This window comes from Pipistrellus kuhlii, unplaced genomic scaffold (assembly GCF_014108245.1).
Source record: "Pipistrellus kuhlii isolate mPipKuh1 unplaced genomic scaffold, mPipKuh1.p scaffold_m20_p_26, whole genome shotgun sequence".
Taxonomy (NCBI): Eukaryota; Metazoa; Chordata; class Mammalia; order Chiroptera; family Vespertilionidae; genus Pipistrellus; species Pipistrellus kuhlii.
The window spans coordinates 4,580,965-4,869,322 of record NW_023425525.1 but is presented as its reverse complement, the minus strand read 5'-3'; the positions used below and the strand labels follow the sequence as shown (position 1 = coordinate 4,869,322).

General features: G+C 46.4%; 4 protein-coding genes across 12 annotated transcripts; 3 read left to right on the top strand and 1 right to left on the bottom strand.

Annotated features, from left to right (window-relative positions):
• Positions 1-4,014: 4,014 nt before the first annotated feature.
• LOC118727795 (cytochrome c) lies at positions 4,015-6,350 on the top strand. 2 transcript variants are annotated; one of them, XM_036453739.2, is made up of 3 exons: positions 4,015-4,169; positions 5,402-5,578; positions 5,676-6,350. In XM_036453739.2, exons 2-3 carry the CDS (start codon positions 5,410-5,412, stop codon positions 5,822-5,824), a joined length of 318 nt encoding a protein of 105 aa, XP_036309632.1. In that variant the 5' UTR covers positions 4,015-4,169; positions 5,402-5,409; the 3' UTR covers positions 5,825-6,350. The 2 variants fall into 2 exon arrangements, with proteins under 2 accessions (XP_036309632.1, XP_036309633.1); XM_036453740.2 differs by having other exon boundaries at positions 4,088-4,186.
• Positions 6,351-50,648: 44,298 nt separating this feature from the next.
• On the top strand, positions 50,649-183,801 carry OSBPL3 (oxysterol binding protein like 3). Of its 6 annotated transcripts, none has more exons than XM_045587199.1 (23): positions 50,650-50,753; positions 110,954-111,193; positions 128,234-128,350; positions 128,467-128,520; positions 129,392-129,505; positions 132,716-132,883; positions 133,383-133,503; positions 135,315-135,418; positions 135,624-135,716; positions 137,203-137,359; positions 146,062-146,189; positions 149,641-149,736; positions 155,122-155,256; positions 155,965-156,058; positions 159,577-159,827; positions 163,218-163,355; positions 171,398-171,461; positions 172,858-172,936; positions 173,754-173,898; positions 176,817-176,961; positions 178,988-179,114; positions 181,270-181,392; positions 182,282-183,801. In XM_045587199.1, the coding sequence occupies exons 2-23, from the start codon at positions 111,098-111,100 to the stop codon at positions 182,376-182,378; spliced, it is 2,646 nt and encodes an 881-aa protein (XP_045443155.1). In that variant the 5' UTR covers positions 50,650-50,753; positions 110,954-111,097; the 3' UTR covers positions 182,379-183,801. The 6 variants fall into 6 exon arrangements, with proteins under 6 accessions (XP_045443157.1, XP_045443159.1, XP_045443155.1 ...); XM_045587200.1 differs by lacking the exon at positions 50,650-50,753 and adding an exon at positions 92,791-92,840; XM_036453681.2 differs by lacking the exon at positions 50,650-50,753 and adding an exon at positions 98,829-98,863.
• Positions 183,802-196,801: 13,000 nt separating this feature from the next.
• Positions 196,802-219,197, top strand: GSDME (gasdermin E). Its single transcript, XM_036453713.2, has 10 exons — positions 196,802-196,867; positions 203,568-203,797; positions 205,206-205,398; positions 207,894-208,065; positions 209,582-209,702; positions 211,253-211,417; positions 212,727-212,854; positions 214,239-214,425; positions 215,845-215,918; positions 218,398-219,197. The coding sequence occupies exons 2-10, from the start codon at positions 203,587-203,589 to the stop codon at positions 218,635-218,637; spliced, it is 1,491 nt and encodes a 496-aa protein (XP_036309606.1). The 5' UTR covers positions 196,802-196,867; positions 203,568-203,586; the 3' UTR covers positions 218,638-219,197.
• Positions 219,198-226,691: 7,494 nt separating this feature from the next.
• On the bottom strand, positions 226,692-274,536 carry PALS2 (protein associated with LIN7 2, MAGUK p55 family member). 3 transcript variants are annotated; one of them, XM_045587197.1, is made up of 13 exons: positions 274,486-274,536; positions 248,637-248,755; positions 246,251-246,403; positions 242,728-242,877; positions 241,665-241,892; positions 240,671-240,712; positions 239,260-239,391; positions 237,318-237,417; positions 236,915-236,983; positions 235,246-235,407; positions 230,109-230,311; positions 228,541-228,669; positions 226,692-227,137 (listed from the first exon to the last, which is right to left on the bottom strand). In XM_045587197.1, exons 2-13 carry the CDS (start codon positions 248,751-248,753, stop codon positions 226,961-226,963), a joined length of 1,662 nt encoding a protein of 553 aa, XP_045443153.1. In that variant the 5' UTR covers positions 248,754-248,755; positions 274,486-274,536; the 3' UTR covers positions 226,692-226,960. The 3 variants fall into 3 exon arrangements, with proteins under 3 accessions (XP_045443153.1, XP_045443154.1, XP_036309579.1); XM_045587198.1 differs by lacking the exon at positions 240,671-240,712 and having other exon boundaries at positions 274,486-274,534; XM_036453686.2 differs by lacking the exon at positions 274,486-274,536 and having other exon boundaries at positions 248,637-248,758.
• Between the last annotated feature and the right edge of the window lie 13,822 nt (positions 274,537-288,358).

Below are 288,358 nucleotides of genomic sequence, written 5' to 3'. Positions count from 1 at the left end.
CTAGCTGGCCAGGGGGGAAGGGACCCCAGGAGGTTGGTCAGCCACTCCCCTTCCCATCCCCTTCCCACCCAATTGGGGCCTAATGGGCAGAGAGGAGACTGACCGGCAAGGGAGAGGGACTGCAGGCGATTGGCCACCTGGGGGAAGGGGCCATGGAGGTTCCCTGTGAGAACACACTGATCACCAGGGGGTAGCTCCTGCATTGAGCGCCTGCCCTCTGGTTGTCAGTGCGTGTCATAGCACCTGATTGATTGGTCATCCCAGTCGTTCAGTCATAACGGTCACTTAAGTATGTATATATATATATATATATATATATATATATATATATATATGTATAAGTATATATATATATATGTATATATATATATATAGCATTAGGTCAATAGGGGGAATAGGAGCTGAGATGTTAGGAACATTTTGGAAAGGAGATGGATAAAAACAATGGATCTTCACTAGCTAGAGACACTAGAGCAGTGGAGAAAATAGTCCAATTTACACATGAGAATCCTCAAAAGGCTCAGGAACTCAGTACCAGCCATGTACATACAAGGCAGCCATGTATGAACTCAGTACCAGCCATGAATGGGGTGGGGGGTGGTAAATCAAGGAAGATTGAGTGAAGGGGAAGACACAGTTGGCTACCTAACTCAGTTGGCTACCTAGATGCCCCACCCCTCTTCCTTCACATGCTAGGTAACTGCCCTCTCTCATCCTGGCGGAAGTCCTGAGGAATATTTTCTGAAGAAAGGTAAAACAGGATTTATGGCATGCAAAACACAGGTATAGCTGAGGACTGAGTTCTATTCTGAAAATTGGAAATGAGGACTTTTATCAATAAGAGTCTCAGCAGTAAACAGACCCTCAAGGCTTCCACTGAGGGGAGTTTAGGGCAAGGACTATTTACAAAGATGTGGGTAGGGTTATGGAACCTCAATAGCTGGGTACCAGGAGCTAGCAACAGCAAGAAGCCTTAGCACTCCCAACCCTCCAGGAAAGGGAAGGGCCCAGTGTTACAGGTGCCTCCCACTGGAACCCAACCAATCGCCAAGAGCAAAGTGGCTCAGAGGATACTGTCCTTAGACACCCTTGTCCTCAGTCAAAAGAAAGGCTGAGAAATGGATCTAGCAGAGAAGAACCAGCACAAGGATTTTGTAAAACACTGACTCCTCAGTCTAGAGGTGCTGTTTCTCCTCCGCCCCTCAACCAGGCTACCAGAACACTGGCATCAACTTTCCAAGAGAGTTCCCAGCTGAGGCTGAACATGGCCACATTCTGCCTCCTTTTTTCAGTTCTCACACTGTAAGCAAAGTGTCCTTTTTGTCCACGTTTTAGTGTTTTGTTTTGTTTTTCATATTTTCTGTGTCTTTCATTGACGATTTTGCTCTTTCAAATGGCCCCCAAGCATAGTGCTGGATTGCTGTCTAGTGTTGGCAAGTACAAGAAGTCAGCGGTGTGCCTTACTGAGGGAATGCTTGTTAGATTTGCTTCATTTAGGCATAATTCTTAGACTTAACACCAAAATGTATTCCGTAAGAGAAAAACGGATAAATTTGTCTTAATCATAATTTAATACTTTTGCTGTGCAAAAAGATCCTGGTAAAAGGATGGAAAGCTATGCTATATACTGGGAGAAAGTATTTTCCAAACCACTTATCTAACAAAGAACTAATTTCTAGAATACATTAACTCTAAAAATTCAACAGTAAAATAATAATCCAATTAGAAAATGGACAAAAAAAAACATCACCAAAGAATATATAGAGATGGCCAATGAGCACAATAGATGTTCAATGTCATTAGCCATTAGGGAAACGAAAAATAAAACCCACAAAGAGCCCTGGTCAGTGTTGGAGCATTATCCCATGCACCCAGGGGTTGCTAGTTCGATTCCCCATTGGGGCTCAGTGCCCAGTAAGGGGTATGCAGGAGGCAGCTGATGGACATTCTTTCACATGGCTGTTTCTCCCTCTCATTCTTAAAAAATAAATAAATAAATAAAAAAAATAGACACCCTTGTCCTCAGTCAATATTTTATTGATTTTTTTACAGAGAGGAAGGGAGAGGGATAGAGAGCTAGAAACATCGATGAGAGATGAGATAAAAATATCGACTAGCTGCCTCCTGCACACCCCCCACTGGGGATGTGCTCACAACCAATGTAAATGCCCTTGACTGGAATCGAACCTGGGATCCTTCAGTCTGCAGAATGACGCTCTACCCACTGAGCCGAACCGGTTTCGGCAAAATATCTATATTTTTTTAAAAGAAAAATAAATTGGGTGGCCTAGAACAGGAATCGTAGGCCAAGTGGTTTGGAATGGATCCAAGGTCATTTAGTTCAACTTCCTAGCACCTATTGCTTAACTTGGGGGCGGGAGAAAGGATGCTTGAATATCAATTCCTATCAGAAAAAAGTCCTCATCGATGTACTCTAGGTACACAATACGTACTCAGTAACTGTGAAGTATGGTAGCAACCATACTTAGGTAAAAACTGCTGTTCCAATTTTAACCCTGCTATTCTGGCATCTGCACTCACTTACTTGCATAAACAATAGGGTAGTTACCTCGGCTTCCAGATGGAGACCTGGAGGCTAAGGCAATTTCCCTGCGCCTGTGGCCCAGGACCACAGGAGAGTGATTCCCATGGACGCAGTAGCTGAAACTCCAGATAACTTTTAGAGATTGTTTGCTCAGCTCTGCTTCTGCACTATCTGCTATCGCAAGATAGGTCCACATTCCAGTGTTCCCAGCCTTTAGAATTTAGAACAAAGGGAAACTTTTGTGGTATAGACCTTTAAAAGGACTGCTTACACTCCACCTGCATGTTGTGCTCTGGCGGCCGTCCTGGCCAGTTCAATAAGTCCTTGCCTGCTTTTTTTAAAAAAAATCAATTAGCAGCCTCTGGTGGTCTTATTTTGACTCCAGGGCTCGACCCCACAAAGATGAAGAGGAAAAATCCACGAGAACTCGGGGGGCTGGATGTGAGGGACCAGGGCGACCAGAAGAAACTTTGCAGGAACCTGAGCACGTCAGAAAGGGGAGCTGGTTGGAGGGAAAGGACACAGCTGGAAGCTGGGGTGACCAAACCCACATTCAACTATGGACTCCGACCACCTTCGCCTCCTGGACCATGACCTTCGCCTGGGTTAGATGTGGTGCAATCCGGCCTAGATGTCAAAGGATTGGCTAACCAGGCAACAGCCTTGCTTCCTAGAGGCTGCCCTACACACCCTCCTCGTTCTCTGGGGAAAGAGACTGGCGTTGGCAGGAAAAAATTAAATTAAATTAAAAAGCCGGCAGGGGAGTGGCCAGAGCCCCGCCCGCAGTGCCCCTCCCCGGCCCGGGGCGGCCATCCGGGGGAGGTTGGGAAGGTGACCTAAAGGGTTGGAGGAGGAAAGGTCAGGTGCACGTGTCCAACTGTTCCAACGCCTGAGTGCAGGCTCGCGCTCGCTCGCTCGCTCGCTCGCTCTCTCTCTCTCTCTCTCTCTCTCTCTCCCTCCCTCCCTCCCTCCCTCCCTCGCTCGCTCTCTCTCTCTCTCTCTCTCTCTCTCTCTCTCTCTCTCTCTCTCTCTCTCTCTCTCTCTCTCGGCGCAGCTGGCACCAGAAGTGAAAGTGTGACCAAGCACGGGCAAAGGTCGCCAGCTGACGGGAAGTCGCCAGGAAGGCAAAACGCCGCCGTCCTCCCCGGCAACACGTCCGCGAGCCCAGGAGCCGTTACCTTAGCGGGATAACGCCCGCGATCCACCTCGGGGCGCCACCCTCCCCGGCGGCACGCGCACGCACGCCGAGGCCGGCCGGCGGTGACGTCAGCCCCGCCCGGAACCTCCTCCGTGACGTCACCCGGCGGACTGTGGTAACTGCCCGGCGCAGAGGCTTCCACAGGAAGGGCACCCGTGCGGCGCACCCTACCCTGCTAGCGGGCGTGAGCGTGCGCGCGCTGGCCGCTGACGCAGGCCCCGCCCCCCGGCGACTAGAGCCAATGAGAGGCGGCGACGTCATTGCGTATCAGGAGGCCAGGCCGCACGTCGGGCCGCAGAAGGGCGGGGCGAGTTCGGTTGCACCAACGCCGGTACTTTAGGCGTGGACCGGCGTGCCCTTGGACTTACAGAGCGGGACGTCCGGCCGGCGAGCGGGGAGCCTCCGTGTGGCGCGGACTAACGAGCGGTGAGCGCGGGCGCGGGGTACGCGCAGCGGTGGCAGCGGGAGGAGGCCGGCCCCGGGGCGCACCGCAGCGCGGGGGGCGCGGGCGGTTGGAGGCCGGCGCCTGGGAGCTCCGGGGGGCGCCCGCGCGGACAGGCCGGCGCCCAGGGAGGACCCGGTGGGCTTCGGCCGGGACGGGGGCGGGGAAACCCGGTCAGGGCCAGGGCTGAGACCCCGGCGGCTGCCTGGGGAGCAGAGAGAGAGCCCAGGGGAGGCGGCCCTCCCGCCGGCGGGGCGGAGGGGCTGCGGGGACGGTAAGGCTTCCCGGGGGGGACTGGGGGGAGCGGGAGGCGGCGCGCTGCGCTCCACGTTCCTCCTCGGAGGGAGTCGGAGCCGCTGCTGCTCGGAGAACGGGCCACTTTCCTCTGATCCCCGCCGGCCTCCTCACCCCGAAACCTGCTGGCCGCGGCGGCATCGCAGGAAGTCGTCGTCACCGTCTCCTTGAAGCCGGCCCGGCCCGGAAGGGTGACCTCGTGGCGCCCCGGGAGCCCGGCGCCGCGGGGCGGGGGCTTCTGGGAACCGCGGGCCCGCGCTGACCTTTCGCCCACAGCCGGGCAGTTCGGGGTGACCCTGCGGGCCGGGCCCGCGGCCTCGCCGCTGCGGGGACTGGTCCCATCCTTAGTGAGGGGGTGGGCTTTAAGTCGTCCTCTGAGTACAGGGGCGTTTTTAGTTGGGATTTCTGCGCTTTTTGGCTTACCATACTCACCTTCAAGCTTCACTTGTGACCTTGACCTCGTCTTTGGAAACAGTTTCGAATCAGGTTCCCGTTTTTTGCTTACTCGGGCGTTGACTTTCCCTCACTTAAACAGAGGAGGGTTTCGTTTTATTTTTTTGGTTTTGGGGGTTTGTTTTTACTTTTTGTTTCTAATTAAGGTATCATATGTGTACATATCTTACCACTGGCCCCCCCCCCCCATCCCACCCCCCTACAGGCCCTCATCCCCCAGTGTTTTGTTACCATTGGTTATGCTTATATGCATGCATACAAGTCTTTCGGTTGATCTCTCATCTCCCCCACCCAGAGGTGTGCTTTTAAGGAGGTTCTCCCAAATAGTGTTTTGGTACGAAAGCGTCCATTGCAAATGTACCAAGTGAAGGTTTTATGTTGTAGATTTGCATTGAAGTGATCATTGATTGATTGGTTTCCACTATATTTTTACTTGGAGGAAAGACTTAATTGAGTCTTTTGTTTTTAGATTTAAAAATGGGTGATGTTGAGAAGGGCAAGAAGATTTTTGTTCAGAAGTGCGCCCAGTGCCATACTGTGGAAAAGGGAGGCAAGCACAAGACCGGGCCAAACCTCCATGGTCTCTTTGGGCGAAAGACAGGTCAGGCCCCTGGATTTTCTTACACGGATGCCAACAAGAACAAAGGTAAGAGGGAGAGAGTTCAATAACTCATGGGTGGGACCTATGGAAAGCCCTTTGAAAGGAGTGTAAAATACTTAACAGCACGTCTCTTCTTACTTAGGTATCACCTGGGGCGAGGCTACTCTGATGGAGTATTTGGAGAATCCCAAGAAGTACATCCCTGGGACCAAAATGATCTTCGCCGGCATTAAGAAGAGTGCAGAGCGGGCAGACTTGATAGCTTATCTCAAAAAAGCTACTAATGAGTAATAGTTGGCCACTGCCTTATTTATTACAAATGTCTCATGACTTTTTTTATGTGTACCATATTTAAATTGATCTCATACACCAGAATTCAGATCATGAATGGCTAATAGAGCATTTCTTTTGGGCAGTCCTGATTTAAATAAGATTGGCTTGTGGTTAAATGAATATGGTTGGACTTGATTCCTAGTGTTCAACTTTTCACAGAGGTGGTGAGAGTGCCATCTCAAAATCTGTAGGAAACTGGCTTATATTTAGGTTTATATGATTGGTTGTATTAATATGTTTTAATTCTGAGGAAATCCCTTCACTGTCTCTTAGACCTGCAAGACTTGCTTGTGTTTCAAGTTGTGTTTATTATCCTGTTAAAAGGAAGGGCTGCAGATGAGCTGGCAGTGACCATTTTATCTTTTTTGGTCCCAACTATGCCAATTTAATAAAATTCCCTGTATCTAAACTGTTGCCTTTTGCTGAATGAAAGGCATTTTAGTGTGGTTTCTGTATGATATCAAATAAAGAGTATTTAACACTTCTACATTTTATAGATGATCTTTAAGGTCAGGTGCTTTGAAAATTCAGCGTGACAAGATATAATAGCAAACTCTGTGAATTCTTTAAGTCATACTAACAGTAAGTTATAATTCAGGATGGTCTTGAATAGCTATTGACTATATGAGTGTGGTTGGTAATGGTGCTGTTGACAGTTCGCTAGGATTAAAGTAGAGAATAGATCAACACAAAATTGTAAATTATGTCATCATAAGGCTTAAGATAATTAAAAACAAAGTCACAGATCATGATTTTGCTAATGTGCTTGATTTAATGCCTGATGCTCAAATTTTAATGGTTGAAAAGTACAATAGACCTAAATGATGCAGCAGTGTTACTAATCATACTACTAGCTTACATTTACTTGTCCTCTCTGACCATTGGACTGAGTTGTATTTGTGGTAAAATGCAGGGGTTAAAAATAGATCAGGTTATAGTAGGGGTTGCCAAACAGCCCGTGGGACCTGTTTTGGTAAGTAACCACTTTGCTGGAACACAACCACATTTATTTATCTCTTCTCTAGGGCTGCTTTCATGCTACATCAGAACTGAGTAGTTGCTACAGACTGTATGATCCACAATGCCTAATATACAGCCTAGCACTTTATAGAATAGGCTTCTCAACCCTGGGTTTACAGGAGAGCTTTGCTCAATCTCATTTTTGCCATCTTGAGAATAGAAGTAATCTACCTCATAAGATTGCTGTTAAGCATTCATTGACATGTGAAAGCTTTTAACTGGTAAGCTATGATCAAAGTTATATTCATTTTATATCCAGGTCAAATTCCTTGAAAATCACATAAAAAATTGCTGCTCCCATAGTTAGCAGTGACCTGCCATGTCTATTTTTATTCTTAACTGTGTCTGATGCTCTCTAGGACATTTGACACCCTTGATTTTATATATATAATTTTTATTTATTTATTTTTACCATCCTGAGTTTAAGTTTCACACATGGAATAAAAGTACATTGGCATAAAATCTTCATGTACATACAGCTATAATCATCTGTTGGTAATCCAGATAATTCAGCAAGGCATTTTCCCAAATTTGAGTTCCATAATGTGAATTGCTTTATAGTTACAAGGCATATTCACATCTCAATTTATCCTCACTACCTCATGGAACAAGTACAGTAAGTCTTGTTGATAGGTTCTGCAACTTGAGCTAAATGGCATATAACAAAACCAGTTTTACCCTAGATTACTTGACAAACAGTGAAGTTCCTATGGCATCTCTTCTAACAAATTGACATTATTCACAGACCTGCTGTGCTGTCCCTATTCTGTACCTAAGTTAACAGGCTCAGAGGTGGTTACAGCCAAAGTTTGCACAGGTGTTTCTAACTTTGGGAGTGTCACATGTATGCACCCTGCCTTCTAAAACTTCATGTAAACTGGGGCATCTGTTTTCCTCTTTACAGAACTCACATGTCTTTCCCTACTGGAGGCTGCTCTCTCCAGGCCTCAACCTCTGCAGCCCTCCCAGGCAGAGCCTGCTTGTTCTTCCACAGTGTCCACAAGAGGCTTTGTGGTCTTGGTATCTTGCAGGTCATTACTCTCCCTTTCTCATGCAGAACTGCCTGTGAGATTCATGACATCTTTATGGGCCCTTCACCCTTTGTACTTCTGGACCTTGATCATCCACTACAACTTCAGCACCTAGCTTCTATACTCCACTCTCTTTTTTTCTTTCCTTGTAATGGTAATAGCTGCACACAAGTGAATGAATGACTCATACTTAGTGCCACTGTAGCCTCAAACGTTTTATTTGATTTTTAACTCTTCTCAGCACTTTTCCCATGATTGGTTGCAATTTAGACTTGTCATTGCTTCAAGAACCTCCCCACCTCTGAAATTAGAAATCCCACTCCGCCAATCTGATTGCCACCTCATATCCCTCCAGCTCTCATTTTATTTCTCTTGCTGATTCAACTGAACCAGTGCACACGCCGTGTCTCCTTTTACATATTTACTAGTGGCCCGGTGCACGAAATCGTGCACGTTGAAAAAAATTAATTAGAAGAAATCTTACTATCACAATTCGCCCTTTATAATGGAAGTGTCGACCAAATTCACGATTGACAATGACAACTCACATGTCTTTCCCTACTAGCAATGGCTCTCTGCATCTGCAGCCCTCCCAGGTGGAGCCTGCTTGTTCTTCCACAGTGGCTTTGTGGTCTTGGCATCTTCCTTTCTCATGCAGAAACACGTGTGCGATTGGAGCTAGCCAGAGCTTTGTATGTATCATGCATACACAGGTCAACTTAGATACACACACACACTAAACGTGCTTAATTAGACCAGCTTTCTGATTTAGATAAACTTTTTCCAGCCCAATAAAGCACCCCAACTTCTCTTTCAGGTAATTGTTAGCAACACAGCAGTAAATATCAACAGGAAGCAGATTATTATTGTAGATCACACATGTAGAACAAAGGGTAAAAGATTTAACTGCAGCAGTGTTTAACTATATTCTGTGCAGTGAGAAAACCTGAAGTCATTTATAAGGTCCACCATTCTTATTTCTTTTCAGTTGGGTCAAGTTTCTAAGCTTTCTAAATCTCCATTTTCCAGCTAATGAAAATAGGATTCCACGGAATATCCCTATCTACCTACTCCAGGACTTCTGTGAGGATCAAATGAGATGAGGCACAGGAAAATGCTTTACAGACATTTGTTAAAGTGTGGTGTTTCCACCTGGCTATAAAGCAAGTTGTGTTCCTAGGCAGAAGAACTGCAAGGAGGCTAGTTGCTAGAGAGAGGAAGCTGGTGTTATGTGACAACATTACCCGGATGGTCGGACACTTAGCATGTTAGCCATTTATGTATATAGGTTCTCCCTCAGTCTTCCCAGGGGTTAATGTAGAAGTTCATCATGTTCAAGCTTATCTCACCCTTAGCTTCCCTTCTCATAGCACATGCCCTTACATCCCATTTCAGATAATGAATTCTCTACTTCTGATCACAGGGAAGGTTGTTCACCATCCCTTACCTTCAACAATGCTCTTGCCCTAACCAGTTTGGCTCAGAGGATAGAGCATCTGCCTGTGGACTGAAGGGCCCCGGGTTCAATTCCGGTCAAGGGCATGTACCTTGGTTGTGGGCACAACCCCAGGAGGGGGTGTGCAGGAGGCAGCTGATTGGTGTTTCTAACTATCCCTCTCCCTCTCTGTAAAAAAAAATCAATAAAATATGTTTTTAAAAATGCTCTTAATTTAGATATGGTTCAGGATGTTCAGTTGCACCAGACAGCAGCTCCAGATGTTACATATGCTGCAGCGTGGTCAATCTGATGTCCATTCCATCCCCTTTGTCCTCTGCCTCCCCTCCCTTAGAAACTGGAGGACCTGAATGCTGGCTTTCTTTTCTGTGCCTTGGAACTGCACTCCCAACAAAACAGATAAACTGCATCCGTTCTAGAAATTACATAGTTTTTATTCAGTTTAAGTTTAGTGAAATTGTCACTACCAAAATCGGACACGATCACTACATCTGCACTGAGTTGACAAATCTTTTTAGTTTGGGGATAATAGAAATCTATAGATAATTTTCTAAGTCACCTGCCCTGTGTTGGGACAGACCATGTTATAAGATGAAAACTTGATCCTTTTTCCTAGTGAGTGTTGGAGGAAGATAGCTCAAGGTCTGAACCCTCTGCTGACGCTACTTAATGGGATCTTGGGCACATTAACCCTTCTGTGCCTTAAGTTTCCTCATTTGTAAACTGACATTAAGTATATTTACCCTTAATGTCATTTTGAGAATTAAACAATAGAATGAACTTGGCACATTGGCACTCAGTAAACACTCAAATGGTAGCTAACTTTTGGCTCCATCTGGGACCCAGACCTCACACCTATATCCAGGGCACTAACTCAGACCTCCATCCGGGGTCCCACTCTGTCCCACCCTCAGATTGTATAGACAAGACATTTGTCAAAGTAAAAATGGGGGGAGGGGGGGGAAGAAACAGGAGAGCTTCACTGGCTTCTGAAATACTTTAGGGGAGGAAGCTGCTAAAAAGAAGTATTTGCCTGAACCAAAATGTGTTGCCTCTTAGTGTGTCATTTGTTTCATGGGCTGTTCTCCAGGATTCTCTCATGTTCTACTTAATTTTATGAATAGATGGAGGTACTGCTCTAGAAAACCGGGCCATGTCTGGGTGATTCTTCAGGGATGCTTGCATAATGAACAGCCTTGGAAGAGAGAGTTACAGAAAACCGGAGAAGAACCAAGCAACGCTTAGATGGAATTACATTTATTATTACTGGAGGCCCGGTGCACGAAAATCATGCACTGTGGCGGGGGTGGGGGGTAGTGTCCCTCAGCCCAGCCTGCCCCCTCTCACAGACTGGGAGCCCTCAGATGTCCTACGACGGGGAGCAGCCTAAGCCACAGTCTGGCCTTCCTCTGCGGGAGGTGACTGGGCTGATCAGGGGAAGGCATCAGCCCCATCACCCTGCTGCTGCTGCCACTGTCACAGCCGCCAAGGTATTTTCATTAACACCGACTCCAGTCCCTTCACCATGAAAAAATGACAACTTTCTTTAAGGCACTTTCAAGATGTGTCTTTTTTATCCTCACCTGAGGATACGTTTCCATTGCTTTTTAGAGAGCTTGAAAGAGAGAGGGGAAGACGGAGAGAAACATCCCTGTGAGAGGGACACTTCGATTGGTTGCCTCCAGCACGAGCCCTGGCCAGGGAGGAGCCTGCAACCCAGGGAGGAGCCTGACCTTGATCCGAATTGAACCCAGACCCTGCAAATGGCAGGCAGAGGCTCTATCCACTGAGTCAGGCCGGCTAGGGTAGGAAAGGACATGTCTTAGCCCCTCCAGGAGTGAGGTGGAAAAGCCCTAGATCACCTTCTCGGATTCTTATTACTCAGGTTACCAAAAGCACTGTGAGAGGCAGCTTGCAGGGAGCTTAGCCAATGAGCCTCCAGAAAAGGTGTTTCCTCTGCAGCTCATGCTCAGAGGACCCCCTGCATTGTGTCCTCAGGGCTTCTGTCCACTGGGCTGGGGGCTGCCAGGGACATGCTCCAGCCCAGCAGCCCCGCTTTCTGTCAGCTGGGCTTCTGTCTGCTGGGCCAGGGGGGTGTCCCAAGCCGCGTGGTGGTGGCTCTGAGCACACCCATAGCCAGTGTCTGTCCGCTTAGGGCACATGTGTCAAACACAAGGCCCGCGGGCCAAATCCGTCCCGCCAGGCCTTGCAATGTGGCCCGCACCGCGCTGTCATCACTGCACTCCGCTGCGTTTCCATCACAATGACAGTTTATGACTGTTCAGTAAACCATTCGGCCCGCGATTTAGGCTGGATTTTAGATTTTGGCCCCTTCTCTGATTGAGTTCGACACCCCTAGCTTAGGGTGTCCCAAGTCACGCTGCAGCGGCTCAGAGTTCACCCCCAGCCCAGCGCCCACTTTCTGTCAGCTGGGCTTCTGTCTGCTGGGAGGGGTCATGTCCCAAGCCCTGCAGCGGCAGCTCTGAGCATGCCCCCGGCCCAGCAGCCCAGCCTTCTGTCTGCAGGCCTTCCTCTCTCTGCAGCCCTTCCTCACTCTGCATGAAGGTCTGGGACCTTGATGTAGGTCTGTGCCCCAGATGGAGGTCTGGGAGGGCGGTTCGAGTCCAGGAGAGGCGTCTGGACCCTATGTCCAGGAGAGGAGGTCTGGCTCATGGGCTGTACCTCTGGGTCACAGAATGGTGTTCCTGACTACAGATGAAGAAATCCTGCCGTGATACAAGGCTGGATTCCGTGTTTGAGGTCTGGGCCCCGGGATGTGCATCTGGGCCCTGGCATGAAGGTCTGGGACTCGGATGTAGCCCTGGGTCCTGCAAGGGAGGACTGACCACCAGGGGGCGGTCCCGGGCCCGGGATGGAGGTCTGGGTCATGGGCAGGACCTCAGGATTAAGAAAAAGTGGTCTGGACTACTGTGGATGTCTGTACCCCGATAAAGGACTGGAAACTGGGCTCAACGTCTGGGCACCGGCGTGAAAGTCAGGGACCCGGATATAGATCTCAGGCCCTGATGGAGGTATAGGGCCTGGGAAGGTGTTCTGGGCCCCGGGTTGAGGTGTGGGTTGTGGAATGGTGGTCTGGACTACTGAGGATGCTTGGACTTTGATAAAGGATTGGATACCAGGTTCGAGTCTGGCCCTGGGATGGACTTCTGGGCCCAGACAGGAAGGTCTGGGACCCGGATGAAGGTCTGAGCCCCGGATGCAGGCCTGGGTTTTGGGAGGGCGGTTCAGGCTCCGGAGGGAGGTCTGGGCCCTATGGGGAGGTCTGGCTCGTGTGCTGGACCTCTGGGTTCTGGAATGGCGTTCTGGACTGCCGATGGCGATCTCGTCCCCTGACACAAGACTGGATTCCGTGTTTGAGGTCTGGGCCCTGGCATGAAGGTCTGGGGCCGGGATGTAGCTCTGTGTCCTGGGAGGGACGTCTGGCCACTGGGGGGCGGTCGTGAGCCCCGGATGGAGGTTTGTGTCAGCCAGGGACAGGACCTCAGAATCAAGGAAGGGTGGTCTGTAATGTTCTCTTTGTTAATGCTGAATAGTCTCCAAGAAAGTATTTTGCCTGAAAAAAATGGAGTTTATTTCCATTGTTTGTTAATTTTATCGATATTATTATGACTATTATCATTGATAATATTTTATGACATATGGCCAAAATCAATGACAATCCTTTCATTTAAAAACTTTTTTGCATATCCTGGCCAAATTTGGGGGTAAACACTTTTAATTATGGTGTTCTAATTGTGGGAGTCTCATTTAGTATAGAGCAAACATACCGAAAACAGACATTTTTACAGCAAAGGGATGTGTGTGGTAACTGCACGTTATTTGAAAGATTTGTGAGGTTAATTTAAACGGGCTGCTTCAGCGCTGGCAGTGGGTGAGCAGAAATACCTTTTACTCCATTTCTGCAAAAGGAAACACCACAGCCAATAGAAACCCTGGAGTGCCTTTTATCCTGCATGCCTTTTATTTCCATCTGGCAGGTGGCATTCAGAGGGATGGCCGCCATTACATTTCTGTGTAATATTTTCGGACTTTTGTTAGCCATGGGTAACTGAAATCACGGAAAGCGGAACTGTGGATAAGGGACTATTATACTTACCAGTAGGAAACTAATAAACGTTCCATGAATTAATAATATGCATGATCTTCTCAACTACAGTTTAGTTTCTATGGTAGCAGAAACTATCTCCTTTAATTTCCTCCACACTGCAGTTAATTACTCCTTCCTGATTGCATGAACCAAAGATCTCACCCTATATCGAGTAATAGGAGTTTATTAAAAGACTTCTAAGAATAGCACCATTCACAGTCTAAGGCAGCCCTTCCAAGGAGTTGTTGGGTTTTTAACATGCTATCATTCATGTAACTCCTCTTTTAGACTTTGTTTCTCCTTTGTGTCTACACTAGAGGCCCCATGCACGAAATTCCTGCAAGAGTAGGCCTTCCTTCCCCCGGCTGCCAGCACGGGCTTCCCTCAAAGCCCTGGCTTCATCCAGAAGGGCACCCGAAGGACGTCTGGTCTAATTAGCACTTTACGCTTTTATTATTATAGATCTGCTGTGAACTAGCTGACTCTAACCCATTCAACTACCTGAGGGGGGAATCCAATAGCCTTATTAATGATCCCTAATAGTTAGAGCTTTTTATTTTATTTACTTATTTGTTTTTAATCCTCACCTGAGGATATTTTCCCATTGATTTTAGAGAGAGTGGAAGAGAGACGGAAAGACAGAGAGAAATATCAACGTGAGAGAAGCACATGCCTATGATAAAGTGCACTGTGGATAGCATTGAACCCTATATATGCTGTTTTATCCTCTGCATACATGCCTATGATAAAGTTTAACATAGGGCCCAGGGGTGAACCTGCAATTGAGGTAAGTGCCCTTGGCCAGAATCGAACCCAGGACCCTACGGTCTGCCAGCAGATCCTCTATCCACTGAGCCAAAACTGGCTAGGGCAGTAGAGCTTTTAATTTTATTTATTTTTAAATATGTATTTTTATTGATTTCAGAGAGGAAGGGGAAGGGAGAGATAGAAACATCAATGATGAGAGAGAATCATTGATGGGCTGCCTCCTGCTTGCCCCCTACTGGGGATTGAGCCTGCAACCCCGGACATGTGCCCTTTACCGGAATCGAACCTGAGACCCTTCAGTCCGCAGGCCGTCGCTCATCCACTGAGCCAAACCAGCCAGGGCCGGCAGAGCTTTTTAAAGCAACCCACTCCATAGGTTTTCAGGTGCCCATCTCTGTCCTAAGGCACGGCTTTCTCTTCCTTCATAAAAACCTAGGAAGGACCCGCTTCCTCAGGCCCTGGCTGTCGAGGAGGCAGTAGTTGATGGCCTGACAGGTGCTGTGATTGGCATGTTAAGCATCTTACACAGAGTTCAAAGTGAATGTTGGTTTAAGTTATCTGAAGGGGGAGGAAGAACTTAATGACTATGTACAAATTAATCCTGTTTAGCATATCCTGGATATTTGTGTTGTTTGATTTGTAGCTGTCATTGCCATTTAGAGATTTCAGGAAGTTTGTGATTCTGTCCCTCTCTTCATGGTTCCATGCCTTTTACAAATAAAGCCAACTCATTTCTGAGGTTCAACATTTTCTCCAGAGGAGTCTAGAGCTATGACACTTTATTTTTATTTTTTTTATTTTTTTAATGATGCTTTATTTTTAAATGCTCATTTACCAGAGCAATATGCCCTTTCCTCTCTCAGAATTAGTCAGGAAGCACCTTTGCACAAAGAAACAATTTTATGTTGTCCTGATTCGGCCTTGTAGTATTATATTTGTCTTTAATCTGTTATTTAATTTAGCATGCATTTTAAAATATAATTTGTATACTATAAATATGCTACATATATCAGCTCAATTATCCATTCTATAAGTCCTGTAAGGTAGGTACTATTATTTTTTTTACAGATTATAAAATTTGAGTTAGGAAGGTTAAATACATTATCCAAGTTTGCACAATTGGTGAAAATAAGAATGGAGGTTTAAAATCCATCACTGTCAAGGTCTCTCTATGGGCAGTGCATCCAAGGCTGCCCTAACCAGTTTGGCTCAGTGGATAGAGCATCGGCTTGCAGACTGAAGGGTCCCAGGTTTGATTCCGGTCAAGGGCATATACCTTGGTTGCGGGCACATCCCCAGTGGGAAGTGTGGAGGAGGCAGCTGATAGATGTTTCTCTCTCATCGATGTTTCTAATTCTCTGTCCCTCTCTGTAAAAAATCAATAAAATATATATATTTAAAATAAAAATAAAATGGTAAACTGTATGTTATGTATGTTTTACCACAATAAAAAAGCTATATGAGAGAAGAAGCTTTACTTCTGACCTTGCTGTTCCCAGCTGCATTGTATCATATATCAAAGAAAGAACTTTAGATATTACCTAAACATTTTGATTATTAAGCACTTACTGTTTATTCGTTTATGCCTCAGCTTATTTCAGAAAGAATTTAAGGCAACTGAAAATTTAGGTAAAATATAGTAAGGAAATTGAAGTAGTTAGGTAAGAACTTTTTTTAAAAGATTATTTTCTAAAAGATTATTTTAAAAATAATTTGATAATTTAAAAAAACGACAATTTTCAGAAGATAGTTTTCAAAATAGAATAGACTCATGACATAAATACAGATCAAAGGGAAGATCTGTTAAATATTTTTATTGAGGAAATTGGGAAGCAGTTTGAGGGAGAAGTTGAAGAATAGACATATTTATAGCTCAGGAAAATCGAAATGAATGTACAAATGGAGGCAAAACTGGCCTCTTTCGCTGTGGGAGAAGGAATTCCATTAAACTTCTACGAGGCAGGACAGAATTTGCATGTCTATACGCAATAATAATTATTATCTTCACTTTACCGAGTCACCAATGGCTTCCATATAATCAGATAGCCCCAGAGGAGTGTCCCTTAGAGAACAGACCTTGCACCGTTCTCAGTGAAGCATAAATCTTTCCCTGAACATTAAACAAGTCGAGAAAGAAGCTAATACAGAAACGCCAGGGAGGCATAGGATGGGAATTCTGTTTTCACAAAGAACCTGCAAACATAGAGGGTTGCCAGCACTGTGCTTCATGTTTTATTTGCCTCAGACTCCAGCTGGGAAGTTGATTTTCGAGTCCATTCATACATTTTTGTTTATCTTCTAATCCGTGTAATATCACCTATGTGTGAGGATGACCTTTTATGGTATTGTTATGGTAACTACTTCAGGGTAGAAACGTTTTTCCAGCTGTGCAAGTTTCTCACTTTATCGTTTCGGATGTTATCATTTATTTGCATAGTTTATTCTCGTCGTTGTTTAAAAGAAAGACTGAGGATACCGTGTCCCCCTGACACATAATGGCACTGCATCTGGGGAACTGTAGATTCTTGAGGAAGAGCTTCTGTAGCATTGAGTTATTGGCAGAAAAGATGAAATTTCAAACTGTCTTTAATATTGACCATGGGAGTCTTGGGAGAAGCTATAAATTAAGAGCCAACCAAAATTCACTGGAAGAGAAAACCTGCTACTGCCCTTATTCTACAGTTCAAAGTCATAATTGAGACTCTCTGTTGGCAAGAATCCTTTCCAATCTTTCTCTCAGATTATATAGCAAAATAATTGTTTGTAGTAGCCCATGCCACTCATCAAAATTCTAGTCAGGGGAGAACCCAACCCCCCTGAATTATCCAAAGAGCTTTTAAGCTCAGAGAATGAATAGTTTATCCTTATTACCAAAATTAAATTATGACTCTGGGTCCCCATCCTACTCACCAGGAAAATTAGTTTTCTATTCTTTGGGGACCTCCTTCCTCAGATGACTCCAAGAATCTTTAGAGAAGCTTATTCAACACAAAAGTTCAGTCTGGATACTATATATGAGGAAGGAAAAAAAATGGAAAACTGGCTCAGCAATTCTTTTCTGCTAGTGCTATGGACTGCCAGTAGATGTCGCTATTGAAACTTGAGTTATTTACCCCACCCTGGTTCAATGTAGTCCTTTCCTGCTCTTTTAGATTTTTTCAAAGGGAGGACCAATCAAAGAGCTAAACGAAAATTACCATATTTTTTTATGTATAAGATGCCCTCATGTATAAGATGCCCCCCACTTTTCCAACCCAAACTTAAGAAATCAATATTTTAAACATAAAACAGAACACATTTGTAGCCGAAACCGGTTTGGCTCAGTGGATAGAGCGTCAGCCTGCGGACTGAAAGGTCCCGGGTTTGATTCCGGTCAAGGGCATGTACCTTGGTTGCGGGCACATCCCCAGTGGGGGATATGCAGGAGGCAGCTGACCGGTGTTTCTCTCTCATCGATGTTTCTAACTCTATTATATTTTAAAAAGAACACATTTTTTATTTAGTAATTACCGCAGGTCATGTTTACCTATCAGTGCTATGATATTATGCATCATATCGCTTTATCCAGCCTCTGTTGTATCACACTGCTCGCTTCTTCATCACTACTACCTTGTTTCTCCGAAAATAAGTGTCTTATATTAATTTTTTCTCCCAAAGTTGCACTAGGTCTTACTTTCAGGGGATGTCTTATCTTTCCATGCGCTAGGTCTTATTTTCGGAGGATGTCTTATTTTCAGGGAAACATGGTAGTATTAGTTTCAGACATATCAATTTCTTCAACTTCTATTGTATCACTGCTGTCTTCTGAGTCACTGTCTATATATGTGAGGTCATCCTCATAACTGATCACATTTTCTGAGCTAACTTTGTGTTCTCATGGCCAACCCTTTTCTCCTCATGAAACTAAAGCATCATTTTGCCTTTCCTGTAAAATCAACAATGTTCATTTCGCTTGCAAACATTCTTGCCTGACATTGAATAAACTTTGTAGACACACATAAGCCACTCTGGCGCTGCTCCATAATCCAAGTCTTAAGCCTCTGCTCCAAGTTTGCCCATTTTGCTGGTTCTTTTTTGGCATCTTAAGGAATTGTTCTTCCTGTTTTCTCCACTGCCTGATCATACACTCAGTGGGAGAAAGTCCAAATTGTCTCTCTGCAGCTCTATTTCCATGATCTTTTGCATAGCTGATTACATTCAATTTGAATTTTGCAGAGTAAGACAATCACTTAACAGTATTTATCTTTTTATTTTTTGATAGCTTTAAGGGCTCAGAACACTTTGGTCCCTGTTGCACCTGCACATTCTCCACCTCCAATTATGGCATCAGCTGACATCAGTAACAAGGCTTGTGATTGGAGGAAGCCTGTTTAACAAGGTATGGGCAGATGCCCACCTGTGTGACTCCCCCCTCGGCTGATTTCCGTGTATAAGATCCCCCTTGATTTTCAGTCTAATGATTTTGGGGGAGAGGGGAGGGAATATATGTGTATATATATATATATATATATATATATATATATATATATATAGCATCTTATACACGGAAAAATATGGTAAATGTTAGAACGATGAGTCTGTGGCCAAGACCGGTTTGGCTCAATGGATAGAGCGTCGGCTTGGGGACTGAAAGGTCCCGGGTTCGATTCCGGTCAAGGGCATGTACCTTGGTTGCGGGCATATCCCCAGTGGGGGGTGTGCAGGAGGCAGCTGATTGATGACTCTCTCTCATCGATGTTTCTAACTCTCTATCTCTCTCCCTTCCTCTCTGTACAAAATCAATAAAATATATTTAAAAAAATATATATTAAAAAAGAACGATGAGTCTGTGAAAGATGCGGTGAGAATATTGCACCAATAACATATCCAATTGCTCTGTCAGGCTGCTGCGGATGGAGGCCAGTCCACCTATGTTACAAATCTTGTGCTTGTTGGAATTGAATACACACCTGAGCAGCCTATCACATCAGGACATGATATCTTCTTTATCTTCTATGGTTTCTACCCACCTTATCATCTACGACTTCAGTCCACTCCCTCCACTCCAGTCACAGCGGTTTTCTCACAGTTTCAGGAACCTTTCAGGCGACTCCTCCTCTTCCCCCTTCAGTGCACAGCTCAGTATGGCCTCACCAGGGAGGTCTCCCCTGATCATGCTAAATGACCTACCCCCCCCCCCCAATTCTGCTTTATTTCTCTTTCTAGCACCCATCACTGCCTGGCATTAGATTATATATTAAAGTGTTTTAATATATTTGTTTTCTTCTGCTACAAATATGCTTTACGAGATAGATTTTGGTGCATGTCTATCTCCAGCACCAAGACCAATAGCTGAGGTATAAAAGGACAGTCCGGACAGCCAATTGGCTTGGAGATTAACGCTTCCCAGTGATAACAACAATAAGCAAGGCTTAACAATAAGACTGCACATACAGCCCACAAAGGGCTACACCAAGACTGTCCACAGCAGGTAACTGGGAAGGCTGTGCTACTGGGCTCTACCAGAACACCTAGCACACAAAGCTATTCCATCAAATCAGGGAAACAACTAAAATGCAGACAAGAGGAAGGACACAAAAGAAGGAGATGGAGGAAAAGAAAAGATTGGACATTGAGTTCAAAACTACAGTTATAAGGTTATTCAACAATATCCTAAAAAAGGCCGATAAAATAAATGAGACCTATGAGGATATAAAAAGGGATCAACTAGAAATAAAGAAAACATTGTCTGAAATAAAAAATATTACACAGAGTCCTAAAAACAGACTGGAGATTGAAAGAATCAAGACAAAGATTTAGAACACAAAGATCCAGAGGACACTCCTCTGCAGAAGCGAGAAGATAAGAGAATCCAGAAAGTTGAAGATAGTGTAAGAAACCTCTGGGACAATTTCAAGCAAATCAACATCAGAATTATGGGGATTCCAGAAGAAGAGAGAGAGCAAGATACTGAAAGAATACTGGAAGAAATAGTGACAGAAAACTTCCCCCACCTGGGGAAAGAAATAGACTTACAAGTCCAGGAAGCCCGCAGAATCCCAAACAAAAGGAACCCAAGGAGGACCACACCGGTGCCCTGAGGGGTCTGGATAAAATGGGATTACTCTGACCTTCTAAAGGTAAGTTGTCCTAGATGCAGAAAACAATAGATAGGCTCGGTTAAGGAATTATAATTAAAATTTCAAGAGCAAAAGACAAAGAGAGAATATTAAAAGCAGCAAGAGCAAAGCAGGTAGTTACCTATAAAGGAGCACCCATACGATTGTCAGCTGATTTCTCAACAGAAACCATGCAGGCCAGACGGGAATGGCAAGAAATATTCAAGGTGATGAATAGCAAGAACCTACAGCCAAAAATACTCTACCCAGCAAAGCTAACACTCAGAATCGAAGGCCAGATAAAGAGCTTCACAAATAAAAAAAAAGCTAAAAGAGTTCATCACCGCCAAACCAGAATTATATGAATTGCTGAAGGGGATTATTTAGGAAGAGGAAGAAGATAAAGATAAAAATTATGAACAACAAATACGTAACTATCAACAAGTTAATCTAAAACAGCGTTTTTCAACCGCTGTTCCGAGGCACACTAGTGTGCCGCGAGATGTTGCCTGGTGTGCCGTAGGTGCAGACAAGACAAGAATTTTATAATTTTTCACTATTTTGTTTACTTAATATTTCATAATAAAGTAATTATAAAATACTTTCTTTGTGTTTATTTGATTCCTATTCAAGAGAATTACTTTATATATAGTCAATATAGGCACAGAGTTAAATTTTTTAACATTTTCTAATGGTGGTGTGTCTCGTGATTTTTTTCATGAAACAAGTGTGCCTTGCCCAAAAAAGGTTGAAAAACACTGATCTAAAAACCAAGGGAATTAAAAAACCTGATGAACAATATTAACTGGTGAATATAATAGAATCAGAGGTATGGAAGGGGAGTGGACTGATGATTCTCCGGGAAAAGGGGAGTGGAGGTTCAGGAAGAAACTGAACAAAAACTGTGCACCTATGGATGAGAACAATGGGGGGTGGGGAAAGGGCAGAGTGTGGGGTGGTAACCTGGTGGAGGGGAGCAATTGAGGGGGGGAAGAGGAACACATTTGTAATAATCTGAACAATAAAGATTTATTTTTTTTTTTTAAAAAAAGGACAGTCCACAGATATTCACTGCATGGATCAGCAGAAGGGCAGCTGGCTGGGACTGGACACAGACCGCTGGAAATGGGGTTTCAGGCTCTGTTAGGATATGCTGACTTGTTCTGGGGTTAATCAGAGCATTTTTGGTAGCAACTGATACTGTGCCTAGGCTCAGGCAGGAGATAGTGCCCTGAGGGGTCTGGATAAAATGGGATTACTCTGACCTTCTAAACTTTAGAATCTAAAGGTAGGTTGTCCTAAATGCAGAAAACAATAGATAGGCTCGGTTAAGGAATCAACAGGAGAGAAAATTTCCTTCTCGCCTCCAACACCCCAGACTCAGCCTATTTCTTACCTAAGGATGTCGCATTTCTTGAGCGAGAGCTAAAAGGTCAAGGAGAAAAACCAATGTAAGATGACTTTGTAGCCAAAACCGGTTTGGCTCAGTGGATTGAGCATTAGCCTGAGGACTGAAAGGTCCCAGGTTCGATTCCAGTCAAGGGCATGTACCTTGTTGTGGGCACATCCCCAATGGGAGGTATGCAAGAGGCAGCTGATTGATGATTCTCTCTCATGTTCCTCTCTCTTCCTCTCTGTAAAAAAATAAAAAATATATATATATATTTTTTAAAAAGATGAATTTGTTAGGGAGTCAGTGCAATTACCTATTAATGCTGCCCTGTTCCTGCCTATGGAGCCCGTGGTAGCCCTTTCAGCCACTCCTTTTGAAACCTTTACTCTGCTCTTTCCCATCCAGCAAGACAACGATTTAAAGAGACAGAACAACAATTAAAGAGAGGAGTGATGTTAACAGATTTCATGATGGCTTATTTATGGTGAAAGCACCTCCATTTGCCGAAGCTGTTTTCCTTTAGGACACTACCATGATGGATGATTGCTATTTAATTATTTACCACATGCTTTGCTTTCATTTGTTTTCCTCTTCCCTTTAGACGGGATAATGTATAGGGGAGAGGAGAGGTTTTAAAGTCCAGAAAGTCAGATGGCATTATTATATTCTTATGGCTATTTTCATAGGTCTGTTGTTCACCTTGTCACGGTTACAGCGATTGTATAATCTTTCTAGAAAGCAATGGTTGGAAAGCAATGGAATCGCTGAGACAATCTCAATTTCAGAGGAAAAAGCTAAGAAGTGGAGAGCACAGATATAACTGAGTGAAGAGCCTGAGATGGGAGATTGCCTGGATTATCCAGGTGGGCCCGATGATAATACAGGACCCTTTGGAATGACAGAAGTGGGGAGGATCAGGGTCGGGGAAGATGTGACAATGGAAACAGAGTCAGTGATCTAGTGTCAGGAAGACTCAACCTGCCACTGCTGCTTTGAAGGTGGAAGGGGCCACCAACCAAGGAATGTGGGCGGCCCCTAGAGGCTGAGAAGACAAGACAGCACAGTGGGAGCGCAGCCCTCCGCCACCTTCATGTCGGCACAGGGAGACCCATTTTGGACTTCGGACCTCCAGAACTCTAAGGTAAGTCAGTTTGTTTTAAGCCCCCACGTTGATGGTAATTTGTCAGTGCATCAGTAGGAAACTAGCATAGTAGGTATTTTTGTCTCCACTTGACAGGGGAGGAAATTGAAACTTGGAAGAATCTGACCCAAGATTGAAATCTAATTCTCTAGGACTTCAAAGGCCATGCTTTTCCTTATACTCCTTTGTTGCCCCTCTTAAAATTTTATAACTAATGTCCTTACGGAAATCATCAAATATTTAATTGCTGGAACAACTACTTTTGAGAGAATCACTAATGGCATACTGCTCCATATATCTGCTTGCCACACGAAATTTATCGAGAGGAAAGGAAGCATCAGAGTTTATGAAAAGACAAAGGAAAGCATCAGAGTCCATGAAGGGAGAGCCAGAATATCCAACTTTCCCTGTAGAAGTACTTAATTCTCATGGGACTCACAGCTTTAGCTTGTTTATTCATTTCTTTGTATTTACAAATTATCCTAAGTATACCTAGTAGTAGTTTGGTCATGAAAAAAGAAAAGCACAATATCATTATCAGGAAAATATAAAGTAAAACCATGTTGAGACGGAGGTTGAACTGTCCCTGCCCACCACTCCCCTGGCTGCAAGTCTCTGGGACAAGAAGTTGGGGAAGGAAAAGGCGTGGGTGTGCTCACACTCGGGCGGGCAAGTGCACGGTGGATTCTTTGTCTTAAAGGCTTTTCTCTTCCTTTGGTATTTTTGCATTCAAACATTATTTTGATGACTGGGTTTTTGGGCAATCTATTAAAATCTTAACATCTGAGATGAGTGCTTTACTTACCTCACCCGAGTCCCAACCTTACTTTTAGCTAAACTCTACTGGTTAGCTTGTGTAAAAGACACAGCGTGTCACTCTGCCATAAAGGCACAGATTCTCTAGAGGGATTCACAGCAGTAATGGGATGTGGAGACAGCGGGGGAAAGAGGAGTTAAGATCTTCATCTTATTACACAGTATGGAGGTTCTTCATACAATCAAAACTAGAGCTACCATATGATCCAGCAGTCCCACTTCTGGGTATTTATCTGAAACAAGTGAAAAGAGGGTCTTCAAGAAATACTTGTACACCCATGGTCATGCAGCATTATTCGCAATAGCCAAGAGGTGGAGGCAAATGTCCATGGACTGATGACTGGATAAGCAAAATGTGGTGTGTGCACACAGTGGACTCAGTCCTTAAAAAGGAATGTTATTCCTTAACAAGGAAGAAAATTCCATCACATGCTATAACACAGGTGAACGTTGAGAATGGTAGAGGAAAGTAAGGAGACCCAACAACTAAATGCAAAGTGGAACCCTGGACTGGATCCTGGAGCAGAGAAGGAACATTGTGGAGGACATGAATGGATTTCAAGTGCTGTGGATAATTCAGTAAACAGTATTTTTAAAAATCTTTATTGTTGAGATTATTACAGATATCCCTCTTTTCCCCCCCCACACATTGCTCCTCTTCACCCAGTTCCAGCCCCACCTCGGGCCTTCGCCACCCTATTGTCTGTGTCTGTAGGTAATGTATATATGCATATAAGATCTTTGTTTGGTCTCTTCCCACCTCCACACCCCTTCCCTCTGAGAATTGTCGGTCTGTTCCATTTCCACATCTCTGATTCCATGTTATTCTGTTCACTACATTTCTTATTCTTTTATTTTGATTTTTAGATACAATTGTTGATAGGTATGTATTTGTTGCAATTTAAAAAATATATTTTTAAAATTGATTTCAAAGAGGAAGAGAGCAGGATAGATAGAAACATGAATGATGAGAGAGAATTGTTGATTTGTTGCCTCCACACTTCCTACCAGTCTCAGTGTGCTTTCTTCTTTACTTCTCTAGTTGTAGGACTTCCCTTCAGCCAGCTTTCCAGTGGTTCTGGATGATGGTTGTTCTGTATTTTAGTTGTAATTTTGATGTGGTTGTGGGAAGTGACGAGTACAGGCGTTTACCTATGCCACCATCTTCAAATCTCTAGTTAATATTATTATACCAAGGCTAACTTCCTGACTTTTATAATGGTACCATGGTTACATAAGTTGTTAATATTTGGAGAAACGAGTTGAATACTATATGTGAACCCTCTGCACTGTTTTTGCAACTTATCTTTATGTTTAGAATTATATCAAAATTAAAAAGTTTCAAAATTCCTAATGAATATAACTTCATGGGAGAAAAGAAGAAAAGAAATGTCATAATACATTTTATTTTTTATGAACTAACTCTAATGCTCTTCTGTTATTTTGCTAAAATGCCACGTTTCTCAATATATAGTTGTAATCACTGTTTATATATTGGTACTCTCATTTTCTTCCTCCCTGAAGAAACGTCACTCATTCATTGAATAATTCCAGTGAATTAGTGTTTTTTGTTACTATGAGTGGCCCGTCCTGGGTACTGAGAACATGAAGATGCAAAACCCTTGATCTGTGATGTTGAAAAATTTACAGAATAGTGAAGGTAATAATCATGAAAAGAAGAGAAGTCAGTATAATATTGGTAGGCTTCATAACATGTGGGTAGGTGAGAAGAATTCAGAGCCTAACATGTTAACATATCTGTGTAAGTATGTGCAAAGGACAGACTATCACCCACAGGGTATTATATTGCGGTTGGCAGAGCTGTTCTCTAATGGGAACAGCAGTGTTGGATAGCTGGGGCTCTGCCCACTTGGGAGGGAAGAGAACATTCCACATGTTGTCCTTGGAGTCAGCAGGCAAGAGCAGGGAGAGGAGGAGGCGGTTCTCTGAAGAGGGAGGAGGCCTCCCCAGGTCCGGGCTCTGTGCTTGCAGACTGCGCCTTCGCTGTTGAGAGCCCATCGCATATTAAATTGGTTCTCATGAAAGGAGACTTACGGGATGGCCAGGGTTCAGCTTAATGAAGGAAGAGGTCAGTGGATTCTCATCCAAGAGTGCAACTAACCTGTCTCATTTCTGAATTACAGCCTCACCTGAGCCTTCTCGGTGAGGTATCCGCCATCACGCCAATTTTTATAATTGCAGGTAATTGAATAATTGGCACAATTCATTTCTCTGTAAAGACTTTCCTGTCAGTTTGGTCCCCAGGAGTTTATCAGGAAGATCTCTGCCCTCAGCCTCCCATCTCACACGCCCTCCAAGGAGTCCCCTCGCTCCTCTATTTTAACCTCCTCCTCCTTTCTGGCTCCCTCCTTCACCTGGGAAACATGCCGGAGCTCATCCCTAGTTCCAGGCGCCAATCGGAGTTTGACTATATTCTCCTTGAACAAAAAAAAGATGGCTGGGAGCAGCAAGGAAATATTTTGCTCTGCCCAAGTAAATAAATGCAGGCAGGAAAAAAAAGAATCAATAAAAATAATTCTTCCCTTGACCCTGTACCCATGTATGGCCATTCTCCTATTTCTCGACTCATAGTCTCAAAGATAAGGGGTCAAGCATTAAGCTCATGCTGTTGTCTGTAACATTCACCATCACAGGGTACATTTAGGAGTCCTGGAAGTATATGACCTGGAAGGACATGGCTTTGGAATCAGAAGACCTTGCTCTGGCATGGACAGGGAAGCCAGTTGTTTTTGAGCTGGCCATTTCATCTCTCTGGCTTCAGTTTTGGGATGTGTGAAATAAATAGTCTAAACCAGGTTATTCCTTAAGTTCCTTACAGTTCTATATAACACATACGGGCCTTTGATTTGCACCTGCAGCCTGACCAGCCTCTTCTCTCATTATTCTCGCCCTTCACCTCAGCTCTTTAGCCCTCCTCTCTCATCGTCTGTGTCTGCCTGTTCCCTGGAGTGGGATGCCCTCCTCTCCATGTCTTCCTGTGGACCTACTGTGCACAGTGTTCACGTTTCAGTGCTGCCTTCCCTGTGAGTCATGCCTTCGCATCCTCACGATTAGGAGCTCCCTCCTCTATGCATCCAGGGCACTGACTGTGACCTGAATCACAGCATCGTCCTCAGGGCCTTAAACGAGTCTGTCTCCCCAAGAGGCCAGACTGTCTTTTTTTTTTTTATTTTTTTAAATATATTTTATTGATTTTTTACAGAGAGGAAGAGAGAGATAGAGAGAGCTAGAAATGTCGATGAGAGAGAAACATCGACCAGCTGCCTCTTGCACACCCCCTACTGGGGATGTGCCCGCAACTCAGGTACATGGCCTTGACCGGAATCGAACCTGGGACCTTTCAGTCTGCAGACCGACGCTCTATCCACTGAGCCAAACCGGTTTCGGCCAGACTGTCTTTAATGCAGGAATCACATTTGTGTCCGCCAGGGGCCAGTTTCAGGGAACAGAATCCACTCAAACCAGTGTCAGCAGGAAAGGATTTATGACAGATATTATAGCAAATGGCTATCGAGTCCCTGGGAGGGGAAAAGGAAGACTTAAGATTAGGCATTCAGGAAGCACTTTGCAAAACCACACTTTGATATCAGGAAGTCTCCGGCTTTATAAAAGAATCATCATTACAACAACCAGGAGCTAAATTCTCTCACAGTCAAATTCTCAAAAAGAACAAGAGCCCGTGGACTCGTCATACCCCCACTTGGACAATGCTTCTTGTGCCAAGTCGCCTCCTAAATTTCTGATCAAGTTAGAGATTAATTGCCCTGGGGTCACGTGCTAAGTGTGGCCCAAAGGGCTGCCGCCAATGGAAATTAAGTTTATCTGGTACAAACACAGTGTAAAGGGCTTGGGGCGGGGTGAGGGGGGAGACAGGAGTGTCTGTGGCCAGTCACTTCCTCTTTCCTTTTGCTGAGAAGAGCAATGTCCCCGCTCCTGTAAGAGATACCAATTAAATTCCAATCTGCTCTTTGCCCTAACAGTCTCTTCAGCTCATGCCTCCCATAGAACACCAACTGCTTTAATAAGATGGGGCAGGATCTTAGAATCTTGGGAATAGGAAGAAGTTCAGGAGCCAGAAAAGTCCACTGGTTGCCATATACCAGTTTGCAGCAAAAGGAGAAAAACAACACAATGTAAGAAGTTTTATGTTACCTGAACACTAGAGGCCCCGTGCACGAGATCCATGCACTAGGGGGAGAAGGGAAGGGGGGGGGGCCTCCTCAACTTGGCCTGTGCCCTCTTGGGAGCCCCCGGGGGATGGCCGGCTGATGGCTTAGGCCCCCTCCCCTCAGGCAGTCATACATCCTTAGCGCTGCCATGAGGGGGGAGAGGCTCCCACCACCACCACTGCGCTCGCCAGCCTTGAGCCTTGAGCCTGCTTCGTCTACCCATTGTAAGCATTTACTTATTTAAATACATATTGTTTCACAATAGGTTGCTTTCCTGGGCCTGGGAGCGCTCAGATCCACTTCTTGTCCTCTCTGAGGTCTGCTCTTTGTCTCAGGTGGGAGGACACCTGCAGGCGGAGCTCCTAGGCTCCCATCAGCCATTTCCAGTTGGATTTGTCCAATGGGAGATGCAAATGGGAGACTGGACCCGGGAGGAGGGGAGAAGCTCAGATCCGGGGGCTGTGTCTTTTCTCAGTGGCCCCACCATTGCCTAGGAGGTCAATCAAGGTCTCAGCTTCTGTCAGGTGACCCTGGTCCCTGGTTTGACAACGCCACCTGTCACCTCAGCCTCCAGAGCCAGAGATGCTTCTTTTTTTCATATATATATATATATATATATATATATATATATATATATATATATTATTGATTTTTTTTTTTTTTTTTTTTTTTTTTTACAGAGAGGAAGGGAGAGAGATAGAGAGCTAGAAACGTCGATGAGAGAGAAACATCGACCAGCTGCCTCTTGCACACCCCCTACCAGGGATGTGCCCGCAACCAAGGTACATGTCCTTGACCAGAATTGAACCCGGGACTTTTCAATCCACAGAGCCAAACCAGTTTTGGCAAGAGATGCTTCTTGATGGTGTCAGTTCCGGGGAGCCCCTGCTATAAGTACTAGAGGAGTTTCTCTCTCTCAGGTTAGACCCAACTTATGTAAAGATAAGTTCTCAGAGGTAGAACTGCTGGGTCAAAAAATTAGGATTTTAAAACTGAAACTTAAAGATGTTTTTCCTGCTGTCTTTCTGTCCCATAAACCCTTTCCTCCACCCAGTTCTCTGAACTGCCCACTCTCAGGGCCCTTCCCCCTCCTCCCTCCCATCTAAGTCCATGACCCAGCCTCTGGCCATTGGACATCCCTCCAGTCTCATTACTCTTGTAAAAAATGATAAACAAAATCAAAGAGATAAGAGGGGGCGCCACCACTTCCTGGTGGTAGGTGAGATCTATGCTTCCAGAACATGCCCCGGAAGGTGGAAAGAATAAGCAATTATCTGGGTGGTTCAAGCAAACATGGACTCCCCTTTGTCTGCCAGGGGCGAGTGGGGGGAGGGAGGGCGGGTTGGAATTAATTATTAATGTTTTGGAACTTGTGGGATAAGGTAGAGATACTGAACTCACCACTTCATTTCCTATCGGGAATCTGTGAAGGAGTGACATGTGCCAGGTCGCTTCAGCTGCCAGGTTTGAAAGTTCGGTAGGATGCCGTCGAGGAGCTAAGGGGCCTCTGCAGCTTGTGACACGGAGCCCCTGGTGGCCTGGACCCCATGCTGCTGGCTCAGAAGGTCCGGCCTGGCTCCCGGGCAATGCAGACGGCTCGCTGTACATCCAGTACCTGCGTCTTTCCCCTGCATGGGGCTTGGCTCTCCTCAGAAATGAAGGTATCACCCAAACTTGGGTAAATTTACCAAATAAATCTGCCAGCTGCCTTCTACGGGCTGCTGATTGGCCTTTGACTTCCTCTGAATGTGTGGCCCTTCAAGATCTCCTTATTGCCGAACCCGGTTTGGCTCAGTGGATAGAGCATCGGCCTATGGACCGAAAGGTCCCGGGTTCGATTCCGGTCAAGGGCATGTACCTTGGTGGCGGGCACATCCCCAGTGGGGGGTATGCAGGAGGCAGCTGATCGGTGTTTCTCTCTCATTGATGTTTCTAGCTCTCTATTCCTCTCCCTTCCTCTCTGTAAAATACCGATAAAATATATTAAAAAATAAATCTCCTTATTTAGCAATATGTCATAGCCAAGAAAAAACTTTCAAAGAATGGCTCTGCAGGCTGAGGTGGCAGGTGGCATGGGGAGCCCTGGTTTTGGAGTTAAGAGATGAGTTTGAGTTCTGGCCTTGCCACTGGCGAGTGGAACAAGCAACATCAGCCATTTCCTCCTGGTGAGGTTCTTATCTGTTAAATTAAGGGAGTGGAAGTAAAGTTAAGGTGAAAGAGAAGTACACACGTACAAGCTAATGTCAGTATTCACTTTCCCAAGGTTCTTTTTCCAATACTGGCTGTGGGTGGGTACTGGCTCTCCTGCCACTTGCATCCTTTTATGCGCTCATTATTAAGAGCAACAGGTTAAACAGTGCATGGGGTAGGATAACTAGTTAGGAGCCACCCTCACCCTCGGTCCATACATTAGAGGTAGGGAACAGGATCTGAAAGCCAACACCAAAGTGACCCTCCGTGTGATGCTGTGGTTTCAAAATGACACTGAAAAAGCCTGCTTCCTCTGCCTCCTCTTTCAGCGTGTCCTTTCTTTTCTTTTTTATAAATATATATATATATATATGTATATATATATATATATATATATATATATATTTTTTTTTTTATTTTATTTTTTTTTTTATTGATTTCTGATAGGAAGGGAGAGAGGTAGAAACATCAATGATGAGAGGGAATCGTTGTTTGGCTGCCTCCTGCATGCCCCCTACTGGGGATCAAGCCCAACTGGAGCATGTGCCCTTGGTTGGAATCGAACCCGGGATCCTTCAGTGCGCAGGCAGACGCTCTATTCACTGAGCCACACCAGTTAGGGCCAGCGTGTCCTTTCTGACAGAGTTAGGATATCCTACTCAGTCCCCGGTGACTTTCCTCCTGGACAGCGGCAGGGACAGGGCACCCTCAGCAAGCCTGAACCTGTCTCTCCGACTGGGGACAGCGAGCAAGATTAAAGTGAACAACCTCATGGAACAGACCCAGAAAACAACATTAACCCGAGAACAAAGTGGATGTCACTCGTGATTTAACATGGAACATCGAGGGAACAAACACATTTTTTTTACTGTCACTGAGGCTTTGTTGTCCCGGGTCAGAAAAACTAAACTACAAGTTTATCAAGAAGCTTCCTGAGAATATTTTTCAAATAAATTTCATTTTGCTAAATACTAAATACTAAAAAACAAAAACAAAACCAGAACTAAATAGGAGAGAAAGAAACGTCACCAGCTTCCGGCTCTGCTCTTACAGGTGCGGGGCTGGAGCGCTCTGCCTCCCCTTCCACATCCCTCCAGGCCAGATGAGGAGCGGGCAGACAGCTGGTCCTGGCATGCAAATGAGCCCTGTTTCACGGATGCCCTTTAGACTGAATATTTTGTCCCTGATTCAGTAGGATTCCCCCAAGTTTTTCTAGGATTGTGTCAGGCATTGAGACCATGAGAAGTGGAAACAGATTGGGATTTAATGAATGGATTAAGTAAACAAATAAGTGTTGGGTGCTTTTTATATGTTAAGTGCAGCCCTACTCGGTGCACTGAAGACAGAGCTGTGAACGAGAGAGCCGATCCCGGCCCTGGGACAGCTTCTTCTCTGCTGGGGGCCTGGGAAGAGGTAAGATAGAGAAATAAGAATTCAAATAAATATGTTCCAAATTCAGCCGAAACCGGTTTGGCTCAGTGGACTCAAGGGTCAGCCTGCGAACTCAAGGGTCCCAGGTTCAGTTCTGGTCAGGGGCACATCCCCGGTGGGGTGTTTGCAAGGGGCAGCTGATCCATGTTTCTCTCTCAGCAATGTTTCTGACTCTCTGTCCCTCTCTCTTCCTCTCTGTAGAAAATCAATAAAATATATATATTTTTAAATATGTACCAAATTAAGGCAGTGATAGTGTTATTTAAATAATAATAATAGCCCAGCTGGTGTGGCTCAGTGGTTGAGGCTTGAACTATGAACCAGGAGGTCACAGTTCATTGCTGGTCAGGGCACATGCCAAGGTTGCGGGCTCCATCCCTGGTAGGGGGTGTGCAGGAGGCAGCTGATCAATGATTCTTTCTCATTAGTGATGTTTCTATTTCTCTTTCCCTCTCCTTTCCTCTCTGAAATCAGTTTAAAACAAATAAATACATTTAAAATTAAAAAAAGAGAGAAACTAGAGGGAGCCACAGGGGGAGGCTCTGGAGCAGGTTTTTGAGAGTAAGGGGTGCATTTGGAGAACTTTCCCGGGCGCTGTGCTCCGGATCCTCGCTAATGCTATCTGAGAGATGCCAGCGAGACCGCAATTACTTCTAATTACTCCTGACTGCTGGGATCAGCCTGCTACTCGCCCGAGAGACAGAGCCAGGTGGGTGTCTGGGCTTTATTTTGCCCCCCTCTACATAAAAGAAACCCCCTTTTCCAGGAAATGGCCATGTTTGGGGGACAAGAAGCTGAAATACTTAAACGGAGGAGGCATGAAAGGATTAGAACATAAGACAGCACACAGTAATGTATGGCCTACGTAGAATCAAAGATTTAAGCTATAGCTAGAGTGACAGAGCCAATCAGGATTCGAAAAATGGCCTGCTAACCGCTGTTTCCTGGGCATGAAGGACTCTTACAAAAACTGTGGAGAGCCACTGACATTTAGACAAGTAATCCACTCTGTGTGAACAGCATGTTTCTGCAAGGGAGTTTATAAATAATACCTGTGCTTTTCCACTGTGCAAATCGGAGTCTTCGTGGATGTAGCATTGAGTATGAGAATGCCTCCCTGATCGCCACCTTTGATGAAAAATTAAACAGAGGCTGAAAGACTTCCTGCCTCACAGCTAATGAGCCGATGAGAACACATGCAGGAAACTTGAAGAGTCAAATAGAAAATTTGCATCTAAACTCCTTTAACATAAAATAATTGCACTTTACAAATTTTTAATTATAAAAATAATTATGTACTATGAACTACTAGGTAGAAAAGAATGAGGTAGGTCTCGACATATCGACATGTAAACATTTATTATTTGATGTTGTTGTTTTTGTTTTTTTTAAAGCACTGTACAGAGCAATATGATAAAGAGACCCAAGGTGACAGAGACACGCACCCAGGGAGGCCAAGCAGGTATAAAACACTGTGAAGGGCCAGGTATCTGACAGCAGGCGCCATGCTGTTCTATGTTGTGGGAACATATTGCTTGTGTAGCTATGCAACCTTTGAAATCATTGTGTGGATCAAACAAAACATCATGCTGGGAGTGTCCACTTCCCCTAAGACTGTAAGCAATATATATATTTATTATTATATTATATTATATATTTATATATATATTGCTTACAGTCTTAGGGGAACTGGATATATATATATGTATGTGTGTATACACACTCACACACACACACACACACACATATATATATATATATATATATACCCACACACACATATATATAATTGCTTATATATTATTGCTTATATATATAGAGAGAGAGAGAGAGAGAGAGAATATTTTCTTCCATGTGTATGCATTTTGTAAATGCAAATAAAATACCTGGAAAGACACATATATAAGCTTTTATTGGTGCTTATCTTTGAGAAACCAAATTTGGGGAAGGGAGATTGGTGAGAGAATGTGTTTAAGTGGAATTTTAAGTTTTACGCTATATTTCTCCGTTGTTTGACTTTTCCAATGGGGATGTATGTAGCCATGTATTAAGGACTAATTACACTTTATAAAAATTAAAAAATAATTCATGAAGCTTGTGGAAAATTTGGAAAAGAAGGAAAATAATAGATAAAAATCACCTATAATCTTGTAAACTCAGATATAAATGCTGACCATTGTTTTAACCTGCTCCGTACAGAATGCCACAGCCTGGGTGGTTCAAACAGCACACGTTTATTTCTCTCAGTCCCGGAGGCAGGAAGTCAGAGATCAGAGGGCCAGCGTGGCCCAGTCCTGGTGAGTCTCCTCTGGGCTTGTCAATGGTTGCCTCCTTACTGCACCCGCACACAGGAAAGAGAGTTCTCCTATCTCTTCCTCTCCTAGTGAGGAAAATAATCTCGTCATGACAGCTCTGCCTTCAAGATCTCATCTGCACGCACCTAAGGTCCCATCTCCAAATACCATCACACTGGGGATCAGGGCCTTGAATGAATTGGGGTTGGGGCATAATAATCATAAGTCTTTAATACCAGAAAGTATTTCCATATCTCTTCATTTTTTTTTATTCAAAGCATACTCTCCCTGAAGACAGATAGGTAGGCATATAGATAAAATAGACTCCACAATAATAAAAACTTGGACACGATTGGATGGTTAGCTCCTGACCCATTCCTTTGTCCAATGCTGGCACATCAGAAACACCAACCATGTGATTAGCGAGTTGGGGCTTTGTGCCCTGACATCCCTGATTTCAACCTGTAAACGTTAATCAAGAGAAACCCCATTTAAGATGGAATCAGGCTAGAAGAGAGAACTCTCACACATCCCCCTTTGTCACTATGGATCCCAACAGGAGAAGCGTACCTTATATTTCTGACAGGAAGTGATACTGATCACTTCCTCCGCAGGAAGTAGGAAAGATTCTTCCTTGTCTGGTGTCAGCTCAGCCAATGGGAGACTGTCCCAGCTCAGCCAATGAAAAGCCACTATACTTTGACCTTTCAGTTTCCTCCAATAGAAGAGCAGCTTCACCCAAGCTCAGAGCACTGGGCCAGCCTCAGGCTTGCTCAGATTCTATCCTGGGACTCGCTCTTCTTTGTGAGAGCATCCCTTTGAGCCTTTTGCGCCAACACTGTCTTCAGTATTTGAGCCTGATGCGGATCCTCTCTTTAGTTCTGGAACTTTTTTTAAATTTTTTATTTTATTTTAAATGAATTTATGATCCAGCAGCTGCTAAACTTTAGAACGTTCCCTTTTAAAAAATAGTTTCAATACGGTTGTTTTCTCTTTTATCTCCAAATGGCTAAACAAATACCTACTATAGTAACTATATGACTTCTTTGGGGAGGTAAACATTGTTTTGCATTTCAGCGGAAAATACGCATTGCCTGCAGCACATCTTTTTCAAGTTATCAGTGTCCAGCGTTGTTCATCTATTTTGAGCTGTTTGCATTCATCTCAAGTTGTAACTGATAAATGTGTAAATTCCACCTTGTCAGGTAGTGATTTCTGACTGACCTCCTCCTCACCTCTGTAGAAAAACTAGTTTTGTCTCTATTTCCAATTATGTAAGCAAACAGTTTCTGATGGTGTAAAATGACTTGTCCATTTCTTGCACCCAAATCCTCCTGACTAACATAGTCCTTATAAATTGTGGTCAATAGCAAATTAAGCAGAGACAAGTTTGAATCATATATGAGCAATTATTCCAATAATGCCAGCAGTAAGGGGAGAGCAATTGGTCAACCTGGAAATTCTCTCTGACCCCCTTACCAGTTGGCTGATTATATGCACACTAGAGGCCCAGTGCATGAAATTTGTGCATGGGTAGGATCTCTAAGCCTGGCTGGTGATCAGGGTTGATCTGCAGGGCAACTGGCTGGGCAATAGGGGGAGGGGCAGGGGGGTCTTGCCTGGTGGCCTAACCCACTTGCTGGCCTCGTCCACCGTCAACTGGTTGTTCCACAGGTCATTCCCCTGTTCAGCTGATTTGCATATTAGGGTTTTATTTAGATAGATGAGGGAGATGGTAGCTGCTCAAAAGTATAACATGGAAAGGGGAGGGGAGAGTCTGCAGTCTGGCCTTCGGGAGCTCAAAGCCCAATAAGAAGGTGGCTAATCTTCTATGATGTTACAAACAGCTCAGCCTGTTCCTGGGGCTGCAGAATGATCAGTAGCTCCTGCGAAAAATTCCCGGAGGAGGTCAGGGTCCGGGCACAGCAACTAAATCAAAGAGTGTCCTGTCCTTGGTCTGTTCTCAAAAATGTATTTCTTTTCTGGTTTTACAGCCTTGTTTAATCTTCCAGTTTCCCAGGGTCTGTACGAAAACTCCTTATCTATAGTTAATAAGGTGAACAATTATTGGACAACCGTGGCTCTATCCTTATTGCATGCCCCTTCCTCACTGTCAAAAGGTGTGTGAGAATACATTTTCTAAAGCACATGTGTCAAACACAAGGCCCGCGGGCCAAATCCATCCCATCAGGCCTTGCAATGTGGCCCGCACCGCGCTGTCATCACTGCACTCCGCTGCGTTTCCATCACAATGACAGTTTATGACTGTTCAGTAAACCATTTGGCCCGCGATTTAGGCTGGATTTTAGATTTTGGCCCCTTCTCTGATTGAGTTCGACACCCCTATTCTAAAGGATGACATATGTCCATGAAAAATATGACACATAGACCCTTCAAGTGTCCTCAGTGTTGAAGCAGCATCCATCACATGAACCGAGAGAAGGCAGCACCATCATAAAGAAAAAGCTTCAAGGTTTGAAATCTGGTGACTCAAGTCATGGTTATAAAATCAGTAGAGCCCTCACCGGTTTGGCTCAGTGGATAGAGCATCAGCCTATGGACTGAAAAGTCCCAGGTTCGATTCCGGTCAAGGGCATGTACCTTGGTTGCAGGTACATCCCCACTAGGGAGTGTGCAAGAGGCAGCTGATTGATGTTTCTCTCTCATCAATGTCTCTAACTCTCTCCTTCTCCCTTCCTCTCTCTTAAAAAAAAAAAAAATCAATCAATTAAATAAATAAATAAATAAAATTAGTAGGGGCCAGGTTTACATTACCGAATCTTCGCTCTGGTTTAGAATGTTTTCCCCTCCGGTTTAGAATTTCATATTAAATCATTTGAAAAGGCCTTGGCAGACTCTTGCTATCTTCTATTCCTCAGCACAAACACGCTTTAACCAGTTCACCAACATGTCTATGGTCCAATTGTAAGATAGGGTTTTTTTTTATAATATTTATTTTAAAAGGGCAAATGTTTATTCACTAGTTAGTTCTGGTTTTCAGATAATATAGGTATGTTTGATATTGATAAGAAGTACTCGTTTCCTCTTCCTCTTCCACTGTTGTGAATTTTAAAGCCAGCAGTGGTTTTCAACCTTGGCTGCACATCAGAATCAGTCATGTAACCGGTGTAAAAAATCATTAACAATATATTTTACCTTTTTTTCATACTGTCTTTAAAATCCAGCACATATTTCATTTTCTTTTATTTATTTTTAAAGAATAGTTTATTGATTTAGAGCACATGTGTCAAACACAAGGCCCGCGGGCCAAATCCATCCCGCCAGGCCTTGCAATGTGGCCCGCACCGCGCTGTCATCACTGCACTCCGCTGCGTTTCCATCACAATGACAGTTTATGACTGTTCAGTAAACCATTCGGCCCGCGATTTAGGCTGGATTTTAGATTTTGGCCCCTTCTCTGATTGAGTTTGACACCCCTAATTTAGAGAGAGAGGGAAATGGAGAAGAGAGAGAAACATCATCAGCTGCCTCTGGCACATCAGGGCACTGGGCATGTGCCCTGATCGGTAATCGAACCAGCAATCCCTCGGTGCAGGGAACAATGTTCAACCGACTGAACCAGGGCTCCAGTGTGTATTTTATACACAAAGCTCTTCTCGGTTCAGACCAGCCACATTGTAAATGCTCAATAGCTCCATGTGTCTAGTGCAATCATATCAGACAGCAGAGATCTAGACCCGAGTTCAAATGATGTTAAGAAAATGAAGGTGTAAGTCCAGTGTAAAAGCATGCTGAGAATCTTATCTTATCTTGCTATGCAGCAAGTTATAGATCCTGGCAAAGAAAAAAAGGTTAGTTACTCCATACAAGGAGTATAAGGTTTTTTTTGTGTTTTTAAAAAAATATATTTTTATTGATTTTGTACAGAGAGGAAGGGAGAGAGATAGAGAGCTAGAAACATCAATGGGAGTCATCGATCAGCTGCCTCTTGCACCCCCCCTACTGGGGATATGCCTGCAACCAAGGTACATGCCCTTGACCGGAATCAAACCCGGGACCTCTCGGTCCCCAAGCCGACGCTCTATCCATTGAGCCAAACCGATTTCGGCTTGTTTTGTTTTGTTAATCCTCACTCAAGTATATTTTTCCCATTGATTTTTAGAGAGTGGGAGGGAGGGAAAGATGGAGGGAGAGGGATGGGGTGGAAGGAGAGAAAGAGAGAAACAGGGATGTGAAAGAGACACATCAATCAGTTGCCTCCCACAAGTTTCTCACCAGAGCCTGGGATTGAACCTGCAACCCAGGCAAATGCCCTTGACTGGGAATCGAATCTTTGGTCCTTTGATGCTCTAACCCAGTGATCAGCAAACCGGGGCTCCGAGCCACATGCGGCTCTTTGGCCTCTTGAGTGTAACTCTTCCATAAAATACCATGTATGGGCATGCATGTACAGCACAATTAAAACTTCGTGGCCCATGCACAAAAGTCGGTTTTCGGCCCAAGTGAGTCTATTTTGAAGAAGTGGCGTTAGAACACTCAAGGTGCCAAAGAGCCCCAGGTGGCTCGGAGCCCCGGTTTGCCGACCACTGCTCTAACCATAGAGGCACACTGGCCAGGGCACAATATACCAGTCCATGTTTAAAACACTGGAGAAAAAAAAAAATAGAGCCAGTCAAACAAAAGGTAGGGAGTCTAAAGAAATAAATGAGAAATGATCGCTAAGAGTTAAAAAACAGTCCATTCAAACTTTGGAATACTGTGCTATAATTAAAAAGAATCAGATAGGCAGTCTCTGATGACCCCAATGATCCCTGCTTAATAACACTGATTTTCTTGTGTAATTCCTGCTCCTCGAGTGGAGCTGGACTTACTGACTCTCTCCTAATGAAGAGACTATGACAGAAGGAATGAGATTAGGCTATAAAAGGGATTTAGTTTCCTTCTTGAATACACTCTCTCTTAGGTCTCTCACCCTGGGGAAAACCAGCTGCCATGTCCTCAAGCAACCTTTCCGAGAGGCCCAGGTGGCTGCCAACACCACATGAGAGCCCACCTCACTCCAGTCAAGTGTTCCGATGAGACCACAGCCCCAGCCAATAGCTTGACTGCAACCTCGTGAGAGACTGGGAGCCAGAGTCACCTGGGTAAGTGCATCTAAAACTCTTGCACAGAAACGGGGAGATAACAAATGTCTTGTTGCTTTAAGTCCCTAAATTTTGGTATAATTCCTTATGCAGCAACAGATAACTGACACAGTAGCTATATTTTACCATTACATATAAAAAAAAAATTGCTGTTTAGTATATGTAGTATGATCCCATATATATGAAAACCACCAAAATTAAAATGTATAAGAAGTAGACAGAATAGAATTTATTGATATACTATAGGCTCGATGCATGAAATTCCTGCATGGGTAGGGTCCCTCGGCCTGGCTGGCAATCAGGGCCGATAGGGGCCTTCTGGCTGCCTGCTGGGGCCTTCCTTTGTTCCGCGCCGCCCCCTGGTGGTCAGCACATAACATAGCAAGCAATTGAACTACCGATCTCCTGGTTGAATTCCCCAAGGGACACGTTGCATATTAGCCTTTTATATACATAGATATGATTATTCCTGCCTTTCCTTTCACCCTAGTCTCTCTCCACACACTAAAGTGAGCCTTTACTTTCCTCACCTCTCTCTCTCTTCACTTCCTCCCTTGCTCTCTTCCTTCCTTGCTCTTTTCATCCATTTGTTTTACAAATGTTTATTGAGCACTTACTATGTGCCAAGCTCTGTATTGGGTCCTGGGGATAAAAAGGTTAGCAAAAACCTTGACCTCAAATTTCTTAGAGTATGTAGGGGAAGGTAGATCAATTAATCATACTAAATATAAAATTATAATTTTGGTAAAGTTACAAAGAAAACAGTACAATGCTAGAAGACTATGTAACTTGACCATGGGATTCACATCTAGTTTGACTCTAAATTCCCTGCTCCTCCTACCAACTACCCTTTGCCTCCTGCAGAATAGCCAACATCCCAACCTAAAGATAACATTGCTAATCCAGCTTCTCGAATTTCCTTTTGTCCTTTGAAACCATCAGGGTAGGTCACTATACTTGCATCACAGTTGTCATTGCTGGGGTGTAGCAACATGATGTCAGGCTACGGATTCAGAGAGCCCCAGGTTCAAATGCTCACTTTGTCTCCTTCTATCTCTGTGACCCTGGGCAAGCCACCAGACCTCTCTGAGCCTCAATTCCCTCAACTGCAAAATGGGACTAAGAGTTCATGTCACGCAGGTGGGACATAATACAATGCAGTAATTGGTTGTTACCATTAGTGCTTAAAACCGAGAATGTTACTTTTTTTTTTTTTCCTTTTCTAAATCTGGAGTCCTAAACCCAGGGAAATTGGGTAGATTGTCCAGAGTTAGAACCATGCCTGAAGCCTAAATCAGAATTTTCTACCTATGTTCATGAAATCTTTCTCAAGGTAAGAAATGTGTGTAGAAAAGCAATGGGAATATATACCCACGAAAGGAAAAGACGGGGCCTTTGGTGTTTGTGTTTATGGAGCCATTATTTTCTGTTAATCCCTTCTGAGTCAGAAGCTTCCAGCTAAAGCACTTTAGCTGTATGTGGTGGCAGCAGTGGAGGGCGTGGTGTTGAGACTCGGAAACACCCTATGATTCTGGAAAGCTGGTCAGGGTTTTTGTTCCTGGAAAAATGACGTTAGATTGTTTGTTCATTTACATCCAGTAAGACTATTATCTACTGAGTGCAATGCATCCCAACCCTCTGGAGATATTTGGGCATCCGTCCTATTAAATCCCTGGCTCCTGGCTAATACTTCCTCTTTCTTTCTTTTTCTTTCTTTCTTTCTTTCTTTCTTTCTTTCTTTCTTTCTTTCTTTCTTTCTTTCTTTCTTTCTTTCTTTCTTTCTTTCTCTCATATTCTCTCTGTCTCTCTCTCTCTCTCTTTCTTCTCTCTCTCTCTTCTCTCTCTCTCTCTCTCCCTCCCTCCCTCCCTCCCTCTCTCTCTTTCTTCTCCCTCTCTCTCTCTCTCTCTCTCTCTCTCTCTCTCTCTCTCTCTTTCGACACCTCAGCTTTATCCAGATGAGCATTGTTGCCAATAGATGAGCATTGTTGTGATCAGTTCTTAGGAAGGAGGTTATGGGGGTACAGGGGGCCTGTCCCACCGAATGGTCCAGGGAGCCCCGCCCCTCCAAGGGGAGGCGTGGAGACACCTTGATGTGAGGGACAGTGTTGGACGAGGCTGTGACCCTGTTCTGCCCCTCACTAGCCCGTCTTTACGGGAGGAGTGGCAAACTGCAGAAATACACGTATGCAGACATTGTTACCTGCAGCTTGAAGGCAGTCCCTGGAGGAAACCTTAGAAAGGTGTCATTTTAGAAAACAACATAGAAACACTTTTAAAACGCAAAACAAAAATGAGTAATGAATAATGAGTGTGCAAGAAGCCGAGGGCGGCTGTCCTCGGGGAGTTACGTGCTGAATCTTGATTTCTAATATGTGGCTCTCAGACTCCTTAGTAAGAAGGGAGCCCCTCATCCAGGTGTCTCAGAAGTTGGAACTTGGCACCAGCCCTAGAATTTCTCGGGGCACTTGGCCAGTGGGGTCATTCTGAGGGCACTCAGGATAGATTCAGGAGACCAAAGGTCTGGGGTCAGATATGCTAATGAGAGGTCCATGCTGCCCCCATCTCCCCTTGTCTATGGCAGAGCCCACACTGCACAGAGCCGGGCAGCTCTGGGCATCAAGGGCAATTCTCTGCTGTGCAAGTTTGGGAATGACAACTCCAGAACGTTCTGGCTTTTGTGAAACTCATTTGTTTCCACTAAAGAACGGGCAGGGAGCCCGGCTGGTGTGGCTCAGTTGGTTGAGCACCATGCCATGGACTACGAAGTCATGGTTCCATTCCCAATCAGAGCCCATGCCTGGTTTTGGACTCAATACCCAGTGGGGGGCATGCAGGAGGTAGGCGATCATCATTGTTTCTCTCTCTCTCTCCCTCCCTCTCCCTTCCTCTCTCTGAAATAGATTTTTTTAATGAGCAGAGAGCTCATGCAGCTGCATGTGGTAGGAGGGCAGACCCGCTGCAGTGAGTGGAATGTGCTGGCAGCCTTTGTGTGCACAGCACGGCCTCGGAAGCAGCAGGAATACAAGGGAGAGAGGAGCCGTTCTTGGCCTTCAATGTGCCTGTACAGTTTGAAATGTGTTACACGATTTAAATGTGTGGACTGTGCATTGAAGGATTGGTTATTTAATAATCCCAACTTCCTAAAACCCAGAAAAAAAATTAAAATTAAACACAAAAGGTAGATCTTTACGGGAAGAGTGGCAAACTGCAGAAATACACGTATGCAAACATTGTCACAATGTCACAAAGTCCATATGCTTTTCTCCTAGCTCTGCTGCTTTGGTCTTGCCTAGGGTACATTTAATCTTACTTCATACAAAAATAAAAATAAAAATCTGCCCTCGTCCTCCATAACAACTACTCCCAATGACCATCGATGCTTTCCTTGTAAAAATAATGTTCTTTTGTGAATTGATTGGGCAGCATTTTAAAAATGTTGACTATTTTTTCCCTCTCCCCTGACTTTTAAAAAATTACGATTCGGTGGCATTTAGAATGTTCACAGTGTTGTGCAGCCACCACCTCTATCTAGTTCCAAAACATCTGCATTCCTCCAAAGTAAACCCCAGACTCATTAAGCAGTTCTTCTCATTCTCCCTGGCCCTGGCCCCTCACAACCACAAACCTGCAGTCTGTGTGTACGGTGTTATCTATTCTGGCTGTCTACCTAATAAAAGAGTAACATGCTAATTGATCGTTAACAGTAAAACTATTGGTGTTTTCTGGGTACGAAGGCAAGATTGGGTAAGATATTGACCAGCTTCCATCAGACCTTAGCATTAGGTATGGCGAATAAGTTTGGCCTCACAGGAACCTGCAACAGTCTATCCTTTTTTTTTTTTTTTTAATATATTTTTATTGATTTCTTTTTTTTTTACAGAGAGGAAGGGAGAGAGATAGAAAGCTAGAAACGTCAATGAGAGAGAAACACCGACCAACTGTCTCTTGCACACCCCTACCGGGGATGTGCACACAACCAACGTACATGCCCCTGACCGGAATCGAACCTGGGACCTTTCAGTTTGCAGACCAACGCTCTACCACTGAGCCAAACCGGTTTCGGCCAGTCTATCTTTTTTTTCTTTTTTAATATATTTTATTGATTTTTTTTACAGAGAGGAAGGGAGAGAGATAGAGAGCCAGAAACGTCGGTGAGAGAGAAACATCGACCAACTGCCTCCTGCATACCCCCCACCGGGGATGTGCCCACAACCAATGTACATGCCCTTGACTGGAATCGAACCTGGGACCTTTCAGTCCGCAGACCGACGCTCTACCACTGAGCCAAACCGGCTTTGGCCAGTCTATCTTTTTTAAACTAATGAGCTACAAGCTTGCAGAGGACAAGACAGATAATAAGGGCCTCTGCGTGCTATTTCTCAAGCAGGAGAATTGTGTCATGAAAATCATAAATGAAGAAGAGCATGCTGACACTTCTGAGCCAATAGATTGAGTGGAAGCTGGGAGATCAGAAAGGATGCTTATACAGGGGTTGAGATATTATCTTTTTTTTTTAATTATCATTTGAGGGTATTTTTCCCTATTGGTTTTCAGACAGAGTGAAAGGAAGGGAGGAAGGAAAGGGGGGAGGGAGAAGAGAGAGAGGGAGGGAGGGAGAGAGGAAGGGAGGGAAGGAGGGAAGGAGAGAGATCATTGTGAAGGAGATAGAGATACAGCAATTGATTGGCTCTTGTACATCCCCCACCAGGCGGGGAATCAAACCTGCAACCGAGTTACGTGTCCTTGACTGGAAATCAAACCCAAGACCCTTTGGTCTGTAGGCCAATGCTTTAACCACTGGGGCAAACTGGCCAGGGCTGTGGTATTATCCCTGAGAGGTGACTGGGCTTATAAAGAAGAAGCAACGTACCAGGGAGGCACCTGCATGAAAAATTAATAGTAAATGGGAAGAGATGGACAAGCGAAGGGAAGATTCAGAACAAATGCTGAGAGCCATGCTGCAAGGAAGGGTGGTGATGCCATGAAAGGCGTTTGGACAGTTGAAAGGGAGCTGCTCTGAACCAGGCCACGAGAGTCTTCCTCAAGATAGGGACATCAGGTGGTCATGTCACTCACCTCTAAGTTCTTACAGGTTTTACTGTCTGTTTAGGAGTGAAAGGAGATAAACTCTTGGCTGCATTCCCAACCTCCATGTTCTGCTTTTTCCCTGCTGTCATCAGTAGGATGGACTGAGATACCAATTCCAATATGTCAGTCATGGAACAACAGAAGTTCATTTCAGCTCGGCTGGGCTTGTACCCCTGCATCTTCATCATTCTCTCCCTGGGACCCAGGCAGGCAGAGCCACCGGGGATGGAAATGCTGTCCCAGATGAAAGAACTACTAAATGGAAGAGGGGCATTTAAACCCAGTTCTTCGAATTCTTTCAAAACTCAGTCATACCTATTACGGGACCACTTGAGTTGATATCATACATATTTTTCAGGATTTTTTGAGTCTTCACAATAATCATTTTAATGGATTCACAATAATCTGTTGACAATTATGAAGCAGCAATTAGGAAAACATACAATTTAAGTTTGCATTTACTCAAAAATCAAAACTGCATGAAAAAAAATACTAGAAGAAGACATTAAATAATAATAATAACGTAAGCTAGGGTTGTTGTCTGTAGGTAGGATTATAGGCAATTTTATTCCCTTTCTTGAACTTCTGTTACCTTCAACTTTTTTTTTCTATTACACTTGCATTCCATATTATATTTATTTCAGGAGTACAGAATAGTGCGTAGACATTTACTTCTATCGCCTTTGTTATAAAGTAGTATTTGCAAGACATAATGATGTAAAAAACCCCCACAAAAACCTGTCCTCCATTTCAGGGTGCCAGCAAAGTCTCAGCTCTCTGAGGAAAAACATGCGCTCTAGGTATTGGTGCGCCTTATTCCAAGTACACATTCTTCACAGAAAAGTTTATTTTTGGTTCCAGGAATCCAGTTTCTTATATTAACAGTCTACCAGAGCCAGAGCTGGGCCGTTCTAGTTTCTTCCCTGAAGTGCTAATTTCATCCGAGTGTGTCATTCCAAGTCGCAGTGGATGTATCGGGAATCTTGAGTAAATAACCGGTGAACAGGTTATTTACTTGATGGGAGGAAAGCTATGAGACACGAGTCCTGACAACACTGGGGAAATGAAGAGGTTAGCGCTGAAGTGAAAAAGCCACTTCCAGAAAAGGTAAAAAATATACCCATATAGGATTCCTTGTTTTCTTTTCTATAAACAGGGAAAGATCTATAAGAACTGGGTTATGCCAGGGCAGAAACTGCTAAACTAAGTCCTCCTCTGAAGTTTCTTTTGATATGATTTGGCAAAGTTGATGTGGGCCTTCTAAGGAACAGGGAAATATACTCAAGGGTAAAATAAAAATCAGTGAGCTTATGACCCTAGCAAAGGGGTAACTGGGGAGACAGCCTCTTTCTGATGTCAAGTTGCTACAAGACCATCTGTATGACCTGAACAATTAAGCAGTCTCTGCCTACTGGGCCTGTGATGGCTGCCCCCCCACCCCCCTCCACCCCGACTACCATCACTAAAGATAACTTTTTCGGGATTCTCTCTATTTATCAAACAAACATTTGAAGGCCTACTAGCTGCTAGGCATTGAGACAGTCCTTGGGAGATTACCAACTGGTTTATAGGCCTTCCTATTAAAGAACCTATAATCTGGTTAAACAGAAATTAATCAGAAAAATCACAGAAATAAATACCATTGCAACACACACACACACACACACACACACACACACACACTTCAGTTCTAACAAGAGCATAAGCTAGACTGATTTGATCTAACCGTGAAAGTCAAGGGTAATGACAGCATGACATATAAAGGATGAGTCAGCATTAAGAGAGGAGAAAGGAACAGCCTGTTTTAGGCAGAAGCACGTGTCAGAGCGTCCCAAGTCTTTCTGGTTTGACTGGCAGCCTCCTGGGAGAGTGGCAGGAGTGGCAGTAATTTTGGCAGCCCCGTTTGGCGGTGCCTGGCACAGAAACGCTCAACACGCGCGGACTGTTATTACAATCCTTCCTTAGTATTGAGCCTGGATGGCGGTGTGCTGTGGAGACAGCACCTAGAAGGTAATGGAGTGTGCCGCCTGACTTCTGAGGTGGTCAAATCCTGAAGGAAATATGGTTTCATGGTTCAGAGTATATGGCATTGGGGTCCCTTCCCTCCTGTCACGTTCCTTCTGACAACTGCCCCACATCCCCCCAGTGTCACATGCTACAAAGCTGCTTCTTTCAAATGCTTGGGAGAAAGTCAGCCTATTGTCACGAAATGTGAGAAACCTCCCTCTCAAACCTCCCGGAAATTTTAAATACCTCATGAGAGATGACTATTAGAATAAACTGTCACTTTTAGCTGCACTGATACTATCCACTTTAAGCAGAAGCTCCGTCTAAACCAGGAAGCCTAACAATGTTGCAACTTCCTCTACAAGAATCACTTTATTCTTGTAACAAATAAGAATTTTTGATGGAAAAGTTAAAAATGTCGGCAAAGACATGCAGGAAGTCACTCCCTGCTCCCAATTCCCAAAATGATTTCTCCGTCCTCTGAACACATTTTTCATGCCTCTCTCAGGACATTTCCCCATCTTTTAGCTTATATTGTAGATATTTATGTCCATGTCTGATCTCTTGAGGGCAGGGACACCCACTGACTCATCTTTGGATCTCTCAGAGTGCCTGCTGAAAATGGTTCCTTACACAAAGGAGGCGGTTGGTCTGTGTTTCATGAAGGAATTTACCGATTCTTGTCTAGTCCTGAGTCATGAGGACTTTTGAAAGAATGTTTACGTGGTATTCCTACGCAACTGAATACTTCTGTTCCTTTTCCAGACAGCAGTGCAGGAGAAGGGAAGTGAGCAGGAGTGCACAGGGTGGGCAAGGTCACCTCTGCTTCAGGCAAGTGTTGTTTTCTCCACCCCCACCAGCCATGGGAGTGGCATGAGGAGTGTGAAGAGGGTAGGAGATGCAGCCTCTCACCACTCATAGACCGCGATTCTAGTCGAGATGCTGGCACACTCTCCCCCTGACTCGTCAGAGGGATTGATGAATGAAGAACCACACACAGCTCCTTCTCATCACATTGTCTATCCGGAAGATTGAGGCTCTAATCTCACAGTGACTGAAGACCTTCACCTCAAAATGGCTCAACGTTGATATAGAGCCAGCATGGTAATTCAGCGTCGCCTCACATGCTGGCCCTTCAGGCTGTGTTTGGAAGGACTCTGAGTCCCTACTTGGGCTCGGCAGGAAGGCAGCGTTGACTTACTAGCGATACCTGGCATAAGGCAGGGACAGGAGCAGCAGCAAATAGGCCAAGATATGTCGTCCTGACCTAGTCCAATGCCCTCACTTCACGGGGAGAAAAAGGGGAACAGAAGCTCATGCCTTCACGCGCACATATTTATGTAATCCTCGGCCAGTCCTAAGGAGTTAGCATTATTGTGATTCCCTTTTCCCCGATGTGGGTTAGGGAAGGAAATTTTGCCGAGTTCACACTGGAAATCCTCATCTTTAAGCACCTCCCTATGCTGCCTCCTAATCGGTGGGCACTTGCTGTGTACCAGGCTAATGGTACTCAGCCAGGAGCGATTTTGCCCTCCAGGAGACATCTGGCAATGTCCGGAGACCTTTTGGTTGTGGGAAGAAGGTGTTCCTTGAGCCCTGGCCAGTTTGGCTCAGTGGATAGAGCGTTGGCCTGGGGACTGAAGGGTCCCGGGGTCAATTCCGTTCAAGGGCACATGCCCAGGTTACGGGTTCAGTCCCCAAGTAGGGGGTGTGCAGGAGGCAGCCAATCAATGGTCCTCTCTCATCGATGTTTCTATCTCTCTCTCTCTCTCTCTCCCTTCCTCTCTGAAAACAATATATATGAAGGTGTTCCTTGAATCTAATGGGTGGAGGCCAGAGACATGGCTAACTGCACAGAATAGTGCCCAGAACAAAAATGTGTCTGACCCAGACTGTCCAGAGTGCTGAGACTGAGAACTCTGTGTTAGGCTGTGTGAACGTATTTTCAGACTGATGCTCAATGAGTATCTCCATCTTACCAGACAAGGAAAAGGGCTCTCAGAATCAGGAAGATCACAAGCCAGGAACCCAGGGAGTCTGAGTCTAGAGGCCTCTGAAGTCCTCCCTCCATGAAACACCCTTCTCATCGGCTTCCTTCACTACCCAAACATGTCAACTCGTGCTTATGTATTACAGCTTTCAAAGCTAAGACCATTCAGCCAGCTATGAAGAATTTCCACCGCGGTGGTGTCCCTTCAAAGTAAGAAAAGGTATTTGTTTGATAGTTCAAAGAAGAGGCTCTTCAGAAGCTTTCTATGGAACCATTGATCTTGCTGAGCAGATTTGCAGATCAGTGCTGTAAAATAAAGCTCGGAGGAGAAAACCAATTTTAGGACATTAACACTCTTTTTCAAGAATAATTAGCTCTGCGTGGGATTCAACTGTAATTTTTTTTTTTCCTTTTTGTGTTTAGGAGCGGGTAAGCCTGGAAGCTTATTTAGGAGGAGAAGAGGAAATGGAGCTGTGAAAAGACACTATGATTCCTCTTGTTCTAGGAGGGAAGGTACAAGCTGAATAACTTTCTCATCCTGTCCAATTATTTGCCTCAAATACAAATAGAATGCATGTAAGATTTTCTCTTTCTCTGTCTCTCTGTCTCTCTCTCTCAGCTAAGCACTTGGTTAGCTGGGAGAAATTGAAGAAGCTAAAAATCCAATGCTCATTTCAACAATAAAACCCTATGCCAGTAACTCCCCATAGCATGTAAGGCTCATCCGCTGCACAGGATGATGTGACAGGGTAAGGGTGGGAGGTTGGGAGAGGAGTGGAAAAAGAGAGAAATAACAAAGGGAAGAAGGGGAGGAAAAATGGAACTTCTCACTGGGAGAGGAGTTTTCTGTAAAACCTCAAGAAGGGTTGGGAAAACATCCTCTGAGCTGCTCAGGCTATCCACTCCTGGTGCGGAGTGGCGGGGGGTGGGGATTCTGTAAGATCCTCTTAGTCATCCGATGTTAAATCTCCTGCAGGAAGGCTTTCCTTGTGCAGATGCATGCGGGCAGCCGGACCCTGGGTGCACTCTGCAGCTGGTCAGCATCCGCCTGCCCTCGCTGGCTACTTGCCAGACTCAAAACAGTCTCAGATCTCCCGCCGCAGGGAGGGCTCCAGCAGCGGGGGACCCAGCCTGATGAGTGAAATGGGAGAGCATGGCTCTGGCAGGGCCTCAGACACTTCCTTTGGGGTTGGCTGGGAAACTGGAAATGTGTCCGATGCCGCAGGTGGCAGATGGCGCTGGACGTTAACATTCAGGAGCCCCTGCTGTGCCAGGCACCCAGCCGGGCGGGCGGGCCACACTCCTGGTTCAGCTCGGGAAAGCAGGGTACCCGGTCTGCAGGAAGATCCCACACTTCGCCTTTGCTGTTCCCTCGGCCGGGGACGCTCTCTGGGGAGACCGGTTCCTTTCCGGGCTCAGGAATCTCTTAGAAGCCGCCTCCCCAGAGCGGCCCCAGGGGCGCTTCGCAGCTCCCATCGCACACATCACCGCTTTGGAAAGCTCTGCTTAGCAATGGCCTCGGTGCTCCCCGGCATTTCCTGGCGGCTTATATTTGCATTTTTTCCTTTGTTTATGGTCCGTCTCCCCGACAAACATACAAGCTCCAGGAGAGCAGGAGCCGGTGCACCATCGCGGCTGCGCGCCCACCGCGGGGCCGGCCGCACGCACGCTGTGGGCGCTGGGGGGATGCTAATCACCCTGCAGGTTTGCAGGCTCCAAACGTGGCTTGCATTGCATGCCAGGATCGACGAGGAGCGAGTGGGCAGCCCAGTCGGGTGGACTTCATTGCTTTTCAAGGAGCTCCTGCATGTTAATTTGAGGCACGAAGCTTTCTCTCTGTCCTCCCACCCCCTGCACCTGAACTGCCAAGAACAGAACCACCGCCCTCCTGGGTTTTCTCCTGGATTTTCTCCGGGGACCCGGCACGCATCTGCTCGGGATGTCAGGTCAGAGCCCAGGGTGGGGTCCCACGCCGAATCTGTCCATCACCCTGTGCCTGCGATCCTCCCTGCACCACCCATATTTTCCCTCCGTTCTCGATCCCTTTGCCTCAACCTGACTTCCTCAGGAGGTCGAGTCCTCTTTGCCCGTTCGACCCCACAAGTGTCCTCAGGGAGCTTCTCCTCGAACCAGCCTCCCCATCTCCCTCCTTCCCTGGCGGGAAACGCCCCGCCGCACATCTGGATGGAGCACCCATCCCTATCTGGGTGCCAGGCAGCGCGCCGGGCCGCGGGAAGCCCCTTCCCGGGCCCCACGCAGCTCTCACCTCCCTCTGCCCTTCGCACCTGCCGGGAACCCGTGCCCCCGACTCCCCCGGCTGCGTCATGGAATCCGTCCGCTTCTTCCTAGCGCATCGCCCCGCCCCCGTCCCCGGAGCCGACTCCTGATTGGGCGGAGTGGGAGTCACTCATGCTGCCCCGCCCGTATCCCCGCCCTCCGCCCGTGTCCCCGCCCCCGGAGGGCTCAGGCCCCGCCCCCTGGCTCCCCCCCACCTCCTGCTGCCGAGCCGCAGGGCCGGGCGCGAAGTTCTGGGCAAAGTCCCGGGAACTGGGTCCGCGGGCGCGGCCGGCCGAGGGGCGCGAGCGGGGCGGTTAGAGCGCGGGCGGCCCGGCCTCTCCGCCCGCCCGCCCGCCCGCCCGCCCGCGAGTGGCCGTCCCCGCCCGCCGCCGCGGAGCTGTCCGCTGCGCAGTGCGGGGCCGGGAGCCTGTCCGCCGCCTCGGTGCCGTGGATGGGAGCGGGCGGCCCGCGGCACAGCGCGCAGGTAAGCGCCGGGCGCCGGGCGCCGGGGCCGGGCTGGGTGTGGCGGGGCCGGGGCTGCGGTTTCGGAGCGGAGGGAGGGGGGACGCCAGGCTCTGCAAGCCCGGGCTCAGCCTCCGATCGCCCACGGAGAGCCGGCTGGCGGGGCCGCCCCGAGCCGGGGAGGTCGTCTCGGTGCCGGCGCGCCGGTCTCTGTCTGGATGTGGGTTCCAGGGCGCCCCCACCCTGGAGCTCGGTGCCCGGAGGGAGGTTTGGCTGGGTGGATGGCGAGAAGGCGCCCGGGTCTCGGCCCCGGAGGATGCACGCCCCGGAGCTGCCCCGCCGGGCGGGAGGCACAGGAAACCTGGTGGATGGGGCCGAGCACGAAGCTTCACCACATCCGCGCGGCGGGCGCGGCGGGGGGACCCGGGTGACGCCGGCCTGGCAGGCGCCGCCTCGCCCGCCTCGCTCCCCGGCCTGCACCGCTCGGCTCCGGCCTCCCCCGCTCGGGGGCAGATCCCACTGACATTTCTCACGCGGGGCGCGCCGCCCTCCTCCGGCGATCAAACTTGCCCGCCACCTTTTGCACGCTCGCATGTTTCCTCCTGCGTCTCACACACCCCCGGTCTCCCGGGTGCGGACTGAGCGGAGGGGCCTGGGAAGTTGTCCCTCGGAGTGTCTGGGCTTGAGGCACACCAAGTCCCCCTGGTTGTGGCACCGACCCTCAGGGTTGGAGGACCGGGGTGGAGGCATTTGGAAATGGTTGTAAGCTGCAGATGCAAAGAGGTCCTTCCACAGGCAGGGGAGAGAGTGGGCTGACTTCTCTGGTCGTGCACATTCTACTCCCAAGCACCAGGCAAGGGGAGGTCCCCCTTCTGGCCGAAGGAGACCTGTCAGGCAGGCAGGCCCGAGCTGAAATGGATCCAAGCTCCTGCCTTCCACCAACCTGCTAGCACGCCTCCGGCGCCCTGTTCCCCCCAGCGCTCTTTCTGGAACCGTGTCCCTGGGCGGTGTGCTTCCCTCTGCCTGCCTCCTCCAGAAGGGAAAAGTAGCCATCGCATCCGTCTTGTTTTCTATCACTCTGTCATCAGTGTCAGCCGCAAAGCCTGACACACGCAGTAGGTATGCAAGAAGTAGCTACTCAATGGGGGATGGAAACTTTTCTTTGAAATAGGAAGAACGGTGATTTCATTCCTGGTTTTCATTTTCATGTTGATTTTTTTCCCCTATCGGGAAAATTAAATACCCATAACTATTGTACTATTGATTGAGCACCTACCAAGAGCTGGATATATACTGGGGACTTTGTGTATGTAGATTACCTCATCAAACATTATAGTAGTTTTATCAGCTAGCTAGATATTTCTAACCAGGTGGGGAATCGAGGCTCCAGTAGGTTGACCAACTTTCCCAAGGTTAATGTGGCAGAACTAGAATTCCAGCTCATTTTCTCTTCCGAGAAACTGAAATGTGTTTCCTACCATTAGTGGTCACTAAGCTTTCAGCTTTGTTTGTGACGAAAGCTGTTGCTTAGCCAAAAGAAGATTTGTTGTTTTCTCATTCAGATAGAGTCTCAAAGTCTCAATAATAGTTAATAGCTCACAGGCCAGATATTGTGAGGCTGCCGTAAGCCCATAAAACCCCTTTTAATCTTACAGATGAAGACACTGCAGCCAAGCTTCAGGGACTCGCAGCATCCATAGTAAACGGCTGAGCTAGGTTCTGTTAATAGTCCTTCTAACACTAAATCTTTAGCTCCTTCCCTGCACAGAAGTGTGTCCCCCTCCCGCTGCTTAATTAGAAATTACGTCATTCCGGTGGAGCCCAGTGATACAATATATTAAAAAGAACGGAGGTTGTTGAGCTCCAAACTTTCTGCTGCCAATATCAAGTTTCCAGTTGCACTAACTTTCTGAATTATTGAGGCTCTTCCTGCCGTTTATTTTTGTGGTTGAGTTTATGGCTTGTGGGCCTGGAAGTTGAGGGGCTTTACCACAGGAAGAAAGGGAATTCTTTTTTAAAAATATATTTTATTGATTTTTTTACAGAGAGGAAGGGAGAGGGATAGAGAGAGAAACATCGACCAGCTGCCTCTTGCACACCCCCTACTGGGGATGTGCCCGCAACCCAGGTACATGCCCTTGGCCGGAATGGACCTGAGACCTTTCAGTCGAAGACCGACGCTATATCCACTGAGCCAGACCGGTTTCGGCAGGAAAGGGAATTCTTGAACCTAACTTTAAGTTTACTTTCACCTGAATCTAAAGAGAATCCTGTAGGTTTTGCCTGCTGGGCATCGGCATTGATTCAGCCAAGGAGTTGCCTTTGCTCAGACATTCCTGTTGCCTAGAAAGCTTGCTCAGTGGTCTTCTGTGAAAACCCACATCCTTCAAGACTGAACTCACAAGCTACTTCCGCCAGAATAATCTCTCTGAACTCAATCTCTCACAGCATTAAAAACAGACAAGCCGAAGCCGTTTGGCTCAATGGATAGAGCATCAGCTTGGGGACTGAAGGGTCCCGGGTTCGATTCCGGTCAAGGGCATGTACCTTGGTTGCGGGCATATCCCCAGTAGGGGGTGTGCAAGAGGCAGCTGATCAATGACTCTCTCTCATCGATGTTTCTAACTCTCTATCTCTCTCCCTTCCTCTCTGTACAAAATCAATAAAATATATTAAAAAACAAAAACAAAACCAAAAAAAAAAAGACAAGCTGAAGCCGGTTTGGCTCAGTGGTAAAGCGTCGGACTGAAAGGTCCCAGGTTCGATTCCAGCCAAGGGCATGTGCATTGGTTGCGGGCACATCCCCGGTAGGGGGTGCGCAAGAGGCAGCTGGTCGATGTTTCTCTCTCATCAACGTTTCTAGCTCTCTATCTCTCTCCCTTTCTCTCTGTAAAAAATCAATAAAATATCTGAGACCAGTTTGGCTCAATGGATAGAGCGTCGGCTTGGGGACTGAAGGGACCCAGGTTCGATTCCAGTCAAGGGCATGTACCTTGGTTGCGGGCATATCCCCAGTAGGGGGTGTGCAAGAGGCAGCTGATGGATGACTCTCTCTCATCGATGTTTCTAGCTCTCTAGCTCTCTCCCTTCCTCTCTGTACAAAATCAACAAAATATATTTAAAAGAAAATCAATAAAATATATATATATTAAAAAAAAACAGACAAAAAAACCCCAAAAACAAACAAACCAAAAAAACCCCTGAGAGTCTCCAGTTCACTGATTACTGACCATGTCAGGATTCTTTCTTACCACCAGCACTTTGGTCCTTTCATATTCCCCCCATTTCCTCACCAGACTGCTCCTGACTTATTTATTCAAATGTACCGCCGCCTTCCTTTGAAGGCAGGGCCAATATGCATTTTCTGTTTCTCTCCCTCATATCACTAAGCCTGGTATCCTGTCCAAAGTACAACTTTATTTGGTTATATTCTTTTTTAAAAAAATGTATTTTATTGATTTGAGAGAGAGAGAGAGAGAGAGAGAGAGAGAGAGAAATATCAATAATGAGAATCATTGATTGGCTGCCTCCTGCACGCCCCACACTGAGGATGGAGCCCACAATCTAGGCATATGGCCTGACAGGAATTTACTATAGGAGGCAAGGGAATACTTGAACCTAACTTTACCTTTACTTTCAACTAAATCTAAAGAGAAGTCCTATAGGTTTTGTCTGCTGTGCATCGAACTTGATTCAGCCACAGAGTTGCCTTTGCTCAGACATTCCTGTTGCCTAGAAAGTTCGTTCATGGTGACTTCCTGGTTCACAGGTCTACGCTCAACCACTGAGCCATCTGGCCAGGCCATTTGGTTAGATTCTGTTAGGATATTCTGTGAGAAACGTAGCTGCAATGTGGCATTTTGTTTCCCCACCAGTTGAGCCACAATACTGGAGTGCCTTCAGCAGTTTGTGATGAAGCAATAAAAATCCTAGTTATTCAAGTCCATGCAAAGCACCTATTGTGGATGTTTTCACCTTATCTTATGTGCACCTTTTTCATATAAATGATATTATGTTATTAAAATATGTTAAAATTGCTATGGAGCCCTGGCTGGTTTTGCTCCATGGATAGAGTGTCAACCTGTGGACTGAAAGGTCCTAGGTTCGATTCTGGTCAAGGGCACATGCCTGCGTTGCATGCTCGATGCCCAGTAGGGGGCATGCAGGAGGCAGTAGGTCAATGATTCTCTCTTATCATTGATGTTTCCATCTCTCTCTCCCTCTCCCTCTCCCTTTTTTTCTGAAATCAATAAAGATAGATTTTAAAAAAACTGTTATGGAATTTGAACTGAATTTTTGTCAGTGTCTTATTGATCAATGACTATTTTACATTTTAAACCTGATTTGCCAGGTCATCTATGCACCAGCTTCTCTTAGCCCATTGCCCTGTGTGTTCCAGTCACAGTGAACTCAGTCCAGCCCCGGCCACTCTCCCCAGGCCACACTTAAGGCGCTCTGCCCTCCCAGTTTATGCATCGTCTTCTGTCCTGTAACCTTTTCTTCCTCCCCATGTTCCTCTGGCTGCTTCGCACCATTCATCCCGTTTCAGCACGGATGTCGCTTGTAGGGAGCCCTCCGAGCTGAAGTTGGAGAACACCCTTTGCCTACTCATTTTTAGGGAGTAGTTATCACACTGATTGCAGTTGTTGGTCACTTGACCGAGTCTTCCCTGAAACCACTGATTCTCATCTGGCTTACATTAGAATCACTTAGGGTCTGTAAAAATCTTCCCTGACAAGTCCCCACTCCCAGAGTTTCTGGATCAAGTGGCTTGGGGTAAGGAGGGTTGTTTTCTTTTTTAAAGGCGTGTTCTCAGTGTATTTTATAGCTGGATAGTACTCCTTCAAACAATAAAAAAAAAAAAAAAAAGAAAAGAAAAAAAATTCCTCTATAATCAGTGGAGCAGCAGCATGAGGAAGTCGAAGAATTTCTCCTTTAGGTAGTCAGCTGATGCTTTGTCTTGTACTTGGTGAAATATTTTCTTCACCTTGGAAAAATTTAGAAAATGCAATGGTAATTTCATTTCTTAATCACATTGTTTGTACCCTAAAATTGAATTTTCCTTGGACTGGCTTTACCATCACTCTGAGGAAATCTGTTTGTTTGGGAGCCAGACAGTGATGGTTTCTAGACTCCCCGTGACTCTCGGGGTATGAGCGGACTGTATTCCTTAAATAATAACAATAACATGTGGATTTTAAGCTGAGAAATAAGTTGATTTTGTATAAATTTCTTCAGAAGAACACCATGTCGCAGTCTAGGTTGTCTGCTCACAGAATAATAGCCAAGGTAATGAGCCCAGTTCTCGGAGAGGTGTGGGCCAGACAGCCCCAGAGGAGAGAGATTGTGCTTCCTCTTTTGTGATTTCAGGAGAGAGTGGACCTGAATGGAAAGATCTCTTGAATGTCAAGTAGAAAAAAAAAAAAAAATTGCAACAAGCAGCCCAGCAAGAGATCATCGTTCTGTGGGTCAAAAGCTTGTCTCCATATAACACCCGTATTAGAAAGTGGTGCTATAATTAAAGATTCCCATACTTGTCTTCTGTCTTGATAGCAAATGTAATATAAGAAACTTAAAGTTGTAGTTCGAATCTTATAAAACAAATATTCTTCTCCAATTTTTTTTGTGGTGGGCAGTGATCAGAAATGTTTAGAAGCAAAAGCTAAATATTTAATCTCACAAACAGGATTAAACTTGAAGGAAATACCCTCCTAGGATGAATGCACGCAGCAGGATGTTTGTTTGTTCGTACATTAAATAAGTACCGATGGAGCACACACACTGTGTGCCAGGCACCATGCTGGGCACAGGGCACCTGGAGGTGAAGTGGATGGATGGGGAGAGCCTCCCTTCCAGGAGGTTACAGTCAGGAGCGGTACAGATAAGAAACACTCGCAGAGAATTCAGTGAGAACGGAGCTATGTGGATCAAAGGGAATGAACCCGCATTTCAATTGGGACCCTGGAGAGACGTTCCTTTTTTCTCTGGGTCCTGATTCAGGCTATTTAGGGTCCAAGGTGGAGGAAGAAAGAGAATGTGGCTGGGGAATTCTCAAGGGGCATGACATGGGAAGTCCCGCCCTCTTGTTACTGCAGGAGGACAGGTGGGGGGGGGGGGGGGGGGTGGAGGGTTCCCTCCTCTTCCTAGAGGTAGCTACCATGGTGCTGAATGTAGCTTTATTTGCTGTGGGCAGTTTAACCCAAAGTTGTGTTTTTAGTACCTTAGTAACAAACGGGATAAGGTCTAACAGCCTGTTCTCCAGCATAATCATGAAAATATCTTAACTTGCTTGATAAATAGATGCTTGCTGGGGCCCTGGCCGGGTAGCTCAGTTGGTCAGAATGTCCATCCTGATATGCCACGGTTTCAGGTCCCACCTCTCGTCAGGGCACATACAAGATTCAACCAATGAATGCCTAAATACATGGAACCACAAATCTCTCTCTCTCCCCCTCTCTCTTCCTCCCTCCCTCGCTCCCCTCCTGCTTTCACGTTCTCCCTCTCTCTAAAATCAATCAACCAACCAACCAACCAACCAATCAATCAATCAATCAATAAATTAATAACTTGCTGGCTCCAATTCTGGTGTGGCTCAGATGTCTAGCCGCTGAGATGAAGTGACTGAGGGATATCTGAAGGCCTCAGAGGATAAAGGGAAGACGCACTTGGGTTTTTCTCGCAGGTTCAGAGCTGCCTCAAGCGAATGTTTAGTGTCTATGGAATGAACCCATTTGAGCTCTTTGGAGGCCTTAGGGAACGGGGGATATCCTGCCTATAAAGATGATGTGGAACAATGACAGTACCAATTGGTCCTTTGGTTGTCCAACGTCCATTCACCCTTCCAGGTTCCATTTGAGGACACTCCTTGCCTTGGGATAGGATCTGTTGGGACCAGAATGAGGGCCCCATTCTCCGGGGCCACGGGTGGGCCCGTGAGCCTCTTGCAGGAGTCTGGGTCCAATGCTGAGGGTCATGCAGATGCTGCTGCCTAGGCTGTGTTCCTGTTCTGTCCACATTGTCCTGGGCAGGCTTCCGGTCTCCCGAAGCTGTGCCACTGCTTGCTTCTCCAGCCTCCCTTCAGTTCCTCAAACTGATGTTTTCCAATACACTTTCTCTGGTTTTATTTGCCAGATTGGTTTCTGTGGCTTCCACCCAAAGAACCCCTGACTGTCAAAGGAGTTTCCCCACCGTCACTAAGGGAACAAGGGCCGGAGCTGGTGGAGGCTGGCCATTGGGCCTCCTACTGCCAAGTGTTGACTAAAAGGCATTCCTGTGTGGTGGGGAGCCCAGGACTAGGAGTCAGAGAGGAAGAAGGTGGATCCAATCCCAGCAGTGCCTCTGCCTCTGTGGCTAAAGGAGCACAGAAAGAGGGATTGGAGATGCTTTTGCAGGAAAGGGGGCATTTGCACCACGCCTTGAAGGACATGGAAGACTGTGACGAGGGAAGAGAGTGGAGGCTTGGTGGACAGGACAGTGCAGGCAGAGAATTCAGGATGAGCCAATGCATAGAATTTTAAGGAATGATGAACCCTTCAGTTTGTTGAGGACTTTTTAAAAAATTGATTTGAAAGAGAGAGTGAACAACAACTTGTTGTTCCACTTATTTATATGTATATTCATTCATTGATTCTTGTATGTGCCCTGACTGGGAAATGAACCTACAACCTTGGCATATGAGGATGATGCTGTAACCAGCTGAGCCACCCTGCCAGGGCTGAGAAGGACTCTTTTAAAAGGAAAATTTCCTGAATCTGTGTGTCCGATGATGACAATTTAGTGGTGTGTGTGTGTTGTTTTTTTGTGTGTTTTTTTATGAAGCCTGTGTACTGGCAACAAACCTGTTGAGAAGCAGCTAGCTTAGACATTTCTAACATTTTTGTCCCATAACTTCAAAAAATTACTGCTCACCCAGAAAATGTTTCTACTGATAACTGATATTTGCATCAAAGAAGAGCAACTGAATATTTTCTCCAACAAGTAGCCTTTGTTTTCACACTTCTTGGTGTAATTATTACAGTTTACAGGCAAAGGCTCTGGCCCAGGAAAACTCAGCATTGTTACTCTCGTCTCAGTCAGCACACACTCAGGTTTGTTTTGGAAATACTTCCCGAGCGGATGCGAACCTGCAAGGTAAGAAGCTGTGCAGGGAGAGCCAGCTGAGACTCAGTGCATCCATCCAGTCCGGCCAAGGACGGCAGAGTGTTGAACAGTTAAGTCAGTCCTGAATTGATCGCCCAGTTCTAGACATGACGTCAGCCCCATTAAGCCTAGAGAAATGGCAGGTGACCGAAGACTCTTCAAGGCATTCGCTATTTCTGATTCGATGTCACTCACACAGCCTGTGACCATCTTCCAGCACATTTCATTGTTTTCAGTTAATAATACCAGCAGTATCACAATAATCCCTACCTTCACTCCTGAGTTTGCATATCATCCCATACACGGAGGGAGAAAGAAATGTGGTAAGTGGATCCTCTAGTAATACCTGCCTTCCTGAGGGTTTCTGGGAGCCCCTCAAGGGTGTTGCAAGAAGCTGGGGTCCAGGTGGATCCCCCCCACACGCCCTGCTGAGGCCCTGCTGCCTGAAGGTCCACAAAGGGGCTCGCGGGAGCAGTGAGCACCCAGCCACTCCACAGCCATGACTTGCGGCGCCCTCTCTGAGTTGGCTTTTTGACTCGAGTTGAATTGGCCTATTTTGGTGGCGTATTGTTCATCCTCTTTTCACTTTATATGTCAGTAAATCTTTTCCTGAAGATGGTGAATAGGGAAAAAGGAGAGCGTGCAGGTGGATAAATAAATGATCATTTGTTGACATAATTTATGTGCATGATTTATGTGAGACTTATGCTAAGAAGTAACATTCCTCTTACAGCACACACACAAATCCTGTCTCTATGCGTTAGAGAGACACTGTGCTTGTATCAGCAGTCCTTTTTTACCTGGAAAACACCCGTGTGCACGAACAGGCTAAAATTTCACCCTCGCTTTTCAACAGTCTTTCTCAAGTTCGGCAAACTCATTAGTCAATAGAGCCAAACAGTACAACGACTGAAACTTCTTTTGAGAGTCAAAAACCGACGTCTGTGCATGGGCCACGAAGTTTCAATCGCACTGTATGTGGGCACCCGCACGTGGTACTTTGTGGAAGATCCACACTCAAGTTTGCTGACCACTGCTCTAGACTACCACAGCAGTCTTAAATTTGTTGTGTGCGTGCCATTAGGAATAACAGCAACAATGAGGAGTCAGCTAGGAAGAGAATAGCTGTGGCCTAAACATGGTTCAGAAAAAGGACAGCATGACTTCTTCATGCCGACCAGCTCCTACTCCTGGCTTGTAATTCCTGTTTTTCTAGTTTGATCCCAGGCCAACATGGCATTCCAGCTTGCTTGTTAACTTTCAGTTCTGCATCATTCCATTCTTGCTTAAGCACCTGGAAGCCTCTTTTGTTCTCTGGCATGCGCAGGTCTTCTCCTCCTACGGTCTGCGTGCTGGTGGATGTACCTGGGTGTAGATGTGTCTGTGAGATAGCTGCCTCTCCGGATCCGCAGATTAAGGCTCCTTTGTCCTGACCAGAAGGACGGGATGCTGGGATCTAGGTCTTTGTAAATGTGCTGTGTGGTTCTGAGAGATGCCCCGATTTTCCCTCGTGGCTAAGAACTTCACAGATTAGTTGGGCAAAGTAACCATGTTCTCGGACTTGCACCAGGTAGTTCCCTCATGCCGAGGTTCTGCAGGTCGTGGGTTTCCTCACATCCTGGAGGGGAGTTCTGTTTCCCCTCTGCTCTCTCGCAGGAGTCGTGTAGAGTTAGCCAAGTGGTACTGGATGGGAAGGGGTCCCGGGGGAAATGAGAGCCGTGTGATTGCTAGCTGGGCGGGGAGCCCGCTGGGGGAGTGTGGCCCTGTGAGTGGGACTCAGTTATCACGGACTGAGATGGGTTTCTCTGGAGCAGTGGTCTCAAGGTCAGCAGCATCAGAACGACCTTCGGGGCTTGTAAGACCACAGATTCCTGGGCCCATGATTCTGTGGGTCTAACAAGTTCTCAGGTGATGCGGATGCTGCTGGGCCCGGTACCCCTTTGAAAATCAAGTCTGGTTCCGTAGGCAAAAGACTCTGAGTCTCCACCAGCCCCGAGCCTGATCTAGGGGAGGAGCGAGAGAATTTGGTTATCCTGACGCCCATATTTTGTATAGCATGTCCATATTTGCAAATCACTTTAATTTACTTTGCTTCTCACAAAACCAAACCAAACCTTGTGGGTAGGCAGGATCGGTATTGATCTTGCTGAAAGATGGGGAGAATCAGACTGAAGACCTTGGGCCAGGAAGTGACTTTGCCAAGAGGCAAACGGCAGAGCTGAGACTTGTACCCGGATTTTCTTCCTGTGACCTTAGTTAGCCCTCGTGTTCCTGTCTTTAACGCTAGTGAAAAGCTTGCAGAGTTAGTGTTGATCACTCTTCATACTAAAACAGCTTTTCTCTTAGAACAGTTTTAGATCCACAGAAAGGTTGTGAAGGTAGTATAGGGAGTTCCCTGCTTTGTTTCCCCTTACATTAGTAAGGTACATTTGTCACAATTAGATGAACCAACACTAATGTATTACTACAACTAATATATTAGTGAATGGTCCGCGTAAATGCCTTTAATAAATTTGCTTTCATAAAGGAGGTAACTTCCAGTCCTCCTTTTCCCCTTAATGCCATTCCCAGCTCAGATAGCATTGGTAGTTAACGCTAACTCTTCCTTCTGTAAGCGATAATAATAATTTTTTTTTATCGTTTCATGAGGAAAGAATTACTTATTCCAGATTTTTAAAAAATTTAACTGAAAGCTCGATCATTCAGATCTCTTGCTTGTTTTTGTTGTTTCTACCTGCCTTTTGCAAATTTCGCCATTCTTTAACACCTATGCCTGAAGGCGGACAAGATGAGGCTAAGGGGTGTAATAAAATCCTGACAGCATCTTTTCATTTATCTCTTTCCGAGGGGGCTCCCTTCTGAGTGGTGTTTCCGTGCAAAACCAATTTTGTACATTGCTCCCAGGAACAGTGATGGACTATTTCATTTAATCCTCTCTGGTATCTCCCTTCACAAGAGGACATTGAAAGTTGGCTGCAAAGTCACCTCCTTCTGGTGGCTGCCAAGACTTCAGATCTTTTCCACTCGAGCCCTGTGGAGATCAGGTTAGAATGAATTAATGCCCAGTGCCGAGGAGGGGAAGAGTTTGGGCCTGTTCGTCAGTCTCACAGGGCCTGCCTGCTCTTTCTACATTCCACAGCCCAATAGAAAAGATGTGTAAAAGCCTGTCTCCATTGGCACAGATGAATGGAGCTTACTATACATTGATTTCGTTTTGTCCATTTCTGTGTTTATTTGAAGCATCATTTGTTCAGTGCCACCATTTCCTCCCCTCCCACCCCACCCCCTTTTTTCTAATCTCCAAAGTGTTTGTATCTGGGCTATGGTTGAGGTTCACAAAAACCGTTTTTCGATTAGGTTGCTCATTCATTCATATACTATCTAAGCAGGACATGCCTTGATATTATGAGAATATTTTTAGAAGACTAATGAGGTGGAAGGGTTTGTGTTTCATTCCCCCTGGTTTCCCTCTAGTATTCAGACACCTGCGTTTGCCATTAATTACTACTTCCATGACACTCTTTCTTTGTCTGCGGTGCAGTGTTTGAAATAATGGTGGGAGGGAAGGTGGGCGCCGAGGCAGCTCTCTGTGTTGGAATAAATAGCTTGGGGTGGGTTTCTTTTTAGTAGCAGAACAGAAAGCTTATTTGAGAATAATTGCTATTTTGGTACCATTTTGAAAAGGTTTTGTGTCTTTTCATCTTTTCCTGCAATCGTTGCTAGTTCCTCATAGCTATTCTCCTCTGGTCACCTCCTTTTTTTCTGAAACAATTCTGAATACCATGGGTGTTCAAGAATAGGTCATTGCTTTCTCTGGGACCTCTTGGTAGCAGTAGGCTCTTGGGTCAAACCAGTGCAAGGCAGTTGGGGTGCAAGTAGCTAGTGCTCACTATGACATTTAAAAACATTTATTTATGAAAGGTATTTTAAAAGAAATACATTTTCTTTTGGAGGTTCAGCAGATTGCTTCTCTTTTATTTTAGGTAAACTTTTTATTGACATGTAACTCACAAGCAGGAAAGTACACACAGCAGAAATGTGTAGTTTAATGGGTTTTCATAAGATGTGTGCATGTATGTAGCCAGCATCCAGATCAAGAAACAGAATATTACCACTTCCTCAGAAGCCTCCTCATATCCCCAGACCCTGGGGCTACTCCTAAGGGTGTCTCCTGACTTGTGACACCATCCGATTAGCTTTGCCTATTTTTGTAACTTAAACGACTCATTAGGTCTGTGAGATTCGCTCATATTTTGGTGTGATTTTGTTTGGTGTGATTTGGTTTGATTTTGTTTGTTCCCTTTGCTGTTAGAATCCCATGGTCTAAATACCAGCATTTGTTTTTTCATTACTACTGATAAACATTTGGGGTTTTCCCATTTAGGCAGTTACAGTTAATGCTCTATGAACATTCTTGTACATAGCTTCTGGTGAGTTGTGTGTGTGTGTGTGTGTGTGTCTGTGTGTGTCTGTGTGTGTGTATCGGCTGTAGACCTAGGAGTAAAATTTCTGGGCACAGGGTTGGCAAATGTGTAGCTTTGTTGGCTTACCCCTTTTCCAGAGTGTTTGTACCCACTTCCCCCAGCGGCATATGAGTTCTAGTTCATCTATGTCTGTACTTGACAGTGTCTGTCTTTCATTTTAGCCATTCTGTTGGATGCTAATGGTATCTTGTGATTTTAATTACATTTACTTGATTACTAAAGAAGTTGATCACCTTTTTTCAGAGTTTATTGGAGATTAATACCTCACCTAAAAAAATACTTTGAAAACTTATGTTCCTTACTCATCTAAGTCACAGCCACAATTTCAGTGTTAAACAACACTAAATAAAAGAACCCAAAATAACAATTTTATTAGCATTTATTATGTTGTGATATGAACTTTTAGGCCAAAGAACAAGTCTCCAGATCTTCACTTTATTTTTATCCCCATCTCTAGATTTACAACATTGCTTTGGAAGTTTAAGGGACATATGCAATTAAAATTTACAGTTATTTATTTTTTATTGATTTCAAAGAAGAAGGGAGAGAGATAGAAACATCAATGATGAGATAAAATCATTGATTGGCTGCCTCCTGCAAGCCCCCAACTGGGGATCGAGCCCACAACCAGTGCAGGTGCCCTTGACTGGAATCAAACCTGGGACCCTTTCGTCCACAGGCCAATGCTCTACCCACTGAGCCAAACCAGCGAGGGCAAAATTTACAGTCTCTGTTTCTAATTCAGTCTTTCCTCCCACATTAATTGAGTGAATGTATTGGACATCATAAAGGATGCTGAGTTGAACAATTCGGTCTTGAACTTTTAAGAGGCTTACATATATACATGGCAGAGTGAAGTGATCCTATGACAAAGCTTTAAAAATGTGCCCTGAGCACCCTGAGAAGGGAGTGATTAAGTCTTTGAGAAGAATACAGGGTCAGTTTATAAACATTGAAATGCCTCGGAACTTGACTGTCAAAAATCTTTTGTGACTGGACATTGAAAAAATGGGCATTTCCCAAACTGTGGCCCATTCGGGGGATTGGCAGGTAGTTCAGAATGCCTGGATCATAGGATGTGTGGAAGGATACTGAAGAGAAAAGTCAAAGGGAGTGAAATAAATTTCCTTTTTTTAAAATATATTTTTTATTGATTTCAGAGAGGAAGGGAAAGGGAGAAAGAGATAGAAACATCAATGATGAGAGAATCATTAACTGGCTGCCTCCTGCATGCCCCCCACTGGGTATTGAGCCTGCAGCCCAGGCATGTGCCCTGGACTGAAATCGATCCTTAGTCCGTAGGCCAATCCTCTATCTGCTGAGCCAAACCAGCAGGGGCAAAATAAATTTTCTTAATGCTCAAAGAGATACTGCCAATCAAAAAAGAACAACAACAACAAACATCATTAGAAAATGCAAATGAAAACACATGGAGATGCCATTTCTTTGTTATTTGCTAAGATTTAACAACAATGTTTGACAAGAGATTATGTTGATATATGTGTAGAGGAATAGTCTCCATTTATAGCGAAAGGAGAGTAAATTGCTATAAATCTCTATGGGAGCTTTGGCCGGTTTGGCTCAGTGGATAGAGCGCTAGTCTATGGACAGAAGGATCCTGGGTTCGATTCTGGTTGGGGGCACATGCCTGTGTTGCACGCTCAATCCCCACTGCGGGGCGTATAGGAGGCAGCTGATCAATGGTTCTCTATGAAACATCAATGATGTTTCTATCTCTCTCCCTCTCCTTTCATCTCTGAAATCAATAAAAGCATAATATATATAAAAATCTCTTTGAGAGACAATCTAGCAATCTTTTTCAAAATTGAAAATATGTATACTTTTGACTCAGCAGTTCTCTTTTAGAAACGTCCCTTGTAAATAGCTTATGCATGAGCAAAAGACTATAATGGTAAAGAATTGGAAATAACCTAAAAAATGCTTAAATGGGAGACAGTCCCTCCATTCAGTGGCTTCCCGGGCAGCCAGTGAAAAGAATGAGGGAGCTCTCTCTGTCGACACATTGGTGTGAAACCATGTCCGAGATATATTGTTAACACTGGAAAAGAGAAAGTGTAAAAAGGGAATAGATGATAGCATTTGTGTAAAAATTGGGGGGAAATGCACGAGTATCTCAAAATAAACATGAAATTGATTATGTCAGTTGCTTCCTGAGAAGAGAATTAGGTAGCTGATGGAAAGGAACGGGAGAGTTTTCCGGTACTCTCCTTTTGCAACTTTTAAATTTTGAATCCTATAAATGTATCACCTAATCAAAATAAATAAAATTGCCCCCTACTCCAAGTAGGAAATAAGATCATAGAGTCTAATAGTTATACTAATAATTATACTTTTGCATAATCTGTTAGGGTTTATGAAATTCTTTTAAATTCATTCCCTCCTCTAATCTTCACAATAACGAACGGAGGAAGCAGTTTTTTTTAATTTTTAATTTCTGTTTTACAAATGAGGGAGCTGAAATTTGGATACTTAAGCACTTTGGACAAAATCTTTCAGTGACTGATACTAGATTTGGGAACATCAAGTGTATTATTTAAGAAATAGTTTCATTGGCTGTAATTTTATTAAGAAGACAAAAGGCAAAATTTAGCCTGTTTTTAGGCTTAATGAGTATGCACCGAATAATAATAGCTGAAGTTTAGTGATTTCTGAAATTTATTAGCACTCTCTATGTAACACAAAGATTGAAAATTTGGTCATAATTAGCTGCCATGCACTACTTTAGTCAGAGACATGAAGCCCAAGTTCTGAGCAACCAACCTTTCCTGCAGGGACAGGAAATTAGAACGTGCTGGGGTGATTTTCTCTGGAAGACACCCGGGAAAGGGGCGCTGGGTTTGTGAAGATAAGGACTGACTCCCTGGCAGAGCTGACAAACGGTGCTGGGAACTGAGCTGTACACCAGTCGCCTGGACCGCTCGTTATGAAGCAAAACTACTCCAGTGAGGTTTTATTTAATCTTTTATCTTTTCAGGCAGTCCAGCATTACGTTAGAAAAAGCCCAGAGTTGTTTCCGATGACGTGGAAGAGGGGAAAGGAAATTCGGTGAGGAGATGTTATCTATCTGGGGAACCCCCCTGGTACTTAATGGGCTGGGGAATCCTGGAAATTACCTAACCACACTCTCCTGAGGGGTGATGTAAGACACAGCGTTAAGAATGTTGTGGGACTTTGTCTGTGGCTATACATGTGCCTGGCATGAATTCCCTTGAACTAGATAAAAAAATGTCAGTATCTAGTCTCTTGAGGTAGCCCACATGAGGCCTTTCTTAACAGTAGAGCAACACCTAAAATTTCATCCAGTTTCATGTATTGCTTAAGGATGTTAAAAACAATTTTTTTTTCCAGATGTGCACTATTAGACTACACCTTCTGAGATTTATGAGGTTTCCATCTGCTCCAGGGCATTGCAGTGAGGCCCAGGGCAGACACAAGGTAGACCAGCTAACCAGCGACGTGGTCCTGGCAATGACATCAAGCGGATCTTGTGCTGTGGGTCTGTTTGAACTGAGGTTGAACTTACGTTTTGCTTAGCTTTTTAAATTATTTTCCTTACTTCTGATCTTCACCCAAAGCAAATATTAGCTTTGTCGCACAGAATTTTGTGTGTCATTCTGGTGCCTGGGTAGTTCAAGTGCATCCTGGCAATTACATTTTAAGACTGTCCTTGTCTGAGCTCCCTATTCAAAGCAGGAGAGCCTGGCGGGAGGAGGCCCCTCCACCTCCCCTCCCTATCTGCCTTTTATTTGGTGAGATGATCCGTTAAGAGTGTCCCCAAGAAGTATTATCAGCGGTACAAAAGCTCTCTATAATCTCATTCATCCTTGAATAAAATGATTCCCTATTTTGTCTAAAAATGATGAAAACATTTGAGGTCTCTCTGGAAGTGTTTATTCAATCTTCAGGCTGCAAGATGTGCTGTGGGTGTTATGTCTGATTTCTGAGAGCTTTTGCAGCAGGTTTATGTCTAGAGTGTTTTGTTTTGTATTTGTTTAGACTAAAATTAATAAAGAGCTTCTCTTTCAAACCCCAAGGATAATTAATGCAGGTTTCTCCCCTGTGGTGCTTTTGTCAGCCCTTATATGGAAGAGAACAGTGAAAAGAATATTGAACTCTTTAAGCTCAATTCTTACATCTTTTCCAATAAATTAGGGGATTTTAGGGAAAAGAACAAGACAAATCTGTGTGTGTGTGTGTGTGTGTGTGTGTGTGTACACAATAATAAAGTTCAGGTCATAAACACTAATAGTCTTCTGGCTTTTGTAAGCCAAAACTCCCTTCCTGGCTCTATTGTTGTTTTTTTATATTTGCATTTATAATCATGATCTCTGTGTATATATTTAATATTACTGAGTGTATATATTTAATATTACTTTTTTGTCACTTTTAATTTTTTCCTCTGTTTTTGACCAGAAAGATGAAATTAAATATAAATCCTCTATGCACAATGGGAAGAGTAATTACGATCTACTTTTTACTTGAACAAGGAGTTGCTTTTATTTAAACGCATTTTTCTTTTCAAGAAACGTGAAAAAAAGATCACCTAAGGACCCACTTAAGTTAGGCCATTAAAACAGTTTTTAGTCGTAGCCGGTTTGGTTCAGTGGATAGGGTGTCGGCCCATGGACCGAAGAGTCCTGGGTTTGATTCTGGTCAAGGGTACTTACCTCATACCTCTGTTGTAGACTCCATCCTTGGGTCATGTGCGAGAGCCAACCAATCGTATCTCTCTCCTATCGATGTTTCTCTCTCTCTCTCTCTCTCTCCTCCCTCCTCTCTAATAATCAATGGAAAAATATCCTTGGGCTAGGATTAATAACACCACCCCCCAAAACAACAACAACGACAAAAACCACAACAATTTTTATATAAGATTTGGATTGATTTCTTTGACAATCTATTTCCACAATCCCAAATTTCTTCATATTTCCCTTCCCCACATTCTATTCCCTGAACCACAGTCATCAATAATTAGTGTCAAGAGAGATTTCTCCCCTCCCCTCTCATTCCTCCTCTCTCTCTCCCCTCCTGCTCCAACTCATAAGATTTACTCCTTTATCGACTTTTAAATCTGCCACACAGTATTTTTAACTACAGTCATTATGCTGTACGTTACATCCCATGCCTTATTTTATAATTGGAAGTTTGCACCTTAAAAAAAATGTATTTATTGATTAAGGTATCACATATTTGTCCTCAACCCCCCTTTCCAAACCCCCCTATCCCCAGTTTGTACCTTTTGATTTCTTGACCCATCCTCCCCATATCCCCTTCCTCTACCTCTGGCAACCACCAGTCTGCTCTCTGTATCTATGACCTAGGTTTTTCTTTCTTTTAAGATTCCATATATAAGTGAAATCATATGGTATTTGTCTGTTAACATAATGCCCTCCAGGCTCATTCAGGTTGATACAAATGGCAAGCTATTCTTCTTTTTAAAAAAATGTATTTTATTGATTTTTTTTTACATAGAGGAAGGGGAAAGGATAGAGAGTTAGAAACATCAGTGGGAGAGAGACATTGATCAGCTAGCTGCCTCCTGCACACCCTCCACTGGGGATGTGCCTGCAACCAAGGTACATGCCCTTGACCGGAATTGAACCTGGGACCTTTCAGTCCACAGGCCAAATGCTCTATCTACTGAGCCAAACCAGTTAGGGCACTTTTCTTCTTTTTTATCACTGAATTTTATCTTATTGTATATGCTAGAGGCCCGATGCACAAAATTGCTGCAAGAGTAGGCCTTCCTTCCCCGAGCTGCTGACACTGGCTTCCCTCCGTCAGCCAGCAGGCACCCAGGAGCCAGGCTTCCCTCGAAGCTCATTAGCATTTTACACTTTTATTATTATACTAGTGACCTGGTGCATGAAATTCATGCACATTAAAAGAGAATTAATTAGAGGAAATATTTTAATATTGCTATTTGCCCTTTCTCTATAATAGAAGTGTCAGAGATGAAAGAAAATTAGTAAAATGTATATAAACATCTTCCTCCTATCAGAGTCTGGGGCGCGGCACAGGAAGTAGAGTCAAGTCCCTGTCCATCCAAATATGCCTTGAAATCGCGGGAGACCCGGACTCAGCTGGCCCCACCCCCATTGGGCTAGATCCAGACCTGGCCAGCCTCACCCCTGTCAAGCCCTGCTGGGTGGTGGGCATGGCCTCAGGTTGTCTGGCCTGGCACTGGGACAGGGGTGTGTGGCTCGGGTCCCCTGTCAAGCCACATCAGATGGAGGTGTGCAGCCTCAGGTCCCTGCTGATTGCTCGTTAAGGCTTGTTATGGGAACTTGGCCTCTGCTGTGGATGCAGCCATCTTGTGTTATGGAATCCCTGCCTAAGCTGTGGGCACAGCCATCTTGTTACGGCATGATGGTCAATTTGCATATTTCCTCTTTATTAGATAGGACATAGATGTGTCTGTATGTGCATATATGTATATATGTATACATATATAGATAAAGAAAATGTGTGTGTGTGTGTGAATGTGTGTGTGTGTGTGTATACACACCACTCCTACAAACATATATATATATACTTTATCCATTCATCCATTGATGGACACTTAAGTTATAAATAATAAACATGGGGATGCGTGTATTTTTTCAAGTTAGTGTTTTCATTTTCTTTAAATAAATACTCATTAGTCGAATTGCTGGATCATATGGTAGTTCTATTTTTAATTTCTTGAGAAACTTTCAAACTGTTTTCCATAGTGGCTGCACTAATTTGCATTCTAATCCATAGTGCACAAAGGTTCCCTTTTTTCCACATCTACACCAACACTGTTGTTTCTTGTCTTTGATACTAGTTATTCTGACATGCATGGGGTATTATCTAATTGTGTTTTCAATTTACATGTCCCTAATGATGGTTGATGTTGATCACCTTTTTATGTACCTGTTGGCCATTTGTATGTCTTCTTTGAAAAAGTGTTTATTCATGTCCTTTGTCCATTTTTAATCAGTTTTGTTATTTTGCTATTAACTTGAGGTTTTTTTTTTTATATATATATATTTTATATATATTTTAGGCATTAACCCCTTATAAAATAAATGATTTTCAAATATCAGGAGTCATTTTTAAAAATATATATATATATTTTATTGATTTTCCACAGAGAGGAAGGGAGAGGGATAGAGAGCTAGAAATGTCAATGAAAGAGAAACATTGACCAGCTGCTTCCTGCACACCCCCTACGGGGATGTGCCCACAGCCAATGTACACGTCCTTGACCGGAATCGAACCTGGGACCTTTCAGTCCGCAGACTGACGCTCTATCCACTGAGCCAAACCGGTTTCAGCAGGAGAGTCACTATTTTTATGGGGTAGTGGCTGTTGCTTAAATATTAAATGAAAAAAATATTAATTGTGGGGCTTTAACACAATTTCATGTAAGTGCATCTTTTACCTATTAACTAAGATTTAGGACTTAGCTTGATATAAACATGAAACTGAATTTTTTCAACTCAGGTTCAGACTTTTCTATTTTGCAACTTGACTTTCATCTGTTAGGCATTGACTTGACGCCAGGCCTTTTAGTGACCCGAGTTCCAAATTACACAACCACTTCAATCCTGAGCAAACTTGTTCTGAGTGGCCCTCTTTCTTTCCTATTATCTTTGGCCAAGAAGTTGTACATTTTCTATGTGTCCAACTCAATTGTTTCTACCTTTGCCTTTGAGAGCTTTGATGAGTTTACTTTTCTTTTTTTGTGTGACTTCTCTTTTTTGAGTGGACATCGCTGCAGGCATTTGGTTCTTGAGAACTCCCCTTTCAGCAGAGTGTGTGTCTGTATGCAGCCGTGTGTACGTGTCAAGGTGGGTGAATATTTGTTCCTGGAGCCCTGATTGCATTACTAAATATTTTCTCTGATTAAAAAAACCAACCATGCAGAGTGGTCAAGTTATGTTTCCTCAGGCACTTTTTGTGCTGGTACTGTGTGCTTTTACAGGATAAATACTTTTAGTGGCCTGGCTTAGGAGCCTAATCATGAATAATAGCGCTTCTGTGGGGAAAAACAAATTGTAAATTCCAAACGAATGGTTTTTACAAACGTTCTTTTAAACATAGAGCACTGTTTAAACAGTCCGGTAAGGCCAGGCCCTCTCCAGTTGGGCTGTGTCTGTGTGGAGTGAGTTTGTTCACGTGACTCTCATCAGTTTGAAGTCCAACACTCACCAGCTGTGACCTCAGGCCTGGTCCAGTGTTCACTGTAGGATTCAGTGGTTTGGTTTTATACACGAGAGCTTACTGGTGTGGGAGGTCACTGAGCTCCAAGAGAGGAGGCAGTTTGCACCTCTCCTGTGATGAGGTCAGCCTCGTGGTGATAAAGGAAGGGGACCCCTTTGAGCCTGAGGATGTGAGAGCTGGGACGGACAAACCGACACCTCGAAACAACCCGAGGGCACTCCAGCCAATGGCGCCGCTGGGCAGGGCCGAAAGGTTCTCTCTCTCTTTTTTTAAGTATATTTCTTTATTGATTTCAGAGAGGAAGGGAGGAGAAAGAGAGATACAAACATCAGTGATGAGAGAGAATCATTGATTGGCTGCTTCCGGCATGCACCCTACTGAGGATCGAGCCCGCAACCCAGGCATGTGCCCTTGGCCGGAACAGAACCTGGGACCCTTCAGTCTGCCGCAGGCTGACGCTCTATCCACTGAGTCGAGCCAGCTAGGGCGTAAGGTTCTTTTTTAAAAAGATAAGGTAGATTTGCTTAAAAAAAAAATATATATATATATATATATATATATATGTGTGTGTGTGTGTGTGTGTGTGTGTGTGTGTGTGTGTGTATATTTTTTTTTATTGATTTTTTACAGAGAGGAAGGGAGAGAGATAGAGAGCTAGAAATGTCGATGAGAGAGAAACATCCACCAGCTGCCTCTTGCACACCCCCTACCTAGGATGTGCCCGCGACCAATGTACATGCCCTTGACTGGAATCGAACCTGGGACCCTTCAGTCCGCAGACTGAGGCTCTACCACTGAGCCAAACCGGTTTTGGCAGATTTGCTTATTCTACCCATACACCCTCTGAAGTAGAATAAGTCTTATGTCTTCTGTGTAGCAATACTTCAGATATTTGAAAATAGTTACTTGGTCTTACTCTCAAGACCTCCCTCTTCACCATAAAATATATATATATATATATATATATATATATATATGATCCACTGTCCTGGGGACCTTCCAATATCACTGCAGTACATTCATTACTCTGGTCGCCGCCCCCCAGCACCTGTTCATTTACTCATTCCACAGCAGGAAGTGCTCTACTTCCTGATCCCAGTCACTCACCACCCACCCCCACTTACCACTGAATTCTCTGTGTCCAGGAGTTTTGTTGTGTTTAGTCTTTTGTTTTTTGTTTTTAGATTCCACACTTACGTGAGAGCATCTGCTGCCCTCCTCTGTCTGGCTTGTTTTGTAGACAGCTCTAAGCCTCCAGCCACCCGGCACACACATTGTCTGCTTTGTTCGCGATGGGAAAGTATGAATGGGGCAAGAACAGGGAACAGTAAGGCTCCTCCTTTCTGCTTTGAGCACAAGCCAAGCAGCCAGTCTTCATTGGGTGCTTGGGAGAGAGAAAGAATTAAGTTCTTACCCTCACAAACCTGATAATGCGGATCGACTCAGCGTCTCTCTCACTGTTCTCCCTCCCCACCCACTGGCTCTCACAGCTCACCAATCCAAGTCTGTGATGAGGAGGGAAGTGAGCAGAGCAGGGGCGGGTAAGATCAGTGCCACCTGCCCCGGGCACCGTGGGCCCGGAACCTGGCCTTAAGGAACGGGCAGGACTCCTGACTCTTGTGCGTGTGTGGCCAGTTGTTACTTAAGAGTTCAAAAGTCCGAAACTTGTTCTGTGACCCTCTTGTTAAGCTAATCAATGAACTCAGCTTTGCTCACTGAACCAAAGAAGATATTTAGACTGAGCAAAATTCCAGATAATCTTTTCCTCCTCATGACTCAAAGCAGGAAGGCAGGAGGCCACACTGTTGGAGGCACTGGAGCGTACCCTTTTAAGAACTGGGGCAGTTTTTTAAAAATGGCCAGAAGTTCTCCTGCACTGGTAGGCATGTCTGTATACCATCCTCTTGCACAGGAGCTGGCTTGGAATGCTTCAGGCACTAGAATGTGGCCGAAAGAACGCCATGACTTCCAGCCATGAGAGGCCGGGCACTCTTCCGGCTCCTCTTGGAGTCTGAGCTCCAGAGGCCAGCTCAGACCACCCTGGGCCGCCCTGCTGGAGGGCGAGGTCCTCAGCCCCGCTGAGCTGCCAGCCATCCCCAGCGCCCCCACAGGGAGCCATCTGGACACCCACCCGGTTGGGTCTTCAGGTGATCCCAGCGCCCTCTGGCACCTGATCGCAGGCTCCTGACATCGTGTCCTGTATCTGTTCTTTCCACAAAGGCTGAGTGAGCACCGGCTATCATTCTAGGGCAACTCATTAGTCAACAGAGATCGGCAAACTCATTAGTCAACAGAGCCAAATATCAACAGTACAACGATGGAAATTTCTTTTGAGAGCCAAATTTTATAAACTTAAACTTCTCCTAATGCCACTTCTTCAAAATAGACTCGCCCAGGCCGTGGTATTTTGTGGAAGAGCCACACTCAAGGGGCCAAAGAGCCGCATGTGGCTGGTGAGCCGCCGTTTGGGGACCACTGTTCCAGATTCTGGGGATACATCAGTTTCAAAGCCGCTGCCTTCTGGAAGCTTAGCATCTCAGCTCGCACCTAGAACAATGCCCAGCACTCAGTGGGCACTCACTCAGGATTTTTGCAGGCACGTGAGAGACCCCACACCAGAGCCGCCCAGCCACGCTCTCCCCAGATTCTTGACCCCTCCCCCGAATTAGGAGCCAAATTAAATAGTTGCTTAAAGTTACTCATGTGACTTGCTATGTAACAATAGGAACAAGCGCTAATAAATAAAATACTTTTAGATCAGCTGTCTTGCATGTCTCTAGCATGTATTAACTGCATTTTGAACAGAGTGTGGACATAATTGGGACCTCTTATGAGCAATGAGCTTCTTACATCTCATATTGTGATTAATATAGCGTGTCATTGAGATGTGCAGGGAGTCGCAGACACTCTAGATGGCTCAGCTTTAAGCCTTGTGCATACTTCTAGCTTTCTCTTGTCCTTTGCTGCCAGTAATTTCCACACATGCCTGAGTGTGCTGCTTTCAGCAGGTAAACCCCCTTTGGGGGCATCGTTTTAAAATTCAGGCACTACATTTTATGAGAGCGGTCTTAAAAAATGCTTAGTGAGTGCTTGCTCGGTGTTGGGCGTTGTTCCGGATGCTGATGAGATGCTAAGCCTCCAGAGAGCAGCGGCTTTGGAAGTGCGCCCCCAGGGTGCTCCCCCGTGCTCACCAGCCTTGGTGGTTGGTGGGAAGCATTGACAGGACAAGGTCAGGTGGGCAGAGCATGTGCTCACAGTGGAGTCTGTCCTTGGGGGTGACTGGGACAGAGGAGAGGCTGGAACCCACCCTGTGGGAGCTCCATGGGGAGGTTCAGCCTGGAAAAAGAAGAGTTGGTTGAAGGAGGGAAGGGTTGTCACGTGGAAGAGAGATGGTGCTAGGTTTGAATTGAAGTGGATTTTCTCTTGCCTTGCTGTTACAAATAATGCCTGAGATGGAGTTTACCAGATATTCAACATGGCTATTTTGCCTTAAGAATTTACTTCCTGCCAAAACCGGTTTGGCTCAGTGGATAGAGCGTTGGTTGGCCTGTGCAGACTGAAAGGTCCCAGGTTCGATTCCGGTCAAGGGCATGTACCTTGGTTGCGGGCACATCGGGATGTGCAGGAGGCACCTGGACGATGTTTTTCTCTCATCGATGTTTCTGGCTTTCTATCCCTCTCCCTTCCTCTCTGTAAAAGAATCAATTAAAAAAATATTTTTTTAAAAAGAATTTACTTTCTCAAATATAAGAAAAAAGCTACTCATGGTATTTGTCAGGGGAAAAAAGGCAGATACTGAGTCATTGTGCCAGGATTAAATTGCTTCCTGTTTTATGGTTTGTAAAATATTTTCGACAATAATGTAGATGTAGATTGTTCTTTAATTTAAAATGTCAGTGTAAACTTGCCAAATGAGAAGATTACAAAAGCGCTTTTGTGGTGCAAACCTTTGGATGGAACAGAGCATCAGAGGAGCGACGGCCATGCCTTCTCTTTGGGGAGGGAGAGGGAGTCCGAGTTATAGAGGTTTTTTATTTTTCAGTGTCGCCATGACATTTTTAACACCTGGCATTTCTTTTTCTTCTTCTTCTTTTTTTATTTTATTTTAAAAAAACATATTTTATTGATTTTTTACATAGAGGAAGTGGGAGGGATAGAGAATTAGAAACATCGGTGAGAGAAACATCGATCAGCTGCTTCCTGCACCCGCAACCAAGGTACATGCCCTTGACTGGAATCGAACCTGGGACCCTTCAGTCCACAGGTTGACGTTCTATCCACTGAGCCAAACCGGTTTCGGCCCTGGCGTTTCTTCTTCTTGGCATCACACTGTTGTCTCAGGAATGGAGTCCGGCAAGTGTAACGCACGTAGGGAAACGGACGCTCCTGCTCAGTCTCATGATAAGCTCAGAGGTGTTTCTGCAGCCACTTCTGTAACCAGAACGTTGTATTTTAGAATGCCAAGACTCCAGGCATCCCTCAAAGTCAAGATCACATTGTCCTCTGTGGTTTCTCTTTAATCAGATTACTTTCTTAAATTATTCTTGACTTCAGATTGACAAATTTAAATCTAAATTTCTTCATTATTTGTTTGTTATTGTTGCATATTAAAGGAAATAATTGACTATAGTTTCTTGTCTATGTTGGGAAGACTGTTGAGTAAAGGATTCTTAAGTTAACTGTTCTTGTCTCTTCTCCTTTGTCCTTAACCTGAAACACAAGGTAAACTGAACTACTGCCTTCCCTGGAGTACAATGATAAGTGTAAAGAAAGATTTAGAATGCACAGACCAAAGTCACGCCCGTTTATAGTATGTTTTCTGGGTCCTGACATTGTCAGGACTCCATCCCAATGTAGGTGTGCCATGGAGAAGACACAGCGGGCACCAGGGAATGCCGCCCTCTGACCTGAGCGTTTTGTCTCTCTCTGTGGCACTGTCCGCTGCGGTCTGACCAGGGCGCTGTGGGCCGAGAGGGCCAGGTCCTCCAGAGTGGAGGTCGCTACAGAGTGCTGGGCATGGCGCTGCCCAAGGCCGACCATGGAAGTGGCACATCACAAACCTCTGGCAGCTCCAGCCAGGGCAGACTCCAGTGAGGAGGTAGTGACATATATAGATAGAACTTCTAATGACCATACATTGAGGACATTTGGGATGTCATGGGGTGTGGGGGTTTCTGAGGTTACATCTTACATTAGGGCGGCAGGCCTGCCATTGCAGCGTCCTACCTTTGCAGAAGGAGCAGTAGCAGTGGTCGCCTCCCACGCTCAGCACTGCACAGTTATTTGTAATTCCGTCTCTTCCCATGATTGTGAAATCTGAATAGCAATAGGCTTTCTTCCTTTGTTTATAGCTCATTAGATGGCAAAGTCTGACCTTAACTGACATGAAGCGATTTTTGGTCTTTGTTCAGGTTAATAGGAATGTTCATACATTTTGTTGTAAAAATAAGAATCTGTTTAACTGAGGTGCTGTTCTGGGTCCTTTGGGATCTGTTATTATCTGATTTGCATGCCATATTACCTTTCTAAGGTTAACATCCACAAAAAATAATTGTAAACATGTCTGGCCTCAGAGGTTTTAGAAAAGGATCTGGAGACTTGGAGACTTGCACCTTAAAAGGAAGAAACCTGGCCGTCATCACAGAAACTTCTGCACTTTGCATGTATCCCGATTTCACATTTCAGGGACTCGGAATGCTTGATTATTAGGTAGATGAGACCTTGTTCTAGGACCTTTTTGTTCTGACAGCCATCAGTGTGGGGGTGGGGCCGGCTGCCAGCAGCCTGGGAAGATAGGCTCTGATCGAAGCTAGGCCTAGGGATCCTACCGTGCATGAATTTAGTGCACCGGGCCTCTAGTTTTGAATAAGTAAAGGCTCAACCAATAGAGCCTCATTATTCTTTTTTAATTTGAGCATAACTTGTGTTTTAAATTAAATAAATCTTGAGTGAATAGCATGGTTACATCACTCAGAACAAGATAGAGAACATTTCTAATACTGCAAAAGGTTCTCCTTTGGTTTTTCATGGCGATAGACCAGTATTGTATCTTGGTTGTTGTGGCTGTGGTTACATGAATATATGAGATGAAATTTTATGGTATCATGAACAGTACACATACATGTACACATGCACAGAAAACCAGTGCATGTGCAAATAGCGAAATTAGAGTAAACTCAGTAATTCAGTTAGTTGGATTGTGCTGTTGCTCATTTCCTGCTTTTGACTAGTTGTATACAAAATGTTACTATTGGTGGGAGCTGGGCGAAGGGTACGCTGCTCTGTACTATTTTGACAACTTGCTATGATTCTATAATTCTTTTCTTAGGTGAAAAAAAAATCTCCCTTATATCCATCTTATTATTTTAATAGAAGCTTTATAGATTATTGTATAGATATATAAAACCTTATTTAACTAATTCTCTACTTATTTTCCAGAGTTTTTACTAGTACAAAAAAACTTTGTGATGAGCAACCTTGCACATATTTTTCAAAAGAGGTTCTTATCTTAAAAAAGAAAAAAGCCACTGCAAGGTTCTTGTAAGTCATTTTTCGATGACTACATACAATTCTCAAGATGGTGCTCTACATAAATTGAGACAAACCTGTGTAGTAGGTTTAATTAACTCTCCCAGGAAGAAAGCATTTCAGCAAAATTGTAATCTTTAGCCTTTCCAACTGCCTAATGCCAAAAGCCCAGGGGTGTTGAACTGTGCACCAGGAATGTAAGATATAAATGCAAATGCAGCCTAATTCAAACACAGGTCATTGTGTTGTTTCTGAAGGGCAATATATTCTTAGAAAAGATTTATTCAAAGGTAACCTGTATGACAGTCAATCTTGCAGTCTTTACTTAAAGGAAAAAGCCTTCTGAGTAGTTACGCTAAGTTTTCCTGGTATTGTTCATCTTGATTTAAAAAAAAAAAAAAAAAGTTAATTGATTTGAGAGAGGGAGGGAGAGAAACATTGATTTATTGATTTGTTGTTCCTTGAATTCACTGGTTGACTTGTATGTGACCTGACCAGGAATTGAATTCACAACCTTAGTGCATCAGGACAATGCTCTAACCAATTAAGCTACGTTGGTCAGGATTGTTCATCTTGATTTCTAATTTGATTTTGAGAAGACCAGCCTGAGCACAGGCTTTTTGAAACCATAATGCTCTTTAAGTTACCCTTCGTGGTTAGGGCAGTGGTCGGCAAACCATGGCCTCGCTGCTCTGTAGACTAATGAGTTTGCTGACCACTGGGTTAGGGGGAAAAAATAGACGTGTTTTTGGTAAAGCACATGTTAAAAGAGGGTTGTCTTACCCTGGCTGGTGTGGCTCAGTTGGTTAGAATGTTGACCCATAAACCAAAAGGTGTCCAGTTTGATTTCCAGTCAAGGTACATGCCCAGGTTGCAGGTTTGGTCCCTACTAAGGTGCATACAGGAGGCAACTAATTGATGTTTCTCTCTCTCTCCCTCTCCCTTCCCCTCTCTAACAACAACAACATATTATAAAAGAAAAAAGAGAGAGTTGTCTTCCATTTTGGCCTAGCAAGTACCTTATACTCTATAGTTGGTGAAAGTATTTTTTGTGGTTGCTGTTTTGTAACAATGATTTTCATTTCACTTATATTCTAGTACTGGTCGTTTTTGTCTTAATCTAAGAAACGTTATTTGTCATTAAAGCTTCTAACTCTCACACGTGAGTAAAATATAAAGGAAATGTTATGGTTTCTCAGATGTTCAGCAAAGGAGACTTACACTTGATCAATAAGGTCAGTGTTGAGCCTGTTGTGTTTATCTGTGTGATATTTGAATAAAACTGGTTGAGTGGCCTTGGCCGGAGGTAGCCCTCGGCCAGTGTGTTCGACTGGAGCACCGTCCTGTATACTAGAAGGTTGTGGGTTAGATGTTGGTCAGGGCGTGTGTGGGAGGTGGCCGATCCATGTTTCTCTCTCACATCTATGTTTCTCTCTGCCCCCTCCTTCCCCTGTCTAAAGTCAATAAAGAAAAAAAATTTTTTTTTTTAATTACAACTTGTTGAGTTAATTGATATTGGCCTTTTTCAAATGAGCCTGCATCAAAGTGGCGAGAGTTAACTTTCCACACATAAAAAACTGCTCTCGCACGACCTTATTTCCCATCACTTCCACACTCTCACTTTTGAATCCAGCAGAGAAAATTGACTTTCTCTTCGATTTCCATTTTAGAGCAATTACACGTATGATCTGCCTTCTCTCACCAGCTTCGTCATGTCCTGTCCCTTCTTTTAAACTTGGCTTTTTTCATCTTATCCATGGAGTTATTTATAGACTAAAGCAATGTAAGTCCAAGAAATCTTTCTTAGAATTTCTTGTTTTACCCTTTCTATTTATACCTTGTATAACTCATGTATTTTTTGCATATATATATTTGCCTCTCTCTTTGGCTGAAATTCCAAACTTTGATAGCCAAAGCACTTGCTAACTTTGTGAATTATTCATCTGTTTACTTTTCTCTGCTAATAATTAATTGCATGAACATCGACTATGCGTAAGTACTGGGAGCTTTGCGAATGTTCCTCAGCTGGAGGTTACGGTAAGTGAATGATGGAAGAGCAGATCGTCTTTCTCTTGTGTAACAGACTCACAGTTTTGCTAAACTGTTCCTGTTCTAAGGGAACAGAAGGATGATTAGAAGTGCCGTGAGTGACCCACGTGATCTGGGGTCAGTCTGGTTTGGGTTTTCAGACTGGCCTATGGTTGTCAGTTTTGTCACAATTTTCTGGGTGCTTTTGTTCTCCTTTGCATGTTTTGCCCGTTTTAAATTATTCATAGACTTAAGTTGTTGTTATTCATCAACGTCACATTGGTAAAGGTGGAGTCTAAGTCAGAGTCCACTGAGAGAGAGGACATCCTAAAGGCTTGTTTGCACAGTCCCTTTTTACCTTCCCGGGTCAGCTGCTTTTGAACTCCAGGACATGGTTAATAGACTGTCGGGCTGAAGTACCTTTTTGGGAGTTTGCACGTGGTATTCATGGTGTTTTCCTCCTTGAACCTGTGTAACGATCGTCCTCTATTCTCCAGTGTAACCTGAAGCCATGAAACCCCTCTGCGCTGGCCTGTTGTGCAGCGCCTGCCTGCGTGGCCCGTCATTATTCTGTGAGTCACCGCTGCCCTTATTAAACTATTTTGGGCCGCAGCCTTCCCATTCTTCTCCCGTGAACCGTGAGGGCTGGAGTCGCTACAGCAGCGAAGGCCAGAGCGGAATTCGAATATGAAGGAAAGAAGGTTCACATAGCATTTTACCTTACGAGACAGAAGGGTATGTGCCTCCGAGACCACATTGTGTCTTGAAATTTTTTTCTTTTGTTCTAAAAAAGGGATCCCGGAAAGTTCATCCTTCAATGCCTCGCATTTAAAATGCCTGAAGGTCAGGCAGCTTGGTCTCCCCCCCGTCCCATCACCACCCTCCACCCCCCTTTTCTTTCACTGACTCTGGCCTCTCCGGGTTGTGCTGGTTTCTCTGGCTCCTGTGTTCTCACCTTCCTCAGATCCTCGGGCCACAGTGGGGCCGTGACCAGGAAATGGCAGCACAGGGTGAGTAAGAGGTGGCCTCGAGTCAGCCTGCATTCGAATCCCTGTGATGATGGGCAATGGCAGAACCTCTTTAAGTTTAAATAGAGAGCTGAAACCTGCCGAAACCGGTTTGGCTCAGTGGATAGAGCGTTGGCTTGGGGACTGAGGGGACCCGGGTTTGATTCCGGTCTGGGGCATGTACCTTGGTTGCGGGCACATCCCCAGTAGGGGTTGTGCAAGAGGCAGCTGATCGATGACTCTCATCGATGTTTCTAGCTCTCTATCTCTCTCTCCCTTCCTCTCTGTACAAAATCAATAAAAAATATATTAAAAAAAAAATAGAGAGCTGAAACCGGTTTGCTCAGTGGATAGAATGTCGGCCTGCAGACTGAAAGGTCTCACATTCGATTCCGGTCAAGGGCATGTATATACCTTGGTGGCAGGCACATCCCCAGTAGGGAGTGTGCAAGAGGTAGCTGATCGATGATTTTCTTTCATTGATGTTTCTAACTCTCTCTTCCTCTCTGTAAAAAAATCAATATATATATATATATATATATATATATATATATATATATATATATATATTTTTTTTTTTTTTTTTTTTTTTTTTTTTTAAAGTTTAGAGGAAGCGTGACCAATCTCCCAGGGTGCTGTACGGATTACAATAAGATGTGTAAGAACCAGTGAAGGGGGAAGCTGAACGCTGGTTAGAACTAGTCAGTAGGAAAAGCACTCTGGCCTTTGTTAGGGCGACATCATAACTCATAGAGCCTGATGGTTCATTCTGAAGGTCAGACACCGAGACCCGCAGGCGCTGTGCTTGTCTGGCGACACTTAGCTGTACACGAAAAGCGAGGGCGAGGACCAGGCTTTCCAACTCCTAGCCCAGTGCTTTTCCATTAAAGCACAGAATGTCCCGGTGTTGCTGGTCAGGGCCGCACTGGAACTGTTCTCTGCCTTTTACTCTCCCTCTGGGCCCCCTGATGAATTCATTTTTTAAAGACTAGACCTGCTCTAGAAATGCAAGGCTCCTATACCACCCACCCAAACGACTGTTCATACTTCTCAGCCTGTCCTGTAGTTGAGAAGGAACCGGTTGGGAATGGATGTCTGAGAGCATTTCCCCAGCTCACTTTCTCCTCCACGTGCACTTCCTATGAAATGTTAAATAACTTGGGGAATTTTTTAAAAAATCACCTTCAGCCCTAACCGGTTTGGCTCAGTGGATAGAGCGTCAGCCTTTAGACTGAAGAGTCCCAGGTTGATTCCGGTTAAGGGCATGTACCTGGGTTGCGGGCACATCCCCAGTATGTGCAGGAGGCAGCTGATCGATGTTTCTCTCTCATCGATGTTTCTAACTCTCTATCCCTCTCCCTTTCTCTCTGTAAAAAATCAATAAAATATATACTTTAAAAAATAGAATAAATCACCATCAGATTCTTCCCCGTGTGTTTGGGGATCGGATTAGGAGAGGTTTGCGTCCTCTTTTTGGATATGGGTCATGTTTGAATGAGTGTCAGCAGAAATCTCACTGATGAATTTACAGGATCAGGGGTCCCTCATCTAAACGTAGGGTCTCTAGATCCTTCAAGTCTCAGTGGAAGAGACAGGGACAGGGAACTGGACATCTCGGGACTGTGCAAGGCCATCTGATCATTTTTCTGGAAAGACTGGACCATAACTTTCATTAGAGTTTTAAAGAGATTAGTGACCCAGGAAAGGTTAATGGCTGACTGAATTGATGGCAGTTAGGTTATTTTCCATTCCCTCAATAGGTAAAGGCCCTTGGAAGTACACTGCATATTTTTAAATACTTGATGAGATGTTTTTTAAGCTGCAGCTCCACTTCTTCCATTCATGTTGAAATAGACTCCCACTGAAACTCATGTGTGTTTTTTTTTTTGTTTTTTTTTTTTGCCGTCAGCAATAAAAGGTTTCTTCTGTTTCTGCTGGCATATTCTGAGATATCTTTAGAACAAGATATGGAAAACCTTCGTCGTGTGTAATCTGAAACTTGGATAGGCAATATATAATATGTTTGTTTAGACAGAAATGGAAGATAAAAAATGTCTCCCCCCACCCCCCCCATATCCCCTTGAATATCAGTTGTTTTAGTTGCCATTTGTTTTCCTTTGGAATTGGAAACGAGTTTTCTTTAGTGTTTTGCCATGCATTTCTCCCTGACCTTTGATTACTATTCATCTGTTCCTCTGACTCAGGTTTCCTCATGAAGAATGTATGATATTTTCCTGCCTTTATCTTTCCCTTTGCCTTCACCTTTACTCTCATCTTGCCTTACAGAACCCAAAGGGTGAGGACCAACTGTTGGAGTTTGCTTAGTTTCCATCCATTGCTCGGTAGATGAGGCTTCACAATAGCAAAGAAGTAGTGTGTATGCACAGGGCATAATGGCAAATGAATTCCAATGGTGCTCATTGAGTCACTCCCTAGAATTCAAAGCCTAGTAAGCAAAACATGAATGACCAAAGGTGATTATTTGTGCTTTTTGAAGCGTAAAGTTTTTTTTAAAAACAGGTATACCTTGGGAATTAAGTTCAGATGACTACAAAAGGGATTATTAAGGCTCACTGATTTGGCAAACCAGCTTTGGGGCACCAGGCAAAGAGGGAGCCTTTCATTGAAAGACATCTCCTCTCCTGATGAATTCTTGTTCCTCCTTTTAAATAAATATGTGCTATTCTATTCCTTTGGCATTAAATAGGATATATGCAAAATTTCTTTGAAAACTGGGACAACATGCTGCTTTTAGTAAATCTTATTTCTACTCTTTTTATTTTTTAGGAAAAGAATTTGTCTCATTTGGCCCAAGTTAACCATTTATAGACAAGGAAAATGAAGTTGGAATAGATGGTTTTTACAGCATTAATCAACTTTTTAGTGATAAACTTGGTGATAAGATTTAAGACTTTAGTCCTAGCTGGTTTGACTCAATGGATAGAGTGTCAGTCTGCAGACTGAAGGGTCCCAGGTTTGATTCAGGCCAAGGGCACATTCTTAGGTTGTGGGCTTGATCCCCAATCAGGGTCGTGCAAGACGCAGCCAACCAATGATTCTCATCATTGATGTTTGTATCCCTCCATCTCCCTTCCTCTCTGAAATCAATAAAATATATTTAAAAAAAAAAAGATTTAAGACTTTATACTCTGACCCAGTAATGTTTCATTATACTATATTAATGGTCCAATGCAAGAAGTCATGCACATTGCCGGGACTGGTTTGGCTCAATGGATAGAGCGTCGGCTTGGGGACTGAAGAGTCCCGGGTTTGATTCCGGTCAAGGGCATGTACCTTGGTTGCGGGCATATCCCCGGTGGGGGGTGTGCAGGAGGCAGCTGATCGATGACTCTCTCTCATCGATGTTTCTAACTCTCTATCTCTCTCCCTTCTTCTCTGTACAAAATCAATAAAATATATATTTAAAAAAAAAGAAGTCATGCACATTGAAAGGAAAGTAATTTGAAGAAATATTTTAATATTTCTATTCCCCCTTTCTCTATAATGGAAGTTTCAACCAAATTAATGATCAACAATGACAGATGGAAACACACACATCCCATTAGTGCCAGCAAGTGATTTGTATGTATTGCCCATGCGCGAGTCAACTTAGCCTTTTAAATATATAGAATAAACTTGCTTAATTAGACCTGCTTTCTGACTTAGCTAAACTTTTTCTAGTCCAGTGAGCTTCTCTTTCAGGTAACTGTCAGAAACACAGCAGTAAATATCAACATGAAGCAGATTATTATTGTAGATCACACAGGGAGAACAAAGGGTAACATATTTAATTGCAGCAGTGTTTGACTATATTCTGTGCAGTGAGAAAACCTGAAGCCATTTTCAAGGTCCACTATTTCTTACTTCTTTTCAACCTGGTCAATTTTCTAAACTTCTTAATCTCCATTTTCCATCTAATGAAAATAAAATAGGATTCTCCCGAGTCTCCTACCTACCTACCTACTCCAGGACTTCTGTGAGGATCACAGGAGATGAGGCACGGGAAAACGATTCACAGACATTTGGTTCAAGTGTGAAATGCTTCCACCTGACTATGAAGCAAGTCGTGTTCCTGGGCTGAAGAAACTGCAAGGAGGCTAGTGGTTGCTGTGGAGAGGAAGCCAGGCATTGCTACTTGACATCATTATTCTGTGCCCACAGCGACCATTTTTGGGCTGGGCTGGGCCATGCGCTGCATTTTGTGCCATGGGGTCTGGGCAGTGTTGGCTGCAATTTGGTGGGCTGTTGCTCTGGGGTGGTGGTGAGGTCCTCATTCCACTTGGGGGAAGCCGAGTGTTGCTTTGTTTTGCTGTGCCATTACTCTGTATGCGTCATGGCAACTCCTGAGTTGAGCATCTGCTCTCTGATGGTCAGTGTGCATTATAGCAACGGGTCAGAAGGTGGGAGGGACACTTAGCATATTAGCCTTTTATATAGATAGATTGTGTTTTATAGACAGAGGGAGAGGTTCAATGTTGAAGGAAACAGATTTTTCTACCTTGTGTGAGGTCCACCTACACCCACCAGCACGGCTAAAATTTAAAAGACCGTCAATACCAAGTGTTGCTGAGGATATGGAACAACTGAGCTGTAGGCATGGCTGGTGGGAGTAGAAAGAGACAAAACCACTTTGGAGAGCAGTTTGGCAGTTTCTAGTGTTAAGCTCTTTTACCCAATGGCCTAATAGTTCTGGTCTTACACATTTGCCCAAGACAAAGGTGCTAAGTGTTAATTACAGCTTTATCATGACAACTGAAAGCTGGAAACAGCTCATCTTCGTCAGCTGGTGAACTGATAAATGGTGCTGTGTTTATACAATGGAATACTATTCCGCAATGAAAAAGAAGGCTCTGCTGATACCAGCAACACCGTGGCTGGAACTCAAAAGCGTGATCTTGAGAGAAAGAAGCATATTCTGTATTAGTCCATTTTTATGAAGTTGTAGAACAAACAAAACTAATTGATTGTGATAGAAACCAGAGAGATCACTGTGGGACTTGATTACAAAAGTATCAAGATGGAACTTCTGGGGTGAAGGAAATATTGTATATGTCCATCTGAGGTGGTGGTTACATAGGCATGTGCATTTGTCCAAACTCATTAAACTGTGCTCTTAGAAGGGGCGCATTTTATCGTACATAAATTATACCTCAATAAAGTTGATTTTTTAAAAATATATATATTTTATTGATTTTTCACAGAGAGGAAGAGAGAGGGATAGAGAGTTAGAAACACCGATGAGAGAGAATCATCGATTAGCTGCCTCCTGCACACCCCCTACCGGGGATGTGCCCGCAACCAAGGTACATGCCCTTGACTGGAATCGAACCCGGGACCTTTTAGTCCGCAGGCCAATGCTCTATCCACTGAGTCAAACCGGTCCCAGCAATAAAGTTGATTTAAGAGCATAATGAGGAGTGAAGGTGCTGAATAGTAAAGCACAGTGGGTATAAAGCATAAACTATTTTTACCATGCCATTGAATTTTCTCTGATCTCATTTTTCTCTCTCAAAACGGTGGTCTTTCCATTATTGTCCCTTGCCACTTGCCTGAGATCACAGGTGTTACAGCAAGCCAACGTGCCATTGTGGAAAAACCCCAAACTGAACAATCCACCATGCACATTTCCACGAGCAAGTTTCCTCTGTGCTCGAGGATATCATGGGAATCATTTAGAGCTTCAGTTATTAATTCTTCTTTAGTTACCAAAATCTTACCAGCACAACTAGATATGCCAATAAAATGATCCCTGGAGAAATGCCAAATGATTTTCAATTCTCCAGAAGGAAATTTAGGGAATTTGTAGACTGAGTAGGTTGACTTTATAGCCATATTCTCTGCTAAAAAAAAATAATAAAAAAATCCAGAAATAAAAAGCATTGGCATCACAGTTGGTGTTCTGAGTCATATTTTAAATCATGCCAGTCTGTAGCTTAGCAGAGCGCTATTCAGAAAACTCTTAAAGGATGTGTATATGATATACCTTTGTCTTGCCAACTCCCCTGCCAGCATCTTTCAGACATTTTGTTCAGTGATGTCTAAGGCTAGGGCTGAAGTCACATGAGTCCACTTGAAATGAGGTCTAGACATAAGATGAATTCAGCATTGCTTCTAACTGAGTTAAAGATTGCTGAGAGCTTTCTCCTCAGTGTGCTGGAGAATTATTAAGTAACTTTTAGAACATTATGGACCATCTAATTAAGTAACATTAGGGATTGTATTCATCCAAGTGTTCTTTTGCTTAGCTCAAACAAAACAGCACCCCCAGTATTCTTTGATACAGTTGTGCCCGTATGACTTCCACATGGGTCTGATTATTAGTTTATTCACCGAGTATTTAACTACCTATCAGATGACAGACATTTTGGTGGACAGCAGGGTATAAAGATGAAAAAAAAGAACATCTGTCATCTAGGAGCTTATAATTCAGTAAAAAGAGAAGGCGTGTAAACAAGAATTTTTATAACACAGTTGCTATAACAGGTATGGGCAAGGGCAGCGTGTGTGTGCCCGCCTGGGGATGTTAAGTCCCTCTGGTCTAACATGGCATCTAAGGCCAATGCTTCCTTGTTGATTCGCTGTCTGGATGTTCTATTCATTGATGGAAGTGGAGTATTAAAGTTTCCTACTATTACTGCATTGCTGTCTGCTTTCTCCTTTAGGTCTGTTAATACGTGCTCTATATATTTAGGTGCTCCTCTGTTGGGTGTGCAATATTTATCGATATAACTATTATACACTCTTGTTGGATTGACCCCTTTATCATTCTACAATGACCTTCTCTGTCACTTACACAGTCTTTGTCTTAAAGTCTATTTAAAAATATATATATTATTGATTTTTTACAGAGAGGAAGGGAGAGGGATAGAGAGTTAGAAACATTGATCAGCTGCCTCCTGCACACCTCCCACTGGGGATGTGCCCGCAACCAAGGTTACATGCCCCTGACCAGAATCGAACCTGGGACCCTTCAGTCCGCAGGCCGACGCTCTATCCACTGAGCCAAACCGGTCAGGGCTTAAAGTCTATTTTGTCTGATGTAAGTATTTCTACCCCAGCCTTTCTTTTGGTTTCCATTTGCATGGAAAAGTGTCTTTCCATCCCTTCTCTTTCAGTGTGTGTGTGTCCTTACATCTGAAGTGAGTAGGCAGCCAGTAGATGGTGGTTTTCATCCATTTGGCCACTGTCTTTTGATTGAAGAACTTAGTCCTTTTACATTGTGTTCCCTGTTCCCTGGCTGTTTTGTAATTCCTTTGCTCCTTTCTGCTCTTGCTGTGCCCCTCCGTGCTTTGATGATTTTCTCCAATGATATGCTTAGATTCTTTTCCCTGTGTCTCCTGTGGATCTGGGTGTGTTAGGCAGGAATGGATAGAAAGAAAGCCTCATCTGAGCTACGACCAGGGTAGGCGGCCCTACCTGGCTCACAGTGGGCGGGGCCTGCTGCACAGCCTCCAGGCCCGTGTGAGGGGAACTCAGGCCGTGGATTGGTGGACTGGTGGACTGGTGGATTGGTGGATCGGTGTGCCCGAGGGTGAAACTGCGGTGGTAGTTATGGGAACTGAGGTTTGTGTGCTATACAGAAGCCTCGAGACTTCCTTTTGTAAGGTGGTAATCCTCAATCCTGTACATTTTAATCATCTTTTAAAAAACATTCATACTGCTGAATTAGAATCTTCAGGAAAAGGAGCAACCAATCAATGCGTCTTTCTCACATGGATGTTTCTCTCTCTACCCCCACCTCCTTTCCCTCCAACTCTCTTTCAAAAAAAAAAAAAAAAAAAAAATCAGTGGAAAATGTCCATGGGTGAGGATTAAAAAAAAAAAAAAAAAAAAAGATAAACTGCTTTGCCCCTTCTTTTCCCCTTTAAGTATGTGTAGGCACATAAGACATGAAGGGGCCATGATAATGGCTATTTGTAGTTGATTTGTATTACTGATAAGAAGGGAGAACAGACTGCCGGATTCCTTGAGCTGCTCTATTACTGACCTGAATGTCCTGGGAGAAGGGGATCTTGTGGGACTGAAGGCCTGGTGACTCCCGTCAGGTTGGTGAGCTGCTCCTATAGCCTCAGGCAGCTGATGAGGCTGAGATCACTGATATCCCCCGGCTGTCTCACTCCCTCTCTTCCTGCCTTTCCAGTCTCTCATGGCAGCATGTGGCTAAAAATAGCTCCCCACAGCAGCCCCGCTTGTCCCCGAAATCCTGTAAATCCAGTTGGCTCAGCTTGGTCAGTGCAGGGGCTGCCTTAGGTTTGGGTCATCCCAGGTCACCCCAGGGAGGGGAGGGGCTGAGCACAAGGAGGGGGGAATCCTCTGAGGAGAGGCGCCCTGGGGAGGTGCCTGATCCCCAGTCAAGATGAGCTCCTCTCTGCAGCGATAACTCAGCAAGCCGGTCTTGGTCCTTTTGTGGGCCTATTAGTGAAAGAGCTGAGATTGGCAAAGACCCTCTGTTGATAGAGAATCTATCTAGGGTTAGGTTTGTGATCCAGAGATGAAAAAGAATGATACTGTGGGGGGGAGGGCGGGGGGAGAGGGAGGACGGGCGGTTAGGGAGTTGGGAGCTATATTGCAGAGAGTCTCTGATGGTCATACTTATATGTTTGCTCTTTCTTTTCTTCTAAAGCTAACTCAAACCTGCCCTTTCCCCCCTTCTGGATTGACCCTTAGCTGATTAGCTTACTTTGTATTCAGAATTAATGAGGTGGTTTTCCCTAAGGAGGATGATCCATCGTTTTCCCAAGAAGCTCAGTGTCTCTGAGAATATGGCCTGGTTGTCGGGGTTGGGGAGGGGGAGGGGGACAGAGATCCTTGACCTGAAACCCTGACGCAGGGCTGGGGATTGAGAACAGATAGCAGGGCTGACAGCAAGGCTGTGAGTCAGGACCAGGTGGTCAGGCTAGAAGGAGGCCAGGCTGAGGACTGGGGGCCGAGCTGGCAGCTCCGCGTACGTCAGCAGAGACCAGGAGAGGGGTCAGGGAGAGGGCGGGAGAGAACAGGGAGTGTGGCCTGAGTTATTACAGACCTCCCGGCTCTCATTGGGGGTTTATTGCCGTGGTGAATCACATAATACATCCTGTTTCTTTAATTGTTTAATAAGCCATATGTATTAGTGAAACCACATTCTAAAGGCACCAAAGCATTCACTGAAAACTCCATTTCCCTCCCAGCCTCGTCGCTCAGCCCGAGCTCCCTGGGTGAGAGTAGTTTCCCGGTGGAGGAGGTCATGGCGTGAAGAGGCAGCTCGGCCCGGTCACACCGGACCTGCCCCTCTCACACGGGGTTTGTGTGTGCCCAGCTCACCTCACTGTGTTCTGCGGGGGCCCTCAGCAACCTATGCAGACACTCGGCACTTATGGATAGTTTTAATTGCTAATTTTTAACCATGTATTTTCTATTTCTATCTAAACAATGCCTACCTAAACTAATGGTCAGGCCAATCCCACTAGTCCCTGCTGCAGTGTAGGTAGGCTATTCTAGGGCAGGGGTCGGCAAACTCATTAGTCAACAGAGTGGCAAACCGCATGTGGCTCGCGAGCCGCAGTTTGCGGACCACTGTCCTAGGGGATTTTAAAAATGAATTACATCCACAACACTAATGGCGTTAAAGCACAAAGATTCCGCAGATATGTTTGTGGTGCCCGCTGCGGGGAGGACATGATGGTGATAAAAAGCTGTATTGACTAAAAGAATCTTCTAGAACTTGCTGAAAGTCATGACTTTCCATGTATTTTCCCTAAGAATTTTTTTTTTTTAATCCAGCAGTTGGACTTTCTGTATGAATGTTGTATGTCAACAATAAATTTAAAAAAAAAAACACCACCACCCTATAATGAGGATTCATTTGTTTGCTTTCATTTTCAGATAAGCAGACATTCATTGAAGTTAGTGTTTTTGGGAGAGTAGCAAAATGCCACAGACACGCCCAGCCTTATAGAATTCTCATGAATGGGTCCCTGTGTCTGGATGGCAGTGAGATGGATTCCCACTGTGGTCCTGGCTTGTATTTGTCCATGGCTTAGGATACCGGGGATGATGGGACCAGAGGGTATGCACCCTACTCGCCGATGCTGCGGCCGGGGAGCTGCCCCTCGGAGGCACGCTGTGGAGTGGGATTGGAAGGCAGGTTCACCCTGTGAGCGCCATCCGCTCTCTGCTTCAGGTGTACGGCGCAGATCTCTGAGTCCCATGCGAACGTGACCACGAACTAACAGATTTCCGTGAAACAGTGTTTTGAGTTCCAAACTGCTGATTTATAATGACCTTTTGGAACAAAACCTCTCAAAAGTTGAGATGATTCGTGACTGCGCTTGCTGTGTTTACCTTCTCATTTAACTGCAGTCGGTGAGATTCAAGGCTTCTCAATAGCTTGCGCTCTTTTGACTGGCGGTGGTTTGACTAGTGACTATTGAGTACATACATATCTCTATTTTAACCTTCATGGTGGTATCTCTGAGATGTAGAGTTGTAGTAATTTTTTTTTTAATGTGAACCTTTGCTAAATGTAAAGCAAGCAGGCAGATCAAAGATCAAGCAATTGCTTTGGAGCTTAAAGGTCATTTTGACGTCACGTCTAGATTTGGCTTCGGGTCTTTCTGTGAGGGCTTTCGTCAGACGCCTGGCTGCTTGTACACAGGCCCTCAGGGATCCTAGCTGGTCCTGCCTCCAGGGGAGAGAAAGGCCTTCAAGCTCCTGGAGGACCCCGTGTTTCACTTCTGGTCACGATTGTCAGCGGCCTCTCGCCTGAGGAGGAATCTTGGTGATCCGTTAGAGATCTGTGATGACGGGGCGGCGGCCCCCCCAGTGGACAAGTCTTGTTATCGTTTGTATTGGTGTTGCCACATGTTGAAGTTGACTTTGACCTTTGACTTTTGCTGTTTCATTCTTTCCTTTCTGTGAGCTCATGAGCGCATGTAGGTTCAGGCTTTATGTGGGCTGATAAGAAATGATAGACTCGCATGGTGATATTATGTAGCTCATTTTTGTTTTCAATTAAGTCTGATATTTTAAAGCAGTCATGGTGGAGTTCTCCAAACTCTCTTTTTGGAGCTTTCTTCAACTCTTTCAGAACTCACAATAGTTCTCTTCTGAATCTTAGGACTAGATCCCAGTGTCATATAGCTGACTCAGCAAAAATAGATTCTCCTCAATGCCAGTGATTTTTGTGGGAGAAGCTGAGTAACTGATTCTATTTGGTTCAAAGATTATTTTGGGGAGGGAAGGATTTTTTAATTGACATACAATTCACATACCACAAGTTGTACCCTTTTAGAGTGTATAAGTCAGTGATTCACTTTTTAGTACATTGACAAAATTGTGCAGCTACTACCACTTTTCTAATATGTTTTCATCACCCCTAAAAGAATTCCCATATTTCCTATTTCCCCCTACCTTCAGGCCCAGGCAAACACAACTTCCTGTTTCTATAAATTGCTTATTATGGACATTTTATATAAATGAAATCATGTGATATGTGGCCTTTTAAATTCATCTTTCTTCACTTAGCATAATATTTTCCATGTTCATCCATGCTTAATATGACTCAACGTTTTGTTCCTTTTCATAGCTAAATAATATTCCATTGTATGGTCCATTGGTTTGGGCCATTAGAACAAATTGCCTTGGACTGGTTGGCCTAAACTACAAACATTTATTTCTTACAGTTCTGGAGACCGAGAAGTCCCAAGATCAAGGTGCCAGTGAAGCCAGAGCATGGTGAGAGCCCACTTCCTCGTTTGTAGATGGCTACCATCTGTATCACAATGCTGAGATCAGAAAGAGGAAGCAAGCTTTTTCCTATAAAAGCATTAATGTCATGCCTGAGAGTTTCACCCTTCTGACCTAATTATCTCCCAAATTCCATCACACTGGAGATCAGACTTCAGCATATGAAATTGGGATGACACAGGCATTTAATTTATAACATATGGATATTCCACTTTTTGTTTATTTGTTTATCAGTTGATAGACATTTGTTTCCCCCCCCCCCCCCCACTTTTTGACTATTATGAATTATGATACTATGAACATTCTTGTATAAGTTTTTGTCTGGACATATGTTTTAAAGTACCTTGGGTATAGGTCCAGGGGCAGAATTGCTGCCTCATTTTGTAACTACTTTAACATTTTAAGGAACTGCCAGATTGTTTTCCAGAGTATACATCCCCACCAAAATGTGTGAGTTCCAATTTATCCACATCCTTGCTAGCACTTGTCATTATCTGTATGTTTGTTTGCTCATCTATATATTTTTTGTAGTTATAGTTTGTATTTCTTTCATGGTTAATGATGTTGAGCATTTTTTTCATGTGCTTATTGAGCATTTGTGTGTTTTCTTTGGAGAAATGTTTATTTAAGTCCATTGCCCATTTGAAAAATTGGGTTGTTTTTCATTGTTGAGTTGTAAGTGTTCCTTATATATTCTGGACCCATTATAGATATATAATTTGCAAAAATTTTCTCCCATTCTTGGGTTGTCTTTTCATTTTCTTGATGTTATCTGTTGAAGCATAAATTTTTGAAATTTTGATAAGGTCCAACTTACTATTTTTTTTCTTTGATTGCTTTTACTTTAGGTATCATAGCTAAGAGATGATGACCTAATCCAAAATCAGGAAAATTTACCCCACTGTTTTCTTTCAATTGTTTTATAGTTTTAACTCTTACATTTAAATCTTTGGACAATAATGACTGAATTTTCGTATATGATATAAAGTAGGGATTCAACTTCACTTTTTTGCATGTGAAAATAATCCACTTTTCCCAATACCATTTGTTGAAATGACTATTTTTCTCCATTGAATTGTGTTGGCTCCTTTGTTTAAAGCACATGTGTCAAACACAAGGCCCGAGGGCCAAATCCGTCCCGCCAGGCCTTGCAATGTGGCCCACACCGCGCTGTCATCACTGCACTCCGCTGCGTTTCCATCACAATGACAGTTTATGACTGTTCAGTAAACGATTCGGCCCGCGATTTAGGCTGGATTTTAGATTTTGGCCCCTTCTCTGATGGAGTTCGACACCCCTAGTTTAAAGTGATTTGGTCGAACATGTGAGAGTTTAATTTCTGCATTTTCAATTCTATTCCATTTTATCTATATGTCTGTATGCCAGTACACACTATCTTGATTCCTGTAGCTTGTGGTAAGTTTTGCAAGAATTTAGTATGAGTCCTACAAATTTGTGAAGTTTATTTTTTTATACGATGTTGATATTCACTCTTCTTCCTCACATTCTTTGAGATATCTTTTCTCTATCATCATAAATTCATATTAGAACTGTTGCTTTGAATTGGCTGTGAATCCAGTTTCAGGAACAACCTCACTACCTTATAATAATAAAAAGGTAATATGCTAATTAGACCAGACCTGATTCCAGATGTTTTTCTGGAATAAGCTGGGGCCAGAGCAAAGCCCGGGTCCTGGGTGCCTGCGGGCGGCTGGAGGGAAGCCAGCCTGGGTCCCCAGTGCCAGGGGGAAGCCAATGCCGGCCGGCAGGGGAAGGAGGGCAGACTCTCCCATGAATTTCGTGCATTGGGCCTCTAGTTCTTATATAAAAAGCATGGATTTAGAACCAGGCGTATTACAAAAGTTTGACCACTAGGTCGTCTCAGTTTCTTAACTATAAAATGAAGCTTAAAACTTAAGTTAAAGGGCCCTGGCCGTTTTGGCTCAGTGGATTAAGCGTCAGCCTGTGGACTGAAGGCTCCTGGGTTCGATTTCTATCAAGGGCACATGCCCGGGTTGCGGGCTCGGTCCCCAGTGGGGGGTGTGCGGGAGGGAGCTGATAAATGATTCTCTCTCATCATTGGTGTTTCTCTCTCTCTCTCCCTTTCCTTTACTCTCATAAAACTTAAGTTAAAGGATAATTGTGAGAATTAAAAAAGTATACCAGTACACACACCCCAATACACATCTAGTGTAGCGCCTGGGAAATGATAGGTACAAAATAAATGATGAGTTGCCTTTCCCATGCCCTTCTCACGGGTATAAAAACTTTCCTTGTACTCTGTAAGACAGTCTGTACTCTTCAAGTCAGCCTTCTTCTGGTTAGAAACTTTCTCTGCAAACGTCACGTGGGTTGGTATTACTGACTTTTCTAGTCTGTCCTGTGGTAATGTTTGTCGTTCAGTGTTTCAGACTCCATTCACTGCTGTATCGCCAATGTCTGGAAGTCCCTGGCCAATAGTAAGGGACCTGAAAACATTTGTAAAGTGAATACTTTGTCGATTCCACGTTCCTTTGTCCTTGGTAAATAAATATAGTGCCAGTTCCTTGGAAGTAGGTTTTTAAATAAGCATGCATAACAGTTGCATGGGTATTTAATTCACGATATATTTTCCACAGGATTTTTTTGAGCAGTTTGTCCAGTTAACTGAGTGCCACTCCTGGAGATGGTGATGTACTTCCCATCCAGATGTTTCTGTAACCAGGAGAAGTGGAGTTCTCGGGGTGCCTCAGGGAAAAGAGTCTCCTGAGGTCCCCAGGGGAGGATAGGTGTTTGTAGAAAGCTTTATTAATGATGTAAAATTAAGGGGTTCCCTCTGAAGGCCCCATCTCTGTTCGTCCCGCTGTGGAAAAAGTCCAGCCTTTCCCGCAGCAGGGCTAGAGTTAAGGCCATTGCCCAGAATATCTGCTTCCTATTAAAGTCCAGTCCACTCCAGCCTCTGGCTAGCTTAGCTCGTGGTTCCCAGCTGCAGTCCATTGGGTGGGGGGTCCGCATGGCCCATGCAGCTGGTTAAGACCACGTGGCTATGAGAGAGAACAGGGAGGCCACAGGCCAGGGCCTGTCATGGAGCCAGAGAGAGAGGGAGCGGGAGAGAGGGAACTCTGGGGATTTTAACCCTTCCAAGATTCCGAGCATTTGCAGTGGCTCCGCCCTTCTGGCTAATGGTCTTTGTTCCCCAGGCTGGACTGACAGACAGACAAGCATCGTCCCTGTCTGTCCCTGTCGTCTGACTGTACTGGGCATGCACCTGTCTCCCTCTGTCCCAAGCCTTCCCCCAGCAGTTCGCAGGGCATGGGCCAGGGCTCTCTGGAAGAGGGAAGCTGTCTTGTTCTGTGAAGCTGCCCAGAGGACATGCTTATACTGTCCGGCCTCCCCTTCGCTCCCTTCCTATTATTAATGTGCATAACCAGCTAATTATGAGAATAACATTTTTTCTTTAGGGAAATTTCAGACTGAAATGGAAAAGATTAAGTCTGAGTAATAAGCTTTAGAAAGCAAGGGGGAAGGGCCTTGGCTGGGGAAGTGAGGTTTGTGGGAAGATGTGTGGGAATGAGAGACCAGGAGGGACTTTTAGGGAAGATCGGTCAAATAGAGAACTGTGTCCCCGCCTCTGAACGTCGCTTCTGATTTCTGTGGGACAGTCATGGCTTCTCCTGACTCCACACCTCCTAAGCCTGGCCATGAAACTACAGAGAGCGTCCACATGTTATTACTGGCTGTTCCGAGCCTGATTCAGAGCCAAGAAGTGGTGCCTGTGCGTGTTAAGCTGTTATCTGCATGAAGTGTAAACAAGACTTTAAAGGGGTTCCATTTCATGGACTCAGAGGATGATTGAGTTTTAAAGTTAGACAGTGTCACTTCTACAGTAGATTCCAAGACCAAATAGGCTTGAAATAAATTCAACAAAACTTACAGATGTGGCTTTTGCTGTTTGCCTGTTAGGACTGCAGAGCCCCTCAGAGCCTTCGCTTATTAACTCAGTGTTAATACCCATTGCTGTGTGTCTTCAAGGGGGGATGTAGGAGCCGCACTCCCCAAGGTAACTGGTCTGTGAGGACTCATTTTCCCCACATCGAGGGCTGTGTGAGCCTAGTATTCAGCAGAGTACATTATGAGTGATTATGATGCAGGAAAACACCTTTATTTTTCAGACACGATGTCTGATTTCTTAGTCTTTTTGTTTGTTTGTTATTTATAGTAAGGACCATGTCTGCTGGTACAGAGCATAGATATCACCGAGAGAACTGTCAAAACAGTGAGAGCTTCAATTAGGAGTTTAAATCACACTCCTGAAACACCACTGTGTGTATGTCCCCAGAACGTATAAAATCCCCTACCTTCCAGGATCCAATTGTTTTTAATGTGCTGCTTGTCTGGGTTGGTCTGTGTGGGGCCCAATAACCCCTGATCTGATGAACTCGTAAAATTTGATTTCTGCAGCTTTTCTCTGATCCTCCGAAAGTTGGAAGGGAGGACAGGATGGGACACAAACAGACCGAGACCGTTGGTTATCGGTGGAAGTGGAGTTCCTGGGGTGCCGTGCCTTGAGGAAAATAATTTTCGGAGGCCCCCACTGGCGGCTGGGGTTTTGTGGAGTGCTTTATTCCATCTCTGTCCTTCCCGCCAGGGAAAAAGCCCAGTCTTATCTCCAGCAAAGCCAGCATTAAGTCCACCGCCCAGAGTTCCTGATCCACATGAGAGTCCAGTCCAGTCCGGCATCTGGCTGGCTTACTGTGTGTTCCCGGCTCAGTCCATGGTGTGCACGGTCTCCTGCTGGTGCTCAAGCCACACGGCTATGGAGAGGGTACGGGCGAGTGCCCCAGTGAGTGTGGGTCACAGAGCAAGAGAGAGCAAGAGCAGGAGTGAGTAAGGGAGAGGGAAGGAAACTTTCTGAGGTTTCTTTCGCTTGCTTCTGATGGAGCCCAGCCCCTAGGGGTCCTCAAACTTTTTAAAGTGGGGGCCAGATCACGGTCCCTCAGAGAGCTGGAGGGCCGGACTATATGAACTACTAATTCCTACTGTAACACCTCGGCTGCGCTCACTGCCCAAAAAACCTGGCGGGCCGGATCAGACTCCTCTGCGGGCCGCATGTGGCCCGAGGGCCGTAGTTTGAAGACGCCTGCAGGCCTAGCCAATCCATTGTTCCCTGTGTCACCTGACCATACTGCACAGGTGCCCGCCTCCCTTTCTGTCCTATCCCTCCCCCCAGTGATCTGCAGGGAATGGACTGATGGGTCCCTGGCTAGTGTGAAGCTGCCCAAATGGCCATGTTTATAATGTCTGGCCTTCTCTTCGCTCTCTTCTTATTAACATTAATAACCTAGCTAATTACGACAATAACACGTTGCCTTCTGCTATGGGATAAACAAAACTGGGACAGCTGTTCTGGGTTGTCAGATAAGCGTGTTGTGACTGGAATACGTTCTTGGGGTTCTGTGGTAGAGGAGACTGTTACACAAGTGGCTCCGGCCTACTCTCTCCTCCTCACAGCTCTTCTCCTCACATCTTCCCTTCTCCACCCGGACACTCACTCTGCCTTCTTCCCTCCTGGTTAGCGAGTAGGGTTTGTCTATTTCACTTTCTTTAAAAAGAGAGGGAGAGAAAGGGGGAAAGGAAAGGACAGTGAGGGAGGGGAGAGAGAGAGAGATCTAGTTTGGGGAGTAAATCTAGTGTGTGTGTGTGTGTGTGTGTGTGTGTGTGTGTGTGTATTGGAGTCACCTTGTGTGTGTTGGAGTCACAGTGGTGGTGTAACAGCTGCACAGCTGGGATTCCCAGTGTCAATAGTTTCCATTCGCACCTCCAGTTAGAAGACCTTTAAGCCACTGAGTTTCTTATCTACATTCTTGGGAGGTTTCTGCATTCCCCTGCTCCTGATGGGAGAGGTGTGACCTACCCAGATTCTCTCTTCCTGGAGCCTTACTGTTTCTCCAACCACCAGCAGCCCAGATGGCAGAGAAAAGAGGGCAGGAAGTGAGGACTGCCGGAGGTGTTTGAGTCAGGAACTGAGAGGGGTGAGTATTGAGGAAACGAGCAATGTAAATCAGGTGACCGTTTTAGGAAAAGGAACCATACAGAATAGGAAAGTAATGGCTGTTTTCATGGCAGTTCAGTGATTCTTGTTCCTTATTTTTAAAAATCAAGCAAAAAACAACAAAAAAAGTCAGTCGATGTTAGAAACGTCCAAACCTTGTCGAGAATTTTTATGAATTTATTTGAGCTAAATTGACAACAATAGCTGGAAAGCAAAACCTGAACGGATGGAGAAAGTTTCCCGGAGAATGGCAGTTTTGCAGTTTATTTTATACGTTACTTTCAGAGGAGCAGGCATGAGGAGTCTTAATGAAATCTATGGGTGGTAGCTTAGGGAGTGGGGGGAAAGCAAAGTGGGGAAATCTCTGGGAGACACCTACTTCTTTGAGCTGGTTGGGATCGGATAGTTAACAATTAACATCCACAGCACATGGAAATGGTGTTTGGGCAGCCAGTGCCCTGGTCTCCTGCTTTGTTGCGAAACTGTGCCCGGAGGGAGGGGTGGGGGAAAAGGGGATTTCTCTGACATTCCAGAGGTAGGTTGTCCCAGATGCAAAGAGATAATAGACGGGCTCAGGTCCTGTGAAGACTGACCTTTGTCAAGGAAAATACCTGTTTAGGGCACCGCCTGCCACGACTTGTTTTCAGTTAGGAAATCTGAATTTCAGACCTTCCTGAGTTTGTAAGGTCTTCCATGCAGACCTCCCCTGAGCTTGTCAGGTTTGGTATGTGACCTCTTTTGTGTCAGATGGAAATTAAAATACTACCTAAAAGTCTTAACCAGAAAATAGCCAAAGTTAACATTTATTTCAAGCTTGCCTCTATACATATGGTGAGAGAGATGGATAGATAGACAATAGGCAGAAATAATTGTAAAAACGGTTGAGCTCTGAAACGAAACATAGTTTTAAAGTAAAATATTTGACTTAGAATTTAACAAAAGGTAGAGAAGTGGCCGACTTTCTGAAAGGCTATTCCTTATTTATACAAGTGGATTCCTTTTCCCAGCTCAGAGGAGAGACGAGTGGGAGTCAGAATGGGCGGAGCTGGCTGTAACCACAGAGCAAACAATCCAACACTTGACTCAGTCCCTCCCGATTTTACGTGTTTGTCTTTTGATTTTGATTTTGCTAGAACCTGTACTTTCAACAGGCAGTAGCTATAATTCCTCCGGTTCCTCCCCCACACATTTAATTCTAACCAATGTGCTTCCGCTGTCATTCTTTCCCATGGCTTTGTCCTTCCTGATGCCTTACTATTCAGTGGGCTTCATCGTCCTGGGTCTCTACGTTTTTTAAGAAAAGGCTTCTGGATGCATATTTTCCGAGTTGTTTTATCTTTGGGAATTGTTACCTAGCGCCTCTATTTTCGAAAGACAACTTTTCTATTGCCCATTTGTCTGCTAAAGAAACTGTACCAGTTTATATCCTACTAGAAATCTATGAGAATGCCTGTCTCGAATGGGGAGCTTTTATGTAAGAATATCTGTTCGCCTGCAATGGTGGAATTATATTGGGCAGTGGCTGAAAGAAGTCTGAGTTGCTAGATTGGACGTCAGAGTATGGAGACAATTGAATGTTGGGAATTTGCCTGTTTTCTTGGTGAATTTCTCATTTCCTTGCCAACGTCGCAGCTTGCTCACAGGCCAAGTGACAGCTACTGGGCAGCGTTGCTGAGCTGTTTCTAGGACTTTGTAAATTGTGTGGGAATCCCCTTAGGATTCTCCCCCTAACTCTACCCCTACCCCCACCTCCGCCCCCGGCAAAAAGGCATCTGGCTGGCTGAGGGTGGATTTGCTGCCATCTAAAGATAGAAGAAAGTGTTAAATATTTACATCTCTAAAAAAAAATATTAGTATCTGATCATTGTTTGAACTGATAACATTTTCTTTGTTCTGAAACAGGATCTTTTGTTTCATGTCACAGGCTATTTTTTAAAAACTGAGTATCTTTCTTAGCCATGTTGTTTGGAAATGACACACGGACCTTGCACATCTGTTTGCAGCGTTCCCCAGGGCTTTCCTTTGAGGCTGTGAGAGTCGGAAGGTCTGATCCCGTTAGTGCAGCTCCTCTCTGCGCTGACACGGTCTGAAGTACCTGTAAGTTGGAGTTGGCCTCATTATTAAAAGCCCCGCTGACCTCCTGGGGAAAACAAAGAGTCCGTGTCACCCTTCAGCTCATTCTCTGCCAACAGCGGAGGAAATGGCAAAGCACATTACCCCAGTGACTTACTACACTGTAGTTTTGGCCATCACGGCTTATGGGGGTGACTCAGCTGTCTGCCCGCCAGCCTTGGCCGTTGTCAGAGCCGACGGAGTAAGAACATACCTGGGAGACCTCAGGAAATGTCCAAGTTCTCACTTGGTGCTGCAGGGAAGCGGGGAGGAGAGGAGGAGGACGTGGCTCAGAATGGTGTGGTCTGAGGCTGCGCTGTCCGATAGGGAAGGCGCCAGCTACATGAGGCTGTCTAAACTGAAATTATTTAAAATTAAGTTCAATTTAGCCCTTGCCGGCTTGGCTCAGTGGATAGAGTGTCGGCCTGTGGACTGAAGGGTCCCAGGTTCGATTCCAGCCAAGGGCACATGCCCGGGTTGCAGGCTTGATCCCCAGGAGGGGGTGCGCAAGAGACAGCCGATCCAAGATTCTCTCTCTCTCTCTCTCTCTCTCTCTCTCTCTTTCTCCCTTCCTCTCTGAAATCAATAAAGAAATATATTTAAAAAAAAAATTAAGTTCAATTTAAAGTTCAGTTTCTTAGCTGCACTGCCACATTTGTTTTGTTATTATTTGTTTTTAAGTATGTTTTTATTGATTTCAGAGAGGGAGGGAGAGGGAGAAATAGAAACATCAATGATTGAGAATCATTGATTGGCTGTCCCTTACTGGAGATGGAGCCTGCAACCTGGGCATGTGCCCCGACCAGGAATCAAACCGTGACCTCCTGGTTCATAGGTGGACGCTCAACCACTGGGCCACGCCGGACGGGCAGCGCTGGACACATTTGAAGGGCTCCGTATCCACATGTGGCTAGAGGCTGCGGAGTCAGAGGGCACCTAACGTCCTATTGGGTGGCTCTGATTTCTATGCTGGCCTTTCATTTCATGATCGTTACAGCCCCGGTGAGTCGGCCTCCTGTCTTTTCCCCTCCCTCCTCCTGCTCTCAGTCATAGCTGCGCTGCCATGGTGAAGCACTGGTCTCCATATTAACATATTCGCCCTCGGGACTCTGGTGTACGGCCCAGACCACATCTCTGCACTGCAGGATCGGCCAGACAGCTCTCTGGCCAGGGCCGTGTTCTCACCGGAGGACTGAGTGGTTCTCGGGATTCGGGCTCCAGAGTTTAATAATAAAACTGCTATTTCACAATATTTGGATGTACTTGCTTAGGACTTTTACTTCCCACTTCCCCTTCCGGGTGTGTGTTCTTGATGAGAAGTCCTGGCATCTGTCCTAGGTGTACGTGCACTGACGGACCCTCAGGCCTTAGTAAGACAATGTCTCTGCAGCTCAGGTACCCATTGAGAGCGCACTGTCACCACTGCTGAGGCTGTTGCAGATAAATGCCAAATGACATGTGAGACATTTTGAGGTTTTGTTAAAGGGTTCTTCACGTTTGGGCCTGGTTTTAGGTTTCTGCATCCCTTTTGTGGACTGTCACTGTCACACACCGTGGTGAGCTACCTGGCCCTTACACTGCCCTGTGTGCCTCTGTAAGTGACTGTCTAAGGGAGGGAGGTTAGGTTTGCTGCCCAGGGAGCCCTCTGCCAAGTCCGACCTAATCCAGCTAGACTTTGGGTAACATTATTGACACCTCCCATTTTGACTTAGGTTTTCTTATATGTAATCTCTATTATTACTCGTTTGTGCTATTCTCATTTCATGCAACCTTCTACACAATTAGAATCCATCTTTCTATAAAATTTTTAAGTTTGATAAATGGATATTTTAGAATATTTTTCCCCCTATTTGAGATTAAATAAGTTTTAGTAAAAATCTTGTTGTAGCTAATCTAAAAAGGAGGGAATACAGGTCACCGATTTGATAAATAACTTGCCATGTGCCAGGTTCTATGCCAGTTTTAGGAAATTGATAAAACAAAAACAGAATAAGACAGTCTCCAAACTGCTTCTATTCCATCTGCCCTACTGGAGGGAGAGAATGACCATTGTATTGTGGGTGTTAGCAACAGAGGTGTGTTTACATTTTTCTTGCCTTTTGAGCGCTAGTCTAGCAAAAAACCTACTACTTTAGCCTGTGTTCTCTGTCTTTTTCTTATACGTTTTTTCAGCTTGCATAGCTTAAAAGTGTTGTATGTCCATTTCCCTGCAGCAGGCCTTCCCTGGGAGTGAGGGGGCGCTCTTGTACCCGTCCCCCGCACCTGCACTCACTAAAGTAGTGATTCCTTGCTTTCTCCCCGCCTTTTGCCAAGCCTTGTTTGAGAAGGACGTCCCCAAAATATATCTCAGGAAATTCACTTTATAGGATGTATTTACGCTTAGATCCTCTGTCCTAGGGTGCTTTTTAGTGACAAACTCCAAGTGTGTACACTTGAAACATTAACCTTTAGGTGTTTAGTTTCTTGTTATTTGAGAATGTTCAGTGAGCGCTTATGGAGCTTTATTCATTCTTAGCTTAATGTTTACATTTCTGAAAAGGCCAGCTAGTAGAGTTTTTATGGGAAATGGGAAGTTTTTAAAGTTCATCTTCATATTTCACAGTGACTCAACTGATAGCCTTTTTAGATAAGTAATTGAAATGCGCTCTGCGGTTGCTAGTTGCTAAAATTGTACCCTGCTTCCGCCAGCCTCCCGTCAGGTGAGGAGGCTGACAACACCCACTGACAAAATGCAAACCACAAGCTGTTCTTTACCGTTCTTGGGGGGATGCTCTCTCCTTACCCTTTAAACTGCTCAGTCACGTCCTCTTTGCATTTTAATTGGATGAAATTTAGATGCAGTAGAAGTAGATACTTGAATGAAATTAAATACTAAAATGAAAGGAGGGCAGTTCTCCGGAGTAAATCTTCCTATCATCTCTGGGTGCATGCAAGACTTAGGGCAACGGTTCCCCACCCTCACTGTGTCTCAGAATCAACTGTAGCACAGAGAGTGTTTACAAACAGGGCTTGGTTTGTGGAGTGGGTTCTTGACATGTTTGAGGGCAAGTATGTTTGTCAGGAGATTTGCTAACCTGATTCAGAAGAAGCCGTGCATTCTAGAAAAATTTCAACAGTCCAGACAAGAGAAAGAAATGAACTCTCTTGTGGCCTAAGACAAAATGGTAAGGTGATCTCAAAAGGAAAGGATAGCTAAAATCTCTGAAATATGATCCCACATGATTCCCATCAAGAGGAAAGGAGAAAGGCTCCCATGAAATACAGAAATGTGCTCACACGGAGAACGTTTTTCCCTGTTAACTCAGATTAATGAAAGCCATTCAGTCTGGCTAACAAGTGTCCTTACCAGCCGCTTTGCCACAGGATGTGAAGATGAGTGAAATGCAGCGCCTGAGATGCGGACAAACGTAACACCCAGTGGTCAGGGTCTGAAGAGTGAGTCAGAGTGCAGGAAGCTCACGGCTTACTTTCAGAGAGCACAAAACCAGAGCAGGGCATCAATGGGGAAAGAAAGCTGAGGGTTGGGCGGTTCCAGAAACGGTTTCATGGCAGAGGTGACACAGGAAGTGCTGTTTGGAGGGTGGCGGGAAGTTCCACGGATGGTGGTGAAAAACCGGGCGAGGAGGGTGCTCCACACAGAAAAACCAGCCAGGACCTGGCAGAGCAGTGCAATTGCAGGAGAGCTCATCCTGTCAGGCCCATCCTAGATATTCTGAGTCAGTTGATCTAAAGCTAAGCTTCCAAAAGCTGCATTGTAATGAAGGGTCCAGGAGGCCCATGTGAAGAAAAGATGGGCCTGGACATTTGGAGAAATTAGTTCTGACCACACAGTGGTGGGGATTTATATTGGGTTGGCAAATTTGGACCAGAAATGCTAATTCATAAACAAATTGACATAAGCTGCGGAGAAGATCTTAGTGCCTTGGTCTGTTCTCCTCAGTAAGGCTCCCAGTATGATTCCTTTGGGTGATTACAGAGTTCCCAGTTTCAAACGTACTAGTTCATATTAAGTTCCTTTTTTGAACAGCCACTGGTGATGAGTAATGTGGCTTTTATAGTTCAGCATTACTGTCTTGTTCCAAAGCAAGCACGCTCCTTGGATTATTTAAAAATCTGTTCCCAGTTGTGTTACGGATTTGGGGAAATGTTAATCTGCTGGGGAAAAAAATATTTTAAAACCCTAGAGTAGGGGTGTCGAACTCAATCAGAGAAGGGGCCAAAATCTAAAATTCAGCCTAAATCGTGGGCCGAATGGTTTACTGAACAGTCATAAACTGTCATTGTGATGGAAACGCAGAGGAGTGCAGTGATGACAGCGCGGTGCGGGCCACATTGCAAGGCCTGGCGGGACGGATTTGGCCCGCGGGCCTTGTGTTTGACACATGTGCCCTAGAGGGTCCTTATATAGTTTCCCTTGTAGGAGAAGGACAGGCTCTTATCTTTGCTGCATATGCCCTGTGCAGGAGGCCAGGAGAGGACTAAATGGAAATAACATCTGCTGAGTATCTGCTCTGTTCAAGTCAGACACTGTATCTTTATTCCATCCTCACAGTTCCTCATTTCCTCCACGAAACACTGACAGTCAGAGAGGCTAATACTTGCGTCAAGAAGCGCAGTTTATAGTTAGGGAGCACCAATTCAAAGGTAAGCCCGGTTCCTTCCTTGGCAGGCACATACATGCCATGTACGTCTCCTTGGCATCATTTCCCAAAGTGTGCCTCCTTTTCGAAGTGAACGTTTCTAAAGGAAGTCTCCACACCAGCCTCGTTGCCCACATGCTTGGCGGGGCCGCGGTCATTCATTCGTTGCCGTTCTCGGCAGAAACCAGAGTTCCCTTCTCCCTGGCGGAAGCCCGGATGGCCTGGGGGCTTGTGGCTGGAACACGGTTCTCACCCTGGCCTGGCCCCTCAGCTTCGAGCTGAGTGGCCGTGGGGGTAGAGGCCCTGCTCCCCCAGGGCACAGCAGGGCCCTTTAGATGTGGCCTAAGTGCTTCGGGCTTTACTCACCTGTTGGGTTTGGCTACCAGGTAGTTTGTTGATATGAAAGCAGGACCAGGCAGAATCTGTCACACATCAGACACTTGTGTAAGGAAAAGGCTGTCCTGTCGGCTTGGAGACGTCCCAGCTCCGGTTTGAGGCTCGTGGACAAATACTTGCCCAAGAGGCTTAAGGAGGTCTGACCTACCAATGGCCAGGGACCTGGGGAGGCAGCAAATGGCCCATTTCTTGATCTGGGTGGTGGTGGCGCCAGTATTTGTGCATGTAAAATGGCATAGAGCTGTCTGTGCCCCTAAAGGTTGTTCACTTTGCCACACGCCTCAGTGAAAATAAATGTTTGTCCTTAAATTGTTCACCGTGGATGAGCAGGGGAACTATTTTTTAAAAATATATATTTTATTGATTTTTTACAGAGAAGAAGGGAGAGGGATAGAAAGTTTGAAAATCAATGAGAGAGAGACATCGATCAGCTGCCTCCTGCACACCTCCCACTGGGGATATGCCTGCAACCAAGATACATGCCCTTGACCAGAATTGAACCTGGGACCTTTCAGTTCACAGGCCGATGCTGTATCCACCGAGCCAAACTGGTTTCAGCGAGCAGGGAAACTATTGTTCAAACCAGTGAACCCCTTGAGTTAGAGGTTTTCCATGGAAGGGCCCCGGGAAGGGTGGCATCACTCCAGGGTCCTCATTGGCACCCAGCTCAGCATCTCAAACACCCCCGAGCTGGCGGCCTGGCCCCTGGACGGTGGCTGTCTCCCTTCAGGCCTCTCTCTCCCCGTTTCCCTCGGTCAGCACCAGGAAGTCAGTGAGGCGGAGTGGGAGGCACCAGGCTTCGGTGTGACGTCCCTTGTCCAGGCCCTCCGTTTGGGGACTCCGTCCAGGTCTGTCCACAGCCTCTCTGGGTGGGAAGCAATAGCTGCCTCATGTACGTGGGCTGTACTCTTGGGGCCACTGCTGTCTTCATTCTCATTCTGCCATCTTAAGCAAATCCTTCCCCAGAATTTGACTTCTTCTGGCCTTTAAGCCACCTTTGGGAGTGTTACAGAATATCTGCTGAGGGTAGGCAGGAAGGGTCTGGGAATGAAACAGATCTCTCTTCCTAGGCAATAATTCCAGACTCTCCCAGAACGGATGTGGGGGGTGGAGGTGGGGCTGTGGATTCCCAGCCTTTCTTTTCCCTGAAGAGGGACCATGGCTCTTCAGACGCCTCACCACTAAGCACCCATCCAGAGGAGTGTACTTGGCCTACTCGCAGCCCGGGCCTTGGCAGTGGTTGCCCGAGAAGTGAAATTTGGCAGAGTTCAAAGGTCAAGGTGACCCTTTCACAGGGTCAGGTGCTTCTGATTTCTCAGCTTCAGGATTCCTGTGACTCTCATTTTTACTGCTCTTTCTTTTCCTTCTTCACATGTCACACGCCACCTCGTCCCATACTCACTGTCAGAACCTCAGCCTTAAAAAAAACACAGACACAGAAAAACGTTGTGGGTATCCAAAACCACTGTGGAATCTGTTGTCATAGTAATGGCGGCCCCCTCGTCTCATAATTTGGGGTTCCCATCAGTGTGTGTCCCCCCACCCCTCTCCCCCCGAATCTTCATCAAACAGCAACAGCCAGTACCGTTATTAATACATGAATAACATCTTTCACCTGGGCAGTTGCCTTTCACTTCCGGCACCGTCAGTCATGCCCCGTAAAGAAGCTCGCTTCTGAAGAGCCTGCCCATTGTGGGATACGATCCGTGATAAACACAGGTTTTGGGGGCTCTCTGTGCACGCAACATGGGAATCGAGCTCTATGGCTGCAGCTTCTTTAATTTTATTTTCTGTAAGAGTTTCCTCCCTCTCATTGTCTTGGTTTTAATTTACAGCTTTAGCATATTTTTTGTGTGTGTGTTTTGTTTTTTAAGAACTAAGTGTTACTGAAAGGCAGAGATTGGAATATTTAATAATTAACCAAGAGTTTGATACAATATCTAGCTGGTTCCTGGACAATTGTATAACACCCTTCTTTTAAAATACACTATGTGAACACTAAGAACTGAATGGGTTAGATAGAAATTGTTTGTTATGGTTAATATGCTTGGGAAAGTTGTAGAATTTATTTGAAACTAGTTTGTCCAATCAAAGCCTGGCCTTCTGAAGCCCAATCCAAACACACTAATCACCCTTATCTCGGGGCTGGGGATGAAGGCAGTGGTTCACCCCCCAAAACGCTGCAGGGGTGGCAGGTGGCAGCCCGGTTGCCTCTAAGGGTGTCCCTGTCCCGGTCCTGGTCGACCCCCTTCCCCACCGCAGACTTGCTGTCCGGAGGTTGGTGCTGTCCATGGAAAGGAACGGGGCGCGGCTGCCTCTTCAAACCAGGGGGATGGTGCTCTCTCCGAGTCTTTTTTTCCTCCTTTTTTCCTTTTTTCCAGCTGAGTATCATTCCATTATATAAATGCACAGCTTGTTTTCTTCTTTTTAAAAATATTTTTATGTGTTTTTATTGATTTCAGAGAGAGGAAGAGAGAGAGAGATGGAAACAACAGTGATGAGAGAGGATCGTTGATGGGCTGCCTCCTGCACGTCCCACTTTGGGGATCGAGCCCGCAACCCCAGGCACATGCCCTGATCAGGAATTGAACTGTGGCCTCCTGGTTCATAGGTCGATGCTCACCCTCTGAGCCGCACCGGCGGAGCTGTCTCTGAATGCTTCTGGTCCAGCTCCTCAGGTCTCTTAGGTCCCAGAGCAGGTGCAGAGCTGCCATTGCCTGCCTGGTTGTAAGGATGCTGGTGCCCAGCGCCGGCGTTACTGGCCTGGAGCTAACCGGACTCCTCTCTTACCTGCTGTGTGATCAGGCAACGTACCCCACTTTTCAGAGACTCCGTTTTCCAGTTTTTTTCCTCTCTAAAAGAGAGATAATGCTTTCATGCCAGAATGTCGATTAAGTAAGACAATAGGTGTGGAAAACCATCAAGTGATCATTGTTTTAATTACTAACATACTAAGAAGTGATATGGGAAAATCTTGCTTTGCCCCTTGGTTTCTGTCACACATCGTGTAATAGTTTTTTTTAAGATGACATCCCCACAAACCTGTGGTGGAAATTATTTCCCATCCCACTTGCACCCCCTAAAGAAGATTTTGTAAAATTGTAATAAAATACACATGACATAAAATTCACCCTCAGACGGTTTTTAAGTATTGTAATTCAGTGACATTTACTACATTCACAATGTTGTGCAGCTGTCACCGTCACCTGGTTCCAGAGCATCTTATCACCCTGAGAGAAAAGCCAGAGGATGACAGTCACATCCGTTCCCCACGCCCCCAGCCCTGGCGACCACGAATGGCCCTGTCCCTAGGGATTTGGCCACTCTGGAGAGTCTATACGAACAGATGCTTGCAGCACATGGTCTTTTGTTTCCAGCTGCTTTCACTTAGTGTAACATTTTCAAGGTACATCCATGGTACAGCATGATTCAGGACTTCATGCCTTTTAATTCCTGCATAACATCTTGTTGTATGGATCTACTGTCTTTGTCTCTGCGGGCTGCTGCCACAAAATACCGCAGGCTGGGAAGCTTGTAAGCAACAGAAATCTACACCTCACTGTTCTGGAGGCTGAAAGTTCAAGATGAGGGTGCCAGCAGGGGCCGAGTGCTGCAGATTAATCCTGTGTCCTCACACGGGGGAGGGGCGAGGGAGCTTGTGTGGTTTCTCTTAGAAGGGCATGGATTCCATTCCTGAGGGTTCTGCCCTCCAGACATGAGCACCTCACCACGGCCCGCCTCACCTCCTAAGAGCATCACCGTGGGCATTAGGATTTTAACGTATGAATTTTGGGGGGACACAGACTTTCAGACCATAGCATATACCTGTGGTCGGCAAATTGTGGCTCATGAGCCACATGCAGCTCTTTGGCCCCTTGAGTTTTTAGCAAAGGCCAGCTTAGGAGCACCCTAATTAAGTTAATAACAATGTCCCTTCCTATATAGTTTAAGTTTAAAACATTTGGCTCTCAAAAGAAATTTCAATCGTTGTACTGTTGATATTTGGCTCTGTTGACTAATGAGTTTGCCGACCACTGGCATATACCATATGAAGTTTATCCATTCACCAGTTGATGTTCATCTGGTTTGTTTCTACCTTTGGCTGTTGGGAGTAGCATTGCTATGAACATTCTTGTACAAGTTTTTGTTTGAATACCTGTTTTAAATTCTTTTGGGTAAATACCTAGTAGTGAAATTGTTGGATCATATGATAATAATTCTATATTTAGCTTTAAAAAAAAACAAAAAACTGCCAAACTGTTTTAAGCTCTGGCTGCCCATTTAACACCCCTCACCTGAGGTTTCACTTTCTTTTATAACTTGTTATTTTCTGCCCTGGCCGGTTTGGCTCAGTGGGTAGAGCAGACTAAAGGGTCCCAGGTTTGATTCCTGTCAAGGGCATGTACCTCTGGGGTGTGTGCGTGAGACACCCATCAGTTAGTGCAACGTGTTTGTAAGAGGTGTCTCTCTCACATTGATGTTTCTCTCTTTCTGTCTCTCCCCATCCCTTCCACTCTGTAAAATTCAATGGAAAAATATCCTTGGGTGAGGATTAACAAAAAAGTAAACTTGTTATTTTCTGCCTTTTTCATTTTATTATAGCTACCATAGTGGGTATGAAGTGCTGTCTCCTGGTGGTTTGGGCTAGTTTTATAGGACTGGTTTTGAGTGTTTCTGGACGCAGATGTTTTTACTCTGCCGTGTTCCTAAGCCTGTCATATTGCAAAGCTACAAAACCCCCTACACGTAATTCCCAGGAAGAGGACGTTGTAAAGCACCTTTTCCTCACGGCCCTTGTGAGCTGAGCCTCGTGGCTCTGTACTCTGCCCTGCAGATAAACCACTCGCAGACAAGTGGCTAATTATGGACAATGCCTGGTGCCTCTGACTGCTCTCTGATTCTTTTTTTCCTTTTGATTTTAGGAATTTCTTCTGGGTCATCCAAAATGCTTTTGAAGCATACTGGATAAGAGCTGAGCCACCTGCCTGTTTGAGACTTCCATACTCTCTATTCTACTGTCTTCCGATGGCATTTTGACTGCATCGAGGCCACGTGACCTGCTGCTCATGATGAGCGATGAGAAGAACCTTGGGCTGTCCCCAAAATTGGTCTCCCCTTCCAGGAGCCCGAGCACCTGCTCCTCCAAGCAGGGAAGTCGGCAGGTAAAGTTTTAACTAATACAACTTTTTTTTGGGTGTGTGTGTGTTTGTGTGTGTGCGTGTGTGCACTAGGTGTTCTATAAGGCCCAGTGGCTCAGCCTCCCCAGTCACCTGAGGTGGACACTCTAGGTGCACCCCTTTGTGGGCTGTGTGCATAGGCTTCTTGTAGTTAAGCCTTGATTGCTGTTGGTGTCACTGGGTGGTATTGACCGCCAGACCAATTGGCTGTGAGGACCAGCTGTGTCTACAATGGGAGAACTGCTGTGTTGGAAACACCCTTATGGGGCAAGCCTTGCTTCAGTGGGCTTTGGCGCTTACTGAATCTGCCCCCTGAGTGTGTCTCTTATGGATGTGAAGAGTTGAAATCTGGATAATCTCACTATGACCTCTGGGTGAACTGGCTCTTGGATCTCCAAGGAGGTGCAAAGTCAACCCCTGCCTGAGGCCACCCAGCAGGAGCTACAGAGAGATCTGCAGATTCCTCCTCTTAGTTTGGGGTTTTGAGGTGCCCTGATGAGGCACACAACTAATGCAACTTTTAAGATGCAAATTTAAATCAGGCAGTTTGTAGATTAAAGTGTGTGTATTTACTTGGGAAAGCTTCCTTCTTAGTTTAAGAGCACTTGCTTTTATCCCTGTCTTAATTATATGAGAAGAATCCATTTTAGGTGACTTAATAATGCAGCTTGAGTGCCTACCAGGTGGGAAGAGCTGTATTTGGCTCTTTGGATTATTTTACTCAGTCCTTGTAACTGTCCTCCAACACAGATATTAATATCCCCTTGTTCTCCACGCAGAAGCTGAGTCAGACCAGCTGAGTTATTAAAGACACACAGCTAGTACTAGTAAGTGGCAGAGCCAGAAACCAAAGCCCAGTCTGTTTGACTCCAGAGCCCACACTTCCATTTATACCCTACTAACCAACACAAAAAAAATCAATCACTTTCCCAGTAATTATAATATCCTCCCATCTGCCTCTTCCTTCCCTTTACTGAACCTTGGGTTCCCAACCACAGGCTGCCCTTAGGTCCCACCTGCTCTATTTCACTAATGGATGAGGAAATCAAATCAACAGAGTGGTAAAATTGAAAAAGAAGTGAAACAAAGGACTGAATAATTAACTCCTAAATAACTGTCAGCTAATTATATGTTGCCTTTTTGGTTTCCTTTCTCATAAATCCTGATTGGCAGGCTTTGCTGGTTTTAGATCAGTACAATAAATGCACAGGAATCATTGTAATTCTCCCACCTTCCGTTTAGTCGAGAGAGGGAGGGCTGTCCGAACACTCTGGGCTTCCAGCAAAGTGACCTCTGAGCCTTTTCAGTGTTGGCTGCCTCTGTTGGCTTTGTCGATCCCCCGTGAGAAGCGACGGCCTAAGAACTGGCCCAGGGGTCTTGGTTCTAGATTTGGAAGCAACAATCCAGCAGCCTCCCACTCCAGGCACGTCCACGCCTTTATGACACATCACACATTTATGACACATTCTCACATTTGTGACTCATCAGCATGAGCCTCTCCATTCGAATGTTGCCCGGGACAGGGAGCTTACCACCTCACGATACTGCCTCCTTTCTTTAGCATCTGTGATTCCAGACCAGCCGATGGGCTGCAAGAATGTTTGTACCTGAATATTTAGTCAGGGGCACTGGCCTTTTCCCCCTTAGATTGTCAAATAAGAAAATGACACAATAGTAGTGCTCCAGTATGAATGCCCTGTCTTGAGCCATTAATATACACTGAGTGGCCAGATTATTATGATCTCTGAACGCATAATAATCTGGCCACTCAGTGTATATCCTGTATAATAAAAGGCTAACATGCAAATTGTCTCCTCGACCAGGAGTTCTACCACCAAGCAGGCTGGCCATGTCGCATCCCCCTGGCCAGGCTGGCTGGACCCTACCCATGCATGAATTAATGTACCAGGCCTCAAATACACACACACACACACACACACACACACTGAGTGGCCAGATTATTATGTGCTCAGAAGTCATAATAATCTGGCCACTCAGTGTATAGGTCGTATAAGAGAATTGCATCTTATTGGTCACGTTGCATAATAAGTTTGCATCTGATTGGTTAATTCTGAGTACCAGAAATCCTTATATACAAGTATGGGCACCAGATTTTTAAAAAAGTCACTTTGGACCAAACAGAATAGGTTGTTGCTGCTGTTGTTGTTATAATAATTTGTAAATCAATCAAAACTGTATCTTTTTTTGTCAGATCTGGAAAAATTATTTTTTGGTGTGCCGCAGAATTTTAGTAATTAATTTATGCTTACCATAAGTGAGAGTTTTAAAATCACTGTCCTAGACGATTAGATTTTGCCACTGGCCTGACATTGGGAGCCCTCCAAGATCTCTCCCGAGGGTTAGGGAGAAGAATTTTTTTCAGCAGTCATCCCTTTCAGCTGGGGTTTAAAAATGACTAAAAGTAGTCCTTGACTGATGCCCAATGGCTCCTGGGAATTCCATTTTTGAGAGGGTAGCTGTGTCCACCCCTTTGGCAGCTTTCTGGGTGAGTGTTTCTCTCCCTTCGCCAAATTTGGTTGGGCTTAGAACCAAACGCAGATTTCCCCTGGATAAAGGGCGAGAACATGATTCATTTAAGCCAGAGCTTATAACACTTTAGGGATTGAAATTCTGGGATTGAATACACAGAAATTATTTGTTTGGTAGCTATTTGATATAGATTGATTTGGTTTTCATTGAGCTTTTTCTGAGATTACATCCTAAAAAAAAAAAAGAGAGAGAGAAATGTGTTTGATGCCTCCAAGTATTCTGACTTGGAATGGTTGGTCTTTCTCCTATTCATCAATTGCCCATCTTTTATTGTATATTTAGTATCTACTACTTCAGTGCGCAAGTGATTTTGCTTTATAAACATAAAGACTTGTTTTTCCTCTGTGGCATGGGAATGCATTGTCTTTCACCTCTTTCTTCCTCCCTGCACCCAGGCCAGCACCTACCCATTGGCAGTAGCTGCTAAGGGCACTGTGTTGAGAAGGGCTCTGTGGTTGAGCCTGGGGCACTGGAAAAGAGTGCCATGTTTTTAGCTATGATTTCGTGGGCACAGGCAGGCTGAGTGGGAGCACAGGTGCCACATGTGTGACCCCGTAGTGATATTAGAGGGTTGGTATTAAGAAATCTCTGGGGAAAAAAGAAAAATATCTGCCATAGTCTCTATATTTTGCTGGTGGTGGGAAGTCCGACAAGTGAAGTTTGCCTCAGTTCTCTATCCATAAGACGGCCTTGTTTCAAGCCCCCCGACACCCCGAAAAAGAAATGGAGCTCTTTGAAGTGGACTATCCTTCAGATCCAGTGCTTTACTGGATAGGAATCCGTGCTTCTTGCAGGAAATCCCCAACGAGAGGAAGCCAGCTTCCACACAGAATAGGCTGCTGGTCCCTTCTGACCGTCCTCATCGTTCCCTATTATCTGTAGTGCTCGAGGTTGATCTTTGCTTGAGTGTTTTTCCTCCTCCCAGGCTTTGACTCAGCTATCTCGTTAAGCTAGACTGATTCATATATGAGGAATTTTCTTTCCTCTTGAATTTGATGATTTTTCTTGAGAAGAGTCTTCACTTATCGCTTTAACACTTTAAAAAAGGATCTTTTATAAAAATAATAGGTGCTCACTGTTAGTCATTTCCAAGGTACATGCAATCCATGTGACTTGCAAGACTTTAATTAATTTACTTTTAAATGGCTGCTGACAGGTCAGATAAAAGGAAGCCTGTGAATGACTGTTGGTTGTGGAGGTCATCCGTGACATTGTCGAGTGGTGGGCATGAAAGGTTGGTTAGAGTCTATTCAGGACAGAATAGGAACAGAGGAAGAGGGGACCCCAATTCTTCCAGGCTCCCAGACAGGATCTGAGACGCCTTCACAAATGTTCTCTTTGGAACCTTAAGCATGTCTAATGCCATGCTTAACCCTGCCCTCTTCTCTCCCCACGTGGATAATTCTCTGATTCATTAATTGGTTGAAAGAGTAGATAGAGCTTGAGTCCTGGGTTCTAGTTACACATCTTTTTAGCTTTCACATCTTTTTAGCACATGGCAGATGCAAATTAGTGGACTGAATGCCAGCAGCAAGTATCCCCCCATTAGGGGAAGTGAGAATGGATGGCCAGGTATACGTGCGGAATGTGAACAAGAAACTCACAGCTTCCTCAGCTTCCTCACTCCAGTGACGTATCGTGAGGATCTTAAAAAATGAACTGAGGCCTCTCCATGGATAGGCTTTGTATACCGAATCTCGGAATGAGCTACTCTACTGGAAACTATGAAACAGGTCTGACCATCTTCATCATTCCCTATTATTTGTAGTGTTCGAGGTTGATCTTTGCTATCTGGGTGACCTTGCCATCTATCTATAATAATAAAAGTGTAATATGCTAATTAGACCGGACGTCCTTCCAGACTAAGCTGGGGCTGCAGCCATGGGATCGAGACAGCTGCAGTGGCTGAGGGGGAGGGATCTAGGCAGCTGCCTGCAGTTGCAAAGGCCCAGTCTTGCACGAATTTTGTGTTTCGGGCCTCTAGTGTTATATGAAACCTCTGAATCTCAGTTTTTCAGCTGTGAAATTTAGAAAATTGTGCTTCCTTTTGAGAACTAAATTAAATAATAAATATGAAGTACCTAGGCTAGCAGATGGTAGACATTTGGTAAGTGGGGATTAAATTAATGAATGAAGAAGCATGAAATTGCTAGATAGAAAATTACTATTCACAAAGCTCTGTAGACATATGAAGTAGGCTAAGGGCTATCTAAGTGGGAGAGGCAGTTACTATTTCAAAACTTGTACAATACAAGCAATTGCAGTTTTCTGTTGTATTTTCCCACTGCACCCTTCCATTTCTTTCCTAGAACTTTGAAACTAGCATGTTTCAGAAGCCAGATTGAGCTAAAGATGCATGACTAGGTTGTATCTTTAATGAAAGAGTTCTGTGTGCCCTAAACTTTACTTCTTCAATCAATGTCTATTAAGTGCCTATTATTAAAAGACGGGGCCGAAACTGGTTTGGCTCAGTGGATAGAGAGTCGGTCTGTGGACTGAGGGGTCCCAGGTTCAATTCCAGTCAAGGGCATGTGCATTGGTTGCGGGCACATCCCCGGTAGGCGCTGTGCAGGAGGCAGCTGGTCAATGTTTCTCTCTCATTGATGTTTCTAGCTCTCTATCCTTCTCCCTTCCTCTCTGAAAAAAACCAATAAAATATATATTTAAAAAATAATAATAAAAGCCTGGGCAGGGAGATCTGAGCTACAAAGGACAGGACAGTGTTGCAGATCCCTACAAACAAGTGGTCAATGCCTGGGGTGGCTGTGGATTGTGAAGGGGGCATGGTCTCCATTCTTTTTTTCCTTTCTATGTTGCTAGCATTTTCTACATAAGTCAGAAAACAGAAGGTGGGTCCTGCTAAAATAATGGACAAGTACTTAGTTCATGGTTACAAGGGATTTGAGATGAAAGGTCTGTTGCCAGGTAAGTCTCCTTACAGATATGCAATTTGTTCTCATCATCCTCGTGTCCCTGCGCTAATCTCAGGTGGCCTTTGACTCCCGGGGTCACCCACGGGTGTTTGCTGTTAGATGACGCAGCGTTCCAGGGAGCCCCGCTGCTGGGCTTGGTGCCGGATCTCACAAGACTCAGGTGTTGAATGCGAGAGAATTTGCCAAAAAGAGAAAAGTGAATTAAAGCTATAATGCTCAGGTGTTTATAATTTCAGCATCTGGGTATTGCAAATACTTAGTCCTGTTTATTTCTTTTAATTCATCACATCTTCAGAGACACCAGATTTACCAGCTGCCTTTTGTAAGCAGGGGCTAAACACTCTTGAGAAAGATCAATCAAGGAGGAGGGTCTTGGGAATGTCATAATTCATCATAATTGTTCTTTGATGGTCACAAAAGAGGAAAAGCAATCAGTATGAACTTGCTCAGGGGCCAGATGGCTTGAGTTTAGATCTTAGGTTGTTCATAAGTTGTCTGACCTTCAGCCATTACTTGGTTTCTTATAAGGTTTTGCAAATTGCTTAGCTGGAAGAGAGCCTGCCCGTGGAGAGTGCTGTATAAGTGATGGATAAACCAGCCTCACCTTCCCCAAGAGGAGTCCCAGGAGCCCTCAGGCAGTACGCGTGGGGACTGTTCCTTTCAGCGGGAGGGGACTTGACAGGACACAGTCGGACGTCTTGGCTTCTGTCCCGGTTGCTCAGAGAGGAGTCGGCACAGGACACCAGACGTTAGCAGCCTTATAGCTCATTATATTCTTCCATACTGTCACGGGGAAAGCTTCTTGTCCCCACCTGTTGTTCGTGGGAGTGGGCTTTTTTGCGATATTTTGAGAAAAGGAATTTTCTGAGATTCTCATGGGAGGAGGGTGAAATCGTTTTATTTCTGTGGAATTACACCCCTGAGTTTCCCCGCTCCTACTTCCCTCTGTCCCACCAAAGAAGAAGTGCAGCTGTGTCCGGAGTTTCCATTCCATGTTAGGGCATGGTCCAGTTTAGCATCAAGCTGGCTTAGTTTGTGTTTCCTGCCGTAGCCCGTTAGTCCATTGCATGTCGCGTTGGCATGGCCACATGGCATGGAGGAAACACGGGGTTAATGCAAGGATGCAAGAGAGTCAAGAGTACAGCTCCTTTGTTTAGGGGATTATGTATTCCCAGATTTTCATTGGCTCCACCTCTTCTAGCCAATGATTTCTGTTCCTAGGTTTGATTGATAGGTGTATCTCCTAGGTCCCTCAACTTCACTGCACATGCATCCAGCCTCCTCTCTGTCCTCTCCCCCAGTGACCTGCAGGAGATGGGTGGGGACTTGCTGGTGACTGTGATTGCAGCCTCCTGGTGAAGCTGTCCAGATGGCCATGCTCCTGATGGCTGGCCTCCCTCTTGGTCCTTTCCTGCTATTAATAACCAGCTAATCACCGTGGTATCAATGCTGTCCTGTGGAGTCTCAGAACAATCCAGGAAGGGCTGTACTGTTTTCTCTGCTTTAGAAAGAGAGTATGATCCAGAGATCCTAACTGCCTTGTTTAGAAGTACACAGCTGATAAAGTGGTAGGGGACCAGGCAGCCTTCTATTTGGAGAACACTTGTTTTTTTAAATGTTAGAAAGCTTCCGTAGAAGTTAATTCAAGTCCCATGTGCCTTAAGTGCAAATGTTTGTTGTTTAAACAAACCTCCAGAAGCCAACGCCTCTGAGAATGCAGGGACAAGAATAACATTGATGAGTAAAGCAGCCTACGGATCCCTGACTCTGATTGTCTGCAGCTGTTTTTTTTTTTTTTTTTTTTTTCTGGTGGGAACTAAAGGAAAAAATTAGCTATATATTTCTGTCTTAGTTTTCCAGATTCCACCTTTCTGGGCATTTTACTGCCTACCTTTTGGTTACACTAATGGTTATGACATTACTAGAGGCCTGTGCACAAATTCGTGCACTGGTGGGGTCTGGAAGAGCCGCCCCAAAGGGGGCTGGTCAGGACCAAGCTGGTGGAGGGGAAGGAGCCAAGAGTGGTTGGCTGGCCAGCCCTGCCCCTGATTTGGGTGTGGGGGCTGATTGAGGGCGGAACTGGCCAGGGAGAGGGGCCACGGGGCAAACATTTGATATGGGAAGAGACTAAAACTTCAGCTAAAATGATATATTTGAGTTGTCAGGTGTCTTTGTTACTTTGTCCACAATTGATAGGCTGTCAGCTACATTCCACACGAAAGACCAGGAAGAAACTAAACTTTTATATTTTTATTGATCTCAGAGAGGAAGGGAGAGAGAGAGATAGAAATATCAGTGATGAAAGAGAATCACTGATCAGCTGCCTTCTGCACTGCCCAATGGGGGATCAAGCCCACAACCCGGGCATGTGCCCTTGACCAAAATTGAACCTGGGACCCTTCAGTCCACAGTCCAGTGCTCTATCTACTGAGCCACGCCATCTAGGGCAAGAAATTGAACTTTTAAAACTCCTCTGGGAGTTGCTGAGCTGCTGATACTGCCCTGCAATTCCAGAATAACAAGCATAGTAAACGTTATTGGATGGGTCTTAGAGACACTGTCTTGATAGAAACTATATGGGATGCTTTAAGAAAATAAATTTATTTATTCATGGTTGGCATTGGACATAGTGCAGGGTACAGGAAGGCAGAACCCTGACCACATGCTTTTATTGGAGAGCACAGCTTACTAGCTGTGCAGTTACTGGAATTTTCTCTAGAAGCCATAATGCAGATGTGAACTGAACTGAACCAATAGTTTTTTCCCAGGGAGGGAAAGTCTAAGTCAGTGGTCAGCAAATTGCGGCCCCTGGAGTTTTTAGCAAAGGCCAGCTTAGGAGTACCCTAATTAAGTTAATAACAATGTACCTACCTATATAGTTTAAATTAAAAAAAATTGGCTCTCAAAAAAAGATGCCAGTCGTTGTATTGTTGATATTTGGCTCTGTTGACTAAATGAGTTTGCCAACCACTGGTCTAAGTCTACTTCAGTGATATGATGATATTAAAATATTAAAGGCCAAGACATGTCAGTGTAAGAAGGACAGGCAAAACAAAAGACTTTCCTAAACTAATCTGACATCGCTAAGGTCCTCTACACCCTGCCCCCTAGCCGTGTCTCCCTCTGCACCTATGAGCAAACCACATAAACTGAAACCACCTCCTCTGGCCCCATTCACATTCCTGGCATTCACAGCTGGATGGTGTCTCCCTCCCACCCCAAAGATATTCCACATCCTAATCCTTGAAACCTGTGAGTGTTACCTCATTGGGTAAAAAGGGCCTTTGCAGATATAATTTAAGGATCTTTAGATGAGGAGATCATCTTAGATTATCCAGGTCAGCCTTAAATTCAACAGCCAGTGTTCTTATAAGAACACACGGAGAAGACTACAGACATGGAGAAGATAAGAAGATGGAGGCAAAGATTAGAATGATGTGGCTACAGGCCAAGGAATTACAACAGCCACTAGAAACCAGAAGAGACAAATGCTGTTTTGAATTGAATGCTTGTGTCCCCACTGGATTCATTCTTTGAAGCGTTAACTCTCGGTGTGATGATATTTAGAGGCAGGGCTTTCCGGCCTGGTCAGTGTGGCCCAGTGATTGAGCATTGACCTATGAACCAAGAGGTCACGGTTCGTTTCCCCATTGGGGCACATGCGTGCTTGATCCCAGTGAGGGGCATGCAGGAGGCAGCCAATCAGTGATTCTCTCCCATCATTGATGTTTCTATCTCTCCCTTCCTCTGAAATCAATAAAAACATATTTGAGAAAGAAAGAGAGAGAGAGAGAGAAAAAGAGAGAGAGAGAGAGAGAGAGAGAAAGAGAGAGAGAGAGAGAGAGAATACCTAAGGGTCTTCTGGAGGTTCGTTTTAGATGAGGTCATGAAGATGATCTCCCAGATGGGCGTAGTGCCCTCATGAGAGGAAAGACACCGCTTCTCTCACGCTTGGAGGAGAGGCCCCGTGAACACCCAGAGGAAAGGCAGCTACAGGCCACTCCAATTACACGCTCTCAGAAGTGGCTTCTCACCAGGAACCGAATCTACAAACACCTTGATCTTGGGCTTCCCGCCTCGGTGTTTTGTTACAGCGGCCCATTCTCCCCTGCCTCTGGGGCCAGTGTGGCCTCCAGAGCCAGGGGTTACATTTCTGTGGTGTTAAGCCACCAGTCTGCGGTACTTGTTTGGGGCATTCTTGGAAACCCTGCTGCCCGCTGGGTGCCAGCCCCAGTTCTCCCCCTGATGGGGATCTGCCTGTGGCCATTGTGCCTACCTGACAGCTGCAGGAGGTGGAGTGACTCTCCCATTCTGTGTTTACAAGTTTCCATCCTCGGGCTCTCTCTATTTTCAACGTATGCTAACATCCTGGCGGCCAGCATTGGGTTTTACTTCTCTGATCTCCAGTGCCTGCCTGGTGCTAAGCCTTAGACCTTGGAGTAGACATTACCTATTAAATAGAAGCTCAGTTATGGACTAGAATATAACCCACTTAACGAAAGTCAACCCTTCTTCCTTTCTTTCTTTTTTTCTTTATTATTTTTTGTGAATCCTCACCCAAGAATACTTTTTTCCATTGATTTTTTTTTTTTTTAAGAGAGAGTGGAAGGGAAGGAGAGCGGGAAACATTGATGTGAGAGAGACACATCAATTGGTTGCCCCCCACACACACACCCCAACTAAAGCAGGGGATCAAACCTGTAACCAGGTACGTGTCCTTGAGCAGGAATTGAACCGGGGACCCTTCGTTGCCCGAGCCGACACTCTCACCACGGAGAAAGAGTGGCTAGGGCAAGCCATTCCTTCTTGATCCAAAGACACTCAGGATCCGAACCTTCTGCTAGGTCCTCATGGGAACCAGCGCTTCTCGTAGAGCGCTGTGGAAAAGGTCACCGATGATTTGGATCAAGGATAAGGACCTTTATTATGCTGACCCTCTGCCTCCTGCTGCTATTGCTTTGAAATCACGCTTGCTTTAATTATTCGGAATATGTCTCTACTCAGATTGCAAATTTCAATTAGTTTTGAAAAATAGCTTGAGCACGCTCTGAGAGAGAACACTGCTATCAGCCAGTGCCATCCAGCAGCGGAGAGGTCTCTTGAGGAGGCGGAGGCCTGGAATTGGAGTGCAGGCGTGTTCTGTCTGAGTGTGGCGTGGGCATCACTGAGCACGGTGCTTCTCTCCGGTGCTCAGACACCGAAGGGCAGAGCTCTCTGGAATGCCAAGGAAATACGATTTAAAAAAATAATAATAAAAGGTTATAAAGAGGAATTAAGGGAACAGCGCTGGGAGTATAAAACGAAGAGCAGAAGTCTCCTCCATTCCCACCTCTGGCCCAGGCGCATACGCACAGGAGTCTGTCCCGGAGACTTCCTTTGTGGTCACTCGGTCCATGTCATCTCAACATGCGGTGAGATAACCCAGCCTCCCCTCCACAGCCTGTCAGACGCTGGAAGGAAGGCAGTTCTTAAGAAATGGGTAATGGTCGTTTTTCATCATACTAATTACTAGAGAATCAGACAATCCATCCTTTTTTTTTTTTTTAACAATATGTTTTTATTGATTTTAGAGGAGAAGAGAGAATGAAACATGGGTGAGAGAAACGTTGATCGGCTGCCTCCTGCACACCTCCCACTGGGGCCTGAGCCTGCAGGCCTGGCATGTGCCCTGACCGGGCACCTCAGGTGCATGGGATGGCGCTCAGCCGACTGAGCCGCACCAGGCAGGGCGGACAGTCCATCCTTCATGAAGTCCTGAAATGCGGGGCCTCCTAACTCCCGCCTGTTAGTCCTGGTTTTGCCCTCAGAGCCTATCGAGTCAAATCCTAATTTCTAAAGTAGCCCGTCTCCTCACAGCGGCTGCTCCAGGCGGCCCACAGCCCGCAGCTGCGGCCTCAGCTGTGCAGGCGGAGAAGCCGGGGCCTCGCCCAGACCCACCGGACGGGAATCTGCATTTTGATGAGATCTTCCGTGATCGGTGTGCACAGAAGAAGCATTGTTTGATTGCGTGTGCTACCACCCCTCCCCCAACGAACTTGCTCCCTTATTTGTACTGCTGCCTTATTTGTACCACTGGTGCTCACCAGACCTTAGTTGAGGAAGAAACGATTGATAGGAAGGAACAATTGCAAAGCTCAGAATTGAAATATAAGCACAGAGTTGATCTGACATGTTGCAGTTACTTTGACAAGTATTCCCATATGTCCACAGTACAATTATAAAAGATTATATTGATGATCCTGAGGGTTTACAAGATCACAAATGCCTTTGATCTCTAAAGACAGGTTAAATGATGATACCCTCCATGTGATTTAACACTGAGTCTCGCTCTGTGATGTTTAAAACTCTGAAAAACGGACTAAATAAGTGATCCGAACAACCCATTCCCCACGTCATGGCCGATAGAGGCAGCCATCAAGCTTCCCTCCATCGCACACTCCAGCTGCAGAAGAGTTTCCCTGCCCCATGCATTCTATTTCTGACATCGCCGCCAGGGCGGTGCCTAGAACCAGCCTCTGAGAAGCGCACAAGTGATGACCTGGAAGCAGCTGGGCTGGAGGGGGATGCCCTGGATCAGTGCCCTCAGCGATACGGGAAGTGAACCAGCCCGTGGGCATGAGCCGCAAGTGCCTAGCTGCCTTCCCAACCACAGAGAAGCTTTCAGCATGTGGCACCGTGGAGACATTCAGTGAATCAGACTGAATTTAGTGCCAGATGACAGTGCCAGACTGGCTTCAGTTAACTCCGGCAGAAGCCTTAGAAGCCACTTCCCCCACACCCCGCAGACATAGTTCTCTCTCCACCTGCTGTGCGTGGTGAGCTGTAAGCCCGGAGCCCCAGGGCGGGGACTCAGCCCAGCACATTGGGCTACGTCAGCAGGCCTTCTCTCCCCGGGGGCCAAGTCCACCCTGTGCTGTGCATCTCAGCTCAAGGTGCGTGCCCTGCGCCCTGGCCACTGGGTATGTGAGGAGCAGGTGGAGACACTCCCTGCCACCCGGGCCTTTCAGCCAAGAGCAACTGGCATCTCTGCCTTGTCTGTCCCGAGAACCAATCCATCCCCCTGTCCCCACGCATCCTGGATTCTAGGTGGGGAGAAGGACAATGCCAGTGAGGGTTGTATAGGCGCCAAGGAGGGAGGGAATTCTGTCTAAGGAAGAAGTTTGGGGTTGAATGAGAATTCCCCGCTGGGCAGTGGATGGAGCAGACATTCAGACATACAAAAGGCCAGGAGCAAAAACTTGGCAGCATTAAAAGGCATGGCTGACTTCTGTGCCCCCTTTCCCCTCACCCCCTATCTCCTCTCCCCTCAGCCCTCACTCCTCACCGTGGGACTACATTGCAGGAAACATAGGTCTCAGCAGGGTCTCAGACCTTGCTTATCTTTGTCCATGGGGGGGTGTTTCTTAACCGTTGCTTCAGGATCTTGGCCACCTCCTTGATTTGCCCACCTGTTTCCCTGCCCCATGCATTTATTTCCAGTCATCATCAGAACTCACAAGTGTAGCGTGCGGTAGAACACATCGTGTGCATACGGAGCAGAATGACTAAAAATGTAGACTTTCCAGTTGGGTGGCTTTCCCCCTGGGCAGCTTTGTAGCACTGGGGAAGTTTTCTAATCCACCCTTCCTCAGGTTCCACGTTCAAAAATAAAGGTACTAGTAAACCCAATATCACAGGATTGTGCAAGGATCAAGAGCGATACTGTAAGCGTGGTGATTCGCACACTGCCTGGTGCTTAATAAATCTCAACTGCTGTGATTGCCTCATTAATCCTTTCAGCATGTTGATGCCTACTCTGTGCTGTTGAGTAGTGAGTAAGACCGGGGAGGTTCCAGCCTGCCCGGAGCTGGAACGCATGCTCCAGTCCTTTTATACCGTCACTGTTTACGTTTGTATTTATGCACCGTTTCAGTCAGACCTCACTGCGTGGCGTTTCCTGAGGCAGTGTTCTCTGTGTTTGTTAAATGGCAGGCAATGGGGGTATCTGACGCCTCTGACTCCCGCCTCACAGGAGCAGCACGCCCCCCACTGAGAACACTGGCTGGACGCCGCCCAGGTTTCACCCCAGGATGTGACAGACAGGAAAGGGGGGCAGGGTTTAGGTGCCAAGCCCAGCAGAGGAGCTGGCTGGGGCGCCTTCTTCCTCAGCCCCGGAGAGCCTTCGCTGCCTCACATGCTTTAGGTCTGGTTTTTGGTGTGGGTTTTCCAGCCCAGGTAGAAGATGCCGGAAGGACAAAAGAGAATATTGTGGACAAATAAATGTGACCCTCTTTGGCTTATTTGCCTTAAGAGCCAACAAACCCCATCCAATCCCCTGCTCGCCACACTGGCTCCTTGGTAAAGGATGTAGGAATGTCCTGCGTCTCAAGAGGTCAGGAGAACGGAGGCCTGATGTGAATCCTTGAAACATGATGGAAATGTAACTCTTCTTTTCCTTTCAGCTACAGGTGTGGTCTCAATCCGCTTCTTTTTTTCTTCGCGTTTTGTAAAGTATGCAATGGCATCTCATCCCCCCGGCATTGCATTGTGCATAACTGAGTGCATTGAGCGGATGTGCACCGTGGCCTAGTGTTAGCACTCTGCATGTTACCTTCTGCTTGGGAGTCTTAGCACCAGTTGAAAGGACTTGATTCCCTTAGAACAGGTTCCAGAAGATTTCCAGCCTTAACTTTTCATTGAATAATGATAACATACACACATCCACTTTTGCAAATTCGAATGTGCTGTGTTCAATTTGTAAATAGTCATTGGGTCCAAATATATCTGGCACACTTCCAATGCGTGCCAATTGGTTATATTCCAAGAGCGCACATCTGTTTGCAGTCTTATGCCATGTTCACTTGCCGATGGGATGCCTCCTGTGCACAGTGCAGGCTCGGCGCTGTGTGGAGTTCAGGGGTGAGCCACACACACCTGAACCCTCAGGAAGTCTAGTGTCCAGTAGGGATGAGAAGACCGTAAGGAAGTGGTTAGCCATTGGAAAGGTAGTGGAATGCTGATATTTTCAGGGATGAAATAGGACTTTATTTGCAGAAGGCTTCCTGGAGGAAGTGGAATTTCTAACTTCATGACCTCTAAGATTAATTAAAGCTTTAATAGGCAAGACATTTTAAACGTTGAGGAATGGTTTTCTCAGCTGAAACAAATTTGAGCAGAAAAATTTTGTGTATATGTGGCTTTCCGTCACTTAATAATATGCATTTCCCATTTATTTTCTGGATGTAATTAAGTGACTTGTAATAATTACTTTAAAAGAAATCTCATTTGATGTAGCTGTTTTTCTGAAAATGTTCTCTAAGTTACGTGCTGAATTGAAATTTTGCTTTTTCCCCTGAATAATTCCCTTTTACAACTCCAGATGCTGGGAGACCACCGCCATGTTAAAACTCTCGAATGTACCTCTAACTGCATTCGAGTGAAGTGCAGGCAGGTAGAACACAGCTCTGTCAGTTGTTAAAATAGGACAGTGTTCTTGTTACCAGACACTTCTCATGTATTGACCTTAAGGACCACAGGGAAACCAAGCCAGAGCACCCAGGATCCCTGTGTTTCCCACTAGATCACCTTTTTCTGAGACCTCAGTCTAATTGCTTCTGCCTCTTGGTACTGGTCCAGACTTACTATCCATCTCCCAGACCCTCTGGCTTCTACCCACACCACCGGCCTATAGGCTGGCGATTCGGCTAAGAGCAAGTTAATCAACATGAGATCTTGGCTAAAGGACATATTTGTCTCTTGAAGAGATACCTGCACCCCCATGGTCATTGCAGCATTATTCACAATAGCCAAGACCAGGAAACAATCCAAATGTCCATGAATGGATGAGTGGATAAAGACTGTACAACGTACACACACACCCCTCAGCCATAAGAAGAAGGGAATCCTGCCTTTTATGACACCATGGATGGATGTTGAGGACATTATGCTAAGTGAAATAAATCAAATAGAAAAGAACAAATACTATACATTCTCACTTAGTTACAGAATCTTAAAAAAAACAAACTAATAGAAAGAGAGAATAGGATGGTGGTTGTCAGGTGTGGGGTTGGGGTGGGGGCGGCGGGGAGATGTTGGTCAAATGGCACACACTCCCAGCTATAATATGAGAAGTTCTGGGGATCTAATGTACAGCCTGGTGACTCTCATTAGTAATACTGTGTTACATACTGAAAGTTGTTAAGAAAAGTAGACCTTAAAAGTTTTCTGCACCAACAGAAAAAGTGGTAATCCCATGAGGGGATGGAGGGGATTAAACCATCACGTTTTTTGCTGTGAGTTTAGGTATATGTTATATGCCATAATACCTCAGTAACGGGGAATGCTTGTTGAAACCTCATTACCTGTGTTCGAAATGTTTTCTCTCTGATCTGGATGGCAGTTACAGAGGATATAGGTGTATACATTTATTCAGTTAAACTAAGATTTTTGCATTCCAATAAAAATGTAAAAATAATAATAACCGAAAACTCCATTATCGTAGCCACTGAAGTATTGCCAGTTTTGGTCTATCTTGGGGTAATTTTGCAATGATTTATGCGTTGCCAAGCATGTAAAAATAGCTCTGCAGAATTTTTAGTGTTTTTCTTTTGCATTCCTTTAAAAAAAAATGTTTTTGTTGATTTCAGAGAGAGGAAGAGAGAAGGGATAGAAACAATGATGAGAATCGTCCATTGGTTACCTCCTGTATGCCCCACACTGGGATCAAGCTTGAATCCCAGGCATGTGCCCTGACTGGGAATCGAACTGTGACCTCATGAGTTGAGGCTCAACCACAGAGCCACACCGACTGGGCTGCATTCCTTTTTAAATTTTTTTTTCAATCAATTACTTGAACAATTACTTGAAATAACCTAAATAGGGAACAGTGGAAGATTAATAGTAACAATTATTTGTACATCTTCAAAACTGCAAACAAAAGAAAGGAGAAAAAGAACAAAATTTCTGGGGGGGGCTATGAAAATGCTTGTTGTAAAAGCACTTTTTTTCATGCTTTAGGATTTTCACTAAAATACTTAGTATCTGAAGATATTAACCTGCAACTAAATCAGTATTTTGACCACATTGTCATGTTTACCAACTTGCATCTGGTCTGAAACTTTTCAGCCAATTTTTAAGCCAGGCTTCCCACACTCCCACCTCTGCCCACCCCCGCTTCCATCTTTATGTCTAGCTTTTGGTTAAGATTCAGACTGAGGTCTGCTGGTGAGTCAACAGTAACTGCGTGATAATGTCAAAGGGAACAAAAATAGAACAGCGAAGTCTACCCCTAGCTGTGATTGCCGAGGTTCAACACCAAAAGGGAGAGAAACATTCCCTGCTAAGAGAACTTTGTTGGGAAATAAAAAATTAAATAAACTTGATGCCATTAAATTATAGCATTAACACTGTAAAATCCAGGAATGGTATAAAAATTAAATTTGAGTTTCTTCTCCCCAACCAACCCAGCCCTGCTCACCATGTTGGATGGGTTTTCTGCTAGCACCAAGTGCCTCTTAATGTTTTGAAAGCCAGCGATCTAACGCGACCTCTCTCGTTGGAACAGGACAGCTGGGAAGTGGTGGAAGGACTGAGGGGAGAGGTGAACTACACCCAGGAGCCACCAGTCCAGAAAGGGTTTTTGCTGAAAAAGCGGAAGTGGCCCCTGAAAGGCTGGCACAAGGTAAGACGCCAGCCTGGGCCTCACCTGCAGTTTAATTTGACATTGAAAATGGGGACCCAGGGAAGACCGGGCATTTCAGTGGAATGTGTTCATGAATTACACTTTCTTCCCCACAGAGATTCTTCTATCTGGACAAAGGAATCTTGAAGTATGCCAAGAGCCAGACGGATGTAAGTCTCCCAGTTCATCAGTGGGCTGGTGAAGAACTCGGGAGGGCTAGTTGTCAACTCCTGGACGAGATTGTGTCCATGGTGGGGGGCGGGATTCCATCTCTCTGAGCTGGAACCACGGGGGTAATACGGAATAGGGGGGCTGCTCCCCAGCCCTGGCTTCTGGGTAGGCTCAGTTCCCCCGCTGAGTTGCGAGGGGGCTCCTCTCAGCACCCCACTGTGTACCCAGGGGTCTGTGCTGGCCCCAGGTCATGCTGAGGGGTACTCTGGGTGGAGAAGACAGTTTTGCGGCGAGATGACAGGAGCAAGACACAGGGCGAGTGTAGCGGTGACTGGGGGGTTCGATGAAGAACCCTTAGTGAAGGTGACATGACGGTCCCTTGGTTCTGCCCCTCGTAGGGGCCCCTCTCTCACCCAGCACTCCTCCCACCCCCTTCCTCTCCTGGCCTCTTACGATGCTCCTCTGAACGGTTGCATACACAACATTTGTGTAATGTTGGGCCCACAGTAGTCTGACTTGGCTTCCAGTCCCTACCCCTCTTTTTAAATCACTTCCCCGAGAGTGTAACAGGAGCAAGAATTGTGGGAGGAAGGGCAGTTACAGGGGAATCTGCCGCGGTGGAGTCAGTCCACAGGGCTCACCTCCTTGCTTCCTCACCTGCTGGCTGGGGAAACCGTGTCACAAAGCCCCTCACAGATTACACAGGACAGCGCATAGGCAGCACCGGGAACTCGGCACTGGCCCACACTGGGTGCTGGATAAGTCCTAGTCCTCAGGGCGCCGGTCAGTGGCTGTGGCAGGCGGAGGGGGGTCCGGGATGTTACCAGCCCCGCAGCGGCCGGTTCTCAGGGCCTCCTCCTGCCCCCGCAGATCGAGAGGGAGAAGCTGCACGGCTCCATCGACGTGGGGCTCTCGGTGATGTCCGTGAAGAAGTCAACCAAGTGCATAGACCTGGACACCGAGGAGCACATCTACCACCTGAAGGTGAGCCCTCCCGCGCCGTCTCCAAATACAGCATCATGTTTAGTGAAGAACCATTTACTATGGGTTAGAATATGTTCCTTGAAATAAATATTTAATATTTAGCCGGACTTACAACTTTGGCCATTACCTCTCTCCTATTGCATTGCATGTCAGGAAGTTACCCCCTGAAGTGCGGGCCTTGGTCCAAACAGTACTTCTGAAAGGGGCTTACCCCCCTGCCGTCCTTTCTCCTGTGGGCACCAGAGACGGCTGAAAACATGAGACAAGAGCTTTGGCGGTTCAGATCTGGTTCCATGCTCGACCTGGCTATTTACCAGCTCTTGGCCTTTGGCAAATTATTTGATGTCAGAAGGCCTCGATCTTCTCAGACCCCAAAATGGGCATTATTACAGAGCTCCTCTTGTAGGGCCTCATGTAGAAAACTTGGCCTAATGCCTGGCCCGTAGTCATCTCCATAAGTTCAGTTATTACATATAATTATTATGTGGTTCCCAAATATTAGAAATTAATGGAGAAAATGTTAGGACACTTTTTCTTACTTGGTCACATTATTTGGACTTGGCAGTGGGCGCTGAGGGTTGGGAGTGTGAAAGCATGAGATTATGGGCTCTCTCTCCTCCCACAGCATGTATGTGTGTGATGCTTGGGCAAATAGACATGTAACATATACATGTGATCCATTGACCACACAAGATAGTCAAGGGCATTCTGCTTCCCAGCCCAGGGCCCTCCCCCTGTGGGGATGGTGAATTGTGTGAAGCAGGGTTTCTTACCCTCACCGCTATGACATGGCAGCTGGAGCCTCTTTGCTGCGGGGCCTGTCCTGTGCCTTATAGGATGTCGAGTGGCATCGCTGGCCTCTAGATGTTGGTAACACCCCCCTGCAGTTACAATAACCAGAAATGTCTCCAGACATCGCCAAAAAAACAAAAACAAAGAACAACCAAAAAACATTTTAAGAAAGAACATTTTCCCACCCCCACTTAAATGGTCAATCTTCTTTACAATAATTTCTTCTCCTTGTACCTCAATGACTCTTGGTTCTGTGTTTTGATGCGGCCATGAAATTATAGGTTCTTGTTCACCCACTATTCTAGTTTACCAAATAAAGGTGATTTTTAATTCTCAATTTTTAAAGAACTAGAATGCCTTAAGATGCATTAAATGCTAATATCATGACAACACAGTTTAATGCTTCTCTGAGTTGAATCAGTTGAAGTTCTGTTTGTGCTTCCTCCTCATTCTCTTGAGCGGGAGCTTTGACTGTCATTGTAGGCCATGTAGTTATCAGAAGGTTCTACTTAGTAGCCTCAGAGGCAGGCCATTTTTAAATGTGGGTCATCCAGTGCCGTTCTCTTATTTTATGGATGAGGCATCCGGCAGCAGAGTTAGTTGGCTGTCCACCCACAGTCCTAGAACTATTCGAAGGGCTAAAACAGAACCCTGGTCCATCATTTAGCAAAGTGCTTTTTATTCTTCAGTTTAACCAGTACAAAATGAGTCAAGATGAGCACTTTGGGCACTGATTTTTCAAGGGCCTCTGAGAGCAGATCAGTGCAGGGGATGACATAGATTCCTGTTAACCACACCTGGGAAATGAAATCTATTTCAAGGACGTAATTCAGGGGAGGTGGGGAGATGAGCCTGTTTGTATTGCTTCTTTCTGTGCATGACGCATTCAAGAGCTCCTGGAGAGGTTTTCAGCCTTGCACATACTTCTAATAACACAGCAAACATAAGAGCCAGCCTACCATTTCCCGGCTGACATTTATTTCCACATCCTCGCTCTCGGCAGTGGCTTTGGTAAAGATTTTAACAGCATTGACCTAATTTTTCTTCTTAGAAGTGAACCTACCACATCCTTCGGGGGTATTATAAATTGTTACTTTATGAGTCTGTGTTCTAATATACAAGAATCTATCATTTTTTCATTTTGGAAATGTTTAATATACTCTCACACACCCACAGAAATATTGACTATTAAGAAATGACTATGCTGCGTAGGTGTTTGTAATATTTTTGTAGTACTTTGATGAACATTTGAGATGTTTTATAATAAAAATTACTATTTACAAACAGCATTTTTCATGGGAATTAGATATTAATAGATATTTATGGAGAGAATAGTTAATTGGGGGGGGAAAAAAAGTATATTGATTTTTACCCAGCTGGTGAATGTTGACTTATGAACCAGGAGGTCATGGTTCAATTCCCCTCAGGATACAAGCCCGTGTTTTGGGCTCAATTCCCAATGCAGGAGGGTGGGGGTGGGGGGGGGGGTACAGGGGATAGAAGGGATGTGCAGGAGGCAGCAAATCAATATTTCTCTCTCATCGATGTTTCTATCTCTATTCTTCTCCCTTCCTCTCTCTAAAATTACTAAAAATGTATTTTTAAAAAAGAATATTGATTTTTAGAGAGAAAGGAAGGGAGAGGGAGAGGGAGAGAGAGAGAAACATCTGTATGCATACAATATTGATTGGCTCCCTCCTGCACACTCCCTGCTGGGGATCAAGCCCACAACCCAGTAGGTGGTGTGCAGGAGGCAGCTAATCCATGTTGTGTCCTGATGCGAAAATGAACCAGGACGACGCCCAACCAACTGAGCCACACTGGCCAGGACAAGGATAGCTAAATGTTTGTGTGTGAGAGTTTGAAAAACCCTGGGGATCGCCAATAATACTTTATCATGTTTCTTCTATTTCTGAGAGCAGGAGAAATGTCCTTCTTTTAAATAACCTTCACATTCATGAACATACTCCTCAGCAATGCAGCCTCTGACGGAGGTTTACAAGGTTAACTATTTTAGGAAGAATTTACCAAGCCGTTCCAGGTCAGAGAAGATTGATCTGAAAAGTCCAAAATATGGAAGAGTTTAAAAACAAAGCAGGGTGCTGATTTTTTCAGCAGGGACAGGATAAGCTGGGGCCCAGGGCTTGGAAATGCTTTGAGGCAGAGAAATAGAAACTTCAGTTTTATTTGTTGTTTAATATAACCAATACTGTTTTGCTTTCCTACTGTCAGAGTAGCAATTGGACCCTCCCGTAGAAGACCTAAATGTATCGTTTACAAAACCATTTTTACTCTCCTTCCTCCTCCACGTGTCCCAAAGGTCACACAATGTAAACTAATAAGCTGGCATCCCTGCGGGCGCCCGCAGACGCTCTCCAGTGACGCTCTTGTTTCCCTCCCCCACGCTGACACACGCAGGTCAAGTCGGACGACGTGTTTGACGAGTGGGTGACCAAGCTCCGCCACCACCGCATGTACCGGCAGAACGAGATCGCCATGTTCCCCCACGAGGCAAACCACTTCTTCCCGGGGCAAACCGTCACCGACTCCGCGCCCGGGGCCCTGGACCCCCTCTCGGGTCGGAAGGTAGTCACCTGCCAGTGATGAGCCTGAGGGAGGGGTGGCCCAGGTGGGGGAGTCCCCCTGGGGGAGGGGGCTGGAGGGGAGGAGCAGGGAGGCCTGAGCTGGTGTTTGATGAGCCCGTTGTCCCGTGAGTCACCGGGCCAGGAGCGTGTGTGTGCCCTCCGGGACGGCACCCGGAGGAACTTTACACCCCAGTGCCCCCTCCCTCTGGCCAGCCTGACTTTGGTTCTCTTATCTGGCTGTGAAAGGCAGGAGGCGCGTTTACAGCCACGTGGGATGGCAAAGTCCCCCACGTCTATCGTGGTGCTGATATGGTTATCGTCGGCCAGGAGGAGGGCTGCAGTCCAAGGCTCTGGCCTGGCCCGGGGACAGCCAGCCGGGCTCTTCCCTGGAGGGCTCTGCTGGAAGCTCCCTTCCCGGCCAGGCAGATGGCTCCCTGAGGGACAGCGTGCCCCCGCGGGCTCCGTCCTCCCTCACACTGGCTTTTGTCATCCTGGGACAGCGGAGCAGTTTATCAAAGCAGAACTCCTTTCAAACCGGGAGCAACCTGTCCTTTTCCTGCGGAGAGATTCGCGTCCCCTTGTGGCTGCAGCATTCGGAGGACATGGAGCAGTGCTCGAAAGGTAGGACTGGGCCCCTCGGCCTCTCCCTCCCGCTCTCCCAGCGGCCGGTTCGGCACGGACCCCGCGGCCGCGCCTGCATCCCCATCCCTGCACACGCCCTGCCCCGCGCTGCTGAGTAAGCGCGCCCCTGGTTAGCAGAGGGCACTCCCTGCGGAGTGTTGGTCACCGCCTTTTCCGTTCTTCACGTGCTGATGCCCGATTGCCACGCGGGCGTGTTCAGCCACAGCCACCAGGGCGGGGTCTGCACAGCTGTCTGTCTGTTTACCTGCCAAAAAGGATTCGGACACACGTCTGAGATCGAGAGTCACGGTTCTGGAGGCGAGCGGAGACCCACACAGATCAGGTGCTCTCTGCCCTGGCTGCACGTTAGACTCTCCAAGGGGCTTTCCAAGTGCAAGAATACCCGTGCCCGGGCCCCTTCTCCCAAAGAATCTCTTTCAGTTGGTTTGGAGTAGGCCCTGGCATCACTGATTTTTAAAAATATATATATATTTTATTGATTTTTCACGGAGAGGGAGAGGGATAGAGAGCTAGAAACATCGATGAGAGAGAAACATCCTCCTGCACACCCCCCATTGGTTTGCAGGCACATCCAATGTACATGCCCTCGACCGGAATCGAACCCAGGACCCTTCAGTCCGCAGATCGACGCTCTATCCACTGAGCCAAACAGGTTTCGGCGCATCACTGATTTTTTTGAAGTCCCCTAAGTGATCCTGATAAGGAGCCAGGATTGACGACGCTTGCCATAGGCTGCTCAGTGTTCTCAATGTAATTAGTTAAGAATCACCCAGGGAACTAAGTAACAAAAAGTCACCCGTGGGATTGTGGGTGTTCTGCTTTGTTTGGGGGTGGGACTTGGGCATTTAAAACATTTCCCCAGTTGACTGTAAGGTGTAGCCATGACTGAGAACCAGTGTTGGAGAAAGACACCGGGTGGGAGCCTTGAAGACAGCATTCGCTGCTGGTGAAGGACATTACCGTCCAGGGCCAATAGGTGCCCTCTCGGTAAAGATCACTCACGAGCGTCACGGAGTAACATTTTGGGACAGTGGTCCTTGAAGCATCGTCCGAGGGGATGGACCAGCAGCACCGGCCTGGTCTGTGAACTTGGACATGCAGAGTCTCAGGCCCAGCCCACATAGTCTGAGTCAGAACCCGAGGTGGGCCTGGCCATCTGTGGTTGTGCAGGTTCTTCGGGTGATTCTGCTGGCACCAGAGTTTGAGAGCCACTGCCTTCATGCAAGGGGGGCATTGATTCCTCGGCAGACACAGCTGGTTCACCCAGGAAACAGCAAATTGAGAACTGCTTTTGAGTTAGTGACCCAGGAACTGGTCCGAGAACATCTTAGGTCCTCCTGGGTCCGTCTGCAGAAGTGTACCATTTACCTTTTCCCAGGTCCTTTCAAGCGGACAGTAACACCTGTTACTGCAGTATTAGAAGTGATGATGATGGTGCCAGCACTCCAAAAGCACACTGCATATATTAGCTCATCTAACTCACAACTGTGAGCTAGGTGTGTAATCATCCCCACCTTCCAGATGAGAAAACTGAGGCATGCAGCAGTTGCATAATTTGCCAAAGATTCACAGTTCATTAAGTGCGTTCACACGAAGGCAGACTGGTTCTCCAGATCTTCGCCTCTAAGCACGACAGTCTGCTGCCTCTCCTGTAGCAAAGGAAGTCCCATTTCCTGTCCTAACAGGTGCACGTCAGATATCGATACACGAGAAAAGTAGCTGTGCCAGCACAGCAGTGCCTGAATGCCCAGATAAGTGCCCCTAAGTCGACTTTTTGCTTTCCTCCGCAGACCTGGCCCACTGCCACTCCTACCTGCTGGAAATGAGCCAGCTCCTCCAGAGCATGGACGTCCTGCATCGGACGTATTCCGCGCCCGCTATCAACGCCATCCAGGTGAGCCAGGTCCCTCCTCTGTTTGCGTCCTGATGCTCTCCTGCTCTCCTTTCTCCTCCCCGCCTTTCACTAACAGTGGGATGATTTCTGGTCCGATGCTTGGGCCAAGTTCAAGGGGATGGAGATGGTTACTCTGCTGTGCGTTTTCCCCTATGGGTGTGGTGGATCTTACTGTCTGTGCTCTCTTTCCCATTTTGAAACAAAGGGTGGAGCTTTTGAAAGTCCCAAAAAGGAGAAAAGATCGCACAGGAGGTGGCGGTCCCGAGCTATTGGCAAAGATGCTAAAGGAACACTACAGGTAACCACTGCTTCCCCAGAGGACTGGTCCTCCACTGGCCCTTCTCTGCACATCACGTGCTGGGGGCTACGTGAACTCAAGTAAGAGACTAGAACAGACAGGTGAAGATTCTAACTATTCTATCCAATACCCTGTGCAGAGCAATGAAGTCAGTCACTGAGACTTTCTGGACCCTAGAGCAGGCATGTAAAACTGGGTAAGGGGAAATGGCATGAGGTTGGTGGGACCACAGCCATTTCGAGGGCTTTGGCTTCTCCTTCTGTAATGCTTAGCCTGCCTGCTCGCTTCCCTGCTTGGGTAGGTGCCCTGACCTCTCTTCCGCTGCTGCTCAGTGGGGCTCTCACCCTCTGAGCCCACTGGCTGGAGTTTCTGGGAACAGGACATTATGTAGATGCTCGTTTCCTATGTCACACCAGCTGCTGACTTTCCCAATGCACAGCTGAGCCGAAGCCCAGGATTTGCAGCTTGGCCACTGCATGTTAAATCGCAACCATATTAGGGTCCCGATAAATCCAGAAAGTTATAGATAAGTCATCTGCTGTATTCTTGTCGACTCTTTGGTTCAAAGCACTTTGTGGGTTGAACTTAAGTACTTTCAAAGTAAAGAGTGATCTGTGTACAAATATGGGAGAAGCTAGTTCATTTTCTAGAAGCATCAGGAGCAAATGAAGAAAACATTTCTAAACCTATCCACTATGAGCAGCCTAGACACACTGGAGGATTATCGCTGGGAGGAAGGAACCGAATATAAATGAGGAAGAGCCAGCAGCTTTAGCCGTCGTTGTCAAACCATAGCTTTAGTACTTCTATCATTTCCAGAGAATGTATTCATCTCCCCATAAGTGCGGTTTTGTTTTCTGTGGTTTTGGTTTTCCACAGTCAGCCGCAGTCCAAAAACATTAAAAGGTAAATTCCAAAAGTCAATAATTAATAAGGTTTAAGTTTCATGCTTATATGGCTCAGTATTATCCACAGTTTCAAGTGTCCATGGGGTCTTTTAACATATCCCCACAGATAAAGGGCAGACTATATTATATGTGCTTTCTTACCCATTTAAAAAAATATATATACTTTTATTGATTTCAGAGAGGAAGCGAGAGGGAGAAGGAGATAGAAAGATCAATGATGAGAGAGAATCGTTGATTGGCTGCCTCCTAGATGCCCACTACTGGGGATCGAGCCCACAACCCAGTCATGTGCCCTGACTGGAATTGAACTGGGACCCTTCAGTCTACACACCCATGCTCAACCACTGAGCTAAGCCATTTAGGGCTTTCACCCATATTTATTTTTGCAAAAAGCCAGTACAACTTGAGGTAGAAAGTACTTTCCTGAGTTTTCATTTATTTTTCTTATAAGTAATCACTCAATAGTAAGACTTTCCTACACATTGACTTTTTCTTACTACTTTCCAACCTTAGAAACAAGTAAACATTCTGAGCAATGTGCATCTGAACAGAAATATCTCCTTTTGGTATTACTTTAGGTGCCTAAGCCTTTTGATGGCCCACAAAGACTGCATTCTTCCAATCCCAATTTGTCAACACTAGATTTTGGAGAAGAGAAAAATAATTCTGATGGCTCTGAAACTTCATCTGAGTTTTCTAAAATGCAAGAAGATCTGTGTCATATTGCCCATAAAGGTACGTGTTTAATGAAAATATTAAGTGCATGTCTGAATGTGGGCTGTCCTTGGAGAAGGACTTCGGTTGGTTAATTTCCTGATCTTTTGAGATTTTAGGCAACCCATTTTTTTTTTTAAATTTCCCTAAGAGGTGTCTTCTAAACTCATTAGGGGAGATAGTGAGAGCATTAGGTATGATTTAAAAGCTGAGTAATTTATATGCTGCTGATAGGGATGTAAATTGGTACTTTAAAAAAAAAAATCTGCCTATTCACCAACCCCACTTTAAAGAATTCATTTGTAGGAATTCACTTAAAATTTATTCAAATAAAGATATTCATTTTAGTACTGTTTATCACGTCAAAAATTAGGAATAAATGTTCAACATCATTAGCCAGTAGGAAATGCAAATTAAAACCATGATATTGCCATGCACCTATAAGAAGAGCTAACATTAAAAAAAAATACTGATAGTACCAAATACTGGTGGCAATGCAACATGATACAGCTACCCTGGCAGAAGTTTGGCAGTTTTATATAAAAATAAGCTCACCATGCAGCCCAGCATTCACATTTCTGGCATTTATCCCAGAGAAAATGTACACGTAACTCCACACAGATGCCTTTACACACGTGTTCAAAGCAAGTTCATTTGTATTAGCCAAAGACTGGAATGACCCAAATGCTCTTTAACAGATGAATGGTTAGACAGACCATGGTATATCCATACAGCGGAATACTGCTCAGCAGTTAAACGGAGTAGACTGTGGTTAGACACAGGAACCGAAGGAACCTCAGGGGCATTATGCTGACTGAAAATGTGATTCCACTTACTAACACTTTTGAAGTGATAAAATTATAGAGATGGAGAAGAGATTAAGGGTCGCCCAAGGTTACAGATGAGGAGGAGAGAATGGAGGAAAGTATAAAGAGGTAGAAAGAGGGATCTTGGTGGAGATGAATAATTCTATATCCTGATTCTGATGGTGGCTCCACAAACCTACACAAAAGACAAAATTACATCGACTTATATTTATACACACAAACGTAAATAAGAGCATGTAAAACTGGTGAAATCTGAATAAGAGCAGTCAATCCCAATGCCAGTTTCCCGCTTTTGATATTGTACCGTAATTATGTACGATATTATACTGTGGGAAATTGGATGTAGGGTACCCAGGACTTCTCTGTACTGTTTTTGCCACTTCCTGTGAGTCTACAATGACTTCAAAATTGAAACGTAAAAATAAATTAGAGGTCACCTAAATGTCCCAAACAGAGGGACTGTATTTTTTAATGTAATATAATCATATGATAGAATAGTCAATAGCCACATAACAATCATAACAATGATAATAATAATAGTAATAATATTAGCTTATTTTGAGCTCAGAGCTGTCTGTCAGGTAGTTGTAAAGCACTTGTCTCACACTGTATTTCACTTAATTCTAGCAACAACCTAGGGAGTAGGTGTTAGCATGACCGCCATCACGCAGGTAAGAGACCTGCGACGTAGAGAAGCCTCAGAACTTCCTGCAGGTCACATGGTAGGGAATAGGCAACTTGAGAGTTGAATCCCCTACTTCTCACCTGGTGGCTCACTGCCCTCTGTGGGGTAGCCAGGGCCATTTTTACAGAGATGGGAAGGGAGAAGTTCATAGCATATCAGTGAGTAAAAATACAGGGTCACAAAACAATCCATAGGTACGATCCCATTTTTTCAGAAAAGATAAACCTGGTGTGCACAGGCTTACTCAAAAGTCTGAATGGATATACACCAGCATTTTCATGATGGATGTTGAGGTGTAACACTTATTATCTCCTTTGTGTTTATCTTTTTTTTAAATTTCATATATTAATCATTTTTAAAGAAGAAATAGGTTAAATATTTTAAATGGGAGGGCTGTGCTTGCAGTAGGAAATAAGACATTCCCTCTATGTTTTTTAAAATATTTTTTTATTGATTTTAGAGAGAGAGGAAAGGAGAGGGAGAGAGAGAGAGAGAGAAGCACCAATGATGCGAGAGACTCATTCATCAGCTGCTTCCTGCACGCCCCCGCCTGGGATTGAGCCTGCAGCTCGGGCCTGTGTCCTGACCAGAATCAAACCGTGACCTCTTGGTTCCTGGGTGGATGCTCAACCACTGAGCCACCCCAGCCAGGCAGACATTCTCTCTGTTGCCTTGCTCTCCTAGACCAGTATTTCTCTTCTTTCCTGTTATTAATTACTTTAGCTCTTTTTTTAATTTTTTTATTCCTTAGTCTAAAAGCCTAAAACATGCTGGGTATGGGGAACGCTTTAGCTGGGACTTTGTCAGTGTTTTGCAATGCTCCTGGTCCGTCTGTGAAATGGGCAGAATTACCTGCCCTGGCCCTTTAACGCTCTCCCCCGCCTCTCCCCACACGTGTCCTCTGCTGTGAAAGCATCAGTTACAATTAGGCATTCCTGTTGGGTTTTGTGGGAGGAATGTCTGTAAAACACCTTTACTTTTTAATGGTATGAACTGTCTTTTTAAAAATGGGAAAGTGCTGCCTCCCGGCAGAGGGAAATGCCTGCATTGTACCTCCACGAGGCGCCTGCTCCTCTGCAGGCACAGGGGCCATTGATCCTGGCCTCCCGCAGAGGACTTGGCCTCGGGGCCGCCTCTAATGGCCGCGGCCAGCTGCTCCCTCGTTGGGGCCCTGAGAGCCAGCTGGCTGCGGCGGCCGCGTGCCCAGGCGAGGTCCGGGCCCATGCTCCAGGGAGGTGCGGTGCACTTGGTCCACAGCAGCTGGGCCTGCGGGGTTCGAGACAGTGAATCCCACGGGGAGCCCGGCGAGCTGTGTTCCCTTCCTGCAGCCACTCCACTGGCTCTCAGCACAGGGGCCAGCCAGTGTTGCCCCGTGGTTGAGTGGTCGTTTTTTAAAGGTTTTGAGCTTATGGAAGCATTGCATAAAAAGCCAAGTATGTCACGAGGATGTCATTTTCATCAGTTAACAGTTAAAAAAAATATATATATGGCTTAGAGCAAAACCAAATACTATGTATTTGTCAAACATAATACAGAATTTGGCATAAAAATCTGCTGGGCAATTGTATTTATGCAAATAATGAGTAAATAAGTAGGACCATTTAATGAAATGACTCAGTGTGTCTACATTTAAGGAATCTTTTAGATAAAATATGGGTTAGAAAGCATTTTAAAACCACGGCCATCCTGTGAGGTTTGGAAATTAGGGGATGCAGATGCCAAAAGATGAAACCACCCCAGATATTTTAGGTATAGCAGTATTAACGTTTGAAAGAAAATCCACCAGAATGTGGTTTTCATTAAACAGGGAAAGATAAAGAATGTGTCCTCCTGTGGGTTGGATGCTGTACAGCGGCAGCATGCTTCCTCACTGTTCCCTGAAAGCTTTCTGGAGGTGCGGGCACTTTCCATATCTGCGGATGTGGAGCCTGAGGGTTGTCCGGCATCCAAGCAGTAACTAAGTGGTGGAGGAGGATGTTGGCTCACGTTTGCCTTATTACAAACCTCTTAACCTCTTACCATACTGCCGCCAGGGAGGTGATGTCTGTGATTTGCATGTCCTCCTCAAGATCTTATTCTTTTCTGAGAAACTTCTAGAGAAGGGGCATATTAAAAAATAGAGCTCAGGTAAATTAAGAGTTTGGGTGTCCAAACATGCTGTCTGCACTCTCACCACTTTACTCAATAAAAGACAGCATGGACCTAGCTGGTGTGGCTCAGTGTTTGAGTGTCGACCTATGAACCAGGAGGTCAAGGCACATGCCCGGGTTGTGGGCTCAATCCCCAGTGTGGGGTGTGCAGGAGGGAGCTAATCAATGATTCTCTCATCATTGATGTTTCTATCTATCCCTCCCCTTCCTCTCTGAAATCAATATATATATATATATATATATATATATATATATATATATATATATATATATATGTGTGTGTGTGTGTATATATATATATATATATATATATATATTTTATATATATATATTTTTTTGGGGGGGGGGGCGGCATGGAAGCAGGCAGAAACAGGAAAGGTAGAGGTCACTAAGAGTCACTTGTATGATGCTTATGGCATTTCGTTTTGTCAGAGGCCAGCTTGTGTCCACTCTCTCAGTACAGTGAGGGGGTCTGAGAAATGGCTGAAGACAGTCTGGGAAAGAGATGAGTGAACAGAGAGGCCATGATTGCCTTCTGATATTTGAAAGCCCAGCAAAGAGGCCAGTGAGGAGACTCTGGGCTAGGGGTGTCGAACTCAATCAGAGAAAGGGCCAAAATCTAAAATCCAGCCTAAATCGTGGGCCGAATGGTTTACTGAACAGTCATAAACTGTCATTGTGATGGAAACACAGCGGAGTGCAGTGATGACAGCGCGGTGCGGGCCACATTGCAAGGCCTGGCGGGACGGATTTGGCCCGCGGGCCTTGTGTTTGACACATGTGCTCTGGGCTAAACATCAGTGTAGGAGCACAAAGGACTTCCTTACCCCAGAACAGTGGACTGCTCTAGGGGACAGCACATGCTCTGAGAAGCAGGGGCCCAAAGGCCCTGTGACCAGGAGATGCTGGGCCTTGGATGTGGCGGTGGCCTTCCTGGTCTGTGAGGGTCTTTGTAGTTGAGCATCTAAGACTTCCCATGTGGTCTTGGTCAATATCAGATATCCAGAGGTGTGCTACACCAGTTCTTTCTTTTCCTTCTTCTGTAGCATCATTTTGGAAATTAGTGAGAGAACACTCCTGTCATAGGGAATATTCCTGACCTCTGAGATTCTTAACGATTAATATAAATATGATCTCTCTGTGTGCTGGTCAGGAGACTGCCGTAAAACACTGTATTTTTGTCCTCTGAGTGGGCCTAAGCCAGTGGTCGGCAAACTGCGGCTCACAAGCTACATGCGGCTCTTTGGCCCCTTGAGTGTGGCTCTTCCACAAAATACCACAGCCTGGACGAGTCTGTTTTGAAGAAGTGGCGTTTGAAGAAGTTTAAGTTCAAAAAATTTGGCTCTCCAAAGACATTTCAATCATTGTACTGTTGACATTTGGCTCTGTTGACTAATGAGTTGGCTGACCACTGGCCAACTGACCACTGGTCATTTAAGAAATTTAGTGCATGAGGCTCTGGTCTTCTGAGTCCCTTTGACAGGTGGCTTTGACCTTAAAATTAAATATAGTGACTAGATGAGTTTCTTTTGGCTTACTTAGTGCCCGCCGCGGTCTTGTCCACTGTACATTTTGAACCAAAAGGTGCGCGTTCTGCCAAGTTGAACATTTTAATAGGAATCTTCTAGCTTGGTCGACTGCCTAGCTTTAGTGCATTCTCTGAAAGCCGGAGGAATTGATCGGCTAAGTGGCAGCCGGCCGAGAGCCACATTTATTTAATTTAGAGCAGTAAATAAGACAGTGAAAAAAAACGGTAACGACTTACTGTGGTAATCATTTTGCAATGTGTACAGCTATCGAACCATTTTGTTGTGCACCTGAAATTAATATCATATTACCTATTATACCCCAGTTTAAGAAATGACCGTGAAGTGGTGGGTCTGAGGAGCTGCAGAGGCGGGCAGCGCCTGTGATAGACACGGATGCCATGGGGCTTAGCTGTGGGGCTGCGGCTCCTGCTGAGGCTGCTCTTCCGCTGCTCAGTGGATCTGGTCGATCCCTCACTCATGGAACCTGCATGCAGTTCTTTGTCGGCATTGTCCTGGCAAAAGACCTCGGAATCCTCCTGAAACTGCTGCTGCGTTTCAGGAAACTAGCCACCACCTGCATTGTCCTGTTTCTTTCCTCTCTATCACCATTACCATTACAGTGACATTTATTATTATTTTTTTTTATTTAAGTATATCTTATTGATTTTTTTTTACAGAGAGAAAGGGAGAGGGATAGAGAGTTAGAAACACTGATCAGTTACCGCCTGCACATCCCCTACTGGGGAATGTGCCTACAACCAAGGTACATGCCCTTGACCAGAATCGAGCCTGGCACCGATGCTCTATCCACTGAGCAAAACCGGTTAGGGCAGTGGTTGGCAAACTCATTAATCGACAGAGCGGCAAACCACTGGGTTAGGGCAACATTTATGATTTATGGTAAGCTCTACATTGGGTTAAGAGCATTATCTCAGTCAACTAATGATCTTATAAAGTAAATGCTATCATCATCCTCATTCATACATGAGGTAACTGGAGTTCAGGCCCACCATGCACTTGTCCAAAGTCATACAGGGAGGAAGGGATGGAGCTGGCAGGAATCCAGGCTGGTGTGGGACCACACTGTTGGTCACTCTGTTGTGCTGCCCGTTATTTGCTTAATCGAATCCTTTAAATTAGGGGTGTCGAACTCAATCAGAGAAGGGGCCAAAATCTAAAATCCAGCCTAAATCGCGGGCCGAATGGTTTACTGAACAGTCATAAACTGTCATTGTGATGGAAACGCAGCGGAGTGCAGTGATGACAGCGCGGTGTGGGCCACATTGCAAGGCCTGGCGGGACGGATTTGGCCCGCAGGCCTTGTGTTTGACACATGTGCTTTAAATCAAAGAGCTGACATTATTAGAAATTGTAGTACCCTGTTTCCCCAAAAGTAAGACAGTGTCTTATATTAATTTTTCCCCCCAAAGTTGTGCTAGATCTTGTTTTCAGGGGATGTCTTATCTTTCCATGCGCTAGGTCTTATTTTCGGAGGATGTCTTATTTTTGGGGAAACACGTTACCTGTTGACCCTTGACCTCTGTCTTATGTAGAGAGAAGCACCATATTGCATGGGGTGTTTAGACAGATTGCTTATTTGTACTGTGCCTTTGTGAAGATGCTCTAAGTCTATCATTAAATACCACAACTTCAGACAAGTTCAGTGACAATCTATAGGAAAGTTCCATGGTCCTTGTGGCTTTGAAATGAAGGAAGTCAATAAATGCATATTTCATTTCTGTGAGAGTAAATAGGCCACTCTTGAATAGCAGTACCTCTAAAAATGCAACCTGTGGAATTCAGTAATATGCCAAGACACTTGAGCAGAAATATGTCCCTTCCTTCTTCCTGCCTTTCTAGGGCAAAATGTAATAAAAATATTGGAAAGATAATACCCATTAACAATAACTTAGATGACAGTTTTCTCGTTCTTAGGAGGTAATTTGTACAATCTGTGATCAACGCCTGCTGAATTTTTTTCTTTTTCTTTTGTCGTGTGTGTAAATGGTTTTTAAAATGCCAGCTCAGGCGTCTGCTAAGCTCGCTTTATACCCGAGTGCTCACTGAAGTGAGCAGAGTAGCCAACTGCCAAGTTTAGGATGTGGAGTTCTGGTAAAGCCGCTGGAAAGACTAACAAGGAAGAGGGCGGGTAACACCTTATGCAATTTGAAATCCTTTCAAACTGATAGACAAGTTGCAAGAACAATACAAATAATTCCCCTATGTACTTTACCCAAACTCACCATTTTTAATATTTTGCTGGTTTATTTTATCTCTTTCTACACACATCCACTTACACAGGTGCTTATTTTTCTGAACTGTGTGAGTAGGAGTCATGTCATGTCTTTCTTATGCCTTCATACGGCAGTGTGGATTTCCTAAGGATAGGGATGTTCCTAGTCACGGTCCAGTCATGAAACCCAGGAAATTCAGCACCGAAACAGCACTGTTACCTGTTCCACCTTCCACATTCACACGCTGCCAGTCATCCTGGTGATGCCCTTTCGTAGCACTTTTCCCTTCAGTATAGGAACTGAATGTTAATTAGACTTACTGTGATTTGCATGTCCTCCTCAAGATCTTCTTCTTGACCATATATTGGGTGTAATTGCTGTGCCTGTTCAGCCTCCCTTAGCCAGGGTCAGTTCCTCAGCCCTTCTCTTTGATGAAATTGACATATAGGCCAAATTTTAAAAATAGAATGTTCCTTATTTTGGGTTGTTTGTTATTTCCTCATGATCAGATTCAGATTGTCCCCGGTCAGATTACGACCAAAAAAAACACGACATTATGCCTTTTCAGGGTATTTCACCCCAAATAACACCAAGCCCATCTGACTCTCATCGGTGATTAATTTTGATCACCAATTAAGGTGCTCTCTGCTTTCCCTACTACATCGTTACTATTGTTACCTTGAAAACCAAGAAGCTTTGTTTCCACACATTTCCAGTCTTTGGAGATACAAACAAAACTAAGTATTAATAAGAATCCAGAAGTATAGTTCTTTCAAGTGTCAAAAGTTCTTGATGATAAGTCATAAAATTATGGAATTTTATAGTGGGTTGGGGCTTTGGAATTGCAAAGGTGATTTTAAAAATTTAATAGGCTTAATTTTTCAGAGCAATTTTTGGTTCACGGCAAAATTGTGCTTATAAACTACAGGGTTTTCATATACAACACACACACACACATACACACACATATACACACATACACACACACACACACACACACACATACAGCCTCCCCCTATCAGCATCCCTCCAGAATGGTCCCTTTGTTACAGTCGTCAAACCAACATTAAAACATCATTATCACCCAGAATCTGTAGTTTAGCTTAGGGTTCACTCTGAGTGTTGTACATTCCAGATGTGTTTTTAAAAAAAGTCAATTTAGAGTTGACTTTCCTGCACTCTAAATGTTCAGGGCTGTTACTTTTCTAGGTTCTCTTATAAGAGATACATCTCTCTATATTTCATGTTTAGTTATGCCTCTTCCTTCCTTCCTTTTTATAATAATTATATCTTTATAGTTTACTTCACTTTAAGGTCGGCTTTTAACACCATCTCCACGGAGAGGGAGAAGCTGAAGCAGCTGATGGAGCAGGACGCCTCGTCCCCCTCCGCCCAGGCCCTGGGGCTGAAGCGCGCCCTGTCCTCCGTAAGTGCCACGTCCGCGTCCCCCAACGCCCGGCAGCGCGCCACGCCCCTGAACCTCCTGTATTTTCCTCTCCGCGGCTGTGGGAAATTCACGAGAAAACCAAACAAGTCATCCGAATTATATTCGAGTCTTTCATCGGATCTGCTTATTCTAAACACCCCAAATCCTAGTGGCGAGTGTTTCACCGAGCGTAAGCTATACTTCATGTTTGGTTTCCTCCTTCTTGGATTCTGTAGAGCTTTTGTGGTGTGTGTGTGTGTGTGTGACAGACACTGGTTTGTGCTTACAGCATCTGACAGTCGGACATTTCTGTACCTAAGACTTCACACGCTTAGACTGACTTCCCAAGTCACAGGCAGCAGAACTAAATGCCAAGTTCACCCTCCTCTCTGCTGCCCAGCACAGACTCTACCACCACTCTTCCAGAGACGTGAAAATGATTTGGTTTTATTTGATTTGATTTGATTTGATAGCGGGAAGCATTTAGCTTCCCCTGCCCTTGGGCAGCGGGAGGTGAGTCACAGGCCGCGTAGGGAACAGTCTGCCTTTGTACCCGGAAGTCAGGCCTCGGCCGTCCATCAGGAAGCCTTTCTGTTATTTGTTCTCCTTTTTTTTAATCGACTCCAGTTTATTCTTCACGGGAGCCAGGCTCCCCGGAAGGGCTGTGTCCTAGAACTCTGCCTTCAGCGGCTGCTGTGGTCTGGCTGCACACTTTGTATCTGTCAGAAAGCGAGGGAGTCTACGGCCCATACCACCCTGAACGCGCCCGATCTCGTCTGATCTCGGAAGCTAAGCAGGGTCGGGCCTGGTTAGTACTTGGATGGGAGAAAGCGAGGAGAGTTTTCAGATGACATGCTCGTTTGCTTCTCCTTTTGCTCGTCCTTTGGAATTCCCGTGGGAACAAGAGAGTGTGCGCACCGAGAAATTGCCATCACAAGAAATGCTGGACTTCCATTTAGGGTCAGGGAGGGGAGACGAATTTTAGGATCTTGTTCTCAGAAGCCAACTGAGAGAGCCAGACAATAGCCATTTGTGCTTCCTATCACCATGTTGCTGAGAAGAGTCATGGTCTTGGCGTAATGTTAATGGTAATGGTAATGGTAATGGTAAATGCATTACCAGGAGTACTTACTGTTATTGTAAGTACCCAAGGAGTATGCACTCGGTTGAACATCTCAAGTACGTTGCCTTTGAAAGAAATAAGGAATAATGTGGACTGACTGCGGGCCCGGAGCCTGAGGAGCTCGGCGATCGTCAAGGTCATAGAGAGCAACACCCTCTGGGACCCTCAGGCTAGGTGCTGCTCTGGTTCCAGAGAAGCGAGATGTCTCTCTCTCTCTCTCTCTCCCTCTCTCTCTCTCTCTCTCTCTCTCTCTCTCTCTCTCTCTCTGACTCTCTCTCTCTCTCTCTCTCGTTTATTTAGTGGCAAAAGCATTTCTCATTGTCCCAGGAGGTCGGCTTTCAGAGGCACCTGTCGGTGAGGCTGGCCTCCTCTGGTAGAGCCTGGTGTCCCAGGCCACAGTCGTCTCACCTTCGCTAAGAAAATCCCTCTCAGCCCTATTCAGGATTTTGGAAACTTAAGATAAAACAGAGCGATGCTTTCCTTTCTGTCTTAGGTTCCTGATTACATTGGTTTTCCACAAAGTAAAATTATAAGGCCATCTCAGGGCTGTCAGAATGTGTGTGCTGTGTGGTGTGTGCAGTCTTGTGTTTTCCTTCTGCCTGTGGCAGATTCCAGCCCCTGGTATAGATTCTAGCTGCTTACTTTTAAGATACCAGAGGCTCAGTGGCCAGAATAAAGCAAGTGTAGATTGTGCTGCTGCGTGGAACAATCTCTGCTCTGTGTGTTTAAGAAACGTTTACTCAGTGTTTCCTGAATGATTTTCAGGAATTTTCAAATAGCCCGTTCCATTCACGGGTATAACAATAAAGCCACGATCTTTGCTAGAGATCCCGGCTGCGCCACATCCTCTGCAGGTCGGCCCTGGGGGAGGCTGTGAGATTCTTGGAAGAGATCAGGAAGACAGACAGACAGGCGGAATGGATCTGGGGATGTCTGGGGGACAGACCTTGGAGAGCAGTTAGCTCACAGGGCAGAGGCGTGAAGGACACGCCTTCCTTTAGTGGCAAGCCAGTTCCTTCCCAGTTGAGAGGTTGGGGGAGGGAATCAGAGCCGCCCAGGGAGAGATCACAGTGGTGGGGTACCTTACACCCTCCCCTCACCCTCCCCCCCTCACCCCCGTGGCTCCTATCTTACGCCTTCATTCCAGGGCCCTGGCTCTGAGCCCTCATCCAGGTAAGTGAGTTTTGTTTTCCTTTTCTTTAAAAATCAAATGTCTTTATCATGAAGAATGAGTCAAACAATCAAAAGCTTGCTATGTTGGGAAACAATAAAATTAATTCTCCACGAAATCCTGCTTTCCAAGATCTAATTCAACTGGTGTGATCCTTGGATAACATTAAAATATGGCCAATCATACAGGGTGAGAGCAGCATCTTTTTTGAAGACGAGAGAAGCTTGGAATCATTAGGGAGGGCCGTGGCCCTCAGAGACTGCAGTAGCCCTCCGTGTCCCCAGGCTCCACACCCACGGGTTTAGCTGAACAAGGCTTTTTTTTTTTTTTTTTAAATATATTTTTATTGATTTCAGAGAGGAAGGGACAGGTAGAGGGAGGTAGAAACATCCATTATGAGAGAGAATCACCAACTGCTGCTTCCTGCACATCCCTTACTGGGGCACGTGCCCTTGGTGAGAATCGAACCCAGGGGAATCCTTCAGTCCACAGGCCAAAGCTCTACCCACTGAGCCAAACCGGCTGGGGCAGAAAATCTTCTTTAAAAAAATGTTACGTTGTTGCTGCCGTGGACCCTGCAGTTAGGCCCATGATGCCTACGACGGCTGTAATGGCTGCGATGGCAGGGTCTGTACCGACGTGTACAGACTTTCTTCCTGTCATTATTCCCTAAACAATACAACATCACAACTACTTACATTGTGTGCGGCACCCTAAGTAAGCTAGAGATTTTAAAGTATGCAAGAGGGTGTGCATAGGTCCTACGCAAATACCACGCCACCTGTACAGTGAGCCCCCGTGGGTGTGGGTGTCCGCCTGGGTGCCGAGCCCCTCCTGGGGTCCCGAATGACACCGCGGACACCGCCGGGGAGTGGGAGGGCCTGTGAAACCGCTGGTCAGAACAGGAGCTGGCTGCTCGTGATTTCCTTTCCGCCAAAAAATAAATTTAAAAAGCCTTACTAACCTCTCCTTCCACCTCTGGAGATGAGATTGGAGAAGGGCCCTCGTGTCCAGAATTTAATACCTTTTATTCCCAGGCACCTCAGAGCCGTACCCTGTTGGATAATAACCAAGGAGAAAGCCCAGGAGGTGCCCTGGGCCCTGCCACGCTGGCCCACCCTGAGCTTCTCTGAAACACTGTTTTTGACGTGTTCCAGGCACTAGCACAAAACACAGACCTTAAAGAACGCTTGCGCAGAATCCATGCCGAGTCCCTGCTCCTCCAGCCCCCTGCTGCTGACAGCCTGGCAGAGGTGGGTAAGGTCCGTCTGGTAAGGCCTGGGAGCCTCTGTGACCCCACAGGGCCCTGGCTCCCTCCTCCTTCAGGCTCCCTCCTCCCTGCAGAGGGCTGCTCACCCCACGGCTCCCACACCCCACCGCCCACCGCCGGGCCCAGGTCCCCGGACCCCAAGGCTTTCCTGAGTCTGCTGTTAACTGCATTTAACACTGCTCCCCCTGACCCCCAGGACTCTCCCTCCCTTTGTGCTTCTCTCCCCGTTCTTCTCCTGAGCGTCCTGTCTCCCGGGGCGGTACTGCCCAGAGACAAGTTCTCTCCGCCTTCTGGAGAAACCTCAGCCCCCCAGTTCCCGGCTTCTTCTGTGAGACCCACTCCTCCTTCCCCCGTTTCCTTCTCCTTCTCCTGCGATGCTTCTCTTCCTCCTTCTAAAAGCACAGCCTTACCCTCTGCGGGAAGAAATACTCTTACAACGACATTAAAGATGTCTTTTCTCAAGACTTGGGGTGTTTATCTAAAATACTCTCCGAAGGTGTGCCATGAGACATTTCGGAAAAATACAAGGGAATTGCTTGAGAAGTAGAAAAGGGTGGTCAGGGTTACAGCTGTTTTTAGTCATCTCTTGCGGTAATGTGCCTTTCTCAGATGTGCTGAGTTTTTTATTAACAAATTTATTAGGCTGAGGGCATTTAAAATAAAAAATAAGAAGATAATATAAAAGGTGTGTGTGTGCGTTTGTGTGTGAGAATTTGAAAGGAGATGAGAGGCTGGAATGAGTCAGCGCACAGCTGCCAGGCCCAGAGGCTCTGCGGTGATGGTTCTGGATGGGCAGAATGACTGCCTCAGGCATAAACACGGTTTTACATGTAAAATAAATAGCCGTGATTGAAGAGGCTCAAAAACCAATGGGAAAGAGATGGATTATTCAATCAGTTAGGTTGGCACAGCTCAAAAGCAATCTAGAAAGCAGTTTACATCTCCTATTGCACACTAAAGTGAATCACTAGAGAATTAGAGTTAAATAGAAAAATTCAACCTGAAAAACATTGATTTAAATATTTTATCAAGCCCTGGATGTTGGTTGGGCATAGTCTCGGGCACAAGGGTTATGGGCTTGATCCCTCATGGCAGGGGTGGGGGGGTGGGGGGGAGTATGCAGGAAGCAGCCGATTGTTGTGTCGCCCTCACATCAATGTTTCTCTCCCCTCCATTGCTCTCTCTCTAAAAATCGATTTTAAAAACCTTTAAAAATATATTAGTAAGTACCTAGAGTAGGGAGGACTTCCTAAATGTGGGAATTATAGGAAAAGTTACAAAATAAATGTTGACTGGATTTGGCTTTTTTTTCTTAGGGGGAAAATGTGTGTGTGAAAAGAGAACGCACAGTCCTAGCTGGCTTGGCTCAATGGTAGAGTGTTGGCCTGTGGACTGTAAGGTCCCAGGTTTGATTCCGGTCAAGGGCACATGCCTGGGTTTCTGGCTGGATCCCAAGTAGGGGTGTGCAGGAGGCAGCCAATCAGTGATTCTCTCTCATCATTGATATTTCTCTCTCTCTCTCTTCCTCTCTGAAATCAATAAAATATATTTAAAGAAAAAAATGCATATAATAGACTAGGAAAAATGTTTTCAGAGAAAATGACAGACTTAAGTAATGCTAAATAGATGATAATGTATTTAATACTTAAATAATTAATAAATAATAGCAAGCAACATAAGACCTCAACAAATAAATGGGGGGAGAGGGGAGACACAGTTTACCCCAAGCACAGATAATTTTTGAAAAACTTTTGCTTAGTAATATTTGTAAATTCACAGGAAAGTATGAAGAAATGCAGAGGGCGGGCCTCCTCCAGTGTTAGCATCTCTATAGCCAGTTTCTTTTCAAAAAGGACAAAATGTTCAACCTAATTCTTAACTAAGAAATGCTAATTAAAACGACATTCGCACAGTGTGTGTGGAGAAAGCAGAGGAGCTCTTGCTTGCTGGTGCAATGAGGTGACATATGTTTTACCTTTAACATTTTTAATAATTCCAGTTCTGAGAACTGAGTCTAAGGAGTAATGAGATACAGTCAAAGACACATTTGCTAGCATGTTCACCACCTTTACAAATTTGGAAACACGTTTAATGTCTAGTAAAGGAAATGGTTCCCTGTGACACACAATTAAAATAAAACATGTATCAGCTAAAGGTCATTGTGCCAGAGAACGTGTACCAGCCCCGGGAAGAGCGCACAATGTGATGTCACGTGACTTGAGCAGATTAGAGAAGGCGATGGACAGTGGGGTTCCAATGTTTCACGCACAAAAGAAATTACACCCAGTCACTGAGCCGAAGCCGGTTTGGCTCAATGGATAGAGCGTCGGCTTGGGGACTGAAAGGTCCCGGGTTCGATTCTGGTCAAGGGCATGTACCTTGGTTGCGGGCACATCCCCAGTAGTGGGTGTGCAAGAGGCAGCTGATCCATGGCTCTCTCTCATCGATGTTTCTAACTCTCTATCTCTCTCCCTTCCTCTCTGGACAAAATCAATAAAATATATTAAAAAAAAAATTACAACCAAATATCTTAATACAAAAAAATACATCACCAGCTTAATAGGAGCCACATCTGGGGAATGAGACTTTATTTATTTATTTTTATAGTATATTTTGTTGATTTTTTTTTTTTACAGAGAGGAAGGGAGAGGCATAGAGAGTTAGAAACATCGATCAGCTGCCTCTTGCACACCGATACTGGGGATGTACCCGCAACCAAGGTACATGCCCTTGACCGGAATCAAACGCGGGATCCTTCCATCGGCAGACCGACGCTCTATCCACTGAGCCAAACTGGTCAGGGCGTGGGAAATGAGACTTTAAATGATGTTTGTTTACTTTTTGTATTTTCTGTTTTGAACCTGTTAAGTTTTATCTTCAGAACAGATGTTCATGCTGAAAATAATTATAGCACAGTGTTGTTTGGGGGAAGTTTGTAAAATTAAATGGATAGAGATTGCAATTATTTCACAGCAAAGCTATACAGGTCGCTTCAGGGTGATGGGATTATGGGCTCCCTCTCTTTTCTCTGTTCATCGTTTGTAACTGAAAAACTAGGCAAACCTGAGGGGACATCATCTCATTGAACTGACCGGATTTACATGCTAATAAACGGAGCCCCGTGCGGTGCAGACGCTGTGCCGGGTGCAGCCCTTGAGCTCCCGTGGATGTGGATCGCCTGCAGCTGGGGCGCAGCACAGCAGAGGGGCTGGGCTGGGGTGTCCTCTGACGCTTCGGTCCAGGAGGAGGGAGGAGAGCATGTGGCCGGTAATAAGTGATGGAGGGAGCAGCTGAATAAATCATTAGGGTCTGATGTGGCAGCACACCCCGAGGGCAGGGCCGCGCAGTGAGCACTGCAGAACTCCCGCTCACCACGCTGACTCCCTGTCCCTGGAGGCGGGGGTGGAGGGGGACGCCGGGGGGGGGGGGGTGCTTATTTGCAGATCCCACGGTGGCCTGTGTTAGGGGAGAGAAGCCTGCTCTCAGAAGGCTTTGCAGACATTGAAGTGGGGAGGGTCTCAGAGCGAATGCCTCGTGCCAGCTGTCTTAGTTAGGGAGGATCCGAGACAAAGGGGTCGCATTTTACACGTGTCCCCGGGGGAGGCACCTCATCCAGAGGCCTGGCCTGTGTCAGCGATGAGAGTCTGCCGTTGAGCACCCCGGCCTGGGCACCATTTGGGTGTGAGACGGAGCAGTGTGTTTTGAACTCGCAGAACCCCTGGGGGAGACATAACCTGCCAGCCTCTGTACCCCCAGGGCTCTCTCACCAGACACATACGGCACAGAGGCAGCTGGTGTGTCAGCCCGGTGAGGGATGGGGGCTCCGGGAAGGTCAGGGCATCCATCTCCTCTGGGCGGGAGGAACCGCAGCCTCTGCTCCCGAGTCCGTTCTCATCCCTCCAGGCCTGTCCCTGTCCCCTCTTCTGTGAAGGCCTCCGCAGACCGGAGCTGCTTCGGGACCGCCTCACCCTCCTCTCCGCCTCTCAGTCCTGGTCTCAGAAGGCGGGGTGTGTGCTCTGCACCCTCCTGCAGGCCAGCCGCCTGCTCTCACCCCGCACTGTGTCCCTCCAGGGCCAGCACACAGCAGTGGCTCAGTTTGTTGAGACACATTGGATTTTTCACTTACAACTTGCATGGATTCAGGTCCTTCCCGGTGGGAAAGTATAGACCGGTGGCTCCCAACCTTCTCTGGCCACGCCCCACATGAGCATCTCTAAAATCCCGACATCTCCCCCCGATGCCATATAATTCATTATTATTCAGAAAGTGAACTCCTATTCATGCGGAGGAAGCTTAGAAGGCCATGAACTTGGTCTAAACAAACTTCCAAAGAACATGGCATCCATGAAAGAGAAAAATAAAAGAGCAGAAGGACAGTTGAAGTACTGAGGAAGAAACCACTAAGCATTTGTTTTTAAAAAATGAAATATGGAAAAATAGCAAATAAAGTTTTAGGACATACAATAGAGAACTGAAATGCATAAATATGTCATTGTCTATATATATCTATATACTCTATATGAGGCCCCTAGAACCATAAGAAATGCAAAAAAATTCACTGTTAATAACTCATTCTCTAATTGCCCCCCTTAAAAATCAAACTGCCCTCCCTTTTGCGGGGGGGGGGGGGGGGGAGGGTGTTATGCCCTGTGATGGGTAAAACCAGGCTTCTGGCCTCAGTGAGTGGGAACCAGGGAGGAAGGGACGGAGAGTCGGGCCAGAGGTGAGCATCGCGGTGGGTGTGCTGCTGTGTTATCTGCGTAGCAGCCTCTACAGGGGCTTGGGGACTGCCTACCCGCGCGGAGCCATAGTGTTGGAGAGACAAAGGGGATTTATTTCATCATCTACCCATGAATGAGGAATGACCTGCCACCGGGGGCACTCTGGACCTACACGCACTGTTTATTTGTCAAAGGACAGCTCGCCAGCAGCACACTGGCCTCCGGGAGCCCGTGGGGCAGAAGGAAGCGAGGCTGTTGGCCACGCAAGGACACACGTGTCCTGTGTGAGCAGCATCCTGCCGCGGAGGAGAATAAGGGGATAGGATTCAGAGTGTCGGAGCGTTTCCCTCTCAAATGCCACAAAGACTGGCCTGGGCAGTCTCTCTCTCTGGCCTTGAGATGTGCTCATGTGCCGGAGCAGTGAGGTGCCTGTAGGTGAGGCGCCCGTTCGGAGGAGACCTGCGTTTCTCGTTTTATTCCGTGTGCGGCTCCTTTCCCCTTCGCTGCGGAGCTGACCTCTGCTTTGAGCTGCCTGCGTGCATGGGCCTGTGACCTTGCGTATCACGCCCCCACACCAGCTGTGTGTCCTGCTGCTCTTGAGACTGTTTCTAAGTATGTCTGTGTCCTTGTGTTTGTGTTTTCAATAGGAGAACTCCACCGACGACAACCGGCCCCTGGTCCATCAGCTCTCGAACGAGAGCCGGCTCTCCATCACCGACTCCCTGTCGGAGTTCTTCGACGCCCAGGAGGTCCTGCTGTCGCCCAGCTCTTCTGAGAACGAGGTGTGACCTGGTGCTCAGCTACGTGCCTGCTGCAGAGTCCCCTCTGCTCTGTGCCACTCGGGGCATCTCACATATCGATATTTCTACCTCCAGGGTCAGAAATTAGCATCATGGATATGTTTTAATCATTGAATTCAGCCTGTACTGATTTACAACATACAATTATTATGTCATTATAATGTTGTAATATGGTCATTATAGTACTTTACCATATATAACAATATTTTTTAATTTTTTAATTTTTTTAACAAGATTATTTTAAATTGATGCATAAAATTCATACTCTCCTGAGGAGGCAAGTGTCATAATTGGCCTTGCTATGTATAGTGTGTGTATTGATAATTTTATCCTTTAGAAGTACCCCTCTTGCTTATTAATTTCTCTCGAAGATTATTTTTTTCACAAATAGTTCAGAGACAAATTGTAACTCATTCTACCCAAAACACTAACACATTCTGAAAATGCAGCCTGAGTTAATAAGAATTTTAATAACAACCAAAATCTTGAGTTTACCCGTGTTTTCCTTGTGAGAACTTAAGTGCGAGGATTTTAATAACCGCTGTTTGCCGCAAAGGCCCCTAGGCAGGCCGGTGAGCGGCCCCAGTAAAAGCAGCGTCCGGAGTTACTCCTCTGGTTTCCCAGTGGGACGGGATGTGTTTCCTGGCTGTTTGCTCTCCCTCTAAGCACCTCATTTCTTCTCTCCCGCAGGGCTCCGAGGACGACTCCTATGCCAGTGACATCAGTGATAACCTGTCCGTGGACAATCTCAGCAATGACCTGGACAATGAGAGACAGACCTTGGGTAAGACTGACGTGATCTGACCTCTGAAAGTCTGGATCCTCGTGGAATGCTAGTAAACATACAGAGAGCCTGCTGCAGGCAGAGAACTGGGACAGAACTCTGTAAGAAAATTCATGCGGTCCCCTCTCCAGGTTTCACAGCCAAGTGGGAGGACAGGACTCACTCACTCACAGAGAAAGACGTTTGCATTCACATCACTTTGCCTACTTGTGTAAATTTCTGTTTTCTAAAGTGAGGGGGTACCAGTTATACAAATACCAAAGATTAGTGCAACCAATATCCCTTATTGGTCAAAAGTTCTCTCTGCAAACATGTTAGAATATAACTCTTTGCCTTTAGGAATCTAGTGGTTTTCATAGTTGAGGAATTCTACGGGCTCATGTAATAAAAGGTCTGAATGGTAATGTAGCCTCAGGTTCTTTACAATAACACCTTTCTAAGTAGCACACTGAGGCCTCCTACAAGTGGGGGCTCTGAAGGTTTTCTGAGATGGTCACCTATTACTGGTTGATCCCAGGAGTGGGATTGATGCCCAGGAAATGTCTGAACCATGGGACACCGAATGTCTTGGCTCCTCCCAAACAGCTCTGATCTAGCAGTTCCGTGAGCAGATGGAGGTCGGTTAAGCGAGGTGCCCGTGGGAGGAATCTGCCCAGTGGACAGTTCTCCGCCTGGGTCCTCTGCCCATTGGGCAGTTCTCCGCCTGGGTCCTCTGCCCATTGGGCAGTTTTCCGCCTGGGTCCTCTGCCCAGTGGACAGTTCTCCGCCTGGGTCCTCTGCCCATTGGGCAGTTCTCCGCCTGGGTCCTCTGCCCATTGGGCAGTTCTCTGCCTGGGTCCTCTGCCCATTGGGCAGTTTTCCGCCTGGGTCCTCTGCCCAGTGGACAGTTCTCCGCCTGGGTCCTCTGCCCATTGGGCAGTTCTCCGCCTGGGTCCTCTGCCCATTGGACAGTTCTCCGCCTGGGTCCTCTGCCCATTGGGCAGTTCTCCGCCTGGGCCCTCTGCCCATTGGGCAGTTCTCCGCCTGGGCCCTCTGCCCATTGGTCAGTTCTCCGCCTGGGTCCTCTGCCCATTGGGCAGTTCTCCGCCTGGGTCCTCTGCCCATTGGACAGTTCTCCGCCTGGGTCCTCTGCCCATTGGACAGTTCTCCGCCTGGGTCCTCTGCCCATTGGGCAGTTCTCCGCCTGGGACCTGTAGCATCCAAAACTCCCGGTACTCGTGTGCCTTGTGCTGGCTACCCAAAGCACCACCTGTTTTCTTTTCTTTTTTTATTTTATATTTTATTGACTTTTTACAGAGAGGAAGAGAGAGGGACAGAGAGTTAGAAACATCGATGAGAGAGAAACATCGATCAGCTGCCTCTTGCACACCCCCTACCGGGGATATGCCCGCAACCAAGGTACATGCCCTTGACCGGAATCGAACCTGGGACCCTTCAGTCCGCAGGCCGACGCTATATCCACTGAGCCAGACCAGTTTCGGCACCACCTGTTTTCTTATCTACGTGGAGGACAGGGACCGGTCAAATCCTTTTTGGTATTTCCGTGCTCCCAGCTCAGTCAGTGTATGTGAAATATGATGACGTTGTTATCTGAATGCCAATGAGCCTGCTCTTTGGGAAGCGCAGAAAGGCAGGCGTTTTACCAAACTGGGGGAGAGCGTCCTTTCAGCATCACACCTGCAGGAAGTCAGGTGCTCATTAGGCTCTGTCTTCGTTTCAGAGAAAAAGGGAGAAAGGGAGAGAAACATCCAGCTCACCCCTTGCTCATAACGTTGGTGTGAGGCAGAGTTCCTGTGTAAACAGGCACGGTTGGGATGGGAGAAGAATTTCAGGGCACAAAGCAGTGGAAGCTGTCACAAAGGGAAAGATTGGTAGGCGCAAATACCTAACACGAAATTGTTTCATTCATCAGTAAACCACTGATGTGGACAGTGGTTGCACATCAGCCCGTGAACCTGGGGGTCACAGTTCAATTCCCGGTAGAGGGTGCGCAGGAGGCAGCTGATCAATGATTTCCTCTCCCCGATGTTTCTCTCTATCCCTCTCCCTTCCTCTCTAAAAAATAAATAAAAATATATTTAAAAACAAAACAAAAAAAAACACACACACCACTGAACCAAATTTAAAGTAAAGGTCAAGTGGGGATTAAGTTATAAAAACGAAGGATTATCTCTTACCATATAAATAGGAAAGCAGATAATTCAGAAAGGAAGAAAGCATTCTTGAAAGCATTCCAAGCCACACTAGGAATTTTATGAATGCAAATAACACAGGGGGAGAGGGCAGACAGTTTGTCAGAAATTAACATCGAATGATGACTAGCCCGAGAGAGCCCCCAGAGGAGGGCACTCACCCTGCGGCTCACAGACGGCAGCCGGTGCTGAGCCCTGCGCACATATGAACCCAAAGTCTAAAAATGGCTGCAGCTTATGGCATAGTAAGCCCAGTTCTCTGTTTCCCATGAAAAGTATCAGAGGTGGTCAAATATCTGGGAATATGAATGTTCACAACTTGTTTGCATTTTAGCAACACATGGAAATCAACCCAAATCCCACAGGAGAAGAGTGACTCAGTCCATTGAGGCATAGCCATCGAATGGACCTTTTTACAGTCTTTATATAAGTGATGTGCTATTATAGAATAACTCTGAATAGCATGCAGATATAACATGCTAACCGAGTAAGCAGGACAGGAACCTAGGCATACAATACAGTGTGAGGTGTATGGGTGAGAATGCACTGAATAAAAATACTCCAAAATATAGATGGCTCCTGTATCTGGGTAGCGGGATCATATTTTTTTTCATACTTATCCTGGAATAAACACAGCTGCTTTTGTCAGAATTTAAAGTGATTTTTAAGAGTTTAAAAGCTTTTATAGAATTTGAAGTGCTCTTTAAGAAGAGGTCAAAGAGTAAAAGTGTAAACAGGAGCCTGCTCTGAACACAGATCCCAGTTTTGGTACAAGTGCACAGAGAGCTACGAAGAACTGGCTTTCGCTTGGGGATTTGGCGACCTGCCTGTGAATGAAGTCCGTGAATGTTAGTGCATGTGATTTTTGGTACTTAAGTTAGTCGAGCAACATTTCCATCGTATGACTTTCAGTCCTATTCTGAATAACTGAGATTAATAGTAAAATTGAGTACTTTTTAGGTAAGTTTTAATTCATGGGTCTTTTAAAAAATAGAATAAAGTGAAAAGACTTGTAGAGGAAATGATGAACAACGTAGTCTGATGAACAAGAACAGACCCAGAGACAAGGAGCCATGGGTCAGATTATTGGGCCTCAGAGGGAAGGTGGGGGAGGGTGGGGATACAAGGGAGAGATCAACCAAAGGACTTGTGTGCACACATACGAGCCTAACCAGTGGTCAAAGACAAATAGGGGGTGGGGGCATGAGTGGGGAGGGGTGGGAGACAGGAATGGGGTGATGAGGACAAATATATGATACCTTAATCAATAAAGAAATTAAAAAAAAAAAAAGGCTTGTAGAGACAACCAGACATATTTCCTCGCAGGGTCGGCTCCGGAGAGCGGCGGGGTAGCCACGTGCAGGAGGAGGACGTGCCTGCCGGCGCCCTGCCCCAGCAGCAGCAGCGTGAGCCTGTGGAACATCCTGAGGAACAACATCGGCAAGGACCTGTCCAAGGTGGCCATGCCCGTGGAGCTCAACGAGCCACTCAACACGCTGCAGCGGCTCTGCGAGGAGCTGGAGTACAGCGAGCTGCTGGACAAGGCCGCGCGCATGCCCAGCGCCCAGGAGAGGATGGTGAGGCTCGCCCCGCGCCCGGCCGCCGGCCCCCTGGGGCCCCTGGGACCCCGGCATCGTTCCTGTGACAGGCTCGCTTCTCAGAGACCTCGGCTCCCCTGTGCCCGCTGGGCTCAGCCACACGGTCAGGACTTGCCATATGGAGGGTAGGTGGGGGGCTGGGGAGGGCTTCCTGGTGACAGCTGGCGCCCGCCCGGGGGCAGTTCTGCTCTGTGGCTCTGCGGCTTCCTCTTTCTCCAGAACTTTCCATCTGATTGTTCTGCTAAGCCTGGCTGGAAAGCCTGCCCTGAGGGCTGTCTGGGCATTTATCTTTACTATCCCAGGCGGCCAGAATTTAATCTCTCAAGCTGTTTTTCTCGGCAAGGGTAAATTTCCCTTGAGAATGATTTTGTTTATTTTTGGAATAGTATTTCCACAGCTGTTTCCTAGTTGTTGTTGTTTTCAGAAAATAACACTCGGGAGAGATTTTCACCTAAGAAAGGCTCTTTTTGTGTTTCCTTCCTCCCCCCCCCCCCCCCCCCCCTTACTCTAAAGAATTGTTACTGGGTGCTCTCTGAGGCTCATCCTAGAAAGAGTCACCTTTGTTCTCTACTGCTCAGTGTCCACTGGTGGGGCTCCGGGTGTTTCTCCTCGCTCCCCATTTGGGGGGACTCCATGGGGGTAAGACTGTGGGCGGCTCCATGGGGGTAAGACTGTGGCTGACTTCTTTCTCCAAGGAGCGTCTCTTCCTTTTGCTTCCTCGCATGTTACCATGTTACCGGCTCAGCAGGGAGTGGCTGTGTGGAGGCTGGGCCTCCTGTGGCTTCAGGTCATACAGCCACCTTCCAGCCCCAGGAGCTGAATTCCTCCCTAAATGCTAAGCACTCCTCATTCCCATCCTAGTTAAAAGGTCTTTGCCTAGAGGTTTGGGGACTAAAGGGAACGCTAACTAGTGGGTGAAAGGGGCATCCCGGAGGCATTCCACAGCCTCCGGGGGCTGCTCCCACCCAGGAGGCTTTCTTGTTGCCATAGGTGAGAGTAGGAGAGGAAAGCAGGCGCAGTGTCTTTTCAATCTCTGTTCCTCTCCCCCAGAGAATTGCTGCTGAACAAAGGGAAGCAAAAAGCTTCTAAGGCAAGTGTCAAAAGCCAGCTCTTTTCTTTGATGGAAAAGCTTGGCTCTGAAGAGGACAGCATTCTTCCAGGCGCTTCATTCTTGCCACAATTAAGAAACCCTTGGGCTGTTCAGCTGACCGATGGTTGTAACTGACCTGGAGAAGAAGTTTGAGCAAAGGATCTACATTTGGGCACCAAGTGCAGGAGGAGAAACCCAGGAAAGCTGGGAGCTGGGTGGTGCTCACTGCTCTGTGGGGTCAGCCTGGGCCCTGCATACAGCTCTGCTGTTCCAGCCAAAAAGGAGGGTGCTTGCCCCGGCCTGCTCCCTCCTCCCGGCTCCCTCAGCGTTAGGAGTGGTTCCAGTTTCATGCGTGCACTTTGGTCTGGTTTGAATTGGGAAGGCAACTCGGGGCTGGCTCAGCGTGCAGAATAGAGACCATGACCTTGCTGTTTGACAGGTAGCGGGCATTGAGGAAGCAGAGAGAGGAACACTTACCCAGGTTTCAAGAACAAAGGCTGAGTGGAAATAGTGATCTGTGCTTATAAACCACCAGCAGCTCTAGGGTGCCCTCTGTGGGAGGGGGGGTGGGAGGGGGGAAGGGGGCCCTGCCTGGGAGTGGCTGAGAGAGGTGAGTGGCTGAGAGAGGGGAGTGGCTGAGAGAGGTGAGTGGCTGAGGGAGGTGAGTGGCTGAGAGAGGTGAGTGGCTGAGGGAGGTGAGTGGCTGAGAGGAGTGGCTGAGAGAGGTGAGTGGCTGAGGGAGGTGAGTGGCTGAGAGAGGTGAGTGGCTGAGAGAGGTGAGTGGCTGAGGGAGGTGAGTGGCTGAGGGAGGTGAGTGGCTGAGGGAGGTGAGTGGCTGAGGTGAGTGGCTGAGAGAGGTGAGTGGCTGAGAGAGGTGAGTGGCTGAGGGAGGTGAGTGGCTGAGGGAGGTGAGTGGCTGAGGTGAGTGGCTGAGAGAGGTGAGTGGCTGAGAGAGGTGAGTGGCTGAGGGAGGTGAGTGGCTGAGGGAGGTGAGTGGCTGAGGGAGGTGAGTGGCTGAGAGAGGTGAGTGGCTGAGGGAGGTGAGTGGCTGAGGGAGGTGAGTGGCTGAGAGATGTGAGTGGCTGAGGGAGGTGAGTGGCTGAGGGAGGTGAGTGGCTGAGGGAGGTGAGTGGCTGAGAGGAGGTGTGCGTCCAGGAACCCTGACGAGGGAAGCAGCTTCCTGACAGGTGCTGGGCAGCAGGAACGTGGAGATGGCTGCTCAACGTTGGAAAGGAGAAGCTCCTTTTGCTGCTTAGGTTTAATTTTTTTTGCTGCCCTCATTCCCTCCACCCCCTCCCCGAAAGACAAAAAGCAGAGTGGGATCCTGGAAGGGGGACGGGTAGACACGTGGAGGGCCTCACCGTGGGTGAGGCCATAGGGGGCCTGGTTTCCTCTGGCCATCGTAGCTCTCCTTCCTTTCCTGGGTGTGTTTCCCGTCCGTCCTCCCCCTGGGGCAGGACTCCCGCAGAGGCAGGCCCTGCGCCCGCCCTGGGCCTGCTGCTCGGGCTCAGGAAGCGGCTCGCACAGACGTGTTTTTGTCAAAACCGCCTTTTGCTATTTCTACAGCATCCGATTGGGACTGGTTACATCAATTCCTGAAATCGGAGGGAAGTTTGGCTTTTGATGCTTTTCTTCCTCCTCCTCCTCCTCCTCCTCCTCCTCCCCAAAAGCCTCGCAGGACATCAGGATGCTCGGGAGTGGTCAGGTCCGGAGGTGCAGGACCAGCCCCTCCGCTCACACCCAGGGCGGCTCTGCGGTCCGCAGGGCGTGTGGCAGCCTCTGCCTCCGGGAGGCATCCTCACACGTGGGCGGTGTGAACGTGTCTGCTGCGTTTGTCTCTGAGGCCACAGCCAACGTCGCTGAAACCGGCAGCTTTAAGCCAAGGCTGGGCCCGGCCAGGGGGAGCAGGTCCCGGGCCCGCAGGTCACGTTTGGTTCCCGGTCAGGACATCACGGCGGGGGTGCAGGAGGAAGGCGACCAGTGGATGCTTCTCTCCCACGTTAATGTCTGTCTGTCTGTGTGTGTGTCTCCCTCCCTCTCTCTCTAAGCCTCCCTCCCTAGAAAAAGGGGGGAACGAATCAATTAAAAATAAACAAATGAAACTAAAATAAATAAGAAATTAAACCACAGGCGGCCTGGTGGTCTTTTAAGCCAGAGGTAGGCGTTTGGCTTTCTGAGGTAAGCCTCCAGAGAGGAAGGGAGCCTCTACCTCGCTTTTCACATCGCTGTGAAAACGAACGTCATGGTCACGGGACAGTAACGGCCTCTCCTCCCCGCAGGTGTACGTGGCCGCCTTCGCCGTGTCGGCCTACGCGTCCAGCTTCTACCGCGCCGGCAGCAAGCCCTTCAACCCGGTGCTGGGCGAGACGTACGAGTGCATCCGCGAGGACAAGGGCTTCCGCTTCTTCTCCGAGCAGGTGGCTGCCCCCGGGTGCTGTGTGCGCCGTCCTGTCCTGTCCTGTCTGCGTCCCGCCTTCCACCGGCTTCCCAGCCGCTGGGGGACAGGCCGGGACCGGGAGAGAGGGGGACCGCGCTCCCCTCCCGGACGCCGAGCCGCCCAGCTCTCTCCGCCGCCACGGGAATCCCCGGGGCCCCGCTCCGTCCCAGGTCCCGGGGAGAGGACGCTGCTGAGGAAGGAGCGTTTGCCCAGCTGCCGTTTAGGTTCAAAGGGCGCCCTCGGCTCGTTGGCACCATCGCTCTGGCCCCCATCGGGAGGGGTAGCACCAAACAGACGCATTGTTCTTGATTTTAAGGATAATCACTCATTCACGTATGTATCCACTGGGCCCATTAACATGTGTCGAGCCTACACCACGTGCCTGGCATTGCCCCGGGGCTGGGAGAGCGCCCGGCGGGGCTGCGGATGCCTGTGGTCGCCAGGATGGGCCCATGGCACCCCCGTGAGCCGCGGTCCCCGAGCTGCCACACGGCCCGCCCCTCTCACCACTAGCAGAGGACGCTATGCAAGGACAGCGTGTATCATAAATCAATGAGTGATATACAAGACACCTCAATGAGCCAATGAAGAGTTATTTATTGCACTCGGTGTCTCTTCCAAATCTCTGAGCACCACACACAGGAAGTCTCCCGTGTTTATATTTTTCCAGCCTCTTTGCTTGCAGGCATTGCAAAGAGCTCTGTGGGAGTTATTGCTACAGACAGTTGTAACCTTAAATACATAATGAATCAGTACTTGGCATAAGGATATGGAAATTATCAGTATTATTCTGTATTAGTCTATTACATTAGATGTCTAGCGTACAAGGTCAGACAGTTAGGTTTGTCTTTTTCTATTATTTGAACTAAAAACAAAGTCCTTTTATACAATAAGAGACCGTCTTAAAGGGACAGAGTTCACAGGACTAGGGACTGTCTAACAAGAGCAGAGAGTTCACACAGCAGTTTTTTTGTTTTGTTTTGTTTTAAATATATTTTATTGATTTTTTACAGAGAAAGGGAGAGAGATAGAGAGCTAGAAACGTCCATGAGAGAGAAACATTGACCAGCTGCCTCTTGCACACCCCCTACCGGGGATGTGCCCACAACCAAGGTACATGCCCTTGACCGGAATCGAACCCAGGACCTTTCAGTCTGCAGACCGACGCTCTACCACTGAGCCAAACCGGTTTCGGCCACACAGCAGTTTTGTACAAGACGGAGGTTACTCTGCTTCACGTTCAGCTCCGCCTCTCACTAGGGCTGTGACCCGGTCAGCTGCCTCCCCTGGCTGCAGTGTGGCTTGGGGTGACGGTCAGCACAGACCTCAGGTGGCTTGGCAAGGGCTGACGAGAGACTCTCCACAGAGCTCTGAGGCCTGAAGTGAAAAGTGTGGTCTGACTGTGTGCTCTCCACGCATGCTGGACGGCATGGTTTGCGTTATGTAATACTGACGGCCTCCAGATACATCAGCAGGGACCTGTGTAGCTAAAACAGGGCGCAAAGGTAATGAAAATAAAGATAAAGACAGTTCTCCCCCACCCCCACCCCCACCCCAGTTAAAGCAGCAGCCAAACATGCCTGCCCACCCTCCGTGTATCCCTACGTGTCACCTGGGAACATAAACATGATTGCTTTGCTGCATTTCTCTCCTCCCAGTTCTTAGAAAGCTGAGGGAAGAGGGGGAATGGGTTGCTAAAATATTATTTCCCTTCCCGACAACATGCTGCCCTCTTTACCGAAGGAGGTGCGCTTTGGGGCAGGAAGGGAAGGGGGGTGGCTGTCAGCCTTATGCACTCGGTGCTGGTCTTCACTGCACACGGCAGGCAGCGTTCTCAAGGGGAAACGGATGCACGATAATCCCAAAGCGCGTTTCCAGTAGCTCTCCGGTTAGAGGCTAAAGTGAGAAATTAAGCCGGGTGTCAGGGAGGGAGGGGGTTAATCAGTAGTTAAAGGGATATGATAATCCGATTCAAATTCAAGTGGGTTGTTTCAGTACCGAACCTAAAACGGTATGAGAATAGATGAAAATGCAGTTTGGTTACCATGGCATTCAACGCACTCGTGTGGAGAAATAAAGGCCCCAAACAGGCCCGAACCCCAGCCAACATCAGGACGGGACGAGCAGGTGTAGGAAACAATAGTAACGTGAGCCCTGGCGGGCAGGGCCGAGCTCAGCACCTGCTCCGGTTTCCGCTGCGGTGGGGGTGGGCGGGGGCCGCAGAGGTGGAAAGAGCATTGCGTGGTCTTCAGTTCTGTGAACCGATCCCCGGGAAGCCAGCGCGTGGGAGAGATCTGGTCCTTGGGAGCAGCGAAGAGGGATCTGGTCCTTGGGAGCAGCGTAGAGGGATCTGGTTCTTGGGAGCAGCGTAGAGGGATCTGGTTCTTGGGAGCAGCGAAGAGGGATCTGGTCCTTGGGAGCAGCGTAGAGGGATCTGGTTCTTGGGAGCAGCGAAGAGGGATCTGGTTCTTGGGAGCAGCGAAGAGGGATCTGGTCCTTGGGAGCAGCGTAGAGGGATCTGGTCCCTGTGAGCAGCGGAGGGTGTGCTGGGTAGAAAGTAGACCTGCTTCCAGATCCCGACTCCCCCACAGCGTCGGTGCGTGGCCTTGTATAAGCGACGTGCGTTTTCTGAGCCTCGGTTGCCTCCTGATACAATAAGAGTAGCGGTGCTTAGCTCCTGGGTGTGCAAGGCTCAGGTGAAATGATACCCTGATGTACAGAGGAAACGTCCTGCCTGTGGTTACGGCTCTTATATTCAGAGGCAGCTTTAAGAGTTTCTCTTAATATACGGCATTGAGCCGAAACCGGTTTGGCTCAATGGATAGAGCGTCGGCTTGGGGACTGAAGGGTCCCGGGTTCGATTCCGGTCAAGGGCATGTACCTTGGTTGTGGGCATATCTCCAGTAGGGGGTGTGCAGGAGGCAGCTGATCAATGACTCTCTCATTGATGTTTCTAACTCTCTATCCCTCTCTCTTCCTCTCTGTAAAAGAATCAATAAAATATAAAAAGAGACCTGCTTTCACGGCATTGAGAACAGGGAGAGGAATGTTGAAACGGGACGTGCTGTGCTGACTCAGGTGGTTTGAAGGGGGCGCGATGTCGCTGGCGAGCCTCGGGCAGAGAGCCAGGCAGGAGGCGGCAGGAGTGCCCACAGCTGGCTTCCTGGGGCAGGGCCACCGTCTGGTCCCGTCTGGTCCGGGGGCCGCTGCCCGTGCCGGGAGCCGAGCCTGTGGCCTCGGCGGTTGGTCGGTTTATTACACCCACGAATGCACGGGCCCCCAGGGACAGGCCCACGAGCTGAGGTGACAGGAGATGATGCGTGAACTGGATGCTGCTCTGCACTGACGGGCAGGCAGACCTGCCCTGGGGACCAGGAGGCGTGGTACGCGTGCCCAGGCCAACGGTCCCCGGGCCGAGCACTCGGGGAGCCAACATTGCAATCAGGAGGTGAGCGCCGGGAGCAGGAGAGGCGGCTGTTGAACCCGCTGGGCCGGGCTGCCCACAGGCCCGGGGTGGGGAAGATTTGGGCCAGGCCCCTCCCTTTCCTGCCAGCGGGAGACACCTCAGCTCAGTCTCCCCCTTTCCCCCATCTGCCCGTGGTGACACTGACCCGATGCAGAGACCTGCTTTCACGTCTAAAGAGGCCGGGACAGTCCCAGGCGGTCCCCGCCAGCATGGCCTCCTGCCTCCTCCCAGGAGATGTGCCCCTCCACGGGGCCAGCCACACGCCACCTCGTCCATGACGTGGAGGCGACACAAACACTGAGCTTTCAGAGCGGGGCTCCTTGCTTCCTTGTACCCCTACATTGAGCAGAGGTCACCGAAGGACGAATAGCATGAACTGGGAAGGGACCCCCAAGTTGACATTTGGGTGAGACTTTACTCTAACGAGGACGTCGATGGACGTCAGATCTCCCAGTGAAAGGACTAAAGGAACGGGGTGGCTCGGCTTCCCGGCTGTGTTTCGTAGACATCGGAGAGAGGTGTCTGTCCCTTCCCGCCATGCCTGGGCTGCTGCTGTGTGGTTTGGAGGGAACATGGGTGTTGGAAGCGGTCAGTGGTCCGGAGGGTGCAGTGAGGGCTTCCTCCCAGCATCCAGCCACATGCAGCTCTGTTTCTCTCCCAGAATGGCGTGTGAGGATGGCTCCGCGGTCAGACACCAGAGGAAACATGCTGTTCAGGGTTTCCGCATGACAGCGAAGGTGTGCAGGTGCTTTGTGACCAGATTCTTATTGATCTTCCAAATCCTGTGCACAGGCGAGGCGGGGATTGATCGGGTACAGGCGCAGACACCGAGCCGAGGGCAGCAGCCCCTCGGCCACTGCCCTGTTTCCCCACCCTCCACCCCCGGCCCTTCTCCCTCACACTCCTGGGGTCTCTGTGTAGTTTAGGTGCTGTGCTCAGAGCGGCTGGACTTGGGCTGCCGATGGAAAATGGCCTTTTATTCTGTTCAGACTGTGGGCCTTGGTCTGCCATTGTCACTGGGCCTCCATCCTCCAGACTCACCCAGACGCTGTCTGGGCGCCCACTGTGGCTGCACCTGGAGTCAGCTATAGACACTCCTGTCATATGGTCCACCCTCTCGGGGAAGGAGTTTGCTTTGTGCCAAGAAATCTGATTCAGCTGCGGCTTTCTAAATAAGAACCTGCGGAGCAGGGGAAGGGGGCGAGAGAATGAGGGTGCCGGGACTCTGCAGAAAGGACTTCCTTTCTCCTCCCAGTCTCCCCTGGGTGAGTCACCCTCACTGGCTCCCCCTGCTGCCAGGCACAGAGCTCTGCAGTGTGGGCTTCATCGGCCCCTGGGAAACTCCCTTCAGTTGGCCTGGCTTCTCGCTGTACCTTTGGGAAAGGTTTGGTTTCTAAATTTAGGACGCACAGTTCAGCTATTTCCTGAGAGTGGCTTTTCCTGACTGGCTGTTGCAGGCATTTTAACCTTTTACCCAGCCATCCACACTCTCTCCGCAGAAAAGCCAAGTGGAGTTATTGAAAGTTACTCCAATGGACGAGTCACCCTGGCCGGTGGGGCGTGACTCCTGTGGAAGGTCTCAGGCTCAGGTCCCAGTCAAGGGCACATACCTGGGTTGTAGGTTTGATCCCCATAAGTTGCCCTACGAGGTCGGAGGCCAGTCAGGAACGAGGAGGACTGTCTAGGTAGGTCTTGGAACAGCCGCAGAATTGATATATTTAAGGGATATTTTTATAAATCCAAAAAAAGAAAAACTTAAAAAATACACAAATATTTAAATGCATTCTTTTCCCATCTGCTTCCCTCTTCTTGGTACATTCAAAGCATAAATAAAAATGATTAGGTCAGGGTGAAGAAAGACCTCTGACATATAAATAAATTATAGGAATTATTTATTTTTTATTGTTTAGCACATGTGTCAAACACAAGGCCCGCGGGCCAAATCCGTCCCGCCAGGCCTTGCAATGTGGCCCGCACCGCGCTGTCATCACTGCACTCCGCTGCGTTTCCATCACAATGACAGTTTATGACTGTTCAGTAAACCATTTGGCCCGCGATTTAGGCTGGATTTTAGATTTTGGCCCCTTCTCTGATTGAGTTCGACACCCCTAGTTTAAAGTATTATAATAATAGTACATATGTCTCCTTTTTTCTCCCATTTACCTCCCCTGGCTTCTTCTACCCCCTTACCCCCTGGCATATGCCCTCACCCCCCTAGTGCCTGTGTCCATTGGCTACACTTATTATTTATTTTTTAAATATATTTTATTGATTTTTTACAGAGAGGAAGGGAGAGAGATAGAGAGCTGGAAACGTCGATGAGAGAGAAACATTGACCAGCTGCCTCTTGCACACCCCCTACCGGGGATATGCCCACAACCAATGTACATGCTCTTGACCAAAATCGAACCTGGGACCTTTCAGTCCACAGACCGACGCTCTACCACTGAGCCAAACCAGTTTCGGCCAATTGGCTACATTTATACACCAGAGGCCTGGTGCATGGAATTTGTGCACTGAGGGAAGGGTGTCCCTCAGCCCAGCCTGCACCCTCTCCAATCTGGGACCCCTCAGGGGATGTCCAACTTCCGATTTTGGACGTCCCTCTCACAATCCAGGACTGCTGGCTTCTAACCACTCATCTGCCTGGCTGCCTGATTGCCCCTAACCACTCTGCCTGCCAGCCAGGTAGCCCTCTAACCGCTCCCCTGCAGGCCTGATTGACACCTAACTGCTCCCCTGCCGGCCCAATCACCCCCAACTGCCCTCACCCCCAACTGCTCTCCCCTGCCGGCCATCTTGTGATGATGTGAGGGCAGCCATCTTGTGGCAATGTGGGGGCAGCCATCTTGTGATATGAGGGCACGAGGGTCAACTTGCATATTGCCTCTTTATTATATAGGATATGCATTTTAGGAGGTAGGTTTCTGGAAGGGCTGGAAGTGGAAATTGCCCTTGCGAATCCCATAGGCAGAGGAGGGGCTGTGCTCTAAGGAGGCCCGTGGGAACTAGAACCATCCCGGGGCAGCAAAGATGCATCATCTCGTCTTGGATCTGAGATCTGTGCTCTTGAGAGCTGAGAGATGCCACAGCTGCTTCTCTTTGGGCCGCGTTGGCAGGTGAATCTTCCCGTTAAATGTGTGTGTGTGTGTGTGTGTGTGTGTGTGTGTGTGTGTGTGTGTGTGTGACAGGACTCCAGATGAAGCTGCTCCTGCCGCTCTCTGCCTATAGGGGTGGCACCCGGAAGTGGTTTTCAGACCACGTTCCTGAGGGTCCGGAGATGTGGATTTGAGCCTTTGTCAGCCCCCATCTCCATCCCCTCCCCGAAAACCATGCTGCAAACAAAAGACGCTGTGTTTTACCTTTGCTTCTTCCCTATCGGGGTGTTTGGGGAACCTTACTTAGTCTTTCTGGTCCCTCTCCTTGTTTGTAATGAGAAGCCTCTAGCTGGATGCTCTTCAGGGGTCCTCAAACTTTTTAAAGTGGGGGCCAGATCACGGTCCCTCAGAGAGCTGGAGGGCCGGACTATATGAACTACTAATTCCTACTGTAACACCTCGGCTGCACTCACTGCCCAAAAAACCTGGCGGGCCGGATCAGACTCCTCTGCGGGCCGCATGTGGCCCGCGGGCCGTAGTTTGAAGACGCCTGCTACGTGTAGATGTTTGGCTAAGAGCCAGCTGACAGAAGTTTCTGGAAACACCACTGGCCAGGTTACCCTGGTCTTACTAATCCTGAATTATGATAAAAGTGCCTCGAGTGACGGAGGACTCGGTTCCTCTTTAGCGCCCTCATCAGTGAATCGACAGAAGTAACGACTCCAGTGTCAGAGGCAGGGAGTCGGCCACGTCTCTGCCAGGGGGCTCTCTTTTCTAGAATGTGATTGCCTTCTTACGCAAACTGAGTATTTCTATGATGACAGAAAATGAATAAAAATTTTTTTCATAGCAGTTGACTAATATTGCTTCAATAATGGTTCGTTTAGCTCTTTGTAGACACAGAATTCTTTTTTTTTTTTTTTTTAATGATCTTGAATTCGTCTTCCTGTAGGTAATTTGCAAAGAGACTGGACATGTGATGCAATTTTCAAAAGAGTGAAATCTGCTGAGGCATTGGGAGTTTTTGTGTTGCTTAGAAGTAGGGTTTAAGAATATTTGTGATTTGACAATCTAATTAAATGCGGGTGCTTTCAGGAAGGCTGATGGGGATTTTGACATGGGCAGCCGATGTCAGATTAGCGGGTTTGTGAGCGGGCAGCCCTGGCATGCCCCTGTTTTTATTTTCTTGTCTTTCTGAAAGAAAGGTGTCTCTGTCCTCATCGCTCACTTCGCCACTTGTCTCCGAGGCTCCCATTCACCCCTGACAAACTGGAGCAAACTGGAATTGGCCGCCTTAGAAGCGCCCTCTGAAGGGCAGGCTTGTTAAAAGCAAATCAAGGAAGCATTCATGCACTTTGACCCCTGTGTGCTGTTACATCTCAGTGCAAGGGCGAAGGAGGGACTTCACGAGACTCAGACATTAATAACGGTTTTGTTTCTGGCCTTTGTTTCCGACAGGTCAGCCACCACCCGCCCATCTCTGCGTGTCACGCTGAGTCTGAAAATTTTGTTTTCTGGCAAGGTAATGTGCCTGCTAACCTTTTCAACTCCATCGTGTTTTGTGATGTTATAGATTTTTTACTTTATTAAGGACCGGCTGTTAAATGCTCGTTAAGATTAAAAGTGGGCCCTGGACTCGGAATCGCTGGGCTGGCCTTGCACCGTGTCACCTGCTCCTCCTCTCTCTTGCTCTGGTTCCTTTCTCCACGCTGCTGCCGGTTGTCTTTGCAGAGTCTGAATCTAATCACACCTGTTCTCTGTCCAAACAAACACTTATTTTCCACTGAGGCGCACAAACCAGGCTTCTTAGCCAGGCTGGGCGTTCGTACCCATCTGTCTTCCCACTCTTCTCTCTAACCGGGCATGTCCTTGTTCCGTCTCGCCACAAAACACACTCAGGTAGAGCCGGTGAGCTCTCCCAAGGGAGGGACTTCATCCTCTCATTAGCTTCCCTAGTGTTCAATTTTTACTTATTCTATATGTATAAAAGGCTAATATGCTGAGTGTCTGACCATCCGACCAGTCGCTATGACATGCACTGACCACCAGGGGGCATTCGCCCAACGCAGGAGCTGCCGAGCTGCAGTGACTTGGCAGTGGCAGTTCTCAGGTGATGTACCCTGAAACTAGAGATGAGGGTCCCAGTTCCTCATGGGGCCGTGCTGGGGCACTGTTGGCCCTGAATGTAGTTTACCACACACTTGAATTTGTGCTCCACACCCAGTACAAGAGCAACTTTTCAGAGTGCCCTCTGGCATTCCAGGAGCCCTCTGGGGTTGTCGGAGTGCTGGTTTCAGCCTGACCCTTGCAGGCCAGGTCGAAGGACCCCACCTGCCCGAGGGATCCCACTCACTCTGCAGACACCCTTCAAGCCACAGCACCACCCCCATTGTGGCTGGCCAGGGAGGGACCCTGGGAAGTTGGCTCCAGGGCATGTCCAGCCCGTCTCACCCAGTCCTGCCCTGCCTGCCACCTTCTAATTAATTTCCTTTCCATGTGCACAAATCTGTGCACTGGGCCACTATAGAGAATAAAAGTTATCCTGTGCCCAGCCAGTAGGGCTCAGTGGTTGAGCATTGACCAATGAACCAGGAGGTCACAGATCAATTCCCAGTTGAGATACATGTATGAGTTTCAGGATTGATCCCCAGTGAGGGAGTAAGAGGGTGCAGGAGGCAGCTGATCAATGATGCTCTCTCATCATTGATATTTCTATCTTTCTCTCTCTCTCTCTTCCTCTCCCTTTCCTGAAATCAATAAAAAGTGTATATATTTTAAAGTTATCCCGTATGATAAGGGGGGTTTTATTATGGAGAGATTGTTCGATGTTGTGATTGATCGTTTATGCAGCCGAAGAACTCTTTTGTCGACCTAGCTCTCCCGGTAAATGTATAATGCCCGGTATTATTTCCTTTCAGATGTGAGATGGAAAAACAAGTTCTGGGGCAAATCCATGGAAATCGTTCCCATTGGCACAACCCACGTGACTCTGCCGGCGTAAGTGCCTCTGTGGGTGGGAGCCTCGGAGAATTTAGGGCCAAGATGGTAGGCTGCAGAGCAAGCTGCCCACAGTCTCCACGGCGCTGGTGTCTGGTTTGGTTTTTTAATCTGTTTGGCAGATTAATGCGAGCGTTCCTTATTGTGACGACCTCACATTTTATTTCCCTCAAATGAAAATGCTTCTTAGAGGCCAAAATGACCAGAAAAGACACTTTTAAAAAACTCATTTATGCTTTCCAACAAAACTAAGAATGATGGTTCTCGTTAACGTGTTGTCCTGCCTCGTGGTCTGAATTCCTTTTCAGAAAGGTGTGGCCGTGACCTTTCAGGGACGGTTGATACTTTTCATAAAACCAAACGTGGCCCCTGGAGCCAGGCGGCCAGTACCCTGGAGCTTGCTCCGTGGCAGATCCCGGAGGTTACCTAACCTCCCCTCTCCAGTGCTGCCACCTGTGAGCCGGGGACAGTACACCGCCCACTTCAGAGGACTGTTGTGAAAATAAACACGTTAACTAGTACTTGGCACATGGTGTGTGCCATGTAAGTGTTTGGTCTTACATCATTATTATGTACCTGTTGAACTGGAATCTGAATACTCCCTCATTGTAAAAGATTTAAGATATATGTATCTTAAGGTTTACACATATGCTATATGTGGGTATAAACATAGGTGCGTATTATGCACACACACGTGTGTCCCTGTATGCACATATACATGTGTGTGCACACGTATGTGTGGAGAGCGAGCAGATTGTGAAAACCGCCATTCTTCCCCATGACCACTTCCCTTCCCTCCCACCTTTCCCTCCCCTAGTTTCGGGGACCACTTTGAGTGGAACAAAGTCACCTCCTGCATCCACAACATCCTGAGCGGGCAGCGGTGGATCGAGCACTACGGGGAGATCGTCATCAAGAACCTGAATGACGACTCCTGCCACTGCAAAGTGAACTTCATCAAGGTGGGCGCGGCCCGGGGCTCTGCTCCCCCCGAAGGCCTAAGAGCTGGGCCTCGGGGCCCTGGGGAACCTTTGGCCCTCAGTCTGTGCCAGCAGACAGACAGTGCTGGCCGCTCGCCTGGGCCAGGGCCACAGCTGCTCCGGCCTCCGCCGTCCTCCCCTCTGGTCCGCCCTCAGGGCAGCAGCCAGCGGGCTCGTCTGAAATGTGTCAGCCCGGTCAGCACGGCTCAGTGGCTGAGCGTCCACCTATGAATCAAGAGGTCACAGTTGGGGCCCCCGTGTGGGGCATGGAGGAAGCCGCTGATCAAGGATTCTCTCCATTATTATTTTTTAATTTTTAAAAAATATATTTTTTATTGATTTTTTTACAGAGAGGCAGGGAGAGCGAGAAACATCCAGTTCACAAACACGTGTGTATACACACACACGCACACACGCACACAGACCTCTCTCCTCTCCAACCTCAGCTCCTACCAGCCCCTCGTCCCCATCCTTCCTCTCTGTCCTCTGACCGCCTGGCCTTTCCCTTCACTCTCTCCCCCCAGATCCTTCCGTCACCTGCCCTGTCAGTGACTCTATCACGTCCCATTTTCTTTCTTTCTTTTTTTAAAAAAAATATATTTTATTGATTTTATACAGAGAGGAAGGGAGAGAGATAGAGAGTTAGAAACATTGATGAGAGAGAGTCATCGATCAGCCGCCTCTTGCACACCCCTACTGGGGATATGCCCGCAACCAAGGTACATGCCCTTGACCGGAATCGAACCCGGGACCCTTCAGTCCCCAAGCCGACGCTCTATCCACTGAGCCAAACCGGTCCCGGCTACGTCCCATTTTCTTATTGCTGTCTGGAGTGAGCCGCCCCGTGGATTTACGCGTTTACTTTCTGCTCCCCACACCTCCCTCGCCATTCCGGGCTCCAGAAAAGCAGACGCCCGCTCGCTCTCACTTCTCACTCTCCCTCGGGCGCAGCTGCCGCCTGGAAACGGGGCCCCGCCCCAGCAGACTCAGCGCAGGCTGAGTGAGCAGCTGGCCTGAGTGACCACCTGCCCGTCAGCGTGGCCCTCCACCAGCCTTAACCGGAGCCTCCTCCCCACTTCCTCCTCAGATCCCCTCTTGCTGTTGCAAATCTCAATACTTAACATGGCCTTGGAGTGTTACCCCCTCAAAGAAATGTTTGCCCTGAATTCAGATCCAAGTTCTAAGCAGAGTTATTAGATTCTAATTGTGGGACTTCCTGGGGAACCTCTCTATAGCTGGTGGGGGACATGATTAAGAGATGGACTTGGATCTTTCTTTTTTTTAAAAATATAATATATATTTTATTGATTTTAGAGAGGAAGGGAGAGGGAGAGAGAGAGAGATAGAAACATCAATGATGAGAGAGAATCATTGATCGGCTGCCTCCTGCACACTCCACGCTGGTGTTCGAGCCCGTAACCCCGGCAGGTACCTTTGGCTGGAATCGAACCTGGGACCCTTCAGTTCTCAGGCTGACGCTCTGTCCACTGAGCCAAACCAGCTAGGGCTGGACTGGGATCTTTCTTACACCCGTAAGTCAAACTGGGTTGTAGTCAGACGTAAGCCTGGTAGAGACGCACGTAAAGTAAACATGGCCCTGCCTGAAAGCTTCATTAAGCTCCCCGCAAAGCAGAAGCAAGAGGCCGTCTGGGCGGGAATCTGCGTGCCCTGCTCCTGTGAACCCCCTTGGCCCACATTTCCCCCAAGGAACCCTGCTGCCCACGGTGCACCTGCCCATGAGGGACAGCGAGTAGGTGTGTGTGTCCATGAGAGGTGAGAAGAGTCTGCCCTCTTCCCTGCAATGGACTGTGGGCAGACATCCGCACGAAAGAAGTCGGAGTGCTGCTTCGGAGTAAGCTCGGAGCCCGGGCAGTGTTTATAGCTTCCTCCTCGGTTTTGCAGGACGCGGGGACTGGGGTACGAATCTGATTCAGGTGGAGGTGCCGCTACACTACACACCGCCCTGCCTTCCTTGTTTACCAGCCTGGGAATGTGGCCTGAAAATGCCACTCAACCTCATAGGCTTCCAAGTATAGACACACTGTTTTGGCTAAAAACAGCAATTGGATTTTCGACGTATGGAGTAATGCCTTTCCCCCCCCTCAGAGATTTTGTAGGGCAGTCAGGTAATTGAAAGGTTTGGAGAAAGTCGACTCTAGGGAGTTAGAGCTCCCTCTGCTGGGCGCGGCGTAGTACTGCATAAAACCCTCCCGGCTGAGCTGAGCCCAGCTGGTCTCAGACCTGGACCAACCTCAGTGTGAATGTGCGCTGCCTAAGGTTCCTGTAGTTAGATGAACAGATCTGGATTTGGGGGGGGAAATGATAGAAAATTTATTGGATTACAAAGCAGCCACCTTTATTGGTTTACAAAAGACTGTCTTGTGCCGTTAGAGAAAAAAATTACGTGAATTACATTTCTTTTAAATTGCAGTTGTCAGGCCCTGGCCAGTTGGGCTCAGTCAGTAGAGTGTGTACTGAAGGGTCCTGAGTTTGATTTGGGCAAGGGCACGTACCTCGGTTGCAGGCTCGATCCGTGGCCCTGGGCACAGCACGTGTGGGGGCTTACGGGCTAACCACACTATTTAGCTGATATAGAACTGAGCTTTCCTATTTCTTTGCATGTAGAAAAAGTAGGGAAAAAAATCTCTTACACACACACATGGAATTCCCGAATGTTGGCTGGTTGAGATTGCAAACTCTAAAGGGCTAGCTACTCATATTTATTAAATAACTAAAAGTGTGATTTTAAAAACGAGATAAGAGTCCAAAACTGGCAAACTATATGCAACATAGAACTTCCCTTACAGTTCTTTCTCTTTCCTCTCCCCTCCCCCTCTTCATGTCTGGTACTAAGCTGACCCCAAAATACTAATCAGTCAACTCTCCCCTTTGAATCCCAGGCAAAATACTGGAGCACGAACTCCCGCGAGATCGAAGGGACGGTGTATGACAAGAGCGGGAAGGCGGTGCACCGGCTGTTCGGGAAGTGGCACGAGAGCATCTACTATGGCGGCCCGTCCTCCTCCACCTGCGTCTGGAGAGCCAGTCAGTGTCAGGGGACGGGCCCGGGGGTGTGGGGCGGGGCGGGCGGCTGCCTTGGGTGTCAGCGGCCATGGGGTCTCCAGCTGCTTCTAACTGTGTCTGAGGTATCAGTCCCTCTTTTCTTCTTTTTAAATATATTTTATTTATTTTTTTACAGAGAGGAGTGGAGAGGGATAGAGAGTTAGAAACATCGACAAGAGAGAAACATTGATCAGCTGCCTCCGGCACCCCCCCCCCCCCCACTGGGGATTTGCCCACAACCAAGGTATATATGCCCTTGACCAGAATCGAACCTGGAACACTTCAGTCCGCGGGCCGATGCTCTATCCACTGAACCAAACCGGTTAGGGCTGTCGATCCCTTCTTCCTTCACCGGATCGTGTCTCAGGCTCATTCCCGTGCTCATCAGCAGCACTGCTGTCCACTGGGAGGCCCTGGGTTCTTGTCCCAGAACAAGGCCATCAGCACCAGCCGCTGCGCCTGTGCCCGGCACAGACGGGACATCAGTCGGGGACAAGAAGCCGCTCTTCAGCAGGACAAGGAGGAAAATGTACCGGAAAAGCCGGGTGACCTGGGGGTTCTACGAGAGTTAGGGATCCCCAGACCCATCCAGCACCACAGCCACTCCGGCCACGCCTGCCATCCCACAAGGATGCCGAGCCGGAAGCAGCTGTGGGAGGAGGACAGGGAAGCCAGACCCTCCTCACGGGCTCCCAGAGCTCACACTTAGCTCATCTCCTGAGTGTGTTTCCCAGTCTTGGTCACGTTATAAAACCGTTGTGCTGAGAGACCACCATTAGGATACTTTGGACCAATCAAAACAAAACAAGAAAGCCATTCTAATGGCGGCTTAAAGCATTAGGCTGTGTGCCCATACTTAATAGTAAGTGGAGGGGAGGGGGTGCACCTGGGTTGCTGAGAGGGCGCACAGATCGCTGAGGGCACCTTCTGTGACTCCCAGTATGACCACGATTGTCCCTCGTGGATGTAAATGCATGTTATCCCCCCCGGGCAGCTCGCCGAGCAGGGGGAAGGGAGGACAGGAGCACTCTCTCCGCCGTGCCTCCTTCCGCAGGAAGGAAGGGTTCCCAAGGGCCCCGGGAAATGCCCTTACATTTGTGAGCCTGAAGCGGGTCCAAACCCCCATCCCACAGCGATCCTGGGCAGCTGGGTGGGCAGGAGCGAGGCAGATGGGTAGACGCATCCTCGAGGGAGGACACAGGGCCACCTGACCAGTGTGTGAGCATCTCATAGCGAGGCCGGAAGGGAGATGCTGCAGAAGAGGCACCAGCAGCGTAAGCGTCTCTTTCAGAGCAGCGGCCTCCCTGTCCCCCCACAGGGTAGTCGCCGTGGGAAGGGATTGGCGCCTGGGCCGCGTCCTAGCTGCAGAGGCTCAGGGGCACGTGAGAACCTGCAAAGGAAGCATCGCCTGGAGGGTCCCAGTGTGCACCCCGCGGAGCTCGGCCCCCTCTGGGAGGGAAGTGGAGCCTGGATGGAAGGGCGCTGTGCGAGCCGCTGCTCCTGCTGTCGGTGCTGTTCCCTGGCTGTGGGTCTCTGCCCGGCCGTGGGCAGCCAGCCCCTCCGTCTCCACAGAAAGCACTGTCTTCGCTCCGGTTAACCAGCAGAGGATATCTTAATAGAAATAAAAGAGTTCAGAGCGGAGAGAAATTTCGTCCGGTCTGAGATGAAAACGGTGAAGGAATTAAAAAGTAACATCAGCTGAAAACCGGTTTGGCCCAGTGGATAGAGCGTCGGCCTGCGAACTGAAGGGTCCCAGGTTCTATTCCAGTCAAGGGCATGTACCTTGGTTGCAGGCACATCCCCAGTAGGGGGTGTGCAAGAGGCAGCTGAATGATGTTTCTCTCTATTCCTCTCTGTAAAAAATCAATAATATATATATATATATTTTAAAACATAACATCAATGAAATAAAAAAAGTTAAGGAAATGAAATGAAATGAAATGAAATGAAATGAAATGAAATGAAATGCAATGCAAGTTAGGAATGAATGAACTCTTTTTTTTTGTAGATCCCATGCCCAAAGGCTACGAGCAGTATTATGGCTTCACACAGTTTGCACTGGAATTAAATGAAATTGATTCATCCTTGAAGACTTTATTACCACCCACTGACACTCGATTTAGGCCAGACCAAAGGTAAGGATTTGTTTTTTCCAATCTTTGTCTCCAGAGATGTAAAAGGTTTTATAAAGACTGTTATTAGCATCTCCCGGGGCACAGAGGGCCTGAGGGAGATGATGTCATCAGGAATACGGGCCAGGGGGGGAGCCCCGCTTAGTGCTGTGTGGGCGTGGCTTTCAGTCTTCAGGAGAGCCCATATCTATTGAAGTATCAAAATAGTGTTCATTCTTAAGAGTTTCACTGCACTCAATAAAAATAAAACTTACCGTGTACTGAAAGAATAAAAAGCATCCTCCACCCCTAGAATTTGAATTATTTCGATGCATTGAGGGCCAACGTTTGATTCTTTGTTTGCTGCTAACAAGCTGTGGGCATATAAGCCTTTTAATCTTTCTCAGCCTCAGATTCCTACTTTATAAAATGGAAAGAATTATCTCCCCTCCAAGGCCTTTCTAATTAAGATCCAAAACTCAGAAGAAGGAAAAAAAAGGTAAACATTTGACTTTATTTAAGAAGAAAGGAAAAAATCCAACAACACCTCTCATGACAAAGTGAATAAAGAACATACTCAGAGTGAACAGATAAATGACAAACTGAGGCATCTGCACTTGCAGCTCAGTTCATGAACTGGTTCTAGAAACCAAGATCAACTCATTTAAAAAAAGGACATGAGAACATGAACAGGTCACAAAGCAAGAAATGCAGATGTCCCTCAAACATGGGAGATGCTCCGGCTCACACACAGAGATGGATCCTTAGAGCCCCATGGACATCCCGTTTCCTAACCCGTCGGACGGCAAAGACTCACAGTGCGGTGTGCGCTGAGGATGAGGGGCCGAGGCACACCAGTGACATTGCTGGTGGCGATGTGGGTTGTATGATCCCCATGAAGGGCAGTTGGTTATATGTATATTACAAACTCACCCTTTAACCCAGCAATCTCACTTCGGGAAATTTCTCCTTTCAGGTACACTAACCCTTGCACAAAATGACAGATACTCACAGTCATTCATTGCAGCATTAATGATAAATTACATTTAAAAATTGGAAGCATCCCCAGTGTCTGTCAGCAGGAAATTACTTAAATAAATTCCGGTATGTCCACACAATTGAATATAACACAACTATATAAAAAATGAAAGATGTCTGTGTGCAACCAGGGAAGATCTCCAAGTCATACAGGGTGGAGCAAAAGTAGTTTATAGTTGTTCATATAGAAAATAATAAAATAATAATAATACAATAATGAACTCTGTTTCAGTACTCATAACTGTAAAGCTCCTTTCTCCCCACCCCGTATTGTTAAGTAAAGGTAAAACAAGCCCTGGCCGGTTTTGTTCAGTGGTTAGAGCTCGGCCTGTGGACCGAAGGGTTGAGGGTTCCATTCCAGGTCAAGGGCACGTACCTCGTTTGCAGACTCAACCCCCGGCCCGGATTGATGCATACAAGAGGCAACCAATCAGTGTGTCTCTCTCACATCAATGTTTCATGCTCTCCTCTCCTCTTCCTCCTTCCCATCCACTCTTTCTTTAAAAAAAAAAAAAAAAAAAAAAAAAAAAAAAAAATCAATGAAAAAAATAGCCTCTGGTGAGAATTTTTAAAAAGGTAAAACAAAAGAAGCCACGGCATAGACAGTATTGTAGCGTGCTGCCATTTATATCTTCAGAAGGTGTAGACTCTCTAGGACAGGGGTCTTCAAACTTCTCTCATTATGAGAATCACCTGGTGGAGGTGTTAAAACACAGGTTCCTGATAGCACTTCTTATAGTTGGGATCCGGGAATCTGTGTTTTAACACCTCCACCAGGTGATTCTCATAATGAGAGAAGTTTGAAGACCCCTGCTAGGAGAACGCACTAGGAACTAACAGCACTGGAACTAACAGTTACCTGCGCAGTGGCGTGGGGCGGGCAGGAAACAGGTGACAGGAATTAGAGACGAGGATGAACGGGAGACTTTACTCCGAATCACTTTGCACAGACATGATTGTGGGACATGTGCGTAGGTACATGTCGCCAGTCTAAAGCCACAGCCTTGTTTGAGGGGCCGGGGAAGGGCCTGTGCAGAGGAGAGCGGTTGGGACGTCCGGCGTGGACACCTGCCGTGGCAGCAGTGGCGGGGCTCCGTTTCCGCAGCCTTCAGTCCCGGTCCCCCCCTCCACGCTCGCTCAGGTTCCTGGAGGAAGGCAACGTGGAGGAGGCCGAGGCGCAGAAGCAGCGGATCGAGCAGCTGCAGCGGGACCGACGGCGGGTGCTGGAGGAGAACGGCGTGGAGCACCAGCCGCGGTTCTTCCGGTGAGCGCCGGGCCCGGGCGCGAACAGGGTGTCTCCTCCCCAAATAAGAGGTCCCTGATGTGCTTCCAGCTTCAGAGGGGGACACCTCCCCTCTGCGAGGGCCCGGCCTTCTGTGACTCTGGGCGCTGGCTGTCCCAACCCCTCCCCAGCGTCCTGTCTTCTGGCCGCCTCTGCTGTGTCTCAGGGCGTCCAGCCCAGTGAGTTTGCAAGGAAGCGCTCAGGGAGTGCTCAGGGAGTGCTCAGGAAGCGCTCAGGGAGTGCTCAGGGAGTGCTCAGGGAGTGCTCAGGGAGTGCTTGTGGGGGAAGCAACGAGACCGCCCTCACCTGGTCCCCGAGGCCGGCCAGCTTGTTAGATCCATGTTCGGGCGTGGTCCCCCACCGGGGTGTGTGTTACACACACAGCGAGAGATCACATATATTGTATTGATATTTTTACAGAGAGGAGAGAGGGATAGAGAGTTAGAAACATCGATGAGAGAGAATCATCGATCAGCTGCCTCCTGCACACCTACTGGGGATGTGCCCGCAACCAAGGTACATGCCCTTGACCGGAATCCAACCTGGGACCTTTCAGTCCGCAGGCCGACGCTCTATCCACTGGGCCAAACCGGTTTCGGCTACTCCATTTGTTTTTCATGTTAATTTCCCGCTTGACCTGAGCCCCCTGGGTGGCTCAGTTTTATGCAGTCATGCGCAAGGCGGTGGCCATCTCCTCCCAGAGGCACCGTGTTGGACAGCCTCTGTGCCTGAGAACAAGGTCAGAAACCAGAGGAAGGTTCCAGGCATGCAGGCTCCTCACAGGAAACCTGTATGCATGTGAGGGTGGAAGCGGGGGAGGGCGGGGAGGGCGGGACTGTCCAGAGCCTCCAGACCTCCTCGCCTCCCACAGGAAATCCGCTGAGGACTCCTGGGTGAGCAACGGCACCTACCTGGAGCTGCGGGAGGACCTCGGCTTCTCGCAGCTGGACCACCCTGTGCTGTGGTGAGGGGCGAGAAGCCCGCTGCGTTCCCGTCCTCCCCCCGCGTCGGCCTCCCCGAGCCACAAGCCTGTGTCTGCGTTCTTACGAAGCCTTCCCCGACGATCACTGTGCTTGGCGTAGCGTTGTAAGGATTCAAGTATATATTTTCTTCGGTTAGGGTTCTTTACAATTTCCGATGTTATCATGATTGTTTATACGAATGTAGAACGCCTCGATATTGCTTTTTTTTTTTTTTAAATATATATACATAAAGTATTTAATAAAAATGGAAGATTGAATGTTAATGCGTGGGTTGCAAACGAAGCTTTAACACTAATCTCCCAAAGGTGAGGAGGTTTCAGACTAAATGGATGCCTTATAAAATGAACGTACATTAAGAAAGGAGAAGAATGCCCGGGGTTGCTCACCCACGCGCACACCACCCAGGTTCAGTCTGGCGGCTCAGTCTCTGCCTCGGACCGCTCCCGGCTGCTCACACAGAGGCCCGGGGACCTGCGTCTGCATGGTGGTGGCTGGGAGGGCAGCGGCGCGCGGACCCGTGTGTTTATAGAAGATGCACGCAGCGCCTTCTGGAAGAGGAAGCCTCTGAGCCATCCCTCCCTGTGCTGGGTGGCCTCCCATGCAGACTGGACCGTCACTCAGAGGAACTACCCTTAAGCCGAGCAATCCCCAGGAGGTAAACGTCAGAATGAGATCCCGGCGAGGCAGAGGCAGGAGCTTTCTCCTCCGGGACAGCCGAGTCCTTGACAAGTGTAGACACTGGTTCCTGCTCCCAGCACCCCGGCCTCCAGCCTCGGGCACCCCCCTCTCCCGCCCCGTGTGACCTCATCTCCGCCGAGTGCGGGCTGTCCAGTTCAGTGTAAAACCTCCAGCTCCTTCCCCACCGCAGTGCGACTTTGTCGCTAATAGCTGATTGTCTTCAGACACTGTCTTAGCATTTTCTACCTCTTAACAAGCACCGTATTTTAGCTCTTGTGTAAGAAGTCGGACCGTCTGTCTTAGGGACACACGTAGCGGACGGATGCTCTTCCCGGTGTTGTGCCTGGCGCAGCCCCCGATGTGGTACCCGCCCACACTCCCCACGTGCGCCCCCCTTTGGGAGTTTCTCAGCGACCTGGATACCGCGGATCGTAACTGCCGAAGGGGGGACCTGGTCTTTGTGAATGTGTCCTTTCCGACGACAAGACTAGGATTTGTGCGGTTAGTTCCATTGTGTCACCAAAGCTGTTCCCACTTGGGCCCAGATTACATGAAGACCAAAGCCTAATTTCTAAGCCTTTTATTCTACTGTTCATAACAATTCTGTGGAGTATGAAATAAAATGATGCGGTACAAAAGGGTTTCTCCCGGAAACGTTTTTTTTTTAGATATTTCCATAATAGCTTCGAGCGTGTAGGATGCTATGAATAAGAAGTAGAATAAATGGCAGGAACAGGAACGCGTGAATTTCCGGTGTCACACCGAGTGAGTAAGCTGTTGGACCGTGTTACGTTTTCTAAGTGGAGAGGCATCTGCGAGTGACGAGCATTTTAAAAACAATAAACGACTCACCGAATACCGCACCCTCCCACCCCATGTCACCCACGTCAGCGGAGTGCAGCTCAGTGAGCAGGCCCTCTGTGCCGGGTGCACTTTGTTCTTCTCTTTCCCAGCGTGGAGCCACACTCCTCCCGGCGGAAGGCGGGGGCTGAGGCCTCCAGTCCTCGGCGGGGGGGGACAGATCAGCTGTCACACGCGAAGGTAGATGTGGGCTTGCAGTCACGTGGACTCTGACAGTGGCCTGTCCCAGAAGCTACTCAGAAAAGGGGAAAACAAAGCCTGCCGCCTGAAGAGATGTGGCGTGTTCAGTGTTTGGGACATTCTTCGTCTGGAGGCTGTTATTGTAACCGATGGGATGCTTTATTTTGCAATCACAAGGCTACATAGACTAAATATGACCCTGGTAGTAGTCATCTTACTGGAGATGGGGAGGGGGAGGGATTACAATGTGATGCAGAACTGGGTGCAGATTTCCAAATCTCGCCCGTACTGGCATCGCTGGGGGCTTTCCGGAGTTTGAACAGCGTGGGGCCGCCTCCTGACGCTATCATCTTAGATCTGCCCGGAGGGGGAAATGGCCTCTTTTTAGTCCTTGTTCTCAAAAGCGCTTTCCCATCTGATTTGTAGTTCTGTGGCATTTTATGTTTTTAAGATGGAGAAATCAGAAACATGGTGTGTGGGCAGAACTGAGGAAAACATGGAGTTTTCCGGACTCTGAATCTCCTGGTGAAATACTGCCAAACCCTGCCCCGTGTGACACCCTTGCTGTGGCTTGCGTTTTTTGTTTTTTAATATATTTTATTTTTTTTACAGAGAGGAAGAGAGAGGGATAGTTAGAAACATCAATCAGCTGCCTCCTGCACACCCCCTACTGGGGATGTGCCCGCAACCAAGATACATGCCCTTGACCGGAATCGAACCTGGGACCTTTGAGCTAAACTGGTTTCAGCTGGCTTGCGTTTTATTCCTGGCTTTTTCATCCCAAGTTTACAAAGAATCACACAGATATTCTTGGAAATGGGACTGTGCAGCCCACCACACTGCCCTGCACTGTCCTCCATTCACCCGCTCCCCCGCCCCCCCCCCCCCCCCCCCCCCCCCCCCAAGCTGCAGGAGATCCATCCAGACCCACTGGGAAGGAGCCCACAGGCCCCAGGTGGCCAGGCAGCCCATCATAGGTCAGTATTTCCCCTTCCAGGAGCCAGGCTGGGCCTGGCACTGATTGAACAGGTCACTGGAGGACAGCAGGCCAGCCATCAGTCCCAGAATGCCCTCTTGTGGGACTCCCTGGGAGAGAAAAATATACAAAGCATTTTTTAAAAAGCATTTTCTTCATTTAGGCTGCTGCTTTTCTTAGATCCTGCTTCTAATTACTTCCCGTGAGTCATCTGCTTGGGCTTTGAGCGCTGTCCTCCAGCTGTATTCCCCAGGTTTATGAGAAGCGGTCTTGTCCTCCTATCACCAGCGGCCACCGTGGAAGGGCGCTGGTCAGCGACGTGCTCACGTGGCTGTCACCTTGCTGTAGGTCCGACGTATGTTCTATGAATTGCACAGATGTTCTTGGACATCTGTGCAACTCATGTGTCTTCCGGCTGTCGTAGAACCTCCTCGGACCTTTGTCAGGCAGGAGCAGTAAGAAGTGGTCCTCGTGATCTTAGGGGTAATGGTCCCAGTGCCTTGGCCTAACTTATGTGAATGTCCTTCATTTTGATATGAACATCGGCATACATCTGTTTTTGCTACCAGATGATCTCTGTGCTGGTGCGCTCAGTTTTCCTCCGTGTTGTGTTCACGTTACTCCGGGCTAGTCTTTGTCGTTTGCATTGAAAACATGTGTCACGCGTGTCTGCAAAGGGTGACAGTCTGCAATGCAGTCCGCCTCCGGAGACTGTGGCCGGAGGGAACGCCGTGAACAGGAGCTGCTCACTGATGGTGTTCCGGGTGATTCGTGACCCGCCTGGGGCCCTCCGAGGAGTCTATTTTTGTAATGGATGTTTGTAAACCTTCCATGGAACGATTTATAAGATGATGCTGTGTTTAAATCCCACCCCTCGAATCCTTCTAGACTGACCTCCCCAAACACACAGACTCCCTTGCCCCCCCCCTCCTGCGGCCAGTTGGCTGAATAAGCCCGTGGGAGAGTCCGCCTCGTCTTCGTTTTCCCAGGCTGGTGTGCACGGGGCTGCCGGAGGGGACAGGCAGGTCTCCAGGCTCAGCTCTTGTGAAAGCAGCACACCAGGTTCCCGCAGGGCAGGGGCTGGAAACAGGGACGTCCTGGGGGTAAAGACACCTGGAAACTTCTGGTCCCTGCGGTGGGTGCTTCTCCTTTTTCCGCATCCCGCACGGAAAGGTTCCTGAGTGGAGGAGCGGGGGATTAAGAAATTAAAGAAAGAGACCAAGAGGCAGAAATAGATTCAAGAGCTGGGTGCCCGGTGGAGGCTGTCACTCTGGTGGAGGGGCAGTCAACACCCACCACAGACAGCACAGCACGTTATGGATTTCCAGAGGGGGTTTTAGGTCAAAGGAGTCTTGGGGGTGCCCAGGTCCTATTCATTCCCCCAGTCCTGGGATTTAGCATATCAAGACCTGGGCAAGTCAAGGTCCTATTCGATCCTCATTCCAAGCACATGGATAAAGATAAGAAATCGTTACCCCGTGATGGTCTCTGACATTTTGGGAGGCTGTTTCTGAGGGACGGCCGTGCCAGTCACCTCGGGCTCAGCTGACATTAATTTAAAGGCCATCCATGTGCATTCCCAAGGGGCCCTCTACAGGTCCCAGCATGTCCAAGGTGCACTGCACATGGGGGTCCACACCCCTAGTGCTGGGAGCCCCCAAGGAGCCTCTAAACTTCGCCCCGGGGTGTTATGGGAATGGCATTTTGTTCTGTCTGCCCTGACATGAAAAAGGAAAACGCTGACTCCTCATGCCAATGTAATGCCCTCCCAATGGCTGAGTCACCCTTCCCCTGCCTCAGCTTGTCTCCTGCAATGCCAGGAGCACAGCCGTCACGTCACTCAAGTGCCGTTGGATCCAGGGATCCGGTTGTGGTGGTAACACAGCCCTCAGGAGAGTGGTCACACACACAGCCCATCTACACATCCCTAAAGCTCCTAGGAGGCAGCCAAAGGCCATTCATGAAATTGGATTGGCTTCAAAGAAAAGGGGAAAAAACACAAGTCATGAAAGAAGGGTTGAGGACAATTAGTGAATTTGCATATAAACATAATGGAATTATTGCTAATTTTCACACACTGTGATATTGCCTGTTGATCGGAATTAAATCTGCCACCAAAGGAGGACCATTTCCCAGCATTATTCAAAACAATGTGTTATGAACACTAACGGAGACCTTAAAAGGCAACCTCAGCCTATGTTAACATGTTGGCCACCTTAGGACTAGGAATTAAAGTATCGTAAGGTGTCACTTGAGGACGCAATAAGTTTGGAGGTACAAGTTGCAGACCATCAGTCATACGATGAAATACCAGCGTTCACATAGTTGATGTCCTTCAGTGACCAGCAAATCAGGACAACACTGTGCTTGTGGACACAGCTAAGGAGCCTTACTGTTGACGTATAGGTGGAGGTCCCTGAGGAGGTCCCCACACCTGGGGGAGTTTAGGAGACTTACCTGAAGGGACCACCAGCTGGCGCATGAGCATCAGCTGGAGGTGGTTGCCGCCCAGCAGAGCCTGGGGCTCCGAGGAGGGGGAGGGCCGGAGGACACGTGACCTCTGCTGAGCGTCTGGGCATGAGTCAGTAAGAACTACCCCAAGTTCGGCTCCTCGGCCTCGTTCTCGCTGGTGCCCGAACCCCCGTGAGTCCAGGGGTCCCCTGCCTTCCTCCAGTTCTCGGTGCTCAGACCTCAGACGGGGAGGGCCCCGGGAAAGAGCACTGGGACCTGTGCTCACTGGATTCCTCCCTGTCTGCGCGCTCGGAGACGTTTCAGTAAGTAAATGGGCCTAAGAGGCCTTTCATTTAGGTTTGTTGTGTTTTGAGTTGTTCTTTGGAAAGGATAAAATTTGTGAAGTTATTTTTACTTCCACTTATCTTACCAAGGGTGAATTACGAGGAACTGCTTTCAAAAAATTCTCTGGTCCTCCATGTGGGGCTTGTAACATTTTTAATGAACTAAGGGAGCCTCTCTTCTTTATTAAAAGCCGCAAGTTCACCGAAACCGGTTTGGCTCAGTGGATAGAGCATCGGTCTGCGGACCGAAAGGTCCCGGGTTCGATTCCGGTCAGGGGCATGTACCTTGGTTGCAGGCACATCCCAGGTAGGGGGTGTGCAAGAGGCAGCTGGTCGATGTTTCTCTCTCATCGACGTTTCTAGCTCTCTATCTCTCTCCCTTCCTCTCTGTAAAAAAATAAATAAAATATATTAAAAAAAAAAAAAAAGCCGCAAGTTAAACAGACAGGAGACTAGGAAAGATGTGTCAGCTTCCTGTCTGGCTAGAAGCCTGGGGTAGCGCGCACTCCTAGATACACGCAGCTCACCTGGGTGGTTCCGCTCACACACACAGCCCCGCGTAGCCTGTTGACCGGCATGTTCTCACTGCTGAGCTGGGACACCCTCTTCTAATTTCATGACTTTTCTAGAACTTAAAAAATGACCTGTTGGCAGCAATTGTGCAGGGTTTTTTGTTTTGTTTTGTTTTTTAATAAAATCTTGTATTTGCCATCGCACTCTCCTTGAGATGTAGAGACAGAGGCCTTGTCGCCCCCCTCCCCTGACACCTCATGAGTGCTCAGTGGATAGAGCGTCGGCCTGCCGACGGAAGGGTCCCGGGTTCGACCCCAGTCAAGAGCACTTTGCCCTGCCGATGGGAACTCTTTGGCTGTGTGGCAGAATTACACTGCACGCTGAGAATACGCCGTCAGCCCGGAGTCACTGGGCTTTTGTGGAATGAAAGGTATTCAGGAGTGAGCAGTTGCTGCAGGGCTGTGGTATGGTCCTTTGCCTGCACACATTCATCCACCAACAGTGTAGCGAGTACAGGAATGAGTGAGAAACTGCCAAGGTTCTGTTCTCCTGGAGCTTAGCGCCTCGTGGGGCAGGGAGTCGGGGGCACCGACAGTGGATTCAGATACAAGTCCGGTGAGGTGCGGTGGAGATAAATGCTCAAGACTAGAGGATGCTGCTCTCTGGTCTGTGAGTGGCGAGGGAGGGCTTCGCCATCTAAGACTTGAAGGGACTTGAAGAAAACAAGAAGGAAGAGCGGGAAGGACAAACCAGCCTGCAGCAAGGGTGCGCCTGGTGCAGCGGAGGAGGGCACGTGGGTGCGGCCGTGTGACCGGGAGTGAATCCAAACTCGTCAGGAGGGGGCCTGGGGCCAGAGGGTTTGGTTTTTACTCTGAGTGCGATTAGGTAAATAGGAGGATTGGAGTGGAGGAATGGTAGGGCTCGCTTTATGGTTTAAAGGGCCATCTGGCTGCCTGGTGCCCACTGGGGCGGGGGGGGGGGGGGGGGGGCACAGACAAAACCAGGCAGCCCAGGGTGAAGGTGATCAGACTCCAGAGAGAGAGAATAGACCAGGGTAGTAGTGGAGGTGACAGGAAGCCAAAGGAGACTGGAAATACTTGGAAGGGAGCGTCCACAAGGTTGGTTGTTGGGTCGAATTTGGGAGGTGAGAAGGATCTGGGAGGAGAGAGGTCAAGGGTGACTCCAAGGTCTGTGGCCTGAGATACTAGGAGGCTGGAGCGCCATGACTGAGAGAAGGAAGGCCATGAACAGGACAGATTTCGGTGCTCAGCTGAAAAGCTAGCTGGTGATTTTTCCCAAGAGGTACTCTGAACTAGGCAGTTGGATATATGCTTGTAGAAAAGGGCGAGGCAGTGGGCTTGGGTTGCTCAAACCCTGCACGTTAGAATGAGAAAAAGACTCTTGACCATTTCCGGGGAGATATCTTCCAAGCCTTTGGATATTGCTCCTGACAAAAGCGGTTTTTGTATATTTGGAGCCCTGTGCCAGGCCAGATAGTTTGTGCTAAAAAGGTGATTTCTAATGGGGGCTTTGGGCCACACGGTGTCACTTTGATCTCTGGAGGGCCTGCCGCCCAGACAGTGCTCCGTGCCTCTGTGACCAACCCCGGACGCCGAGCCCTCCCAGGTTGACAAGGCTCCCGTGTTGTCTCATGGCTGCAGAGAAGCCCTCCTGTGCCTCCCTCATCCCTCCATCCCCTCGGTCACGGGCGGAGTCCTGCTCAGCCTGCCTGTGGATGCCCTTCCTCAGCCACACAGCCCCTCACCGGTTCTTGCCCAGCTGCCTGGAGCCCTGTCTGCGGTCCTAACTCCTTCCCGTCCGTTCTCTTAAGCTCAGCAGAGCAATGTTTCCAAGCCCTGGCCACGTCTTTAATCTCCTTAGAATCCTCCTCAGCTGCAGACGTCTCAGCCTGGGGCCCAGCCTGTGCAGGAGGCTTGGATTGTCTCATTCCCCAGCTCTGAGTTGGATTAACCCCCAAGGGTGCTGTGGGGATCACTGGCCGCTGCCATGTGCCGGGCTCCCACGCTGTGCCAATCACTAGTCCAAGGCTCCTCTTCCCCAGGAGGATATTGGGCCAGAGGCTCAGTCACAGTCTCCTACCTGATCGGCCGGGATCAGACGCTCTGAGCTTTGCCGAAACCGGTGTGGGTCAGTGGATAGAGCATTGGCTGTGGACTAAAAGATCCCGGGTTCAATTCCCATCAAGGGCATGTACCTTGGTTGTGGGCACATCCCCAGTAGGAGGTGTGCAAGAGGGAGCTGATCGATGATTCTCTCTCATCGATGTTTCTAACTCTCTATCCCTCTCTTTTCCTCTCTGTGAAAAATCAATAAAATATATTTTTAAAAAATCTATAAAATATATTAAAAAACAAACAAACAACAACAACAAAAAAAACCGCTCTGAGCTTTTAACCAGCAGCTCTCAGAAGGTAGTCTGGGCATTCCTGGGTCCCTCCACAGCCACGGAAGGGTAAGGCAAGGTCTAAACTATTCTCATAACAATATTAGGACACTATTTGCCCTTTGTGTTGGTTTCACAAGTGTATAGCGCGTTTCCCAGGAGCTGCATGACATGTGAGAGGGCAGGTTAATGCGGAAGTGGGGTGAGAATCCAGACATCTTCTTTTAATCCGGACTTGAATGCCCTTTGCAAAATCATAAAGCCACACTATGCTTCCCTCTAACTTTTTTGTTTTGGAGACCATAGTTATGTTTTATTTAACTATGTTTTTATGTCAACATATAACGAGTTTGCTATCAATATTTTAAATGCAGTCATCTTTTACAATTTCTCAGTTTGACTATTTCTAATACAGTGAATATCTACAGATATAACTTACATAAAATAAAATTCTCTGGGGTTGTCTATAATTTTTATGATAGTACAAGGAACGAAGGAGGATGTGATTAAGGCAGTGGAGCCTTCTGGCAAACCCCGTTGGCCGGAGTCAGTTGCCCATAGCGGACAGAGGGCGTTATCCCAGCTCGGAGGGAGAGTGTTAGATCTGAGGGAGCATTTCTTCCAGGGCACGCTTGCATCTCTGTGTATGTAAGCGCCTGGCTCTGCAAAACCCAAGGGCCGTGCCATCAATATTCCGGAAGACACAGAAAGGGGTCCCAGAGAGGGAGCCATCTGGACAAATCACAACATGACCATGACCAGAGAGTCCTTAAATGTGCCCAATGTATCGGAAGCCAAGAGTCTCCATAAAACATGGAAATAAGAGCAGATTACAAGTCAGTAAATGGAAGAACAACATGAAATGCCATCTAATATGAACGCAATTAAAATGAATTAGTCATAAACCGTATTAAAAGGAGGCCATGGATATGTGGATTTATGATTTGCACTAAAATGTGAAACAGTAATCATAGCACTTTATCTTAAGCTATCCCATTCATTTTTTCCCAGTGCGTTACAGGTACTGGCTGTGTAACTTGAGATGTCTAAGTCATAAAACAGAATTATAGCCTCGGTGATTTAAACAGTGACGTAGAACTAAACACGGAGTGTGTTCACACACGAGTTTATAAGTGCCAGAACAGAACTGTGGGCAAGAAAAAAATAAGATGAAATAACCTTTTTATTGACATTGACGAGTTTCCGGGAGATTATGGACACTCTTCAGGGATGGAGGCGGGGAACGGGAGGCCGGGCTGGTGCTGAGTGCTGGCTTGCGTATCACCTGTGCCTGCTGCCTGCCCAGGGCTCAGGAGCAGAGAGTCCCACGACAGTGCCTTCCCGCCACTTACCCAGTACCCACTACCCACACCACCCCTGCAGGTCCTTGAATGTTACTGGATGCTTCCTTGCTTGAAGTAACCCAAGTCCCATTAAAAAAATTAAAATTAATTTGAAAAAGAGAAATAACCCAGTGCCTGGCAATGAGGTGCGGTGGGTGCTCTCCCTTTCCCGCATCCCGCACGGAAAGGGCGAGCACAGGTTTCTGAGCGGAGGAGCGGGGGATCAAGAAATTAAAGGAAAAGACCGAGAGGCAGAAATAGGTCCAAGAGCTGGGTGCCCGGTGGAGGCTGTCACTCTGATGGAGGGACAGTCAACACCCACCACAGACAACACCGCACGTTATGGATTTCCAGAGGGGGTTAAGGTCAAAGGAGTTTTGGCTGTGCCCAGGTCCTATTCATTCCCTCATTCCTGGGATTTAGCGTATCAAGATCTGGGCAAGTGAAGGTCCTATTCGTTCCTCATTCGAATCACATGGATAAAGATCTCTGCCATTCTGGGAGGCTGTTTCCTCAGACTCAGCTGACATTAATTTAAGGGTCATCCAGGTGCCTTCCCAAGGGGCCCTCTACAGGTGCTGCCACAGGACCCCTCTCCAGTGCTCCTAGGTTGGGGGTCCACAGCCCTGCATTTGAGCTCCTGGCCCAGAATCAAAGTGTGAAGTGATCTGAGAGATTGAGTTTTGGAATTAAGGAATGTCCAAACCTGTAGAGAATTTTTATGAGTATTTGAGCCAAACTAATGATTGCCTGGAAGCCAAATCTCAGTAGACGGAGAAAATGCTCTGGAGAATGGCCGCTTTTCAGCTTGCTTTATACATCAGAATCAGAGGAGGCACTTCAGGAGGGTTCATACCTCCACTGGTGGAGGATTCAGAGGGTGGAGGAAGCAGAGCGAGAATCTCTGGGATTGGATAAAAAGACAAAGTAGAGACATATTTCTCTTACATCGGTGGGTACAGGACAGTTCATAATAAATATTTACAGCACATAGAGATGGTATTGGGAACAAAGACCAATGAGGTGTCCTGTGGCCTTTTACTTTTTTAAATTTTATTTATTTGCTGATTTGAGAGAGATCTGTTGTTCTACTTGTTTATGAATTCATTGATTGGTTCCCGTGTGTGCCCTTACTGGAAACTGAACCTGCAACCCTGAAGTATCTGGACGACACTAACCCGGTGGTCGGCAAACTGTGGCTCTTTAGTCCCTTGAGTGTGGCTCTTCCAGAAAATACAATGGCCTGGGCGAGTCTATTTTGAAGAAGTGGCGTTAGAAGAAGTTTAAGTTTAAAAAATGTGGCTCTCCAAAGAAATTTCAATCGTTGTCCTGTTGATATTTGGCTCTGGTGACTGATGAGTTTGCCGACCACTGGTCTAACCAATTGAGCTACTTGGCCAGGACAGGTGTCCTGTGGCCTTGTGCCAGCTCAGCAGTTGTGGCCTGAGGGACTAAAAAGATTATTCTGACATGTGTGTTGTCTTAGATGCAAAAAGACAATAGGCTCACAGTAAAAATTGAGCTTTCACTGAAACCAGTTTGGCTCAGTGGATAGAGCGTCAGCTTGCGGACTGAAAGGTCCCAGGTTCGATTCCGGTCAAGGGCACCTACCTTGGTTTCGAGCACATCCCCGCTGGGGGGTGTACAGGAGGCAGCTGATCGATGTTTCTCTCTCATCAATATTTCTGACTATCTCTTTCCCATCCTCTCTGTAAAAAAATCAATAACATATATTTTTTTAAAAATTGAGCTTTGTCAAGGAAGCTACAGGTCCAGGCCTAGGATGGGCCACCCACCACGACCTGCTTTTCCTTGGGAATTTTTAGGTTCAGGCCTTCCTACGTGGTTACTTTCCATCTCTGAATCTGTAAGACCTGCCACGGGCATCTCCTCTGCGCTTGTCCGGTTTAGTCTGCGGCCCCTTTTCCATCCGCAGAGTTCAACGCTCGGTCTTCAGAAAAAACACACATGGGACCGGGGAGGTGGCGGGACATGTGCTGGCCATGCGGCCAGCTGGGGGAAGGCTCGGACCACACGTGGCCTGCTCTCCTGCTCCCTCCACCAGCCACTTTCATCTCTTCTGCTCCTGGTGACACTTGATCATTTATTGATGGGTGAGAACCGGCACATGGGAGAGTCTATAGGATCTGTGGCAACAGCCAGATGGTCCTGAATGAAACATTAATAAAGCACACGCAGATGGAGTTACTAAAACTTCATACACACAGGCGGAGGGCCAGCGGCAGTGTTTGTTTTCTGGACCTGCTAATAACCGAGACTTTCTCAGACAGGACGTAAAAGGGGAAATCAGCCTCTAAATTGTGAGCTGAGAAATGTTTTGGTTCCGGTAGGTATTTGGGATAAAGAAGGATTTTAAATGTAATTTGATCTCAACGACAAAGTTTTTGGAATGTTTCTTTCAAATGGGTTCTAGACTTATTGGGGCAATCACTTCATAAATTATACAAATGTCCAACCACTATGCTGCACACCTGAAACTATCAATAATATAAAGATTGACTGTAATTGGAAAAGGCAGGTAATGTCCTCAGAGCCATGCCTGGCAACAGTAAGTTGAGAGTGCACTATAGAGATCAGTTGTGTCCTCAGACTTCGCATTGAGAGGCGATGGACGGGACAAAAGGAGTGATTTTGAAGCCATGGACTAACCGTTAGGCCAAAAAGCTCAAGCACCCTCAGTTATAAGCCGTCACCCACGCCGATAGAGAACGGGCTTGAGGGTGGGGACCTCATAAACATTCCGTTCTTAAGACTCATGGCCCGGGTCAGGAGGCAATGACCTCTGATAACAAGCCAGAGTCATCACTGTATGGCTTTATGGAGGCAGAGAACCAATAGCCAGGATGACATGTCTCCAGACAGGGCCAGGAGAGTGCTCGTCCCTCCCCCGTACCCGGCCCCTCTGGCCAGGCAGGGCCCTCAGAGGACCGCCAGGCTCACCCCTGGCTGTTCCCTCATTCACCAGCAGCCGTTCATGGGCACCTACCCTGCGCCAGGCACTGCAGAGACGAAGGAGACCCTACGACCAGGTTGGAGAAACAAAGCAGAAGGATGCTTTAATGAACTTCACCTTCATCTACTGACCACCAGGCATCTGGTACTGTTAGGTGCTGGGTATTGTGAACAAAACAGACAAAAGGCCAAAACCGGTTTGGCTCAGTGGATGGAGCGTCGGCCTGTGAACTGAGGGGTCCCAGGTTCGATTCTGGTCAAGGGCATGTGCCTTGGTTGCAGGCACATCCTCAGTGGGGGGTGTGCAGGAGGCAACTGATTGATGTTTCTATCTCTCTAGCTCTCTCCCTTCCTCTCTGTAAAAAAAAAAAAAAAATCAATAAAGTATATATAAAAAAACACACACACACACAACAGACAAAAGACCCTGCCCTCATGGAGCTGGCATTCTAGGAAGGAAAAGATAGAACAGGCTATGAACAGAGCATGACATGTGCCTGGAGCCGTGCAGAGGAGGACAGTAAAGCCGGAGAGCACTAGGAGCGATCCTGCAGGGTGGTGGACTGTCCGTACCTTTCACTGGAGTACAGGTGGTCCCCGGCTCACCATGGTTGGACTTAGCATTTTCCACTCCGCGATGGTGTGAAAGCAACATGCAGCCAGCGGATGGATACATATCCAGGAACATGCTAGGATTCTTCCTCTGCACCAGCCTGGACACTCAGCGCTACGCAGTGTTTCAGAATCTAATACATTAGATGATAATTAGATGACTTTGCCCACCCGCAGGCCAATGGAGGGGTTCTGAGCGTGTTTAAGCGGGGCGAGGCCAAGCTGTGATGTCTGGTAGTTTGGGTGCATTAAATGCATTTTCCCCTTCCGACGGGTTTATCTGGCTGTCACCCCATCTTAAGCGGAGGAGTCGGGAAGGGCTTTGCTGAGATGAATGCCGGGAGGGGGGGGGGGGGGGATTGGGGTAACTGGAATCCGGATCCAAGCCTCTTCCCTGGCCCGCAGCCAGCGTCCGGAGACTCCCGCTTGGGAGCCTCAGGCAGCACCGCCTTCCTCCGGCTTCCCCGCCGGACAGACACCCCGAAAACTGCCGGGAGCAGGGGGTGCAGGTGGCGGTCCCCGGCCCTGCGCCCACCGGCCATCGGCAGCGATGGGGGCACCCGCGATGCGCAGCCCCGGCCTCGCTGAGCACCGGGTGTGAGGGTGGTCCGGCCCCGGAGGAGCGGGAGGACCTTATAGTCACCCGGATCCATGCGGGACCGAGTGCGGGCACACCCCACCCCTCTCCCGCCGAGCCGCCGTCCGCGCGGCCGGCGGTCCCCGGGCGCCGAGGGCCCCGCGGCCCTGAGCCCGGAGCCCGCTCCCGGGTGCGGGGGGGGGGGTCTCCGCGGGCCGCCCCGCCCGCGGCCCCCCCGTTCCCGCCCCCCCGGCCCCCCAGCTCCCGCCCCCGGCCCCGCCCCCGGCCCCCCGCCCGCCTCGGCGGCAGCCCTGGCTCCGGGCTCCCAGCGCCCCGCACAGCGCCCTCCCTCTGTCCCCGCCGGGCGCGCCCCCGGCCCCGGGCCCCCCCCCCCCCCCCCCCCCCCCCCCCCCCGCCCCGCTGCAGGGGCGGGACGAGCACAGTCCCGCCCGGCCGCCCGGCCCCGCGGGCGGGGGATCCGGATGAGACCCGCCCCTCCCGCCCCTCCCGCCCCTCCCGCCCCGGTCCGCGCGGAGGCGGGGGCTGAGCTGCAGCGCGGGAGGTGAGTGCGGGCGCCCCTTCCTCTCCGGGGCCCCCTCCGCTGTCCCCCTCCGCTGTCTCCCCTGTCTCCCCTGTCTCTCCTGTCTCCCCTGTCTCCCCTGTCTCCCCTGTCTCCCCTGTCTCCCCTGTCTCTCCTGTCTCCCCTGTCTCTCCTGTCTCCCCTGTCTCTCCCTAAGGGGGGCGGGTCCGCCGGCTGGACCGCTGCCCGCGTGGCCCCCTCCGGTCCCCCTTCCCCTCCCCGTCCTCCCTAAGCCCCCTCCCCCTCCCCCTCCCCCTCCCTCCCCTGCGCGCTGCCGCCGCCTCCCCCGCCGGCGGCCGGGCAGCGGGCACCGTCTTCCCGCCGCCCCCTCCCTCCGCTCCCCTCCCTCCGCTCCTCGGCCTTTGTTCCGAGTCCCTGCGGGGCGCGTGCAGGGTTCCCCCGGGGCCGGGCAGGGGCCGGCGGAGCCCGCAGACTGGGCTCCAGTCCTGCGCCGGAGCCACCCGCCCGCCGGGGTGAGGGTGGGGCCGGGCCCCCCGGGGTTCTCGGCCGGGGAGGGGGCACTGATCCGGGCGCTCAGGTGCCAGCCGCTCCGCCCGCACCCGGGGTCCGGGGTCCGGGGGGCCGGGGGCCGGGAGCCGGGGGCCGGGGGCCGGGGGCCGGGGGCGGGCGGGCGAGCGGCTCCGGACTGGGGTGGGGAGGGGGTAGGAAGGGGGGCGCTGGCCGGCGGCCTCGGTGCAGGGAGCGGGCGGGCGGGCGGCTCCGGGCTGGGGGGGGGGAGGGAGGGGGGCGCTGGCCGGCGGCCCCGGTGCAGAGCCTCTGGAGCGGGGGCGGGGGTGCAGGGATGCGGGGGGTGCCAGGCTGTCGCCGTCCCGGGGGGCGGGTGGGCCGCGGAGCCCCGGGGAGCGGACCAGGGAGGAGCCGGCTTCAGGTGCTCCCGGGAGGAGGGCGCACGCAGCGCCAGGGGAACGCAGACCCGTGGGGCCCAGAAGCCAGGCCCAGCTCCCAGTGCCGCCCGCAGCTCCTGCTTGCCCGCGCCCAGCGGTGCGCCTCTTCCTGTTCTCTCTGGAACCCCAAAGGTAAGGTGACCAGGCGTCCCTTTTGGCGGGACAGGCCCGATTTTCAACAATTTGTCCCACGCTTTAAAACGCGGGGGGACGAGGGACAGTTGTTAAAAATCAGGACGTCTGGTCACCTTACCAAAGGCACCAGTCTTCCCAGCCTCTCCCCAAAGCCTGTGCTGCCTCCTCACCCAGCCCCCCCCCCCGAGCCCCGCCTGTCTGACCATCAATGGGTGCGTGTGCCTGTGTTTAATTTCATACAATGATTTTTAGTTCAGGAAGACAGGATAGGGTACTTGGTCTTGAGTTTGTCTTGTAAAAGCAAGCTCGGCTACTGGGGCCTGAGCACCAAAGAGGACATAATAGAATGACGCTGTCTCAGTAGATGCTACTTCACCTCGTTATGGAGGAAACTGAGATAATTCAGAGGGTGAAGCGGTTAGCTGGGAGGCCAGTCCCGCGGGTCCCATCCCTGGAGCTAGGAAACACGTGCTCCAGAGTCAAGGTTTTTGCTTCCACCGAATGGAAGTTTACCCTTCTGAGCACACTTCCTTCCTTTATAAAAAGAGTAATTTGTAGCCCAAATTAAAAAACAAAACAAAACACCAAAACAAATTAAAAAATAACAACAACTGAGGAGTCACCTGAGTAGGGCGCTGAGGACTCAGGTTGGGAGGCAGGTGGGCCTCCTTGCGAGCTCGGCTTGGCTCTAATCAGTGGCCGGCAAACTCATTAGGCAACAGAGCCAAATACCAACAGTATAACGATTGAAATTTCTTTTGAGAGTCAGATTTTTAACCTTCTTCTAACGCCACTTCTTCAAAATAGACTCGCCCAGGCCGTGGTATTTTGTGGAAGAGCCACACTCAAAAGGCCAAAGAGATGCGTGTGGCTCGGGAGCTGCAGTTTGCAGACCACGGCTCCAATGTGAGATTTAGCTCCAAGTTGGGTTTGTTGCTTGGATGGAGGGAGACTCACACCAGGAGGAACCCGGGGTGGGTGTCAGCAAGTGGGTGTTGGAAGTGAAAGGATTGGCTGTAAGGGTTTGGGGGAGCGGTAAGGAAATTCAACACACACTTGGCCCTGATGGCTGCTGCCAGGAGGTGGGGACATCGTCCTGAGGATCTTCCTAGATCTTGTCTCAGAGGGAAGACTGAGGCTGTGGTTGGCAAGGAACAGCCGTCCCTCACCATGACGGTGGCACAGTGGGGGGGGGGTGTGGTCATTTTTCTGGTTTGGACAGCGTTCGGATTGGCCTTGGCTTTCGTCTTGATTTGTCGTGACCAGCCTGACGTTCTGTGACATTGTCCCAGTTCACGGGCCCACGCCTCGAACCACCGGGGCGAGGTCCTAGGACCCCGCAGCTTCCGGATGTCAGGGCCGCTGCTCTTTTCTCTTGTGACGTTGGGCAGGTGACTTTGAACTTCAGTGTCCACCCCTGTGACGTGGGCACAGGCCTCCTCAGCGTTGCTGTGCAGATTAAGGGAGGAAATGCGGGGAGAGGATTGCCCAATGCCTGGCACACGGCGGGCACTCGGCACCCAGCTGCCCCTCCCCCGCTTGCTGTCGTTGATTTTGACATGGAGGCTTCTTCCCTGGAACCAGGCGGCGAGCGGAGGCCTGTGATCAGCCACAGCCGCCCGGGAGGAGCGTCTTGAATGGGAAGATTTGACTCTCGTTGCTCTGAATCAGGCTGAAGACCGGACAGGGTGGTCACAGCATCTTCTCATGCAGATTCTTCCTTTGGCAACGACCTTTAGGACTCTGCTCCCAGGAGCCAGGGGCCCCAGTTGGCCCTGTGTCCTTCTGACTTGGTCTCGTCTTGGCCCTGTGCCCTTCTGACTTGGTGTTGTCTTGCTTTCTTGGTCTCTTCCTTGGAGCCTCTTGTCCAGGAGTCTGGGTTAAGCTTGCATGCCCTGACCACACTCACTGTGGCTCTCCGAGGCCCGAGGGGAGCTGGGAAGCCACATGGCGGAGATGGGGCCGCCTGCTGATAGAACTGTCACTGAGAGCCCGGGGCTGGGGGGCAGCCCAGGGGGGCCGTGGGGGTTGGGCCAGGAGCCTTTAGAGCAGAATCTCTCTGGACGCCATGTTCACCTCCTTCTAGGTGACATTTGAATCTGAAGTCTGGCTTCCCCTTAGTTGAGATAGTTTTGTGCTTGTCTGTCTGGCAACATGGGCTTCAGATCCTTCAGCTAGCTCTAATTCTTAAAAACGAATTTTTTTTTTTTTTAATTTTTCCTGGCCAGACAGCTACTTTAGGTGTTTCAGAATGGCATGGCAGCTTATCTGCCAGCGGCTGACTCTATTGTTTTGCTTTTCTAGCCTAGAGCCTGCCTGATTTAGTATTTGAAAAGTTTCTAGGAATAAGAAAAGAAAAAAAAGAGACAACAGAAAATGAGCCAGTGTCCCAGTTCAAGAGGCTTATTTCATTTATAGTAAAATAACTAGAGGCTGGTGCATGAAATTCGTGCATTGGGGAGGGGGGCATCCCTCAGCCCTCTAGGAATCCGGGACCTCTGAGGGGATGTCAGGCCTACGCCAGCAGCCAGACATCCCTCTCGCAATCCGGGATGCTGCATACACGAGGGACCACACTTTTCATACAGGTGGAAGGCATCTTGCTGCTGTATGGGCAGCTACATTTGTTTGCCCTGATTATAAAAAAAAGTCGTACATAACACGATCCTTCTGAGGCAGTAGTACCATTTCCCCTACCTTCTGGGCGGAAAAACCGAAGCAGAGAGAAGTTAAGTAATTGGCTTTGTCACACAGTTGTGTCAGAATCAGGGCTGACCACAAATTGTGCAAACCAGAGTCCATGCATGTCATCGCTGCATCATCCTGTTTTTTCAGTGTCAGAGGAGCCTTGCCAGGGTTAGAAAAGTCTCTTAAATCTAAGAGACTGTTCCCAATACATAAGGTAGGGTCCCCTAGGCCTGGCTGGCCATCAGGGCCATCTGTGGGGCAACTGGCGGGCGGGACAGTGCCCTCCCTCCCCCCCACCGCTGGCACCCACCTTGGCTGGCAGCCTGGTGCTGCCTGCTCACCGTTTGCACGCCCAATTGCTGCCACTGATTGCCTCCCTCTTGTGAGGGGTGGGGGCAGACACTCAATGCAGGAGCCGTGCCCAACCCAGGGCAGCTCCTGTATCGAGCATCTGCCCCCTGGTGCTCAGTGCGCGTCATGGTGACCAGTTGTTCCGCTGTTCAGTCAATTTGCATATTAGAGTATTATTTTATAGAATGTAACTTGAAACTGTACTGAGATACCATTTTTCACCCATGAGACTGACACAAACATAAAAAATGGATAACGCACTGTTGTTGAGACTGATGCTCTCCTACCTCACTGGTGACTGCAGAATGCTGCAACCTGTGGCTTCTGGGTACGTTTACGCACAGGCCTTGCAGCCCCTCTTCTTCTTCTTCTTTTTTTTTTTTTAATCAATCTTTATTGTTCATATTGTTACAAAGGTTCCTCATTTCTTCCCCCCTCCACCAGGTTCCCACCCCACCCTCCGCCCCCTCCCCATCCCCCACTGTCCTCATTTATAGGTGCACAGTTTATGTTCAGTCTCTTCCTCCCTCCCTTTCCCTGATAGTAAATCCCTTTTCAGATAGTAAATCTGTTACTTAGCATTTTCTCATATCAATAATACCTCCACATGCCCAAAGATACACTTCACACAAAAGACATTTCCAAATAGGTCAACCAGCCTCATCTAGGCCCCACCCAAGGCACTCACAGATCAACACCCCAGCGCTGTACTAACTCAACACATCCAGATCTAAGCCTTCATCACTTGATTCAGCAGACCCTCAAGTTCCCACAGAAGTTTCCAGCCATGTCTGAGAGGCCGCCGTGGGGCAGGGGCAGGCGAGAAGCGAGCTGTTCCGGGCCTGGCTGCTCCGGGCCTGGCCTCTGTTTGCAGCCCCTCTTCGAAACATCTTCCTTCAGGTGCTCTTGCCAACGTAGGAGGAAGACACACATTCAGGGGCATTTAGGGTGGCATTTTTATAGTAACAAAAATGTAGAAAAACACCCAGGAGGTGGGCGACACAGGACTGATTAAGTGAAGTGGTGTGACCCGTGAGGGGGCATGTGCAGCTGCGGTGAAGGACTCACATGGAAAGCCTCCGGAGATCCCCACAGGACACGAAGGCCATCTACCTGGAGGGGAGAGGGATGAAGGGTAGATGGGACCAGGGAGGAGAGGGATTTCCTGGTGTATGCATTTTTTCACGGTTTAGATAACTGAGCCATGTCCACAGAGTATGTATTCACACATAGTATAATAAGAAAGAGCCCTCTGACTCAACGTCACAGGAGAATATTCTCAGAGCGCCTTGACTGGATGAGCTGATTGGAACAAACACAAAGCAGCAGCCACCGCATTAGCTCTCCCTAAAGTACCTGCCCTGTTAAGGGGGAAAAAGGGCTGTTTGATGTTAGATGGGAAAACGTCAACTTAGGATAAGGTGACTGGACATCCCGCTTTTGGCAGGATAGTCCCGATTTTTAACAATTTGTCCTGCAGTGTTTTAAAAAAGAATTTTTGGAAAGATTCTTCCAATGTGTCTCTTCTTTCTTCCTTGAGCTGAAGAGGCCTTCATTTCTGGGTTAAAAAGTATTAGCTGGGCCGAAACCGGTGTGGCTCAGTGGATAGAGTATCGGCCTGCGGACTGAAAGGTCCCGGGTTCGATTCTAGTCAAGGGCATGTACCTTAGTTGCAGGCATATCCCCAGTAGGGAGTGTGCAAGAGGCAGCTGATCAATGATTCTCTCTCTCTTCCTCTCTGTAAAAAAAAATCAATAAAATATATTTTAATAATAAAAAAAAAAGTGCTAGCTGGTTACTTTCCATTAATGACGGGGGAAATCACAGAGGGCAGAGGAAAAGTCCATCGGAAGGGGTCAGATACAAATCGGGGTGGTCAGTGTGTTGTTCTGGGTCTCTGCCTTCCAAACACTCGGTGTAGGATCGTATTTTCCTGAGCATAATCATTGGCTGCAGCCATGTGACTAGGTCTAACAAATTGTGAGCAGGCCTGATGGATGTCAGTTTGGGGCCAGAGCGTTTCATTGCTTGGGTGAGACTTTCCAGATGATGACCAACCATGCTGGGGTGATGGCTGCATCCCCCAATGACGGTGGTGCCATAGCTCACCGTCCTCCTCTATTGGCCATGAGATTTAAAGGTTATTTGTTTCTGATGTGTAGCCTCACTTTTCCTGACTTAATACACATATTTCTTTTTTTTTTAAATTTTTTTAAAAATATATTTTATTGATTTTTTTACAGAGAGGAAGAGAGAGGGATAGAGAGTTAGAAACATCGATGAGAGAGAATCATCCATCAGCTGCCTCCTGCACACCCCCCACTAGGGATGTGCCCGCAACCAAGGTACATGCCCTTGACCGGAATCGAACCCGGGACCCTCCAGTCCGCAGGCCGACGCTCTATCCACTGAGCCAAACCGGTTTCGGCTTAATACACATATTTCTTTCAGTTTTTCACTTTGATTTCTTTGCCATCTTCTGAACTCAAGCTAGAGAATGTCATGTATACTGATAGATACGAGGGAGGAAACAGGTAATTTTAGGAAAAAAGAGTCACAAAATATAATAACTTATTTAATTTGGGATAACCTTATTTTTCCAGGTAATCTGGAGTTCTCAAAATGTTTGCCAAAGCAACAAAGAATTTCCTCAGAGAAGTTGATGATGGCGGTGATCTGATCCCAGTATTGAACCTGAATGACTCTGACAAGTTACACCTTCTAAGTCTGGTGACCAAAAAAAACAGATTCTGGTGCTGGCAGAGACCCAAATACCAGTCTTTGTCCGTCGCCCTGGGAGATGTGTTTACAGAAGAACAGCGTCTGAGTCCAGGTATGCTTCTCCTTCTTCTTGTTTGCATTTAGCCCCAGAACAGAAGACGATGATTCTTCTAGGTGCATATTGTCTTGAGTGACTGTGAGGTGGTCCCTTGTGATTTTTCCCTGTTTCTTGCCTCGTGCCTTGAAAACATCTCTTTTTTTCAAATGACATCATTCTGCAGACCTGACATGAAAAGTGATAGCTTAATTTTTTGTTAATCCTCAACCAAGTATATTTCCCCCCCTTGATTTTTAGAGAGTGTGGAAGAGAGGAGAGAGACACACAGAGGGAGATACATTAGATGTGAGAGAGACACATCGATTGGTTGCCTTCTGCGCGTGTCCCTACTGGGGCCAAGGATGGAACCTGCAACTGAGGTAGTGCCCTTCCCAGAATGGAATCTGTGACCCTCGGGTCAGGGAAATGGAGAAAGCCAAGTGGGAACTTCCTAAGAGACTCTCAGGGCATGTTAGGGGGGATGATGACTTGAGGCTATTTTTGTTGGATGAAAAAAACCTAAGCAATAGAAATCAGGAGCATGGCAGCTCAGGTATGAGACCGTTAGATATTTGTTTAGTGTTCAGATAAGAAGGGCAGATCTCTAAGGCAGTCACCTGGGTGTGACCAGGTGAGGCACATGGCAGTTCCCAGGAGACCCACGGAAGCCCGGGCACCAGGTGGGTGGTAGCATGTTCCTGAGAGTGCCTGGGCGCCGGGGAGGAAGAATGGAGAGTCTGGAGCTTGTGCCTTTCAGGGTGGGATCTGAGGGAGGGGGAGGGCTTGCCCCTGAAAGACAGAGATAAGGAATTGCCTGATAAGGAGCTGCCTGCCTGGAGAGAGAGAGGTCAGATATCATCAGATAAGGCTGGGAAGGGACTTTATTTTCACTCTCCTGGTGAAGGCAGGGAGTATGCTTTCCAAGACTGGTGGGTGGGCAGGCCAGTTCCCATGGGTGAGGCTGGCCCACCTGCCAGCTACTGCAAAAGCAGGACTCTCCTGTGTGTCCTGGCTGGGCTGGCTCTCCTTTCTGTTTCCGTGTCATCGTCACCAGTCCTCTCGCCCTGGGAGAGCACCCACTCAAAACATTCCATTTCTTCGCCAGGAGAAAGGTTAAATGGATGTTTGCTTGACAAATAGTCATTCACGTCCACAGACACTGTATGTGTCCCTGTTTATCCATGTGTGATTGGGATTGAGAGAGAAACAAAGGCCCCAGGAAAGCCCTGGCCGTCCGTGCCTCACACCAGCTCCCGGCACCAGTGTGCTGGGCCATCTTGTGCCCACACCCGGCCTGGCGCCACCTGTCCATCTGGGGCGCAGGCCTCGTGTTTCCCACGGATCTGCACGGGGCTGGAAAGCGAGGTGACCCGAGGCCCAGAGGGGCCGTGTCATCATCGGACCCATGTCTCGTTTGCTGCAGTGGTGGTGGAGTCGGACTTTGTGAAATACGAGGGCAAGTTTGCGAACCACGTGAGTGGGGCCATCGAGACGGCCCTGGGGAAGCTCAAGCTGAACGTCGGGGGCAAAGGCCTGGTGGAGAGCGAGTCCTCGTTCGGGAGCGTGAAGAAGCAGGAGGTGGACCTGCAGCAGCTGCTCGGACAGGCCGAGGGCAGGTAAGCAGGGCTTCGGATGTTGACGCATCTATCTTGTGTGGAAAGCCGGATCTTTGTTAAAAAGGGTGACAGGTGGAACGTGTCAGGTCAGTGCACGTTTGGGATGCTCGCTGCCTTTGTGGAGGTGGTTCCCTCTGTTTTCCCACTTTGCTGAATGGTTATCATAGGTGGATGCTGGGTTTTGGTAAACGCTTTTTCTGCATCTATCGATATGGTCACATGACTTGTATCCTGCATGAGTTTACGTGGTGCATCCTGTTACTTGTAGATATTGAACAAGCATTGTATCCTGGGAAAATCCCACGTTGATTATAGTGAAGGATCATTTTAATGTATCGCTGAATTCAGTTTGCTACTATGTGTTGAGCATTTTTGCATCTATGTTTATCAGGATATGGCCTCTAAGTGTTTTTTTGTTTGTTTTTATAGGGTTTTTGTTTGGCTGAGGAAAACCTAGATACAGTTTTAGCAGAGCGCCCAGCCGGGGTGGTGCAGTGGTTGAGTGTGGACCTATGAACCAAGAGGCTGAGGTTCAATTCCCAGTCAGGGCGCATGCGCGGATTGTGGGCTCGATCCCCAGTGTGGGGCGTATGGGAGGCAGCTGATCAATGATACTCTCATCATTGATGTTTCTCTCTCTCTCTGAAATTAATATAAATTTATATTTTAAAAATTGTAGCAGAGAATGTAAAGGCAGAGGCATGAGTCCGGGTCCCCAGGGAGGGTGCCCGGGAGGTGGTCAGTGGGCTGTGTCACCCTGAGCAAGCCCAGGTGCGTAGCTCAGGGGGACACAGATGGTGCCCCTTCGTGCTTTGCTGGCTGTGGAGGGGTTGCGGGGGGGGTAGCATATAGGCTTAAGCCACTTGTGCTGTGCCCACCACAGGGTGAGATCCCTCGGGACGGCCCTCAGAGACCCTGTGCATTGTAATTCTCTTTTGAATGAAGAGCAACACGTTTATTGACACCATTCTGTGATGACCCACATTCGTGTTTTGTTCTTAGGCTCATGCATCATCTGTAATAAATTCTGTACTTTTCTGCCTTGTCCTCCATGGTCAGCTGCCACAGGTCACGGCCCTAAGCATAAGTGCCACACCCACCCCGTCTCTGCCTGGGATTCATTGCCTCTAATCAGCTGGGGTCCGGGAATTTTATTCCTGGGAAATCATCTCGGTAGTTTGGTATGTCCCTCCTACCCCTGTCCAGTTCAAGGGGTGCCGGGGTGGGGACGGGTGCCAGCAGGAGGGGGGTCAAGGACAAATTTAAAGGCTAGAAATGGAAGAAGTGTCTCATCACAGAGCCCCCTCGTCCTGTCCGTAGCTAAGAGGTAAAAGTGAGGCACCCCGTGGATTGGGTATGTGTAAGGCTAATGTTCTTGCTACTTTGCTGGAGCCATACATTCTTTTTAAAAATTTTTTGATTTTATTGATTATGGTATCACATAATTGTCCTCATCCCCCCATTCCCATCCCAAACCCCTCCCCATATATGCCCCAACCCCCTGTTGTCCATGCTCACTGGTTAGGCTTATATGCATGCACACAACTCCTTTGGTTGATTTCTCCCCTTTACCCCCACCCTCCCCTACCTTCCCTCTGAGGTTTGAGAGTTCTCACCCCTCACCTGCCCATCTTTGGATGCCCTTAGTATCACTGGATTGATAAGACGCTATCTGATACACATGTGGCCTTGGGCGTGGTAGTTAGTAATGGCTCATGTACTGTACGTACCTGAGGGCTTATTGCATCAGCTGTTTTTATTTCAGGTTGTTTAGATAAGTTGTCATCTGTATACAGGCTATTTAGCCCTCAGGATCCAGAGTGCTCTGTTTATTGTCCATGAGATGTGTGCAAATCTCAAAAGCAAACTTCAGCTAGCCCACACGAAGCGAGAGAGTGTGTGTGTGTGTGTGTGTGTAACCCTTATCTAGCATTGCTGGGCGTGAAGGCATGCCACCAGAGCGAACCCTCCAGATGCACGGAGGGGACCCCTTAGAATGAGAGCTCCACGTGTATCTTAAAACAGCCGTGAAGGAAACCCCGCTAAGATAGACGACGTCCATCTCTTTTTTGAATGAAGAATAACACATTTATAGAGACCATTCTGTGATGACTCACATCCGTGTTGTGTTCTCAGGATCACATCTCATCCTGTACCTTATTTGCCTTAAGGCTGTGACCTTATCCAAGGTCACGGCCTTAAGAATAAATGCCACACTCACCCCATCTCTGCCACAGGTTTACTGCTTCTAATCAGTAAATGATGTCTCCAGAGGGGTTATTTCATCGTTTGCTCCCAAGTGTGAAATCATCTCCTGCAGATGGAAGTTTAGCTTATTCTTGAAATTCCCCAGAGTCTGCTGGGTGACCTTGAGCAGGCCATGCCTCACGGGCCTCAGTTTCCCCATGTGTAAAATCATGTAAACCACCTTGTGAGAGATTGGACACCCTCCCGGGACTGACAGGCACGAGGCCACTCACACGTCTCTCTTTCAGGAGGATGAATCTGAAGAGCCCTCTGCTGCAGCAGGTGCTGGAGCGGCGGAGTGAGGTCCTGTGTGTGCTGACGCAGAGGATCCTGACCACGGAGAAGTGTGTGATCTCTGAGCACGTGCAGGTCGAGGAGAAGTGCGGCGGCACGGTGGGCATCCAGACCAAGACGGTGCAGGTGCGCGCAAGGGGGGCGCAGGGTGGGCACCCAGACCAAGACGGTGCAGGTGCGCGCAAGGGGGGCGGCACGGTGGGCATCCAGACCGAGACGGTGCAGGTGCGCGCAAGGGGGGCGCAGGGTGGGCATCCAGACCGAGACGGTGCAGGTGCGCGCAAGGGGGGCGCAGGGTGGGCATCCAGACCGAGACGGTGCAGGTGCGCGCAAGGGGGGCGGCACGGTGGGCATCCAGACCAAGACGGTGCAGGTGCGCACAAGGGGGGCGCAGGATGGGCATCCAGACCGAGACGGTGCAGGTGCGCGCAAGGGGGGCGCAGGGTGGGCATCCAGACCAAGACGGTGCAGGTGCGCGCAAGGGGGGCGGCACAGTGGGCATCCAGACCGAGACGGTGCAGGTGCGCGCAAGGGGGGCGGCACGGTGGGCATCCAGACCAAGACGGTGCAGGTGCGTGCAAGGGGGGCGCAGGATGGGCATCCAGACCAAGACGGTGCAGGTGCGCGCAAGGGGGGCGGCACGGTGGGCATCCAGACCAAGACGGTGCAGGTGCGCGCAAGGGGGGCGGCACGGTGGGCATCCAGACCAAGACGGTGCAGGTGCGCGCAAGGGGGGCGCAGGGTGGGCATCCAGACCGAGACGGTGCAGGTGCGTGCAAGGGGGGCGCAGGATGGGCATCCAGACCGAGACGGTGCAGGTGTGCGCAAGGGGGGCGGCACGGTGGGCATCCAGACCAAGACGGTGCAGGTGCGCGCAAGGGGGGCGCAGGATGGGCATCCAGACCAAGACGGTGCAGGTGCGTGCAAGGGGGGCACAGGATGGGCATCCAGACCAAGACGGTGCAGGTGCGCGCAAGGGGGGCGCAGGATGGGCATCCAGACCAAGATGGTGCAGGTGCGCGCAAGGGGGGCGCAGGATGGGCATCCAGACCGAGACGGTGCAGGTGCGCGCAAGGGGGGCGCAGGATGGGCATCCAGACCAAGACGGTGCAGGTGCGCGCAAGGGGGGCGCAGGATGGGCATCCAGACCAAGACGGTGCAGGTGCGCGCAAGGGGGGCGCAGGGTGGGCATCCAGACCGAGATGGTGCAGGTGCGCGCAAGGGGGGCGCAGGATGGGCATCCAGACCGAGACGGTGCAGGTGCGCGCAAGGGGGGCGCAGGATGGGCATCCAGACCAAGACAGTGCAGGTGCGGCCGTGCCAGGGTGTGGGCCCTGGGCCAGGCCACAGCGGCCTCACTGGTTCTGCCGTGAGCACATGGGTCAGGGCCTGGGGGTGGTGCCTCCATACGCCAGGGTTGTGTGTGGAGCCGTTAACAGAAACCGAACTGCAGTGGGCTTAAGCGAGGCAGACTTCGTTGGCTCCTGAAACCGAAGCCCTCGGGATGACTGGCTCGTCACTGAGGGTCCGGGACTCGGGAGGGAGGACGTGTGAGCCCCCTCCCTGGGGTGGGTTCCCCCGGCTGGGCGCTCTCCTCGGTCTCTCCCCGCCTGCTCACAGGTCGGAGTGCTCTCGCCCACAGGTGTCAGCCAAGGAGGACGGGTCTGTCGTCAAGGACTCCAGCGTGGTGCTGGAGATCCCGGCGCTCACCACCATCGCCTATGGCGTCATCGAGCTGTACGTGAAGCTGGACGGCCAGTTCGGTGAGCGCTGCCTCCTGCCCGGCTCCTGGCTGGCTGAGCCCAGGCCGCGTTTCCCACCAGGCCCCCTGATGGGATTGTTTAAAAGTCAGCGTGGTCACTTCACTCACCTGCTCTAACACCTCCCGGGGCTCCGTGTCCCAGGAGACAGCCTTCCCTCGCCGATGCCAGTCCGTGATCAGCTGTGACACCACGTGTACAGACGTGCTTCCAGCCTCTGCCGTGTCTGACCTGCGAGTCCTCTGTGCCCGCTCAATCCCATGGAGCCTCCTCAAACACCCCCACCCCGCCCCCACGCGAAGCACAGGGACGGCCGTGGCCCTGTCCTCTCGCTGGCCCCCAGCGCGACGCCCGGAGCTGAAAGCGGAAGGACTGGCAGTGCCTTCAGGGGCAGTGCATGCGCCATGGCTCCTAGAACCAGTTGGGGGACCTGAGGCTGTGGATGGTCCGGTCCTGTCCTTGGGGAGCACAGTCATCCCCTGGGGGTGGCTCACACTCACCCACCTCAGTGCCTGGTGCCCTGAGTGCGGTCCCCTGAGTGAAGGGGGGACTGTTTCATGTCTCAGCCATCCTACCTCTACGAATGCATCAGTGCCCGCAGGCAGAGGGTGGCTCCATGAATAGGAGCCCAGGAAGCACTCAACTCAGGAGTCACGTGCTGTTTTTGCTCACATTTCTGCCTACGATTCAGATACCTTAGGATCTCAGACATGGACGTCTCTGTGAGGGGGGCAGACGGGTTGCCAGGGCCTTGCCACCCTTTTTATTTTAATTTCTTATGGGAAATTTCATACATGTTCAAAAGTGGCAAAAGTAATGTAACGAACCCCATGTACTTCCTGCTTCAGGAATGAGGGTGACTTATGTTCCATTGGCGATTTCCCACCTCTCTCCACCCCCACTTCACTGTCTCAACGCAAGGCCTAGGCCAGTGGTCGGCAAACTCATTAGTCAACTCAAATATCAACAGGACGACGACTGAAATTTCTTTGGAGAGCCAAATTTTTAAAACTTAAACTTCTTCTAACGCTACTTCTTCAAAAGAGACTCGCCCAGGCCGTGGTATTTTGTGGAAGAGCCACACTCCAGGGGCCAAAGAGCCACCTGTGGCTCGTAAGCTGCGGTTTGCTGACCACGGTCCTAGGTACCTACAAAAAGGCTTTAAAAAGACTAGTTTTTCACTCAGCATTTTGAGATTCATTTAACTGTAGAAATAAGTTCATTTTTTTGCATTCGTTTTGGGCACCTAAAGGTACTGTCAGTAATGCTGTATAGGATCAGTTCAGTCAAATATTATACAATCTCCCAGGCTCAGATGCTCCAGCTTCACCCACATCCGGTGGGCTCTGCGGTCTGCTCCGGGCTGGTTGTCGAACCCGGGCTGAGGGAAGGCTGCCACCCAGGACGCACAGGCAAACCCCCGGCCAGGACCCACCGCTGCTCGGCGTTTCTGGGAGGGATGAGTGGGGTCAGGCCCCGCCGCGCCTGCAGGAAGGGGCCCGTGGGGAGGAGGTGGGCCTCCCAGTGCGGACCTGTCCCCTCCTGTGTTGCAGAGTTTTGCCTCTTAGAGGGGACGTGCAGCGGCTTCGAGAACGAGAGGAGAATCGACTCCATCTTCCTGGACCCTCTGCCCTTCCGAGAGTTGTTGTTTGGAGACATGATGGATGCTGGGGAGAGGCTGCCTGGCCCCAACAGACCGCTGTGTATTTTAAAACCAGGTATGGCCAGCAGGGCGGGAGCTTTGGAGAGCAGAGAGGGCGGTGCCTGAGCCAGGCCTGGTCCACTCAGGACTCACCCGGGGAGGATCGCAGGGAACCTGTCTGGGGGCCACGTTTGAGACAGGTCATGTGTAAGAGGCAGGGACTTGGCGTTTGCTTCCATTTTAACATAGAAGCCCGGGGGCTAAGAACGGCTGGTGGGCAGTGAGGAGAGGGCCTGAGGTCTGCACCCGTTTCATCCCAGTCCAGGCGCCTGGTCAGGCCCGGCGTCTCCTGGAGGCTCTCGATCATGTGGCCCGAGGCCGTGGGTGCTGGCGTGGGGTGGGGGTGGGAGAGTGGGAGGACAACCTATGACTTGCCTGCAGCAACCCCTTCTGCCCCCACAGCAGTTTTAAAACGCTGGAGGGGTTTTGTTTTGGGGGCTGGGTGGGGAGGGCACCATGTGGTAGGAGATGAACCAGGAAGAGGAGGAACACATGGTGATGGGAGAGCAGCTCAGCACAGGAGCCAGAGCGCTCAGATGTGCTGGCTGGAGGGGAGGAGGGAGCTCCCCGGAGGGGCCCAGACGGAAGACACTTTAGTTTCTGCAGCAGAAACAGAGCTGGGAGAAACGGCAGTGAAGGCCCAGTCCCGGGCACGGGTGTGCGCCTACACACAGGCCTGCGCACCCGCTGGGCTGCCCTCACCAGGAGCTTTGGTCCATCTTTAACCCTTAGCACGCCGTAAGCGTCTATAGACGCATGTGAATCCAAAGGACCGTGGCGTGTGGGGCTGGTTTCCATTGTGGACGTGTGACAGTGGTGAAGTGGTTAAGAGAGGAGGATTCTAGGAGAGGCTCCGGCGTCCTGCTGAGGGGGAGCCGGCGGCGGGGCCCATGGACCCGTCTCCGGGACAGACGGGGAAGGAGGGCCTGGCGGGGCAGCAGCCGTGACGCCGTGACCAGAGGGGCCAGCCTCTCTGACGTGCATTGGTCGGTAAAGGGTACAAAACGGACCGCGTGTTAGCAGACAGGAGGGAAAGCCGTGGCTCGGAGGCACTGTGGAAGCACTGACTCACGGTTAGTACCAGCGTGATCATTTACGTCTGTAGGAAGGCGCCTAGATGGCTTTTCCAGAGAAAGAACCCATTAGACTCACTACTTAGCGCGTCTGGAACGCAGGGTGGAGGCGAACTGATGTCCTTCACCTCCGCTCCACGGCGCCTGCGGCCGAGGGGTCGGGCAGAGCCGGGGACAGCTGGCCAGGCAGCCGGCCATGAGGAGCCAGCTGCCCGGCTCTGTGCCGGTCCTGAGCCTCTGCTTGCCCCGCAGCCAGGGCGCCGCTGGAGAGGAGCTTCCGGCCCTTCGCGCAGCTGCCGGGGCCGCAGCGGGCCGCGCTGAGGGGCCTCCTGCAGGCGGCGCTGTTGGACGCGGAGCTTCTCCAGGCCCTGGAGCAAGTGGTAAGGCCCGCGCGGCTTCGACCTGAGCCTGAGATAAAAACTGGGTTTAGGATCCCCCCCCCCCCACCTTTGAACATGAAAGCTTTTCCGCTTCTTATCCGGGTCCTTGGTTTGAACTGCAGAAAGGTGGCCGATGCCAGGAATCCAGGCGGGTCCTGGGTCCCTCTGGCTGCTGTAGCAGTGACCACACACTTCTTGGCTTAAAACAATAGACATCGATTCTCTGAAGGCCTGAAGGGTCAGCAGGGCCATGCGCCCTCAAAGGCTGGAGGGGAGACCCTGCCTTCACTCTCACAGCTCCTGGCATTGCTTGGCTTGTGGCTGCATCGCTCCAGGGAACGCCTTCTTCCCCTGGCCTTCTCCTCTGTTCCCTCCTCTTCTGTTTCTTAATGGACATCCTAGGAGGATCGCATGCCAAGGTTCCCCACCTTAATCACCTCTACAAACTCTCTACTCCAAGTAAGGTCACATTCGGAAGTTCCAGAAAGACATATATTTGGGGATGGGGGAGGGGGGTCGCAACTGTTCAACCCACCACCAGGGGGCTGGCCCGTTTTATTGGGCACAGCCTGGAAAGCGGCCATCTGGCCATCGTGTTTCTCTAGGGAGGCCGAGTTCCTTCACTGTTAGTTGTAGAAATGGCGGGGGACCTGCCAACTAGTTGCCAACCCCGTCCTCCCGGGCTTTCTGCTCCGCTTCCCTGCAGGAGCCGGGGGAGCTGGGAGCCTGATTCCCACTGTCTTTGTTTGTGGTCTTTTCTTTTCTTTTGTGCAGAGTCTGAGCTCTGGTTTTCTGATTTAAGGCTCCATGGCACCCAGGAGAGCATCCGTATTCTCTTTGCCCTCTCAACCAGTTCGGGTCAGCAGAGCTTAGCGACTGGCGATGGAACCAGTCGGCAGCCTGGACGCAGAGCTCCGGGGAGGCCGTGCTGCCCCGGCGAGCGCAGATGTTAAAAGCCTCTGCTGACTTTTCCTTTCTGAAATGTCTCTCAGGAGGGAAATGTCAGGCCAGCACCAGCTGCCTGGGCGGCGGGGGCCGCGGGCTCTCACACGGATGCATCTGCAATGGCTGGCAGTGCCAGGTGGCCAGGGCGGCTCTTGCTGGCAGGACTGCCCACCCCCACGCTGATGGCTGAGGCTCCCAGGGCCGTGGTGGGGATGGGGCTGGAGTGCTGAGTTTAAAGCTTGAGAAGCATGACAGCTCTGCGTGCAGTCACCTGTCTAGTCCCACCCGCAGACCCTGCCCTGCACACCCCCTCCCCTCGCATTGGCACCTGGCAGGGCCCGGGGTCCTGTCTCCTGGGAGGAGGTCTCACAGGCTGCTGTCCCTGGCAGACAGCAAAGGCCGAGGCTGCCACATCACCCAGTCCCTCTCCTCCCTGCAGTGTGACGACGTGGCCAGAGGCCTGGCGCCCTCACAGGCCGTCCTGGGGGAGCTGAAGCCCCCGCAGAGGGAGAACCTCGCCGCCTTCCTGCGACTGGTGGGGTGCAGCGTGCAGGACGGACGTCCGGGCCCGGTCAGCGACCAGCAGCTCTTTTCCGCGGCCTACATCCTGGTCAGTGCGCTCGCAGGTACGGCCCCAGGGGTCCCGTTGTGGCTGTGGAATGGCTTTGGTTACTGTGGTGGAGACGGCAGTGACCACACACTTCTTGGCTTAAAACAATAGACATCGATTCTCTGAAGGCCTGAAGGGTCAGCAGGGCCATGTGCCCTCAAAGGCCGGAGGGGAGACCCTGCCTTCACTCTCACAGCTCCTGGCATTGCTTGGCTTGTGGCTGCATCGCTCCAGTGAACACCAGCGGTGGGCGGGGGCGGAGGTCTGAATAGTCACTGTGGAGCCGCAGAGCCGGGGAGGGCTGCCTGCGGGCCCGCCCCTCCCACCCAGGAAAGCGTCTCCCAAATGCCGCCTGGTGGCTGCGTGAGCCGGCCCTCCGGTGGCAGCCGCTCTCGCTCCGGGGTTCCGGTCCCTCTGACCCTTTACAAACCGCCTCCCGAGCTATGGCCATGAGGGCAGGGCAGGGCAGGGCGGCCGTGGAGCGTCCGGAGGCAGCCCCACAGCCTGGGAGCCGCCTCCCACGGTGAGCAGTGGCCCTCCTCCGGGAGGAGACGGGCGGGAAGACCCCACTCCCGGTCCCCACAGCTCCCTGCAGGGTTCCTCCCTGCACCACAGCAACAGAGCCCAGGAGTTTCCAGCTTTCAAAGAATTACAAAAGAGCATGCCTCTCCCAGGCCCATATGCTGACGAGCCGTACATTACACGCTCGTGACTTATTTTTTTGAAACTCAATGTATTGGGGCTGTAATTACAGCTGCTAATGAATGCAGGAGGCCGAGGGAGCTCACACACGGTCTCTGGGCAGACGAGTCAGCAGGTGGTTCGTTTTCTCTCCGTGGCCTCTTCAGCTCAGGCTGTGTCCTGGAGGAGGAGTGGTCCTTCGGGAACGGCATCTGTCTTGCCCGGGGAGGGAGGAGGACCAGTTTTGGCTGCACTGACCTGGGTTTCCTCTCCCCGGAGCTGGTCCGTGTGGTGCCCGCACAGTCCTGGTTCCAGAGGTCCCTGAGCCATCCCTTGGTCAGGCCACACCACGTTTCCTTCCTACAGAGGGTTCCAAACCCAGGTCACTGCAGTTACTCCGCTCTCTGACACACACACACACACACACACACACACCTATGGCTGACCCATTGAGGAAACGTGCTCTGTGAGGTATACGAAGGCACACCCCAAATATACAGTGTACCTCTTCTTCACCAAACTCCAGGTTCTTCCTACTTTTCCTTGCATCCCCCCGAGTCTGTGCAGTTCTCCCTGATGGACACACACCTGTTTTTACTCTACTTTCTGCAAGGCCCTTCCTGCCTGGTCAAACACCACTCATTCACTGGACAGTTATGACAGAACCTCTGCCTGGAGCAGGCAGAGCCCGGGGCCAGCTCTGTTCCTACGGATGCTTTTGTTTTTTAAAGTGACTGACTCCTGTCTTCTTCAGAAATGCCAGACAATGGAGCGGCCCTGCTGGGCACCTGCTGTGAACTCCAGATCATTCCTACGCTGTGCCACTTGGTAAGGAAGGGACCTGGGGGTGGGCAATGACAAGATGAACACCTCACAGCTGATAAACACTTCGTCTTTTTCATCAGCAGCCCTTCTAGATAGGTTACACAGGTCTTATTATGTCCACCTTTTTACACCCTCCGGCGGCACACACCCTCCCTGAGAGAGAGAGGATTTGCTCAGAGCACTTGCCCGTGGACTCCAAGCCTTCCGCAGCGCTGCAGGGCAGGAGCCAGGCCGAGCACTGAGCTCTGCACTCACCTGGCAGGGAGCACGCAGAGGACCGATAGTCTCAGAGAGACGCTTCATTCTCTCTCAGGACTGTCGTTAGCTTTGCGCCCTCAGGAGATGTCACGGCTAGACCAAGAGTTAGGTAATGAGGAGTTTAGCTTAATCTCTGAGATTCAAGATGAAGCTCTTCCTCTCTAACCCACAAACTGGGTCACTGATGGAAGAAATGGGATAGCTCCTGCAGGTGTTGCTCACCTGGGTCAGAGCCACAGACAGAGCCCACCTGCCTGGGTTATTTAAGGCCTGGGGACCAAGGGCCAGCCGCTCTGCAGGCCCAAACCTGAGTGCGGCTCCCCGATCTGGGAAGCGGACATGGGGGCAGACTGCCCAGCCAGGGCCCTGAGATGGGGCACAACCGGGGAGATGTGAGCACGGTGGCTGGTGCCTCTGGCACTGCGCTGCACAGGAGAGGCGTCCGAGGAGTGCGGCCGGGCACCGCGCCAAGGCGGTTCAGTGTCATTCACCACCAGCAGCTCTACCGCCCGAGGGAAGGCTGCATTCCTGCTCTGACCACAAAAATGGACCTACTTGAAAGGGTGACGGTTCCTGGCTGGCTGTGGCGATGAGCACGCGGCAGCTCTGCTTCGGGAGCCCAGCTCCGTTTTCACAGCAGAGTGCTTAGCGAGTCCACATCAGCGAAGCCCCTGTTCCTTCAGGCAGCCCTGGCTCTGCCCTGGGTGCCCTTCCCAGTGTGCTCTGCTGGGGGGGAGCAGCCCCTGGGATTCCCCACCCACAGAGTCCTCCGTCCGCCTTCGTGGACAACACGACAAGCCCTTTAAAGAAAAGACCTTCCTGGGCACCTTCACACAATCGCCCCTAGATACAGCAACGGCTCTTCAGGCGGCGAGTTCCTGCCTCCTGTCTGGAGGAACCTGGGCACTGCCTTAGAAAGGGGGGTAAGCACCTACCTTGTCTGAGGCTTTCTGAAGGCCTTTGGGAGAAACACATGTGCCAAACTGGTAAGAAGGCGAGTTAAAACCATCCACAGAGTTAATTTCTCTCTCACACACACCTCCCCCCGCTGTGACCGCCTTCGCTTTCATACCCAGAAGCGCCTCTGGGCACGGGGTTGGCAGAGGCTCAGAGGAGGAAGCTGGATGCTGCCCAGCACGTCTCCCTCTTCAGCTGTGCCCACGAGCTCGGTCTTAAATGGTGGCCCGTGAGGCTTGTGCTGAAAGAGCAGGTTAATCCCTCTCTGAAGCACAGCTGACAGCTCACCGGCCGGCCCACATAGTCATGCTAAGCCTGTGGTTTCACTGCGGGCTGTATTTGGCGCGTCTACAAGGCGCAGGCTTGTGAGGCTGACTGATCATGGGCACCTGAGCGCCTCTGTGTCCCAGTGAGGGCCGCTCTCACGTCTTTGGTGAGGTGCCATTGCTGAGGACACTTCGGGAATTCTTTACTATTTTAAATTTTACTCTCTACATTCCTAAACTGACCTGGTCCCAAACAGCTGTTTAAAAATCAAACCCACTGGCAAATCTATAATTACTGAAGATGAAGTGTCACAGGTACCGGCGAGACCCCAGAAAGCCACGCTTCAAACGTTTTCGGCGGCTGCAGTCAGAGCAGCGGCCTCTCTGAAGGTCTGGTTCTGGGCAGGTGGCCGGTGGACACAACAGGCCGGGTTTCGGTTAAGGACGAAGCAGTGACTGTCGGGAAGGGAGCTGCAGACAGAGGGGCAGGTGGAGACGGGTCGGTGGTGTGCTGGAGGCTGGGCTGTGGGGAGGGGGTTAAGTCAGGTCCTTCTCATGCTGCATTTCAACCAAAAGCCGAGAGCCGAGACGAGAAGGTAGGTCTGTGTGGAACTCGAGGGAGAGTCTCCAGGTGGAGGGAAGGACAAAGGCTCCGGAGGCAGGAAGCACAGAGTGAGCCAGGGTACCTAACGCTTGGAGGAGTTCGTGCTCATACTCTAAAACCTTCATTTCCAAACCAAACAAGCTTTACATACGTGTGTGCTACTGGCGTGAGATCCAGCAGCAGGCGGAGTGCAGGGGGAGGGATTCAGCGCTCCAGATGCCAGCAGATTGGAGTCACAGGCCCGGGTCACACACATCCTGCTACATCTCCATCAAGGGTTTCCTGCTCCCTTTGGGAAATGTGAACAAACCCGCTTCCATAATGAGCTAGCCCTGCACTGCCGTCCAGCGCCGGGGTCCCTGTGCCGTGTCTCAGTGAGTGACCTGTGCCGTTCCAGCTGGGCGCGCTGTCCGCGGGCGGCCGGGCAGACCTGCAGGACGGAGCGCTGGCCCCCCTGAGGGACGCGGAGCGGCTCGGGACCGTGCGGCGCCTGCTCGCCATGGTCGGCGTGGACCTGGAGCGACAGCAGTCGGCCGCCAGGGCGGTCACCTACGACGTCCCTGACCTTGCCCTCTCCCCGCTCGCTCTGTACGTGAGCCTGAGCGGGCTCCGCGCGCTGGGCCCGGCGCAGCAGTGAGCGGCCGGGGAGCCCCGAGCTCACGTCCCAGCCGGGCTGGGCGCTTCCCTCTCCGTTCAGACGCCACTGTGGGCGTAGGCCAGAGCCAGTTAAAGGTCAAGGGAACGAATCCCCAAAAGAACTTAAGGAGTGAGTTTCTGCACTCACTGTCACCCCGAGGTCAGCCACCGGGCACCCTGTGAGCGGCCTCTTTTTGGAAGAGGCCCTCCCGCCTGCGCTGGGGACCCTGAGGAGCGGGACGAGGGCTGCGAACCCTAAGCCAGCACACAGTCAGACCTTCATTCTACAGAAAAGCGGGCACTCTCCCCCTCTCTTCCTGTTACACAGAAACAGATGGGGCTGACACTTTAGATAAACCTGTGTGATCCGTGAGGAGAGGAGGATGCAGCGATGCACGCTGTGGCGCAACAACATAAAACACAAGCGCCTCGAGCACAAATTAGAAAGGAAAGTGAAAACGGTGCTAAAATGGTGGCACGGTCCATCCATGTCTTTTGTTTTTCTGAAATAAAATATGCAGAACAAACTACACGGGATGTGTAATGGGACTCTACTTGTGTCAGAAACAGATACAAGTACCGCCATGCATGGGACAGAAACATCACTGACGAGTTCACCAGAAACCAATGGGCTCCTCCGGGCGGGAGGGAGAGGCTGGGCAAAAGGCGGGGGGAGGGTTGGCTCGCCCTTCCATTCCTGGTAGAGCTTGTTATGTAGACAATAACAATAAGAAAGCCTAAACCAACGCGCGTGCACACAGACAGACGTCAGACAGAGAAGGTGCCGTCCCAGCGAGTGTAAAAGCTTGGGCTACGTCGGACAGGCGACTAGACTGAGGCGTTTTGTCTCTTAGCTGTTCCACAGCTGCCCAGCACGGGGCAGCTACCTGCTGGAGGGTGTCTTAGGATTAGCTACCGGGAAGGAGGTAGCCTGAGGCTGTCCCAGGTGCTCCTGGCCCCCAGAGGGAGAGCAGAGCCTATTTTAAGCTGCTGACTTTGTGTAATTAGTTACTGTGCTGCTAGAACACTCACAGGGAGTAAAGGACAAGTCCTCACTTAATGGCGTCCACAGGTTCTTGGAAACTGTGACTTTGTGCCAAACACCAGGAAATGTAGTCATTTTAAACCATAAGCTGACCGACATAAACACGAGACAAGTTCCTATGGCCTATTCCTGGTCACAAAAAGCATCACTTCTAAGTAAAGATCGCAAACACTTCAAATATTAAACAGTGAAACAGATGTGAGCTATTCAAACATGTAAGGAAGAGGAATAAAAACGAGAATGATTTTTCCAAACCGACGACGCCAGCTCCTGGTCCCGGGTGGCTGCAGCGTTCACGGCGGAAGCCACCTGCACAGCCCCTTCCGTCGCAGGCCGCTCGCACCCACAGCCTGGGGCGTGTAGACACGCCATTAACCCAGCACGCCCATCACGGGGATGTGGGAGGAAACGCACACCCAGAGAAAACCCACCGCAAACCGCACGGACGGTGGCTCTGGCCGGTGTGCATTTCCCCCTCACCGACGTGAGGATGAAACGACAACGGACGGAACCACGTTAACCCGGGCACTGCTGTCTGTATATCACGCCGATTCTCTGGGAGACATCAGAAATACACGGAACTGGCAGTTTCTCAAGGATGAGGTACAGGATCCCAGAACCCAGCTGCAGGGGAGAGAGGAGCCAAGTACCTTTTCATGGTGCTTCCCCCGGGCACCATGGTCACCCTCCATCGCTGGGCCAGCGGGTGGGTCCACCTCACAGCAGGGCTGGGCCGAGCTGCCTCCACAGCCACCTCTCCCCCCGGGTGTCTCTGGCGGCGGGCCTGGCAGCACCCGTGCCCTCTGAGCAGAGGCCTCTTCTTGATCCTGCACTTTGACCTTCTCTGTGTTGGGCTTCTTTCCTCGAGTATGCCGTGTTTGAAACTTGGGCTGGCAAAGAAGAAACAACGGTTAGGGATTCCTTGCTAGAGAGGAGAGGCAGGTGAAAATGTATGAAACTATATCCCATTAGAGGCTTTTTATAAAAACTATTAGCATTTAAAATAAGTTTCCAAAGCTAACCTCATAGAATCCGTGTTTTACTGTCTGTGAGCTTCAGTTCTACTTGTAAATGAAACACTACGTTTTTCCAATATTAAATATTTATTTCTTTTTACATACAAAAATATTTTACCAGGCATATGGCATTTCACAGATTGAACATTTCAATAAGTTTTGTTTGGGGCGGTATCTGGAAACATGTGAAAAGAAAAATTGTATAGGGACCGCTTCTGCAAAATCAATAGTCATATTACAGAAAAATTTTATTTTTACAAGGACAGTAATATTTCTTTTACACGGGACTTGGCAATGCAATTACTTGGAAAGCAGTAGCAATTATTTTTATTTTTAAACTTTTTCATTAGAAACTTACTTTAGCAGCTTGTTTAGCTTGGATGTTTAGGTTGCCAACAAGGTTTTGTCCTCCATTAAAAAAAAAAAAAAAATCCTACAATCACTTCACAGACTAGAGGTTAAAAAGGAGCATGCATCTGTGTCCAAAATAAAGGCATACCCAAATGGAACGGGGGATCCCCCAAAGCAGGTTGCCACAACACACACTCGTCACGGGCCCTCCCGGGCAGGCAGGAAATGACGCTGGTGCCACCCCTGCTGTTCACTCATCTGCAGCAAAACCCCAGGTGCCACTTCCTTACCCACCGGTGCCATTGCAGAGACGGGGCCGGTTCTCTTTTGCGTTTCAAGGACAGATGGAGGCGAGCTCTCCCTTGAGTCTGGTTCTGTCTGGAAACACGAAGGCATTTCCCATTTGGACTGTGTTTCCAGAACCAGCTCTGTGCTCCGAGCAGTGTGACTCACACCGCTGCCCACTCTCCTGTGTAAGGAAAACCACATCCTCGTACTGAGAGGTCTGCGATGCTATGCGTCTTCCCTCTTCTCCACGCTCCCAGGGCCCCTGGCTGATGTGAGGAAAAGCAAGTTTCAGGCACGGCCTGTAAGGTGTCTGTCTCTCCCTGGTTTGCTATTTCTGACCTCAATGTCCGACCTTTAAAAGCAGACCTCTGGGCCTCTGCCTGTGGTGGCCTGTTCAGGGGGACCCCAAACAGGCTTACAAGCATCTAGTCTTTCCTCTCCCAAGTTACAAGCACCATTTACGTTCACTGTAGATGTGTCATTTCGTTTGTGCTGAAGATTATAGTAAAAAAAAAAAAAAAAAAGAAAGAAAAAAAAGTGAGAGAGCAAGAGAATCTTCGCTTCTGACAGACGGCCTTTGTGTGTGGGATCAGTTACCATCCTAACACTGCCCCGCCAGCCAGCCAGTGGCCGTGAGGTCTCAGAGAGGTCCCTGAAATGCATTCGGTCACCCATGACCTGAGAAACAGACCCCCTTCAGACTCAGTACCATCAGTTAGACAGCATGGGCTGTGGCGTTAAGCACAGGGTAGAGCCACTTTATGGGGCAGAGATCAGTGTGGCTTGTGACGTGAGAGCACTGGGCTGCTTGCTTAATTGATCTGTGAGCGGTCTGGGCGGCAGTGAGGACTTGCTAAGCGTTTCAACCTGGAAAGGGATTCTAAACTAACACGGACCTCCTGCCCAGGGCCACTGAGAGTGGGACAGACCCTCCTCCGGCTCAGAGCGGTTTTAAAGCTGGAGGCGAGTCCAGGACGGTGTGCACAGGTCTGTTAGCTCCAGAAGAGGCCACTTGAACAGGAGGAAAAGGTCAGGAACCTCAATGCTAGGGCATACATGTAACAAACAGACCAGGTAGACTTCATGGTTTAGCAGTTACCACATCAGAGCTACAGATTACGTTCTGTAATGTAAGCTGAAGACAAATACTTCAATAGTAAGTTAGCCTTATTTAACGATGGAGTATTAAAAGTAAAGGGACACAAAAATGTTACTAAAGGCCAGGAGTCAGAATTGGGATCTGTCATTTTTATCTAAAGAAGGTAGTGCCGTATACTGCAGAAGTGAAAATTATGCTTTTAAATTCTTACCTTAGAACGTGATATCATCACTTCCTTCATTTTTTTTTTTTTGGCGATTAAAAACTAACTTTTTATTCTGTGCACTAAACCATTCCAGGAGCACAGAAAGTAACATGATAGATTATGGGAAATATTTTAAAAACGAATAAAACTTGAAGCTAACAAAAATTATTTAAAAAATAATCTTACCTTAAAAAATTACATAACTTATCTTCCTCAGCTATACAATGTCTATTTACATAAAAATGAATATGATGCTGAATTATTAGTCAATGGAGTTCATTCTTAAATTTGTGAATAATTTTCATTTGTACTATACACAATAATCTTATCATTAAAATAGTGAATCTGTCCTAAGAACTCAAAATACATTATAAATGTTATTACATGAATTCTCACAGCACATCCTTTGGAAAAAGAGGGGGGCAGGTACCATAATCGCTAAGCCTGTGCCAGGTAACAGATTCATTAGAAGGTCTAAATAAGAGTTTCCCAAGAGGTTTCCGTCTAGCACTCTTTTTCCTTACAGAAATTAAGTTCAATGCTAACTTTATGGGCTTAATACTTCATTTATTTTTCAAAAAGGAGATTAGTACCTGACTTAAGGTAAACCCTTTCAAACAAAGTGAAAAAAGTTCCTGAATGCATGAGAATTTGGAAGTAATCAAAAATTTAAGAATATTGGTTATAATTACATGGGTGAATATATTTAGTTTTATTATTCATGTATTTTGGAAGAATTTTACATAATTTACACATACTGTGTGTGTGTGTGTGTGTATATATATATATATACACACATACACATACACACACACACACACACACACATATATATATATAGTGACTCAAACGTTTAAAAAATGACCTGCTATTTATATACACAAAATTTCAGGATTGCCTTTTTCGTATTTAGAATAAAGGTTCATTATTAAAAAATTATTGGCTCTCTAGCCTGTGATTTCTGGAAAAATTGAATATTTTTTCAGAATTTGTAAAAGTGCAATGTTAAATAGGTCATTATTTTGATCAATTTTCAAACTTTTATGCTAAACGTTTACCAATTCAAAATAATTGTACCTAACTCCATGGCTATCCATCTTGAAAATCAACCCCAATCATGATTATGACACTTACTACACATAAAAATAAAAAAGTTCACCGTTATTGTTATTAGGATATTATGGCCAAAACAACTAGTATCTGGCCATAATCTATAATGCCACATTATTGTATTTTATTGCTAGTTTGTATTTTCTAAATTTGTATTAATTATCAATTTGCTCTTTTAAGGAAAACGTGTCCTTATCAGCAATTATAAGTAAATTTTGCTAAATTATAGAATTTAGATTCAAGCTACTTTTGCTGTAGTCATATTGGATTTATGAAGACGATTTTAGTAAGCTATGCTCAGCAATTGTATAGTTAGAATTGGCAAGAGTAAATCAAGCCCTGATGTACTGGATACTTGATATTACCCAAGCACCAAAAGGAAATCGACAATGCACAATCAAGGCATGGCTGTAATCAAGGTAAAATCCCACTTACAGAACATCACATATATCCCAGTAGTTAGGGTTAAACTTTACTTAACCAGAGACATCAACTCTGGATACTTTTACATTTGAAAGTGAAAGACATATGTATAGCTACTTGTATATAATAGTCATGCCCTGCCGAAACCAGTTTGGCTCAGTGGTAGAGCGTCGGTCTGCGGACTGAAAGGTCCCAGATTCGATTCCAGTCCAGGGCATGTACATTGGTTGCGGGAATATCCCCGGTAGAGGGTGTGCATGAGGCAGCTGATCAATGTTTCTCTCTCATCGACGTTTCTAGCTCTTTCTCTTCTCTGTAAAATATCAATAAAATAAATATATTAAAAAAAGTCATGCCCTGAATGTGGATACTCGCCTGCCCACAAGGAATCCTCAGGCCATTAATGTCCAAACAGGCACAGCATGTTTCCCAAAAGCATACACATGTGTGTGTGTGCGCACTGTAACTATTGGCAATTGTTCAACATCAGCAAAGCTAATCACTTAGCCCCCCTCGCTGCTGCGGGAGAATGCTGGGGCGGCCGGGACTGCTTGCCCCGAGATCGCCGTGGTTCCTGCAGACTCAGGTTCAGTGGCTTTTCTGATACATGAACTTTTCTACATGTATTCTCTTCAACTCTGGCTTCTAGATCGAAATGAACTACATTGTGTTGCTTACTTCATATTAGTAGGGAACTAGTGTATATTATCTAAATACTTTCTGATGAGTACTGTTGACAATAGAAATAATTTCTTTACATATAGACTACTTTCTAAATAATATGCACTTTATCCCATATGATAAAGCTAAAAATACATACGATGTAAAAATCATCTCTATTTTGCCAAGATGGTTGAAATAATTGTGGATAAGCTGTCTGTGCTGCTACAAGGACCCAAAGCTGTTCACAGACGAAGGCACATGGAGAACGTGGAAAGGAAATTCCTCTCGGAATTTACAGCGTGTGGGAACAGAGCCACAGGACCTCACCTCACCACTGGGCTGGGACTCATGTGCTTGGAGAAGCCAGTAATGTGACATAAATATAGGCGGCTTAAAAGTCATCCAAGTTATTAAGTGAATGCGGTACCTTTGCCACCCATTTCCTATCCTAGGACAAAGAACATGGAGTTGTGTTCTGGATATGAAATCCTGGAATTTAAAAATATCTATGGATTTCCACTCTTAAAATACAGCAACTTGCGAGTTCTGTTTTATTGTGAAAAGGTTTACAACAGTGTGTGTACCACTCACTGCCTGCATTACCCCTCCAGCCCCGAAGCAGGCACTCGACGGGACAGCCCTGGTGACGGAAAGCCTGCAGCAGCCAGGTGCCCGGTGCCTGCCACCAGACAACGCACCCCCCCCCCCACCACCACCACCACCACCACCGCCGCCACCACCGGTTCAGTCCCTAATCCTTCAGGTGTGAGGACTTCTGGGTGAAAAGCTCACAGCAATACAGAATACTGGTGACTTAGTTTGATGATGAGCAGCGTCTCTGAATACTTTTCAGGAAGAATTCATACCATCCAAGAATCCTAACAGAAGGTATTAGTAACTGAGGTTGATTTGGAAATTTGTATATATTAGTGCATCTCGAAAACTGGTCTCCCTTCCCCCAATCATTAAATAAAAATGCATTTCCTTACAGAAATGTAAAACATTTTTTATATTATATTATATATACAATGTATTATATTATATACAATGTATATATTATATAATGTATATGTTATACATAGGTAAAACAGCTGACCATTATTTCCATATTTTAAAACTCATTCAGTGGTCTGGGTCCTCTACACAGCAAAGCGAACAAATGACCTTCGTGATCACATCCTCCTCAGAAAGCACATGGCTGTTCAAAGCCCCACCACACCGCCACCTCAGAGCATCTTCACGCGTCACAGAAACATGCAGAGGCATGATACAGCTGCTGACCATATCCTAATAAAAACCTGTATAAGAAGTTTGTTTTGTCCATTACAGTTTTACCTGTGAGAAAAAAATAAATGGCAAGTGTCATTCTGCTGTTTCACAGGAGGCACTCTCTGAGCCCACCCAGCCTGCTTGCTGTGTACACGGTAACTTAACATCAGCCAGTCTTTGCGACAAACGTGAGTGCTAGGTATTGCTCTTTGCTTTTTCACTAAAGATAGAAATGAAGGGGGAAAAACCCAATATATCTGCATAAATCAGAACCGACAGCCACAGATCTCTGAAATGACAAAGCTATGTAGCATGGAGCAAATTCTGATATCAGATTTGGATGGCGGTAGACTTGCTATGGCACTGACATTCAGGGTCAGCTTCTTTAAGAAATTATATTAGGAAAGAAGGCCAATAACGATTATTTTCTAAAGTGACTTCCCCCTCACTTGTTAAATACTGAGCTAAATGGCAACTTTACAAAACTATTTCAAGTATTCATTATCACAGTGAAAATGTGAGACCAAAGTTCGAATGAATGAGTTGGAACTTCTTGTGATGGAAAAGGCAAGGGCACTAAATCAGAACATATACAAAATGCTTCAACGCATTTCTTTATGTGATATGAATAGATTGTCCATAAAAAGTTAGAAAAATTAAGATAAGTTATATATCAGTACACCTTCCCAACCGCTGTGTCTATAAAAATTGGGAAGAGTGTACAGGCATGTCAGTCTGCGGCAGAACGCCCGGCCGGAGCAGGCCTCTCCTCGGTGCACGCGCTTCTCGGCAGCGGGTTATTTGCTGTAGTCGCTTTCTAAGAGCTGTGTTTTAATTGTGAACCTTATTGACTCATCAGTACACCCAGCTGATGGGGACCCACTGTGGCTCCATCCTCAGGTTCTCTATGGCAGTCTGTAGTTTCTCGAAGGCTTTGTCTAGATTGTCGTTGACGATGATCAAATCAAAGTAGTGGTTGTATGCTCTCTGAATTCGCGCACTTTCATCCACTGTTTTCTTCAAGTCAGAGTCCTGTTGAAGAGTTTTAAAAGGAAATGTTTTTATTATAATGTATATTTACTTGTTTAAATAGCAGCTCAGAATGAAGGTAAGAAATTAGTAGCTTGGATAATTTTTCATTGTGATTCTGATATTAATTCTCAAAATCTAATCCATAGAGGGTTAAAAAGACATTGCTACCTGTTCCTGTTCCCATCTTCCCAAACGCGTTCATGTTTGTGCCTGTGAGTACCCTGTATCTTCTGTTTCATTGACATTAGGATAAGATTCCTAATTTAAAAAACTGCTGGCAATCATTTTAGGATGAAATCTAATGGACTCTAGATTATGGAACCCTATTTCTAGTGACTGTTAAGCTCAAAGCTAAATTTTCTGCCTAATTCCAAGAAAGAGAATCTTACAAGTGTATTTTGAAGACTAACTTCACATTATTATTTTTTTGCTAGTATTATTTATATATCCTAGAATATTTCTAGTCGTTTTAAAATAATGTGGGGGAATAAATAATGGGTTCTGCACGACTAAGAAAAGCTTTTACAAGTGTTTTGAAATTTCACAATTCTACATGCTCTTCAAATACTTATTGAGTTTCTATTAAAGTGACTACTGTGTTTCATTATTTATGGATAGAACAATGAATAAATAGGACAGAGGGGGTTCCTACCCTAGAGTGAAGGAGACAGATGAAAGGCAAATAAAGACAAGAACTTGTGAGTTGTAGTAAGTTCTATAAAAGAAAATAATCAGGAACAACACATTTTCAGGGATCTACTTACAAAGACACCGAGTACATCACTTTTAAACTGAGAACCACAAATGGGAGAAAGAGCATTCTTTCAGAGAAAGAATTTATTGCAGAGAAAACAGCAATGCCAAATCCAAGCGGGAAATGACTGGATGTGTAAGACACCAGGAGGCCCAGACAGTCAAGGGGTGAGGGGAGCAGTAAGGTGAGATGAACACGGAATAGGTCATGAAGGACCCAGACGCAGTGGAGACATCCCTGGATTGTGATGGTGGCAAAGGTATGGGAATGATCCACTCTATTTACCTCGGCTGGTGAGACAAAATCATTAGGATTAGCTGACGGGTAGATGTGAAAAGTGAGGAAAATGACTGAATGGAGATGCTCTTGGGTCTCTAGCATGAGCTAAGCAGGTGTGTTTAGAAGACACAGAGTTGGGGAGTAGGGCTGGAGAGAACATGGTTTTTTGGGGGTTGGGGGATGGGGGAGGGAAAGCAAATGTTCTACTTTGTACATGGTGAGTTTAAGATGCCTGTGAGACAGCCAAGTATGCGAGTCAGAGCTCCGAGGCGAGTTACCTATATATAAATCGGGAACCACCAGCGTGACAGTAGGAAAAGGACGAATCGTAGGAGGAAGGAGCACTGTTAACCTACGGAGAAGTGCTCACCGTCAGAAGCTTGGTGGCAATGCCAGCATCCACCACGGCTTTGTGCATGGCGCGCAGCGTCTCCAGCTCCGGGGCGGCAATGAAGACCACGTAGGGCATGAACTCCGACGTCCTCAGCACCTTCAGGGCCTATGCGGGACAAGAGCCACACACCACTTACACAGGATGGGAATCTGTATCATTTCCCTTTTCTTTTCACTGAGTAACCGAAGTCTACCTGCCTCTTCCGAAGGATTAAGAACATAATTTAACATTTGCCCCACTTCCACCCTTTGACTCCACACAGTACTTCCCGAAAACAGTGATCCATTAATTGTGTTCTGACCTCTCTACCCTTTGAGCTTCCCGAACAAAGGAAAGCGTTACATTAATGAAGTACCCAAAAGCCAGCAAGACTGCTGTAAACGTTTTTATGTTAATGGTGGGATTCTGCTAATACTGAAAAAGCTAGAAATAATTTAAGTGTCTACTAGCTGGAGAGTGGTTACATAAGTTAAGATATGTCTATATTAAAAAATACTATGCAGCAGTTACAAAGATTAAAAAAAGCTCTACAGTAATCAACATGAAAAGGTCTTCAAGAAACATTATTTAATAAAAAGAACTGAAGAATTTGTATAGAATTTTTCATTTATATAAAAGTCTCAACAAAAATAGAAATTATATATATACATGTATATAGATGTGTGTACATATATAATATATAGTGTCCCCAAAAGTGTATACACGCTTTAACAACTGATAGCTATTAAAATGAAATTATTTTAATGAACACTGATTTTATAATTATTCAAAGTATACATTTTTTGGGACACCTTGTATATATAATACACACACGTCATTTTTTACTTAAGGCATACTAAAAAGACAGGAAGATACACACCGAACTCAATAATATTTACCTCTGAGTAGGGAAGTGAGATTAGGATGAAAGCAGAAGAGTGGGAAGGGGTCGGTGAGAGACACGGAATGGAATGAGAATGAAATGAATGTGTGTGTGTGTGTGTGTGTGTGTGTGTGTGTGTGTGTGTATTTTAAGTGGGAAGGAGCATGACTGCAAATTTTTTCCTTTTTATCTTTATTTTCCCCCTTTTTATCTTTAATTTAAAACATTCAACTACAGTTTAAATTCAGTATTATTTTACGTTAGTTTCAGGCGAACAGCACAGTGGTTAGACAATCATATACTGTATAAAGTGTCCCCCTGATATTTCCAGCACCAAACTGGCACCATGCATAGTTATTACAATATTACTACATTTCCTAGGCTGTCCTTTAGATCCCCATGACTATTCTGCAGCCTGGTTGAAAGGTTAAATTTCGCATGTTCTAATGCATGCATTCATGTATTACTTGAACAAGTACTAAACAAATACTGACCTTCTGCCATGTGTCTAGTGCTTGGCAACTTGGTCAGAGATTTATTTAACTAGTGGATGCATAACAAGGTTCTCCATCACCAGCAGGTAATGGAGCGAAAGAGCTACCTTCACAATCTCAAATCAAAATGAACAAAAACTCCACGGGAAATAAAATTTACAATCAGCTTTGGAATCCACGCAGCTTACTTGTGGGTTGACATCCAAAATGCAAGTTCGTCCAGTTTGGACAACTTCAAGAATAGAGTCAATCTTGGTTCCATAGAGATTTCCTTCATATTCCCCATGTTCCAAATATTTTCCAGCTTTAATATCTGCTTCCATCTCAGACCGTGACACGAACTTATATGCCTGGCCATCTTTTTCATCTTCCCTTGGTTTCCTTGAGGTAACTAAATAAAATTATGTCGAGAATTTACACAAAGAGAATGCAGGATTTTAGAAAACTAAAATGAACAAGGTAGCTTAAGATACTTCCATTTAGTGCCTACAGCCAAATCTGGCCTGCTTCCTATTTTTGCAGATAAAGTTTTATTGGACTATAGCCACTCTCATCCTTCTTACCTATGTTTCACTTGTTTTATACTGGTGGAGGAGTTGCAGGACTGACTAGATGACCTGCAAAACCTAAAACCATGTGGCCCTTGAGCAAAATAGTTTGCTGATCCCTGATTTATAGGAATGCTTTAAAAGGTAGTTCCCAATATACAATTTGTATTTATGGTAAAAAAAATGTGCTTGATAAGGTCAGTTTGAAACTCAAAATACAGTTACCTGGAAACAGAGTCCTGCATTTAAATTCTTAATTATGGTGAATCCTTGTAAGTGTGAGGTATGTTGCAAGTGAATACCTTTTCCAGCTGACCTGCACTTACTCCCTACTTTCCTCAGGAATATCAATATGTCCTCTCCTGTCACTTAACATTTCCTAACTGAGTGCCAAGCCACTGAGCAGATCTCCTATTCTTAGTTGGTATTATCGATTTTCTAAAGTGTACTTTTACCCACTAATTATCCTTTATTTTGCCTCTATACCTTTATTTCAGCTTCCTGCCTACTTATTCTCCTAATTATTATATTTTGATCTTTAGTGGTGGAACTAGCCACACCTCAAAGTTATTAAGGTCTAGTAACGTTCTCTATTTTGATCTGATATGTGTATTCTTGCTCAGAGAATGAGAACAAAGAAACCAAGTGGGAATTTAGAGGATCCTTTGGTCTGACACTGTAGAGCTCTAAGTACTTTCAGAGACATACAACTCCCCTCAACGTGGGCCCCGCTGGGATGGACTGTTATCACCTCTCACACTGCTGCAGAGGCAGAGTTAGGTGGTGCCCTCTGCCAGCCTGTGAAGACTAGCTTGGAAGGAGGAAGGGGGGGGGGGGCACACACAAAAGAGAGATTCTTTCAAATTTAGCCTTAATCTGAGCTTGGCTGGATCAGATGTAAAAAAGTTTTCAACTTCTAATCAAATACACATGCAGAATATCTGAAGAAACCATTAAACACATACACTTAAAATTAGAAAGTAATCCAAATCAAAAGTTGATGGTATTTAAACCATTTGTAATAAACATGACACATCAATAAAACTTTTATAAGAACAAAATGAACTTCAAACTCAATAAATCAACAAATATATATATATATATATATAGATATATATATATATAGATTAGATATAGATATAGATATAGATATAGATATATATTTTTTTTTAATGGGGACCTTCACACATTGCTGAGAGTGTAAAAGAATATGGCCACTGTGGAAAACAATGTGGCAGTCTCAAAATGTAGTCACAGAGTCACTATGGGACCTTCCAATTCCATTTCTGAGAAAAAGAAAACATACACGTCCACAGAAATACCTGTATACAAATGTTAACAGCAGCATTATTCATTACAGCTAAGAAACAGAGCAATCCAAATGTCTATCAAGTGATGAACAGATAAACAGAATGTGGCGGAGCCATAAAATGGAATAGCACTCAGCAATAAAAAGCAGCTCAATGCTGACTCCAGCTGAAACATAGATGAACCTTGAGAACTTTGGTAAATAAAGAAGCCATCATAAAACATCACACACTGCATAATTACATTTCTGTGAAATGTCCAGCGAGGCAAATTTTATCGTGGCAGAAAGCCCACTAATCAGCACCATGAGTTACAAAATATGCACAGAAAGGCACATCATATTAAATTCAAAATACTGAAAAACAACAAAATGTAACACAAAAGACCCTGAATATATATATATATATATATATATATATATATATATATGTGTGTGTGTGTGTGTGTGTGTGTGTGTGTATATATATATATATATATATATATATATATATATAAATAAATTGATTTCAGAGAGGAAAGGAGAGGGAGAGGGAGTGACAGAAATATCAATGATGACAGAGAATCACTGATCAGCTGCCTCCTGTATGCCCCCTACTGGGGATCGAGCCCACAACCGGGAATGTGCCCTTGACTGGAATTGAACCAAGGACCCTTCAGTCCTCAAGCTGATGCTCTATCCACAGAGCCAAAACAGCTAGGGCCCAAATAAGAATTTGAATGATAGTGAATTTTCTTTTTTTGTTGTTGTTAATCCTCACCTGAAGAGAGAGAGAGAGAGAGAGAGATATATATATATATATATATATATATATATATATATATATATATATATATTTTTTTTTTTTTAGGGAGAGTAGAAGAGTGGAAAAGACAGAGAGAAACACTGATGTGAGAGGAACACATCAATTGGTTGCCTCCTACACATGTCCCAACCAGGGCCTGGACCGGGGAGGAGCCTGCAACCAAGGTATGTGCCCTTGACTGGAATCAAATCAGGGACCTTTCGGTCTGCAGGCTGATGTTCTACCCACTGAACAAAACCGGCTAGGTCTGACAATAAACTTCTTAACAGAACTGGATTCAAGAACTACATCTTTTGAGTTTTACCATCTAGAATTTCTACTCTCTGCTAAGTAATCAATCAAATATAGGGCAGATAATATACATTTTCAAATACAGATATACACAAATGACATCCCATATACCATTTCTTGTGAAGTTACGAGAGGATGTGCCCAGCAAAACAAGGCAATAAACCAAGAAAGAAGAATGGGGCCCAGGAACAACAGCTTCTAGCCAAAACAGCAGCAAAAGGAATGACATCACCATGGCAACAACGGGGCAACCAAGACACAGCCCATGGTGCTCACAAGAGTAAAAGGACTGAGGTGTGAGACAGAGGTCTCCAAGCCAAAGTCATGACTTCATAGGTAAGTGAGCCTTTGCTTTAAAACAAACTATACACATTAACCGAGGTAAAGAGAAGAAAACAGACGCCTAGTGATTGCTTGGTGGGGGAAGAGGGAGGAGAAAATAAAGCGGGGTTAACGGCAACTAGAGTCACCTCTAAACTGGGGGACAGTCAGGAAGTCAACAGATGAGGCCCCCATGGGACAAGGCAAGAACTAGCAGAATGAAGACAATGAAGAAATAGCAAAAGGAAGAAAAGCAACTGTTTCTAGTAAGTAGGCCCCAGGTGGGGGTAGAGGAAAATAGGGGGTTATATTTTCCATTAGTTAAGTACTACTTGATTAAAATACTGGACATGTATTAACTTGCTAAAAATAAAATACTTTACAATTCTTTGACCACTGTGAGGCTTTAATAACTTCTGAACCAGGATTTGTCTGAGCTGTGTCATTCGTGTGCTCACAATGGAAAGCCTTCCCCTGAAGGGATTACAGATAGCACGTCAGGGCAACGGTAAGGTTATTCCTCCAACCGGCCCCTGAGAACTGCAGCACTAAGATCGCTCACTGAGAATTAGTCCTCAGAACAAACTGGGGACTCATCGTAAAGAGATGGAGTGGCGTCAGGCTATGGTCTGACAATACTACTGAACTTTCCATGTAAATATGCAAATAAGGAAAGAATGCAAAAATCATGAGTACTTGGTTCACTTAATAGTTATACTTCTCATCAGCATCGTCTTATTTTCTCTATCAACCTCTGTGACCTTAAGTAATGCTACTTGCCCTGGAAGATGAATCCCCCCTTTTTATTTCTTTGCTAGAGCTCTGGTGCATGAAATTCGAGGGGGGAGGTGGTCCCCGAGCCCAGCCTGCACCCTCTCCAATCCGGGACCTTTTGGGGGATGTCTGACTGCCAGTTTAGGCCCGGACATCCCTCTCACAATCCTGGACTGCTGGCTCCTAATTGTTCACCTGCCTGGTCTCCCCCAACTGACCCTCCCAAACCCCGCTGGCCTGGTTGCCCCAACTGCTCCTTCCCCTGCTGGCCTAGTCACTCCCTTACTACCCCCTCTGCCACCTAATCACCCCCAACTGCTCCTTGCCCTATGGCCTGGTTGCCTCTAACTGTCCCCTCTACTGATCTGGTCACCCCTAACTACCCCACCCCCTAACAGCCTGGTCACCCCCATTGTCCTCTCCTGCTGGCCTGGTCGCCCCACAGCCTGCTTGTTCAGTCATTTGGTCGTCCCTCACTAACCCCCCTGCCAGCTTGGTCATAGGCAGCCATCTTGTGAGAGTGTGACAGTCAATTTGCATATTATTCTTTATTATATAGGACTGATTAAGGTATTAGATATGTGTCCTTATCTTCCACTGTCCCTCCTCCCCCTCCAATCATGCCCTCACCCCCCTGATGTCTGTGTCCATTGGTTAGGCTTATATGCATACATACAAGTCCTTTGGTTGATCTCTTCCCCTTAGCCCCAGCTTCCCCTACCTTCCCTCTGAAATTTGACAATCTGATCAATGCTTCTCTGTCTCTGGATCTGTTTTGCCAGTCAAAGGAAGATAAATATCACATAATCTCACTCATTTATGGAACATAATGAACAACATAAACTGATGAACAAAAACAAAAACAGACGAATCCCTCTTGTTGTGCTATCCCAAACCAGGATATGACCTTGCAGGCTCACACAAATTAACAAAGGGATTGCCAGGGAGGTGACTGAGGACCCAGCAGGTTTCTCCCTTTTCTTTACACCAAAATGGGTGAAAAATACAACTTTCCACATAGACGTCGGAAGTAAAAGAAACAACGAAGTTAGTGCTGCTTTGGCCACAACTCTCACTACTTGTGTTGAGCATTTCTGATCTACAGAGTTTGGAGCAGTGACTGTCACCGGGCGGCAGGCTGACGGGAAGCAGCTGCCCATATCTTCTCCTCGCTTGTTTTCACTGACATAATAAAAACCTATTTGAGACTAAAGGTCACCATTATGTGCCCTCACTACATTTTCTTGCCAACTAAACAGAGAAGAAAACACACAACTTACATGGCACCGTGGTTCCAAATCTAGTGGGGTTCAATACTATGAACCTGTTTTTCAAGCTTCTTCGCCCCACACCTTGAGCTCCTATTAACACTAACGTCCTTCTCTGGAAGGGAGGCATTCTGGCCACCTCCTCGTAGATCTGGATTTCATGACGGTCAAATTCTGCAGGTAAACGACGTGGAAAACACCGCATTCAATTGTCTTTCATGTGGATGAGAAACTTCTGCTGTTCTGTCCAGTAATGACTTATTAGGCAAGATAGTGAAATATCACTTAAATTGTACTCGGCACAGATTTGTTTCTATTAATTTAATAAAGTATAAGAAACTATTTTACATTTTGATTTAAACATCTGCTGCCATCCATTTGTTTCTTAAAAATTTGTCCAGCCAAGCTAGAAAAATGCCCGTGCTTTATCCTTATTAGATATTCTACCCATAAAACCTTCTTACCAATTCGTGAGTAGAAATAATACCTTTAATATCAATAATCTTGTGACAAATAGTTTTATGTAATTTATTCAGCTAAAAGTTGTGTATCAGATATGGAGGACAGCAGTATACCTAGCGTGGTGGCTTCAATACGTCCTTATAGAACGAGTGTGCCCTTCCAGTGATATAAATGAATAAGTACTATCTTGGTGACTGCAAATAAGTTCGATTAATAAATGCATATAGACAACATACTGACATTTAAATATTAAGATTCTGAAAATATGTATAAAATAAAATATAGGATCCAAATTATTTTCAGTGGAAACACATTCCAAAATTATATTCATAGTCAATGGTAAAAATTACAAATTTCCCATTTTATAAGAAAGGCTTAAGAACACATATTTCATGAATAGGAAGGCTAAACTGAGAATGAAATATTCCACTGCCATCATTATGGCTATCACTCTCCATCTATAGTAATACTTCTTAGGTTATGTTAACAGCAACTATTTGCATAGTTTCCCCACAGCAGCTTAACCAACGTGGAGGGAGAGCCTATTTTCTCAGTATTATATTCTAACTTACTATTCTGTTATTTCCCTCAGAGTATGCTGTTTACTTCATTGCCAGTGGAGAGGTGGCTCTGAAGTCCAGAGAGTGTTTTAAACTGACAGTCCTCCGAGCGCGCCTCCAGAGCTGCACGCACTCCTGTCAGCCTTTGGACTGACAGGAGTGACTCCGGTAGCTGTCACGTTTATCTTTCCTTCCGTCTGAGAGAGTGAAGAAAGAGTCCTTCTGGATCCAACTAAGATTCATCTGGTCAGTAATATTTTCCCAAAAGAGCCATGGACAATGTTATGCCTGAATATAGTTGCCTCTAATCATAACTCTTTCATACCTTCATAAAGGCATTTTGCTCTTTAGAAATGACACATAAATTACCAAAATTCTCTGAACAAATAGTTCCAATGATAATGTTGCTCCTTTATTAATATAAGCATCCTAAGCAATTCACTGTTATAAACTATACTTAACAAAATAAGCACCTTGGTCATAGTATGAGCACATATAACATAAGGATTTAATAATGTCTGCATATTAAATTGTACCATGTGTTCACCTGCTTGAACTGGGTACTAATCTGAATTATATTGTATATGTAGACTCTGCCACACCGATTAACAATGTAAAGCTATTTCACATGGACTTTTCAAAAAGTCCTGCAAACACACCTGCGTTTCTGGTGGTGAGATACATCATCTTTTTCTTTTTTTTGCTGCTTAGGGTTCCACAGAAAGGTCCTGAATGATGAAAAGACAAATACAACTTGAACAGAGTGTCAAAATAGGATACCACTGCCCTGTGGATTCGACAGGGGGGGATCTTCCCAGTAATCTTCCCAGTGTTGCATCCTACAAAGCAGAATGGGGCAGGCGAGCCACTGAATTCTGGTACCATACCAGCAGGTGGCAGAAAGGGATCAAAAAGTCTACTTTTGAGAGCGACACAACAAAGCAGATGGGAGGGGTTAATTCTAGACATACAGGAAATAAATTCACTTGCTAATTCCAATGAAAGAGGCAAAGAAGGTGTCCACAGAGGACCACTTGTTACTTATTACGCGGAGCTCATCACCTGAATTGTCCCAGTCTCTTCTAACAAATGCCTTTCTCTTCTCTTCCAGGAACTGGCTTGGAATGAGCCCAGCGCTTCCTCCCTCTTTTACATGGCTAGCCTAGAATCAAATTAATGAATTGCATATCTCAGTGACCAAAACTTGAGACGGTATTCTAAAAAGCAGAACAAGCAGTAGTCAGTAAAAAAATACCATATTTGCTCTTAAAACTGATCTTGAGATTTAAACACTTTGTCAAGTCATTTAAACACTTTAGCTCTGAGGAATCAAGTGGCACCTAGTCAACCCACCCACCACCTGTAAGAACAATTTGGGACCAAAATAAAGAAGTACACAGGCTCTTTAAATTATTAAAACTTTTTATTTATAACAGTAAGCTAGTCAAATAGAAAGGAATAAATGCTAGTCTATGTGCTTACAGGACATTTTATCTAGCATCCTTCAGTAAGATATTACTATCAGCCTTAATCCTACCACGCTGGTATTTCCTGAGGCCAAATCAAAGAGGCAGACAGCATCGGGAGAACAGAGGGGAGCATTTAACTCGCTATCAGCAATCTGAGTATCCTGAGAAACAGTAAGTTTAAAAGAGTAAAACTTCACCTACCGTCAAGAACCAACTTTCAAAGTAAAATCCAAAGAAGCGCTAGTTTAACATAGTGGCTGGAGAACTGGCTACTAGTGGCTTATCCCACAAAGTTAGTCACTTTATTCTAACAAACAAGCATTAAAAAAAGAAAATCTGGTACATTTTTTAGCAATTAAAATCCTGGGGGGAAAAATAGAATTAAAGGAACAGACCACAAAATGCAGGAAGAAACTGAGATAATGGTGAAAAGGATTAGATGAGAGGTGGCATTCAAAAAGTGGGGAAAAAGACAATATTGGGAAAGTTCAATAAAGGAAACAGCCACAGAAGGCAGATTTTTCAGGTGAGCAATGTAAGAAACTCAGTGGAAACTACTCAAAATCATGAACTTAATTTACTCATTTCTTAGTTTTCTAACCTGTTGCACAGTGCAGTTGTACAGATTGACGTCTTAAATATAAGGACACACCAGTGAGATTGTTCTCATTCTTGTAATTCATTCCCCTCAGAAGCCAATATAACTTATTAGAGCTAATGTGAGTTTCTGATATCTCAGTCTGATTTAGTTTGGAGCTAGGTCCTGGTCCATTTTTCTCACAGCTTGTTTTTCAACAAGACTCTTACAGTTTAAGGGAGGTTAGACTTTCCGATTTGCTAGTTTTCTCCAGTTCTGAACACTGTGGTGTTGGCCAACGTAAACAATGACAAAAACAGCCTTATTATTCTGAAAGCTGTGTTAAGGGAAGGAAGAAGATCATCATTACACAGCTTTGAAAAACAGAAGGGGTAAAATACAGCACTAACACACATTCTTTCCATATACACAGAATTCAAACCTCGATCAAAAACAACACTGACAATAAAGCACGCCTTCATTTCTCAATAAATGAGAAGAGGTGGGCAAATAGATTTCAGAGCTTAAAAATTATGTATTATTTATACTCCCATGAAAGTATTCAGAGGGAAGGGAGACAAGAGAAAGACTACTACAGCCACAATAAAAGACTTCTTAGTAAAAACAAAAACACTGAAAAGGGAGGCCCCCAAATGTGTTGTTCCTGCCTAATTCTGTATCTTACTGCAATCCGCCAGGGGAAGCACCAGCAGGTCTAATCCCGAAACCAGCAGTGGCTCCACAGGTTAGCTAATTCTGCGTTTATTAACAGCCACTCACAAATTCCCACTCAATTTGGTCTTCTGTCCACAAAATTAGCAGCCCTGCAGCCAGAGTTGTTCATGCAGGTAAAAGCACTGGAACGAATGCTAATATCTCTTTCCTGAATATGCAGACATTGGCCACATTAAGGATGAAAATAAAAAAGCAGGTGAGGACTTCTGGGCGGCACACTCACCTGCCACCAATTTGGATCTTCTCTGTTTACAATCTGAAGAATTTCTCCTTTCGAAAACTTCAATCCTGCCTCTTTGCAAGGTATCAGGCTATCGTTGTATGGATTGTAATCAAAATGACATTTCACAAATACCTAAAACACACAGTTAAAAGTACTGTTAGAACAAGGAAATGAAATGGAAACAATTAAAAGTACTATAGATGCACCATTTATCACGGGATTTTTTAAATCTTTTTCAAACCACGTTGATTTTATTGCAATTGATAATGTATTTAATACTTCAACTATGGAACTTGTCTTTCTCAAGTAAAAATTAAATTATTAGAACATCAATAATTTGGTATCTGAAAAGAAAATATGAAATAAACATCAGCACCACATTAACATCCTAAATAGTATATGCAGTTTATTTAAAGCATATATTTCAGATATATCAGGACTGACTTTTTAAAAGGGCTCTGAAACCAAAATTAAATAAGGAAAGTTCATGTTGAAGTCAAAATATATTTAGTAACCTTTAAAAAGTAACCACATAGACTTACCAGTATACTGGCTAAAACTAGTGTGGAAAATATTTTTCTGGAATCATCTTGCTCTGATTTAAATTATCACTATTGAATTAAATAAAGTAAGTATTGAAAAAGGCTGGAAGCTATTTTAAACTCATTTAATTATACAAATTTCTTTTGAATCTGTTTTTATCAATATAAGTATGTCAATTACCAGTTAGTTATGATCTCCAGTATCTAGAATATTTTGCTTAGTCACTTTAATTTGAATTCTAATTAAGCTAAGCATTTTCAGTATTTGATGGCAAGTTCAGACAGATTACTTTCTTAAAACAATTTTTTTCATGCATATTTATAGAGATTCAAATTTTATCTTCTAAAGAACTTACTTAGCATTAATCAGGTAAACTTTAACAAGCAGGAAAACACATAATTAGTCAAAATGTTATTTTTCTACTTATCATATTTCTATAAATATAACCACACAAGATATTCAAATAACACAAGCAGATACATTTTATTATTAGTGTAGTAAAATGCAATATTGTGGATGCATATTGGAAAATTTGATAAAATTTTAGTTATTTACGATTAGATGATTTTCAAAGAAAGCATTCTGAACATTTTCAATAACTTTGGAAAGGCTAAATATTAATGCTTAAAAAAATCAGTAAGCCAATAATGTTTTATGATATACAATTTTTAGAAATATCTAAAATGCAAACATCAAGTAATATTAAGCTTGCCTAAAACATGACAACTGGCTAACTTGACAACAGCATGCAGCTCAATGATTTGGCAACGGAGAAAATCCAAATGATTACGTTTAATCAAGGCAGACTTAGCTGTCTGAGAGGACAGAGAAATGGGGTGGCAGAGGATGCCCTGGAACAACATCATACCTGCCGGACGCGGGCTGGATGCCTCTCCATATTGATGCCACTCTAAAAACACATTGTTCATTGCATAAATAAAGCCGGGCTTTACAGGGACAATGAATCAACAAAATATAAACAAACACTGGCCCATTTTATTACTTCGTTCCTTTAGTCAAGCAACTACTGACCGAAAGAACTGTCCATATCTGAACATTACAAATCAAAGCAGCAAAAAGATAGAGGGGTTTGAGATGAGGCACAGGAAAAGATGAGTGTGCAAAGTTGTAAAAATACTGGGATACGCCTTACTTCTCAAGAAAGCTGCACTGAATGAATAATCGTGCCTGTGTATTATTCTTATCTGTGGACAGAATATGTTTTGTAACCATAAAGCTTATACTTTTCGAGGAAGTCCAAATTTCAAACATTCATTCCCCTACTCCCATCAAATTGTTCAGAAAACGTCATTATTTGTGGAACAAAAACGATACTTTTCAAGTGTAAATAATTCCTAGAAGAAATAATCTTTATTAATTTATCAAATTAATTTTGGAATATATTAAACTGGTTTTGAACTTTGAAAATTTGTCTGAAAAAATTAATGAACCCAATCTTTGATCTAAACATTTTGTAATGACCTTAAAGCCATTAGATATTTGTCAGGTATAACGACATTTTATTAAGTGCATTTTAAAGGGTTTCACTAAGAGGCTATGGATGTTAACTATTCACTCGTTATTAAAAAGTTGCTAAACACAACCTAAAATATTTCAACCCCATATTCTGAATGACTAACAATCTAAAGAAAATGCAAGAAAGAAAAGGAAGTACAATGGCTTTTAAACACAGGAGTTTAAAAATTCAAAAATTCACAAAATAAGGCATTTCAGAACAATTAAATAGGATACTTGGCCTCCTCTTTTCTTCAGCAAAAGAGTAGCAACTGTGGCTAGTTATATCCAACAGTGTGATTAAAGATAAAGGTAATCTAGAGATTACCAGGAATCTTATTACTAACCTGTTGAGGAATAACGGTATCTCTATAGCTTGGTAAAATTTTTAGGGTGACACTTCCACTAATATTTTTCAGTAATTCTTGTAATTCCTTTGGATTGTTTCCAACCTCGTGGCCATTGACTTCTTTGATGATGTCCCCCACATGGAGCAGCCCTTGTCGATCTATCATGCCTCCATGAAGGATTCGGGCGATTACCAGGTCATTATTTTCAACCCTGAAGGTTACACCCTAAAGGAAATAAGGAACGGAACTGTCATTGATTTTAGACTCAAAAATAAATTTTAAATACTCATGAATATATATATTCCTTAAATCATGTGCAATTGTGATAATACACACCACCCTCAAAAAAGGACTTCCATGGTAAGTCCTCCATTCCACAGGATAGAGGTTACCTCAGAGGGACAAGAAAAGACAGATATGCCTTGTTCCTGGCTTTTCTTTCCCCCCATTTCACTGTTTTTATAAGTCAGGATCCAAAAATAACAATGTTAAGTAGGAAATTGTAAACGTAGAGAACTCTCCCTACCATTTCTTCACTTTTTAATAACAACTTTCTTCCATGTTTTGGTACTTCATCAGCAAGCAACCTGAGCTGAGTTCTTCAAATGGCATAGGGAAAAAATAAAGTACTTATTTCCTGAAATATTTGCTACCCACTGGCAAACTTCTGGCTTCTATTTCAGTTTAATTTTTTTCTTGGTTTAATTTTGTATGCTAAATCAAGTTGAAACAGCATCAGGAGTATATTTTAGACCACATGTGTCAAACACAAGGCCCGCGGGCCAAATCCGTCCCGCCAGGCCTTGCAATGTGGCCCGCACCGCGCTGTCATCACTGCACTCCGCTGCGTTTCCATCACAATGACAGTTTATGACTGTTCAGTAAACCATTCGGCCCGAGATTTAGGCTGGATTTTAGATTTTGGCCCCTTCTCTGATTGAGTTCGACACCCCTATTTTAGACAGAGTCCAAAAACCACGTAAAACAAATACAATTTAAGTTTTCATAATGATACGAGTTCTGAAAGTGAAGAAAATGAGAGTTTAATTTATCGACTCACCAATGGCTCCCCAGCCCTTTTGTGAATACCAAGAATACGGATGGCATCTACTGGTAACAACTGATTATTCACAGAATTATTCATTTCCGGGCTCGATGGAGGTGAATCATAACACTTTGATGCCACTATATCATGGGCTTCCAAGAGTGACTGTAAGGATTCAAAACATAAATCGAAGGTAAAATTTTTTTCCGAGATGTTAAAACGCACGTTCAAAAACAAGTAAATCAAAATGCAAAGCAGAGCCCGGCTGGCATGCCTCAGTGCGCTGCGCACAGAGCCGTGAGCCAGGAGCTCACTGTTCAATCCCCATCAGAGCACACGCCCAGGCTGTGAGCTTAATCCCTAGAAGGGACACGGTGTGCAGGAGGCAGCTGATCAATGATTCTCTCATCATTGATGTTTCTACCTCTTTCCCCTTCTCTCTCTGAAATCAATAAAAACATGTATTTTTATAAAAAATATGAAGAATGAAGCAAATGTCAACTGTTTCAGAATATAGATAATTAACATATAGGTTTTATAGATAATTTCTGGCTATTTCACAAAAATATGTGTAAGAGACTAAAGAGCATTTTCAAACAGGAAAAGGCTGCCTCCTCTCCCTCGTGGGGAACCAGGCACACCCCGAGGCAGGTGCCCTGACTGAGAATGGAGCGGGGACCTGCTGGTGCTTGGGTGGGTGCTTTCTTCCTTCTTTAGTCAAGGTGCAAATATACCTAAAAATAAAAAATTAAATAAAGAAGGAAAAGGGCACAAATCGTGTAAGGGAGCTATTCCTATAAATGCTGCAGTCACTCAAATCTCTAACCTGGTCTTTGTTTTTACTGTTCTCGCCTCTAAGGAAATATTCATTCCTACTATTTATATATTGTTAATTCCCAATTTTATTCCTTTCTTCCAGATCTTTCATTACTTTAGATTGATAGACTAAAAATCTGCCTACAACATAACACAATTATGATAATTTGAAAATAAAAGAGTAAGCATTGTAGAGGACTGAAACATATTGAATTAATGAAAAATCCATAACTCCACAGTGCTATTTAAAAAACCGAAGACTGAAAACACTCTTCATTAATACAGACAAATGCTATTTTAAATAATTCTTTACTTTGAAAATTGGTAAAGGAAAGGATCAAGCGTTTCACTGACATTTCAGTGGGAAATGCATTACAGAGTAACTCAATGACCCACTCGATGAGGAAAAACCTTTTCTATATAAGAACACTAGCTAACATATGCAGAGTGAGAGAATCTGAAAAATGTCATGTGCAACCTCTAATGAAAATATTGATTCAGGCAAGAATTATTAATGTAGGTAAATGGTTGAAAGGAAACAGCATTTGTATAATGCTAGAATAATAACGTACTAGATTACCTCTAGTGGAAAAGCTTTCAAAGGAAGGGTTAGGCTGTCATTGCCCTTAATCAGGGACCAAACTCGGCATCAACAGTAGTGGGCCAACCAGGCACTACACATTTCTGATACAATTTAATTCATGTTGCATCATATCATTTAAAATGAACTTGAATTCCAAATAATTAACTTGAATACCGACCTTTTAGATAGAACTTCTGTTTACAGGAAATAGGAAGGATAACTAAACAACACAGAAAGGAAGCAACCAGATACATCCAGAAAGTTGGACATGCTGCCGGATAGTAACCTGACCTCTTCAAAAGGTCAATATCATAATCAAGGGAGAGAGATGGTCCAACCAGAGGCTGCACAGGGACCAAGGCTGGGAGCCTGCGTGTGCGAACCAGCTGTAAAGAGTATTTGGCATCAAATAAAGACACCTGAATACAGCATGTGCACCTGAGACAGAGGTCCACTCACATGGAAAAGTGGCAATCAATGATCGAAAAAAAGGGTGAATTACACAATACCCTGTGAAAAATGATCTCAATTTGTAAAGAAAAGAAAGTACATTTATGCACAGGAAAAAAATGGAGGAATATGCACTAAGATAATACAGTAATTTGGGTCATAAGAATGCCTTAATTTTTGTATTTTTGCTTGCTATTTTCTAGTTTTATATAAATGTATACTGATTAAGTTTTATGTATTTACTTAAAATATAGATAGCTTGCCTAAAAGCACTACCCAGATGCTCTGGAGGTATCACAGACCTAACGTGGCCTCAACATTCACATGTCGTTTCTCCTAGAGGATTCCTAATCTTAGTGATGCCAACTGTCATAAATTCCACCCTTAATCAACTTCCCACAGCTCTTTTCTGCAACTGTCACATGTAACCAGTCGCCAAGTCCTGTTGATTTTGTGTCTTAACACTGGAAAATCCTCATTTTATACTGCCACCACAACTTCTCGCCTCAGTACTTAACAATCTAGCTCCATAATCAGACCTCTCCCTGTTAAATGCCCACTCTCATCCCCACCCATGGTTTTCTGCTGTCCTATAGATTAAGGCCCAATACCTTAATATGTTTTATAAGGCATTAACCAACTGGCCCCTGCATAAGGGGTGTCTCTAATGTGTCCATGTTTTTGTACCTAAGATATTTATGTGGGAACCATCGCACTCTAAATCTTCATGTTTTACATTAACACTGTTGGGATCAGACAAAGTCTTTGAGGAAAAAGCAAGGGGTGCTGTCCCCCAAGATCTTCAGTGGAAAGCAAGGGACAGTTTATTTCTCTATCCCACACCCATTTATTACACAGTCCATTCTTCCCCCTCTCAAATGTAACTCTATCATAAGACAGGTCGCCATATGTGTATGGATATATTTTTGGAGTTGCTATTCTTGTCGATTAATCTATTTTCCTAATGCTAACCCAATATCACACTGCCTTCATTACAGATTTTTAAGAAATCTCCTCCACTCCCTTTCTCTCCTGAAACTAGTTTTCCTTTGTTAAAACGATTAACTCTTCATTGATATAGACCAGTGTTTCCCAAACTTTTGACATATGTGTACCCCTTCTATAATTTTCGTAACGCTGAGTACCCTTCGTACTCATGAGAACGTAGAATTAGGCGCAGCTAAGCACGGTGCAGTGCCTATTCCCACCAAACTCTTCCCGTACCCCTGAAGGTACGCGGACCACACTTTGGGAAACACTGATATAGACCAATGTTTACATTACACTTATTTTTTGTATCTATCAAAAGTATGTTATGTACTTCCTATCCTTACATTGCTCTCTGATGTCCCAAGGTTATCAACTACATCCCAATCCTAGAAGCAACACTGGTCACAAGGAGGTCTGGAAAACAGTGGTAGTGAAGAAGAAAAAGCCACTATCACGGAGAAAGATGTTTCTAGCATATGATCTGATGGTGAATCAGATTTGGTTTTTTGTTTTTTTTTTTAAATGACACCAGAAAAATCCTTTCTGATATAATGTGTTTTAGTTACATGTGTGTATCCTCAGAATCAGATTAAAACATCTATGTTGGAATTTACACATGGATCTAAATAATATTTAAGACCTCATCGCAAACCGGAACTTAACACGAAAGGAGACTGTCTGGGAACACAGGAAGTTTACCTGGAAGTGAGGCTCTTTGAGTATCCCAACCAGTTCCGCCACATTTTCATCCACACTGATTAGAGGAGTGATATCTTCAAGAATTTCATTGACTAATTCCAAGTTATTGTCACTGACAGCTTCTAGTTTTGAATCTTCCAGCCTCTCGTGAGCCTTTGAAAAGACAGTATAGGAAAAGTAATAACACATATTGTTTGACTCCAGACTGTGGTTTTCCTCTTGATTTGCTTCTTTTCATAAAGTTTTAAAAGATGTGACTTAAAAGTGTGATTCATAGAAACCAAATTTAATATTTCAATCAGAGGCAATATACAGATTTTTGTAAGTAAATGATTTCATGCAGTATAATAAATGTTGGCCTCTATTCCTATCCGAGGCCATGAAAAACTCATTTTTATAATTAAGCTATGAAAAAAAAAAAAAGAAAACCACAACGAAATATGCTGTCCTTCAAGATCCAGTTCAAGAACTGTTTCCCTGAACTGATTTATTTGCTGATTTGGACTATGAGTTTCCCAAAATGATTTTTTTTTGAATGGTGATTTATATAATGATTATGTTCCTAATAAAGTTTCATCTAGAATTTGAGCCTAGACTAGAAAGTCATTAGAAAATTCTGTTGGATAAGAAGTATGTTTTTTATTGTCATGTGGCCTATTTAACTTTGTTGTTGTTGTTTATTGATTTCAGAGAGAGGAAGGGAGAAGGGGAGATAGAAACACCAATGATGAGAGAGAATCATTGATCAACTGCCTTACCTACACTACTTATTTGACTTCTTCACTATACAGACAACCATGCTAACCTCACCTGTTGTTACAATGGCAAATGGGATTTTAAAGAAAATATATAGCTTTTTAGCTCTAAGATTTTGTGAAAGAAATTTAAAGTCAGAATTTATTTAGTAGGTTTCAAGAGATAAGAGTACCAACTGGAATTTACCTAATCTAACCAACGACAAAGGAAACTCTGATAGATGAATCCCATGCATTTGAATAAATAGGTCTTGTCTCCTTTAAGAAAAAGTATTACTAGAAAGCCAGCATAATTCAATAAAAACATGTCACCTGCCACAAGTGACTGGCATAGCCTTCTTGTACAGCCAGTTCTGAGAAGTCTATTCACCACCGCACCTCAGAAAAATAAACTGCAGAGAAGAAAATGCTCTTCCAGAACTTCCAAGTATTTAACCCAAGCATAGTCCAACCATGCTTGCAAAAAAAACCCAAAAAACAAACAAACAAAAAAACACAAAAAATGACCTTTTTAAACAAGAATTGTGGGCTATATCTAAAGTGACAAATACTATTCTCTATTAATAATAATAGAAACAAGATGAAATGTATGCTAAGAATAAGGTTGGCGCCAGGCCTCTAGAGTGTGTGTGTGTGTGTGTGTGTGTGTGTGTGTGTGTGTATGTGTGTATACATACATATATATATATATGTATGTATATACATACATATACATATATATATATATATATATATATATATATATAAAACTTACAGTTGGGCAATCTGCAGGTGGCTACCTGGGGCCGAAACCTTTATATCATGTGATCTTAGAAAGATTAAGTTTATGAGTAAAATAAGGAATCTGCATCATTAATTACCTCTGACCAATGGAAAACTCTGAAAAAGGTATGGTTTTTCAGAAGTCTCAGGAAAAAACAAGTGGCTAAAAAATGATCAAAGGAGAGGGTGAAATCAATATTCTGGGAATGACAAATGGCTCTGTGAAAAAAAGATCAGAGAGCAAGAACCACGGGTGAACCGGCAGAGAGGGAGGGCAGGGCTGTGAAGCATTAAGGCACTGAGCTTTAGTGATGTATGTAAAAATTATTCCAAGAAAATAGTGTAAGAGAAAAAAACTGGGCCAAAAATAGCTATAACTCATTCGAGTTAAAGAGATTATTACAGAGCTGATATGGAAATAGACTTAAAATACCAGGGCTATCCAAGAGAAAATAAAATTTCAAAAAGTTCTAGATGTAAGAAGTAAAAAATAGGTGCATGGTCTAATGTAAAAAAAGAAAACCAGCCCCTGAAATCTGTGTAATTTTATTACCCAATATTATCTCAATAAATCCAATTTAAAAAAAGAAAAGAGGATGTCCGCATTTTGCTATTGCTAAAAATGAAGACAGAGCCAGGATCTTTTTCCTGTAGTGTAGTAGGGCCCACTACACTACAACATGACGGTTCAGTTACGATTTCCCTAAAAGTTTAAAAGTGCTGTAACAAATTTTGATGTATACTGAGATTTCATTATGTGGTATTATTTGCTAACTAAGCCTAAGTTCTAACACAGTAATATCTGAAAAGACCTCTGTAAAAATACTTTAAGAAAACAATTTAGTAATCTTATGAATAAACCAATATACCTTAGCAAGTGACTTCACGATTGGGTTCTCCATAATCCCCTTGAGGAAAATTAGGTCTATCTCTTCTGCTCCCGTGGAGGAGGGCAGCTCCGTAAGGTTATCCAGCACCTGCTGCATTTCTGCTGAGATAAGAACAACGTGTTAAAACCACCTCCGGTGAGCACACTGTGCAATGCAGAGACAATGGATTACAGAACTGTACACTAGAAACATGTTATTAACCAATGTCACCTCGATAAATGTATTTGTACGCTCCTTAAGATTTTAAATATATAAGATCATGTCAAAAAAAGGATAGTTTTACTTAATCCTTCCCATAGCCCTAGCTGGTTTTGCTCAGGGGTCAGAGGATCTCAGATGGTTTTTTGTTTTTGTCCTATCACTAGTACAGTGTATTACACTGATAGATTTTCATATGTTGATGAACCGCCCTAGCATTCCTGGGATAAATTGTACTAGTCATTATATAAAATCCTTTTCAGTGTTGCTAGATCCAGTTTGCTAGTTTTTTATTAAAGATTTTTGCATCTTCATTTATAAAGGATATTTATTGACTGTCATTTTCTTGTGATGTCTTTGTCTGGATTTGGTATCTCACAGATTAGTTGGGAAGTGTTTCCTCTCCTTTTTTGGGGAGAGTTTGTGAAGAATTTGTTTTAATTCTTTAATATTTGATAGAATTCACCAGAGAAGCCATCTGATACAGGGCTTATGGAAAGTTGTGTGTGTTTTTTTTCAATGTTAATTCTTACCCTGGGATATTTTTTCCATTGTCTCAGATAGAATGGAAGGGAGGGAGGGAGACACACAGAGAGAAACATCAATGTGAGAGAGTCATATTGATTGGTTGCCTCCTGCAGTGTCCTTGACCGGATTTCAACCTGAGATCCTCTGAGCAAAACCAGCTAGGGCTATGGGAAGGAGTTAAATAAAACTATCTTTTTTTTTTTTTTTTTTTGACATGATCTTATATATTTAAGATCTTAAGGAATATACAAATACATTATTATAAATGAGTTCTGCAAGGTTACAGGATACAAGATCAAAATACAAAAATCAATTCTGTTTCTATATACTAGCATTGAACAACCCGAAAATGAAAGAAAATCATTCCTTTTACAACAGTATAAAAAACAAAACAATTATTAATAATGTAACAAAAGAATTGCAAGATTTGTATACTAGAACTATAAAATGTCTATTTAAAGAAGACAAATAATAGAAAAATATCCCAAAATTCACAAACTGTTAAGATGACAATGGCAATATACACCAACTGACCTACAGATTTAATGCAATCCCTATCAAAATCTTAGATGCCTGTGGGTTTGTTTTTGCAGAAATTGATAAGTTGATTCTAAAATCCACATGAGAAATGCAGGGAGCACAGAATAGCCAAACAAGCTTCAAAAAGAACAAAGCTGGGAGAGCCATACTTAATTTCAAATCTGACTGAGAGCTACAGTACTCAGAAAGGCATAAAGATACAACTAAGAATCCATACATTCATAGTCAATTGATTTTCAGCAAGGGTGACAGGACAATTCGATGAAGGAAAGAATCGTCTTCCCAACAAATGGTACTGGGATAACTGAATACGCACATGTAAGAGAGTGACCCCCACCTCCCCCACTTCATTCAGTATCACTCATTTTCTTCAGTTTAATTTACTAATGTTATCTCTTCATAATTTTAAAGAATTAGAATAAATCTAATATTGTAGTTGTCTGGTTGTAATATATCCTTTTATTAAAATTAAAATAAACATTAAAAGTCACATTGTATCACTAAGTGGCTTATAATGAAATATAGCAGTGCTCTGTTCCATACTATCTGCCCCCCTCCAAAAGTAACGACTTTGATTTTAAGTTTCTTTTAATCACACCTATGTTTCTGGATAAATGCTCACATTGCTACCTTTTAATTTACCCACTTATCTATTCATTTTCTGTTAGAACACTAGGCCTGCCCACACAGCCATGTCTTCTGGCCACGCCCAGCTTGGTTTTCCCCGAAAGGAAATGGCCAAGGAGCTCCAGGAAAGCTGAGCGCACACTACAGGGCAACAGTGTGCCACAGAGATTTTTAAAACATGCGACACTTAGGGGCAGTGCCCTCTTTTCACATAGATTGTCAAATAAAAATAACAGCCAACAAAACAATAGCCATCGATGTGAATGAATTAAAACTATACTTTTTTTTTTTTGTCATATAGGCAAAAAATACATTTTTTGGTGTGCTGCGGAATGCTAGTGTTAGTTTGTGTGTGCGGCCAGAAGAAAAGGTTGAAAATCACTGCCATAAACGCATGACGTTCTGCATGGGGTGGGGAGGCCCTGGCATCTGGCAGCAATGGGCTGTCCAGGTGAATGTGATGCTGGGGAAGGCCCACAGCAGCCAGGTGTCTGTACGGCTGTTTTTGTGAAGACGCAAACATGGACTTTTTGATAAAATCTTGAAGAAGACCTCATGTCCCTGTGGGACTCAGGCCCCCAAAGACTTGCAAGTGGAGACCACATACTCAACGATTTAGGCTTCGGCGCACCAAGCCGGAGCCCCAGCTGCGGGCGGAGGACGAGCAGGATGCTACCGTGGGAAACCCCGGAATGGGCACACTGCCGGATGCCACCCACGCCAGGCTCCCATTCCTAATGAGCAAGGACTTCTCCTGCCTGCTGAATCTGAAACACCAGCACCTCCTGCGAGGGTGTGCCTCTGACAACCTGCTGGAATGCCCTCTGGGGGACCCAGGTCTGCAAACTGAGAACCTGCACTATCAGCAGGAACTGACTGCTGGGCCACCCTGGCCAAAGCACCAAGGGAAAGCTCTCAGCAACAATACCAGCAGCCAGCCGAAACCAGTGTGGTTCAGTGGACAGAGCGTCGGCCTGCAGACTGAAGGGTCCCGGGTTCGATTCCAGTCAAGGGCCTGTACCTTGGTTGCGGGCACATCCCCAGTCGGGGGTGTGCAGGAGGCAGCTGATGGACGTTTCTCTCACATTGATGTTTCTAACTCTATCTCTCTCCCTTTCTCTCTGTAAATCAATAAAAAACAAAACAAAAAAACAATACCAGCAGCCAAAGACCTACCCAGTCCCCTGACATCTCCCCAACACCCAGCAGGTGACATACTCCGCACCGACAGGAGAGGACTATGAACTTGCAGCACTCGGCACTTCGGAGAGGTGCAGAGCTTCGTGGACAACTGTCCACACTGGGAGCGCTCCGGGAGGGTGCCGAGGCCTCTCGCTGAAGATGGAGCGGACAGACCTCGCTGTGTTTGCAGGCAACCCCAGCACATCCGGCTCGGCAGGTGCAGACAGGACCAGCCAAGCCCCACTGAATCCCAAGCTCAGAAGACCGTCCCAGCCCTTTCAGACGGGCAGTTTCACAACAGCTGCTAAGACTATTTTCCCCTGGTGCACTTTCTTTCTGAAGTTGCAGTCAGATGTTATTCTTAATGTTCCTGTCAATGCTTCTTTAAACATCCTTACTTAGGCCCTAGCCCATTTGGCTCAATGGATGGAGCATTGGCCTGTGGACTGCGGGATCCCAGTTCGATTCCGGTCATGGACATATGCCTGGGTTGCAGGTTTGACCCCCAATGGGGGCATGCAGGAGGTGGTCAATCAATGATTCTCTCTCATCACTGATGTTTCAATCTCCCTCTCCCCTCTTCTCTCTGAAATCAATAAAAATATATTTTTAAAATAAAATAGAAAGTCCTCACTTGGTTTTTATCACAGTTCACTTTCCCTGCTCCAGGCTACTTAATCCCTAAAGTGAAAGTTGAGATGAGGGGCCTCTGTGTCTTCTGGATCTTCCCCTTGTCCATGGTTAAATGGGACCTATTTGGGGCACCTCAGGGGTGAGTGGCGGGAAGGCAGACAGAAATTGGTGGGAGGTTGGGTGAGGCGATGGGTAGGTGTAGAACAAGTTGCCCTGGGCTCCGGTTAAACCAGGATGTCAGAACATTAACACAACTTCTCTGCCATGCAAGGACCTGGCCTAACACTTCTGTTCTACACTCCGTTGTGAATAAAACAGACAGTGTCTGACACCTGGCAAACTCCCATGACCCCTCTTTTACTGAGGTGAGGTGTGACACTATGGAGGAATGGTTTCCCCTAACAAGTCAGCTTACTGGCTTGACTTTATAAATTAGTTGTCTAATAAAATGAACTATTAAAAAATACAATTGTTCTTACTTTAAATTATCCTAAACACATGACAAAATAATGAGAAAATGTATAAGAGATGAGTAATAATTAACCTTATAAAACATTGAAAAGTTAACCTAATCTATAATTACTCAGACATGGATAACCACAAGATAACTCTAGAGTATGTAAAAGTTTAATGTATGAGTTAGAAGTTCTCGGTAGTGGGAACCTTGCAAAACTGGGTGGGAGCCAGAGAAACAGGGAAGTGTCCAATGTACTCTGAGATTCCAGGAAGAAAGGAAAAGTCCCAAAGCTCAGAAGGTCAGATTTTTGCAAGTTCCACTCCTCCTGCATAATCACAAGGACAGACCCTTTAACCAGAAGCTAGATTCAATGACATATAAGTGGAATTCCTATTTGAGCTGTAGAAAAATTAATATATTTAATCTGGACCATTCAATTACAAATATGAACAAATCAAGAATCAAAAAACACTTATGAAAACGAGCAGCATGAATGCAACTCAACTAATTCAACAAACAGAAGCATCATCTGCCAAAGGAACTTTGGAATGTGTTGGGGAGAGGAAAGAAAGCAAAATGGATAAAGAAAAGGATTAAGTTATAATGTGTGGGAAGATCAAATTGAAGAATTCTCCCATAGAAAAGGGCAATGAGAGAAAGTATGAGAAAACCACTGTGGATTATGAAAGACTAAAATTTATAAGGTAATGGGAAACTAAGAAATAGAAAAAAAAAGAATTAATAATAGGGAAAGAAGAAATCAATTAAAAAATAAAGAACCAGAGATTTAGTCAATAAGCTGGCTTTTTCAAAAGATCAGCAAAAGTAGACAAATACTTGGCTAGTCTGATTACAGTAAGAGAAGAAACATAACATTAGAAATGCAATGAGAAAATAATTGCAGGCATAAAGATTAAAAAGAGAACACAAATAACTTTATTTAAAATTTAGTCAGGTAGAGATTTTCTCTAAAAATGTTAATTATTGAAGTTTAGGAGGAAGAGATAAAAATGAAAATAGTTCAAAATAGGAGAAATTGCAAACGTTTTCAAAGATAACCTTTTATAAAAGACATTAGCCCTAGAGATTTAAGAATACAGTCTCTAAAACCTTGAAGAAAGAGGTACCGGTATTTCTTGTTTTTAAAATAAAACATAGAAAAGATCGAAATCTTCCCAACTTCTATATGGATTTCAAAACTCAAAGAAAATTATAAACTAAACTCACCGATGAGCAAATATGCAAATATCTTAAACATATTGACAAACTGAAAATAACGTCTTTAAAAATAACAAGAGTCAACTATAGTTTATCCTAGTGACATAAAGATGGTTCAACATTTTAAAAGTACATAATATACTTTAATATATGTTCACACTATAAGAAAAAAACAAACACCCCCAATCATCTCAATGCTTCTAACATGTCAAACAGAACGCACAGTCAGTTCTAATGGAACATTTTATCCCAGTAATAATAGAAGGAAACCACCTTTATGTATCTAGTTCATTGGCACCCTTCAGAAGCGTAATACCTATGTCCCTGGCTTCCCCAATTAGGATCAAGTCTCCTAATACATATTTTCATAGTATTCTACACTTCACAACTCTGACAAACGTGTATATTTGTGGTATTTGTTTAACGTATAATTTCCTTTCTAAACTAACTCTCAGCACAGAAATCATGTCTGTCTTGTTCAAACCTGTATTCCCAGCAACCAGACCACAGTCTGGTACATCCTAAGTTCTCGATATTACAGTTTCAGTTACAAAAATGCAATATTGTCCTGTTACCAAAATTAAGACTAGTTTTTAAGTTAAATGTTATTTATAAAATGTCTCTATAATACTTGGAATCAGAAAAATGTGGAGTTTAGAAAGCTACAGTAATCTTAAAGCTATCAATTTCTCACAAATTGTACAAGCCATAAAGAAGGAAGTGGTATCTCTTTCAATGGTTAGCCTACTAAAATGGCAAAATACTTCTTAAATATAAATCCATCTCTAACTTTCCACAATATATTCAGTATGTGAAGCAAATTTAATAAAACGCACGGTATTTACCCACCTATATTCTGTTCTAAAAGCTTTCTAGAATTGTTTTACATAAGCATTTCTACCAAGTTTTAGAATTAAATAAAGTAGTCTTAATAAATTAGAACTGGAGTTTATTTTAATGTTAAAAATCCTTTTGTAAACACATTTGATGCTATATTCCGTCAATTCAACAAACTGAATTCCCTACTGAAAATGGGAAATTAAGTTTTCATAAGATGCTAAAATTCATTTCTGCAAGAATTTTATAGATAAAATAATTATTTCCCTAGGACCATGCTGCACAGTTCACAGAATCCAGGATATGATAAATAAAATCTCATTCCATGTGCATTTGGAAAGATTTAAGTCTAACTTCAAAGGAGGCCCCTAAAAGTTAGATTACTTCTAATGCACTTGCAGTACAACAGCAACATTCTTTTAAAAAATACATTTCCAAGGAGTGATGCAGAAAAAAAGAACTGACTGAAATGTGGATCAACTCAGGTTTCTTGGAGGTTACATTGTGACACAACTATTTTCACACAATTGACTGGACCATGACAGCTGAGCTCTTCCGGTAAACCGCTATGTCAATCAGACAACTGTTTCCTATAATATGACTATTGCTGTCAAAACCTCTGCCTCATATCTTGAAATTCTAATTTGGTTTTACTGAATCAAAGAAGCAAAGAAACATCTTGAGGTGCTCCGTTAACTTAGTCAACACTGAGTGCTTTCAGGTCACACACAGTGTTAAATGCTGAAGAATACAGAGATACTCTCTTTCCCCCCAAAATTCAACCTGGTAGAATAGAACGCAGCGTGTAAACACGTGTCTGAAGCACAATGGTAAGCACACCAGGAAGGAGTCACAGTTAGAGGATGCAGCAGAGCGGTGAAGGACCTGGACTCGCCACTTAACTAGTCCGAAAACCCTGGTACAAGGCTCACCTCCCCAGGCAGTGTCTTCCACCTGCTAAGAGGAGGAGGGCAGTGGTGTCTCCCTCTCTCACAGGGCTGTTGCTGTTAAATAATGCATGGGAAATTCCCAGAACAACACTTCCTACTGCATTATTAACATCGGGGAGCACAGTGAAGGAGTGAAGTGTTTAACTCTTTCTATGATGGAGACGGCAAGGTGATGAGATGGGAGAGAAGGGAATCACTGGTGGAAGGCGCCCCAATAGAAATAACCAAACCTCAGCCCCTCCTACTGAAGTTCTTGAATGCATGTCACCATTTTACACCTTGAATCAAAAGGCGAGGCTGTGTTTTCCAAAGCATTCTTAGGGAGACTCCAACAAAGGGACAGGACAGGCACAGTGGAGGAGCAGGGCAATGAAGGAACCCCATTCGCAAGGGCTCCCCCCTTTCTGGCCGAACCACCACCAGGTTCTTTCCAGAGATCCTGGCTGCTTGTCCTGCATGGGGAGGGGTCCTGACATGGATGCTGAGAGGCCGAGGTAAATCTGGTTCTTCACAACAGAGCTAAAGAGGCCGGCGGGGTGCAGGAGTGAATACACTAAGGCAGTGTTTCTCAAACAGGAAACTCTGGGCATCTGGGGAGCAGACATTCTTTCTGCACAGAACTGTCTCCACCAGATGCCTGCAGTGTTCCGTAATTATGACAGCCAAGCCTCCCTCACACCCTTCCTACACTCCAGGAGCAGTACCACTGTCTCCCCTTCGGTTCTGCCGACTTACAGCACTGCATTAATACTAATATTAATGTGCTCTATGTCGGTAAGTTGTTAACTTAGCTATCATAAGGGCTCCCGGCTTGCTCACCTGCTCTTGCCTACAGACGTAAAGGAGAAGCCTGCCTGAGGACGGCTCCCCACTCACGTTCCCTACACAGCTAGAGGAAACCCTCATCAGAGATCTTCTCCATGAGCCAACCCAGTCCCTCACTGATAAATACGAGCCAACTATTCTAGATCACCAGGCATTTGAAGAAAATACCAGTGACAGTAGGCAGAGCTGAAAAGACCAAACGAGGGGAAGCAGATGGTGCCGAGAACAGAACTTTACAACTTATTTTTACGAGCATTCTCAGCGGTCCGTGAGATTGTCACACTCTGAAAGGAACAGGCCAATAAGAGGGAGAAAATGGAGCAAACCCAGAGGAAGTAGTTCCGGCAATTAAAAACCGTGTCACGCTGTTTAACAATCCAACATCACACTAAATGACAGAAGAAAACTGAAACTGCTAATAGGAAAAATTAAGTCAGAATAAACTCCCAAATGCAGAACCAAGAGGAAAAGATGGAAAATAAGAAAAAACTGAAAACACAGAGCCTGCATCAGAGGTACATGCCATTGTCCTGCATCAATGTGAGAGGGGAAAAAAAGCTCTTAGAAAGAGAAAAGCAAAAGCAGAAATAAAAAATGATTAAAACTGAAAAATCAAGAGTTAGCAAGATAAGCATGCCATTTACTGATACGGAGCTAAATGCAAGAAAATCAGCTAAAAAGTTCAATGTGCCAGCCTCCGGGGAACAAGAAATGGAGAACCGAGGAGCATTGTTAGAAGGCAGGGGAACACAGGCTCCCCATGTAAGAGGTCCTTGTACAAAATGTTAAAATATAGTTTACAAAAAATAAAAAATTAAAAATATCCTATATAATAAAAGGCTAATACGCAAATTGACAACACAGCAGACCAGTCACTATGATGCACACTGACCACCAGGGGGCAGATGCTCAATGGAGGAGCTGCCCCCTGGTGGTCAGTGTGCTCCCTCAGGGGGAGCACAGTTCAGCCAGAAGCTGGGTTCAGGGCTGACGAGGGCAGCAGTGGTGGCGGGAGTCTCTTCCATCTCTGTGGCAGCACTGGGCCGTCTGACTGATGGCTTACCGTAGTCCTGCTCCCCACGGGACTAAGCCGTTAGTTGAACGTCCCCCACAGGCTCCTAGACTGCAAGAGGGTGCAGGCCAGGCTGAGGGACCCCCTGCCCCGAGTGCATGATTTTCATGCACCAGACCTCTAGAGTGTGTGTGTGTGTGTGTGTGTGTGTGTATATAGTTTAAATGTTAGGAAACTTTGATTCCATGTGTCCACACAAAAACCTACATACAGTGTTTCCCCGAAAATAAGACCTACTTACAGGTTTCCTTCTGAGTGAAATATAAGGCATCCCCGAAAATAAGGTCCCCCCAGGCTAAACATGAGAGATTTGGTCCACTGATTCTGAAAGAAATGGAGTCACAAGAAATTCACCAGGAAATTCAGGAATTGGATTGTTATGATGATGTCCCAGAAGATGATGACATGATTGTCATTGAATAAATGAGTAAATTCTTGATTCTGTAGGATTCACAGTTTGTCTGGTTTGTGTTGACAACTACCGTACTACCGTACCGTATACAGGTAATAAATTTCCTTTATTTTCATTTAACAATAAATGTGTACCGTATTCTTCATGGAAAAATAAGACATCCCCTGAAAATAAGACCTAGTGCATCTTTGGGAGCAAAAATTAATATAAGACACTGTCTTATTTTCGGGGAAACAGGGTAGAATAGCCTTACTAATTATTTAATCAAGTTTTAGAAATTTAGAAAGTCCAAAGAGGTACTATATCCAAAAGGAGAGATTATTTTAGGCTTTAAACTCACATTTCTTATCTGGAAGACTTCCCGGTTGTAAGAAAGAAACTTAAGGAATATGCAATATGTTTAAAGTGGTGAAAAAGCACTCTAAGTAGATGAAATGACAATTGAACACTAGTACTATTTTAATCCTTTTCATTGCAAATTTCCCAATGGCAAGCATGAACACCAGACCAACTGGATATTTTTGCCAGCCCCTCACGTCTAGCAATTAAGGATTGAGTGGATAGGTATTTTGAGAACATGGGTAACAAAATGAACTAACAATATGGTAATCAGTGTCGTTTTTTCATAAATCTTCAAAAGGTTACATAGAGATATTGTTTCGAATGTTGTACCAGTCATTTTTTTTGTTTTGTTGTTAAATATATTTTATTGATTTTCCTCAGAGAGGAAGGAAGAGGGATGGAGAGCTAGAAACATGGATGAGAGAGAAACATTGACCAGCTGCCTCCACACACCCCCTACTGGGGATGTGCCCGCAACCAATGTACATGCCCCTGACCGGAATCGATCCCGAGACCCTTCAGTCCACACACCGACACTCTATCCACTGAGCCAAACCGGTTTCGGCTGTACCAGTCATTTTCTATAATGATAGTTTCCTGCTTTAACAGAGCTTGCTTTATATGCTTTGATAGGTCTGATTACATGGCATTAATGGTGTAGTTTACATTTAGACTCAGTGCGAGTCCCCTGTGGCCTGGCTGTCAGGTGCCTGCGCTCATTTCAGTATAGGCCGAGCAGGACAAAATGGCTGGGGAATCCATCTGGTCTTCATGCCCTCTCCCTGTTCATTTCCACCGCTCTTTCCTCCAACTCAGCACCCTTCTTCTTCTTTTTTTAATTTTTTTTAATTTTTTTTAATTTGAGCATATTAAATCTGCTTATCCCCAGATTTAATATGCTCAAATTTCCCTGGATCTCCAAAAATCAAGGTCCCAAATATTGCTGCACAATTCTATTACTTACCATTTCTAGGGTTTCTCTCACATCCCCCTATTTATTATACAACTCTGAGTTACAGGTCTCACCTTTCTCGGATACCTTCTTAATATACATGCCCTGGCAGTCCCAGAGCCTTTATGGTTTTCAGAACTCCTCACCCTAACACTCCTCCTACTGTAGATTCTAGCTCTCATTATTATGACATCACCTCCCATTCATTCTCCAAAGCTTAAAATCTCAGAGTCACAGAATTTTCTCTTCTCCGTACCCTCCAGACATCTACTCCTTCCCCAAATCTTCCCTTCCTCTGGGATGTTTCATTCATCTCAAATTCATCCTCTACACTAGGGGTGTCGAACTCAATCAGAGAAGGGACCAAAATCTAAAATCCAGCCTAAATCGTGGGCCGAATGGTTTACTGAACAGTCATAAACTGTCATTGTGATGGAAACGCAGCGAAGTGCAGTGATGACAGCACGGTGGGGGCCACATTGCAATGCCTGGAGGGACGGATTTGGCCCGCGGGCCTTGTGTTTGACACATGTGCTCTACACAATTTCCACTCTCCTACTTTTGGTTTAGTTTTTATCTTGCTCTGAACTATTTTAAAAGCCTCTTAATTGGTCTACTAATCTCCAATCTTTCTCCACCCCAGCCCTGCTCCAGACTATATCCTAAGTATTCTGGTTAAAGTGAAGAACTCAGCCAGAGAAAAGTTAGACATATTATTTTTTAAACAGCCCAAATAAGTTGTGTTGTTCCTAATGTGCTCTCACAGGGAAGTAGCCCTGCTTTGAATAAATTTGTATTAACCTAACCACTAACAAAGTCGGTCAAAGCCTCATTATTTTATTATAGGAAAGTATGTAAAGTGTAACTGAATCAGCAGAATTATCTAAAAGTGCTTTTATACAAACTAATAAACAAATCCTAACTACAGAATGATGATCCAGATGCTACTAAACAATCAAATTTAAATCTTTTTTATTATCTCAAAACTAGATTTTTGGTTTATTTTTTTTCTTTATATGCAATTACAAATACCTAGAATTCATAATATCGCCAGCCATCTCCCTCAGTTGGTTAGTGTCGTCCCTAAGTGCCAAGGTTGTGGGTCTGACTCCCAGTCAGGTTACATACAAGAGTCAACCAATGAATGCATAACTGGAACAACAAATCAATGTTTTTCTCCCTTCTTTCCTTTCTCTCTAAAACCAATAAAATAAAAAAGTAAAGGGAGAGAGAGCTACCCTGCTCATTAATCAACATAAATCCTTCCCTCAGAGCATCAAGGACAGAAGCCATGCACTGACTACTGCGGAATTCCTAGGCTCAGAAGAGCAGCCTCAGGCACTTGGATATTTCTAGGTAATGTGTTTCCAGAATTAAAGCGGGTTTACTGATGCTGGCTGTGTGCTCATGCAATGAGGACCTGACACCTCTTTGGGGGGGCAGCAGCTGCCACACCACGCTCTCCATGACTGGCAGAGCTCAAGGAAGGACTCAAGATTCACCAAAGAATGTATATGCATGTATGTGGAACGGATGGACAGAGACAATAGTGTGGTGAAGGCCTGGTGTGTGTGGCGGGGATTGGAGGAATTAAAAGTGGGAATGAGGACATCCATAATACTTTCAACAATAAAGACAAATTGTAAAAAAAACAATAAGCATACACACTTGAAGTGGTGGGAGGACAGCTCTGGGGTGCGGTTCAAATATATATCACTTGGTAAACTAATGAATTCTACTGTCAACAACTGATCTATCTACATAGAATAGACTAATGATCGCCAGAAGGGACAGGGATTAGGGAGCAGTACACCTGAAACTAATCTGTAAGAAGAAAAAACAACAATTGATCTATCGATGAGATAGATCACCTTTAGATCCACGGAAGGCCAATCAATGAAATATTTCCACTGATGACAATCAAAGATTAAGACACAACTGATGTGTACTAGAAGGAGACGGGAACTATTGACAATAAAGAAAATTCGGAACACATCCACACTCACACGCACCCAGGCATGCATGCAATTTGTGGACCCACCATCTGACTGATGGAAACTTCAGTTTCCATCACTGCTCCTTTATGGCTTATAGGATTGCTAGCATACACAGGCTTATTGCACTTACGTTTTACTAAACGGCCCATGTGTTTAGAGTAGGGGTGTCGAACTCAATCAGAGAAGGCGCCAAAATCTAAAATCCAGCCTAAATCACGGGCTGAATGGTTTACTGAACAGTCATAAACTGTCATTGTGATGGAAACGCAGCGGAGTGCAGTGATGACAGCGCGGTGCGGGCCACATTGCAAGGCCTGGCGGGATGGATTTGGCCCGCGGGCCTTGTGTTTGACACATGTGGTTTAGAGCAACATCAAACTGAGTTAGGTTAAGGAAAAAATGAAGTGGTTCTTTGAAAACATCGCCCTTTCTCCATTAGTAATATATCCATTCAATTCTTATCTTTATATTCCAATGACTTATTTTGTTCTGTTCGACACAACAATAAAACCAAACAAAAATCCTTGCATTTTTTGTTTCATTCTAGAACTTCAATGTTTTTTTTACTCATTATGAAACCACGATAAACCATTTTGTATGTAGATGTTATATGTAGGAGACTTTTATCAATAAGCTGGAATATATTCAATTCTAAAAAAAACACTACCAGATGCTCTTTTCTTTAAGTGAAGCATTTTATTTAAGTTTCTTGCATATAGAAAAAATTAGAACAGGTTCAAATACCATCAGAAAAAATTCTTGCATAAAATAGCTAGAACCAACACTCCCAGAAAAAAAAGCTGGACTCAAGAACTAGCTCAACCCAGGAAGCACCTTGAGCACATGAAAAGCCCTCAAGCAAAAGAAATCATGCCAAGAGGCCTTCAGAATTTGGAAATAGGGTGATTCCTTAAGAAATAAACTGTCAAAGGGAAACACAACACAAATAAACCTAGCAGAGAAAAGGCCAGCCTAAGAGGAAATAGTTAAACGTATGTGGAAATATGTCTAATCAACGTAAGATATATCCTAGGATAAAAACACAATAATAAAAACAAACAAAACAGTAACAATCAAGTTCATTGTGAGCTGCTGGAACAGAGTGCTAACAGACGGACAGTATCTGATCGAGCCTAGAAAACGGGGAGTAATAAACTGACCCAGGCCTCTCAATCTCCCAGGGAGAACTTGTCTGCTCGGTATCCCAGGATTCTCAGTCTTGGCACTATGACATATTGGGCCAGATAATTCCTCGTTATGGAGAACCATCCAATGAACTGTTTTAATAGCATCCGACCTCTACCTCCTAGATTCTAGTAAGCACCCTCATCCCCATCCCAATTGTGACAATAGGAAAATGTCTTCAGGTGTTACCAAATGTCCCATGGGAGGCAAAACTGCCCCCTTAAAAATCAGGGGTATAGTCTAAAATTTAGACTCTAAATAATGCAATTAGATGCACCAAGCTAATTTAGTTTAATATTTCTAGTATCAAAATCATTCTGTTTTTGCTCATCTAGTAAATGTCTCATAATAAATTAGCTTTCTAGAAAAAAGTGTGATCATGTTGCAAGAGGTATGTACTATACAGTTCTTTGGTGAAGTTAAAAGAAAACTCTGTATGTGTTTTTGATAATAAAAATGAAATCACACACTATTCATATTTCCCTACAACTTCTAATATTGTTTTAAGTATATGTCATGCATTCGGACATTATAAAAATTGTTAATTCTTATAAAAATTGTTATTCCTTGTTTAATATTCTGATCTTCCTTACAACTATCAGTATCTTGATTTTCTAAGTTTCCCCTTTTCCTACTTTATATACAGTTCCTCTGCCTCTCCCCACTACAACACCCACACAGATCGTCTATCATCATTACTGTAAAGTTGACAGTATTATCGTGCAGGATAAATGAAATGAATTAATTAATACCCAGGTAAATGGTCTTAAAAGGACATTATTATTTTTTAATAATAATACAGTTGGGAACACCTGCTTAAATCTAGGTAATATAACAACTTATTTTAAAAAATAAGAATCTAAATGAACCTTTACAGCACTATCAGGGCTTATTTTGTTCCCAAGCCCTCAAAATCTGTGGACTGTCCTTTACCTAGGAATCCCTCAGAAACTTCAAAATAGCTCTACATGCCATTGCCTGGCCATGGTGAACTCACTTTTTCCCTCCCCTCCTCTTTCCCTCCCTTTCCCTCCGCCCCCGCAGTCTTTCAAGTCCTCATCACCTCCCCTTTAAATTATCACGGCAAAGTTTTGCACACTTATTGTCTCTTTCACTGTGATCCGCTCAACATAAGATTATCATGCTAGTACAAAGATCATGTTAAAATATAGTTTTAACCACAACAGGGCATTAGAAAAACTTAAGGTTTTCTGTCAGTTGGAATGTTTAAATTTCTCATAAAAATCTAGCTTTCTATCTAGTCAACCTAATTCCTCTATTCTCTAACATAAACTGTTTTAGCCAAATTGATCTACTTCCTATATGCACAACCACATATCTCACTCCCGTTTAAAATGTCTTCACTCATGTTACTTCAAGCACTATTCTTTTTTCTCTTCTTCTTGGCTATTTAATGCCTAATCAAATTATAGCCCATTTATTGCTTTTTTAAGAGGCAAAGTTTTAGAGCTAAAAGGGATCTCAAAATTTATTCAAATGAGTAGCAGGTCCTTTCTCCACAATGAGAATTTTTTTCCTACACTCTTTCACAACTTAATAGTATGCTGCCTGTGATAAAATAAATACTACTTACATGCTAATCTGTTTCTTCTTAATTTATCCAATAACTAGGGGCCCAGTGCACAAATTTGTGCACTTTGAAAGGAACTGTGGGCTGCGAGGCTGCGGTAGGCACAGGGGCGGGTCTCAGCCCATGGTAGGCACAGGGGCAGGTCTTGGCCCATCCTCCGTACCCCCATCCGGCTCCTCTTGCCAGAGCCCCTGGTCCCATCTGCCAGGAGCCCCACTCCCACTGCTGAATCTCCCACATGGGGGTGTGAGAGGCAGCTGTTGCCCTGATCACCCTTCAGGAGCAGGGGGAGGTGGAGAAGCAGCAGGTGTGAGTGCCAGGTCAAACCACGACGCACAGGAGCAAAGCATTTTCAGTAACCACCAGAGGCTCACCCCAATGAAAGCGAACTGAGCCTCCGCCTTGGTCTGGCATCCCCGCGCACCTGCTCCACCATCCCACCATGGCCAACACCTTCCATATCCCACTCACCCCATGGTGGTCAGCACATGTCATAGCGACTGGTTGGTTGGTTGTTCCAGTGTTCTGCTGTTCAGTCTATTTACATATTAGCCTTTTATTATATAGGATAAGTATTAAGCATTGCCTATGATCATGGGGCAATACTTGGCTTACGGGTTACAAAGACAGTTTCCTTCCTCAAATACACTATACATAGTAACCCTTTCACTATGTGAATTTCTGCTATGTACACAGATTTACTTTTGGTGAAAATTTCTACAAATTCTAAGTTGCTCTTTACGGAGATATCTTGGGAAAGAGGGAACCAAAGATAAAAGAAAAGGGAAATAAAGAGATAGCAGAGGGAGGTGAAGATATTTGCAATGCACTCTTAGAAGCAGAGACAGACAAATCTCCATCCTTCAACCTGGAATAGTCTGTTGGGAAGAAGAGGAAGGAGATGAGAATGAGAAAGACAGAGCCAAGTCAGTGCGACATTATGTTATGTTCTGAGGAGTACTGCTGAAATTATCATGAGTGGAAAGAGCTATAAATACCCACTTGGCTGTAGCAAGCTGAGTTAAATAAAGGTTACTAAAAGGATTATATATTTTTTTAACTCTCAAACATCCAAGTTATGCTATCTCTAGAACCACCGCTGGAACCATAAGGTGAGTCAGTAACTTCTGAGTGAAAAAAAAGAAAGGCTCTGAATAAGACACCCACCTAATAGGTGCTTCTTAGAATGCATGAGCGCCCCCCTCCCACCCCCAGCTGGAAATCCTGATAGTGGTGGTAAACGAAAACTAACTGTAAAGTACCTGGTATTTCCAAATTGAACTGCATTAAATGTCATCATCTGTCTGGCATATTTTACTTACTGTATTAACTGGGTGAACATTACAAGTTTATCAGGTTTTTTTAAAGGTTCATTCACAATCTCAGGCTCCTTTTCCCCATAACATCCTACATTCCTTCAGGGAAAATTTCTCTACCTTGGGGTTTCCGAGGACCTAATGCTAAGGATGGCATGCCATACTATGACAACTTTGCCTATTTGCCTCACACGCTGTTCTAACCTTCTTTAAAAACGTGCTTTAAATTGGTTTCAGTTATCCTCCATTCTAAAAGATTACTAGTTTTAAGAAGAAAATGGAAAACATCTGAATCAACTTATATAAAAATGTGCATGACCATTGTTTAATTTCTAAAATAAGCAACTTCAATTAGTTAAATTTAACTCAGTTACCCAAGTTTCTTATACCAAAGTCCCAGATAGAAGGTTATCTAACAGATGAATAGAAAGGCAAATGATCCCTGGCCGGTTTGGTTTGGCTCAGTGGACAGAGCGTCCGGCTGTGGACCAAAGGGTCCTAGGTTCATTTCTGGTGAAGGGCACACACCTTGGTTGTATCTTCCCCCATCAGGGCCCTGGTTGGGGCTTGTGCAGGAGCAACCAATACATGTGTTTCTCACTGACTGTATGTTTCTCTCTGTCTCTCCCTCTCTTCCTCTCTCCTTAAAAAAAAAAAAATCAATGGTAAAATATCCTCAGGTGAGGATTAACAACAATAAAGGCAAATGATTTTATTTCTGTAATACTAAATTTTTAATAAAATGTTTTATTATGCAGGGTGAGGAAAAAGTAAGCTTATAGTTGTTTCTATAGAAAATATTACAACAATAAATTATAATACAAGAACAAACTATGTTTTGCATATTCATAACTGTGAGCCTACTTCTGCCTCTATTAGGGGTGTCGAACTCAAACAGAGAAGGGGCCAAAATCTAAAATCCAGCCTAAATCGCGGGCCGAATGGTTTACTGAACAGTCATAAACTGTCATTGTGATGGAAACGCAGCGGAGTGCAGTGATGACAGCGCGGTGCGGGCCACATTGCAAGGCCTGGCGGGACGGATTTGGCCCGCGGGCCTTGTGTTTGACACATGTGCATATACCAACATGCATATTGTAGGTAAAATAAAAGGACAAATCCACTTAAAGACAGTCATATTCATTCAAAACAGTACAGAATTCCTATCACAACATGTGATAATGGACCATTATAAACATATTGAAAGTATGGTCATTTTATTTTCTTTAAAAAATAATTTTTTTAAGAGAAACACCTACGTGTAAGAGGAGCATTGATCAACTACCTCCCACACGTGCCCCAACCTAGAATCGAACCCGCAACCTAGGTATGTACCCTGACCAGGAATCCAACCAGCCTCCTTTTGGTGTACAGGATGACACTCCAACCGAGCCACACGGGCAGGGCAGTAAGTTTAGTAGTTTTCTTCACTCAAAATAAAATGCTACATTTTCAAACACCACTTACAAAAGTGAAGGGGAGCAGGAGGAAAAATTGGGACTGTGTGAATTTTTAAAAAATCTTTAGATTATGTTGGGAGAAATGTTTGAGATCAAATAGTCATCTTTCCATCAGATATTTAATTTGCTTTTTAAACAAACTGAAATGTCATGTAAAAATAAGACAATCTTATTCAACAGCATATAATTTACTGGACTACTGTAAAAGCAAAGGTCTTTTAAAAATATTTACTAAATAAAACAGCTCTTATATTGGACAGAAAAAAGTAAAGGTTATGAACTGAGCAAACGAAAACATGTTTACTCAACAAATAGTATCCGCTGTACACCCACTGCCGGACAGTAAGAGAAGGAAAGGATACTGACTCCTACTGAAAACGCCAAGGGTGCCAAACTCCCCGCTGGACACTTCGCTTATGCTGTGCAATTAAAATTGTAAACCATCCCCATAAAGCAGACATTACCTCCCTGTTTTAGAGATGAGGTATACTGAGTTTGTAGTAACAACTAAGCCCCAAACCCTTGGCATCCAGAGGAAAAAATAAGGACTTGCAACAGTAAAACCAGGCACCTACGTGCAACGTTCCTATGAGTGAAAACACACAAACCAGTCATTTATATGATGTACTGTACTTGTAGTTATGTTGTTCTAATTTGTCCTTACTGAAGAGGTAAACTGTGGATGAGCCCAGCATGACAGCTTCTGGGCGGAGGCAAGCCTGAACACTTATCAGTAGAGAAGAAACAGGGAGGCAAAGGAGAGTATGAAACTGGGCAAAGCAATGGAAATCGACTAGCTGTTTGTACAGGTGCCAACCTGGCCGAAGTAGAGACAGTGGTGAGACAAACCAAGTTCTAGGGTTCCAGTTACCTAAATGGCGCAGATCCCTAAAAGCTATGCTGATTGATTTGGCTACAAAACAGAATATTTATAGGACTCATTATTTTACAAAATATTGGCTCTTGGGGGACTTTAAAAATATACACATGCTCTGGCCACATATCAGACCTACTAAATCAGAACATCAGCTCTAAAAGATTTTGATGCCCCCTTAAGTGGAGAATCCCCGTACCAGAGTCAGTTCCTGGTAAAAATGACCTACAGAACAAAAATATCACAAAGTATATGCTGCATCTTCAGAGTATGTCTTCACATGAATCAGCTAGCACGTTCCTGGGTTAAAACTCCTCTCTGGGCCCCACTACAGGCTGTCCTTACACTAAACCCTTCCCGATTCCTTTCCTGAGCTTATGGCTGTTGATCTGCGCAGGGTCCTTTTCCTCACACTTGCCAACAGTTTTCTTCTAGAAAAGTTCCATTCATCTTCAGCTGTCCTCCCCACCTTTTCACAACATTTTATCCAACCCAACTAAGAGCTAACAATATTTTATAAGCAAAGGAACCATATAAAAGTGAAGTTCCATTAACATACTATGTAATAACTTATAAAACTGCTCTATTGACCATTTATTGTAATGAAATCCTAAGTACATTTACAAGTTAAATTCTGAATCATTTTTTACCGATTTCCCAAAGCATACAATTATGAAGTGGCTCTATAAAGGGCTAATAAGCTCAGCGCCTTCACTTCAATCTTTACTTAAGGGCTCGGAAGTAGCTAACAGAGTGGAGGTGCTGAAAGATACAAAGTATATGGAAATCTCAGGAGGAACACAGACACAAATTCCACCGGTGCTAGGGCGGAAAACAGGTGATCTGAAAAGGGAAACTAAATACCAACAGGAGGAGGAGATGATGATGCACAGACACAATGACTTGCTGCCTTCGCCCTCACCTGGGCTTAAGGCTAAAGCCAAGATGAAAGGAACACAAGTTAGTGTTCAAAAACGTAAGTGGTGCTTGAGTTCTCTCCTCCCCCACAAATACCTACATCAATTGTGCACAATCCCGGTATTTCTATTTACCTTGGCACTCTTCAGAAAGTCCGATCACATCAGATTCTACTGATGCATATTTCCTCCAGTAATGTGAGAAAGCAACTGTTAGTCTATATTCTCTTCAAATGCACTATCAAAAGAATTCTTTTCATTATCAAATTTTTTGATCTGTCAATCTAATAGGTGAAACAGTATCTGTTTTAATTTATGGTATTTATATATCTGTGTGAGGCTTAATAGCTTTATATTGTATATGCTTAAGAACCATCTGGATTTCCTTCTCTGTGAATTATTTGCTCATGATCTTTTCCCACTTTATGGTTAAATCAGTATATAGGTACTTTCAGCCTTTTGTCTGAATTACAAGTTGCAAATATTTTTCTCAGTTCTTGCATTACTGCCATGCTATTTTCATTGACTGTTTCTTTCCTTTATGTTTTACTGTCCTCAACCAAACTATACTTTCCTTCCGAAAAGAAATAACATTTTTTAGTATCACCAGGAGCATGCTTTTCAGATCTTCCAACCTCATATACCAGCAAGATTTAAGAGAAGGGAAACTTGCTTTTTGGGGGGTGGTCAAAGTGTGAATGTTAATTATCCCTGGGATTGGGTTGCCTCTCCAATCCCAGTTCACATGGTTATAGCAAGTACAACCGAGTTCTAATAACAAGCACAGTTTAGGCAGAGGGCAGGGAGAGGTGTGGAGGAATGTTTCCAGGTGTCTGGGTGGGCACAGAGAAAACTCAGTAGCTGCTGGTGGCTTATTTTCCATTAAGAGGAGGAGGAAGGAAGGAAAAGCAGTGAGGAACAGAGAGAGCAAGTGTATGGTGCTGTCCCCGGAGTCCCCGGTCACAACCGCCGGATTCCATTAGACACCCCCGAATCTTTACCAAAAATGTCTCCTCCTGCTTATCCCACTCAGGTGGATTCCTATTACTTAAAGCCAAAATTAGCCTACTTAACACCACCACCACCTACTCATCCCAAAAAGGGACATTTAACACCAAAACCTCAGGAAGAGTAGAACCTCACACTTTTTTTGCTGCTGTTGTTTAAAAGGGAATGTTTATTGAATGGTTGCTGTGTACTGGGAACAGATCTAAGTCCTTGAATTATTATGACGTTAAACAGAAGGGATAAAACCACTCTTTTCTCATGGGGCTTACATTCTAGAGAAAACATACAATAATAAAATAAATTCCAGTTGTGCTGCAGAAAAGCATTTATAAAGGGGTGGTGGGGGATGAGGACAGTGTCATTTTGAAAGGGTGGTTAGATGACACTGCTTGTCTGAAGAGGTAATATTTGAGTGGAAACCGGAAATGATGGAAAGAAACCAGTCGTGTACTGCTTTAGGAAGAGGACTGCAGGCAGAAGAAACAGTTCAAAGTCAGAAACACGCCAGGACATTGCTGAGGGACATCCCAGAGGGCAGCGTCGATGGAACACCGTGAACACAGGAGTGAGAAAGAACTGGCAGAGGAGGAACCGACCTGAGAGGAAAAGGTGTAAGGTGAGGAAGTAAGTAGGGATCTGATCGGGTATAGAAACGAGCAGGCAGTGGAAAGGACTTGAAAATAACATGAGCTTTATGAAAAGCTCACTATATTATCTTTAATTTTCATTTTGCCTCACATCAGTGATAACTTTAACACCCGGGTCTTTAGAAATTATCATCCCCAAGTATTTGACACAATCCTGACATTAGCCAGGAATAAGTGTTTCTAATGCAGAAAATCGCTCTTCTCATACACTTTGAATTTTTTTTTTTTTAACCTTAGAACAAAATCAAAGCCACCTGAAAGGAAACAAGAAGAATCTAGGATAACAGGATGATAGAAACTACTTTAAATTCTATCTGGTTTATTATGTTACGAGTGAATCTACTATGAACAAGACTGTACGAAGGTAGAGGAAGAACATTAAAAGTTAAGTTCCAGGCTCCAGGAAACATAGCGTCCTTTGCTAACCGCATTCACTATTACTGAACTGGATATTACCATGGTTAAAAACCGTCAGCTGAGAAAAAGTGAAAGCTAGACTTCTGACTGCGAGAATAGCCACTGATTACTGGTCAACAAAGTTTCAAGTTTTAATCCTATCTCTATTACTATGATAAGGAAGAACTTCCTCTATGTGGTGAAATTAAATACACCAGATGCTTCAAAATCTCTCCTCGGAAAGCTTCTGAGACCGGAGACAATCGGTTTAAAGAGCTGTAGGTAGAGGACACCCCACAGAAGACAGATGCTCTCTCCAGACCTTTCCAGAGAACCAAGTGTGTACACTAAGCCAGTAATTACACCTACACCGCTTCTAAGATAAACGCCGGTCAGGTCAGATCTTTGAAAGCTCTGATGTGTTCATGAATCTCCTCTTTCACTGTGTGAGATACTTAGGTAGCCCACTTAACGGCAGACCAAACGTAGGCTGATATCAATAACACAATCTATAAAGGGAGGTGCTGTGAGAGATGTGAGCTAATGAAATAAAAGTCATTACACACCTTGAGCTAGACTCGATTCTGAGTGCAGCCTCCTCAGCACATCTCCAGCCTTTGAGCAGCTGGGGCTTGTGAGGGAGGGATGTGCTCCATCCACCTGAATCGTATGTAAAGTCTCCCCCCAGTGGCCACACACAGATAACAGACAGAGCAGATCGCTGCAGCTCCTGCGCCGCTGACCAAAAACCTCTGAGCAAACCCTGGTCCCCACAAGAAAGACATAAAGCCTTCAGTTCTGTGCTGGCACCTATCAGTGAGGAGGTCTGTTATACTAACCTGCTCTTAGGACATCCATAAATGTGAGGACTATTTCTGGACGACAAGAAGCTACAGGTAAAACAAAACTAGCATAGTTTTTCTCGGTGTGATTTTTTAAAGGAATAGCTTAAGAGTATTCTCCAACAGCGCAATGTTTGTTTCACCCTAATGGGCAGTGTTCGTCCTTCCTGAGAGATACCAGCACGTCTCCTGCAAGTTAACCGCACCCACCTGAAGCCGAGTTCTGATACAAGTGTAGGCACTTACCAAATAAATCACCTTGGAAAAGGAAATTATCATCGGTAGTATATACCTAATGTCTCATTTGCAAAACAATGCTTTTCAAAAACCACCTACAAGTAGGTAATTTATAATAAAGTAAGTGATGTCAAAAATACAAATGGGTCCTCTTTTAATATTTATTTTCTTGGTGTTTTTGTAATTAGATAGCCTTTGAATAGCACTATCCCTGGTTTATTTGCAACTTCCAGCAATAATCTGCTATTACTTTTAACAAGGCTTGGGTGTAAAAAACGTGAAAGGGCCTTTAATTAAAATGTGGGTTGTCTTCTGTTAACCATCCATTATTAAATGGCGAAGTATATAAATAACCTTCAACAAATAAACAACTCCAATTTTTAAAAAGGCTTTTAAATAAGGTAACATAAACAGACAGGGTCTCACAACTATCATTTTCTTGGTTATCCCCAGCTAAGAAGAGGGAAGAAAGGAAGGGACAGCAGCCTGCTGTGTAGTCTTCTGGAATAATTTTAGCCTGAAATGAGACTCCGGAAAAAAAGCAAAAAAAAAAAAAAAAAAAAAAAGCAATATGATTCATTTTTAAAAATCCAACAGTTGGCCTAGAAAAGAGGGGGGGAAAAAAAGATTCTGTCTTGCATGGAGCTATCAGACTTGCTTACGCACCTTAATTTTTCCAGTGTTTAATCTAGAACGTAAAAAAAAAAAAAATCATTTTGAAAGTCTAAGAGGGAAAAGAATTAAGGTGGCACCAATCAGAAGGGGACTTTCCCCCCCACCCCCCCATCGCTTCAGTATCTACAGGACGAAACAGAGCAACTAAAAGTATTACCACTTGTGCATTATGTAACCCTAGCCTTCCATAGACAAGGACTTTACAGTCACACATTCTGCAAACACGTATTTACCCACGGATTTAAATATATGACACATTTCAGGTACAAATGACCTCAAAATGACACCACCCATAAAAGTTCCCTGTTGACTGCATTAGGGCCTCAGAAGGCAAGACTAGAACCAGGCCTGATGCCCTGACACTGCCCAGGAGATGCCTCCGTGAGGTCTGGTGCCCTCAGACCCGTTCCCTGCAAGGACCTCCGCGTTGGTCACAAGCCTGATACCTCGCCTGACATCCCCGCGACACACGAGGCTCTACACGCCCATGTCACAGACTTCGGGGGGAGCAATGGCTGCTAAGTCATGTTCCAGCCGAGGAGCAGGTTAAGGGTCCCCGGTGCTCCGAGCCTCAGGAGCCCGAAAGTGCAGCCCAGCCAGCCCCAGAGCCGCAGGAAGGAGGAGAGCGCGGCCAGCCTGACCTCTCCGGGCTGCGGGGAGTGAGCGCGGGGGCTCCGGGCCTCCCCACCTGCAGCCCCGCCGCCCGCCCGCCGCCGCGGCGCCCCAGCTGCTGCCAGTTTCAGGGCTGACGTCCCGGGAGCCGGTGCGATGGAGACGCAACTCCCACCCAAGTGTTAACAAAGTCCTGCAGATCCATCCTCTCCGTCATCCCGCCGATCCACAGCCCTCCTCCCCCACCGATCCCTCCAGCGGCTCCCCCACCCCGGCCCCCCGGCCCGGCCAGAGGCACCCCAAACCGCGGCGAGCGCGGGCGCCTCCCCGGTTCCTTCCAGGTCCATGTGCCCGGGACGGGGAAGCGCCGCGTGGGCAGCGGCCGCCCCGGAGCGGCGTGCGGGCCCGGCACCCTCCGGCTCGGCACCCTCCAGCGGCTCCCCTCCGGCCCGGCACCCCTCCGGCCCGCACCCTCCGGCCCGGCACCCTCCGGCCCGCACCCCTCCGGCCCGCACCCTCCGGCCCCGCACCCTCCGGCCCGCACCCTCCGGCCCGGCACCCTCCGGCCCGCACCCCTCCGGCTCGGCACCCTCCGGCGGCTCCCCTCCGGCCCGCACCCTCCGGCCCGCACCCCTCCGGCTCGGCACCCCTCCGGCCCGCACCCTCCGGCCCGCACCCCTCCGGCTCGGCACCCCTCCGGCCCGTACCCTCCGGCCCGCACCCCTCCGGCCCGTACCCTCCGGCCCGCACCCCTCCGGCTCGGCACCCTCCGGCCCGCACCCCGGGGAGCTCTGGCGCCCGGGAAGCGGCGGCGGGAGCAGCAGGGAGCCCTCTCCCCTCTCCTCCCGGGGACGGGCCAGACGCGGCCAGGAGCCGGCCCGCTCCGGGCGGACCCGAAGGTGACGGCCACGGCCGCCCCCGCCGCGGCTCCCGTTCAGCCCGGTCCCGGCCCGGGCCCCGGCCCCGGCCCGGGAGCGGAGGGGGAGCGGCGGCGGCGGCGGCACGCGCCAGGCACGTTGTCGCGCTCCGGCCGCCGGGGGCCGGGGCCGGGGATCGGGGAGCCGGGGGCTGGGGCTGGGGCTGGGGCCGGGATCCGGGCAGCCCTCCCCGCCCCGTCGGCCCCGGCCCCGGCCCCCGGCTCCCCGAACCCCGGCCCCGGCCCCCGGCGGCCGAGCCCAGGTGCGGGGGGCGGGGCGGCCCCGGTCCGCGTGGCGCGCGGCGACCAGCAACAGGGCGCCCCCGCCCGGCCCCGGCGCGGCCAGACCGTTACCCGCGGACCCGGGACCCCGGCCACTCACCGGCTGGGACGGCCGCTCCTCTCCCTCCGGCAGCTCCTCTCCCGCCGCCGCCGCTCCTCAGCCGCCGCCTCCGGGCCGCTCCTCTCCCGCCGCCGCCGCCGCCGCCGCTCCTCAGCCGCCGCCTCCGGGCCGCTCCTCTCCCGCCGCCGCCGCCGCCGCCGCTCTCCTCAGCCGCGGCCGCCGCGCAGCCCCATCCGCGAACTCCGGCGCGGAGTTGGGGACGGGAATGCGGCTCCGCTCCCCGCTCGCCCCGCGCCGCCTCGGCTCGGCCGCCACGCGCGCGGCCGCCGCCTCCTCCCGCTCCTCCCGCCGCCGCCGGGCGCGCTCCCTCCTCCCCGCCCGCCCCGCGCGTGCGCGGACGTCGGGAGCGCGCCGGGCGCCGGGAGCGCGCTCGGCCGCGAGGGGGCGCCGCCGCCTCCGGGCCGCCGGCCCCGCCCCCGCCGCGGGCCCAGGTGGAGGCTCCGAGCGCCCCCGGCGGCGCCCGGCCTCTCCCGCCTCCCCGGGGCCCGGGCCCACCTCCCGCCCCGGGGCTCCGGCCGGATCGCGCCGCCCCTCGGCCGCTCCTGATGGGCAGGGGGACCCCACGGGCCCGGGAGGCTGCTCCCCGCCCTTCCCCGGAGTCTGCACCCAGAGACCCGGGTGTGTGTGTGTGTCTGTGTGTCTCTGTGTGTGTGAGTGTGTGAGTGTGTGTGTGTCTGTGTGTGTGAGTGTGTGTGTGTGTGTGTGTCTGTGTGTGAGTGTGTGTCTGAGTGTGTGTGTGAGTGTGTGTCTGAGTGTGTGTCTGAGTGTGAGTGTGTGAGTGTGTGTGTGTGAGTGTGTGTGTGTGTGTGTGTGTGAGTGTGCACCTCCGTGCAGCCCACGGTGTCCGCGGATGTTCTCCCAAAGGCCCCGCCGGGGGTGTTCACACCAGCAAATGGACAGACACGGGCTCCTTTCACAGCCCCGGGGCCCGGGGAGCCCCCCCCCCCCCCCCCGACACACACCCCTGGCTCAGCTCCTGCCAAGCATCTGCTCCCCAGACCTCCGCGGGGGCCCTGCACCCTCCGCCTCGCCTCCGCCCGGAGGGGTGACGGGGTGAGGGTCCGGGGTGCTGGTGGCAGGTTTAATTTGTCCCTTTGGAAGGGACGGAGCCATGCAGGCTGCAGCGAGGCAAGCACAGGACTGGGATTTCCCTTCACATCTGCCTCAGCCCCCAGAGGTCTCCCTGGGAACCTCACTCAGACCTGGGGGGGGGGGGGGGGGGCGGGCTTTGGAGGAGGAGGATGTTATTTACATTTTAGGAAATGTGTTTCCTGCATTCTTTTCAAACCGTGAATGCAGAAAGAGCGAGTAAAACTGGACAGGAGAGGAATGCCCCGTCAGGTGACCTCCAGCAGGCCGCCTCTCCGGGCTTCTCTGGGGCACGCTGCACCTCCTGCACAGAGCAGGCGTTTGGTAAAGGTCTGCAGAGCCAGGGAGTGCCTGCGGCCTGGTGGGCTCAGTGAGGAGTTTCAAGCTGTATGGTCCACACCCCCTCCCCTCCCCCCTCCCCTCCCCCCGCTCGGTGAGTGTGGCTGGCATGGGAGCCAGGGGGCGGACCGGGTGCATTCAGAAGGCCCAGGCCCCCAAAAGTTATTTTTCTCTGCAGCCTCCACGAAGCAGCAAAGATTAATTTACTTTTCCTTGGGATCATTAATTTTGCAAACCAACATTCAGAGGGAGTTTGTCGAGTATTAATTTAGAACCTCCTGTCCTGGAACAGCAAACCTGAGGAAGGGAAATTGGAAGCATCTGAGGGGCCCGGGATGTCCTCACAGGTAGTCAGCCCAGCTGGGCGAAATGGGGCAGAGTGGGTTGTGGGCCCAAGAGAGAGGCAGAGGCAGAGGCAGAGGCAGAGAGGGAGGTTTCTCTGCTCAGGGAGCCAGCAAACCTTCCAGCACACCCTTCCCCACCTCCTTGCTCTCCAGGCCCAGTTGCTGGCCACGGGCTCTGCAGAGCCTCATTCAGCCCGCCAGGCCTGCGAACTCATTTCCCTCTCCCTCCACTCTCAACCTCATCAACCGCCTCCTACCCAGGTCCTGGGCAGAGCACCTGGGGGTGGAAGGAGGAAGTGAATGTCACTGTTGGATACAATCCTTTAATTTTCTCAAGGGCCTTCTGGAAACCATGTTCCAACCCCCTTCTCCATCCCCATCTCCTGCAAACAGGATAAAGAAGTTTGCAGGAGGGCGAGGCAGCGCATCGCTGCCCCTCCAGACACAACGCGTGCACCTAGACTTACAGCTGGGACCAGCCTGCCCACTCCCTTATCCCTGCCTGTGCCAGGGACGCAGCACTTGGGAGCGGGGATACAGGCACGATTCTCTTTCACGTACAGTTCCAAGTCTGTTCTCTAAAAAAGATGACAGCAGTTTTTAGATGTGGGCTTATCATGGCTGTACGGCTCAGCCTCCTCCTCAGAGCCAGAAAAAATAGAAAAAGATCTTGCTCCACACCCATCTTCCACGGCTCCTCTTCAGGGAAGTTTCTCTTCCAGTGCCTATGTTTTATCAAATACTCATACACAGCTTCCGTTATGAAACACCACTTCTTCTTGTGAATAATGGTGACACTGGGTAACTTTCCGCCCTTCCTCTCGCTTTTAAAGATGGGACGTGCCAAGATAAACCTGAAATGATTCAACTCTCCGTGTGGCTCTTCAGCCTGCCTTTCTGAGAAGCCGTCATTTCTGAGATGCCGCCCATCCATTCCCCGTGCCCATTACCCATTTTTCACTCCGGCAGAGGGGATTGTGATGATTGAAAATGATGGGGAACCTTTCCTTCTCTTCAGTATCCTTAATGTTCTGGCTTTTCATTTCCCTCAAGGTTACTCTAACGGGATCATCCTTTTACCACAGCCCAGTATCTCCCATCCTAACTCAATTTAGCGTCTACATTTAGAGTCTTAATTCTGAAGTGTCCGTCACTGGTTTCATCCCCTCCTTCAAACATGGACAGAAAAAGCTTACATGCTTTTCATAAGCTTGTGTAGTCTCCTCTGACCTGCCTTGCTGCTTCAGAAATGGGAACATCTTGCTAATCCAGCTGCAAATTTTTTAGCAAAGCCGAGTCCTACCTGCTCGTCTTCCAGCTAATCCATCATCACCAGAGCCGTGATGGTCCTGGAATATAGCTTTATGAGAAATTGCAGCTGACATGCATCACAAAGTCCAAGCAGCGCCTCTGCAGGGTACTTTATTTAGCTCCAGCCCTTTAATCTCTGCTCAGACGGCCAGGTCAGACTCCGCTCTCCAGCCTCCTTCCTAACCTCCCTAATTCACGTCTCTCTCCTGCTTGTTTGCAGTTCTCCCTGTACTGAGAACAGTGCTTCTCGCTTCGGGCTCCGCCAGAGAACTTTAAGAAACAAACACAGAAAGCCACCAAAGGCTGGGTCCTGGCCTGAGACGTCATTGCTCTGGCTGCAGCCCGGGCCCAGGGGGCCAGAGCCCTCCTGGCAATGCTGACAGGCAGCCGGAGTTACAGACCTCCGAAAGGAGCCATCTTCCAAACCACACTGACACCCAGCCTTCCCAGAACACGGAGGGGGCTCCACATTACCTCCAGTAATCAAATTAAAACGCCTAATCCTGCGCTTTAAGTCTCTTTGCCAATTGACTAGAATAGTCCCCTTTCAAAACAGCTTAAATTTATCTCCTTCCGAAAGCTCTTCCAGATTAGTCTCACCTGGCTGCCTGAAGATTGCTGTCCCCCCTTCTCCAGGCGTTCTACTGGCTCTGGTGTGTGTGCAAGCCCTTGGACCAGAGCGGACGGGCCTATCGCTGTTGTAATCTAGCTCTCGGGAATATCTGCCAGAGCTTTCTTCTTTCTTTTTTAAATATATTTTTTGATTTTATACAGAGAGAGATAGAGAGTTAGAAACATCGATAAGAGAGAAACATCGACCAGCTGCCTCCTGCACCCCCCCCCCCCCCAGGGGATGTGCCCGCAACCAAGGTCCATGCCCTGGACAGAATCGAACCTGGGACCTTTCAATCCACAGACGGACGCTCTATCCACTGAGCCAAACTGGTTTCGGCTGTCAGAGCTTTCTATGGCACCTACATCTCTCTGCATCCCCACTAGGTCAACAGACGGTCTCAGAATGAACAGAAATGCCGTTAAAAAAATGTATTGGTTTGAGAGAAAGAGATCTCCATTTGTGACGTTGTGTTGTGTGTGTTTTTGTTACTCCTCACTAGAGGATATGTTCCATTGATTTTTAGAGTAAAAATGAGGGGAAGAGACAGGGAGAGAGAGAGAGAGAGAGAGAGAGAGAGAGAGAGAGAGAGAGAGATAGATCAATTAGTTACCTCCTGCTCATAGCTGAGGAATGAGTCTACAACCAATGTACTGGCATATGCCCGTTACCAGAATCAAACCCCAGACCCTTCAGTCCACAGGCTGATGCTCTGTCCATTGAGCCAAATTGGCTCGGGCAGAAATGTCATTCTTAGCAAGACTTTCTCCTATCTATAATACATTCCCTGACACAAGGGCTGTTCATTCTTTTTAGAAATTTTATTGCTACAATTAAAGCCAACAGTTTCAAGAATTTACATGTTTGGGTGTTTTTTGTTGTTGTCTCTTACAAAGGAAAAACTATTTCACTATATCTCCCTGACTCTCTCTGTCACCATTCATCTACTGTGGGCCTTGGAATTGGCTTCTACACCCACCTCCATACTTAAGCTACTCTTTGCATCACAACTGATATTTTCATTCACATGTTTATTCATTCATTCATTCACTCATTTATTAGTGGTAAATGCTGGGAATAAAATAATCAACAATATCAACTTACCCCTCCCTAACGGTGAAGAACAATAAGCAGTTCAAGTATCCTGGGATAGTGCTATGTTAATAGTCTTAACCAGACACAATGGAACAGTGGGGAGAGTCTTTGCTTAGGGTTCAAGCAATCCAACCTCTCTGCAAGAGTTTGAGGTTAACTCACACATCCCCACCTTATAAACCTCTCTTTTCCTTCCACTTCCATCATACTATACAACCCGGGAATGCTACTTCTCTGAAGAGTCCTTCATTGACCTCTTAACTTGCTGCGTCATCTCCTCCCACTTCCAAAGTAAAAAAACAAAAAACAAAAAACGTTCCACCAAGAATGGGAGAGATTTTTGAGGAAGAATGTATCAAAAGAGGAGAGACTTCTGTTCCTCTCAAGAGTCTGCTGGACCCTTAGGGCTCTATCTTCAATCCTTCCACATCTATATCCATAGTTCTACTCTCCCCTGGGCATGTTTTCAACTTCCCGAGGGATATGTCCACCTGGATAGTCATTCACAGCTCGAATTCACATCTCTGAAACAAAATCCTGGCTTCCTCCATCCCCCCTGCTGGTTTCCCTCACTCTTTGTCCCCTCTCTTTCCTGCTCCACTCTTTCCTTAACACAGTGGTCGGCAAACTCATTAGTCCACAGAGCCAAATATCAACAGTACAATGATTGAAATTTCTTTGGAGAGCCAAATTTTTTATTTTTATTTTTATTTATTTATTTTAAAATATATTTTATTGATTTTACACAGAGAGGAATTGAGAGGGATAGAGAGTTAGTAACGTCAATGAGAGAGAAACATTGACCAGCTGCCTCCTGCACACCCCCCACTGGGGATGTGCCCGCAACCAATGTACATGCCCTTGACCGGAATCGAACCCAGTATCCTTCAGTCCCCAGGCCGACGCTCTTCCACTGAGCCAAACCGGCTTTGGCTGGAGAGCCAGATTTTTTAAACTTAAACTCCTTCTAATGCCACTTCTTCAAAAGAGACTCACCCAGGCCTTGGAATTATTTTGTGGAAGAGCTTCACTCAAGGGGCCAAAGAGCCACATGTGACTCTCGAGCCGCAGTTTGCCGACCACTGCCGAAACAGATCAGCCTGCACTCAGGCCCCTTAAAGTTTGCTTCCTCAGTGCCACGGGACTCTCCTGTCAGTGTCCCCTGGCCCTACAGGAAGTCCCCTTGCCCAAACCCTTGTGTGCCTCAATGCCAGATGTCAGTCACATGGGCCTGGCCTCCTGATGGCCTCCATGCAGAAGGCCCTTCACAGCGATGGTCAAGGCTCCCCAGGGTGTGGGTATTACATGTCAGTCATGTCTTGCACCTTTCTTCAGGGGTGGGCCAAAGTAGGCTTATAGTTGTGAGTACAGGAAACCAGCATTTATTCTTGTATTATTACTTACTTGCTAAATATTGTATTACACCCATGAACCACAGGGTATTTCCACCCTCTTTGTTGCAGGAATACGGACTAGAATCCCAGTTGGTAGGTTTCTTTCACCTTATCCTTTTCCATTAAACTTTTCCTGCCCCACCCCAAACAGAGCCAGCCGCTTTCTCTGAAGTTCTATAGCCCTTTTCCTATTCTGCTTCACAATAGTATTGTTTACATTTTTAAATATTTATATTAGCACTCTTTTCACCACCACCTCCTCCACCACCACTCCCAGCCCCATGCCCACCTTGCTCACAGATAGGAGGCCAGGTGCCAGGTACAAGAATGCCTACAGAACTTGGCACAATACAGCTCTCAGAACAGGTTTGTTTGTTGGAACAGATAAAGTTGTTAGCTGGAGCCAGGCCTTCTAAAATTAGCGAAAACTAAGTGGAGGGAAAATGTTGCTAATTAGCCTTGAACTCGTGTTCTTGAATATGCAAGTTACAGCTGAGAAGCTCTTACAAGGACAATCATGTTAACGGCGGAGACCCTAATTGCTCTAGTTGAGTTTATCTGTCAACAGCCAGTTTCTATACTAATTAATCCGTTGGGATCCTCAGTTAAAGTTAGCTTCAAAATTACATCTCCTCCATTTCTATATGAGCTTAAAAAAATAAAATAGACCTCCTACGTATTCAGGTACTGAAAGAAAAGTTCCAAAGATATGATCCGGCCGGCATGGCTCGGTATTTAAGCACAGACCCATGAGCCGGGAGGTCACGGTCAGGGCACATGCCCGGGGTTATGGGGTGTGTGGGAGGCAGCTGACCAATGATTCTTATCATTGACTAGAGGCCTGGTGCACGAAATCCATGCACTCAGGATGGGGCGGGGAGAGGATCTCCTCAGCCCTGCCTGAACCTTTTTGAAGTCCAGGAGCCCTCGGAAGATGTCCGACTGATGGCTTAGGCCCACTCCCTAGTTTGGTCAATTTGCATATTAGCCTTTTATTATATAGGATGTTTCCATTTCTCCCTCTCCCTTCCTCTATGCAATATATATATAGAGAGATAGATAGAAATATATAATAGATAGATAGATAGATATAGATAGATATAGATATAGATATCTATCTATCTATCTATATGTCTATATCTATCTATCTATCTATCTATGTATATATAAAAGGCTAATATGCAAATTGAGTTTAATTATATGCAAAGTGTTCCCTCAGGAGTTTGACCCGGAGACCAGGAGTTCAATCACTCACTATGTGTGCTGACCACCAGAGGGTGGGGCAGGATGAAGGAAGGCCCTGGTCTTCCTCCTCACACCTGCTTTCCTTTCCAGGAAAGACTGGCCGCCCAGCTGCAGGGGAGCTGTCAGAGGAAGACCTCCAGCTGTCAGCCGTGGGGACGCCGCAGCCGCAGAAAGCCCACGTGCTCACCCTCATAACAGGCCTAGGGACCCTTCCCATGCAGAATTTCAAGCACCGGGCCTCTAGTGTGTGTGAGTGTGTGTGTGTGTGTGTGTGTGTGTGTGTGCATCTTTTCCCACCCACAAAAGCAAAAGGTAAAACTCTGAGTATTACCCTTCATGTATGTATAATTAAAAAATTTTTAAAACTGAATGTGTCTAGATTGATTGGTCAGTTGCTATAATCAGCGTATGCTTTCTCAGACTATGTTTGGGATACAGAAGAATAGGCTTTTTGGCCATCATTGCTCACGCGTTAAGAATGCCAGCAGTCCCTCTGTATAAAGAGACCTGCCTTTAAACCGCTCATGCTGAACAGGTTAGTCACAATGCAACAGGTTTGGCAAACCTGTGGGGGAGGGGTGGATATAAAGTTTCCTCTTTTTTATCTGTTCCCTTTGCCCTTTGAACTGCAGATTTTTTTAAACTGGGGATTTGTCAGTACTTGATTAAAGATTGACTGGGATTCTCCAGGTGGTCATTTGTGTCATAATTTTGTTTCTGATTTTGATTTTTTTTGCTCCCTTGAGTATATGCTTCATTGTTGAGTATGTGTATTTGGAACTATTACTAGTAAAACTTTTTATGTAAAACAAAACCGGGAGTGTGCATGGTGCCAGTGTGGGGGGCTGGGCTCCCGGAGAGGCAGAGAAGCTTGCAGTCCCGGAGGGCAGGGGAGGTCTTTGTGACAGTTTACGTCATCAGAGTGTCTGACTCATGATTATGCACAAAATCAAAGGGTAAAACTGAGTCTGAGGCTCTTCCAGAACACGACAGAGCAGTCAGAGGGCAAAACCACGCCCTGAGGATATGGGCAGGCACCTACGTCATCTTTGTTATGTGAATGAATGAAAGATGGTCAGGGTCCTGGGACGGGGACCAAGATGGAAGTGTGTGTGGGTGTGTAGAGGGTGGTCGGGGCAGGCTGTTCTGGCCGTTTAAGACATCTAAGAACTTAACAGCCTGCTCTAAAGTGATGCCATCTTCACGCTAGAAGTCCAAGGCATTTCATTCCTCCTTAAAACATCAGCTGTCTATAAACACGAAAGACCAGGTTTTAAAAGAAAAAACCCCGCGTTGGTAATGGTCGTGAATGACAACCATCTATTGAGCTCACGCCTAGGTGGCAGACAGTGTTTTATGCCTTTTATATCCCATTTGAGTCATTATCACCCTCACTTTAGAAACGAGGACACAGGGGGAGAGCGGTTAAGTAAGAACGGAATGGAGAATCCACATCAGCTTCACTCTGTGCAAATCCACTCCTCTCCCAGGAAAGAGTAACATGAGGATGAGGTGAAACACCTTTCCAGTACAAGATATAGCTGACCTATAGCAAAGCATTGCAAAAACTATGGGGGTTGCTGTTTGTTGCCTCCCCCCTGCCCCCTCCTTGCCTGCCAACTTCAGCTTCCCTAGAGAATGTGGCGATGCAGGCTTCCTCCTCACACCTGCTTTCAGGAAAGACTGGCCGCCCAGCTGCAGGGGAGCTGTCAGAGGAAGGCTCCAGCTGTCAGCCCCGGAGACGCCGCAGCTGCAGAAAGCCCACGTGCTCACCCTCAGCCTCCACCCTCCCCAGGTGGTCACACCAAATGACGGAGGAAGGAAGGAATGAAAAGGCTCGGATGCTGCAGCCGATGTGGCAAGTCTGAGAGGCCACGTGAGCTCCAGAGCCCCCTGGAGGGTCAGCGGAGGCTGCCATTCAGGCCTGCTGCCTCCCACACGAATTTCTCTCTGGACCCAATCCTGCTGCCCTCCCCTTCCCTCCACAGGGGTTCCATCCACGTGTACCTCCCGGACTGGACACGGGACTGTCTCAGAGAACCCAGCAGGTGGCACAGGAAAGGGGCCCGTTTTGATGTGTATATCACACATTTATTTACTTCAGGAGGAAAATATAATCCATGTATGCTAATTCAGTCATTTCAATGGAAGTTCCTAGCTGAATCTATTTATTTATTTGTATGTATGTATATATTGTTTGTCTGTAGTTATTATGCATTGTTTGAATGTCTTCTATCTACATGGACACTTTGCTAGTTGCTATGATGGAAACAAGTAGGGGAAGAAACTTTGTTGACTTAGAAGAGCGTACAATTTGTGAAAGATGCCTGATATTTTGAACTAATAGTTCTTCTTTGATCTTCTGATAATCACAGCCCCTCTTTCTTCGAGGAAATCTTTCTCTCACTATTCATTGCAGTAGATCCTGGTGGTGCCGCTAGTCACCATATCCTTCCCATACTCTCATAGGAGTGGCCATGTGACTGAGGCCTGGCCAATCAGAGGACCCTGTCCCCTCAGCCACAGTGATTGGTCCAAGAAGTAGACATAATACCTAAATCAAGAAAGTTTTGGATTTTCAAAATATAGTATAGGAGGGAGAAAGATAATTGTTTTCTTCCCTCAAGTCAACACATGGAAGAAACTCAGAAAAGGAAAATTTCATCATGCCTGAGGCCAGCCCTACTTCTGGACTGCTCTGGTCACATCATATAAAATAAAACCCTAATATTGTACAAAGCAACCAACCAAATGATTGGTTGCTATGACATGCACTGACCACCAGGGGGCAGATGCTCATGTCTGGCTAGCGCAGCGGCAGCGGGAGCCTCTCCACCACCTCAGCTGCAGGCAGGCAGTAAGGAGCGAGAGGTTCTAGACTGCAAGAGGGTGCAGGCCTGGCTGAGGGGATCCCCCCCCCCCACCCCCGCCCCATGCATGAAATTTTGTGCACTGGGCCTCTAGTAAGCACACAAGACCTTTTTCATTAAAGCTAAACTGAGTTGGGTTTCTATCACCTGTCACCAACAGAGTTCTGACGTATAGACAATCTAGTTGGGGGAGAAGTTATGCACTTACTAAATGCTAAGTCACAGTTCAATCAATATATGATTATATGGTACAGTGAGGTAAATAATTATGAAGATATTGACATTGGGGAACTTAACGTTTGATTAATGGTTTTAAAATTAAGAAGTGATGATTATAATTTATCTTATGCTAAGTCAATATATAATCCTCACAAGTTAAAACCTTCCTTAAAATGTTTTACTTATACTTTAACCCATTGGTTGGCAAACTCATTAGTCAACAGAGCCAAATATCAACAGTACAATGATTGAAATTTCTTTTGAGAGCCAAATTTTTTAAACTTAAACTATATAGGTAGGTACATTGTTATTAACTTAATTAGGGTACTCCTAAGCTGGCCTGTGCTAAAAACTCATGAGCCGCATTTTGCCGACCACTGCTTTAACCAATGCCTACTTGCTGAATCAGAGATATACATTTACATATGTCATAATTAAGTCATTATGGCATTTATCGAATGCAAATAATATTAGATATAGGAAGAGTTTAGAATCAGAAAGCTCTAGGTTCTCTTTTTGGATTCACCGCTTATGAGCTCAGTAACCTTGGGTAAGTTATTCATTATATGAAAACTTCCCTTGTCTGAAAAATGGATATAATAGGCCCACCTGCAGGATATCATTAAGGGTTATAAATTAAATCTATAAAATGCCTGATACAGTTGCCTGCTCAGATGAGAGCGTAATTATTGACTTATTTTTCACAACAGTTATAGAACAGCAAATGGCCATTTACTAATTACCTTTAGTGCACAATTCTGAGCTATAAGAATGTTCTTAGATTTTTGTTCCTCTCAAAGAAGACAAAGTTTCCATTCTATCTACTATTGTTAAACATTGGTCAGAGAGCTCTAACCAGTGCAACAGACAAGAAAGAGAAGAGATATGGTATTAATAGGAGGGAGAGACAAAGTTATTATTTATAGATAATGAAATTGTCTCTCTAGATAACCAAAGATAATAAAATTAAAGAGCTAATAGAACTAAAAGGATTGGAAAGACACATCTGGTCAAAACTCACAGAATGCAATTATTTTTCCATAGACATAACAACAAGATAGAAAATTAAACTGAAAAAGGAAATACCCCATTCACAACAACAATAATAATTGGTCATACCAGAAACTGAAAATAAAGCCAACATAATTTAAACATACAATACTGAGAAAGAAGGGATGGATAGATTAATGACACAAGAGTCAAGAAATACATCCATGCATATGTAGAAATTTGGAAATGCAAAATTTATTATTTAGAACTTGTAGAGAAAGTTTGAATACCTCAAAAAAAGTGGTATGATAATAACTGGCAAAACATTTCAAAAATATCCAAAAATAAATTCCAGATGAACTAAAGATTTAAATGCAAAAGATTAAACCATAGAAAGAGCTAAAAGAAAACACATCATTACACCAAGACATAAACGTTAATCAAAAGACTAAAAACTGACTATATAAAATTATTTGGAGAAAAAGATGCCATAAACAAAGTTGAAAATCAACTGGTAAATTCAGAAATAAAATTGAGATTCATGACAGAGTCTTGAGTCATCATATGTAAAGACTATCTAAAAATCAATATCAATCTAAATATAAATAACCAGATCTAGTTTAAATTAATAAATGACAAATGTAAGCTTGATTGAATCAATGTTCTTCCAGATTGACCTTTACTTTGGGTAATTTATGAACTTGTCAATTGAATAGGATCAAGCTTCTCAAATTATCCTTTAAAATGAAAACAAAGTATCAGGAAGACTACTTGAGTGAACTTGATTCCCAAAGTGTAGGTAGGGATTGTACTTGCTTTAACCAAAGCCTTCTGTGTAGTACCTGGCTGGGTGGCCCACACAGATGGTATTTAATGATAATGATGCAGTCTATCAAATGTTCACATAATATGTGAAATATTTTGTAATCATGTGGACTTCTTTCTAACAGCAAACACGACTGATTAGATCAATATCACTTGCGTATCATTATGGGCTTGATTTTTAAAATTCTCTTTTTACATTTTCATGATATCTTAGTATGCTCAAAGAATATTAGCAGAATTGTGGCAATGTTTCATAATATATCGCTTATGGAATTCTGTGATAAAAACATGGTAAGGTCTTAGGAAATGTTACTATATAATTGGAGTATAGATTGCTTTGGAAATATTGTCCTATGATTTTTTTTTTAATCTCATGTACAGTATAAGCAAAAAAACACACCAAAAAAACCTCAAAACAAAACAAGAACCCCACTTGATGTTATTCCTTTCCTGGTACAGTTGTTTTACCTGGTGTTAACTAAATTAACCAATTTAACTATAACTCATGTCAAGCACCTGATATGTGTCAGATAGTATGAGGACACAGGTGACTAGGAAGGCATGGTTCTGGTCCTCATGGCTCCCACAGTCTAGTCAGGGAGACATGCAAGTGTATTAGATTCACCAGAGGGCAAGCCCAGCTGCTCTGGAAACACATAGTCATTTACTAGTCCACCAAAACATGTCATTTACTTAACACCATGTGTATCAGCAGAAGAATGATATCGATTATGTACCATAAGAAGGGTCCTCTTAGCCCCTAAGCTTTTCAGGAGTATGAAAATAGCTGAGAACCCTAAAGCCTCATTGGTTCAAAAAAAAAGAAAAAAAAAAAAAAAAAAAAAAAAAAAAAAAAAAAAAAGCACAACATGATAAAGAAAAAAAGATGAAATATAAAATATAAGTATTTCATTAGCTAGTTGCAAAATATCATTATTAATTTAGTATTTCATTATATTTAAAAATCATTTCTAGGTCAGGTTTCCTACTTTTTGTGAGAATCGTGAGTCTGATTAATGATTGCATAGAATTCAGATTTCTTTCAGAATTAAACTAGTTATTGGTAGCTAAATAATTTGACGGGCAAAATTATAAAATCATTTCAAGATGTCATAGCAAAAAGTTATATTAGTTATGGGATGTGAGATGATGGTAACAGATTCAATATAAAGTGTGATAAGATCTAGAGAAGTTAGTTAAAATGGTCCTATCTGTTAGGGGTTGGCTATGTTAGGCGACCCAGTGTGTGACCTCAGTCCTCAGGGAACTCAGAAACAGACATGCAAATCCTATCACACTATGGTGTTATAAAGGATGTAACCATGGTTTCTATAAAGTATGGAGGTGACCAAAAGAGAGCCTAAGATCCATCACATAAGCCATTCGGAGGAAATTCCTTAGCGTTGGCGATGCTATGGGTGGACCTCAGAAACGAACAGCAGAGGTCAGGTGAACAAGGTTGGGAAAAGAGGATACTCGCCACAGGGACCAGAACCTGGAAGTGAGGGTGTGTTCCGA

What these genes read in the sequence shown, in the direction of transcription:
- LOC118727795 (XM_036453739.2), top strand. Translation starts at nt 5,410, where the DNA reads ATGGGTGATGTTGAGAAGGGCAAGAAGATTTTTGTTCAGAAGTGCGCC. An exon ending in GGATGCCAACAAGAACAAAG is followed by an intron (nt 5,579 to 5,675) that starts GTAAGAGGGAGA and finishes CTTCTTACTTAG; the next exon opens with GTATCACCTGGGGCGAGGCT.
- OSBPL3 (XM_045587199.1), top strand. Translation starts at nt 111,098, where the DNA reads ATGATGAGCGATGAGAAGAACCTTGGGCTGTCCCCAAAATTGGTCTCC. An exon ending in CATGGAGCAGTGCTCGAAAG is followed by an intron (nt 133,504 to 135,314) that starts GTAGGACTGGGC and finishes TTTCCTCCGCAG; the next exon opens with ACCTGGCCCACTGCCACTCC. An exon ending in CACCAGCCGCGGTTCTTCCG is followed by an intron (nt 181,393 to 182,281) that starts GTGAGCGCCGGG and finishes CGCCTCCCACAG; the next exon opens with GAAATCCGCTGAGGACTCCT.
- GSDME (XM_036453713.2), top strand. Translation starts at nt 203,587, where the DNA reads ATGTTTGCCAAAGCAACAAAGAATTTCCTCAGAGAAGTTGATGATGGC. An exon ending in GCTGTGTATTTTAAAACCAG is followed by an intron (nt 211,418 to 212,726) that starts GTATGGCCAGCA and finishes CTTGCCCCGCAG; the next exon opens with CCAGGGCGCCGCTGGAGAGG. An exon ending in TCCAGGCCCTGGAGCAAGTG is followed by an intron (nt 212,855 to 214,238) that starts GTAAGGCCCGCG and finishes TCCTCCCTGCAG; the next exon opens with TGTGACGACGTGGCCAGAGG.
- PALS2 (XM_045587197.1), bottom strand. Translation starts at nt 248,753, where the DNA reads ATGCAGCAGGTGCTGGATAACCTTACGGAGCTGCCCTCCTCCACGGGA. An exon ending in AAAGGGCTGGGGAGCCATTG is followed by an intron (nt 241,893 to 242,727) that starts GTGAGTCGATAA and finishes TATTTCCTTTAG; the next exon opens with GGTGTAACCTTCAGGGTTGA. An exon ending in TCTCACCACCAGAAACGCAG is followed by an intron (nt 235,408 to 236,914) that starts GTGTGTTTGCAG and finishes GTTTACCTGCAG; the next exon opens with AATTTGACCGTCATGAAATC.